General features: G+C 35.9%; 9 protein-coding genes, 4 long non-coding RNA genes and 1 other non-coding gene across 18 annotated transcripts; 8 read left to right on the top strand and 6 right to left on the bottom strand.

Moving 5' to 3' along the window:
• Positions 1–16,510: 16,510 nt before the first annotated feature.
• LOC146729610 (uncharacterized) lies at positions 16,511–17,445 on the bottom strand. The gene is made up of 2 exons (XR_014928026.1): positions 17,175–17,445; positions 16,511–16,684 (listed from the first exon to the last, which is right to left on the bottom strand). It is a non-coding gene; the product is annotated as an uncharacterized LOC146729610 (long non-coding RNA).
• Positions 17,446–21,689: 4,244 nt separating this feature from the next.
• Positions 21,690–31,996, top strand: mox (mesenchyme homeobox). The gene is given in 4 exon segments (NM_001164933.1): positions 21,690–21,791; positions 22,230–22,587; positions 27,194–27,375; positions 31,793–31,996. Coding segments are annotated over 4 exon segments (846 nt in total).
• Positions 31,997–51,170: 19,174 nt separating this feature from the next.
• LOC102804383 (acid-sensing ion channel 1-like) lies at positions 51,171–130,013 on the bottom strand. Its single transcript, XM_085495430.1, has 8 exons — positions 129,453–130,013; positions 96,410–96,573; positions 57,390–57,519; positions 56,821–57,011; positions 56,047–56,254; positions 55,004–55,163; positions 51,757–51,848; positions 51,171–51,400 (listed from the first exon to the last, which is right to left on the bottom strand). Exons 1-8 carry the CDS (start codon positions 129,898–129,900, stop codon positions 51,171–51,173), a joined length of 1,623 nt encoding a protein of 540 aa, XP_085351556.1. The 5' UTR covers positions 129,901–130,013.
• On the top strand, positions 64,085–68,074 carry LOC146729609 (uncharacterized). The gene is made up of 3 exons (XR_014928091.1): positions 64,085–65,601; positions 67,399–67,579; positions 68,005–68,074. It is a non-coding gene; the product is annotated as an uncharacterized LOC146729609 (long non-coding RNA).
• LOC146729608 (uncharacterized) lies at positions 68,172–68,980 on the top strand. Its single transcript, XR_014928092.1, has 2 exons — positions 68,172–68,264; positions 68,895–68,980. It is a non-coding gene; the product is annotated as an uncharacterized LOC146729608 (long non-coding RNA).
• On the top strand, positions 69,210–79,444 carry LOC102801745 (uncharacterized). The gene is made up of 11 exons (XM_085495365.1): positions 69,210–69,532; positions 70,477–70,608; positions 71,331–71,507; positions 74,598–74,734; positions 75,559–75,670; positions 76,291–76,374; positions 76,504–76,684; positions 76,839–76,928; positions 77,230–77,298; positions 78,980–79,028; positions 79,411–79,444. Exons 1-11 carry the CDS (start codon positions 69,227–69,229, stop codon positions 79,442–79,444), a joined length of 1,371 nt encoding a protein of 456 aa, XP_085351491.1. The 5' UTR covers positions 69,210–69,226.
• LOC146729607 (uncharacterized) lies at positions 83,503–88,241 on the top strand. 4 transcript variants are annotated; one of them, XM_085495288.1, is made up of 6 exons: positions 83,503–83,541; positions 85,060–85,107; positions 85,692–85,727; positions 85,913–85,933; positions 87,405–87,449; positions 88,016–88,241. In XM_085495288.1, the coding sequence occupies exons 1-6, from the start codon at positions 83,511–83,513 to the stop codon at positions 88,141–88,143; spliced, it is 309 nt and encodes a 102-aa protein (XP_085351414.1). In that variant the 5' UTR covers positions 83,503–83,510; the 3' UTR covers positions 88,144–88,241. The 4 variants fall into 4 exon arrangements, with proteins under 4 accessions (XP_085351414.1, XP_085351413.1, XP_085351415.1 ...); XM_085495287.1 differs by having other exon boundaries at positions 85,057–85,107; XM_085495289.1 differs by lacking the exon at positions 83,503–83,541 and adding an exon at positions 84,063–84,106.
• Positions 130,014–133,292: 3,279 nt separating the features above from the next.
• On the bottom strand, positions 133,293–133,640 carry LOC144360980 (uncharacterized). The gene is made up of 2 exons (XR_013422324.2): positions 133,554–133,640; positions 133,293–133,401 (listed from the first exon to the last, which is right to left on the bottom strand). It is a non-coding gene; the product is annotated as an uncharacterized LOC144360980 (long non-coding RNA).
• A 6,158-nt stretch (positions 133,641–139,798) lies between these two features.
• TRNAT-CGU (transfer RNA threonine (anticodon CGU)) lies at positions 139,799–139,871 on the bottom strand. Its single transcript has one exon. It is a non-coding gene; the product is annotated as a tRNA-Thr (tRNA).
• Positions 139,872–140,257: 386 nt separating this feature from the next.
• Positions 140,258–169,894, top strand: LOC100374141 (protein timeless homolog). The gene is made up of 32 exons (XM_085494904.1): positions 140,258–140,349; positions 140,864–140,966; positions 141,875–142,028; positions 143,162–143,342; positions 143,732–143,833; positions 146,111–146,266; positions 147,462–147,595; positions 147,904–148,168; positions 148,417–148,529; positions 149,570–149,674; positions 151,078–151,260; positions 152,015–152,105; positions 152,400–152,451; positions 152,550–152,694; positions 153,675–153,755; positions 153,907–154,004; positions 154,389–154,442; positions 155,231–155,294; positions 155,659–155,866; positions 157,150–157,295; positions 157,615–157,712; positions 159,629–159,690; positions 161,022–161,086; positions 161,194–161,273; positions 162,000–162,148; positions 162,952–162,985; positions 163,911–164,021; positions 164,266–164,334; positions 164,459–164,577; positions 167,437–167,744; positions 168,158–168,447; positions 169,312–169,894. Exons 2-32 carry the CDS (start codon positions 140,873–140,875, stop codon positions 169,446–169,448), a joined length of 3,948 nt encoding a protein of 1,315 aa, XP_085351030.1. The 5' UTR covers positions 140,258–140,349; positions 140,864–140,872; the 3' UTR covers positions 169,449–169,894.
• Positions 169,895–170,568: 674 nt separating this feature from the next.
• Positions 170,569–177,884, bottom strand: LOC100374290 (T-complex protein 1 subunit epsilon-like). The gene is made up of 10 exons (XM_002739552.4): positions 177,660–177,884; positions 176,073–176,133; positions 175,673–175,837; positions 175,059–175,257; positions 174,372–174,564; positions 173,371–173,640; positions 173,066–173,251; positions 172,448–172,585; positions 172,020–172,200; positions 170,569–171,138 (listed from the first exon to the last, which is right to left on the bottom strand). The coding sequence occupies exons 1-10, from the start codon at positions 177,765–177,767 to the stop codon at positions 171,008–171,010; spliced, it is 1,632 nt and encodes a 543-aa protein (XP_002739598.1). The 5' UTR covers positions 177,768–177,884; the 3' UTR covers positions 170,569–171,007.
• Positions 177,885–178,121: 237 nt separating this feature from the next.
• LOC100373985 (sperm microtubule inner protein 11-like) lies at positions 178,122–184,403 on the top strand. The gene is made up of 3 exons (XM_006822522.2): positions 178,122–178,522; positions 179,388–179,523; positions 184,249–184,403. The coding sequence occupies exons 1-3, from the start codon at positions 178,252–178,254 to the stop codon at positions 184,295–184,297; spliced, it is 456 nt and encodes a 151-aa protein (XP_006822585.2). The 5' UTR covers positions 178,122–178,251; the 3' UTR covers positions 184,298–184,403.
• An 11,170-nt stretch (positions 184,404–195,573) lies between these two features.
• LOC102802754 (transmembrane protein 245-like) lies at positions 195,574–212,336 on the bottom strand. The gene is made up of 14 exons (XM_085495429.1): positions 211,833–212,336; positions 208,906–209,134; positions 207,812–208,350; positions 206,842–206,946; positions 206,415–206,497; positions 205,155–205,245; positions 204,372–204,470; positions 203,173–203,322; positions 202,626–202,748; positions 201,946–202,094; positions 201,459–201,559; positions 200,960–201,131; positions 199,854–200,023; positions 195,574–197,428 (listed from the first exon to the last, which is right to left on the bottom strand). Exons 1-14 carry the CDS (start codon positions 212,334–212,336, stop codon positions 197,388–197,390), a joined length of 2,556 nt encoding a protein of 851 aa, XP_085351555.1. The 3' UTR covers positions 195,574–197,387.
• A 10,226-nt stretch (positions 212,337–222,562) lies between these two features.
• LOC102802871 (uncharacterized) lies at positions 222,563–244,902 on the top strand. 2 transcript variants are annotated; one of them, XM_085494864.1, is made up of 4 exons: positions 222,563–222,671; positions 241,798–241,899; positions 242,075–242,210; positions 242,745–244,902. In XM_085494864.1, exons 1-4 carry the CDS (start codon positions 222,609–222,611, stop codon positions 243,131–243,133), a joined length of 690 nt encoding a protein of 229 aa, XP_085350990.1. In that variant the 5' UTR covers positions 222,563–222,608; the 3' UTR covers positions 243,134–244,902. The 2 variants fall into 2 exon arrangements, with proteins under 2 accessions (XP_085350990.1, XP_085350991.1); XM_085494865.1 differs by lacking the exon at positions 222,563–222,671 and adding an exon at positions 224,384–224,560.
• Positions 244,903–250,882: the final 5,980 nt, after the last annotated feature.

Here is a 250,882-nt window from a genome sequence, read left to right as displayed (position 1 = left end):
ACATTTTATTCCTGAGGAAGTAATTCACCCATTCTCCCTGGGTTGCATTTTCCGCCGTCCACACTGTCTGCACTGACGCGAAAGTGCCGCACTCAATGTAAATGGTAGTTTAATACCCATGGCTTCGGTTAAAGAGGTTTCTTTGTTTTTTAATTTCTTTGTTCTTCGAGGTGGCATCGATGTAAAATTAAAGAGTGTGGGGGTTCTGAAGACACTGACTATCATAAAATATGAATATTCTGCCGCAACTATAATCGGATACGTGGTTTCCACGCCCGGTTTATTAATGGACGACGAGTGTAAATAATGTCCGCAGTTACCAATTAACACAAATAAAACGAAGTTAGGGGGTTTTCTAAACGAGCCATCGAAGGCCTGGGCAAGAAAACTAGTGCGCCTACGCCCCATGCATGTTACGACATGGGCAGTGAATCAAATGTTGACCGACATTTACGACTGTAATGACAGCGCACTCCGACTGAAGAACAGGATAGTAAACTTGTGCTGTAAACGAAATACTGAGCACAGCAACGCGCGCGTCGATGGTGTCTAGCGAGTTACTTATTTGCTAAATGTGATACGCCCTCTCTGGACCTCCTTCACAATTCTATTGTTCTTTCCGTTTCCTGTCACGTCTATTTGTTTGGCTAAATCACGTGCCTGGAACACTCAGCTTGGTGTGGATATTATTTTGTTGGTTGGTTTATGGGGAGGCTCTTATGTTTACTCCCACTGGGAGGAGCAAGGCATGTGAAACTAAAGACACTTATTTATTTATTTAATTTATTAACACAGCACTGACTTTGGAAAGTACACAACAGTAAGGTCACTAAATTTACAAGACAATAAAAACTGATTAACAGTAAAAGATAAAAAGTACATACAAGTTACAAAATTACATTTACAAATAACATGATTCACTGTCGAAAATACATCTATAATTATACTATGGGGTGCTGCAGTTTTTTGTTTTTTTTTGTTTTTTTTTTGTTTTTGCAATGTTTAAAAAAAAGGTTATACTAAGCCGACAAGAGGTGTTGCTGTCTCATGATAAAGTTTTTTTTGTTTATGTTTTTTTTTTTTTGTTTTTTATAAATTTGGCCAATGCAATATTCATTGAAATGTTTTTATTTCCCATTGTCATTATTAATTTGTTCCCTTTTGTCATTATGTGAAATCATTTATTTGCTTTCCGACTTCATCATTTAATTTCTTTCACTAGTGAATTGTGATAAAAATTAAATTAGAAAGTGAAATATGTGTAATGTTCCAGTATTCTTGTGACAGCCTCGTCACGAATAAATAAAATATGATTATTGATATTTGGAGGCTGGATGGGTTTAATATTTAAGAAGAACAGTATATTAATTTTATAGGCTATAAAGGGGACATGAAATGATAATTGCCCTCGATTGCGATGAAATTCGATAGTGTCACAGTTTCTCTATCAGAATTCAGATAGAGGGACTGTGGTAGATTACATGTCATTTTGCCTTGGGGTGTTTTTCCATCGACCAGTTTCAATGATGAGTGTATGGGACGAGGTTCGATACCTACACATGGCTAATCTGAGGAATATTTGGAAGATACATGACAAATAAGTTCTGGTGTAGGTTCTTTTTTTAAACGCAGGTGTATATTTTATCAGAGACAATTGCTCAGATTATGTGAAAAAGTTTGGATATAAATATCGAAACATTTTTACCGGAAAAAGTCATAAAAATAGATTTCCATTACTAATGTCTTGTTGGGTCCATGCTTCTCTAAACCATATGACATTTTTGTATCTAATTCGTATTTAGCCTCAAATTCACATGATCTTATATCTACTAAACATCATTCATAAGTTAACCTGTTATTTTTCAATGCCTTGGACAGTATTCAACAATTTGATATTTGAACTTTAAATACTCTAATTGAACTTCTGCCTAATCCCCCTCTCATTCCTAACACTTGATTGTCGATTAAAAGACCAGTTAAAGAAATTTGCATACATGTATTTATTTACGAAACCCCAGTCATTTTCAATTTTCTGTGGATGGACTATTTTATTTACTTCCGACGAGATGCCATAATGCTTGCAAAAAGTTGTTCTCTTTTTTGCATATTCCAGAAAAAAATGATTTTATTTTAAACCTTATTTGACTAAAAAAGACAAAATTGGAATCATAATGATTTTTCCTGCATAGTGAAGAGATAAATGGTCCGAGTTTTTTTTTCACCCAGCCATATTTACACGCTAGCAAAAATAACGGAAAATTAAAATTACTTACAACTAAAATAAAGTATTTTACAGTATATTATAATAAGTTAAAATCAAGTCTGAATGAAAATGTCTTATATTTTGTTTGCCTTACTTCTAAACCGTTCGACATAAAAGAACCACACCCAATGTTCACAACGCGAGTAATATGCATGGTACCCCGTACGACTACCACTGCCATTTCAAGTACTCTAAATCACGTTTTAACGTTCACTATATGAAGCACTATAATAATGTAACTTTGTTATATTTGTTCACAGTTCTAAAGTTGTTGCATTCCAACTCACAAAGTCAGTGTTTGTTTACTTTTCATGTCATGTACTCAGACTTCTGGCGAGGATTGTGAATTATTAAACGAATCAACAAAAACATACTTCATCAAGCCATTTGCTCAACAATCACAGCAAGCCATTCCATAAGCAGAGTTATATGAGAAAGAATAATTTTGCTCGATTTGAAAATTGATAAACTTCACGCTTATAGTGATAACAATAAAATATTTGCTCATTCAGATTTGACAACCCTTAACCCTCGATAAATTCGCCGTCTTTAATGTCACGTTGGCGAGCGTTCGAATTTTGTAAACCAATTCGCTTATTTTACACGCGTTATAAAATACACAGCTTTGAAGGAAAAAGACAGAGACAAAAGAAAACAGCACAAAATGTGGTGTAAAGTGGTGTGACACTACTATATTTGAAAATCGTTCATATGTGCTCAAGTTTTCCAGTGGCTTCCATCTCTGATTGTAATATACTAGTAATTCTTTGTTTACACAATAAGACTACACCGTGAAGCTCTCTCCACAAAATGTAAACACAGTAGTAAAGAACTAGTAAATGCCCAAGTGTCCCATCTTCGTTCTTGCAAAATAAACACAAGGGCGAGTTTACATTTTTCCCATTCAAATTCGGATGAAATCGTGGTAATTATGAGAAGTCTGAATATTACAATACTCAAAACGCTACAGTTGTCACGCAGAACGTGTTCGAATTTCTATAATATCATTACATACAATATTGCAAGTGTATTTACTGGTTAAGGAATACATAACAACGCAAGCAGAATGACATGAAATATTATTTCTGTAATCGGTTTTTGTATAAACCAGACCCTTCTCTAGGGTATATGTATGACAATTGTTGTGTTTTTTTTCCATTTTTTGGCAAGGGCAGCGATAATACATTGAAGTTTGGGGAAAAAATCGATACGAGAGATGCCCACGATGTTCCAAAATTGCCAAGTATGAAAATTATTCATCATAAATCAAGTTATTTACTCTATTGACATTTTTTGCAGCAACAAAACTAAAATAAACAATGCAGTTAGCCACTGACCGTTTATATTTACCCGAAAATGAACATCTTTTAACGGTTCGTGTCATTTTCGGATGGAATATGGCGGTATACAGTTGTACGATAATGGTAAACAAAAGAAAACACCAAAATACATGTACTCACTGACGATAGAGATTCCTGCAGGGTGCCGTTAACGTTTCATTAAGGGCAGATTATAATAGATCAATTCTGTGTTGGGACTACACTGTGTGATAGTGGTTTTCATGTGAAGGTACCTGTCTGAGCGACGTATACCCGTATCACAGTACCACCGAAAAGAACCGTGCCCGTTTACATTGTTCTTTCATGTATTAGTTTCGGGGATTGACGACATTTCATCGAAACCCCAAATAATATTAAATAAGGCCAAAAAAAATGTTTTGTTGCCCTCAGCGACCGACCGAAAAATATGACATATATATATATACTTTTAATAGGCCCAAATATTAAAAACTCACCATTTTAAGCAGTAAAAAGTGTTTCCTCGAAAAATTAACGATCCCGGACCGTTGTTTGATCCCCAGGGTCCCCGGGGATAAGTGGCGAATTTCAACCACGGGTTGATCTGTATTTCTCTTAAAAAAATCCGACCGACCCAATTTTTCAATTTTCCGACTTGAGGGCAACATAATTTGTTTTGGCCTAATAGACTATCACTAAATGGGGTATCATTGCGTGCTCACAATTGCCTCTATGTAGAAGAATGTTTTTGTGTGTGTTTTTTTGAAATCTAAAGTCAGAAAATCACATCTTATTTTATTTAGAAGGTCGATGGCCAAATCTGACCCACTTCTAATCACGTCAGTGATCTAAAGCGTTGATCTCGTCCCATATCATAGTATACGAATTAATAACATTGTATATGTATTAATTTAATTAGTTAAAATTAAGAAATTAGGTGAAATGTTAGCTAAAATTAAAAGTTTGTCGCATGCTAGCAGAGACATCCTAAGGAAGTGGAATCGTATTGTTCAAGATAATACAGTGTCTTTGTTGATAGCATACGTGGATAGACTCAAACAATTTATTTTTTTCAAAATGAAATTATTTTGTCCATTTTTAATTTATTTACAGAAAAACGTTTGAAAATACGACTAGGCAGAACAAATTTTGGTTTTCGTAAATACATTGTATACCACACGCCATTAAAAATGAGCAATTTTAGCTTTCAACAAACCAGTAAACAATAAAGTGACAATAGCTGTAACTAACGATCTTTGTTTCCGATTGATAAATTTTATCTCTGTGCCATATGTGCGCCATTCATCATTTTTACCGTCCTTATCACGTGACCTATTTCAACGAAATGACGACTATTCGTACTTTACGTGATATCCTACACTTTGCCCATGTAATCGTGTCTAAAACAATATTTCGGTAAGAAACGAGTAGTTTTAATTACAGCGGATTTCTTAATTTTAAATAATACAATACATTAATTCGTACGGATGCCGAAAAAAACACCCCGGTCGAATTATTAGTGTAGCTAACCCGTAATATCAACATGACGAAACAAAATTTTAAGATATTGGTTTCAGACGTCTGGAAAACCGGTTTATTAAAGTGAGAGGGTCGTCACCTGCGCATGCGCGGGAATTGAGTCCCAAGAGACGATAACAACACACGCTGAACGCAAAGGCTCACGATGGGCGCTTGTTTGTAAACAATGACACGCTATCGCCACCTGACGCATGCGTAGGTGATGACTCCCCCGCTTTAATGATCACCTGGCAATTTCAAACTTCGTCCAATTTCTTGATTTGTCGCATATTTTACGGTGATTGCAGACTATTCATATTTTTGTTCGGTTTCAATGTTGATAGGGTTATGATGATAAGAACCACATGGATGAAAACATGTTGTGAATTTAAAAATAAATTTCCTTGCCGGGTAACAGGGAAAATCCCTTCAATTCATTTAAATAAACCAGAAAACTATCGGGTAAATATAATCCATTTGGTCATCAGTAAAATGTATGTTGGTGTTATAGGCAAGAAACTTGTCACTCTGATATCCAGCAGGCTATTAACCGAATTAAGTGTAGTCGATATTACATTTATCCCAAATACAATAATTATTCATTATATTTCATGTAGTTGTCATTTTGTTGTTGATAGACACGTGATTAAGTTATATTTGTGTTTCTTTCTTTTTTAAATTTCCCTACCATTCAATTCGTAAATGCATTGTTAATGTTTTACTTTTATACGCATGAACTTCGAACATCATTTAAGTCCGAAACACAATAACCAATATCGTATTCCCCGTCACATCCAGGGAATACGAACGTGCGTAACGGGTTTCCTAACAGCCAGCCACTTCTGATAGCCCGCAGTTCTAGTATTGGCAGTAACTATGAGTCTTAAGGCAACAATGTTGTGATTAAACTTTTTTTTTTTCATTATCGGATAATTATCGAACTTACACACCTGTTAGGTGATTGACAGCACAAGTAGCCAATCAGCGATATCTGCTGGTTATTTCCATGGTAACAAGGGACAAGTCATTCCGATGTTAATACTGGCTGTAATTCATCGCTGTGAACTAGCAGCTGTCCCGAAAGTGTCAGTGTTGTTGTTGAGAGGGTATAGTTATTTTACACAGTGAAGTCGTAAAGCAGCTGCGGTGACTGAGTTGTCAGCCTGAGTGTCCACAGATGGTGAAAATTAGTGATTGTTTTTGAAATTTTATTGATCTTACCTACTACTTTAAATTACATTAAAGCAGTCAGTGTATAATTACGTAACACCGCGGGACATCGGTCTTATATCGATCTAAAAATTCGATGAATATCAGACAATTATCGCAGTCTAGGAAAACTAAAGTTGGATCCCAATTCGCCTCTATCTGATAGAAAGAAAGAAGAAATCCCAAATCCCAAATCATACTCCACTCTGTCGATCTAAAAATTTGATAATCATTTCATAATGTATAGTGCAATATCCCGACTAACTCAAAATCACGGGTCAATGTTAAAAAGGCCACTGAACCGTCTGCACTTTCACTTTGTAAATTAAATAAGTGATGCGGATAAAGAACAGTCAACATTGGCGTTGAATGTTTGTACGATTTTATTCAACAGTTACATATACCAGCGATTTAACCCGGGTAGAACACATCGCCTATCATCTGATTTCAGTTTCAAGATATACTAGTATATTGTTCATTAAAGTGACAAGGAACAATTATATGTGGAATGACCAGGCTAAGGACAATTATCAAACAAACCTTGAAAAGTTAAATAATAATGAAATTAAGAATTTTATGAGCAAACCTTATAGCATTTATGAGTCAGAAACTGCAGTCACAGATTTTGAAAATTTAATTACAAATATTGCAGACAAATGTCTAAAGAAAATTACTCCTAAACTTAAAAAAAATAAACGCAAAAGTAAACAAAAAAACTGGTTTGACCAGGATTGTTGGTCCCTTCGTAAGGAGTTAAGGAGCCTATCACGTTTATTACAAAAGTATCCTCAAGATCCATATATCCGAGGGAAATTTTTTCAAACCCGTAAACAGTATAAAAAACTAATCAAACATAAAAGTAATCAAAAAATGATTGCACAACTCAAAGAATTGGAAAATTCTAAATCAGACACATCTAAATTTTGGAAGATTCTTCGTGAAATGAATGGCGAGAACCCCAGTAATAATAACGGGAATGTTCAACCTGGTGATTGGTTGGTTTACTTTAAGACCCTACTTAATACTGATAGCAGTACATCAAACTCTGAGATTGCGAATGAACTGGAGAATAGTGAAAAGAGTGCAAGTAGCAACCCCTATTTAGACAGACCAATCTTAAAAAATGAAATAACTAAAGCCATTAGACTTCTTAAAAGTAACAAGGCTTCGGCAGAAGATAGAATTTGCAATGAATTGTTAAAATACGGTGAACATCACTTATTAGATGCAATACATAAACTCTTTAATATTGTTTATAGTTCAAATAACTATCCACATTCTTGGAGCACTGGCCTGTTGGTACCAATCCACAAATCTGGGTCGAAAAATAACCCGGCCAACTACAGGGGAATTGCCATCTCTAGCTGTCTTGGCAAGTTATTCAATAGTATTCTAAATATTAGGCTGACATCATTTTTAGACTCTGATAACATTCTTTCCGGTCGACAGTTCGGATTCAGGCATGATTGTCGAACTACAGACAATCTTTTCATACTAAAAACCCTGGTAAATAAATATCTCTACAGTGGTAAGTCAGAGTGCGCCAATAAACAAAATAACACAAATATTAAAAAATCAAAAAAATTATATGCCTGCTTTATTGACCTTAGAAAGGCCTTTGACAGTGTCTGGCATGATGGTCTATTCAAAAAATTAATCAAATATGGTATAACTGGAAAAATGTATAAAACTATCAAAAACATGTACAGTAAAGTAAAATATAAAGTTAAATGTAAAGAAGGCTTAACAAAACAATTTCAGTCCAATATTGGTGTTAAACAGGGATGTAATCTTAGTCCAACTCTCTTCAATCTTTTTTTAAATGACCTGCCCACTATTTTCAATCCTAATACCTGTGATCCTCCTTATTTAGAAAACTCGCATGTCAGCTGTCTACTCTATGCCGATGATATTGTGATACTTTCTAAAACTAAACAGGGATTACAGACATGTCTTGATAGTTTGGCATTGTATGCTAAAACGTGGAAGCTCTCTGTCAACACTGACAAAACCAAAATTTTAATTTTCAATAAATCAAACAGACGTTTGAATAATGATACATTTTTTCTTGGAGGTATCGAACTTGATACAGTTAAATCTTATAACTATCTGGGACTAGTCATTAGTGCCAATGGTAAATTTAAGGATGGCCTAAAAAACCTTAAACGTAAGGCTCAAAAAGCTCTGTTTTCAATGAAAGCAAAGCTTGGCTCAATACAAAACATAAGTATAAAAGTTTCAATTTCCCTTTTTGACAAACTCATCAGACCTATCCTCATTTATGGTTGTGATGTTTGGGGTGATGAGTTCTCCACTAAATCACCTATTGAAGACGTTCAATTAAGTTATTGTCGGTATCTACTGGGGGTGTCACAACACACACCAATTATGGCCATGTATAGCGAGTTAGGCAGATACCCCCTAGACGTATTTATAAAAAAACAAATAATTAAATATTACAGTCGGGCCATGAATTCTAATAATGCGTTACTCAAGGAAGCTTTTGTGGTTAACCAAAGCATTAAAAGTAAATGGTATCTAGAAGTGACATCATTATTAAACAATATCCAACTATATCATTCAGTTAACAACTGTGATAAACTAACCTCGGCACAAATGAAACAAATTGATTTAGGCATCAAGGATTTATTTCTAACAAGATGGAAAGGTGAGGTCTATAATGATAACCGCACCAAAGCAAATGAGAAAAACAAACTAAGAACATATCGGCTAATCAAATCAGATTTAAAACTTGAGCCATATTTAGTCAAGCTAAAAAACTTTGAACTGCGTAGTGTGCTTACCAAATTCCGTCTTAGTGACCATAGTCTCAAAATTGAAATGGGTCGTCATAAAAAAATCCCACTAAACAACAGGGTTTGTGACATGTGTAACAAAGGTCTAATTGAGGATGAAATGCATTTTCTGCTGGATCGCAACAAATATAATGAGTTGCGTGCCAAACTGTTCAATAAAGCTAAGGATATGATCCCAGCATTTGAAAATAAACCTGCAGAGAAAAAATTCATGGAATTGTTACTGAATGAAAACATTATTATACCAGTAGCACAGTTCATAAGTAAAAGCTTTGAAGTCAGGAAGCAGGGTCTTACTTGACATCTTAATGCCTGCTGTCAATTTTGTAATTTTATATTAGATTGTATTTTAGAGATTTTGTATTATTTAGTAATTTAGTGATTGTATTTGTTATTTGTTATTTAGTATATTGTGTTTTTGTTTTGTTTTTTATATATATATATTTCTCCTTGTACTTTGTGACCATTTTCTTTCCCTCCGGGGATTGTGTAAGAGTCAATAAGTAAATAAATAAATAAATAAATTGTTCCCCCGAGGACGTTGCTAAGACGCGCACCACTGTACCGTGTATTTCTATGGACTCTGCGCTGTGGAACGCCGGTCGAAGAGCCGGTGAAAATTCGAGAAAACAACACAAACTCAACTTTGAAGTAATCCTGAACAACCAAATTTATATATGTTACACAAGTAGGGCTAATCTTGTTACACTGTTCAGGAGAGTCTCAACAACCATCCCAAAGTACCGTTTTCTGTGATGTTTGCCAGGCGGTGACAATTCCCGGATGTCCGAATGATGTCTGATCCGAGAATAATTTGAAATTACAGCGATTCGTTCGCTGACATAAATTAAAAAGAATGCAAGTACAAGTAGTGCCACCATCCCCCAAACAATATATTCAAATTGTAAGTACAGATACCAAAATTCTATAAATTATATTTTATCCAATTTCATTGTGCGTTTATGATTGAAAACGTGTTTTCTAAATTTTACAAACAAATCATGATAAACTTTCAAAAGTAAACGTGGATGAAACAGTGCAAAACAGAATCAACAGAAGCTGGTATAGTAACAAATCTGTCTAATACTGCGTATTTTTGCCGACCGCCGCAAATCTACGTCGATTTGACCCCCCCCCCAATTCCGAGCATAGCAGCTGAGCAAGCACGAGAAACTCAGTGAACTCGAAATTGTAAATTGCGCCCTCTAGCAACGGAACGCTTCTGTGGCGTCTAACCATTATAAGTATATCATTGAGTGCAATGTCGTTGAAATCAAATCGAAAACTGTGTTTGATTGTACAGTCGGTTGTCATCTTCATTCAAAGAATAAAAAGATATTGACGCTTCGAGCCATTCATCATCGTCCGAATCGCATGGTTTCGTTAGAGCCGGCCATTCATAATTGGTTAATGTTGAGGATTCGGGCGAATAAATGGTCCTTGGCTGCCGAAGATGGTCATTCATTTATAACATATAAGTTTCGTTTATAGAGGGCGCAATTTATAGGAATGATTCAAGCTAAATAATCTGCACGAAGGCTCGAAAGGCTTGAGCGTTATTTTGAGATTAATTTTAAATGCAAGTCACGCAATTATGTACAATTGGGCACATGACGCCCGCAGTCTTGTGAAGTAAATAACTAACTAACCATTGACGCTATAATTCGAATATCATATGCAAATAACTGTATCCTAAGGAATGTTTCCACAGTGAAATTTAGCTTATACTGCCCTCTAACGTCAAATCTCGGTTTTAGCACGAGTTCACAACGGCGATGTACAGGACATTAGGTCATTCACCTTTTTGTAGTGGGTGGCCAACTTATCTTAATTGGAATGGGACATAATTTTTCAAAAGAAAAATTTAGACCTGATCTCTCGATTTTATCGAAAAAAAATCATTTTCAGTCTGTGCTTGCGTTATTTTCTATGATGTTTTAACGAGTGTGTGGATAATGGTAACGCTGGTACATTTCACGTTTTAAATTTGTTGTACAATGTGTTTTTGTTTCGCTGGCTGACTAAATTTGAGCTCTGTATTTGTTGTATATTTTTTGTCTATTTCAATCACTTTATGTATTTGTACTCTCCCTAAATTATGAGAAAAGTTAAAAAAAAAAATCTGAACATACATGTATCTTGATAAAGGTGGGGCACATATTCGTACATAACAATGGTTAAAATGTGACCAAATGTTTAATATTCAGATTGTCAGATATTGGAATTTAACGTTTATCGAAACGTTAAGACAATATTGAACTAATGCAGCATTTGACGGGGAGGGGGCTCAGGAGCTTGCAAACTAAATTAGTAACACATCTTGTTACAAAGCAATATCCCTCAAGGATAAAGCCTGAATTACCGCTATGAATCTCAGTTGACAGGCTGTACCGACATAGACACCGTGCTGGGCTCGGCTGATAGCGGTATTCATCAAAGACGTGCTAGGCGCCACGATGTCTGGCAAACAGCTCTCACTGTGTTCAAATATGGCATACATCTGAATAAACACGCCGTTCGACCTGGGAGTCGCCCAACCACAGCCAAGTATTTGATTTATGGTGATTCCGTGCTTTTTTCACCAAATATTCATGTCAGAGTACACGGATGGAAACTGTGGTCGGGAGAGGACGTTTTCATCATGACATGGAGCCGTCATTATTGATAGATTTAATTAGTTCGTACAGCAAGAAAACTGACTCAAATCCGGTGTGATAGACTATTTTGTTGGTGTCTCCTACTAATTCTTATAATCCAAACAAATCATCTTTATTTTAGGTTTATAATGGTTCTTCTCGGGAAAATCGTATTCACAATTTTGTGTATCGAAATGGTGGGCGTACTTTCGTCGACGGTGGTCATACGAACGGCATGGGTTATCAGTAATTGACTAACTACAGGTACTAACTGACCTATACTCAACGAACTTTTTCAATTAGCGAGTTTGCATAATAAGCTACACAAATATCCAAATTCAGTATAAAAATAACAAAATTTCATCATACTAGTTGTATTTGTATTTTATATAAGTTCTTATATAGCTTTAAATGGGTACAAATTTGATTAAAGTTAAGTGAAATTTGGGAAAATTGAGATGGCCTGGTTGGAATAGTTCAGAGGGTCTAGATGGCCTGGTTGGAATAGTTCAGAGGGTCTAGATGGCCTGGTTGGAATAGTTCAGAGGGTCTAGATGGCCTGGTTGGAATAGTTCAGAGGGCCTGTTCCATAATACTTGTGTAGAAAACACCACGGGACTAATGGGTGTTATGAGGGCGTTGCCTGCGTGAACAACTCCCCGATGCATATACAGGCAAGGTATATGTTCATGGATATACAGCAGGCGAAAATATCACATTACACCGTCAGTGTTACTCTAAAAATAGGGCGAAACGTGAAATCTTTTGTCTGTCCTCGGTCATGGCGTTAAAGCTCAAACAAACAAAGTTTTACGTTTTAATAGTGACAGAAAACTAAATTTCAGTCTTCAAATACACCCAATCTATAACATTTGCATTTATATATAAATACTTAATCAGAATTGTGAATGAATATATGTACTTATGTGTGGTTTAACTTATAACAGATTTTGTTGAAAGGTCGATGGAAGCCGACTTTGAAAGTGCCATAGCCACCCGTCATTTTGGATTTTTTACACAGTAAACCTAAAAATACCCATGATGCTTTGTTTCATTTTATTTTGCTATTTTCTCTAGAATAAACCCTATAATGCACATTATCTATATGAACGTTTTTTAATGTAGAATATCTGTGAACAATTCCCCCACTACTGTATGAGTACAGAACTGTGTTGGTTGGTTCATTAAGTTATTTAGGGAGGTTGTGTGCAGCATAGAGCTCCATGTGTGTATCTTGCTAACCTGGAAGTGAATGACTTGTTTGTTTGCTTGTTTGTTCACGGTATTATAATATAATTGCAAATTAATTTGAAGTAGTAGTCAAGGCCAGCACAATTTTCCCTATTAACAATTCTTTCTCTAATTTCTACCATCTGTTAACACGGACCAATCAGAAGCCAGGGCCACACCTGTTTTACGACTTCAATGTTTTGCTATAACATAACTCCACCCTCCAGCAAGTTTACAGCGGGAAATTACGGCCAGTAAAACCACGTCATACCGCCTATCACTGGCCGGACTTGGTATAATCTTTGACAACTTTAGACATTCAGTAGAGAGCGTTTATCTTCCCAATACATACAAGTTCCACGATTTCGTTGAGTAGTCACGGTTTTTTGTCAAAATATTCACTTTCATAAAAAATTGTTCTTTTATATTGCTGGAAACGTTTTCTTATTCGCTCAAGAAACATCGTCTTTGTAGGGGTGGAATGTTGTTTGAATGGAAATGGTAAATTCTATTATAGATGTATTCGCATTTCAAATCATATTCCGTTGTTCACTATCCAATTGGCAATCGCCAAGGATGCATACGAGTCCCGTTCTTATTCTCTTTCTTCATTAATGAACCTGCACTCTAACATCGACAACTAAACAATAGTATTTAAAGTGTGTGTGTGGGGGGGGGGTACCGGGTTAAAAATAAAAACAAAGTTTCGTAAAGGCATGTAACAAGAAGATGTGCCATATTTTGAAGTACTATTTTATTTAGAACTTTTTCCTGTCGTAATTTTTGCAACTAACTTTGATATACGGCCCGATAAAGCATGACATTTTGAGTTGCTATTCACCTAAGTGCAACCGGACTAATAATATGTTTAGATAGAACTGCAATAACGGGATTAACTTGTTTTGTAAAACAGCTGTTCTAAGCTCCATGTTTGTTTCTATCCAATACGTGGGTTGTATGGCATCCTTAAAATGGCGGACCCCCCCAATACATTTTGCTGGATCCGCCACTGCTTTATTATACGGATCTGAAGTAACGGGGTTCTAAACATATGAGTATTTTCTTGGTGTTTTTACTACAGCTTCCAATATCTGTAATTTGGGCGCGCGTGGTAGATACGCAGTCATTTTGCACACGGACAGAGTATGCATAAAATATTAGTCCAAATTAAATAAATGCCTAGAATCAAAATTATTTAAATGCCTAGTACCAAGTACTTACGCTAATACTACAACATTATTTTTATTTGTACGTTGTGGAAAAGTAAGGGTAAGGTTTATATCACGAGTAATCGTTGTGTTTGTGATAATATAAATAATTTCCGTAACATAAAAAATAAATTCACTAACTTCACCTGATTTCCGTATTCACCTGATTGTTGCCCTGTGATTTAGTGAATCTATCACTTTACTTGGCAAATGATAAGGGCCTAATAATAGATAATACGTCTATGGCCAAGAAATCCGCCGCATGTCTTTTGGTTGCGATCGAAATAGAAAAGAAAATACTTAGACATGTGCAATCACACGTTCGCCGTTGACGGGTGCATCTAAATTAAACGGGAGCACGATAAAAAACCACGGTGTAAAAATCGTTGTAAAAATCACGCAAAGAAGTAACGAAACGACAAATAACGGTAGCGAGTCAGGAAAAAAAACAGTCACAGGAAAATATCAAGTTAAAAATATCACGACGAAAAAAAAATCACGGTGAAAAGGCATATGGAGTGAGATCACCGCCAAAATTATTTCAATATCTTTCAATTATCTCACCATTATTTCAATATCTTTTAATTATTTCACCATTATTTCAATATCTTTCAATTATTTCACCATTATTTCATCATTATTTCAAGATCTTTCAATTATTTCACCATTATTTCAATATCTTACAATTATTTCACCATTATTTCAATATCTTTCAATTATTTCACCATTATTTCAATATCTTTCAATTATCTCGCCATTATTTCAATATCTTTCAATTATTTCACCATTATCTCATTAATTATTCAATATTTCCGTCTCGAAACCACACTTCTTCGTCTGTTCTCTATGCCATCAGCATCCACTCTCCTCAGACTTTCGCGTACACGGAAAACAGTTACGCGGCGTTTCCCATTGGTTATTAACAGTCCATGTAGTCGCTTCATGCCAGTGTTTGGAAGTTGTCTGATAATATCACTAACTATAGCATCAAGTTTATCATTGATGAGATTTGCCTAGGTGTCTGCAACAGACAACTAAAACTCTGCCGTACTTGAGTGATAAAGAAACCCTCCATTATAAAGAACGTGGTATATTCCCACTCGGCACATATAAAAAAAACAGATGGCAAAATAATACAATCGCGTTATAAATGGTACAATGCAAAACATCAAAATTACAAATATCAACCAAACTCAACTATTTAAAACAAATAAAACAATAACAATACACAGAATTAAAAATGGCAAATTGGAAAGTAATTTAAAGTTCACTGGAACAATGAAATAAATAATGACTCCGGTGAAAAGAAAGAAATACAATTAGAATTTTGGAATTGGAAATTTAAAAACAATTTGAAACTTGAAATCTCTTTAAAATAAAAAAATGTAGGTCTTTGAGAAAGCTTTATTAATTATCTACTGAGTAAACATCACTTAAATTAGAATCTTGAACTCGAAGACAATCTCAGAAAGAAGGGATATGTGATTTATGTTCAGAATAAACATAATTTTATAATATAATGTCCCCTTGATAAAAAATAAACACGATATTTATTTGACGAAATACATCACAGACTTAGCTATTCTAAACAATAAATTAAAATATTTAATGATAATGAACAAATCTCGTTTCACTAGGCTGACCAAATTCATAAAAATATTATGTCACTGAGACAGCAACACTTCGCAATGTAAGTTTCCTTTCCTCAACTTCCGGATCATTGTATTGTATTTCATTTAATTCTTTTTCAGGGCTTGAAATATCTTTAATAGGCCATTGAACTTTTTTACTACGTTATTTTCACCACTGGGTATGATTGCTTGTTATTTTATAAATTGTATTCTTGGCATATAAGGTAGATTGGCCATTTTTGATTAGTCGGTGTCTTATGTGTTGTTTGTTTTGTATTAGTTTTCTTGCCCTGGATTGTCATTGTCTTTCCGAGGAATTGTATGTGTCTCAATAAACTGTTATATACCATTATTGGTCACGTGACGCATTGTTCTCAGGCTGGAACCAACACAATCTGATTAAAATCTGATGTAGTGTGCGGGCTTTAATTATTTTAGCTATAAACTTATTTTAATTTTATTTTTCATTACTTTTGTTATTAATGCCCTTTTATTTTATTATTTTACTTTGATTTTTTTTAAATTCCGCCCTACCTACATCTGATCCGACGCCTATGTAAGTCCCGTTCAAATCTCGCGTAAGTAACAGCCAATCACAGACCCCCTTTTATACAGGCTGTCGGTTGCTTACTTTTCAGTGTATACGGGCAATCTATCTATACATTATATTTTGCCCACTTGAATAAACCATTAATAGAAAATTGCTAGTATATTTTTATTTGCAAAAGAAATTCCACAGCATTTTACAATTTTTGTCATTACATTGAATATGTTTTTCACTTCCAACAAATGTGTACACTTCCAGATACATCTTCGCCAGCCAAGGTTCGTTCATTCAGTCATCGCTTCAATTTTACATCACTGAGCATAATTATCTAGAATGGAAGCAAAAAAATAAGTAAATCGTAATGATTAGAACACTGTAAACAGCTATAGTAAACAATGCAAACTGATTTTAAATTGTATAACGGTCACCGGCCCACGGCATCGACGCAGAAAATTGGAGCAAAATAATATTTCCTGATCAATTGCGATGTGTTCCAAATAAAAAAAATATTTTATTCCAGTCCAAATCAGCTCAATTACTTTAATAAAGAGTTATTGTATAATGTACAAAACATTGATACAATTTGATGAATATTTACAGCTACGGCTTCAATACCGGAGACGATTTTGGCCCGATCGTCAACAAAACATCACCTGTCTCCAGGGCTGGCGACTGGAAAAAGACACCGGTGTTCGGTCGAACCGGTGGAAACAAAATCGTCACTCCCAGAATAACTATGCAAAATAAGGATCGAACCATTCGAGCCACAATATTAACATAAAAATGACTTTCGTTGCATTTTACAATGATAAACTTACCGAAAAGCCGTGTCATTCCCCGGGTGTCATTCTCGGTCGCTAACGTCTGTATAATCCGCCATTTTATTTGAGTCTGTTTGCTACCTGACGTCATCATGTGCACTATAGAAGGAGGTCTGTGATTCGTTGACTAAAATCGTCGATAGTGGGTCTCGTTGAAATCTCGTTACATAGGCATCGGCTCAGATGTAGGTAGGGCGGAATTAAAAAAAATCACAAAATCAAAATCAAAGTAAAATAATAAAATAAAAGGGCATTAATAACAAATATAATAAAAAATAAAATAAAAATAAGTTTATAGCCAAAATAATTAAAGCCCGTACACTACATCAGATTTTAATCAGATTGGAACCAACACGACAAAGTGTAGGTTGTCGGATATAACGGCACACTTTTGGTCAGATTCTGGAAATAATACGCTAGCCTAATTGAAAACGTTGGCCAAGTTGCGTTCGAACCATGGCCTACTTACGTCAAGTACATCTAACACCTACTGTGTACTTGGATGGGAATGCTATACAAGATTAGTTTCAGAAATCATACTATCGTCGTCACGTGTTAAAGGGGAACCGCTCAATCCCATGGATTGCACCAAAGAATCATGGGACACTATTGTTTATGTTGTTTACAATGTTAATCTATCTTTTGTTATCCATTGTTATTTTAATCCAGAAAGTAAATTTGTTGTGAAATTAAGCTTAACTGGAAGGTGCCCCTTTAAGTACGATAGTGTGTGTTTATGAAAATTTACCGTTTCACTGATTACAACCTCAGACTACTATAGATATACATGTACGTAGTAGTCTGGGATACAACAATGTGGCAAAGCAGTGTAAGCACTTATGCGTGCTCGTAGTATTGCCGTGGCATAAGTGGTTGATCGCACGTGACGTCATAGACGTGAGGTTTTCAGTCTAACATTTACGCTTATGGTCAGAGTTTTTTGGACGTATTAACTCGTGCCATTAACAAGACTTACACTTAAAAATAAAGTGTAACAAATTAGTTTGTTTATAAAGTCAGACCTTTGAATTTTAATCGTCCAAAACATTATTTAAAAAATACTTCAATGTAACGATTTAGTACAATTTTCAAATCGAATTATTTCAAATTTCAAAAATCCAAACAAAAAATCCAAAATAAATTGACAGAAAAGGCCGAAAATACAGAAATTTTTATAAGTTAACTTGAATACAAAACACAGTGAAAATCACAATATGATTTTTTGCAACGTTCCCATGGTAATATATGTATTTTTCATATACACAGATTCTGTTATTGTTTTTTCTTAAAATAATGGAGAGATATTATTGGTTCAATCCCGCACATAGTTAGTAGATTAGTAGATAACACGACAACTCAGATTTTGGTTGATGTTGTTTAGGGGGGTATATGTGACCTGTTACCATAAAAAGAAATTCAGTTGCAATTATAACGGCAGATCTAAATGCAGTTTGTGTGTGAACTTGGTCTGTTGCCAACTGCTAAGTAACCTGCAATGTCGTTCTTTGTAGCACCACACTGTAGGACCTGGATTCAACAGAGATGTTTAAAATCGGTGTACGTACCTGTGTTTTCATCATCATGTTAATTTGCTAATGCGCGTAGATTACCATATATATATAGATGGCATATATATGATATACGATTAGTATAAGAATAAAAATTGAAATCCTTATAAAATTACATCATTAATTATTCTTATATTTTTTTTCAAATTCAAGCTAGTGTTCGCCCAACAAATCTGAAAAGGCGGTATTATAATAGAAAGTTGTAAATCTCGATATCGTATGGTTTCATTGGTGAAACTCACCACAGGACGCAACCTGAATGTGTTTGTACTGTCGAGTTGGGTCATGACAAATCATCGCAAGTCACTTTATATTTTCAGTCGATGACACGTTCACATGACAACTATATCCCGCAAATCCGTTCCATGAGTCATGAAACCATAACATTGAATAATATAAATCACAGGGCTAATACAAGATGGGTTGAAATATAATGCGCCATAAGTTAAGCAATACATCACACGAAATAAACTGCTAGAAAGATTCCCACGCATTTTTAATGAAAACAACTATAATTCCAGGTACAGACTTCCTCACAATTTAACAAAAACATGTTTTTTTTTTGTATTTGTATTTCCTGAACGAAATACAACATAGATCAAAACCGTCTCCGATACGCATGCGCATATTGCTTCAAGGTATCAGTCAAATTAGCACACGTGCGCAGGGAAATACAGTACGGCGTGGTTGAATTTTAGACACGAGTGAGATGTGATGAAGTTCGATTTAGAAATTCAGGAATCAGACCAGACAACTTCTTATTTGAATTTGGCGCATGGCTCAGGTTACTTGACTGTATAGCTAACACTAAAGCAACCTCAAATGCACATGTCTTGGGTCATTTTAAGTCACTTTAAGTAATTTTGAACTTATCCCATTCTTCGCATTGCCAAGTGCAAGATGTGCTATAATCTGCTCTCTGTCTACTCCACACTTGGCCATATCATTGAAAAAAACATTTGCGCTCAGGGTAACCAGGGTGTGTGTGTGTGTTGGTGATCTGCTCCGCTAGGATTGCCCTTAAGATCACTTTTGGGTGGGTAGGTAAGTGCGTGTGTGTGTGTGTGGCGAGAACAAATCGAGAACGGTGTAAATTTCCAAAATACAAGGTAAAATATGTTTTCATTTCTGTTTAAAATGCACTATACAAATAAATAAATAAAGAGTTGGAGGTGTCATAGTATGGAACCCGTGGTGATAAAAGTAACTATGTTATATGTCTCCTAATATAACGTATAATTGGCTGTATTATTTTACATCCATTTGAAACACGATATACCGATCAACTGGGTTCGTACTACTTCAAAACAAGCATGCAGATACACAATTGGCGACAGATACAAGAAGTCACAACCAAACTTTTTTTCGAATATATCAGCTGGGAGGTGTTCCTAGTGATGCAATTATTCAGCTTGTTCCATAATTTCATATTTTCGGGAATCGTTGCTAATATCATAAATCATTGAATCTGAATGTGCTTATTAAACTATGCCAAAATCGCCGACTCTGGCCTCTGTACTTCACAGTTACATTGTTAGACGTGCTCGTATGCCTGTTTTCTACGTACAAAATATAGCAAATTTTCAAAAATCGGGCCACATATCAATCATTTTTCGCGACCATTCCACCGTATTTAATTTCACTGCATACAGCACAGATATTAATATATTTTATTTTTATATGGAAAAAAAACTAAAGATATGCAATATCGTACTGACCACGATATCATCGGACCGCCGACACATTTAACTATCATTCCGTGATGCACATTGGGGTTACCAGACACTGAGCATGTCAAATAGTTCAACTAAATAACAACACTATAGAGTCAATAATAATAAAATTAATATGATCACATTTCATAGTGGGATTATCCCTGTGTTTATAGTGTCACTAACTAAAGTCATCACATAAATTCCCCATCTGTACCGACTCCGTTTTAAACGAGATAACTATTTTAATATTCTCTGAAACTATTTATATGGTTGTCCCGTTATCGGAAAAGATGCAGACACGGGTTGGAAGTTGAAGATCACTTCCGGCCAGGTCGTAAAAATGTGCCCAAGTGCACATGTTTAATGTTTTTAAGAATTTCACACTGTTAAAATTTATGGCTGCTCTGTAACCACGGTAACGAGCGATCTTCTCACGCAGATGACCATGTGGACGTCTGTTAAAGATGAACAACTGTACACCATGTATCAAAGTTGCTTGGACAACGTACATGCCTAAACTTGTTTACTCAAGTGCCCTGCGCTGGACCGGCATATGGCGAGGCAGCCGAAACACCACTCAGATGTCACGTTTCGACTGTGGGAAGGTTGTAAAACGAACCGGCCGTAATTGACAGATTGATCGCTTCGATTCGTGTAGTGAACTGGCAGTAAACATCTTTTTTCGAAAACACCAATAAATACTGCTAAATAATCGGAAGTATTCAAGCGAGCGCGGATACTGTCCAAAATGGCCCCGATCACGTACTGATCCGCCACGCACTCCCATGGGGACGGAAATAAGTCCGCGGACACTGTCAAAAGTTTTAACCCTGTCTCCGTTACAATCCTGTCAGTATACTCTTACTAAATGTGGGTGTCAATTATTTAACGATGGGCTGACATCACATGTGTTTCTGATAAGTCACGTGACACCCATGAGCGACTCTACGGGGTATCTACTTTCCTGTGATACTTCTCTCTTGAACTGATCAACAAATACACGCCATATCCGCGGCCCTGTCAGCAGCGAGCAACGATCGCGTTTGTATTAACAACGCTACTTACGAACAGATCTCCGCAATCAGCGAGCTATCCGTACTATCTCTTCGTCGGCACTGTCTCTAAGTCACTGAAAAGGAGGACTTTCATTTGGAGCTCATCATCGGACCGTTTCTGTTTATCACTCGTTCAACTTGTGTCGTTTACTGATAGTGGACAACCGATACAATATGGAGCGTTCACTTTATAGTGTTAATAGCGCTCCTGTCTTACAACATTTCCCACCCTCTCTCAATGCCGGTGTCTCGACTCCTCGCCATGTTCCGTACCAGGTAACCATTCCATCATTTTCACATCTGCATCTGTGATAAAATCTTATCATCAGCATAACCTCTTCATTTTTTATAACGAAACTGGATGATTTTTTTGTATTTCTATCATCGACAAACGTAAAATTTTTCATTTGCTAGAATGTGAGATTGACATGTGGAAAGGGTAATATACGCAAATGTTCCGTTGTCATCTCAGCGAAATGTGTTGTATGAGGCAATATTTATTATACTATATATTATATTATATTATATTATATGATATCTAATTAATTGCATATCCTTATTACGATTATTGTGACTTATCCTGCCGGATGGTGAGTTTGATTTCATCCTCAAATCACGATCACTATTTAGAAAGAACAGATATGTTATCCTGTTATTGGGACCGTCTGTGGCAAATAGACTGTTAATGACTGTATTATCTTTTTTCTTAACTAGAGAACAATGGGTTATCATGTAGCGGGTATGTCTACGCCGCTGTACACCACGTCGCAGCAGGCACGGACTCAGTATCCATCAGAGTGGGCTATTCATAGTATGCCGAGGGGATCGTTAACGACACAGAGCAGTGCCACTCTCTACAGCCCATCTTGTAACATCTCTCCGTGCAATGCCACTATCGCCGACTATCACCAACCTTCGGTAGGAAGCGTGGCTGAGGCCGTCAACAGACCGGTACCTATTGCGATTACAGCGAACAACAGTATCGACAACTGCTGTAGATCGACCCCGAATAAACACACACCGACAGCATCAACACAGCAAGACAACGGACATCGAACAAAAGACGATTCGGGTAAGTTAGACTATGTTATTATTATTTAATGATATTTTGATGTATAGGATGCAGTATGTACATTGACGTTTGGGAGATACTGCGTACCCAGTCACGGTATAAAAACAGTTCAAGTACATGTCGCAACCTCAGATGAAAGTGGTTCAAGTATTCTCATAGATCAACTAAACGAAATTTTTAAAAAGAATATCTATATTCTTTTGGCCTCTGTTTCCAGACTGGTGGTCCCCGTCTTTGCTTGAATTGACTTCCCCGGGCTAAAGCAGCGTGATCAAATACTGGATTAAAACTCGATCCTTAAGTATATACAAGGGGTGTGTTCTAGCTACAAGTTGTCGGGATTCGAATAACCATGAAAATCGAAATAAACCAAACTGTACACCCGAGTAATGCACATAATTTGCATAACATGACTGCGGTCAGTGTGGAATACCGTGCTCTTGTAAACTGTAGTCCAAAAATCGAGATGTATTAATTTGATGACAGGTTTCCATGGGCACGCGTTAGCGAATAAATACTAGTATAGTATACTGGACGCGTGGAAATGACGATTTCCCCCTCTTTCATGAGCTATGACAGTGTTGGGCAAGGAGCCTGGAATAAAACACTGTCAGTACATATTATCGTTAAGGGCGTTGCTAAATAATAAAACGTTCCAATGTTCCCATTTTCCCACCAATTTACGCTCCAATACTCCTATTTATAGATTGCAGAGAGGTCTGCTCTATGTTATGCTAGAATCCTGCGTCAAATATTGTTAAATTTGACGAATGCAGCAGGTATGGGCAGTGTTTAATATCATCAACCGGGACGGAGAGGAGCCAGCATGGCTGCCATGGATTCATGGCGCTCAAAACACCCTCCAATTCAGTAGGTTGCATCGGAACGTAATCTCTGTCGGATCACACACACAGACGAAAATCTAGCGGCTGTCAGGAGCTTTCATTCCACTCAGGCAGCCTTGATTGCCAGATGCCGATCATTTCGTCTTGCCCAATTGGCCAGAATTTCGGATCCGCCAAACCGTTGGACTATTAGTGGTGGTCTTTTAGGCGCCCGTCAATGAACAGCCGTAACCCTCAAGCCACGGCACAAACAAGACATAGCATAGCGTATGTCTTCGGGCTTCAATTTCCCACAAAACGCGTATCTGTGTTGAAATATATATATGAACATATAAAGAAAGTTGGGTGGTAGATTTGGACTTTACCAAAATGGTATAGAATTGATTATAATGGAATAGGAATATAGTTTTTTTTTAAACATTTTATCATCTAAGTCTTCGCATCATAAGTTCGATGTTGTAATAATCGTGCAATCTTGCGATATACTCCATACAGTGTAAAAACAGTATAATTGTTTATTTTGAAATACTTGAGAATTCAATTTGACAAAAGCTAGCAATACGATATACACTGGCTTGAGGGAATGGAAATAAGTGTTCAAATCAATTTACGCGTATAAACAACCTTGGATCCGATATCTCGAGCTACGTACTTATACACTAACTTGTACACGGGGTTGAAACTTTGGGGAGAGAAACCAGGTGTGAATCATGAATAATTGTTTAATTAAAAAAATAGTAGTATATTAAAAATGTGGATATGATAAAAATAATAGCGTTCACCCTAGCCTCCTACATTTCATCCTCTATTCGACTTCGTCTTTCGAATATCCATGTTGATGTTGTGGGCTGATTATATTTTGATCACTTGTTTTACAACATTCCCTTCTCCGAGGCATACACGATGCAGACCGCTAACAAGAACATAAAATGTGACCTAAAATTCGCGTTACATTAGATTCTAATACAAATCACAATATGACAGTCACTTCATTCTACGAAAACTTTCGACTTTCTGCATTAAAATAACACCGCTTCACAATAATTAAAATATCGAACATATATAACAAGATATAATATAGTATATATAACTGAACACAAATTGTTTTTTCTTTAGCTATAATGTTATGGGGGCATTTGCTAGTCTATGCGTACCACGCCAAACCGTATCACGGTGTCGCGTAGGATAGTCATCAAGCAGTCGATCCGTTGGTATCTGGTATTCTTTAGGATTCTGGACTCTTATCAGTTGCAACGTAGAAATTGACCACTGGTATATAATTGCAAAGTGGTAAAGATTGACCATTGCATTCCTAAATTGACCGCCGTACTTCGCTGATCACTGAAGCCTATCTTTATCAACCGGATACATACGTGTTGGTGGGATGGTGCCGCGTCGATGTGTTGGTGCGTGTCGGACCATGGTTATTAACATTACGCGAGTTAATCCGTAACCATTTCAGACACATCCGAGCCATCATGGTAACAATTTTTAGTCAGACTATCTTGGAAACGAAATCATCAACGTTTACACTACAAGTAACCAGTTAATAAAATTAAAAGTCGGAATATGGTTCAAACGCGACATTTAGACGCTGATGTAAAACTAACCTGTCACAGCAAATTATCGAAGACCTTGTTGACAAAACACACATCTACAAACACGGGTTTTATAACATTCAAATGTTTTATAAATTGGTCGATAAATAACAAAATAGAAACAAGATTTGATGGGTGAGATGTAATAAAAGAAAACCTTGTCAATCTGTTGGATTTCACAATGGCATGGCGTTTCCAGTATGGAATTATAATCAAAAACTGCACTTGATTTGCGAAAGATGAAATACATACTGTAGGCTTCATCTATTAAACTGAGTTGTAAATGTACAAAACGCCCAGTGGCTGAGTATATTGGAGATACAAAAATTGTCAATTGTTTTCGCTAAGCGAAGCGTTTCATCAAAACAACAAAAAGGAAATAAATAGATGGAGTATCAGAACTTGTTTCTATAGAAACAATGACTTTGTGGTTATCTTTACATGCTCTTTGTAATTTTCCGCCTGAAATTCTTATTGCTATTTGAGAATTGAAAATGTATATACATATAACTGTTTTTCATACACTTAACTCAAAATGTGTTCGGCTTCTCTAGAACAGACAGTCATCGGGAATTTATTCAGAAAATTCAACTTAAAGTTGCATACCCGCTTTGTATGATATCCAGGAAACTTCTCAATATGACCCGGGCAAGCCTCATGAGGGTTTTGGATTGTATTTAGTTCATGAGAGATGTTATCCAGAAATATTATAATAGAAATTATGTTTTATTTGGTGATTAGACGCTATGGCTTTCAGAGCAGACTTGCTTGTTTGCATTTTTCAGGATGTATTGCCAAATAAACTGTTTTTATTATTTTTTTATATTAATATATTTTCTTCTTTGCATGTAATACAAAGTATGAATGCAAACCCTGTTAAGAATCGATATAAATTCGTCGCTGCTTTTAAATTTAGCGTTTCGTGAATGAAACAATAATTTTTCCCAGGTTGATTTTTTACCATCCTAAGGTAATATGTCATTAGCATTAGTTTAAAAAAACTGTACAAATGTACCATTCGTACTATCGCTATTGCCGAAACCGCGTGTCATGTAAAAAAAAAAGTAAAAAGATATCAGTCAAGTCTAACACGAGGCACCGACCCAGTGTGAAACTTACACAGATAATCTTACATTATAATTCGAATTAATTACACAGCGTTTTCCAGAGCACCAGATGACGGTCTGCAAGTGAACACACTGTCGACTGATTCAATAATGACCCCCCTTAAAGACCTCCCCCGGGGAATGGAAACCATTCCGATTTCACATTAAACTCGTGTATAAATATTGGCCCGCTGCGTGTAACTGTTTAGTGGCCATGAGATTGCTAGAAATGTGTTCTTATCTGGCCTAGCTATTTACTATACATCGGTATCTGTACTCTCGTTCCTTTCACCCCTTTCATGTAAACAGACTTAATGCACATATACTGTACATTTGCCTCGGAACCGTTCAGTATTTAAGATCACTGGGCAGCAAACTATCACACCCAAATTAGTTCGAAATGAATAATATTGTTTATTGCACATGCTTCGCCACCACTAGATACTAGTTTAGTTCCTGCATTTAGTTAATCGCGTCGTCGTTGCCATTCTTATTATTATTACATAGAATGACGTTGTATATACCCCATCGCCTCGCTTGCATAGCTCTGTCTTTTGGAACTAGGAGGCAACAACAATTAAGACAAACTCGAAGCGGTTCCAATACAATACAGCAAACTCATATAGTATTTATTGAAATGTGTAAATAATATGACTCAATCTATAACACTATTTTGACTATTATAAGGAATAAATCTAAAAGTTACTCATTTTGCTCAACAATTCTACTGTGCAAATATTATGTTTAATACGTGCTGCTCAAATGGAGGAAAGTTTTGAATAAAATGTATTTATATGCGATTGATAGTAAAATTCGACGACGGCGACGATGATGATGATGATGATGATGATGATGATGTCTTCGTTCAACAAAGCCATTTAATTTGATTACACAAAATATGGTTTGATATTTTCAAAACCTGATACAATTTCCTATCAGTGGATACTACTATTTGTCTTTGAATTATGACGTAATTAACTTAACCCCTATGATAACATCATCAACAAGGTAAATATGAATACTAAGTATTTGTTTCTTTATTTGTCGTTGTCGACAGATAATGGCAGCGAGGACGGCGATGGTTATAAACTGGATTTAAACAACAAACCACGCAAGGAACGAACAGCGTTTACGAAGGAACAGATACGAGAACTGGAAAACGAGTTTTCGCACCATAATTATTTAACTCGGCTTCGTCGATACGAGATAGCAGTCACGCTGAACCTCACCGAGCGTCAGGTAAGTTTGTATGTGTGTGGCACCAGTCTGTCTACCTACTTGTAATGCAAATTGGGTTGTGTCGGATTACTTTCACCATTCGGAGTGTTCTCTATCCTACTTATGTTTCCCTATAGTGTTTGTTCAAGTCGACCGACTTGAAATTAGAACGCCTTTCTTATTATAATGTAAACAACAATAACCACTTAGTATTTCGGCTATCGTCCTCACATGTAGTGGCCAATTATGCCACTCTACCAGTTGTTCGGGCCGGGTTCTAGCTGTTCTGTACGTTGACAGTGTCTGTCATTTATGGTCATAATCCACGTCCCTAAACCTCTGAATATGCATGGGCATGCCTTTATTACCGAGCACTGTGGAACTTTTGTCAAAATATTTACACAGTTTTATTTCGCAAAATCGACGGAATAAATGTTTCACATCCGTAATGCGGTAAGAGACTCAAGAGACTGTAGACCGTTTACCTGTGTCCCTCCATGGCTCCGGTCACTTTGGTTTTCGGTACTTACGGGCTTAGGTGGAGTTCGGATTGGAGACAACAATAACTGTCTAGTTCTTAAGAAAATATAAAAAAAGAAGCCGTTTGATGACGGGACGTACGATATACGATATACGGCATTCTGGTTACCGCCCTATGTAGTCGATGCAATATACATAAGTTACGTGGTGCGTGAAGTGAAAACGAAACGAAAACTATAAAAGAATTTACTGCATGGACACTGGCTTCTCATAATTACAATTGATTAATTACATAACAATTAATTGTCACGTGATACATCTAGTGTCATAGCATGAACCGCTTATATTTGAATCACCACAATGGAAATTTACAAACGTTAAACTTTTGAATGAGTCCCAATCTCGTGTATAATGCCAGCAGTCACTCTACCAGTAGAGTGACTGTGATGCCAGTGATGACCGAAAGCCGTGAAATTCGTACACATTAACAATCATTATTCCAACGTATTTTATAAATTGTTGTTGGAATAATATAGATATCATACATTCAAACATGGCTGATCTGTTTCCACTAGTCAGAATTTACGATTTATATTCTCTGTATAGATACTTTAATCGCAAGAAGATTCATTTAGAACATGAACCATCACGATAAACAAGGAGACCCCAGATGAAGGACTTGGGGCTTGGAAATGCAATATTGCAATAATATTGGACGATGGGAAGGCGTTTGAACAGCGCTGCTACAACCCTTTACCATGCCATTACATGTGTTACATCGGTCGGTGTGCGGGTGGCAGACAATTGTCTTCGGCTTGGATTGAAAACATTGTGTATTTATGGACACATGCATTCCCTTCACTGATACCTTTTGCTGATTTTTATAATCTTGCACATTTTTACCCTTTCTCTTGATGAAACAAACACAATTCTTCCTGGCTCGGTTTTTACCGAATTCTTGTCGTTTAGCTAGTCTACTTATTACGCGTTTTATAGAAAATACAGAGAAACCTTGTTTGTCACTTAAGTGAAGATCATCGTGAAATGAATTTAATTACTACGTACAATAAACGAGACTATATTTATTGCGATACGTAACTATTTTTGTATCTGGACTATCTGAAAATCATTTCCTTACATCCGATCAGTTTCCCTAACCCAATGCGACACACCCCTCCATTATATACATAAACGTTCATATGGGTAGATATATGGCAGCTATTCGGAGTCGCAACCCCCGCATGTAGGAAAATCTACACCTCCGCTATCCCCAGGGTCGTAACAAAACGACGGTACTTGTGTACTGGAGACTATCACAGAAACAAACACTAACTTCAATCGGCGACATGTTACATAGCCAGTCTTCCGTTACGACTTCAATTTCACAAACATCAAACTTACCGAGCCGACATGATGGAATCACATCGCACCAACCGAATTATAGAAAAACGACTACATTATCACGGCAGTTGATATTTAACAAAACAATTCTTTCCGAACTGGCACAGAAAACTAAACCGGCGTTAAGGAGCTTGTAAACACAAATTTGTTTCGTTGAGTTTACTGAATTGTTAACGAAAAACATCCAATTGGCACACATCGTCCTTTCTAGATACACCGCGTGTCAATAACATTCCACAACATATCTAACATTAAAATAACGGTCACTGGGCGCATAGTGGTTTTCATATCAGACTCATGATCGCTGGTAGCATAGTGGTTGTCGCATCAGACTCATGATCGCTGGTAGCATAGTGGTTGTCGCATCAGACTCATGATCGGTAGACCCAATTTCAAATCCTACCTTAGGCTGAACATCAAAAAGGGTCTACCCCTACCCTTGATGTGTGTGACACAGATTAAATGGAAAGACCAATTCCACTGGCCGAGATTCATTCACTAACGAATACAACTTTGGGGAATCTTGGTGACAGGATAGCGCATTAAAATTGTCATTCGATAGGAAGATGACCGCACATCTCATGAATACATGAATATGACTTCTATTGCGAAAATGCACTATAGAAAAATTCAAGGACAAATAAATACATTTTAAGAATTCATTAATACTGATTCAGCATCTTCATTTTTTGTTGGAAGTTTGAGCTTCGCGATATTATTCAGAAGCTGTGCTATGGAAACCAAACCACTCATATGCTGCATATTAAATTTAATTTGCAATACCTCCCGTATCCTCTGGGAGTCATTTGTTTGTCCTAACTACATATGTTCACAAAAATACGACACAAATCAATTCGTTTGGACATAAGGTTGAAAGTACCATGTTCAGTTAAATTATTTATATGACCAATTTATCAATGACGTTGTGATGTTGGAAAGAAACAATGCTCTATAACGAAAGCCAGTCTGTCTATAAAGCACAATGTCTTTAATGCTCAACTATCTAACAACTTTGTCAAGCATATCTTTTCCATATTACATCGATCAGTAACAGCTATGCTTTCCCATTGGTCCATTGATGCACCTGGCTAGCCAATAGCGACATTCGTAATACCGCTTATTTCACGTATTGGACGCCACCCCCAAGAAGTTCTGATAGTTGAATACTTGGTTTTAAGGCGATGGGGGATATTTTAATAGGAAATATCAAATGCACAGTGAACATTTATTTCGAAATGTATTAACACAACCATTTTCAAGTGATATACCACGCCTTTTTCGTAACACTGTTGCGTACACTGTACGAGTATTCCATCGGATATAAATCTAATGAATCTGGTCATGCTTAACTGTCATTCGCACAGTGTTTGAACTCCTATCCAATAAACGCATTTCGCGATTTTTAAAATAAATAACCTTTTCCATATCTAAATATTGACGTAATTGTTCGACAATAAATTATTTATTCTTATACAGTATATGTTTCAACATTAATTAACGACCATGATCCCGTCCACATAGAAAGCATACTATTACACCCAGTATGTAAATAAGTGATGTGTGTTGTCCCGTGATTTTTAGCTCATCACATCGAAACTAGATTATACTACATTCAGTAACCAAACATGTCACCATTTCAATAGTTTTATTCACCGAAAACGCGATTATACGAGTTCATATACCGAACTGTATTGGCCAAAGGGCGGGGATTGCCAGACTCTGTTCTAGGCGCATGATGGAAACTTATGTTACAAGCTACGCACGTGTTTATACCTCTTCTTTGACAAGTCCATAATCTTCCTTGCTGTGACCACCCGTGCATGAAACAAACATCCGGGCCTGCCATGCGCCTGAACTTGAACATCTGCAAAATATAACGTATTGAAAATCGATGAAATCAACAAAACTTGTCCCAGCATAACTATGTTAAAACAAATTCTGTACAAGTGCTGTACACTTACAGACTTCTGTTTAATATTTTGTTCTTTGTACGTACCGTACATTCTCACGACAAGTAATGTCCGTGATTCGACTGGATCACGGGGGTTATATTTAACACATTATTCCGATGCTTTAGTTTTTAGAATTGCGTTGATGAAAGTTAGACAACCACGAAAACTACGCAAATGAGTTTACAGCGTTTATAGTTGCCTCACAGTGTTTCGTACTCCGTCAATGGATTTAGTGTTGGTATTTCAGAATTATACATGTCTGTTTTATTGATAATTTTACACCGATACACCAAGATAACGCGGGGTTACGTGAGATGTATGAGATGGCCTACTCGATTCATTCAAAAATTTGAAGAAAAAAAAAACGTTTTCGCGATCAACGACAGAAATTCTTGTTTTACACTTCTGGTTGCGCCTTTTCCCGTGATGGTACAGGGTTCAGTATAGCGGGATTCTAAGATGAGTCGCCCATATGAATAACCTTTCCATGGAAATTCAAAACTTTCGCGCCACTTGTTTTTCGAGTGACGAAGCTGCTTGACCTCACAGTAATTCGTTACATTCTGTGCAGATTAACGCGTTTTTTTTTCCTTCTCAAATTGTAGGTAAAAGTTTGGTTCCAAAACCGTCGCATGAAATGGAAGCGCGTTAAGGGCGCCAGAGACAGAGAAATGGCGGCAAGGCGACTACACGAAGTGGAATCGAAATATGGCGGCGGCAGTTCTCTGATAGCTATGGGGCGAACATCGCCTTTGTCTCGAGTGGACGTGTCGAATTCAGTGCACGATTCGGAGGAGAATTCGATCTAAACTCGCATGTAATCTTTGTGAACGTTTTGAACCATTGATTGTGAACTTGAAGAAGAAAGAACTTGAATATTGCTCTTGAACGACCAATCGTCCGTGATTGTTTCATCTTGCTGAACAAGTTATAAGCATATTTGACGGATGGCGTAAATTGTAGGAAACGGGAGTTGAACCAAGTACTGTGTCACAGCTTATCTGTTTGTTAGCTGTTTTGTCGACGATTTGCGTTTTTTTCAAATACAACACCAGGCAAATGCATGGACAATTTGTGTCCGGTGGATGTATAGTCCAGTAATTTCGTTATACAAGTCACCGGTTATTATTGCAATCACATGGGTATGACGTCACCGTTATTTGTTGTGATGTCACCACTCACTCGCTGTATTGTTTTATGCAATTATGTTTTGCAACGTAACATGTCGGCCATTGCGTGTTGTTCGACGCATTGTGCTGAATTGTAGTTTATTTGCATTATATATATTCATTTTGAGCCAAAATTGGTTAAGACTCTTGATAAACAAGTACCACATGACGTCACAATATAAAGGCGTCGTTGACGTGAATAAATTTGAAATTGTAATTTTTTTAGTTTTGTTTTCAAACATCAGTATCAGAGAGGAGGGACATTTTTTTCGACAGAGCGCCGGTCTCAATAAATATTTAGAGAACCGCTCAAAATATTTTGAAAAATCCGACGTAAAGCACTTCAATTTGCTTCGCGGTATTTTCTGATAGTCTAGTCTGCACGTGGCAGCGTGTGTTTCATTTAAATAAGTTACCATGGTTTCCTGTGGCGTTGCGGTGCAATTATTCCGTTGCATTAATTATGGTTATATGTAATTGTCACGCTTTTACGTCTGTAAAACTTGTAACACGCATGTGTGTATTGCGTTACGTTGCGTTACGTTTTACGCAACGAGCATTATATTGTTATTTACTAATACTTTTGTATGCTAATATATTATAAACGTAATTGTACTTGTGTATTTCATCAACATTCTCAGGAAAGTCCAATCGTGTACAGCTTTATACGTCACTCCTACATCTTTGTACGATTATACGAGGGTTTGATTCCTCAGTGCGCATCGTTTAGTATTGGGGGTAATATTCCGGTATTGTTAGTTACATGGAAGGTTATTATCAGTTTCAGTTTTGTAAGGTTGTTATTCCGATTTAACTGGTTAAATGTTCGAATAGTATAGAACACATCTTCTGTAGTTTAAACGATGAAACACGGGAAATTGGTGTCACCTTGATTTCGTATGTCAACCGCCTTCATATCACGATGCTAGCCAATTCAAAACTAAACTTAAAATAAAAACCCACTATTAGATAAGACACCGTCTCAAATATTGACCCGTGACGTCACACAATAATGTACAAACAATTTATTAAATAAAAACTAATTTTTCAGTAATAATGTGTTTTTTTTAACGTTTTTACATTAAAGTGACAGTTGCTGCAACATGTAAGTATTTGGGCAAAATTGTGGTTTTGAAGAAAGTATTCCAGCGAATTTCAAAAGTGCTGCGCGACGTTCGCTGCTTTAATGGTTTGATACCTTGAAAGTATAACCGAATAGGTTTCAACACATTCCTATAAGATGTACTCTAAATATATTTATATTTTTACTGTGACCGATTTACGTGCTTGGCATCTGACAACTCTAATATGAGACAAATGCGTTACGAATTAACTGGTGCCCCATTATGAGAATCATTCCTGACATAAATTTCGACCTCTGACCCCTTCATGTGAACTCCTCGCTTGATGCAGTAAATTATTTGCGTGGCCGTTGATGTACATCATTACATACAAGCTTCAGCGTCAAATTTAGATCTGATGTTTTAATTGTTCATCGAAATTATTTATTGTATGTGCTACCATGGCAACATAGCGCGCTAGATCTGGCATGTACTTCACGCTTTCTTGACAAGAATTACAATTCCACTGCAGAAACAATATTCAATGTCTCCTAAACCGAAGGCGTAAGAAATGAGAGGTTTGAAATGTTGCCAAACGTCTTTCTTGAGTTATTGATTCGTAACAGCTGATTGGCCTTGTACCACCAGTTTGCAACATAATAACTAATGAAACATTGATATCGCCATGACAACAATAATTACCAAACTGTTCCTATATATAACTTGTTGAGAGGTTGTCGACAAAGGGATTGATGATTGATTTGATTGGTTAATGAGATTGTTGGATATGATTGGTTAGTGTGTTTGGTGTCGTTTCTGATAGGTGCTGAACAATTCTTGATTATTGAAAACGCTGATAATGAGCAAACTTTTAACTAATAGAACAATATAGAAAATACCACTGATTGTCAATAATGACGACACTGATAGTTTTGTCAGTGGGCATTATTAACTTAAATGTCATAGATAATTATTGTCCGGTGGTTATTGTCCGGTGATTATTGTCCGGTAAGTGATCAACCATGACACCGGTGCACCGGTGACCGACGTTTAATGACGTAATGCTGTAAGCATTATGCCAAAGCAGTCGAGCAATATGATGTTTTTCAGTCTCGGGTCCATCGTCGGTTGTCAGTGAACACACGTGTAGTTTTTGTTACGTTGATTGCTGCTCGTGTCGCTGTGTTGTTGGATGTATCAACAATAAACAGAGGGATATTATTAATTTATTAAAGGCGATTTATGAAGAAGATTATGGTAAATTAATTCATGACAATAATGGTAACCAAACAACATATTTTTCATATTATTGAAAATTGTTCGCATCATAAAAGGAACTGATGATAGAATAGCCATCATAAAGACATTGCCCATTACGTCATGTAATTTAGACCAAATATTAGTATATCTTCGAGAAGATGTGGTTGCCAGTATCACATGTATTGTCAACGACATTTTTTACAAGATGTTGCCAGCGAAATACCTGGTGCTGAATTGATGTTCAAAAACTATTGCCCTATGTCCTAGTTTCCAAACTTGTCTAATCGAAATGGCAATAACAAATCAATTACAAATCAATCAATTAATTATCTTGATACTATACTCCAATCTGCTTATAAGTGATGCCATAGTACTAAAACTATTCTTGTTTCATGATTAATCATTTATAGCTGACTGAATGACCGCAAAATCTCTAGTTCTTTTAGATCTGCAAGTGAGGGCTTTATTCGACACTGTCGATATTGATATTTTACAATCGGTTAAAAAAATGTTTTGATATTGGGACTTGCCAGTACTTCACATCACCTCCAATCAGCCGTTGTTGTCGAAAATACGATGATGGGGCGTTTTCTGCAGCTGTACGAGTATCAGAAATGTCAAACTGAAACTCAAGACACATATGTCCAAAAAAGAATTTATTATCTAAACATTTTTATTATTAGTAGCATTCATTGCATTTAGAGTACTGTTATTTATTATATTAATATTTATCGCATTTTCAATTAGTTTATGTACAATCAGTCCTTTCCACCCAAAAGCATCATGGGTAAATATATGACTATATTGTTACTGGGTACATCTATTCGTAACATATATCCGCCTCTACGTCCATTTTCGCTGGGTTTATATCTGACACATTGCTACTATTGCATTGCTCTGTTATATACACCCAATTTATTTTCCCCGCAACAAAAAGATACTAATTTTTGTTACGGACACGTACAATTGCATTTCTGTAATTCTTTATATCACGTGTAATCTCTGCAACCAGTGTCCATTTACCCACTGTCTTCCATATATGGACGGAGGGTAGGTCAAAGGTCAACACGTCTGAATGGGTGTCAAACATGACTTCGGCTGAGAAATCAAGCCTTAATTAAGACGCATCGTCCGTGACTATTTGCGGCGTGAGTGAGTCGGCAGATGTAACATGAGGCCGGGTATCGTTTTCAGGAATGTGGCGTTTAGCGCACAATTTGTAATTTGTATCGTCATTTACACTTTGCAATCTGATAAAGTCATTAAATGTGCTATGTTACAGGAAGTGAAATATGCGTCATCACCGTCACGCTGCACCGAGAATTATCAACAAGAAAACAAGATGGCCACCATATTACATGTGTAAAACGGAACTGACCAATATGTGATCTATAGTGTAGTGGGGGATAATATTGATCAGTTAGAAACACTACTATAAAGTGTGACATTATGATATTTTTTGGTTTTGGGGAAAAAAACTTAAAATAAAAGATTTTGACAAAAAACATCAGAATCATATTAAGAATAAATTGTATTTCATGTGAACATGAACACCAATGATAATTTTCATAATTACCGATCACACAAGAATATTACAGAAACAAATATATATTTTCTATATTTTTGCATTTTATTTGTCTTTTATTACGACTGAAAGAAGCTACAGGAAATTAAAAACTCAGGCATGAGCAATAACTTCACTTGGTAAAATACTGTATGTTTCTCCATAAAAACGAAAGAATTTTACAATGTCGAAAACGGAAAGTCATTGCTACTAGATTACACATATCACTTGAGCAATGGTGCTGATAAGTTTATTTATTACTGGAGCAAGGTTTATATATTTAAAAATGTTGTTAGGGATGTAATATAAATGAGAAAATGTAATTGACAATACTCCTGTTTGAAACACTGAGTGATTTATCGTGAACTAAACGCATTACTACTTGAAGCACAGCAATTATTCGTTTTCATGAAATACTACAATTCAACGCAATAACACGCATGGGAAATGATTGTCTCGATACGTAAAACACACAGCTCTGTAGTAGTTTTTTTTCATTTTTATTGAGCAAATGCTGCAAAAGCCACAGTTTAAAGTTAATGATTAACTAAAATGAAATTTAGTTAATATGAAGCAGTAGTAAATAACAAATAACAATATAAATGTATGTTTTCATGTGTATTGAGTCTTTAAACAATTGATTAGTTTTAAACAAGTGGTATCACTGATGTCAATATATTTCATCCACCAGGGTAAATAAAAAAATATTGGGATATCACAAAATATCTATTTTATTTTCAATTAATTCATGATGTACATGTATCTTGTCATGATTTGTCATTTAACAAAAACGCTCATTGATAAACATCTATTCCGTAAGCCAATCTGTGCTCCTATCTCTTCACCAAATTCTCTTACTTTGGGCAAACTAGCATAGACAGAGCGAATAAAGAGAACCGTTCCGTTAACGAATCAATTTTAGTATTGAAATTTACAAACTGACCGCTATCTTAAAATGCCGTCATGGTGAATTAACAAATTGGTAAAATATAGCATGACTGAACATAAATTCAGCGTCACCATTTCCGCTTTCTGATCATTCACAATAGTTAGAATACCTATTAGTTTTCTTCCTTTGTTAATACTCAAATCAAATTTTCATTTTTCATAACTACAAGTATACTAGTATTTTGTAATGCGCCATGCATTTATGCCCAAGAGACAGGGCAAGGGGGCTCAGCAGCGCATGCGCACGTGTCGATTGACCGTATTATATTAAGCAAAAACGTCATGTTTAGATAAACCATTGAAAATCCTTGTATAACAGCGTATTTCCGAATTCAGGAATCGGTTGAAAGGATACATCAGGCATTTAATAATGACATTGGCGTTGTAATATTCGTCCAGACGAATTTGTTCGGACTCGGACGCGTGTCACATGGGCTCGATCAAAGTCACGTGGTATTCTTCAAGTTCCTTTCTTCTCGTCCGCACATTTTGACTGGATGTAGTTTCACGCGCATGTCATATCTAGTATGAGCAAATCCACAAACTAATATTCTTTTGTTTACTAGTTTGTATGTAATTACACAACACGTTACGTGTTTGTATCTTGTTTTTTATTTGCCTCAGAATTTGGCGGGGGGGGGGGGCTGGTGTAACTTTTTGTGAGAACCAGTGTGACTGGTTTGCCGACGGTGTTCTAAGGGTTGTTATTCTAAATTAAATGTTCAATAGATGTTAGGGTTTTGGTTTTATTTTACCCGCGAATCAAAAATAAATATTACAATTTTATTCCAAGAGAGGGATATTTCGCGATATAATTAAGATGCGACGGACAACCATTTGCATACACGTTATATTGCCAGATTTCGCGATACAATCAACTGTATACATGGTTATATGAACACATTTCGATATAACGACTGTGTGCAAGCTATATATATATATATATATATATACCAGAGTTTGCGATATAACCTCGACCCGACGGATGACCAACTATATACACGCTCTATAACCAGATCTCGCGATATCAAGTATTAATAATCAAAGTCCACGACAAACTACTTATCACAATAGTCATAGGGAATCTAGTTACACTGCGAATCGTGCACAAAACCCATCCAGTCTATAGTTTCGAAATGTGGTTATTTTTTAATTTATCATCCATCGCGTTACATCACGCAATCTGATCTAATCCACCAAATTATTCTCCCTGGAAACGGTCGTTACCATTGAATAGTGGCATAACATGTGTTACAGTGACACATTTCAATTGGGAGTAAGGTGGAACCGACCTTTAGGCTAAAATTTAATATATGAAGGAAGAACGCACCGAAACATCGAATATTATTATTGAATTTAGGTGGGGAATAATAGACCATTTTACGCTCTCTACGAGATCTCTCGTTATGCGTGAAAACGAACGAAAAGAAACAACACAGGGCAAACAAGGGTCATAGCGTTGTAGTGGCGTCCGATTCGTCAAACGATAAATTGGGGGGGGGGGGTATTTCCACGATTGATTAATAATGTACACATTTGATGATGATCAATTTCGATGAAGTAAGGGTAGCTACATAGTGTACCAATTCAATGTTCCCTTCTTCAAAGATCTTCACTTTGACATTGGGGTATAAAAAAAAGTTAAATTCAAAATCAAATAGTTCGATTTTGCGGCAGAAGTCTGGTCTGTGCTTTTCACGCAATATGCGAGATCTCACTAGACATTTTAAAAAGCAATTCGCATTTTAATGAAATTGTTTTATCCCGAAAAAGAAGCCTTAACCGTGACGAGAAACATGATTTTCTCATCTCTATGGCAACCAATCATGTCTATACAACTATTGCATCGATACCAAACAAACAGTGTGTTAGTTAGTTTATATACAAACAATGTCTCCAAGGTTTCAATTTCCTGTCAGAACACGTATAATATTCAAATAACTGTATGGGATGTGTGTGTAGAACAATGTGGGAAATGTGCGTAGAACAATGTGAGAAATGTGTGTAGAACAATGTGGGATATGTGTGTAGAATGATGTGGGACGTGTGTAGAACGATGTGAGATGTGTGTGTAGAACAATGTGGGATATGTGCGTAGAACAATGTGAGAAATATGTGTAGAACAATGTGGGATATGTGTGTAGAACAATGTGAGAAATGTGTGTAGAACGATGTGGGATATGTGTGTAGAACAATGTGAGAAATGTGTGTAGAACGATGTGGGATATGTGTGTAGAACAATGTGGGATATGTGTGTAGAACAATGTGGGATATGTGTGTAGAATGATGTGGGACGTGTGTAGAACGATGTGAGATGTGTGTGTAGAACAATGTGGGATATGTGTGTAGAACAATGTGGGATATGTGTGTAGAACAATGTGAGATATGTGTGTAGAACAATGTGGGAAATGTGCGTAGAATAATGTGTGATGTGTGTGTATAACAATGTGACAAATGTGTGTAGAACAGTGTGGGATATGTGTGTAGAACAATGTGAGAAATGTGTGTAGAACAATGTGGGATATGTGTGTAGAATGATGTGGGACGTGTGTAGAACGATGTGAGATGTGTGTGTAGAACAATGTGGGATAAGTGTGTAGAACAATGTGGGATATGTGTGTAGAACAATGTGGGATATGTGTGTAGAATGATGTGACGTTTGATGTCAGAGGTCGTACAATATATGTAAATTGTACAACCTTGCATAGTTTGAAGGAGATTCATGAGACGACTACTCAGTTGTAAATACACCAGCAGAAACTGACACACGTGAAAAAAAAACGTCACAAATGTCATCCACAGCGAGGAATTTCTTCCGTTGTTGTTTGGACGTTCATCATTCGCAATATATTTAAATTTCTCAAAAAAACAAACAAAAAACGACCTCCGTTATTAGAAAGATGTTTAGATACATAAAATACTGTAGAACACGTTGAAATAGCTGCATGCCATTTTAGCGGATTTAACTCTTGGCATGAATTAACAGAAGCTTAATTTAGCTAAAGTGTCGACTATCTCATTGTGAGAATATACTTTCTGTTAAATTAGCTGCATATTGAATTAGCGAAATTGCAGATTAGCTAAAATAGCTAAAATAACATGCTAGCTAGAAAGACATGTTTTACAGTAGTTACTGTCGAATTAAAAGAAAGAAAGAAAGAAAGAAAGAAAGAAAGAAAGAAAGAAAGAAAGAAAGAAAGAAAGAAAGAAAGAAAGAAAGAAAGAAAGAAAGAAAGAAAGAAATAAAGAAAGGAATTTGAAGAGTTTGAAACTACATTCAAGAGCGGAAAGCAGGATTTGTATATATATATATATATATATATATATATATATATATATATATATATATATGTATATATATATGCTAATACATCGATGGCGGAAAGTTTCAACCCGCGAGATATGGGAGGGCTACTCAGACAATATAATAGGAGTAGCCGCTATTACCAACGGATCCCCACCCAACAAAAACAGCCGAAATGGCCCTGTCACGTTATTTTGCGAAAAATATTCACCTCTTTACAGACTAGACACGAGCCGTTTTCCCAACCAAGTTTATGTTCGCTAAACGATTTAAAAGATTATAATGTTTTCAACTGCAGGTAATGCACCGTAGACTCCATGGCTCGGAAAATGAACCACATTTTTCAATGAAAGTAATTCAGCTTGTACTAGTCCTACTGCAGCAATTATTGCCTAGTCTTACCATGATGATTTGATAAAGCTTGTTATCATCATGTCGATCTCTAGAACAATTTGAACAACAGCGGATGGAATGTTGACTGAAACTAATGTACAAAGAAGGTAATACTAGTATACCATATGGTAGTACCGAGGTCGATTTGTATTAATACATTATTTACATAAATTGCGCCCTCTACTGGCCTATTCACATAACAGAAGCGTTTCGTCACTAGAGGTCGCGATTTATAAGACAGGTGTATCCTCGGGGCGGACATCCGGGCATTTTTACCGCATGGCAATCATCACCGAAAGGCCGAAAACTCTCGGAAAACAGTACTTTGGGATAGTTGTTGAGACTTCCCTGAACAGTGTAACAAGATTACCTCTGCGTGTGTAACTCATATAAATTTGATTGTTCAGGATAACTTCAAAGTTGAGTTCATGTTGTTTTCTCGAATTTTCACCAGCTCGGCGATCCGCGTTCCTCAACAGGGCGCGCAGAGCCCATAGAAATACGTGGTACAGTGTAGACTGGCGCAGTCGGGCGATTAATTTGTTTTTGTAGTTTAAATAAAATAAAAAAAAATCGCGAAATGAAGGTGTTAGCGCAAAATTTCGCTGTTACAGGGGATTTTGCGTTAACACCTCCATTTCGCGATTTTTTTTATTTTATTTAAAATACAAAAACAAATTAATCACCCCGACTGCGCCAGTCTAGGTACAGTGGTGCGCGACTTAGCAACGTGGAAACATCCTGTGACGTAGTCCACCCCCGAGGATATTCTTTGGATATGACCAGTATTCAGCATGGTCGGTTGATTGGTTTGCATTGCAGCTCTGGGCAACCTGCTGTTTCACATTTAGTTACGCATTTCTCCTTTTTGTTTATATTGATTCTCGACATGTGCTTATTATCCTAGGTGTTCGCATGTAATTATTTGATTACTATAGTTTTCCCTAGCTGAATAGAAGTTGCAGCGACTTCCTGTGCACTGAGTAGATACGTGGCTGATAATGTACACTTTCATACAAATCAACTCAATAATAAAGAAAAACTTACTGTGTTGTATTGAAACAAAAAATTGAATTAAAAATGAACAATAAGTTTGTCAACAGCAACATGGAAATTAACTTCTTTGACATTCAAACTACAGCTTTTAAAGTGACACTTCAGATAGACTAAGTGTAGACACAAATGCTCTAGAAGTACTTCAACTATGTAACAAATTATAAGAGGCTCAATATTGAAAAAAAACACCAACAGAGAGTCAACAAAAAATTGGATGCAGAAAAATTATGTACATGTATCTTGATGAAAATTCGTCATATGATCAAAATATTACTCACTTATCCGAAGCAGAAAATGCAAAAAAAAAAAAAATAATAAGAAACGCGGGACAGCCACTCTGGACAATATGTCCTTAAAGTTGTCTGGGCGAAACTCGCTTGCCGCTACCAATCTCTCGTATAGCTGTGTAAACGTCACATCTCCCTGGTCGACGTCAATTGCGTACTAGTCTACAACAATCCGTCCATTTTTTCTCTGAACTTTTATGCTCACGTGTTTTGGTGGCGTGGTTGCCATGTTGGAATTCCCGGCAAAACGCAATTACGCATGTGCAGAATATCATTTACAACAAAATTTGCACGTTTTGAGGTAGTCCAAAACGAGTTTTACGACAAGCCAGCGCTTTGCGGCAATATGAGTCGGCAAGTTCCGGGCAGAAAACCGATCTGTGAAGACTCGTCGTTGGAGATTTTTTTTGTTTTTTTGTTGAGAACAGGCGAAAACTAATGCGCGCACGGATGTCATCCATAAAATTAAGTCGGTGTGGCCTTAAATGAGGAAGGGTAACGAAGGTGATTGCAAATATGCACATACTGTCTGTTGTTTTTAATTTTAATGGAATTTGGTTTACTCGTACAATTGCTTTATGTCATTTTATATTTTAAATCAAAAAAGTATCTACCAGTATGTACCTTTTTTCACCGATGAGTTGAACTCACGATCTCCCAGATGTCGGGCAGATTAACATTACATGTACACAGATATTAACCACATTGAAATATTTAGATTTATTCATTTCTGCCAGAATATTGTCCGCACACAATTTTGTTCATATATATTGTTGTTTCAAAGTTTTTATTCTAACATTTCCTGCAAGGAAAAGATCGTACCAAGCAGCACCATCTTCGCCAGCCAAGGGCCATTTATTCGGCCGTAGTCTCAACATTAACCCTTGGCAGATTTCACCACGATTTAATGTATGTCGCGCGCCCTCAAACGATTATAAGATTCACTTCGGCTCATTTGCATCACCCAATCAGAACTCACGAAAGAGATCACGTGGAAAGAAACTACACATTTCATGATAAAATTAAAATGGCGGAATCAAATGAACGTGTTTAGCTTTTTTCTCTGAACGAGTTTACTGATCATCAAAAGAAAGCGCTTAGTGCTGTATCTGAGGAAAATGACGTGTTGATTGCAAACACAGTATCTCGACTGTGTTGCCGGGCTGTGTTGCGACGAAACCGAATCGGGCAAGTCAATATGTTATCAGTTTCGACAGTTTTGTCAGTTTACTAAAACACAGTTTAGACATTCCATCGTCCTCATTCACTTGCCCACAAACAATTTTTAACGTTTGAATAAGAAATTTTGGGAACGCCATTGTTTTAATGTTTGATGAGCTCTCCGATCTTCACGTTTATGATACACCTACTCTGATTGGTGGCGCCTGCTCCTTGCCGCGCCCAATCAAATGACTCAATTTAGCTGCTGTGAAATACAGCTTTTCCTAACACGATCACGCACAGGTTCGGGCCGGTTATGAATAACCGGCTTTAGCGAAACTGTGCAATTCAGACGATGAGGCAGCACGTACATCGTTAAGTTTATATCCATTCTGATTTCTTATTTGTAATTTATTATAGGTTCTCAAGGGGCAACGATGTAATAGTTACGCTATGTTTGGTTTAATTAAAGAAGTAACAAACAATCATGACCCCCCAATAAAACGTTTAATTCATATTTTGAACATTCGAATATCGGACTGGAGTGAGCCAAAGTTGTTGTTATTATTCACACTACGGGACTTGAAGTCATGACATCTAACCCTTCCAACAATAGACATTTCATGTTGATTATATTCCGTGTTAACAACAGTAAACATTGATAACTTGTGTATGCAAATGTTCACTTAGGGTGGACTATTATTACACACTTGGAAAGGGGGCTTAAAATAACTGGTAGAATAGCTGTGTAAATTGTATTTTACCTTCATTCATTTACGAGCCAAATTGTTTCCCAGGATGACGCCAGAAATGATGAAATTTGTATTTTACCACTGTTCAAATGTTCCATATTTTGTGCCGCTTCACAGACCACCAACTGCCAGGGGCGAAAACATACTTTTACGAGCGTACGGGCAACCAGCCGTGATACCACCGACACAAAACTACTACCGTCGTTACCGAACATGGAATCATATAGGACAGTGAATAAATAATACATACATGCAATCTATTTACGATTAAATAAACTGTCTTTATTGTGGGAACGCTTCTACAGCAAGCAACATTCAGTGGTACTGGTAGACACTATAACACGAAGAATCTCAGGGGTGAAGCTAATTCCCCCTTTCTCCACCCTGAGATCTCAATGTTAAAGTTGTTTATAGATATCAAATTCGAGGATCCAATGATATGATTGATCCTATCCATGTATTGAAATAACAATGATGGATGGTATTACTTTTCTAACGGCATTCGACCCGTATAAACATATGCATTAACATCAATGTATTGTGATTAAGGCACCAAAAACTCGATCATATTATGTATATAGGCTAATAATGAGTCACCACTATTTAAATGATATTTTAATTGTGTATTTTCAATGCTAGAGCAGATGTACTGTTATTCGAGTTCACTACTTCAACCCACGTGTGCAAACGTGTGTGTACAACCCTCGATGGACTTGTGTCATTTCTGTGTGATGACTCATTCAACATAGGAGTATACCATTAATGTTGCGGGGTTTCAACTAGTAATAACTGAGGGAAAACATAGTTTACCCTTTGAGTTTTTTTTTGATGCACCCCTTACCTCGAATGCGCCTTACCCATATATGATCATACTGTTAAAGAGTCACAGTCATTGCGTCGCGTCGTCTTCGATATGGGTCCCATGCAACGTATACAACGCGTGTAAAATACATTGTACGAGAACCACTACTAGTTAATACAGTTTATTTTTTTTGTTTTTTGTTTACATTTTATTATTTCACACTTCGACAAGTTCATAATGTCATTGCAGATATAATTAGTAAACGCTTTTTGTTGAAAAATTGATGCAACTGTAATGTTAAATAGTAAACCTCGTCACGCCTTTTTAGAATATTTCTATCCCACAATCCTTTGCAAAACCATTATGGAGTTAACATATTTCTTGCCAGCAGTTTAGTTTACTTTTTTATCGAAAGTGTACGACTTTAGTAACCTGTACGGGATTCTTTATGTGGCACAATGGCCTCAATGGCCAGTGTTCTACGCAAGGTTGGCCAAGCCAGCAACATATGTGACACTAAGCTGGCCAATTCAGCACCTTCTATGGCCAGTATGTAAGGTAGTTGCAACAACGCCCTCTATTGATCGTTGAGTGCTAAGGTAGCCAATATCGCACTTACTAAAGTCAGTTATGTACACTACGTTAGTAAAAATGACACCCTCTATTGCTAGTTAAGTGTAGTAAGGTACCAAAGACAGTACCCTCTAGTTACGTGTAGTAAGGTACCAAAGACAGTACCCTCTAGTTACGTGTAGTAAGGTACCAAAGACAGTACCCTCTAGTCACGTGTAGTAAGGTACCAAAGACAGTACCCTCTAGTTACGTGTAGTAAGGTACCAAAGACAGTAATCTCTAGTTACGTGTAGTAAGGTACCAAAGACAGTACCCTCTAGTTACGTGTAGTAAAGTACCAAAGACAGTACCCTCTAGTTACGTGTAGTAAAGTAGAAAAGACAGTACCCTCTAGTTACGTGTAGTAAGGTACCAAAGACAGTACTCTCTAGTTACGTGTAGTAAGGTACCAAAGACAGTACTCTCTAGTTACGTGTAGTAAGGTACCAAAGACAGTACTCTCTAGTTACGTGTAGTAAGGTACCAAAGACAGTACTCTCTAGTTACGTGTAGTAAGGTACCAAAGACAATACCCTCTAGTTACGTGTAGTAAGGTAGAAAAGACAGTACCCTCTAGTTACGTGTAGTAAGGTACCAAAGACAGTACCCTCTAGTTACGTGTAGTAAGGTACCAAAAACAGTACCCTCTAGTTACGTGTAGTAAGGTACCAAAGACAGTACCCTCTAGTTACGTGTAGTAAGGTACCAAAGACAGTACTCTCTAGTTACGTGTAGTAAGGTACCAAAGACAGTACTCTCTAGTTACGTGTAGTAAGGTACCAAAGACAGTACCCTCTAGTTACGTGTAGTAAGGTACCAAAGACAGTACTCTCTAGTTACGTGTAGTAAGGTACCAAAGACAGTACTCTCTAGTTACGTGTAGTAAGGTACCAAAGACAGTACTCTCTAGTTACGTGTAGTAAGGTACCAAAGACAGTACCCTCTAGTTACGTGTAGTAAGGTACCAAAGACAATACCCTCTAATTACGTGTAGTAAGGTAGAAAAGACAGTACCCTCTAGTTACGTGTAGTAAGGTAGAAAAGACAGTACCCTCTAGTTACGTGTAGTAAGGTACCAAAGACAGTACCCTCTAGTTACGTGTAGTAAGGTACCAAAGACAGTACCCTCTAGTTACGTGTAGTAAGGTACCAAAGACAGTACCCTCTAGTTACGTGTAGTAAGGTACCAAAGACAGTACCATCTAGTTACGTGTAGTAAGGTACCAAAGACAGTACCCTCTAGTTACGTGTAGTAAGGTACCAAAGACAGTACCCTCTAGTTACGTGTAGTAAGGTACCAAAGACAATACCCTATATGTCCAGATAATCACGGTTGCGCCACCACGCGGCACAACAAGACATTATTTCCAAAATGTTATGTCATTTTTTCGAATCGTCTTTCTTTTATTAATGAGCCAACATATACAAAAAGGGAATAAAACAATTAGAATTGTTTGTATAACCATTATAAAACTAATAATGTTTATGAACCAAAATTATAAGACAATTTACCTTCCTGTCAATCTAAATGTGTCACATCAGTATGCAGCTAAGGCAATTACTCGTACTTCATTAAATAAATGGCAATAAAACAAAGAGAACATCTCCATATTACACACAATTAATTTATTCAATTAAACAATGGAAGTAACCTTGTACATGGACACCATATTATCAGTGTATTTGTATGTTTCCACTCAGATGCACCGAGGTCACGAGAAGACCCACATGTCGAATACGTTTCGGTAAAACTATATACATATATTGAATCCACGATGCCAATATCATAATAACAAGCAGCAATCATTTAAGAGTGTTAAAAACAAGAAATATATTCTGCAATATTGAACATTGATAGAAGAAACAAAAGCATGAACAAATCTATACTATGTATTAGTACACATGTATAATGGAAATTGTAAACTTTTACAAATGAGAAACAATTGTCTGAATATGTCATAGAGAGAAATAAGCTAACATATACCACAGTCAGTTACACAACTATTACACTGTTTCCATTATGAAACCACAGAACTATCTCATGTTGTAATTATTTACAAACACATCTATCATTTTCACAAGGTGTTCTTAGTATCTACATTAAATATAATTTATATACAAATATTCTTCGAGTATCTAAACGACTACTGATAGTCCAATACATATCTGACTTAAATTCCTTTTCAGATATTTCGATTAAATAAATAAATATATGAAAAACGGTCTAGAACTAGAAAAATTCTTCGGATCCATTAAATAGAATCATTCCAGGTATTTAAACTAGGAGAGATATTTGTTCTTTACGATCGATATAAATGTAAAATAATAATGATAAAAACAAAACAAGAATATAGCTAGCTATATCATTGGCTAGCAGTATGCAACTAGTACGTAAGTGCAAAATGTGATTAAAGCATTTACGAAGCTCAATAATTCAAATATTTTAATATTCTATCTTTAAAACATTATTACAAACTTAATATATTGGGCAAACTCTTTTTGTGGCAGGACGTTATTGTATAGAATATTATAAATGAATTTTGAACGAGTTTATTTAGTTGATCATGTTCTGACTATTAAATTGAGGACCAATGAACCACCATAATGTAGTACAGCATAAGGGCCATTTATATTACTCATAACGTAAATGTCTATACGGATCTTTAAAATTGAGTATATTTTAATACATTAAATGATGTATTTGAACAATACCATTTGGTTCCTGGAAAAAATGATTACTTTCAATCAAAACATTAAACATAAGATCGGAAATCTGCTGCATAGTGTTTTGAATAATTGTCGGACTCCACGTAGCAAACTAGTTGTACAAATCAGTGTTGTGAGTTGGTGAGTCCGTAGACGGGTGATTGTTTGAACGAACAGTTGTATGTATACTATTAGTGTCATGAGCAAAAAAAAGGTAATTTTTATGAGACATTCTTTTCTTTTTAAAATTATATTGTTAAATAATTACAAAGCGTTAATTATTAAGGATTGTGACCTTTGACTGACCATGGAAGGTACTAATGGACTGGCCCAGCAGCAGAGTCCCTATTCGTGTACCCTGAAACTTTAAATGGACTCAAGTTCTATATTCAATTTATAACAATTTCGTAAATACTAAATACACTGTAAACACAATAAAGCATTGTTTTGTTGAACAATTAGTAAAAAAAAGAATACAATTAAACATTTTTCATTGAAAACTCATTAGAATGAGAAACACAATAAAGGATTGTTACATTCACACTTAAAACAAGGAATACAATGACGCATTGTGTAATCATGATAAGTAACACAATAAAGCATTGATTCACTAAACATTTGTTAGATTCATAGACACGCTAAATTGGAGAAATTGTGAAATAAATTGCATATGCTATTTGATTTAAATGATTATTTGTTTCAAGTTCTGATTCACTAATTTGGATAACATAATACACAGTTCGTACAAAACTTTTTTTGCTTTGTTTTTGTCTGGAGACATGGTAATGGTAATAATCATTTCCTATCATAAACATGCAAGTTTTAGTATACACCTGTCTCAACTTTGGAAATCCGATTATAGATAGTTGTGTCCAGCAAACGTTACTGACAAGTGGCCCATCCTGCTGTGAGTCTCTGGGTTCACACCCACCATTCACAAGTAAACTGAGTTTCTCAGAGAGCATCTTGCTCGTTGATATAACGGTATGATTCAGATCCTGGATGTATATAGTATGATTTATACTTCAGCTTCCAAAGAGAAACCATTTGAATGTGACTCATTTTGATGTATAATCGATGTGCGTACTATTTTCCAAACATCATTACTCGGGGTATATATCCATTTTCCCCACGATTTTCTAAATTTTAAATTCGCAATACAAGACGATTATTTTACCGATAATTACGACACCGTTTTTGTCTACATCCTATGAGATATTGCCATAAACCGAATTCCTTCCCTTATGGCTCACAGAGGAAATAATTTTAGTGTTCTCAATTTGCAATAAATTAAACTGGACAGCTGGTGTAATCTGCTGGCACACGCGAGACTGAATAATAGTGTATTTTGTCTAGGCCCATTATTAATTAGGACACATCTGTCTATCCGCACCGTCGTCGTAGACAGCATTTCTGTCTATGTCTCTCGTGGGATATTATTTAAACTGACATTTATTTACGGTTGGATTTTTAAATTTAAAATTAAAAGTTGTGAATAATGGATATTACTGAGTTGTAACTGTCAATGGTCTAATGTTCGACGATGTGAAAACTAATGAACCGTTACGTCATCATAATACATTAATATTAGTGTCAAATCATATATTGTATGATACAGTGATGCGTAGGATGCGTACTACAGGTCAGTGAAAAGTGTAAATAAACACAATCGTGTTTGTATATTAGGTAAGACCAACTGTGACAAGTAAAAGTTCTACGCTCTAGTCTTCTTCAAAGTGTTAAGACCGATAAACTAATTAACATCTAAACAATATATTCAATTGCAAGTAGTTAGTTCAGATTGCAAGTAGTTAGTGCAGATTGCAAATAGTTAGTGCAGATTGATATTAGTTTAGTGCAAATTGCAGTTTTGACGAACGCTGTCCTCAATTCGCGCGCATAAAATCCAGTCTAGGTGGTGCGCTTACGGGTTGTTCACCGCTAGGGCCAGCAATGTTTCGCCAAATTTCATTCAAAACTGCTACAAATCCGGGATAAAACCTACCCCTTTGTCAAAATGATAAATTTTGTGTCATATACAATTACCAACAACTAGCACGATTACCACTGTCACGGAAATTGCAAAGTATTCGTTGTCATAGTTTTGTTCAAATAAATTAACAACAACTTTCCTGGAAGCCATTTTGTTTTTTTTGTTTTTAAATATGAACTCTGTACGTACGTGCTTTTTGAATCGAATAACATACTTAATAATAGTAAAACAAATCAGTTATGTAATTCAGTTATGATGTTAAATATGTCTACTTGTTGCTCATATAACTACCCATCTTTTCCTGGAAAGTTATAACCGCAACAATCTACAATTGGATATAAGCAAAACATCGAATGCAAGACTATACCATTATTGTACGAGATCTCGTATAGACCGTCGTACTTCTTCATGTTTTGCGCACGAGCGCGTTCGCATTGACTGCTGGGCAAAAACCTCTTGTTCGCACCCGAAGATAAAATAACAGTGCTGCTGTTCACGAATGTTCAGGTTTTTGAAATTTATATATATGTATTCCTTTTAATGTTACAACTTGTACGCAACGCTGTCACAACAGCTTATGAGCTAGTTCTAGTTCTGATCAGTGAACGACATTTCTTATCGCGTATTCGTGTGGTGATTGGCAAAAATGTAAACATATGACGTCACAGTGCTTCGACGGCCTATAAATACGAACTTTGGTACTGTTAACGCACGAACTCGTATTCTCATATAACTGTGTTATCTTAATGTTGTGTAGGAACTATTTTTTATAAGAGGTATACTGCTTTTGTGAACATGGTATGTTACTGTACCATTTATTTATGTATTGTACGTTCATTAGTAGCAGTATTCGTTGACGAATAAACGTTTTTGAATGCAGTTTGTTTTGAAAAGACATCTCGCGCATGCATTCTGCTAGACCGTCGTGTTCATGAACATACGGGTTCTTGGACGTTCTGGTAGAGATAAAGGAGCATGAACTTCTCGGTCATCAAGTCGCTGTTTCTTGGTTCTATTTCGACTGGATTTCCGTCGACCAGCACGCTTACAACAGTGAACACACTCGTCTAGTAAATACTCGACAATCTGTAACAGCGTGAGGAAGCTAGCACCAAGGAAGAGTCCCATATTGCCTCCAATAATACCTGTAAGGTATGTTAGTGTATTACACATCCGAAGCTTTGAAACATTGTAGGGAAGATCAAAGAAAGGTTACCTATGCACCCACCGATATATACCGCTCGATAGGTCAGTTTATAGAATATTTGACAATGTTTGACCTGTCAACATATTGACTCAAATAACATCATTAAAGGGTAGTGGTAGTCATGCAGCGCGTGTTCGATTTCATGTAATTAAACAATGTTTTTACACGCGCTGTGTACTAGTGTATTTGTATGGTTCCCATATCGAACAGGACGCGGCGCGACGACCACCGCCCTTTAAGTATGTTAGACATCTGCTGACATGTAACAAAGTCAACGTCGAAAATTTTACTTACCGAGTAGATCAATTATAGTAGTTTCTGGAAGCTGGTCCACTGTCTCAAAATTCAATTCTTCAAAAAACATTGTGAGAGCTAAGACGTTTTCCCTGTTAACAAAAACAACAATTTCACGATGGTTCAAATTAGTCGACACGTACAAACATTCATTTATTAATCTGCTTAAATTAAAATGATATTGAAAAGATATTTTACATTTTTTGTTAAAATATAGAATTCATATACAGATAGAGAAATTACTTTCTAACTCCATGTGGAGCAGATATTTGAGAGATATGCTTACTTCTTTTGATGCACCGTGTATTTACTGTGATCCATAACTACGGTCTATTGCTAATTCACTTTTAATTTATTGTAACAAATACACAACTAAGGCGTGTTTCTCAGATGTGAGTTTGGACTGGTTATTATTTCAGAATTCTCCATTTCTAAATTCAGAAAGTTCAAAACAACTCGTTTCGATAAATAAGCATTTTCTCGCCGAAACAATGTAATAATCTGTGAGCAGTTGATTCATGGTATCACGTGGTCACAGATCTATATCGAATGAGTGATATTGGAACAGAAATATACATATGTGATCCTGATCTATAATTTTCTCTCAGTGACGTCACACGGCTACTCTATGGAACATGTACGTGAATGTTCAAAGAGCAGAAAACATATTCCATACGCATTGCAACAACCACATACAAGACAAACAATGCCTTAAAGATCTGGCTGATTTAATTATTCGTGTTGGTAAACCTATATATACCAGAAAATTAATTTATAACAGCCCGGAAGATTGTCTAGAAAAATCGGTAAATTGTAATTATCATGTAAATAATTCCCAGGAGAAAACAATAATTTCAAACTGGCTGCAAATCGATTAAACCAAAACATGTGATCTTGTGTTTAACAAATTGAAACCATTTCCCCATTTATCTCCAATTTGATAAGAGTAAACAGGTGCATTGGCGTTCTCACTTTATGACCAAGTTTTAATTTTACGACCTCATCTAGCTTAAATGAGACAGCATTGTGTATGATGTATATGACCGTTGGTTGTGTATTTTATGATGGTAGGTGCAAATAAATCATGTTTTCCGATGTTGTTTTTTTTTGCAGTGGCACCAGAGGACGCATGGTAGTTGGAATTCATTGGTCGAATCATTCTCTGACCTAGGATATATCACAACTAGGGTCGTTTTTCCATCTATTCGATTCGTTGCTGAAATTATCACATGGTTCTTCCAATAACAGAACATATCACCTAGATTAAAGGGCGGTGGTCGTCACGCAGCGCGTCTTCGAATTTCATGTAAACAAACAATGTATTTTACTCGCGTTGTGTACGTCGTTATGAGTCCCATATCGAACGGGACGCGGCGCGACGACCACCGCCGTTTAAGTCGCATTCTCTGTCCAAAACAGAGCTGCTGGTCCCAAGACCAACCTCTTATATTTCGCCACGCTAACACGCATACATAATAAGCATAAATTCATTAACATAAACCCTGATCACTAATGTTACATTGGTAAATCAGATTGTTTATAAGATTTAACCAATCATAAACACTTTCGTTAGTATAAAGCATGTTGTTAATCTGTATAATCGCAGCGCGTGTTCGAATTTAACATAAACAATGTATTTTACTTGCGTTGTACGCGTTCCATATCGAACAGGACGCGGCGCGACGCCCACGCCCTTTATTATGATCTTGTCACAGCAAAAGGGATACATTGTGATCGAAAATGTGATAGTGATAGGCAGCGCATTTGCCTGCAATGACGAGGTTGTTGCTCTGATTGCCAGTTCGAATCACGAATATAATTTAGGTATATGTGCGTTTTCTTCTGCATGTTAAATTATTGATATGCGCAATATTCATTCAGTTTATAAGATTTTTTTTTAAACACAGTTTTCAGATTTCACATTTTTTTTTAAATCACCCATGAAAGCCCCTCATGTTTAATACATATACTTAAAACACTGATTTTTGTCCTGAAGTGACAAGCAAATTCCTCAGTGATTTCACCGGGCCCCAGTGATTTGTTGTTTTCAGATTATTAAGTGCCGAGGCGTCAGATCGCTATCGTATAGAAGGAGGGTTTAATCGAAACACTCTTTCGTTCACTTAAGCGGTTATGTCCAATACACACTGCTTGAATGCGAAATAGTTCTACGATAATTAGCTTCACAAACACTGTGCAATAAATTATTATTATTTCATCAAGATTGAACAAACATTTTGTACATGCTTTTTTGCTTCATTTAATTTATCGTCTAAATTTTAATATTTCATTACTCAATCTTGATTTTATTTAAGTTATAGTCGTTTTTTTCTATTTTCGAATTTATTTTGTAGGTAGCGATTCATGACATAATGGACTTTTTTAGTTTTTAATGTGTTACGCTGTTTGTTTAGATAGAATCGTGTTTCATACATTAATATAAAAGAGACTAGTTATTATATCCAACTAACCGGTACAAGGAATTGTCATAATTTTTTATATCTATTAGAAGAATATATATGAAGAATATTTACGTTTTTTGGAGTTAATATCCGATATATAATATTCGTGCTAATATTAAGTGTATCGTGTCAATTCGTGGTTCACATTTTTAGTGATTTTACATCTACTGCGCTAACCTCAATGAAAATTTGTGATGTTTTTTTTTATATCTCAGAATGCTACACAAGACTAAAGAGTCGTTGATGCTTGGATACGTAGAGATAGTATATCCCGACCATTAATCTTCGAACAAAAGTTACTCATGTCAAGAATTCGTAATGCCAGAATCAGAAGTCAGAGTCAGAAACGTGTTCATTGTCACGTGACACGTTGTATATGTCAGTGCCAGGTTCCTCAAGCTTTTTTGGCCAGAAATTCCCGAAACATTCTAGAGTGGAGATACATACCCACTCGTGGGTCATTAAACATAGATCATATGAGAAGATGCCCAAAGCAAACGACTGACAACACTCGACAAAAACAATCCATAAGACAAAAACAAAATAAAAAACGGACAAAGCACCACGCTACATAGTCAAATCAATAAGAGAAATAAATATGATCTTGTAGATGCACTAAGGGATGCCAGGTGCTTGAAAAAGAGGGAAATAATTTTAGAATAGAGCATTTTGTTTTCTGAAGCATTCTATGACCGAAACATTTCTGGCATTGTGACCCAGTTATAGCTATTCAAAACAACTACCTGTTTAATTTAGAAGATACGTTATTATTTTTAAAAACTTACCTTATGTGTTCAAGTGTGTAGTTGGACATCGCTTTGTTTGATCTTCTAATGTCCTTTTTCAGAAGGGCAGTGGACATTGTAAATGAATAAACCTCACTTTCACAAGGCGTGTGGCATGTATGTTTACATTCAAATGGCAGATACCCTTCGATATATTCATCTGAATTAAATTAAAAGACAATCATTGAGTTTTATTTCAAACATTATTCACAGTTATATGTTTTATGAAAACACACATTTTTACTAATGAACGTCCCAAAGCAATGTATCTATGGAGACGTTTAGATCTAGTAATTTGTGGTATAGCATTATTTCGTCGAGCAATAAATAAGACACGTTTTCTCATGTACAGACCGATCTGGGCATCACAAAAACAAAATGCATGAAAGTGAACACGTGACAAGTAGAAAGACTAGGTCAGGTCAGCAGCTGTTTCAGATACAGTACGTTTTCCATTACAGATACCACAGAATGGAAGATTGAATATCACGGGATGATTAAACGATGTTCTCACAGATTCTCATATTATAATGGCTATTGTATGTACAATATATGATTTGTAAAGTTTTGTCCCGTCTTTTTGATTGCCTCGATGTAGTCTGGTTATTATCCTCTGCCATTTTGTGATGTGATGCCTATATATTTGAACTAGCACCGAACGAGGATAAAACAAAATGGCGGATTTGATGACGAAGGCGGACAAACACGAACACCACAATGATTTAAAATATATTCACACCATCTACAGCTGATATCGCAAATAATGTAATTATGTGCTATGAATACGGAACTAGATTCGTGATTTTCTTACAATATGCCATAATCGCAAATGGACGCCAAAATCGAGAAGAGAACGAGAGAAATAAGTGATTTATTGTTATTATTAAAATAATGCTCCATTCTCCCCCAGTACAACATGTCCGCTTCCCCCTGGTCTACAGGAACAGAAGCACGAAACATGTCGCCTCGTTCTCTCGCTCTCATAGATATCTTAGCGGCCATTTGCTTCCACGATCTTTTGTGGAGTGGAAATTCATACATACCCAGTGTTTTATGCGCACAATTATGCACACGTTCCGCGGTGCATACTTGGTAGTCACCGGGCTGTTCCACCAACCGACATCCACAGTGTTTCAGCAGCAACTCCGTTTCGCATTCGATCCGACATGCTGACATGGAGTAGTGATCATAGTGCTCAGTTGGTAAAACAACCGGTTCACAATCACCATAAGGCTGCGAGAGTCTTGTTATCTGTACAATGAGATAAATTGTGTGTGATTTGTATTGCTAATTAAAAATCACTACTCATACTAGTGTATAGGTAGTGGTAGTGTAGTGGTAGTTTCGCCGCTGTGTCGAGATCTGCACTATAAAAAGAATCTGATTCATATTTTAGAAGCAACCAGTAGATGGGCCTACAATAAAACTGTAGATGAACCAAGTTCCTACGCAACATTAGCAGTTTTTAACCCAAAATGAAGGAATCATAAACATGGGTTTGGAGTGAGAACCACCGATACATAAAACTGAATCAGATCGTAAAAACACCCACATCACTCGGGAAGTCAAAAATATCCAATATTACCCATATACTCATAAGAAACAAATATACAACTTCCAAGACATATGTTGTAAATTACGTTTACCCAAATATCACTATAGGAATTTACTTAAAAATAAAACCAGGGACATTATCATAAATAAACAATTGTAAAACAATTTGAAAGAAGAAGATGATGGAAGGACAGTCAATACTATGAAAAGATACTTTCTCTCTTTGACACCAGGGCTATGTGCTGAGAGTATGATATATTTACCTTTTTGCGTGTTAAGGACATAAAATAATGGCTGCCAGCTCCTAAAGCAAATCCCAACTCTTTAACGTACGGGGGCTCTTGCCTCGAATGTATCATCAGTTTTAATCCAACGTTGATGGCTGAATCTTCTAAGTCAATTGTTGGCATATGCTCATGTGTATTAACATTAATAATAAGTCTCAAGCCATTATCTGGGGGGAAATAAAAAGCAATTACTGAGAACTATGAATAATAATAATAATAATAATAATAATAATAATAATAATAATAATAATACGTCAACACTTTATGTTTTGTGTTAGTTTCCCTGAATGATTCGAATTCAAGTTATCACCAACTTGTCACTGCAAAACAAATGCATTCATATATACATTTTCACCATCAATTCGTTTTTCCTCTTTGAAGATAGTTTCCTCATTTTCCGACATGTATATCATAAACTGATATATACAAATGAAGGTATACATTGTATTTAACCGTGCTGTTTCTTCCAGACTACCATGCGTTAACGTTTATTTACACTGAAAAAAGTTAATATACATTATGGTATTTGCAAAACAATGTTTTACCTGTGCCAGCTCTCTTCGAATGGTAATGATCAGTATCTGGATGGTACTTATTGAAAGCATAACAGCTACCATAATGCGTAAATACATGAGAGATGGCCTCCTCTTCGCATTCTCTACCATTCCATTGACACTAGTTGAACGTGTGAAAAAAAATGTTATTTAAATATATATATTGGTTTTCTCAACAACAAAAGTGTTCACATTCATACAATCCATTATATAGGCAATATGGAACTATCAAAATAACAAAGAACCCATGTCAGGTGTGAACCGCTTAATTAAAATGTCGCACTGTCACACTAATCAACGTACAACACACGACATGTATTTTGTTGTAGCGATACCTCTTGGTAATTGCCACATTGCGAAATTGATTTTCTTGCCAAGAGTGGCGCCAAGCGTCTTCCTGAATATATCTTAGTGGGGATTATGGATGACATAAGTGATAAATTACGCGATCTGTTTTCGGTAATTTTTCTCATCTGTCAGGGGCGCTTCGACATATGGTTAATTGCCCTTCCCTTTATCAAAACTACTCAAAATGTTATTGTGCAATGCGACATTACGTCACAGCAGATTGTATCTTTCGATGGGAAGATTAGATCGCATATTTTTTAATGCGGCATTCATATGCCAGAAAATAACTTCGCATCTCTGACTTTACCGGAAACGTGTACTTTCGGAATTTCTTCTGATTTATTTATCGGTATAAATACAAATAAAAACAAAATCAGATGAGCCGCTAATTTTAAAAAAGTGAGGTGAATTTATTGTTAAAAGACAATATTTTACTATGTTTTTTTTCAACCATTCGCAGTATCTATCAGTATTTATGTGATCAATAGGTCCCGATAGTATCCCAGCTGGATCCTGTCATGTTTTTTAAAACATGAAACATGGTTGTGTAAAAATGCACTGTATGGACAGTTAGAATTTTCACTTAAAGTAGTGGGGCATGTCAACAGTACCAATTGAACATTGGAAATACTTACTGCAAATAACAATATTACACTGAACAATAAAACACACTTAAATTATACAGAATTACAGATTGTCAATATTGTATGGGCTAAATTGTACGCATATGACAAAGTACGTGAGCAGTAAATCTGTCAAAAAGACCCTTATTCTACTTTAGCTTGTCGTGGAAACGAAATATCATGATAAAGATCCAGTCCGTTGAGATATGCTAAGACTACTTCAATTACAGCATTACAAAGTTATGCTAAATTTATGTATATATTTTTTATATGTTAATGAATACAAACTTGCATATTTTTTCCAAATTACTTGCACTGCACTACTCTCCCTATCTACCGAACTCTCGCTGTGTTATAGTTAATCATTGAGAAAATGATGTTGCCAAATTATGTAGAACTTGTTTAACCGCTCACAAATCCCATATATGATATACATCATGATTTTTAGGATCTATGCAAAAACTTAGTCTCAGAAATAGAAATGTCAAAACTCGAGAAGAAAATGATTACTCAAAGTACAGGAATTGTTTAGAGGTGAGAATGTCATGAAAACAGTCCCCCGGAAAATAAATAGCTTTTTAACATGTCTTTGAATCATGCCTTGAGCAAACGTCACACATTTCGTATTCATACCCAGAGAGCCCCCTCCCCCCATTGAGAACATGGATATGAATACAGCAAGGTCCAGCACGTCATTTTGACTATACAGTTTCTACGTGACAAATTGCTAACAGAATTGTTAATCAATTAGTCTGTGAATTTGATTAGATGAATTGGTGCATGTGTTTAAGTGAAAGCATCAATAATACTCCTGAATGGGAATATATGTTTGATTAAGTGGATACATGAGTCAATATCTTAATCAAGAAAAGAAAGACGTGTTATGAAATGAGGGGGATCAATGCATTTGATATACTAATCCTCAGAGATTAACTCTACAGAAACGCTTCGAGGATTTTTGTTATAATTGTTATCTGGATTTTTGATCAATTAAATCTGGCTCAAATATGATAATGTATAGCCTTATCAAAGATATGCGCAACAAATATGCACCAGTACTAGTGTATATTCTTTTTTATTGTACACCACGGTTTGACATCTATGTACTAGCCAATGCTCTTGTGAACACCTTTTTGTATATAGGTGGAAAAAAAATGTGCTAATTTATGTAGTTATATGTGGTTAATTCACTATATTCTCAGTGTTATTATTCTGCATCACCTTCAACGTTAAAACGGAGGGGTCCTCACCTACGCACACACGGGAATTGAGTCCCAAGCGACGATAAAAACGCACGCATAAGATCACGATTTCTTTGTTTCAGGTTCCTCGTGTAAAGGTATGTTCATATGCAAATAATTTTCTACGTAAAAACTACGAATGCGGTAGAATTTTATTATCGGTTGGCCAAATGTTAATGTCAAGGAATTGTTTGCCTCGACAGTTTGATCCCCCCTCCAGTTTGTAGGAAACTGAAATACACTTCATTCAGTTCCAGGTCATATTCGAAATGGCTTCCCCATATAGTAAATATCGGTAAATTAATCGCATTTATTTTTTTGTTATTTGTACGCCAGCCATTTGTACGCCAAGAAGTCATTAAATACAGATATATGATATTGTTTATGTAAAAGAAGATAAATATTAATAAACCTTAAAACAAATATTATCTCAATTTAGCTACACTAATTAATTGGAGTAGATTGCATAGTAACTAATTCCATTCATTTACGTCATTGCTTATAAATATGTCGGTATACGTATTTAGTTCTGAATATTCAATGGAATACGTATATTAAAAATCATCTTTTTGACAACTATACTAATTTTTCCAGTTTATTACAGAAAATCATTTTTCCGTCCCATCAGAAATAAATAAATAAATAATATTACGCATAACAAATTACATGGTAATACAAACAGCACGTATCACATGTATAAGACTATTAGACACTGTACCGTGTATAGACACTAGTTCGTCTCACATTTCACGGAATATAAATACGTTGTTCGGTTGTTGTCATTGAAATGCGACTAATGTTGGCATTTAAAGATATTAAAAAAAATGAATAATGTCATTGAACAATTCAGCTGTGTACACAATCGTTACATACAATATGATATTGTTAAACTATGTCAAAACTCATATATGTTCGAAATATACACGGACGGCGACGTCAGTACAGCTCTACTGTAAACATTTTGACTATTAATAGCCAGTAAAATAAATCAGTTCTTGACAAAGCGCTAAGTCGACTTATAGATCGCTTTGCACTTCAAGAATATTAGGGGTATGGGATATACTGTTTATGATGTAGTTGGAAACAACTAATGACACTTTTTACATGTCTGATACTAAAAAATAATAACAATAATAAAAAATATCAGTAATATTTTGGTTATTATTATAAAATATTTATTTGGTTTTCATAACATCAAACACAATGCAAATTAGTTGCTATTTTTAGTGAGCCTCTGGAAAGTTTAGTTAAACTACTAAGAAAGCCAGATACAGCGCAAGGCAAACATATATAGATCTGTAGATGGTATGTACTCACACCAGCCAAAGCCCTGATTGCTTGGACGATATCTTATTTGTTCACGCATGATTCATATATTTAAGAAACTTTGAACCAGAATCCAATCTGTTGGCCTAATAATGAAGGTTATAACAATATTGGTGGTGATAAGTACAACACGTTGTATTCAGTTATTGAATGAGGAGTTTCACTCTCTTACGAACAATGATTATGTCTGTTATTTGTATTTTTCTTACTTCACACAATGCATCAGTATCACGTGCATATCACGTGATTGTCTCCAAACTGACACTTACCTATATTACACCCTACATGTGTAATTAGGGCCGTTAATAAGTTTCGAAATTTCAAACATTTGATTGGGATAACAATTAACCCAGAATAATGAAATTAGAAAAAAAGTTTTTACCTAATAACTAATTGATCAATTGATTTAATAATTAACAGAGCATGTTAAAATCAGTTCCTCGCTGTCTAATAAATAAATGGAAGTGAGCAGGGGCCAATGCTGTTCCAGGTGAACTGTTACTGTCACTTATTATACCGGAGTATGTACTCACTCTATATGAATATTTTACGATTAGAAATACATTCGGAAGTCCACATGACATCACTACATAATCAATTATTCAAACGAAGAGTATGAATAACACATGATATGTAAATTAACAAATGCAATCCGTGTAGATATCTGGAACTTCATTTTATCATGCGTAACTAAAGTGGACAGCATTGATGAATAGCGTAGATTCAAAATTCAAACAGTTGCTGCTACCTTGTGGATTTTCAACAAAATTAGCTCTCTACAGTGGACTATTGTGTTCCTTTTTTTCTCTTCATTCATTTACTAACTAATACAAATAACAATAGCCCAAAAATATTCAAAAACATTTTTTATTTAATTTCAATGGACTAAACTTTTCTGAACATTTTATGTTGCTGGTCCTTGTTGGTCGTTTTTACGAGGTATGGGAGTCTAGTATCTGCAGATGCCCTCAGTGGTAGTTTATATTCGATTTTTAAAGCGCGGTAGTGTGCGACATTTGTGTTGATAAGCATCGATTTTCCCACAATCCAATGTGCTCTTATAATGGAAATCAGTATAGTGGGCGCTACTTGCACTGATTACCGCCGGTGACTCCTACGATACCTTCCAGTCACGTAAGAATTACCTAATTAAAGCTTGGAATCGTCTCACTTTGTACTTGTTGATCTGCCCAACAGTCAAAGTCGCTATCTTTGTTTATATATGAGTGCCCGGTAAAGGATTATATTGAATCAGTAAAAACATAATAATATTCAATGTAACTAACGTCCAATTAATAGTCGTATAATCGTTAGTTTAACATCTGTTATGAAAATAATTGGTTAACATTGACATAATGACGTGATTTTTTCTCCAAATACCAAGTGAATAAATATGAAAATATGGATACTGAATTTGGAATGTATTCTATGTACACACAATAGCTCAGAGTAGAGTATCAATGCTGCACTACAGCACTATAGAGGGCAGAATATAGGATACGTTTCCATTTAATTTTTGATCCAGTTCGTTTGAATCAACTAACAATAAGTAACTGAAAGCTCATGGAACACAAAAAGACAATATGATTGTGATGAGACAGATGTTGTTACAATTACAGTTATGAATGAATCAACACACTGTATACGGCGACTCGATAAATATGGTACATTTCAGCACCACTCTTTCTTCAAGTGCATATTTTTACAAGATGAAATACACGTATTTTAACGCATTTTGATACAAATGAATAATATTGATAAGCTTGTGTGTAAAAACTTAACCACAGTACAAACTGTAAGGCGATATAATTCGCTCTCTGTAACCAACATACTTAACTAATATATTACAAATCACTTGCCACTGCACCCGATCCTGTCCGAATCACGCTCTTCAAGCGCACTTGTGTCTACGAGTTCACGCCATTCAACAGTGTGACCCCGTCCGTATACACTGTGATATATACGGGAAATATCACACTTTTCGAAGGACTGACCCCATCGAATGTGTACGCCATGTTATACGGGAAATATCACACTTCTCAAAGGACTGACCCCATCCAATGTAAACCCCGATATACGGGAAAATATCTCACTTTTCGACGGACTGACCCCATCCAATGTACGCCTCGTATACGGGAAATGTCACACTTTTCAAAGGACTGACCCCATCCAATGTACGCCACGTATACGGGAAATATCACACTTTTGAAAGGACTGACCCCACCGAATGTACGCCACGTATACGGGAAATATCACACTTTTCAAAGGACTGACCCCACCGAATGTACGCCACGTATACGGGAAATGTCACACTTTTCAAAGGACTGACCCCATCCAATGTACGCCTCGTATACGGGAAATATCACACTTTTCAAAGGACTGACCCCGTCCAATGTACGCCACGTATATGGGAAATGTCACACTTTTCAAAGGACTGACCCCATCCAATGTACGCCTCGTATACGGGAAATATCACACTTTTCAAAGGACTGACCCCACCGAATGTACGCCACGTAGAATACGGGAAATATCACACTTTTCAAAGGACTGACCCCACCGAATGTACGCCACGTATACGGGAAATGTCACACTTTTCAAAGGACTGACCCCATCCAATGTATACGGGAAATGTCACACTTTTCAAAGGACTGACCCCATCCAATGTACGCCACGTATACGGGAAATATCACACTTTTGAAAGGACTGACCCCACCGAATGTACGCCACGTATACGGGAAATATCACACTTTTCAAAGGACTGACCCCACCGAATGTACGCCACGTATACGGGAAATGTCACACTTTTCAAAGGACTGACCCCATCCAATGTACGCCTCGTATACGGGAAATATCACACTTTTCAAAGGACTGACCCCGTCCAATGTACGCCACGTATATGGGAAATGTCACACTTTTCAAAGGACTGACCCCATCCAATGTACGCCTCGTATACGGGAAATATCACACTTTTCAAAGGACTGACCCCACCGAATGTACGCCACGTAGAATACGGGAAATATCACACTTTTCAAAGGACTGACCCCACCGAATGTACGCCACGTATACGGGAAATGTCACACTTTTCAAAGGACTGACCCCATCCAATGTATACGGGAAATATCACACTTTTCAAAGGACTGGCCCCATCCAATGTACGCCACGTATACGGGAAATATCACACTTTTCAAAGGACTGACCCCACCGAATGTACGCCACGTATACGGGAAATGTCACACTTCTCAAAGGACTGACCCCATCCAATGTACGCCGAGTGTGCGGGAAATATCTCACTTTTCGACGGACTGACCCCATCCAATGTACGCCTCGTATACGGGAAATATCACACTTTTCAAAGGACTGACCCCGTCCAATGTACGCCACGTATATGGGAAATGTCACACTTTTCAAAGGACTGACCCCATCCAATGTACGCCACGTATACGGGAAATATCCCACTTTTTGAAAGATTGACCCCATCCAATGTACAACCCCATATACAGGAAATATCACATTTTTAAGGACTGACTCCTTGTATATTGTTTTTACCCCAGAAACAATTTCAAGATATTCTATAAAATTATACAATAGTTTTTGATAGTTAAAATAACGTTTTTTAAAAGTTATTAACTTAAACACGACGCCAAGTACGGACGACTGACGACGACGAACAATTATATAGATCGCTTTCGTTGATGCTTAGAAGTGTTCTTCAAAGTAAAATAAAATGTTATTTCTGGTACCGTATGGGATTGTATTTCTGGTGGTAACAATTGACAAAACAGCATTCGTCAAGCCTAATAATAAAATTTATATTTACTTTTGACAAAATCAACAAAAATCGTTTATCCGCATTTCAGAAATAGCTATCTACACCAAGAAGTTTTTCACCGGCCGACTTTGAACTGTACATAAATATGGCATAACAACCACGTGTGTGAGCTAAACGACCCTTTCATATTTTCGAGGTAGTATCCTATATGCTCTCCTTTACATTAATTCATTCACTGGTTGATTAAGAAGGAACAAAACTTTAATTCTGCTGAACATTCCCTAGAAATAAAATCTATAAATATGTCCAGAAGCGTTTACTAGTCTATGGTTTAACCACAGTGGTTTAATCCTCTCCTGGCAGTTGAGATTAATCATTATAGGTATCCTGCGATTTAGCCTTATGCCCCGGACTTCATTTGTTATTCGTTTCATTGTAATTGTTCCTAGAGGCCCCCAAGCGCCATGAATAAGAGAGGAAGGCGGGAGCCTCAAGTGTCATGGCGCACCAAGCCATTCGCAAAGGACGCCGGTAGCCAGCGAAGCAATGAGTGCATCCCGGAAGTCGAAGACACGGCGTTTGCATGCACACCGTACCTGGGGTGTAACATAAACTTAAACTTGTGCGCATGATATTGTGCTTCTGGGTGTACCAAACGACACAAAAATAAAATTCCTTCGATGGAGTATCAGCAACTGATATGTTTGCAGCCACGAAACGTCTGCAGTCTTTCTACTTCCGGGGAAATCTAAGAGTTCTGGGAAGGACTGATCAAACACGCCATGATTTTATTACTAGTATTACATTTTTTTATGAGAATGAATACGCGGCCAGCACTGCAGTTTTTACATGTAGCTTGTATTATTCAACGTAAATAATATCGTGCACGTGATAAGGTAAGTTTCATTTAGAATCACTCATACGTCTGTTGGTTGATAGATACGCTATTCACAATATTATCGTGAACTTGTTGGCATCGAATCTTCGGACAATCGATCTGATTGGCATCACCAGAGGCAGTTGCATCTGATGTCACTGCTCCGTTTGAGCCCTGTGATTATTGGGTGCATAGAGTGCATTGATTCTTTGCTTGAAAAAACGGCAAATAAGATGGCCTACTGCCGTAATTTCAGACTAGTAAATTCAGTCTGAGCAATAATTTATGTCAAGAAAAAAGATTTGGGTTTTTGTGAATGGTCTAACATGTCAGCGATCTGTCAACACCTCTGGCAAGAAAGCAAAACCAACCTACCATATTTCACTATTTATGAATATCATAATACTACAGAAGTGTCATTTTGTCATTTGTGTTCAAATATTTATTTTGTGTGGGGAGCCTTTGACAATGTTGTTCAAACACTGATTTTTAGTCACCGTTTCATGCGCAGCTTAAAAATGGAAGTACATGTATAGTTTCTTATTTCCGGTTTCCTTTACATCTCTAACATTTTCTCAGAAATTCTGCGGCAGATATCGATGAAACTTTGCAGGTTGATGAACAAGTCTCTGTTGAATATGCACATAATTTTTTCTCCAGATCTGAAAATCCAAAGATGGTAATGCTAGGCTTTTCAGTGAGTCGCGACCTTGATCTGAATCAGTGACAGAAATGGACCACAGTCTGTTTTTTTTTTTTTTTTTATGAAAAATTAACGCTGAAATCTTGTAATAATTGGTCAGAAACTGTAAAAATTACATCCATTATAAAAAGCCATTACTGAAATACCTGGTCAAAAAGTTGAATATTACCATTACGAATTTCAGTGGAAACTGTAGAGGGGTGTCAGGGCTGCAATTTGATGGGAATTATAGTGGTGATACTGAAACAAACCCAGGTCCTGGTATAATATACAAATAATTGAATTAAGAAAAAAGTGAAGTTGTTATTAAAGGTACATCAAGGTTTACTCAGATTTATAAATGCAGTTTGATGAGCATGTATACATAGTTTGGTATTTTGGACATGGTCAATGGAAGTTTTCAGTTATTAGTACAATAATAGATTGAGAGAAATCACTTGATTAGTTGTACCCACATAGAGTACATATTAATTCACCTCTTTGCAGATGTTCCATGTATTATTTTAACACAAGTCTAAATATTATTTGTTTAAATATTTTTTTGTTGAAGCATAGAAAATGCATTGTGTGACATACCCGTAATTCCAAATAATTAACAAAATGATTGCCTATTATTTATTTTCTTATGTTAAACAATTGTGCATATTGTTTATGTGCTTGTGTAAAATAATTTTTTACAATGCAAGCTGTTGCTCATGTCTACTGTCATGTATGCTAATATTCAATGATGCAGGGTACCGTAAATATTCTAATCCTGGCGTCAGTTTTTTGACATTTGAAATATTGTTCCAGAAATGTTGTGACATGCAATGTAATATGCTAAAAATACACACTCAAAATCCCTAGAAAATTCTACAGAACATGAATATGATAAATAAAATATGCAAAGAAAATATAAAATTTAATTTCTGACAGACAGGAAAAACTTTTTTTGCCCATTGGGGTGGGACTCAGAGTTGTTTTGTTACGTCACCCGGGACAGTTCATCAATTACAAAAATAGATTCTGTTTTATTGATGTGCTTTGCTTCTAAGAGAGTGAGCCATGGTATTGCAACAATCAGTCTGCTTGTTGTAATTTTAATTAGAAAATTGTATCTCTTCACTTTTCTAGATGATTAGGAGAAAGTCAGTTTATCATAAAAAAAGGACTAGCCTGAGAAAGGTAACGACCATTACCTATTCATCAATTTCTACTCAAAGAAAAACATTTCCTATTGGAAACAGCTTTTCTGGTAAACGAAAAAAAGAATTCAACTATCCAGAAGCAAGTAGTGATGTTCATGATCATCCATGTAAGTACAAACTACTAGAGGCTTGACTTTCTACTATTGATATTTAACACGAATATTAAATTTTGAATGTATTTTTTTTGCATAAATATATTGTATCTCTGTACATTGTAGGCTGGAAACACACAGTTGTTGAGAATAAAATGTTTCCCGGTAATTATCAATCTGTTAGTGTTCCTTGCTAGTAGTGTCCACTGTAAGACTACCATACCACAAACCATACTAATTTCATTACTACATGTACCTTCTAAATTTTCTAGAATTTTTCATGTGAAGTTATGTACAAAAAGTTCAAGCCTTCAAACCTTGAATCAGTGTACAATTTATTATATTATATTATAACATGTTCAATTGGCTACTGTACATACATTTAATAGTTGATCATTGACATCTTTGTGTTTTGTCCTACTCAAAACTTTTTTTAACAGCTCTTCAGTGTACAAAGAAAAAGCGATATCAGACATCTAAACAGAATCTAGTCAATGCTTGGCAAAATATTAGAGAAGACTTAAGGACTACTGCCATTGAGACACATTGTCCATCAACCTTTGTTTGCAGAATGTGCAGGGAGGACTGTATTAATACAATTATACGCTGTCAGGATTGTGGTATTAATGCCTATTATTGTGAGAGTTGTTGTCAAACTATACATTCAATGGTACAGCTCCATGTATGTGAGCAGTGGAAGGTACGTTAGTTTACATGCACAATTTATAATACACAAGTGAAGTGCTAAAATCTGTTTATCCCAGATAAATTTGACTAGGTCACTATACTGTGAAGTTATAACAATTACAATAATACAAATAGTGTCAGTGTGCTTCCTTAGCCCCTCAGTGATTTTTCAATGCTTTGAAAACAAATTGTTCGTCAGTTTTTACAACAAAATCAGTTTAATGTGATTTTGATTGATGTATGTTAAAGTGGCAATAGTTTTTTCAACATTTTTTATTGTCTAAAAATATCCATATCAAAATAACAATATCTTACCGAAATATTGTTTTAGAAACAATTGCATGGGCAAAGTGACTCTAGACCAGGCTAATGTCTTGTGAAATGTAATGTGAAAACTAGGGATTGAGTAATCGTCATAATGTTTGTTTGTCATGCCATTAAGATATCATTAGGCCTTTAAGATGGCAATATATTTGACATTTTGCCCAGGTTTGCTTGAAAAAATTGGATTCCAATAGATGGCACCATCTTGAAATGCAAAAATTAATGCATTGCTTCGGTTATCTTTTTTCACTTGTAAGTGATTTAATGTACAATGTATCTTCTTGTTTGCATACATAAGGAAATTTAATTTTTTCACTAGGATGGGTATTTCAGTCCCTATATCGTGCCAACCGACTTCATCCTGGTTGACGAAGACTGTGAATGCTCCACTACCTACCAAAGAAATTTATTGGTTATTGATAAAATAGGTTTGTATTTGTTGTTTTAAAATGCATATTTTTATTTGATTGGTTCACTGTATTGGTCATCCAATGTTAAAGCCAACTGACTACTCCTCCATTAATTCCTTTGTTTGAGGAACAGTTATTTCTTTTCTAGTTTAATTGCCTGATTGTCATGGTTATTATAATTATTGTATAGGTTAAACCATTCTCTACACTGTTTTTTCTAGGAAGGCATCATGATGTTAAGATGCAATTTTGTCACTGCTCAAAAGAACCTGTCCAGCTGCGAAAATATGGATTTTGGCCTGGGTCACCAACAAAACCACAGGTTGCTTTTGATCTTGAACTCATGGAGCTACTAAGGCTACTGCAACTGGTCCAGCTGCGAAAATATGGATTTTGGCCTGGGTCACCAACAAAACCACAGGTTGCTTTTGATCTTGAACTCATGGAGCTACTAAGGCTACTGCAACTGGAGTGTCAAGTGTCAGTCAAAGCATTTACAGAAATGCTAAAAAATAAGTGCAAAGACATCCATGAAAGTTTTTATGAGGTATAATTTAAATATTTATTCTACTTGTGTTTTGATTAAGGTTTTCATTCACTTTCTCAAAAACGTATATTTGTAAGTACTAACCAGTATGATTCTAGAATTGTTTGAGTTAAAAAAAAAAGGTCAACAATTTAATCTGGTCTGCGACTTCTTGACCATGTTCACTGTGCAAGAGTGCAAGTGTTATACAAAACCTCGGACCAAATATGCCCATTCCTGTGCCTGGCTGAAATCTGGTTACAGTTTATAAAATGAAAATGTTCAAGAAACAATCATAATATTATTATAGTGACCCTGAGTCCAAGCAAAAACTGCTTACTTTGTGGAAGGGTCCATATGCATTACAAATGGATAAAAGCACAATATACACACTGACACATTTATTTATAGTATGTTTTCGTTTTTGAAAAACATCCCTGCATGCATGTCCGCAGATCAAGCTTTGTCTTGAATGTCTTTTTTGCCAATGCCAGAACTACCCTGAACTAGTCTCAAATTCAAAGTTCACCTCTGAGCTGCTTGGCGATAATGTGTGCTTTGCATTGGATGATGGGACCACAGAGTTTCCTCTGACTGTTCTTGGAGAAACCATACGTAAATAACTTTATCAACTTCATCATTGTTGGATAATTTTCTCAGCTTTTTTTCATTCTTTACCCACCCATTAAAAGTGGCCTCACTGACTCAGAGTTCACTTGCAGCCTTTGACTTGGCTTAGACACACTCTTCTGTTAAGAACTAGAGGTCAGAGTTCCATCATTCCAACAAGTTTTATAGAGCTATGTCAAAAGGAGCGACCAGGAAGTATGCAAAGTCGTGACTTGACACCCTATTGACACCTCGAGTCAGGCCACCCTCAAAAACATTCCTTACTGAGTTATGACTCGGCGAGGGGTGCAAAAGGTCTCTAATAGTATTGTGCTCCTTCTATATTTATTTCCCAGTTAAAAGATGTATACAAGATTCTCATCCAAGAAGCTGTAGCTGAATACAGATTTAATATATTTACCATACAAAATCTGAAAAATGTTTGTTCAGAATTTGATAATGGTACCATCTGCCCTGCTTGTCCTTCAGTAAGTTTTGCTTATTTAAATTTTCTGCATGTCCAGTGATATTTCTTTCTTTCTTCACCTAACTAAATCGTTGGGTAATCAGAATGCATCAAAATATTGGTGAATATTGAATCCCAACTTTAAAATTGTTGTTGAAACATTTCTTCCCTCAGAAATTTGTATATATTCCACTCACAGTTACCAAACATGGCTACTCTACCCTGGTTTTGTAACAATTAACATGTTAATTATGTCAATACCTTTTCAGGCAAAACGTTTAACATAAATAGACAGTTTGTGGTGGGTTCATTTTCACTTGCAAAAACTGCATAATTCTTCTTGTTTTCACTGCCTTCACATGCCTCATAGATAATTTGAAATCAAATCACCGTTGACACATGAATACATAATTAAGTTTGTAAGCAAGCTACAAATACTCATTATTTTTTGACATGGTAACATGAATGTAAATAATTCTTTTCAAAAGTTTTTAGATGATACAACAGATGGATCTAATGTGAAGATGAGTGACATTGCTGAATCCATCCATCCAATTCTTTGACCTACCGGTACATTGACTGGAGCTTAAAGTGATACACATACGCTCTGGGATAATGTGCAGAGTGGAATAGTTTTGCTACTATAGTTCGTTGATGGCAGGGGAATCACTAAATTTACTTTCCCAGTAAAAATGTGAAATGAACTTTGTAATTTATAATGGCTTAATTCCATTAATATTTCAGAAAGAATCTGGTAACCTGGTATATTCGATTGATGCTGATTTCCAGCTAGTAAGAAAGCGCTCATCAGGCTGTGTTTATGGAAAAGCAAAACATGAAGGTTATTTCTTTTTGCCACAAGATAAAGTTGACATTTTTGTTGAGTCGTATAACCTAAGAGGTGTAGATATCACCACAGATGTAAGTACCAAATTTTTTTATTTTATCATTGTGTGACTCTTAAAACTATTATGTGGCTCAGCTCAGTATATAAGGTTGATGGTCTACTTGTTGGCTACCCTAACCCAAACCATGATACCATCTGTCACAATTCAACTTAAAAATGACTTGAGTTCTGTTCTTTTCTGGAGAAAGATCACATGTCTACATTCCAATGGTTCTGGCCATAATATATAACATTATGGATCAAGATAGCTGACTTGCACAAGTTTTCATTGTTATCATTTTTTTCTATAAAAGGACACATAAAATAATTCATTTATTAGTCCCCGTTGGAACAATATTTAGTGTCTGTCCAGAGTCCTATTTCAGAACCTTCCAAACTGAATCCATTCATTTTTTGCATGTGTCTAATGCATTATGTGGAACATATGCATATGCATTGGTTTAGTGTTGATCCAAGATTGCTGAGTCATTTTTTTTTTAAATGTATTATCATAAACATGCTCTGTCATATTCATTCAATTTTTGAATTGATATTTAAGGTGTACATTATTTTGGTGAACATTTTGTTTGGTGAACTTGACATATTCTCAACAGCCAGAACTACTTTTTTGTTGGTTAACCATGTTTTGTCTTGGGTGTACATTGTCTAACATTTCTACCACAATGTTCTTGTAGGCCAGCAGAGCTATTTCGGTCATCAGATCTCTCATTTGAAAATGTGGTATCTTTATTATATTATACCAGTATATTGATGGTGTTAATCCATTGATTTGATTGGTCCAAACACAAAATTTGCATATGCAATCCATGGTATATTGGCTGATAATGCACGGCTAAACCAAGTGGCCCTGGAACATGAATTGACTACAGGTTTAATACGGAAATACATAAAACCGGTATTATTTGATTTTTAGGGAAATATAGTGGTTGAATTTTGGAAGAATATTAAAAAAAATACTGAATTAAAAACATCTGAAAAGTTATATAACTATAATATTGCTTTTTGTTAATGGTGGGATCCAAGTTGTGAGCGTCGGTCGTTGGGTGATTGTCGTTCGCCACACAAACCTAAACCACTGTCCCTCAACACCGTGAGGTGCCTACACGAACGCCAGAATGCTATGTTCTCAATGTTGTTACTTTGAGATGGATTGCGAACTTCCAACAAAGAAAACATGATCTTTAAGTACAAGATATAATTGAGGAATTCAATGACATAAAAATGCAAAAAACTATGAGTCACAGGCAAAAATGTATGCCACCAATAACAACCGGTGTCCGGTAGCGGCAGCTGACAAAATTGCAGTGCACCCGGGTAATTGCCATCTGTTTCAAAAAACACGGGACAACGCAAGATTCGACGACGATATATGGTATTGTAATTCTCCACTATGGGTAAATAAATTACAGGAGATGATGAAGATAATTTCGAAAGCTACAGATTTGTGACGAGTGTTCACCAACCACTGTATTAGAGCGACGGCGTGCAAAGTCTTTCGGCCGGAGTTGAGACAAGGCATATCATGTACGTGTCACAAAAACGATGCGAAAATCCGATTTTACACCATCAAACTTACCCCAGAACAATGACAAAACTTGTCAGTCATACTGTCACAAAACTTTGGTTATACCAAAGGTATCCAGGTCAGATGTTGGAACTGAGGTCGCTGTGCCGGTCGCCGTACATGATACACCACGTCCCGGCGCGTCTCAAATTTCGGTCGAACCAAGTACCGCTGAACGTCAAATATCCACAGTTACAAGTAGTATGTTGAGTCACAAAACCGGTTTATTTCACAACTGTACTTTCAATGGGCAAATTACAGTCCAAATTGTACAAAAACCGGAATGAAAACGTGGAAAATCCGTTGTTTAAATGACCCAAACTGTACACGACCCTGTATTTCAAATCGCGTTGTGCGTCAGTAAAAGGTCAGAAAGGTCATCCTTTGTTATGCTAATTTGTGTGTTTACGCTGCTCTATTCAACGTGGATATGTTTCATTTTTATGTGGAATAAAAATTAGTTTGTATTCAATTTGAACTGTGTTGCGCATGTAATTTTTGTATGCATTCAGCGTACAACTACATACTATTCTTATAAATATTCATGTTCAAGGGCCATAATCATGATCTTTTAGTAGATGAAAGTATTAGTAAACTCTTTTTTTACAAGTTTTATCGAATTGTCAATATACTGGTATAATATAATAGCAATAACCCCCGCCGAAGTTGGGTATACCACTTGATATTGCACAATTCACTCCATATATGCACTCGCCTGCGGCTCGTGCATATATGTCGTGAATTGTGCAATATCTCGTGGTATACCCGCCTTCGGCGGGGGTTATTGCTTAAATATACTTTGTTTGTTTTTAGTAAAATTTGGTCATACATTAAAAATGATGAAGTGCATGTCTGTGACGATTCCATTTGTGATCTGATAAAAATGGCTGATTGGCAGCCTCTTGTTTATTGTTGACATGTTTTTTTCTTTCTTTCAATTATTCATGACTTGTTAGTTTCACAATCAAATCAAATTTGGTCTATTGTAGGTACTCTTCCTTTTTTGCCATACTGTTAATCTCTGATACTCCTGTCTCATATTTGTGTTGTATACATCGTAATACACCCCCTTGTTTATTTGTAGGAATATCAATGGTTGTATTAGGCATGCATAACATATCTGCTAATTGCAGTGAGAAGTGTGTTCTTAACAATGGCTTGTTGTATAATTTGTCAGTAAAATATGACTTACATTAGCAAATATATCTAATGCTGTCATTTACTCAAAGCATATGTGCTACTATTATTCAAATATGGTAATGTAATTATTATGACATTAACATCATTGGACTGGATAGGATGTGTAACTTCCATACAGAAATTTATTTTAGTTTACTACAGCTTCATAACATTGACTGTGTTATGTTATGACTTGTTTTTGTTATCTGGGCAAGCTGAAAAATGTACTGGATTTTCTAGCTTGTGATGTTACAAAGATGACCTGGGAATGATCACTATTTGTTAAAATTGTTGTAATGTTTCATATTTTTATTTTATTTTTTTAATATTGTTTTATTGTAAATATTTTATTTATTTTTAGGAATGTCATAATTTCCAAGCAGGGAGTAGTTTACGCTCTAAAGGAAAAAACAAAAAATTGGATGAAACTGCATTGTTTGGTTCTATTTGCAGGCATACGTATCCAAAGTACTTCTTCAGTCTTAAATACGGTGAAAGGTGAGCCCTATCCCTAGGTACTTTTTTACCTAGATCTAGTTTACTGTTCATAATATGACTTGCACATCTACTGTTCAGCATAATGCAATGGATAGTGTATTCTAAAACATAGTTGGCTAGCATCAATGCAAAAGTGTGGTCATACTTGGCTCTGATTGATTTGATTACATTTTGTTTTCAGACATGCAAGTTGCTTTGATATATTTGAGTGAATTCGGTCATTGGAGTCTGTCTGACTAGATTAAAAATATATCTTCTAAGTGTAGTTTAGATATGCTATTTTACTGAAACTGACTCTATATATCATGAATCAACTTGACCATACTCATTATAAAAGGTAATATCGTATAGTTTAAAAATCAAACTATGTAACTATTCCAATTGGCGCAATTTCAATGGTGTTTTTCATTCACATAGTTTTCAAATTACTAATAAACTATTAGCCATCTCCAATACAAACACACATGTACTTCATCATCAAAATGTTCTCTTGAACATTTACTAATATCAGTCTTTTACATAAGCACACATACTAGTGGTAGAGTATGGTAATCTAATAATATTTAGAACATATTATGTACAAACAACTTTTTCGTGCACAAAATGATTTTTTTTCTGAACTTTGCCAAATTTATTGCATTATAAATGCATCTGTGACAGAGGCGAGCATAACTGTATGCTGGGTCATTAATATACAACTACATTTGACCATAAGCCACACCTCTATTGTTTGACTAATGCCTGGCACTACTAACAAAGTACAGTATTATGTTTTAATTGGAATTACGTTAAATTATTAAATCATTTATGTGTTTATTTTTCAGATTGTCATACTCTGTATTTCTAATAGAGAATCTTTTGTTACATGGTGGTGTAGGTGATAAGAAAATGCACATTTTATATGACATTGCATGCAAATTGGAATCTCATCTGAAGGTACATTAATGTGTAATTTGGATTTTGTTGTGTCATTTACAGTGGAATTGTATCATCTTCAATCATCTTAGTAATTTCTTTGATATGATTTATGTAGATACCTTGAGTGTACTTCTATCAGATTTATTCATTTTATGTCATTAGCATTAAATCTCTTTTTTAGCGATTTGTTTCTCTTTTTTTCTTGAAAATTATGTACAAATATGTACAAATTGGGCAGATTAATCAATCGACTAAACCTTATTATGGGGGGGAAAAATTATTATTCACATGGTTTGATCACCATCTTAGATTTTCAGCAATTTTTTTTTTGTGTGTCTCATGAGTGTTTTACCAATCAACTTGCTTATTGTGCATGTAGCATGTATGGCCAAAGCATTTTCTGGGAAAAATAACATGTATATAATAATATCGATAGGTGCATATTAAGGCTTCTTCAGCCCGTCAACGCTTTAATTTTTTATTTACAATAGACTGTTTGTACATTTCTCCCGCATATATTGATAAGTTTTAATCAAATTTATTTATATTACATGAAAAAAGACAGTCAAAACACTTTTTGAATATATGTTTGCTTACAAGTATATAATAATATGCTTGCATTTTTTTTTGCATTCAAGAAAAATAATCGAGAAGATTTATTAGCAAATATATCTTTTGCTGTTCCAATATTTCACTGTTATGGACACGACTTGAAATGCCAGGTAAATGCCATGTAATGTATTAGTTTAGCCATGTTTAGGTGAAACAAGAATATGATTATACATATGCCATCAATATTGTACTCTAATATTGTATGAATAGGTGTAATAATCTGAATATTTCAATTACAGCTTAAATATAGCCCACGTCGAATTGAAGGTCTTGGTCTCACTGACGGTGAGGGGATTGAAAGATTGTGGTCCTACCTAGGACAGTTTTCATCTATCACAAAAGAAATGTCTCCTGAAAACCGAGTTGATCTTCTGACAGAAGCACTTTCATATCATGGTATGAAAGTAAAATCTAAAATTGGTAAATTTTTTAACTTTCTTATCAGATCTAATTAAGCAGTAAGTCATTGCTCATCTTGGCATACCACAGGGTTTTGCACTTCTGTAAAATCTGTACAAAATCTTCTGTCTTTCCCTTTTTCTTTTTGTTAAAAACCTGTTTTAATTTTTTCCAGGAAAGTTGTTGGTGAAAAAACTGAACAATGCATATGCTACTATAAAAAATGTTGAAGAAAACATTAATAATATGTTACATAAGCTTGATGGTTAGTCAACATTTGCTATATAAATAAAATCATTCTCAATGCTCTCCACACTCCTAATCTATACTATTTTGAAAAGATATTAATAGCACAGCTTTCCTAATCGCTGGCATTGCTATTTTCAGGAGAGCCAATATTTGCATACCAAGCCATTGTCAAAAAGCACACCTGATATGTATAACTTTTTAGCCAAAATGGTAACCAATGTCTTATTCACTAGTGTGTTTTATCATTACTATAAAATACAAACAGCACTAAAGCAAAGCAAATCAAATTAATGACATTTGTATATCTATACACATAGGCATTGATGCAGACTGCATTAAACGATGGGTTTCAGAAGAATCACTGTATAACTCAACTCTACTGAAAGGTAATGGCTGGTTGTTTATAAAATGCTCCATGTGAAACAACTTCTGTAACGAGGCTATAACCTTTTCACCACCAGTTCCCTATTTTCATCACAAATTAACTAAAAAGTCCTGTTTATTTATTTCCTTTCAGGAGATTGGGTCAAAAAGGCATATTTTTTTAAGTAAAAACTGAAAATTAATTCAGATTTTGTCTTCAAAATCATTTTTATAAATATTGAATAAAATATAGGAAAAATTGCAGAAAATTTTCGGGTGAGAAAGTGGGTGGTGAATATGTTGAGTATGACAGTAAAGTACTGTATTTACACTACACTCATGCTGTTAACACTGTATTTACACTACACTCATGCTGTTAACACTGTATTTACACTACACTCATGCTGTTAACACTATTTACATCACACTCGTGCCGTTAACACTGTATTTACACCACACTCATGCTGTTAACACTATTTACATCACACTCGTGCTGTTAACACTGTATTTACACTACACTCTTGTTGTAACACTGTATTTACACCACACTTATGCTGTTAACACTGTATTTACACTACACCCATGCTGTTAACACTGTATTTACACTACACCCGTGCTGTTAACACTGTATTTACACTACACCCGTGCTGTTAACACTGTATTTACACTACACTCTTGTTGTAACACTGTATTTACACTACACCCATGCTGTTGACACTGTATTTACACTACACCCATGCTGTTAACACTGTATTTACACTACACCCATGCTGTTAACACTGTATTTACACTACACCCATGCTGTTAACACTGTATTTACACTACACTCTTGTTGTAACACTGTATTTAGACTACACCCATGCTGTTAACACTGTATTTACACTACACCCATGCTGTTAACACTGTATTTACACTACACCCATGCTGTTAACACTGTATTTACACTACACCCATGCTGTTAACACTGTATTTACACTACACCCATGCTGTTAACATTGTATTTACACTACACTCTTGTTGTTAACACTGTATTTACACTACACCCATGCTGTTAACACTGTATTTACACTACACCCATGCTGTTAACACTGTATTTACACTACACCCATGCTGTTAACACTGTATTTACACTACACCCATGCTGTTAACACTGTATTTACACTACACCCATGCTGTTAACACTGTATTTACACTAACACCCATGCTGTTAACACTGTATTTACACTACACCCATGCTGTTAACACTGTATTTACACTACACCCATGCTGTTAACACTGTATTTACACTACACCCATGCTGTTAACACTGTATTTACACTACACCCATGCTGTTAACACTGTATTTACACTACACCCATGCTGTTAACACTGTATTTACACTACACCCATGCTGTTAACACTGTATTTACACTACAACCATGCTGTTAACATTGTATTTACACTACACTCTTGTTGTTAACACTGTATTTACACCACACTCGTGCTGTTAACACTGTATTTACACTACACCCATGCTGTTAACACTGTATTTATACTACACTTGTGCTGTTAATAATATGCAATACAATTTTTGTTCTTTAATATTACATTATGTTTTCCTCACTATGAAAACAAAACAAACAAATAAATATATATATATATATATACTGTAATATTTTGCATTGAAAAATATTGAAATAATTGAGGTCTCTGTAAATTCAACAGAAAAGCTAACGAATGAAGAGGAATATGCCCTTCTTTTGAACAAGTTCAGGTGAGTGCAGCCAGTTTTTGTGTTGTATTCTGAAAAGTTGGGTGCTGGAGTTGGTCACATTATGAGTGTTGTTTAGCGAGGGTGAGAGATTATATTAAATTTCTCTCAACTTGTGTTATAATATTTAGGTTAAACTTTATTGGGATGCCTTGTATAAGTGAAAAAGAAATTATTTTATTGTATTTTACAGAATACATATAGGAATTATGAAAGCTTGTGACAAGACTTCTTTCTTTTTTTTTTTTTTAAATGAGACACCCAGAGATTTGCTGTTTCCCATCATAGCAACTGTTTGCACAGCACCTTAACCTGGCAACATTTAATTGTATTGGTGTTTGTTTTCGTTTTTAAATCTAAAAGAGTGTTCTTGTTTGTTTTTCAGTTCTGTTAACATGGTGAATGAGGTTGACAGGTAAATGACCTTTTTAATACCTCTTGACATAATGAAATAAACTACTTTTTCCATATTTTGAGTTATGTAGCCTTTGCCTTTTATTTTCTTTGAAATGTTTGTGTCTCTTGAAAAAAATAATTAGAATATTTGTCAATATATATTTATGCAACACGTGTTGATGTAAATGAACAATCTGTTGGTATTTGCCAATTGGGACTCAAGTTTCAGGGACACGCTCGTGACAAACCCTCAACTTTAACATGACGAGCACAAAGAGAACTTTCAAAAATTTAACGGGGACTGTGTCATTTTCAATGACTTGTTCATATGTGTTTCAACGCTGGCTTCACTATAAAGCTGGTCTCCAAACAGGCTTTTTGGTACATGTGTGAGCACAGTATCACTGAGTTAGAAGGCTTTTTGGTACATGTGTGAGCACAGTATCACTGAGTTAGAAGGCTTTTTGGTACATGTGTGAGCACAGTATCACTGAGTTAGAAGGCTTTTTGGTACATGTGTGAACACAGTATCACTGAGTTAGAAGGCTTTTTGGTACATGTGTGAGCACAGTATCACTGAGTTAGAAGGCTTTTTGGTACATGTGTGAGCACAGTATCACTGAGTTAGAAGGCTTTTTGGTACATGTGTGAGCACAGTATCACTGAGTTAGAAGGCTTTTTGGTACATGTGTGAGCACAGTATCACTGAGTTAGAAGGCTTTTTGGTACATGTGTGAGCACAGTATCACTGAGTTAAAAGGCTTTGTTTGTCGTTATAAAACTTAGGAGAAAAAAACATGCAAAGATATTGTTTTCAAAATAGAATTACATTAATATTGAATTAATACAAATTCTAGTTATAGAATTCAGATTGTAGTTGCTTGAAGAAAATGTAAGATCTTTTTTTTAGGCACATGGAAAATTCATTGTATTCTTTTTATAGTATAGTAGTATAGTATATTTTATTTGACTCAAATTAATGAATTGGAAATACATTAACCATGGTCAATAATCATACACAAAAAAACAACAACAACAACACAATAACAAGAAATACAGATATTAAAAATACAATAAAATGTTATTGTATGTATACATGGTGAAATGATATAAAAGCATACTGACTCTAATTACCATATTTGCAAATAGGGAAACTTAACTCCAAAGTACATTTTTGCTAGTTATTAACCAAAATATGAGAGTTTTGAATTTGTGGAGATATTAAAGAAATGAAACAAAAACTATTTTGAACCGGTATACCAATACATAAAAAAATTGTGAATAAGATAGCAATTTTCCAACTTATCATGACAATTTTAATTACAAAAGCTATGGAATTTGAATGGAGGAATTCACCACAAGATTAATTCATGTTTCATATGTTATTTCAAATGATGTTCAACAAAATAGATTGAGCATCCAATGTCAGATACTGTTGTCAACTTTTTTGTATTCTTAGTGTGCCTTACTACAATCCTTAGACACAGAGGTATTTGTCCTTGGAACCAATTGCAATGGTTTGTTCACAACTGGCACAGATCTGGGTATCATGTTTGCAAATAATGATAATGATATACAGATGCAGTTTGACAGCTTCATTAAAAGTAAGTGAATTTAATTAGATAAGTGAGTTTAGTTAGATAGGACCCAACAAATATTTATGTTTCTGATCAGTGCTCACACCAGTTGAAACAGGCATGTCTTTTTTCGGCTCCGCTGTCAGCAAAGATTATTTGTCTATTTATATTATTGGAGTGGAGCAATTCATCCAATGTACTTGAAAATACTTTTATTTTAACTGGAATAAATTTCCACTGACTAGACTTTTGGGGTGTTTTGTAGGGAATTTATTTTTACTGATTTTTGACAAATTGAATGTAAAATATAGGAACAATGGTATATTCACTGGATTTTATTTCCACTGAATTATTCTTTCAGTGAAAATAGCGAAAATTAAATCCAAGCAAAAATACAGTATGTAAATTTTTTACTCCTGTGTGCGAAGCACAAAAAGGGAGTCTTTGCAGTTAGTGTGTCTGTGTGTGTGTGTGTCTGTTCCACTGATATCTCAAGAACCATACATGACTTGGCTGATTATAGTTAGACTTCACACAGAGATTACACATGCCATACGTATGTACACGCATTTGTTTTGTGAATCAGTTAGAGTTGTATCTGCCGCCAAACCACCAGTAAGAACACCAGTCTATTGACGTAATCTACAATGATACTAACCATGTGCACAAACTAAATGACACATTTATAAAAGTTACTTTTCTGCAATTGCATAATTCTCATAATCAACCCTTTTTTTTGGGGGGGGTGACTGGTATTCAGCTAATAATTTTTAAATGATCTTTTTGGCTGTGACTGTGTTTCATTTTCAATTTTTGTTCTTTTTTAATATATTGTGATACAACCTCTGATATATTAATGAAATATAAATTGTTTCTCTAGGCAGAAGAATAGCACCATCAAGTGCAAGTGGAGTGACACCAACAGGTAAACAATATATGTTTTGCATAAATTTACAAATTTACTTCAATTACTAATTGTTTTGAGCTTTTAGTAAACAAATTTAATCTTTGACTATAATTATTTTATCAGAACCACAGCAGATGTCAAATGGAAATGGAGTAATACCAGCAGGTAAACAATTATTTGCATAATTTATTCAGCACATTAGAAGCTTAGATACAAGTATACATTTATACAAATTTACTTCAATTACTAATTGTTTTGAGCTTTTAGTAAAAAAAAAAATTTAATCTTTGACTATAATTATTTTATCAGAACCACAGCAGATGTCAAATGGAAGTGGAGTAATACCAACAGGTAAACAATTATTTGCATAATTTATTCAGCACATTATAAGCTTAGATACAAGTATACATTTATACAAATTTACTTCAATTACTAATTGTTTTGAGCTTTTAGTAAAAAAATAAATGTAATCTTTGACTATAATTATTTTATCAGAACCACAGCAGATGTCAAATGGAAGTGGAGTAATACCAACAGGTAAACAATTATTTGCATAATTTATTCAGCACATTATAAGCTTAGACAAAAATATACATTTATACAAATTTACTTCAATTACTAATTGTTTTGAGCTTTTAGTGAACAAATTTAATCTTTGACTATAATTATTTTATCAGAACCACAGCAGATGTCAAATGGAAGTGGAGTAATACCAACAGGTAAATAATTATTTGCATAATTTATTCAGCACATTATAAGCTTAGATACAAGTATACATTTATACAAATTTACTTCAATTACTAATTGTTTTGAGCTTTTAGTAAAAAAATAAATGTAATCTTTGACTATAATTATTTTATCAGAACCACAGCAGATGTCAAATGGAAGTGGAGTAATACCAACAGGTAAACAATTATTTGCATAATTTATTCAGCACATTATAAGCTTAGACAAAAATATACATTTATACAAATTTACTTCAATTACTAATTGTTTTGAGCTTTTAGTGAACAAATTTAATCTTTGACTATAATTATTTTATCAGAACCACAGCAGATGTCAAATGGAAGTGGAGTAATACCAACAGGTAAATAATTATTTGCATAATTTATTCAGCACATTATAAGCTTAGATACATTTATACAAATTTACTTCAATTACTAATTGTTTTGAGCTTTTAGTAAAAAAATAAATGTAATCTTTGACTATAATTATTTTATCAGAACCACAGCAGATGTCAAATGGAAGTGGAGTAATACCAACAGGTAAACAATTATTTGCATAATTTATTCAGCACATTAGAAGCTTAGATACAAGTATACATTTATACAAATTTACTTCAATTACTAATTGTTTTGAGCTTTTAGTAAAAAAAAAATTTAATCTTTGACTATAATTATTTTATCAGAACCACAGCAGATGTCAAATGGAAGTGGAGTAATACCAACAGGTAAACAATTATTTGCATAATTTATTCAGCACATTATAAGCTTAGATACAAGTATACATTTATACAAATTTACTTCAATTACTAATTGTTTTGAGCTTTTAGTAAAAAAATAAATGTAATCTTTGACTATAATTATTTTATCAGAACCACAGCAGATGTCAAATGGAAGTGGAGTAATACCAACAGGTAAACAATTATTTGCATAATTTATTCAGCACATTAGAAGCTTAGATACAAGTATACATTTATACAAATTTACTTCAATTACTAATTGTTTTGAGCTTTTAGTAAACCTAATTGGATAGCGTGAATTTGAGATATAAACTAAAATGGTCAAAGAAACAAAATGGCTTCTAGGTCACCATCTTGAATTGGATTGCAATATAAATTCACTTTTCTTTACGTCCTAGAATTGTATGTGAATCTAATTAATTTAGTCTTCGTGAATCTGAGATATAAGCCAAAATGTGCAAAAATTTCATAAAACAAAATGGTTGCCGCTGGACCATCCTGAATTGGATTGTGACATAATGAAATTTAAAGCATGTACCAAGTTTGGGGAGAATCAGGTCATGAACTTTTGAGATACTGCAGGGGATGGATGGAACCCAATTTTTAAGCCCTTGGACTGTGATCAGTTTGTGATAAAAACCATCCAAAATCCACATTTGAATGTATTTTGTTGAAACTTAATACATTATTCAAACTTTATGTCACCTGCTGCAGATTATTTTTAAAATGAGTGTTACCGGTAAGACATTTTGTTTTAATAATGCTACAAACCTTATTGCTTTAATACTTGATGTATATGTACCTTGGACAGACCTCTCTCAGATTTGTTCATTTTATGACGATATCTTTAATTCTTTAATTTTGATGAACATTTTTATCATTTTTGGTAAAAAGGAATAATTTCCCCTTCTTGTTGGGAACCGCAAGTTCGATTGCTTAGATATTATATTTAGGTACCAGGGTTTTTTCTAGAAAAAAACTGCAAGAGGGAGCACTGCAATTCAGTGGCCCCACCAAGTGGGGGAGATAGGTTTTCTCTAATAGGGTGTGGAGTTTTTGATAATTCTAAGTTAAAATGGAGCATTCTATGGCTCTGCTCCCCAGGGTAAGGGGCACATGGCCATGACATGAGGGCGCTGTGCCCCTGTTCCCTTGTTTAAAAAAACCCTGGGTATGACCGGTAGACCTCTCACAGATTTTTTCATTTGATGATATCTTCAATTTTGATGAATATTTTTGGCATTTTTCATAAAAAGTGATATTTTTGACTTCTTGTTCACAACCACAATATCAGATTGCTTTGATATTACGTATATAGGTACTACATGTGGACCTCTCTCAGATTTGTTCATTTTGTAATGATATCTTTAATTCTCTAATTTTGATGAATATTTTTGTCATTTTTGGGAAAAAGATGATATTTTTGACTTCTTGTTAAAAACAGCAAGTCAGATTGCTTTAATACTATACATATACATGTAGGTACCTCAGGTAAACTTCTCTCAGATTTGTTCATTTTCTAATGATATCTTCAGTTCTTTAATTGAAAAATGCATTGCTGTCAGTTGAGCTATCTCAACCGATAGGCTGCTTGTTCATTTACATAAGTGCATGCACATTTAATAGAGAAAATACTGTAGTATATTTATTGTTTAAACTAAATACATTTTAAATTTTTCTATTGAATAGCAGAGCAGATATTTGCCAACATTGAAGCTGGGATTTCAACAGAGAATATAAGTGAGTTGAGGACACTATGAGGTTATTACGAGGATACCTCAAAGTATGCACGAAGACAGTACAGTGGAAGAATTGAGAGACACGCAGCAGAGGTCAATGCAACAGCATACTGTCTGAATGCATACTTTGAGGTATCCGCGTAATAACCTTAATATTATACATCTTTTTCTTCCAAGGATACATCATGGGAATGCCGAAATCCACAAAGTTTATAACAGGATCAGCAAACTTCTTTGTGTGCAGTCCGGTCAAACCTTAGTGGCAGCCATGTTTGTTTTGATTATTAGAGAATGCTTACATGCTCAGTCATTCCATATTTATATGGTAGGATTAAAATACTTCAAAATTAAGGCACGCTGTAACAGTGACAGATGTATAATAATATTGTTTAAATTGACATAATGTTCGTTCATAGTTAAAAATATTGACCAAAAATTACACATGCCAATTTACACATCTTTTTTAATTTGGCACTGAAACAAAAATCTATTCGTTCAGTTTCCACTTTTTTGAGAAATACAACTATAAAAATGTATTATGTATACTAAATTTGCACATTGTCAAGTATTCTCTTATTTATTAAGGTGTTGCTTCTAAAGTGAAGTCAAGCAGATCTGTCGGTAAGCATATGGTGAAATAATGTTCTTGTAAAATAATTAAGAGAAAGAATTTGTTACAAACCGACATGAGAATAAAGAATGATGAGCTTTATATCTATAGATTATTCTAAAACTACATCCATTAATAATGTGGAAGTATTTCTGTGTTTGCAGGACAATGATATCAGGTTTTGTTATTTTTTCAGGGAGAAAAAGGACTAAATTTGGTGAGTGGTGATTGCCAAATATTATTCTCACATGAAGTAATATATTGTATTCATGCTTTTCATGTATACAATTGAATAGTTGGATTGGATAGAGTTCAAGCCAAACCTTAGTGGTTTCTTTCTCAACACAGCAAATCATAGGCAGCACATCCTCAATGATAAAAGGTCAAGGATATTTTGTGTATAAAAGTCAACAATTCATGGAAAAATGAAATTTTAACTTGATCATTGTTATGCCCATACTTAAAGTCATAAACATAAGGGCACAGAAACAGGATATTTAGTGTAAACGACCTTCAATGGAGCTTCCTGGTTGTTAGTGTACAGGTATCAAAATTAATTCCCAGAGAAAATCATTTTGCTGTCATTAATGTATTAGTAATCATTATGTTCATACCATTGGCCTATATTTAATTTCTTTTGAAAACCATCTATGTATCGTATTTGCTCTATTTGTACTACCAGTATATGCTCTTAAAGTGAATTACTACTGATCATGTAATTATATTAAGGTCAAAATAAGTAATATATTATGATTCAGTTATACAATGAAAGCGATTTTTGGTTTATATGCGCATCTATTGGAGTTGAATTTGACAGAGCAAATACAGTATTTATTGACCCTATTGACACAATGAAAGTTTTTGCTTTCTGTGTGGTCGTGTGTATATATGCGTATTCCATCATTACCCCAAAAAACAATTTCAATACAACTTAGTATATAGATGATTTGGACAATGAACAGATCTGATTAGTTTTTGATTGGAATCTGTGCATATTAATTAACTAATTTGCATATATAGTCATTTTCAACCCCTGATGCAAAGAACCTATTATTGTATTTCAATGGAATATAGTACATAGGTGCTAGTGCAAAGGTGCTAGAACAATGCTAAAGACCAATTACTTTTGGATTGATATTATTTCATACTAATTAAGCTTTTTCCATCAATATCTCAATTATTGCATCTCAATAACATGTAAAATGTGAACACTGCTGAATGTTTAGAGTTGATAACCATGGATATTTATTACTTACTTTCTGACATCTAAACAAATCAGATTTACGTTATTTATCTGAAAGATTACCTTGGGTGTCGTACACTCTTTTCATGTTATTTGAAAGGTTGAAATTCATCGCTACTATGTGTGAATACCATGTGTGACCCAAAGCATGAATTCATGTCTTTGATTGGATAGCTACTTAACCATGTTTCAGAACAAGCTCGCCATATTGACAAAGCTTTCAGTTGTGTAATTCTGATTGCATCTAACTTATCCTCACAACGAACTTATATACCCAGTATAATGAGTACCCAATTTTTCAAATAGCAGCTGCGAGCCATCTTGTTTAAATGCTAATTTTAATTTTTAATATTACCTATTTTAACTCACAGCACACGGGCGTTTCTAAGCTTTCTTTCCAATTTTAATATTATATTTCCCCTTACTTGACGTTGTTTTGAAATAGGTGGTGCAAAGAGGGAGAAAAAAATGAAGAATGAAAAAAATGAAGGTAATTATTATAAGGATTCAAAATTACACTTGAAATTCTTTATTTTAATTATTACTATTTTTTGCATTGCTTTACCAATTTGATACTAGTATCTCAATGGATACCCAATGGATTCCAAGGAAATTTTGTGCTCCACCTGTCACATAACAGCTCATATTTGAAACGCCTTGCAATATAGATTATTCACAAATCATGCTATCTGATTGATGGAAACTACTCAGTCATGCATTAGTATACCGGTTGATTAAAAAGTTTTAGCTGTTTACCAGATATCTCAAGTATCACTCATCAGATTGTTAAATGACATGATTAGTTTAGCGTTGAATTGTTTCATATATCTCAATAAAAACTTGTTTTAGATTGCATACATCCTATTGAATGTAATAATCAAAACTTGGGTTAAAAATGATAGGTGCATGCATATGAATAGTTTAATACTTTCTGGAAGGTCTACCAGTTAAATATATAATCATATATATACTACACAACATTGATGCAGATTAATGAAAAAAATGTTAATCACTCACCATGACACAAAATTTCTTTCTTGTCTTATTTACTTCCAGATGTATATGAAGTAGAGAGAATAATAAAAACAAAAATGGTGGATGGGGAGAGAATGGCCTTTGTGAAATGGCTTGGCTATCCAAGAAATCAGTCATCTTGGATAGCAATGGAAAATTTCAATAATTAATCATTGTTCTTGTTGATACCAGAATTTACTTTTTTTTTATGTGTATTCATGTTTATTTGACTAGTTCACTATTAAAAGTTTATTAACACTATAAAGTAGTTTACTATTTTCCATGCCAAAATCGATCAAGTGCACTAAAACATTGACTCATGATAAAAGAAATTGAATTTTGCATACAAATTAAATTTTATCAAAATATTATAATGCAAATATAAAATATATTAGAATGAATTCCTCACATCTATCACAAATACTACTGATTTAAATGGCAAAATCAAAAATTACTATCACTCTTTTGCGTGAAAGGGTCATCTGGTGTGCATTGCCACGAAATATGTTAACAGTATCGTTCTATTTTATTTCTTCATTTTTTTTTAAACTTTTTAATTTATCATCATATTGCTATTTACCAATAGAAACAAATTATTTCTAGAATATAATAAAATGTTATTATTATTATAACTAGCCCATCTTCACCATTTTATTTTGCAAAAAAAAACAAATCTAAAGATTAACTTATGCAACAAGTGTGGAATGTGGTATAAATTTAATTTTAGCTCAATAGACGGAAGATGATGCTGCATTCGTGTTAGACCCACAATGTCCTAGCTGTGAAATATTGAAGAAAACTATGAAAACGGCCAAATAATTTTCCATTCATTGAGAGATTGGCTTTGTCTGGAATTGAGCATAAAAACAGGACATCGTAGTAGCGTTAAAACATCGCGTGGGATTCAACAAACGCAAAACTATTTTTTGGCTATTTCTACACCTACTAATGAGCTATACACATTTAATTATGATTAATTTTGATGAAATTTTGCAGCATACGTTCAGATCACATCTTTCACACATTACATGAAATCTCAGTTATCAATGATCACCGATAGAGGGCAGAAGAATAGAACGCAGAATGCTAATTAATGACTCCAGTCATTGGATGAAGTCATCCCAACAGAAAGTGTGATATTTCCTGTATATAGGGTTGTACATTGAATGGGGGTCAGTTCTTCATAAAGTGTGATATTTAAATAATAACACATGTTTGTGAGGGTAATATCACGATTTGTTGCCTGCCCAAGGGATGGTGGTCATGACCATAATATTTATGATGCCAGAGCCGAAGGCATCATCAATATTATGGTCTTGACCAACAGCCTGAGAAATTGATATTGCCCGAATGACGATGTGTTATTTATTTTATCACATTGAGCATACACCCACTCTCCCACAAAATAACAACACATATATAGAAGTATGCAATATTTTATTTTATAGTATAATAACCAAGGGGGTGAGGGACTGAATTTCAAAAACATATTTTATATATAGCGTAACAAGTTTCACATTACTCAATAGCATACATACATGAGGGTCGGCAAGGGGTATTTTCGTAATCTGTAATCGTTTTTATTTTCGTAATAATGTAATTTAAATAAAAAAAAACGTAAATTTGTAGACATGGGCAAGCTATTTTATTTGTCCAGAATTTGTAAAAAGATCTTATTTTTGACTCTTAAACACAAATTATCAAATATATTATAAAAGTAAAATGTAATTAGGTATTTGCTTTATTTGTAAAGTGTAAAAACCTATTTTTAATGTAAATGGAACTTTCATTTTATTGTCTGTAAAAACATAAAATGCCTTTTTTATTTTCTGTAACCTTTACCAGCTATCCCCCCTTGCCCCCCATACATTTTTTGCTGAAAAAACTACAAAATACACAAAGTAAATGTTATTTTAAGCTAAGGATAGTCTTTTTTGTAACCATTTTCTAACTCAAGTTATTTGACCACTTGCTAGTGCCGTTGAAGTGACTGAAATTAATTTCTCGCAAACGTACCACACCTGCTATTCACAAGTAATACAGCTTAAAGCGTTTTTGGTTAGCATCGGCATAGAAATGCTTATGTTACCCTTTGTTCCAAGAACAATGCCCCACGGCTAGCAATAGAGCAAACTAGGGGTAGACAAAATAATTAATTTATATGGTTCAAATTGTTAGTGCAGGACACACAAATGCAAGACACTCAAAAGCAGGCAAATAATCAATGCATGCATTAACAATGTATTAACGTTCAACAGTGATGGTAGATATTCTTTTTCAATAAAAGATATTACCCCAATACAGTTGTAATAAAATAAGAGTTCACATCAGCAATACAAGAGTTCACTCATGTGTACGTTGAACTGTTCAACTGATACGCGATAGCTGGCATTAGTCACACAGGGACGTTGAATACAAACTCTGCAGCATGTCCAGGTGTTGTAGATAACTTGAATTCTGGCAGAAAAACGGACATAGCTTCCGCTGCACAGGTTTACTTCTTGAAGTTGAGGCCGCTGTCTTCAATCACAAAGACGTAAAATAAACAAATGTTTATATTGGCTATAACGATAACGGTTACATCTAGCGTCGGTCATAAACATATCAAGTGGCACGTATGTACAATGACAAACATGAACAGTATAATAATGCGGAAACGGCATGAATAATGTTGGGGCTGGTAACAATTCATATCGATCGATTATGTTCGTAACGCACTTATCTGGCGTGCGGTTGAGAGAGTTCACACTTCCGTATTTACATCATGGGTGCCGCCATCTTGTTTCCCATGGAAACCGGGCCTTTCGTTTTGCGTGAGACAATTCAGCTCGATCCGAGTAGAGATCAGAAAAACGCTATTTTTCAGTGGTTTACTACATTACAATTCAAGTCAAGACGCTTTCAATAACGGTACCAAGTGTCTTCTTGACTGGACGAAATCGATTTGCCCAGATTCAAACTATCGAGCACTAATACTTCGTTTTATGGAGCGGCCCAATCATCACATGTACTGTAGAAAGAGAGAGGAGCGATCGATCGACTCCCTAAGGTAACTAATAAAAATACATCATGAAATTGAGCAACAGTTTTATGAAATAACCATTGTAAATCACAAATAACACATCAGAAGTTCATAATTAATAAAACAATTTTTTCAGTAAATCGTAGGACTTTCATCTAGCCCAAAAAGCATGCTTTACCAAACTACATAGTTCAAAGTTAAAGCTGACCGAAAATGGCCGTTGAGGGCACAGACCCATTATACTACAAGTAAATAAAACGACATCTCACTTATGTTGGCATCACTCACATCGTACTAGTAAAACGCGTCACAGCGATCCCGGCTGCGACGTTTCAGTGGCGGCTTCGCCGTACATTTTTGCTTCATATAAATAATAATTTAAAACAAAGCGTCTTACTAAATATTCATTCTGGCACGTTCACTGTCTATTTCGGATGGCTAAAGTTCCTTCAACACCTTCTTGAAAGCAACTCTGAAAACAGCAGCGGCCGGGGCAGCACCAGTGCAGCGAACGACAATTTGTTATGCGCAATAGTTTCAGTGACGCCGACGTCATCCATGTGATATTTAAATAATAACACATGCTTGTGAGGGTAATATCACGATTTGTTGCCTGCCCAAGGGATGGTGGTCATGACCATAATATTGATGTTGCCCTCGCCGAACCAACAGCCCGAGGGCAGACAACAAATCGTGATATTGCCCCGGGCCGAATAACCATGTGTTATTTACTTTAACACATCGAACAGACATCCACCATGACAATCACAGCTACCATACATCACTCACACCCGCTCTCCCACAAAATAACAACACTTATATTTGAAGTATGCAATATTTTATTTTATCTATTATAACAAGTTTCACATTACTCAATAACATACATACATTGTTTGCTGAAAAAAACAACGAAATACACTCAGTAAATGTTATTTTCAGCCATGGATACTCTTTTTAGTTGAACCGTGTTTCAGCAGTGTGAATCACTCAAATTATCGAGAATAACATTTTTGAAATGAATTGAGAAATTCTCAAACGCAAGTTATTTGATCACTCTACAGATAAAAATGTCAGAGTGCCGTGGAAATGACTGAAATTACCTTTTCACGAACGTACCACACCTATTCACAAGCCACACAGCTTTGTTTAGAGGGTTTTGGTTAGCATCGGCGTGGAACGCGTAGAAATGCTTACAGCGTAGAACGCGCTGCCGCGATCCCGGCTGCGACGTTTCAGTGGCGGCTTTGCCGTACATTTTTGCTCCATATAAAAAATACCCTATACATCAAAACAGAGTATCTTACTTAATATCCATTCTGGCACGTTAACTGTCTATTTCGGATGGCTAAAGTTCCTTCAAAACCCTGAAAGCAACAGCGGCCAGAGCAGCCCCAGAGCAGCGAACGACAATTTGTTATGCGCAGTAGTTCCAGTGACGTCATCCATGTGATATACCCATGTAATATCCACTTGGCGGGCAATATCAATCTCCTTCCCAGAGGCCTTTGCGCTTTACGCAATAGTGCCTCTGCCACAGGCAGCCTTCAATTTTGTGGTCAAGCACAGCCATTTTCTTGTACCTGTTAGATCTGAAAACGTACTACAAAAAGTGGGAAAAAACGTATGTGACATCCTAACTATTTATTAATGTCAGACCTCAGTAAAAGCGCAAATACGAACCATTTTATCGCGGACTATGTTTTGCAAGGTAATGTTACTGTAGTGAAATGGCGCACGTGATACACTAAAACTTGGAAGAAAAAACGTTCTGTTATCGTATATAGTTGGGAAAGAAACATTAAAGACTAATTTAACTGAAAAAAGTTTCCTAACATTTCCGTTCATCTTGTATTCTGGTGAATATATCAATACTATTTCTGGCTTGAACGGGTTCGATTTTGCGCGTCTAACAGCGATAGAACACACAGGTTCTAGTAAGTTTATAAAGTTAGTCATTTATAGTAGAAACTAGTGCTTTGGCACGTAGGAAAGGATTGTAATTTTCTAACGCAAGTCATGTATATTTTGTATAAATAACTGAACATTTTATTTAGAGTCAGGGCGTGAAACCTCTTAATAAAGTGATTAAAGTAACCGAGTGACTTACGCATAACTTTGTTAACCGACAGGGTCTTGTAGTTCGAACATATTCGAATATGCAAATGAGTTCTATGCAAAGCTGCTTTGTGCAGTGATGATAAGTAACGCGCATCGAACTGTGCGGAGTTCGGGGCAATATACCATGTAATATCCATTTTTATTCCATGTCATGTGGCCGAGTCTCAACCAATCACAGCATGCGTAACAGCAGTGAGATGTGATAATTAAATAGTAACACATGCTTTTGAGGGTAATATCACGATTTGTTGCCTGCCCAAGGGATGGTGGTCATCATCAATATTATGGTCATGATCAACAGCCCGAGGGCAGACAACAAATCGCGATATTGCCCGAATAATCATGTGTTATTTATTTTATGACATCGAACAGACATCAACCACGCACAATGACATGGAACTTATATCACTCACACTCACTCTCCCGCAAAATAACAACACTTATATTTGAAGTATGCAATATTTTATTTTATGTATTATAACAAGTTTCACATTACTCAATAACATACATACAATGTTTGCTGGAAAAAAAAAACTGCGAAATACATCCAGTAAATGTTATTTTCGGCCATGACCGTGTTATAACCGTGTTTCAGCAGTGTGAATCACTTAATTTATCGAGAATAACATTTTTGAAATGAATTGCGAAATTCTCAAACGCAAGTTATTTGATCACTCTCCAGATAAAAATGTCAGTGCCGTGGAAGTGATTGAAATTACTTTCTCACTAAAGTACACCTTCTATTCACAAGTCACACAGCTTTAGATCGTTTTCGGTTAGCATCGGCGTGGAACGCGTAGAAATGCTTACAGCGTAGAACGCGCTGCAGCGATCCCGGCTGCGACGTTTCAATTGCAGCTTTGCCGTACATTTTTGCTTGATATAAAAAATACCCTAAAGATCAAAACAAAGTATCTTACTTAATATCCATTCGAGCACGCTCGATGTCTATTTCGGATGGCTGAAGTTCCTTCAAAACTTGAAAGCTACCCCGAAAAAAAAAAACAACAGCGAGCGGGGCAGCACCAGTGCAGCGAACGACAATTTGTTATGCGCAGTATCGTTGCGCAATAGTTTCAGTTACGTCTTCCATGTGATATACCCATGTAATATCCACTTGGCGGGCAATATACCATGTAATATCCATTTTTATTCAATGTCATGTGACCGAGTCTCAACCAATCACAGCAAGCGTAACAGCAGTGAGATGTGATAAACACATATGTAGTATCCACTTGGTGGGCAATATACCATGTAATATTCAAAAAGTGTGATATTTCCCGTATACATGGCGTGCATTGGATGGGGTCATTCCTTCAAAAAGTGTGATATTTCCCGTATCCTCGGGGGCGCAGCTACGTCACTAGACGTTCCACGTTGCTAAGACGCGCACCACTGTACATGCATTTCTATAGGCTCTGTGCGCGCTGCTGTGAAACGCCGGGGAAAATTCGAGAAAAAAAGTCAAACTCAACTTTGAAGTAACCTTGAACAATCAAATTTATATAGTAAGTAAGTAAGTAAGTAAGTAATACCTTTATTGAAATCATATCCTGTTCAGGATCTGGATTTTTAAAATACAATAAAGTTTCAAATAAAAATATATATGTTACACACGTAGAGCTAATCTTGTAACACTGTTCAGGGGAGTCTCAACAACCATCCCAAAGTACCGTTTTTTGCTAGTTTTCGGCATTTGTTTTCACCGCGAGGGTTGCCAAGCGGTGAAAATGCCCGGATGTCCGCCCCGAGGAAACGTGGCGTACATTGGATGGGGTCAGTCCTTCATAAAGTGTGATATTTCCCGTATACGTGGCGTACATTCGATGGGGTCAGTCCTTTGAAAAGTGTGACATTTCCCGTATGTAGTGTGATTGGATGGGGTCAGTCCTTTGAAAAGTGTGATATTTCCCGTATGTAGGGTGATTGGATGGGGGTCAGTTCTTTGGAAAGTGTGATATTTCCCGTATACATGGCGTACGTTCGATGGGATCAGTCCTTTGAAAAGTGTGATATTTCCCGTATGTAGGGTGATTGGATGGGGTCAGTCCTTTGAAAAGTGTGATATTTCCCGTGTGTAGGGTGATTGGATGGGGGTCAGTTCTTTGAAAAGTGTGATATTTCCCGTATACATGGCGTACGTTTGATGGGATCAGTCCTTTGAAAAGTGTGATATTTCCCGTATGTAGGGTGATTGGATGGGGTCAGCCCTTCAAAAAGTGTGATATTTTCCGTATATAGGGTGATTGGATGGGGTCATTCCTTCAAAAAGTGTGATATTTGCCGTATGTAGGGTGATTGGATGGGGTCAGTTCTTTGAAAACTGTGATATTTCCCGTATACATGGCGTACGTTCGATGGGATCAGTCCTTTGAAAAGTGTGATATTTCCCGTATATAGGGTGATTGGATGGGGTCAGTCCTTCAAAAAGTGTGATATTTTCCGTATATAGGGTGATTGGATGGGGTCATTCCTTCAAAAAGTGTGATATTTGCCGTATGTAGGGTGATTGGATGGGGTCAGTTCTTTGAAAACTGTGATATTTCCCGTATACATGGCGTACGTTCGATGGGATCAGTCCTTTGAAAAGTGTGATATTTCCCGTATGTAGGGTGATTGGATGGGGTCAGTCCTTCATAAAGTGTGATATTTCCCGTATGTAGGGTGATTGGATGGGATCAGTCCTTTGAAAAGTGTGATACTTCCCGTATACGTGGCGAACATTGAATGGGGTCAGTCCTTTGAAAAGTGTGGTATTTCCCGTATACATGGCGTACATTGGATGAGGTCAGTCCTTCAATAAAGTGTGGTATTTCCCGTATACATGGTGTACATTGAATGGGGTCAGTCCTTCAAAAAGTGTGACTTTTTCCCGTATATCGGGGTTTACATCGGATGGGGTCAGTCCTTTGAGAAGTGTGATATTTCCCGTATACATGGCGTACATTGGATGGGGTCAGTCCTTCAAAAAGTGTGACATTTTCCCGTATATCGGGGTTTACATTGGATGGGGTCAGTCCTTTGAGAAGTGTGATATTTCCCGTATACATGGCGTACACACTCGATGGGGTCAGTCCTTCGAAAAGTGTGATATTTCCCGTATACATCACAGTGTCACATGGCGTACACACTCGATGGGGTCAGTCCTTCGAAAAGTGTGATATTTCCCGTATACATCACAGTGTATATGGACGGGGTCACACTGTTGAATGGCGTGAACTCGTAGACACATGTGCGCTTGAAGAGTGTGATTCTGACAGGATCGGGTGGCCACTGACATGTGGAAATGTACATACCTCTATTATGGTATCTTTCTTTTGGTTCGATGTCCTTAAAGTGAACTCCGTGAAGTTAAACTGTTTCTTTAATTCCATATCATAATTTAAACGCTTATATTTATAGATAAACTCTTCTGAGAATAGTTCCGGATATAGAAGATTACGTTCTTCGTCCACTAAACCTGAAAATACATATTTGTTTATTAATGTAATTCTGCGCTGCTCAACAATTTCTGTGATATTCGTGTAATTATTGATAATTTAAACAAAACGTTAAACTTTATTAACTACAGTTGTTATATAATAGTTTGTGTGTCCTGAACTTTGAATTAGTACAAGGCCAACTTTTATCACATGGCCAGTGGGAGATAGTCACGCCACCGAGAAGTCGTGTCGTGATAGATGATAACCATTGGGAGAGTCTCTGCGTGGGCGTGTCCGACATCGTGCACACATCATACTGTCGATATCAGATGTTGGGCGTACACAGCGAATATTTTGTAACGAGGTAAACTTAGAACTATGAAAGCACGACGGGACGCTAATGTGACGTCACAACGACGTCAGTGGACATAAATAATGTTACTCAAAAAGGAAACTATATTTGGTCGTGTGATCGTTTGTCTTTAGATTAAAGCAAATCTCTAATAAAAAAGTATTGGCATTGACGGGCGACCGCAGATGAGAACAATGTCAATAGTGTGAATGACGTCTCTCGTAGCGACGCATCGCTTGTTTGCGTCGCAGCAGCGCTTGTTTGTGGTTACTCATAGTAACGGGTGTATTTGTATTCCGACAAAGGTTATTTGGTGGGAAGTTGGCTGACTGATGATAATTGTTGTGCGGACAGATGGAATCCCATGTCCACTTTGACAGAACAATGTTATTCAGTGCGCATTGTTTAATTGAATGAGAAGAATTTCTTGTATCGGTGTAGATGGTGGGCGATTACACACACACCACAACCATGAGTTATTGACTGCATAATAACTTGGCATTACTATAAATGTCCCTCAAATAGTGTTCAATTCCACCGCGTCCACTCTACCAAATACAATGATAGCACAGATCAGCAGAGCAGTGATGCGATGGAATGAGGAAATTGAACATCATTTGAGAAACAAAAGCAATACTCTTGGCTCACCGGGCTCCCGATGAGATCCTGACCGTCATTCGTGTAAATGAACACATATACACGACAAGCACATAGCTTTATGTTACCTCATAGGTTTTAATGTGATGCGGGAGTTCTGAGAAGTGGAGGACTTTAAACAGAGTACAATGTTTCACTAAATGTGAGTAATAATTGAGTTGAACGCCAATGTGTTACGTTGTCGTCCCTAATTTATATGTATACAACTGGACTGTATTGTGAAAGCACAATAAACCTCGTTAACTTAAAACACTTGAATTGAATGGATGTAATGTGAAGGAGAGACGCTTAGTTTAATAGAAAAAACTGTGAGTAACCCTAGTAAATACCCACATACCAACAGTGTCTTATTAGTTATACATGCAGGACACGTTCATTTTCAATTTAACCTGTTCGCCGAAATGGACAACACGCAGTATATTCTAAAAACCATTAGACGATCTTGAAATGAATTAACCTATCAATTCAAGTGCATTACCTATTAACCGCGTGAACCTGGCCATGATTTATTATACATAAATTGCACATGGTTCCACATATTAAGAACACCTTTTTAAATGCACTATAAACTAACTAAAGCTTAATGAATATGTTGATGACAGCCACAACGATAAACAAGCCAACTTGTGCCTCTGATTCTTCTTCTAGATATGCACCACACAGTTTTTGAATGGCCGCTCAGATCTCGTGGGGAGCGAGAAAGACAAGAGGTGTGCACAATTGTGCTCTTACATAAAACACCCACTACAACAAATATAATGTTTACACAGGTAAATAATTGACACAATGGCGGAATATAGCACATTTTAGGAAAACAAACAATTGTCGTGACCCACTCGCTCTGAACGAGATTTTGGCGGCCATCTGCATTTATTGCACATTGTACATACCAATCAACATGAAAATATCATAGACACTATTGACACAATAGTACAGTTACACTCGATATTGATATTACTGGTCACGTACACCGGTGAACTAAATATAACCATATGTATATGCCCTTAACTAAATATACGTGTCTATGATATCCTAAAGATATACTACCGTATTACCCCGGGCACGCGCCCCTCCCTGGGCAAGCGCCCACCCCCCTGTTTTCACAAAAGTTACATGTTGGGGACATCCTCGGTTAAACGCCCAGGGTGATTTTTAGCCAAGAATTAGGTCAACAATAAAGTTTTATTTGTCAAAAACGAACGCGTTTGATTTATTTAAATAGTGTGTTTGTTACGGTAGTTCTCTTTTTGGAGTGTGTGGTGGCCCTGAAAAAGGCCGTTTTGTTTGTGTTTTTACGTAAAAACTCATTGGAAGAGCATCGCCAGGCGATGGACGCGGGGCTCTTTGGCAACGACCAAAAACGTACCCGTGTCCAGCCATTGGTTGGCCACGTAGAGGTCAAAATACGCGTTCTATTTTTACGCGTTAAGTTTGGCTCTTCCGTTTCACCCCCTCCGGAATATTCTACTTTCGCAGCCTAATCGCAGGTTTTTCGAAAAACGTCGAAAAAAACACAAGAATTAGTGGAAATGTTTCTATTTGGGGCGGATTATTGATAGAGGATAATGTCGTTATTACAAAAATGCTGAAAAACCGTGAGTTTTTGCCTTAGTTATTTTTTTATCAGCGAAAAACTGCGAACTCGGCAAATTTGGTTGCACAACTTCCGTTCCTCTATCATATACACCCAGCGACACCGATGCCAGCTGACTGTGAACGGGAGCTAGCACTTTTGAGACATTGCTACTTTCTTTCCATCCCTCATCACAGCTATGGCATTACGGTCATGTGGATTATTTTTCTGTCGTTGAAGAGAAAAACATTTTGCCGACCTCAAGTCCATTACGATAACCATAATGAGGCATGCCGACGGTGGGAACTTGTTGCATCATAATTTTGTCATGTGTGTGGGTGCGTGAATAAATCATGTTAATGAGGTCGACCAGAGTTTATTTTCAGTCTGTTTTTTATGTATCGCCATTTGGATATGTTTATGTATTCACAATAGTTTATAAACATTTCACATCAGTAATAATTTTTTTTTGTTTCATAACCCTGTCTGCTATTCTTCAGTAATTACGATGCGATGTATCAATACGTGCGTGAACAAAATTATGCTAATAAGGTCATCGCCTTCTTGGATTACAAGCGGTAGTTTTTCCCGACCGTTTCGACTTGCACTGATCACGGTTACTAAAAATGTAACCATGCATTGATTACAATATTTACCATAGTTTGTAGTCAATTTCAGTGAGTAATACAACTTCATTCGCTGACATAAAACAAGTTTTATTCTTGAAATTCGACCCTGTGTCTTAGTGTTCCCACAGATCTTGACCGAGTGCTCACGTTTATTGAAACCTCGCATAAATCAAGAAATAAGTACGTGTACAAAGTGTACGAAAGCATTCCTTTATTTGACCTTATCATACGATCACAAAAACAATTTTTTAAAATCTTTTTTGGGGTGGTCCTCGGGTAAGCGCCCACCCCCAACTTTTCCCGATTTTGTACGTTCAGGCCCCTGGGCGCGTGCCCGGGGTAATACGGTAGTACCCCTTATGATAACTCTTGAAGTTCACCTAGAGAAGTAAAACATTTTGATATTTTATTTATTTATTTATTTATTTATTTATTTATTTATTTATTTATTTATTTATTTATTTATTTATTTATTTATTTATTTATTTATTTATTTATTTATTTATTTATTTATTTATTTATTTATTTATTTATTTATTTATTTCGGAGATCAAGAGGCAAACAGTTTAATAACAGATTTGGGTAAGTTCATCCCACGCAATCAGGTACTTGATGTGACAAGAACGAAGATAATGGTTGAGAATAAGAACAGCGAAGCGAAAGGGCTACTTCAGGTCCTCTTTGACTGGAAGCCACATTCCCAACATTGAATACCGCGAGCGTGACTAGAGGGCAGTATAAACTCTTTCACCACGACTACGTGTACAGCCGACCAGAGTAGTCGTGCCCGCAATCTCCGTACTGGTGGGCGGACAGGATAACTATTAAACCACAGAGGACGACACAATCGGCACAGATAAACATATTTAGAATTCCCATATGATACTTATGAGTAATATGTTTACACACCGACGTAAATGTTTTTCTCTATACTCTTAATTAGGCTGTAACCCACTATTATTCTCTACACGATGAACATTTGAAAGGGCGGTTTTCATTACCTCACTTATAACACTCAACTACTGCATTGGATCATATACCCTAGAAATGGATAGGAAACTGGAGCATTCCTTTGTTGCAACCCTTTTCATGAAATCAAGCTAATTGATGTTAAATAATCGCCTTACTGGTGGTACATCTTTCTAACTTCCTGTTTATTCAGAATATTGTATTAGTCATATAAATTGGGTCTAAGAGTGTATACAACATGTGTGAAAACATATTCTGAGATATATGTAAGTGATCACTCCGATTTAAGCAGGAAAATCTGCGGCAGCTGAAGTCTGATGTTAAGCTGCCATTAATTTAGGTAATCAACTCAAAATTCACCAAATATTACAAAAGCAGATTACTAGTGAACACGTGGAGACAAGTCTTAAAATTGAGAATTATTGTTACTGGTTGTCATCATAGTTCAGAATCGCGAGACAAAGTTTGTGATTAGCCAATGTGAAGCACAGTTCATGGTGATTTTTGTTCTACCAAGACAATCGAATCATAAATATTGAATTATGCAAAGGATGTCCCTTATAGCACATTTGCATATTTTCATTGTTATGTGAAACCCAACAACATTAATCCAAAAATAATTGATTACCTAGGCGATTAGGTGCCGTACGCGAGCGCCGGTTCGAGTCACGCACGCAGTACGTATTTACTATAATTAGACATAGTCTTTACCTTGCCGTTTATTCGGTGTTATTTGCTTACTTTACTTCCTATGTCGACAGCAACTATGAGTTTAAAAATTATTTCTCAGTACTTATTCACTGTTAAAATGCTGTACCATTACTTTCACCATCCTACTACAGCCAGATCTGAAGGCCTTTGCCGCATTCTGGCCATGCTGTGTGGCGCGTATCGTGTGGACGGGTTTCACGTTCTCTGCACGTAATAAGCTCGGTTATTAAGCATCCTTTTTTGGAGATGCCCGGTGGCCGAGGGGAAGACGTGTAGTGGTGTGAAGCTAGGCGATTAGGTGCCGTACGCGAGCGCCGGTTCGAGTCACGCCCGCAGTACGTATTTACTATAATTAGACATAGTCTTTACCTTGCCGTTTATTCGGTGTTATTTGCTAACATTAATCCAAGCCACTAAAACAAACATACATACATACATGTATGGATGAAAGTCGTTATACTTTGCTGTTCTAAATACCTGACAACAGACAAGTGTAACTGCAATACCAAGCTTCCCACAGAACAGGTTAAAGTATGCCAATAGGTCTCGAACTTAAGATAAGTCGCTGATAATTTTTGGGACACGGCGCCAAAATCGGAGACTAAATGTGTTAGTTAAACGTCAAGGTTAAATGATTCATGGTTTTATAAAGTTCGCCTACGTCATAGTAACAGCGTTGTAATTACATGACACTTTCTCGGAGATTGATTTAAATAATTTAGTGGAAGTAATAACAATTGTACATTAAGGATAATATAATCAATTCCCCGTAGATATATCCAAACACGTGTTCTCACACGTGCTTGAAACACGTTGAACTTTCATTAATCACTGTACGCACTACATATAATATTCATAAAGATCGGCCCAATTGAAACACATGATATTATTTTAACAATCATTACATGTGTTGACACATAGGGAAACAGGAAACTGTGCTTGCCGAGCAAACAATTGCCCAAATATGTGAATATAAACTTGATTGTTTAAAGAGTGGCGTTCGTCGCGATGCGTCATGCTGGATGCCCAATGCGACGTATGAAAAGCGTGTTCACGCGAAATTCGAAATGGCGCTGCGCGGCGACCAGGTGCTCTTCCGTAAAATATCCGTGGACGTTTTACACGGTATTAGTATTGTATATGATCAATGCCATTCAAAGTCAGTTTATTTCTGTATAAAGTGTTGATTTATCATAAATAATTCAATAATTTAAGGGAGAACGTCAAAAGATCGATGTCGTATAAAAAACTTATTTGCTTTAGTTTGGGGGTGAGCGAGGGGGGTTTACCTCAAAAAGTTTCCATCCTACAAAAACGAGTATTTGTAGTTCGTTTTTTTTCTATCCAATCATGGAAAAAATAACAGAAAATGAAAAAAAAAAACATCCAAGACGAGAAAATGGTTTGGTCCGAGTGTAAATATGTGCGTCCAGTGAGGTCAATTTCAGGGCATGGACCTAGAACCAACTGCTATGCCATACTACTGTCCGATTATCAATTTGTATTTAATGGTGAATGTAGTCTGACGACGTGATCAATATTTATCAATTAGGTTTCAGTGGGGGGGGGGGGAAACTAAAGGAATTAACTTTTTAATCCTACATTGAACTTTTGATGTTGTCCCTAAATCACTTCCACCATGCACTCGAAAAACAAAGTGAAACATTGCGTATTTATACAACAATTTATCGATCCAGATCGTGTGAGGAAAATTCACACTACATTTTTTTTAATTTTCGCTAAACCACAATATTATTTCAAGTAAGATGTATACATATTTATTCGAGTTTGTTGTATTTATAATTTTTCAGCTTTCCTATTTTATCTGCCCTCTTGCTTCTACGTGTTATTTCTATCCCTGTATCATATCTCGGTCACAGTTACAGTGAAAACATTGAGAAATAGCAAATAAAACAACTAGGTAGAGTCTGTACCATCATATTTCAATCAGACTAACTATTTCAGAAAGTCATTAGAATAGCAAAGGCTGGATGATGAGGGTCCACGGGGTCCTTAAGCGAGAGCGTCATTTGGAACTGACGTATGCAGAGTAGAAACAGATATGTACTGTCATTCTAGCCCTGATTCACATCTTGTCGGAGCAAGCATTCTTTTGTTTGATCGTGCGCTGTCTTCTCGAACACCGCCATGGAATCTGCTATAGCAAAACGGGTTGGACCTTTGAGACAGAACACGTGCAATTACAAACTGTGTTTCCTCGGATATGACGTTTTAAACAAATAAGGTGTGTTGTTAAAATAGTCAAAAAATAGGTATATTAGCTACGGGCACGATAGCTTTTGGGCAATATGTCCCAACCACTGGTCATATCGCGACGTTTAGTCGCGAATACTTTCTCTTTCGTATTGATCGTGAAAGGTCACGTGACGCAGATAGGCCATCCCATAGTGCTAGTAAAATAATTTGAGCGGAAAAAATACCTAACATATTGTGCTTATCTTTTCAACATGCGCAATTTAGTTTTCAAATTTTATGTGAGCGATCTGGCTGTATCATTAAACTTGTGTAATTTTTTACCATTGCCGCCTGTGTGATATCTACACATATGCGCGATTCGGATCTGGTTGCAATCCCATGCTGGCAGCATACGGACGAGAACGTGGGCGTACACGAGTTAATAAGTAACATATTAACCATTCCAAACATCCATGTCTCTGGTGATTTTCATCATGTATGTATTAAAGGTCTTTATATGTTCGGTATCCTAATTGACTGCAGTGACTGCTAATGATACTGTAAGAGCCAATCTTGAAACGCACTCGTACATGTGGAGTCGGCATCTGTTGTTTATAGAAAACTTGCATATGATCTACAATGACATTTATATATCTGTCTAATATCATCACATTTTCCCTTAATTAATGCGATTCGTGATACTTACTCCATGGATGAATGCATCAATATTGATTTTTTTATTACATTACACCTACGCAACAACATTGCTGTATATCAAGTTTGTTGAGCTGTATTTATAGCTAATGTAACATTACTGACACGCGATACACAGACGATTTATTACCAGTAACATTTGTCGAGGTAAATTAGTTGCTAAAACGGATGCTTTATGAGAATCGTAACATTTATTACTTTATAGTCTACTGGATTTGTGAGAGTGTCTGTATTGAACATACCGGACACACACATTGTTATTGATTAATTTACTGTCAATAAATCCATCATTTCCTTTGCGAAAACCATCCTGTAACACAATATCCTATACTACACTAGGATTGAGCCCACATGAATGTAGTTTTACTAGGTACAAATAACACTCAATGGAAGTAAATACGTGACGCATATCAATGCATCTTTGAGGTTCTATAAGGCTTAAAATTAATGGAATAGGGGATTTTCCGTACAATTGCGAGATCTCGCGAGAAGTATGAAAAACGCGCGTCGAACGTCTGCCGCAAAAATCGAACGATTTGATTTTGAACTAGAATTTTTTTATTTCGTAACTCACATCGACCGGCCGATCTTCGACAGAGGAATATTGCTTCCGAATACCCTCACTTAATCAAAATTGCCTATCATCAAATGTGGACAGCACATTATTAAGCATGGAAATGTCCCCCAAAATACTTCGCGTTTGTCGAATCCCACGCGATGTTTGACGCCACTACGACGCTATGACTTTTGTTTGTCCTGTTTTTACGTTCGATTTCACGCATAACGCGTGATTCTCGCAGTGAACGGAAAATGGTCTATTGTCCTTAATTATTGTATGCATGTAGGTTACCCGGGGTACACTATATATAATATGTATCTGTAGCAATTGTTATTTAATGAAACCATATATGCATTAGGATACACCCATGGTACATCTTATTAATATGAGCAGTGGAGTGATTAGATCCCAGCTCAGAAAAACATGATTGCATTTAAAGCAATCATACCTTTTGGGACAAGTGATGATATTATTCTAGTATCTTTCACAAAAAAAGACGCTGTGCAAACGTGGCCAGGTATCATAGAACGTGAATTAGAATTAGATTGTCATTTTGCCCTTCCAATAAACCATGTTTGTATATAAAATGAACCTATTACTACTAGAGAAAGTTTATCCAATACCGTTTTCTACACGAAAAACCACAATTCCAGACTTACATGTAGCAGGAATATCAAAAATGAAGAGCGTCTAAGAGGTCTAAAGTTAACGTGTTAAATTGATGATACATGTTTTGCTTCACACTAACTCTGGGAATTGTATGTATGCAACATATGTGATGCCCTTAAGTAGAAGCCTGTGTGTATTTTCTTATTTGTGATAATGATATTTGATACAAAATAAATGCGAGTATGAACAATTAACAACTACATAGGATGTCTCTGCTGGAAATGTCCAAACTATCTAACGTGCTACAAATATTTATTCAACATGGGATTCAGTGAATTCCTTCGAATGTTGATAAAGTAACTCTTTAAAACGTCAATTGTACGCTCCTGTTGTATTCATTTGTGTTTGTCTTGCAAAATACTAGATATAATTCGGCTCAAGTTGAAATTGATGATTTATATTACTGCGTATGATGGGGTGATGTTCAATTAATATTATAAATTGAAAATGTAAGTGGTTTTGGTTGGTCTATTTTAATTGAGCTGTAAAAATTATATAAGTGTTATGGGTGTAATTTAGATAAGACCAGATGTTCTAATTAACATCATTTTAATGTTCCATGACATTTCTTACATGTAAACAATGAATCAATAGTAATTATCTTACCAATAGCACAACACCTATGCACGTAATTAGCTGATAAATGCGTAAATTGGATATTTCTATAATGCCATTAGTTGCAGGTGATGCATTAACAAATTATTATCAGTAACAGCTTTCGTAAATAAGCGAGAAGTGGATTGATAATTCATAATTATTGATTGATTGATCGATGGATTCGGTGAATTTGACAATGTCAGTCTAATCATCAGGGAATTTAGTAAATCATACAGATAAATCAGGAAGTAATGAAGACAAAATCACAAGAAAAAAAATTGAAGATTAGATATTTCATTGTCGACAAATAATTGTTCATCGGTAGCATAGTTGTTTGTTGGATTGGATGATTGGTAGTCCGAGTTCAAATCAACTTCAGATTTCCGTATTTCTCTATTTTCGCATGTTCTTGTCTGCCCACATGTATTTGTAATATATGCTCATAAGTAAACATATCCATCAAATTTTTACATTTGATTTTTGGCAAAGTATCTTCTCCTTTGTAAGACCAACAAAGTACCCTGCAACTTCGGGCGTTCTATGGATGATTACTTGGCAGATTACTTGTTTATTATAACAAGTTCAGTTCCCACTAATTTTAAATCAACCACAGACCAACCAATTAATAAGTATGAATGTAATTCATTACATGATAGGAGGAAGGAATTGTAATTTTATCCTATTTTACGTCATGGACACGCCAATTATTACTGTAAAAACTGGAAGGGATTCTGGAGGGTAACTGTCATGTCATCGTTTCTCAATGTGCTATATTATATAAACTAGGAAATCATAATCCATAAATGTATGGAACCATAAATGATATTTTTGTCAAAACAACCTCTTCTGTCTATGGAGTAAGTCAAAATGGGAGAACAGATTATTAATGGTGTCCTGCTGGCAGACCTACTGGCACTTCTCTTTGAAAAAATGTAACTTGTCCCAATAATCTCACTCTGATCAGAGATGTTCAGAAGTTCAGAGTCTAGAAATTTGGGACTTGATCTTTGTCACCAAACACATTACCCCCAGGAGTTGTACTATGTGCAATAAGTTGGCACACCAGCCTGACTCGTTGGCTGAAATATTAAATGTTATTTCACCAAATGAGCTTCTGGAAATGTGTTATCATTTTTCCCCATTTCAAAACAACCAATGCATCAATTAACAATTAAAAGACACCTCCGTAGGCACTTAGCTGATAAATGCGTGAGTTGGATATTTCTATAATGCGATTACTTGCAGGTGATGCATAAACACATTATTATCAGTAACAGCTTTCGTAAATAAGTGACAAAATAGAGAGAAGTGTGAATAAAAATGCCAATGTTAATTGATTGATTGATCTAGTGACTTTGACAATGTCATAGGCTAATCATCTGGGAAATTCTTATAAAGTAGTATAGTTGTTTGTTAAATTAGGTGATTGTTAGTTCAAATTCACCTGAGACCTGTAGTTCTGCATGATGTTGTATGCCATCATTTTTTGTAATATATACCCGAAACTCTGTCAGTCTATATTGGATTTTAAAATTTCGTTTCTCTTTTTGCAAAGTATCCTCTTTTTTTGCAAAATCAACAAATTAGAAAACACACTGCTACATGGATTTATGGCCTCGCTGATTTCCTGTTGGTGGATTATTTGTTTATTGTTACAGGGTCAGTTGCTACTAATTTGCAATCAACCAAAGACCAACAAAGTTCTAAATGAGATTCCAGTTCATTACATAATAGTAAAGTTGACCACAAATGATATTTTTGTCAAAAGCAGATTTTTAATGGTGTTCTGTCGGCCGATCTGCTGGCACTTTTTGAAAAGAATGTAACCTGTTCCCTCCCCCATAATTTCACTCCACTACTATTAAAAGCAGAGTAGTTCAGTAGCTGACGTCTGGGAATTCAGGCCAAATAGATTACTCCAGCAGCTGCACTATGTGCTGCAGTAAGTTGGCACATCACCCTGACCCATCGGCTGAAATATTCCCCATGAATGCTGTTTTACCAAATGAGCATTTTAAGACAACTAATGAATCAATAGTAATTATCTTACCGATAGCACAACACCTATCCATGTAATTAGCTGATAAATGCGTAAATTGGATATTTCTATAATGCCATTAGTTGCAGGTGATGCATTAACAAATTATTATCAGTAACAGCTTTCGTAAATAAGTGATAAAGTAGAAAAAATGAGAATGAAAGTGCCAATATGGATTGATTGATGGCTCGCGTGACTTTGGCAATGTCATTGACTAATCATCGGGGAAATTTGCAAATCATACAGATAAGTCATGAAAATAATGAATACTTCAAATTAAACTTATATGTAATGTATTGGCATCACATTTAGCATATTGTCTGTATCTTATTCCAATTGTCTAATAAGCAAGTATTCAACCAAGAGAAAATTAACGAGCCTGTAAATGCATAGTTGTTGTTGGATTGAATTATTGGTAGATATCACGGACATATTTTACATCATGAATTTGTTCAGTAAAAACTGGAAGGGAGTCTGGAGAGTAAGAGTCGTGTCGTAATTTTTCAATATGCTATATTATATAAACTAAGAAATCATAGTCCATAAATTAAAAGAAACATAAATGATATTTTTGTCAAAACAACATCTTATGTCTATGAAGTCAAAATGGGAGACTCGTGACTTTGACAATGTCATTGACTAATCCTCGGGGAAATTTCTAAATCATACAGATAAGTCAGGAAAATAATAAAGACCAGTAGCATAGTTGTTTGTTGGATTGAATTATCGATAGACCTGGTTTTTAAATCAACTTGAGAATTGTTGTTCTGCATGATTGTGTCTGCCCACATGTTTCTGTTATATATAATTGTGGGTTCATTTTTCTGATTAAACATAACATTCAGAATTTTAAAATCTAAATAACTTTTACTATAAGACATTTTAAATTGTTTATCTCGCGAAGTATCCCTTCTTGTCAAATTAAAAAAAACGCATTTCCACCTATATGACAGTCTATGCATTTACAGGCTCGTTAATTTCCTCTTGGCTGAATACTTGCTTATTAGACAAATAGAATAGGATACAGACAATGTGCTAAATGTGATTGCAATCTATTAAAATAAGTTTAATTTGAAATATTCAGAGGAGGCATTGTAATTTGTAGAGATCATTTCATGGGCGCAAGAATTATTTCCGAGAAATTTATTTAATATCAGTATCAGTTAGAAGTCAAAATGGTTCATATGATAGTGGCGCACTTCCAAATACTACTATTACTCATACAAAGATAATGATGTCATTGTAAAGGTGCGCCCCTGAAACTACTGCTATGTGGGTGTCTGGAGTTGAACATTAGTGTTCCACTTGCAGACCAGAAGAACCTGCCTGTAACTACCATTTCTGTATACGATATTGTGCATTGAAATGATTGTAAACTCTAATAAGAGTGCTACCTCCAACACACAGAAAGGTTCAGTAACAGGGTCTGGGAAATCGAATCCTCATCTTTGCCACAAAGCACATTACCTTCAGCAGTTGACTTTAATGAGCTGCAATAATTGTGTACGCCAACCTGACCCATTGCCTAAGATCTACTTCAGCAGTGTCATTTCACAAGATGAGCGTGTGATACATACTGACTTTTTTAAGACAAACATTCTAATTTTGTGTTTGGCTTTGTAACATCTAGCCATAGAATTGCCTGCATTCTGATGACAAGTTTAGTATAAACAAATATTGTTCGCTTAATTTAACTTATATGTAAATGCCATCAACTTGTTATTGGAGGTTGCAGTACAACGTAAATATGAATATTTTACGTATTTTCTTTATTGTTTTATGAAAATATAAATCATTGACAGTGATATAATGATATGCCCGACTTGGTGTTGATAATAAATTTGTTTGTAATCTCTCTGGCTGGGATCTTTCAGCTGTACAATTTACAGTCATAATTAAGAACATAATAAACACCAAAGTAGGATTCGAACTAACGGTTACAGTAATGCACCGTGCCATTGTCAGACCAAATGCGCACAGGAATGTGCGATACTAATCACTCCAAATATGAAACGGTTTCAAATAGCGTATAATAAACGCTGACTCACAGTGACTAGATAGACAAGCGCACGTCGAATCTCTGACACCACGTAATATTGAGCGCAATTATGTACACACGCGATCAACAATAGTTTACACAACACGCTAAACACGTTTGAATTAAACAAATTAATCTAATATCCCAGTTTACTAAATTCATTATAATTATTGAGAGCATTTACAAACTAACAAGTTCACTTGAGTTTGTTATTTACTTTAATATACAGAGCATAAATAATGTCATTGACAGTTTTATTGGAATTTGGAACGTGGACTAATTAGTAATATTAATTGACAATTTGCATACAAAGTGTTTGGATTAAGGAAAGTTATAAATAGCATAGTAGTGACATTATAATTTTGTAATTGTAAGATTTAAGGTTCTCGACTGTTTTGGTCTTAATTACTTTGTATCATTCGTTTTCGTAAATTAAACCTAATGTATACGTCGAAGCAACAGGCCTCTGTTCAATAAACGTGTTTGTACGTTGAGCTAAACACATCAATGTTATAAACGTGTGTATTGAATTGATATATAGAAGATAATATTTGGTAATCGTAGTCCTAAATAACTATTAAAAATAGCTAGACGTTTCGAGCAATGGCTCCTTATCGATAGCAGTTAAATTATTATGGATTATTTATAAACTACTATTACGATTTGTGTATTGAATTGTTGGTTTGGTTAATTAAATATTTATTATAAGGCGTATTTATTGTATATGCTCATTGTAAACTTGACGCATTTACAAGTATAACCCTACTCTTTTTTTTGTGAATTAATTGTCATTAAAACAAATATTAAAGATTAATAATAGACCCGACCTGAAAGTATGAATTTATGAGATGAAATTCGTGGATTGTTTCGGCACCTACAGTTGATATTATTGATATATCAATGTCATTTTATTGTTCTAGAACCGAGTTAGACGTGATTTGTATTTTCCATATTCGTTGACTTTATAATTTGACCAACATTATATGTTGTTATTATTCTTCATGACACCATTACAGTTGAATTACTATACTAATGTATAAATAGAACTGCATACGATATAACAAGGACAGTGCACGTGTAATTACTAACCTACATACATATCGTAAAAACATACACCCAAAGACTTCAATACAAGCTGGTAGGTGAAGATGGATTAAGCGCTATACGGTCACAGGAAAAATAAAAAACTGCCATATTGAAAATAACAAAAGCGGACAATATTATGTTTTGTAGAGTATCTATCTGATAGTGTTATTATATAGTATGCAAGAGATACTACGGGAACTGTTAACTCCAATAGTAGCGATTTGTTGGGCAATCAGTGGTCGCTTAGCAACCAACTTTTGCCTGGCACAACTTCGTCTCTGTAGAGTCATTGTAATCAGGCTTCATAGAAATCGATGAACGCTAAAAGAGAAGCGGCTGAGACTAATTAACCGTTCTAATTAAACTACGTCTCGTTCGAATGACCATATTAAGGTCTTACAACCGAATAAATTCAGCGTAGAAATTTGACAGTGACAAGAATAAAGACAGTGGTGGCAGTGCTATACAGCAAACAGTGAAGTGACACTTATGTTTTATAGGGAAACTGTTATATCCTAATGACATGACTAAGGACTGTAAATAGTTGTTAGAATTGATATTAAAGGGCAATAATTTCATTACAGTGTTAAATAATATCATACGATAGCACTTCCCTGTGGCATACTAGCAATTACATGTGCGTACAAGGCAGAACATTAAGTTTTAAGTTAGTAACAGTTTGACAAATACTCATTCAGAGTTCAGAGTCAAAATATTTTATCGTATATGAGAAATCACGTACTTCCAAACGAGTTGCGAATTCGGTATTAGGGGAGGTTAATCAATGTCTATACCTTCTGTAATCAACAGCGTATCCTTTTCTTTTTTAACGGACGTAACGTATCATTAATATAATGATCGTAGTTTTATTTTCACGATTATTGTATAAAAGTATGCATTTCTTTTCAGGTGAGTTTTGTTCAATTACCCATAATCCACAACAATTTCCTTGTTGGAGAGTAGCCCGTTTATTCATCAACTGATGTTGAATTTATGATTTATGTTCAAGTTTTAATAATGGTATTGTTACCCCCTTTCACAAACGTATTATTATTTTATGAGAGACAACAGAGGAGCAGAGGAAATATTAGTCACATTAATAACAATGTCAATAGCATTTCCCTTAACAGCAACAATGTTTATTTATTGCGAATATTGTCCAACATAATTGGAATCGGCACCATATTAATTGAAACACACATGGAGAGTGAATACAAATTGATTGTTATTACTTGAGAAATGCAGTGTTTGTCTACCCAAGGTTATTGTGAACCTTGGGGAAAACTAAAGATTTCCATCAGATTATGGGTAGGCTTAGACATATAGTTGCGATATCAGTTTCTATATAATTCCTTGCATTGAATCCCACTATCGATTTTTGTTCACAAGTGTCATTGACAGATGACGCCAGTAACGTTACGTCATTGCTGTGTAACCATTAAACCTCGACGTCATCATTTCAGGTGTTAACGAGTTAAATGTGTCTGTCTGACGTTCAAATCCAATCATATATTATCGAAAAAACAAACAAACTTATATTTGTTATGTATCGTGTTATTCACTTCACGTTATTCAGTATAGAGACACAATGTTGAACTCTGCAAAAACTCCCTCGATTCAAACAGTTTCCCTGACAGATTCGAGCAACCGTCACCACGCGGTAAACATAAATCCATCAACAATAATGACGTAATTATAAACGAATCATACAACACAAGTATTCCATACAATAGTAAATGTCATTTTACTCATTGCGTCATTAATTTACGAGATGAAGTTCGTTGTTTTTTCAGCGACTACATTTATAAAGTAAACAGGGTTTTAAATGTCAGTCGCCGACTTAAACATTACATTGTCGTTGCTCGCCAATTTATTATTCTAAGACCGAGTTAGAAGTTATTTATATTTCCCGCATATTTTCCGGTTTATAGTTTGACCAATATTACATCTTGTTATTATTCAAACAATTTTCGGGATATGGTGACGGTGAAGGAAATTACACGGTAATTATGAATCCATCAACACTAACGACGTAATTTTAAACAAATGATGGAGGGCTCCATACAATAGTAATTGTCATTTTCGTTACTACGTCATTAAGTCTATTTAATATATCGTTTGTTTATGTTGTTTAAAATATCTCTAATTGGTTCTATAAATAAAATATTGTATTGTTATTGTATGGTACAATATGTGAGCGATATATCAGCTAATGATATGCCCTGTTACTTCCCGACCTATTACATTTGAAATTAATGCTTTATCTCAAATAATAACATCACGACGCTGTCTCGCTTTTAACGTATCTGTTGTTGTGACGTCATAGAGATTTCATGACGCATGACGTAAATAACACAAATGACGTGTGGAATACCCTTCTTTATAACGAGACATTCTAATTATTTTACTTAGTCTCTATAGTGATATCTGTCTTACTAAATATGCAGGTGTTCGCATCAATTAATTGTATACAAAATAAATAAATTTCTAGGATTAATATTCGATTTATTATCTTTGAGTGGAATTAATACAATTAATTAAGCCGACTAAGTGCATTCCTCGTTCAATCAGATAATTATACGTATATATATATATATTACCCTGCAGAATAATTCTCATCAAATACACATGTTCATAGCTTTAACATCCATGTGTATGGACATCTGATATATATTAAACATTCACAGTGTGCCCCGATAGCAAGATGCATATGCAAATTTTGCGAATTGATGATGGTTATCGCATGCGATGGTTCCAGTACGTTGCCTAAGAATATGAAATAAACATCTGCAGGTGTTGAACTGTTACGGATGGTTGGGGTAGACTTATCTGGATTGCATGCGTATTACCTCGCAGTATACTTCTATATATGTGGGTGTATCGAGAGTTAAATTATTAAATACAGTGCTGAATGAAAGAGTGATCACTAAAATAGTGCCTACTAACGCAGGGTTCACTAACAAAGTGCTCAGTAACGCAGTGTTCACTAACAAAGTGCTCAGTAACGCAGGGTTCACTAACAAAGTGCTCAGTAACGCAGTGTTCAGTAACGCAGTGCTCAGTAACGCAGGGTTCACTAACAAAGTGCTCAGTAACGCAGTGTTCACTAACAAAGTGCTCAGTAACGCAGTGTTCACTAACAAAGTGCTCAGTAACGCAGTGTTCACTAACAAAGTGCTCAGTAACGCAGTGTTCAGTAACGCAGTGCTCAGTAACGCAGGGTTCACTAACAAAGTGCTCAGTAACACAGTGCTCAGTAACACATTGCTCAGTAACACAATGTTCAGTAACGAAGTACTCAGTAATGCAGTACTCAGTAACACAGTATTCACTAACACAGTGCTCAGTAACACAGTACTCAGTAACATAGTACTCAGTAACGCAGTGCTCAGTAACGCAGTACTCAGTAACGCAGTGCTCAGTAACGCAGGGTTCACTAACAAAGTGCTCAGTAACACAGTGCTCAGTAACACATTGCTCAGTAACACAATGTTCAGTAACGAAGTACTCAGTAATGCAGTACTCAGTAACACAGTATTCACTAACACAGTGCTCAGTAACACAGTACTCAGTAACATAGTACTCAGTAACGCAGTGCTCAGTAACGCAGTACTCAGTAACGCCTACGTGTGCTAATGACAATTATGACAGCTTTCTTATGTATTTAGGAAAAATTGATTGTATCATTCAAGAATTTGATTCGGCGAATGTCATTGTCCTGGGAGATTTCAACGCTGGAATCGGAACATCATTTGGTCTGGAGCTTGAGCGATTCTCCAGTGAAAACAACTTATTTATTTCTGATTTTAGTTTCCTGGGCAAAGACAACGATAATTTCACGTTTTATAGTGAAGCATGGTAGCACCGCTTGGTTGGACCATTGTGTTAGCACATATTCGGTGCATAATGCTATATCGAGTATTAATATTATGCACGATGTCTTGTCTTCTGACCATTTTCCGATGAGCGTGACAGTCGAGTTGGCAGGTCTAGTTCATTTTAAGAATAACGACCAAACGATCAGTGAACACGTGACTTTTCTTAATTGGAACAAAGCGACCACAAAGAACCTGAACGAATATCGTTTAAAATCAGGTCATCTATTGAGAAATCTCGTCCTCCCCAAGGACGCACTAAGCTGTTGTAACCCGAACTGTATTAATGACAACCATACTGAGATGTTGTGTAAATTATATACTAATATAGTGACATTGTTGGAGCAATCGGCCCAGCATTGTATACCAAAATCTAAAACTAGGAAGGATAAAGTAATTCCGGGGTGGAATGACCAAGTTCGTGATTGTCACCATATTGCGAGAGATTCGTTCAGATTATGGGTGTCGAATGGCAAACCGCGCACTGGTGTAATTTATGAACTAATGCGTATAAAACACGTGCGCAGTTTAAATTGGCATTTAGGATGTGCAGGAGGAATGATGATCAAATTAAAGCAAACAAAATGGCTAGTAAACTATATCATGATGACACACGTAAATTCTGGGATTCGGTCCGAACGGTTACTAATAGATCATGCCCACTACCTACCACTGTAGACGGATGTAATGGCGATTTGTGCATATCGGACATGTGGAAACAGCATTATTCATCCTTTCTCAACTGTGTAAATGATTGTGCTAAGAAAAATAACGTGATGACAGCACTACACGACATTGAACTTGACAATGACATGATAGTCACGTCACAGGAAATCGCGCAGGCGGTGAACAGGTTAGAGAAAAGTAAAGCCATGGGTATGGACAATCTGGTCTCTGAACACGTGATACATGCTAATTTAAGCCTTTCTTCAATTCTTAGTTTGTATTTTACTGCATTTCATGTGCACGGGAAACTGCCTGGTAGTTTGACAAATGCACTTATTGTTCCGATAGTCAAAGACAAATCCAAAGATGTATCGTCAAAAGAAAATTATAGACCAGTGGCAATTGTGTCCGTTTTATCTAAAGTTTTAGAATCGTGTTTGCTTAAGCGCCTCGAGAAGTATATTCATACCAGTGACTATCAATTTGGATTTAAGAAGAGGCACTCGACAGATATGTGTATTTTTGTACTTAAGGAAATTATAGAAAGTGCTACCTGTCGCCGGTATTCGCTTGTTTTATGGACGCATCTAAAGCGTTCGATCGGGTGAATCATTGGACATTGTTCAGTAAGTTAATTAATAGAGGTGTTCCATTGTTTATTGTGCGTTTTCTAATGGTTTGGTATAGCAGCCAGCTTTTCTTTGTACGGTGGGCTACGGTGGTTACAAGTAGCTTTAATGTGACTAACGGTGTCCGCCAGGGAAGTATTCTGTCACCAAAATTATTTGCGTTGTATGTAGACGAGCTCAGTGATAAGCTTCGTTTGGCAAAAGTGGGATGCCATTTAGCAGGTGTGCCTATAAATCATTTACTTTACGCCGATGACTTGATGTCTCCGTCGGTGAAGGCACTTCGTAAATTGGTTGAAATATGTGAGAAGTATGGTACACGCCATAATATTATATTTCATCCAATAAAAACAAAATGTATGGCTTTTTCCCCAAAATATTGAAAACAAACCAGAGTTCCCTCTGTATATTTGTATAACATACCATTACAATTTGTTGATGATATAAAGTACCTTGGATACATGGTGTCAGCCTCTGGAGATGATGCTAGAGACATGCGTAGACAACTCAGGTCAATTTATGCAAGGGCAAATCTTCTTTTGAGGAACTTTGGGAAGTGTTCGGAACATGTGAAATGTACTCTTTTTCGCTCATTTTTATATAGTAACTATTGCTTAAATGTATGGAGCAATTATACTGTTAAGCAGATGCGTGCTCTGCATGTAGCGTACAACAATGCACTTCGGTTGATTTTAAATTAGAGAGGTCGAGTAGTGCAAGTGATAATTGTGTCAAAAGAAATATTTTCAATTTTTCAACACTTCATAGAAAATCATTGTACAATTTTAAACAGCGATTGTTTCAGAGTGACAATAGTATATAATTGATAGTTGTATAAATAGTGATTTATTCCTAAGGTCTAGTTTTTGGCGCAATTATAGACGCCTTCTTTATAAATAATGTTATTTCTGTTGTAATTTCTCTATGGACCTTTGAGTCTGAAATAAAGTATAATAATAATGGTACTCAGTAACGCAGTACTCAGTAACACAGTGCTCAGTAACACAGTGCTCAGTAACACAGTGCTCAGTAACACAGAGCTCAGTAACACAGTACTCAGTAACACAGCTCTCAGTAATGCAGTACTCAGTAACACAGTATTCACTAACACAGTGCTCAGTAACACAGTACTCAGTAACACAGTACTCAGTAATGCAGTGCTCAGTAACGCAGTACTCAGTAACACAGTGCTCAGTAACACAGTGCTCAGTACTCAGTAACACAGCTCTCAGTAATGCAGTACTCAGTAACACAGTACTCAGTAACACAGTGCCCAGTAACACAGTAGTCAGTAACACAGTGCTCAGTAACACAGTACTCAGTAACACAGTGCTCAGTAACACAGTGCTCAGTACTCAGTAACACAGCTCTCAGTAATGCAGTACTCAGTAACACAGTACTCAGTAACACAGTGCCCAGTAACACAGTAGTCAGTAACACAGTGCTCAGTAACACAGTAGTCAGTAACACAGTGCTCAGTAACACAGTGCTCAGTAACACAGTGCTCAGTACTCAGTAACACAGCTCTCAGTAATGCAGTACTCAGTAACACAGTGCTCAGTAACACAGTAGTCAGTAACACAGTGCTCAGTAACACAGTAGTCAGTAACACAGTGCTCAGTAACACAGTGCTCAGTACTCAGTAACACAGCTCTCAGTAATGCAGTACTCAGTAACACAGTGCTCAGTAACACAGTACTCAGTAACACAGTGCTCAGTAACACAGTAGTCAGTAACACAGTGCTCAGTAACACAGTAGTCAGTAACACAGTGCTCAGTAACACAGTAGTCAGTAACACAGTGCTCAGTAACACAGTGCTCAGTACTCAGTAACACAGCTCTCAGTAATGCAGTACTCAGTAACACAGTGCTCAGTAACACAGTACTCAGTAACACAGTGCTCAGTAACACAGTAGTCAGTAACACAGTGCTCAGTAACACAGTAGTCAGTAACACAGTGCTCAGTAACACAGTGCTCAGTAACGCAGTACTCAGTAACACAGTGCTCAGTAACACAGTGCTCAGTACTCAGTAACACAGTACTCAGTAACACAGTAGTCAGTAACACAGTGCGCAGTAACACAGTAGTCAGTAACACAGTGCTCAGTAATGCAGTACTCAGTAACACAGTGCTCAGTAACACAGTGCTCAGTACTCAGTAACACAGTGCTCAGTAACACAGTGCTCAGTAACACAGTGCTCAGTAACGCAGTACTCAGTAACACAGTGCTCAGTAACACAGTAGTCAGTAACACAGTGCTCAGTAATGCAGTACTCAGTAACACAGTGCTCAGTAACACAGTGCTCAGTAACACAGTGCTCAGTACTCAGTAACACAGTACTCAGTAACACAGTGCTCAGTAACACAGTGCTTAGTAACACAGAGCTCAGTAACACAGTACTCAGTAACACAGCTCTCAGTAATGCAGTACTCAGTAACACAGTATTCACTAACACAGTGCTCAGTAACACAGTACTCAGTAACACAGTACTCAGTAATGCAGTGCTCAGTAACGCAGTACTCAGTAACACAGTGCTCAGTAACACAGTGCTCAGTACTCAGTAACACAGCTCTCAGTAATGCAGTACTCAGTAACACAGTACTCAGTAACACAGTGCCCAGTAACACAGTAGTCAGTAACACAGTGCTCAGTAACACAGTACTCAGTAACACAGTGCTCAGTAACACAGTGCTCAGTACTCAGTAACACAGCTCTCAGTAATGCAGTACTCAGTAACACAGTACTCAGTAACACAGTGCCCAGTAACACAGTAGTCAGTAACACAGTGCTCAGTAACACAGTAGTCAGTAACACAGTGCTCAGTAACACAGTGCTCAGTAACACAGTGCTCAGTACTCAGTAACACAGCTCTCAGTAATGCAGTACTCAGTAACACAGTGCTCAGTAACACAGTAGTCAGTAACACAGTGCTCAGTAACACAGTGCTCAGTACTCAGTAACACAGCTCTCAGTAATGCAGTACTCAGTAACACAGTATTCACTAACACAGTGCTCAGTAACACAGTAGTCAGTAACACAGTGCTCAGTAACACAGTAGTCAGTAACACAGTGCTCAGTAACACAGTGCTCAGTACTCAGTAACACAGCTCTCAGTAATGCAGTGCTCAGTAACACAGTACTCAGTAACACAGTGCTCAGTAACACAGTAGTCAGTAACACAGTGCTCAGTAACACAGTAGTCAGTAACACAGTGCTCAGTAACACAGTGCTCAGTACTCAGTAACACAGCTCTCAGTAATGCAGTACTCAGTAACACAGTGCTCAGTAACACAGTACTCAGTAACACAGTGCTCAGTAACACAGTAGTCAGTAACACAGTGCTCAGTAACGCAGTAGTCAGTAACACAGTGCTCAGTAACACAGTGCTCAGTAACGCAGTACTCAGTAACACAGTGCTCAGTAACACAGTGCTCAGTACTCAGTAACACAGTAGTCAGTAACACAGTGCTCAGTAACACAGTAGTCAGTAACACAGTGCTCAGTAACACAGTGCTCAGTAACGCAGTACTCAGTAACACAGTGCTCAGTAACACAGTGCTCAGTACTCAGTAACACAGTAGTCAGTAACACAGTGCTCAGTAACACAGTAGTCAGTAACACAGTGCTCAGTAATGCAGTACTCAGTAACACAGTGCTCAGTAACACAGTGCTCAGTACTCAGTAACACAGTGCTCAGTAACACAGTGCTCAGTAACACAGTGCTCAGTAACGCAGTACTCAGTAACACAGTGCTCAGTAACACAGTAGTCAGTAACACAGTGCTCAGTAATGCAGTACTCAGTAACACAGTGCTCAGTAACACAGTACTCAGTAACACAGCTCTCAGTAATGCAGTGCTCAGTAACGCAGTACTCAGTAACAGTGTTCAGTAACACAGCTCTCAGTAACACAGTGCTCAGTAACACAGTGCTCAGTAACACAGTGCTCAGTAACACAGCTCTCAGTAACACAGTGCTCAGTAACACAGTAGTCAGTAACACAGCTCTCAGTAACGCAGTGCTCAGTAACGCAGTACTCAGTAACAGTGTTCAGTAACACAGCTCTCAGTAACACAGTGCTCAGTAACACAGTGCTCAGTAACACAGTACTCAGTAACACAGCTCTCAGTAACACAGTGCCCAGTAACACAGTGTTCCGTAACACAATGTTCAGTAACACGATGCTTACTAACACAGTGTTCACCACCGCTGTTCTCACAAACACGGTGGTCCGTGACAGTGTCTACTAAGACTGTGCTCACCTAAACTGTGCCTGTGTAATTACATGTTCTTGGCGGAGCACGAACAAACACACACCGAATTTCCGCCAAACTTAACCTCGCACCCAACATCCCGCAGAAATACCAAGTAGCCGTATTCAACTAGCAGCTGGGTGTGTAGTACAACCCGAAAATAATGCCATCGACCAGGAAATGAATACACAGTATACAAACCACACAGTAAGTGAACGGCAAGCGACGGTATTTGGCCTTTTAAAATACGTTCTGGTGTGTTAATTCTGAAAACAAATATAGTATTGTATGATGATTACTATATGGATTCTGGGTTTTAGTTTTGTAAACAGGCACTCTAATACATTTCTAGGGTCAGAATTTAGCCGCCGTGTAGTCCTCGCACTCCCTAGAATATAAACATAGATGATGAATGACAAAATCAATTCTAGTATATTATAACTTGTATCGGGTTTCTATTTTGATAAGTTGATCATCCACCCGCAATCAAAATGAACACGGTTGTATTCAAGTTATCTCGATTCAGTTAGATATTTTAAGCCAGTTTATTCAGTTTCGGGGGCAGGGTCACATGTCTTCTAGTGCCTGATATAAGACCTTGCTTCAGCCAATCAGATGCCTAGATTCGGACTAACCATGTAATAATACACAATATGCAAATGATATACCCAATCTACAAATTACTGCACTGTCTGAACGTGTAACCTTTCTGCAGGTTGTGATACAATGTACCCATATTCACAATTCAATCAATATGCAAATATTTATCGCTTTTGGAGACCCTGGATTTTTCAAATATATTATCATTTTAAATATTATTTTTACTGCAACTGTATAATAATAAATGTTTTTCTTTTGTTGATTAGAACGTTGATATTCGCAAGATTATTGGTTAATTCGGAGAAGGTCACCGACTTTGCTCAGCACCACTTAGAATATAATTGCTTTCAAATTTTTAGACAATTATGATAACTTTATCTCTTACATAATTATTTTATGAATATATCAGCCACGTTTTATTAAACGCTGTCCCTCCTCCATGTTGTGAAAATAACCCTCGTACTCTTCTGGATACACAATTCTTCCCACGATAAAACGGCTTGATATTTTATTTTGTGTCGGGCTTTATATGCCAGTAAAATTCTCGTACGGGGATTTCATCTGCATCCTCAAATCGAGGCGGGTTGGTGGGTTGGTAAAGAGGCACTACTGAATAAAACCTGTCAAGCATATAGTTTATATGTAAGGGGCCTTGCATAACACAATGCACTCAATGTAATCAGAGTAATAAGTGAAATACAAATTCACTGTCGAAGACCGTTATCATTCAGCCGTCATTTTTATTTGAAGAAATGTGCCAATACGTGACCCAGACCACAAAAACGCGGTTGTCACTAGAACTCCGGCGACCTTAGTATTGTGCATATCAACAAAGATAGCCTCTGACATGGCGCACGGCGTGAAGTATGAATTATTTATAAGCCAATTAAAAACAAACTTCTTTCAAACTAATAGTAATTAAAACTAATTTGAATTTTACAACGTTCATTTTCGTACTGAGTCAGTCAAATACAGGCCTACGACGCTTCCAAGGTACAGTTGGCGGCGCCATTTTGTTTTATTTTCCCCAAATTAAACATTTCGAAAACCGCAAAGGACTCTTTTATATTCTATGTTCAACGAAAACGCTACACATAATGCTAAATACTAAATATTCAGCAAAGTATATAAAGACAAAGAAAAGTAGAAATACGAATCACGAAATGTGTAGATATCCAAAAAAATCAGTTTGAGACTATTACCTCTCCAGCAGTTGGGTAAACCCAGCCATTTTTTACTACGGTGCGTTATATATAGCACAAAGGGCCAATGACCAACATCGCGTTCTAGACATACAAATGGCAGCTTTTCTATCTCATCGCCTGTCGTGAGAGTTATGAGTTCAAACGCATCTTTTGTATTCTAGATATTTTATATTCGATCGGACTTTATATCCCAGAAGAGTACTCGAGCTTTTATTCCCTAAATAAATCCCGGCAATGAAGCGTTCTGATAGACCGAGAGACTCCAGGTATATTATACTTTCTTATAGCTTAAAGGGCGGTAGTTGTCGCGCCGCGCATGTGCGACATTTGGGTTGATAAACATTGATTTTCCCATAATTCAAAGCGTTTTTCTAATTAAATCACAAACACGTTTTACTCTGGGCTCCACTTTCACTAATTACCGCCGATGACTTCTCCTTCATACCTTCCGAACACCAAAAAAAAAAAACCTAATTGAAGCTTGGTAACCTCTCAGTATGTACTCCTTGGTGTGCGCAACAGTCAAAATCGCCATCTTTGTTTATATGAGACCTATATATCGCGCATGCGCGGCGCATTGACTACAGCCCTTTAAATGTGCCTCGAACTTTTCGATCAACCAAAGTCACTGTAACTGTCTAATATTAAAATTTCAGTTTCTGGGTCTAATTCACGACTTTAGTCGAATTATATAAATTGTATATCTTCATCATACTGCTAAGGCCTGTATAGATCATGTAAATTGTTTTGATTTTGAGTGACTACCCTGATCATGATTCGTAATACTAAAAAAAAATACTATTGCATTGTTTGAATCCCACAATGAGCATTTGAATAATCTTTCTCAGTTACTCGGTCTTCCTGGAATGCTTGTCTATCTGAATTCATACACACACACCCGATTGAATATGTGTTATATATTTACGCATTGCATAATTGCATATTTGCTAGAACGGATAAGTCGTGTCAATTTTACTGTTTTACTGTTTGTAAAATCGTTCGCGTTGACGCAAAATTGGTAATTTCGCATCGGACCAAGTTTCAAAAAAAAAAAAAAGAATTATAAAATTGCTACGACTGGGGCAGTCTAAATAAAAGACTCCGGACAATTGTTGTGTGTATTATTTGTGCAGAGGTGTTGATATTACTCGCTGAATGTATTTTAAAGTATGAGGTTTACAGATAATTTTATGATTTTTATTGATAATTTGTAAAATGATTCGTAGTAGCACATTTAAAGTCAGTTAAAATACAAGGGCCCTTCAGGGATATAAAGACCTCTCTGCGATAAAATTCAATCTAATGGTTGTACCCAAATTTGCATATTTCATACGTCGACAGAAAAATCACCTAAGTGAACGTCTTATCGCAATTATTTGCATACATCCATTGAAATTCAGTACTGAAATTTGTCATGCCAATAGACAGAAATAACCTCGTAAAAATACACCGTCTTCTTGAAGTGCGAATGTGAATGTTTTAAAACACAACTAATTTATGAATTTAAAATCGGTCTACAAATAATTATTTTACAAAGTGTGAACTTTTTTTAATTCACTGTTTTTGTTGAGAAAAACGGTACAATAACTTACATAACTTGTCGTTTCAGCAGCAGTTTCCATAGATCGCAATAAAAACACATTTCCTCGTTAAAAATCCATTAAACATATTGTAAATTTCCTGACACTACATCAAAATGTACCTTGTAATAAACTATATTATACCGTTTTTACTACGTCTAGCCTAGTCAAAATCTTTCCTGTTTTGAGCACGTGTGAAAGAATGACAAACAGCCATGAAACGGTACAAATATTCAGATTGTGTTTCTCGGACTGTTTCCGTGACACCGTTTGTCTCGGGTCAGACTTTATACCCCCCCCCCTTCCAAAAACACTTACAAATTTTTTGATTACGGAATAAATCACCGGTTATACCACGATATGTTGCACAAATCATGGCGTACATGCACGAGCCGCAGGCGAGTTTATATAAGCAATATCTCGTAGTGTACCAAACCGCGGTGGTGGCTTATTCCTTTATTATATTATACCGATTTCATTTAAAACCTAATTTTGAGACATGAAAATAACTTTTAAGCACCAAAACCTATGTACTATTGCGATACAGCACCCGACACGTTCTATTTGCAAACATAGTTAAAATAAATGTGCCCTGGAACAAGCGCACGGGGATCAGAGATATACGGAGCGGTGGCACAAATTCCCTCCCGTAGGTTTGCGTAGCTAGGTCTATTCGTGTATTTTCTATAGAAGCAACATTGATATATGCAAAATCGTTCTAATCAACATAATTTCAACAACAACAACAACAACAATAAAAATAAAGACGCCGATTAGAATCGTACGTCCGATAATGTTTTTAAAATAGGCAAAAACCGGAGAAGGTAGTCTCTTTGATTTTGAGTGGAAGTGCTAGACATAAAAAGATCGGCCTCAAGGACACTTTTTGGCCCGTATCCATATACTTTCACTATGGAAGACCCTCTCTTCCCGGAACGCACGACTGAAGACGGAGCTTTTTTGGTGTCGATTCAACTGCGTAATTCTGAGAAAAACGTATCTTTTCATGCATCTCTTTTGAACCCCAAATGCCCGAGGGTGCAATGTTCTTTAATAATTCTGGAGATTCTGGAAAGAAAACTAATATTTTTCACAATTTCAGTTGAAAGCAGGATTTACTCCATATTGCTTCAGATAATGCTACCAGGCGCTGTGTTAGTGATGTATTCGAAATTTACTGAATCGAATGTGCCACACGCGCGAACTCGGTTGAGCGTTCGTTTCCTAGAGTCAAGGTGAATTAACAGAGTGTCGCCTGATTATAATCGGTTGTGTAGTTGCGACTGTCGTCATACTACAGTCACTCGTGTAATATCACTTTCAGTCAACAAGTTTTATAGTTGTATATGTATATGATTTGAATCATCAATATCTTATTTTGAAAAATATTTTTGTTGTGTTTACGTTTAACTACTGATAATGTCAAGAGATCAAACGGAATCTAATAACGTTGTAAATTTGCATGATTATTAGAGTCCGATCCCTAATTTGCATAGTTATTGGATGAGGATACCTGGGATGATTATATTTTAAATCTCTATAGGTGACAGTAGTAGATGTGTAACAATGTACATTATCTGAATGCCATTCTCATTAAATTGAAACTACAGTCATTATTACAATAGTTATTATTGACAACCATTGCGTATTACCGAATAACACATGTGACAATAGAACATTAAATACATAAATCGCCAAATTGGAGTAGCATATTGAGATAATAGGAGTACAAAGTAATCATAATGTGGCTATATGTAACAGATCGAACTTAAAATCATAAAACCATCATATAATAAACGATAAATGTATACAATTTCCATACAGGCATCATCGTTTTGACAATGATGTAGGCGGTAAACAGAATAATTCCCCATTACGGATAATATAGACTCCTGGATGATAACAACTATCACGATACATCTGACATTTATGTCGAATTAGCATACTCGTTTTTATTTCACGATTTTGTTAACATACATATTGTGGGTTACTATGACCGTTAGAGGAAATGTAACATAATATTGCAGTATGAGACGCTGCTTTGCTAACAAAATAGTTACATTACACAAAGTGTTGCCACTAGAAGCAATGGCGACATTGAGAGCAATATAGCTATATCATTAGCAAAACAGTGTCCCATTCTGCAATAATGTCGTTTCATTCTTTCACGCGGTCACAGTGAAAGCTGGTTACAAGTCACATGACCTCAGTACATGCTGTCCGATGTTGACCAGGGCTAGCTTTATACTAAAGACTACGTCCTAATTGTAACAACAATGTATACGTGGTGGATGTCACACGTGAAGCCGAACGAGTTGGTTATTACACAATCTGCTTGGGTTATTGGGTCATTCCGTGTATTCGCCATTCCTAGTTACAATAGGTGATTTTCCGTACAATTGCGAGATCTCGCGAGATGCATGAAAGACGCGCGTCGAACGTCTGTCGCAAAAATCGAACGATTTGATTTTGAACTAGAATTTCTTTATTTCGTAGCTTACATTGACCGGCCGATCTTCGACAGAGGAATATTGCTTCCGAATACCCTTACTTAATCGAAATTGCCTATCATCAAATGTGGACAGCACATTATTAAGCATGGAAATGTCTCCGAAATACTTTCGCGTTTGTCGAATCCCACGCGATGTTTGACGCGACTACGACGCTATGACCTTTGTTTGTCCTGTTTTTACGTTCGATTTCACGCATAACGCGTGATTCTCGCAGTGTACGGAAAATGGTCTATTTGGTAAGATTGTAAATTTGTTTGAATGACGCAATATAAGGCCCAATTAATGTGATGTATTGTAGAGACTCGTTCCAGGTCTCTTTGGCTGTGAGTAGATCATGTTCTCTATAAGCAGCGCCCTCTAACGATGAAACGCTTTTATGACGTAAATGGGTACAATAAAGACGGTTAAAAAAATTGATATTATTTTGTAGTCGTCCGGTAAATTATTGTTGTACCTCATAGCGTTTACTTATCAGCCTGAATCAGCCGGTCAGTATAATTATAAAATAACTTCGGTTATTAAAACTTTTAACGCCGTTGATCACAAAATCCCGCCGGTAAAAAATGTTCACCGAACAACTTTTCGCACAAAAAAAAAAAAAAAAAAAATTATTATATTTTTAAAATATTAATTTTTAGTAAAAATGTTTCATCGTATCCCAAAAATTTGATTGGGTACATATGGTGAAATCATAAGTAGTTATAAGCTGCGTATTCATGTTGTTCTGAATCATTAAGAAATATTATTTATTTTTTCATGAAAAAATGCTTTAACATGAATTTTTCTTTTTTTTTCTTCGACGAAATATTTCGCGATGAGTAAAAAAGTCTAAAGGTTGTTGACTCAACAATTTCGTAACACTTTTGAAAAAAAGAAACACGATATATTATCTTCTGCTCAACAAGGTAACGTCACATTGTAGTATTGGGCCGAGATGTGTTTATGCATGGAGGTAAAAACTCATGGTTTATGTAAATACTTGTAACCGAGAGATAAAAACACCACAGCCTGCACGTGGCTGAGATGGAACTTGAATTTCACTAACGCAGTATAATTTATTTCAGTGCTTCTATCGCATATTTATGTGGGTTGGAATAATTGTCCAGGTTCACAGACACGTGTTAAAGGGTCAAAGGTTAAAAAAATGCTAAAATTGAATTACCATATACTCGTCCATAGAAGAAGTCCATAGAAGCTACCAACATAGGAAGTACGGCAAGTAAATCACATTGCGTAAACGGCAAGGTAACACGTAATGATACGTCATCCGAACTTGTGGCGCGCGTACGGCACCGAATGGCCACAGCACCAAATTACACGCCACGGCGCTTCTTCGAGCTACCAGCTTATTGCGTGCAGAGACCGTGGAACATAACATTTGACGTGTATTCTGAGTTATTTATTTGCTTTACTTCCTATATGTAAGCAGTTTTTATTAGGTCGTATTTTTTGCTCAGTAGTATTCACTCATATTAATGCGTTACTTTCACGTAGTTTTGCAATCTGTACAACCGGATTGTAAGGACTTTGCCACAATGCTTGGATATGCTGTGTGATGTGGGTCTGTGTGAACGGGCTATGTGTTATGATTGGTATATGCTGTACCCAGTAATTTATTGGTGAAATTAGTATCAAATATATGCCCAGAGTTCGCAAATCTCATATAAATACATTGTATCTACCATGCATTCGAACATTCCCAGTGTTCTGCGGTATAGACGAATTGGACGACTAAAATTTGAAATGTTATCAATAATATTTGCAAGTATTTCCGCAACGAAACTTCTGTTTATATATGTATACATTGATTGATTTGATTAATCGATTCTTTTTGTAGCCACTGAAACAAAAAAGAGGTAGGTGGCACGGCCGGGCTCTGGGACAACACATTTTTGGACAAAGCCTGAAAGTGAATATACCACTATGTAATATGTTGACATATTACTATTTCGCTTCTAACTTTAGACTACAAACACCGAGTTATGGCACTCCGGGGTAGCACTGTTGCCGTTTCCACCAACCGTGCGCAACGTGGCCATTACTGAAACACTAATCAAGGAATGAAATCGACATCAACGCCGACGCAAAACTATGCCAATACGCCCAGTGCGCATCTCTTGGAGTGGGTGATATGCTTAAATATAGGTCGTCTGCATCCCCGCAATCGGAATATTGATCAAGACGTGAACGCAAGCATACACCTCACGGGACTGAATCGCATCAGGCAAGAATATAATGACTCCATCGTCTACTGAGCTATACATACACGAATACAAGTGGTAAGCATAGGACAGGTGCGCCTGTAATAGATTCAGCCGTGGCACATGCGTATATATATATTAATGTCGCTGATATGCTCCTCCGGGACAGAGTCTTGGTTGTTACGACTCTGTGTCATGTCCTTGTTAAACGGAGATAGACATACACACACGGTGCTCCATCGAAATATATGCTAAAGTCGAATTACAACATGCTGAACACAAATTACATTTTCAGATAGTGTTGCATCAGATCTGTAAACACAATCACATGTACTAGTACTATGATAGATTGGCGTGTGTGCGATGCTTATAATTAAACACACGCTAATGGCAGCCATTGAACCCCGTCGTAATTACCAATGTTCTATCCTATGTTTTAATTATTTAGACGTTTTATGTGGCCACGACGTTCGATCAGAAAACCAGAATAATAATGATCAGCTAATTCGCCATCAAAAGCACATAATAATCCGGGAAATAACGGGCTATATAACTACGCAATGCGCACTAAATAATAACATAAATAGCAGTCGTGTGACAACTTACCTAGCGCTTCGCCGACATGGACCATATCCGATGGGGTCACGGCGGATCTGCGGTATTTGTTGAAGTTGCAGATTGTTACGGTGGGGAAGGGCATGAGTTCTTTGAATGTTACGTCCAGTTTAGTGATGTGGTGATGTTCTATGAAATTTTGAATTGCCTGGGTACACTGATACACCAAAACACCAAAAGAAGCAAGGACAAACAACGTCCATAAAAACCTCCTGAGTCGAGATCCATCCCCGGAAGTATGTTTAACGCCGTGTATATCGGAGACTTCGGTGGCCCATAGCTTCCATCGGAGACATCCCGTGGATTTCTCATCAGAATCGTCCGTCATCGTTTCAGTTGGGTTTGATGCAAGGTTCCCAGACAGCGAGGCAGCATACAGATTGTGATTTCTACCCAAATCGGTCGACGTAAAACCATATCCGTTATCACTAACGTCCATTGTCGCGAAGTCGGTGATATTCAACACTGACGCGATCGTGACTATTAGTCCTGTTATTATTAAGAGAAAGTCAGTGTCTAGACCTGTATAGGCACGGCTGGCTATGAGCGGAAAAGTCGATACGTTGATGCACCAAATGATGTAAGAAGCTTCCGCTCCGCCATTGGGCACTGTCAAAGTTGCCGTCCGGTTAGCGACTCGCGACAAGCCACCGACTAACTGTTAATGCGCAGAAGTAAGCAGCAGGTCGTGTTTATGACACCGCTCAACCAATTACTATTCACGTCGCATTCGATACATACTCCGGGGACTCCCGCGTCCTGAATCTTTAATTTCTTGCGTCAAATATCAGTGCGCTTCCATGAATTATTGAACACTGGGATTTTATTTAGCGATTCACATTACGTGAGATTTTCATAAAAACAACTACTGGGAAAATACTTTAAATCGTCAAGATGCCCTGCCACCTGAACCAGAATCCCATCCGTTTATGAATAATTCAATTGCTTAAAATATAATTATTTTTATAGCATATTTTAATGGGAAATGCTCCATGTGCTAATGAATACAATATTAAATATATTAAACCAATGTACATATTGGCCCAACTTAATATAAACATATATCGGTTACGTTTGTGAAAGTGTATTTATATGGCGGGTCAAGCGGGACATTTTTATAAATAATACTACACATTTATTATATGTAGTCGCGGGTAGGTTTTTTATTGTCACGCAGTATACGACAAAAATAAATATAGAGGTGTGGTGTAATGTCTTCACGGCCATGTTGATTTAAAGTTCGAGGCAGTTATACGTTGAGATATTGTTAACTTGCCAGCGGTGAACAACGCAATTACGCATATTGTTGCGAGAAGGTTGCTGCTTATTGTATGATGATTTCCATGCACGTCAAGGAAGCAGAGAGTAGATGCGTTTGTTTTTACTTTCATTGCGTAAGTCTTAAATCATGTTGTACTGTAGCGGTTTATTTATTAGTGTGATATACGCTATTTATAGAGTTGGCCGAGTCAAATGTTGGCTGTAACGAGCGTATTTTTGTAAACGAATCCTGGGCCGCGTTTCACCGATCGATCGTCGCGCTGTGTATGTGTCTGTGGTTTTGATTTGACGAATTTCTTTCATGAACATGATTTCTATGTTGCAAATAAAATCCAAGATTGGATAAATCTGTATTATTGTATTTTATGGTGCGGCAATATATTGTTAAGGTCATCGAGGAAATGTACATCGGGTGAAAAACAAAGGCATTGGTCGTCACACAGCGTTCGAATTTCACAAACAATGAATGATTGTTTGTTTCAATGATTCTCACCATTAACTAATTACATTCCCAAACATCGATATCTAGCCAATGAGAATTGGGAGTATCATTTAACAGGTGGTTGTTTATTTCTAACCAATAGGAACTGGAGTATTGTTAAACAGGAGATTGCTTGTAGCCCACCAAAAGTCACGTGGTCCGCTTTTATAATACTGTAAAATGACTAATTTTCACTGGGTTTAAATTTCACTGATTTACCATTTCGGGCATATTCAGTGGGTTTTAAATTCACGGTTTCATTATTTAGATAATGTGTTCTATGCTAAATTTTACATATTCACTGTATTTTAATTTAGCGCATTTCTCCAGTCAGCGAAATAAGCTAAATTAAAACCCAGTGAATAATTACCCCCTTTACAGTAGATGGTTTCAGATATTTTAAAGAAGATCACCCATGGTCGGCATCGTCATGTTTTTTTGTTTTTTTTTGTTTTTTTTTGTTTTTTTTGCAAACACAACTAATTCCCTCAAATTGCAGAGAAATATCAAATAACTCGCTACATTTTTTGCATGAAAACTGGTTTCTAGTTTTGTATCACCGTGAGTTTGCTTAGTACAACGGAATTATGCTATGCACACAGGGAAATATTTTCTAGGGTGGCCTGCGTATATAAAGCGTGCTTATTTGTTGGAAATTAAAATATTAAAAATTAAAAAACTGTCTGTGTCTGACTATTATTTACAAAATTTTCTATTTTTTTTAAATGCAGTGCGTATTTGCCCATTTTTGTTTACTTCCCTGGAATAGAATTTACAAATTAAACCAAGTTGCAAGAAAAATTGCTGCAAATCTGTCTCCACTTGATTGCTGATGTTTTGCAGAATACGTCCTGGTCACGTCAAATACACATTGTACTGCCGTGATGTGTATTCTATGTATACAATTCACTATGGACATATTGCTAGCAGTAGCATGGATATGCAAAAATGTGAAAATGAACAATGTTCATTTGTGATACCTGTTAAAGGCGCGGGGTTGCTAGTAAAGTTAAAGCGCGGTGGTCGTCGCGCAGCGCGTGTTCGAATTTCTTGTAAATAAACAATGTATTTTACACGCGTTGTATACGTCGCTATGAGTCCCATATCGAACAGGACGCGACGCGACGACTGCCGCCCTTTAATTTTCCGTGTATTTTGTTACTGAATAGGAAAGACCATGGAAAACAATAGCCAGGGATACACGTAGTTATTTGAGCAACAAGAACAACAGAATCCCGGGATTTGATGAGCCTGGTTTAAGTTTTAAAGAAATTAAACGCTTGTCGCTAGCATTGTGGTTGTTTCATCAGAATAATCAGACCGGTTGACCCGAGTTAAAATCCTGCCTATGGTTGAACACCAAACAAGGATCGAGTTGTATCATGAGTTATGGCGTCGCAGACTCCTTTGGAAGGCTAAATCTTCTGTCGAGACTCATTCACTAGCGGGCTAGACTTTAAACATTGGTCATGGTTCGCAGGTGCATTTGTTCTACAGGGCCTGGATTACGCCAGGATAGAGTATTAATTAAAGAGCGATGGTCGTCGCGCAACGGGTGTTCGAATTTCAAGAAAAACAGACGTTGTGTACGTTGGTATGAATCCCGTATCGAACAGAAAGCGGCGCGACGACAACCGCTCTTTGAACTGGCATGATAACCTTATAATAGAAAGATTTTTGTCAATCTGATTAAAATCTGATGTAGTGTACGAGCTTTAATTATTTTGGCTATAAACTTATTTTAATTTTATTTTTTCTTATATTTGTTATTAATTTTTTATTTATTATTTTACTTTGATTTTGATTTTGTGATTGTTTTTAATTCCACCCTACCTACATCTGATCCGACGCCTATGTAAGTTTCGTTCAAATCTCGCGTAAGTAACAGCCAATCACAGCCCCCCTTTTATACAGGCTGTCGGTTGCTTACTTTTCAGTGTATACGGGCAATCTCTCTGTACATTATATTTTGCCCACTTGAATAAACCATTAATAAAAAATTGCTAGTATATTTTTATTTACAAAAGAAATACCACAGCATTTTACAATTTTTGTCATTACATTGAATATTTTTGTCACTTCCAACAAATGTGTACACTTCCAGATACATCTTCGCCAGCCAAGGTTCGTTCATTCAGTCATCGCTTCAATTTTACATCAAACAATGAGCATAATTATCTAGAATGGAAAAAAAAATAAGTAAATCGTAATGAACACTGTTAACAGCTATAGTAAACAATGCAAACTGATTTTAAATTGTATAACTGTCACCGGCCCACGGCATCGACGCAGAAAATGACTTTCGTTGCATTTTACAATGATAAACTTACCGAAAAGCCGTGATATTGTGGGTCGCTAACGTCGGTATAATCCGCCATTTTATTTGAGTGTGATTTGCCACCTGACTCTGCCCGGTGGCGTCATCATGTGCGCTATAGAAGGAGGTCTGTGATTCGTCAACTAAAATCGTCGATAGTGGGTCACGTTGAAATCTCGTTACATAGGCATCGGGTCAGATGTAGGTAGGGTGGAATTAAAAAAAAATCACAAAATCAAAGTAAAATAAAATAATAAAATATAAAGGCATTAATAACAAATATAATAAAAAATAAAATTAAAATAAGTTTATAGCCAAAAGAATTAAAGCCCGTACACTACATCAGATTTTAATCAGATTGGATTTTTGTATACCAAACATTGGACACGGAATTATTCATCCGTGGCAAAATGCACTTTTAATTCGCACATGAAAAAGTCAAGAGAGACAATAGTGACATTCAATGTCCGGAACTGTCGAAAAGTACAACAATTAAAAAAACAACTTTGAATGAATTGCTACGTTCATATTTAAAAAGAACAAAATATATTTGTTGGCCCTTTTGGACCTAAAATTAATATTTCTGATTGAATACTGATTATTAATATGCACATACATCGAAACATACTGAAAAAAATGTCCAAGGTTGAGTGATTGGTGAACTTCTCGGTGTTATCTAAAATTATGAAAATTGAGTTTTCTTTTCTATAAAAAAAAACTGCCACTACGTCCTTGTATCATACACAAGTTGTGAATAACACAAAGGAAATTTGCCGCTCCTATTGGTCTCAAAACCCTCTTAACCCAAAGAGTATTTGTTCAAAATTTCTCATAAAACTCACTGTACAGAGATTTAGTTCTCATTAATATTGCACATGGGACATTCCGAGTGGATACATTGTATCCAACATAGATCATAAATTAGATATTGTAGAATCTTTGTATGATTTATGACTTTCGTTGTCGAAATTCATGTTGTACGTACACAAGAAAAAAAATGACATCTTTATTCAAATTACGGGGAAATAAAATCGTCACTTGATTAGTTTTTACGCTTTGTATATGTGTACAAAAATACTGTCTTTTGTTTATTGAAATAACAAAATCACGAAGTCCGAAAGTAGACACTTTCGACCCCGCTTAAATGTTTTCGAGTAACTTCATGTTGAGGTAAAGAGATTTCTTTATTTGTGATGCTCGATATATGTATTAAATGTAGAGTTATCCGAGTCAAAACATGTGTAGCTGTACAACTAGCTGGTCATATAGCTATGTTTTACCGATGGTCGGACATCGTGATGGGTATGTGTCACATGTATTCAGTGGTCGGCAGTTTTTTTATATTATTTTATCAAAGTGAGCAAATAGATAGAATCCAACTTGGGGATGTATCTATATTAGTGTAACTGGTGATGCGACAATGCAATAATTAGGTCATAAGGGATTCTCGGTGTTCTTTGCGCGAAACGATAAAAAGATTTTCGTCTCGCGTAATGGACGCCGGGGATGATGCGCGAAAAGTATGGGCATCGTCATTCTACGAGCCTCGACTGATTATTGTCGTTGGTGGCGTGGTTGAAGGTCCAGAATGACTTGTCAGCCTTTTCCGTCGATGCTTGGAGAATGGTGCATTGTGCGGAACATAACCAGAATGGACGTCACAAATCGCACTCTCGAATTTACAAACTATCAATGTTTTTCACACGCGTTGTTTACGTCGATAGGACCCGTATCCAACACAACGCGGAGCAATGTCAACCGTTTAAAAGATTCTAGCCAATGAGAATTGAGAGTATCGTCTAACAGGTATCTGCTTGTATCTAGCCAATGGGAACTAAGACTACCGTTTAACAGGTGGCTATTTGTATCTAGCCAATGAGAACTAAGACTACCGTCTAACTGGTGGCTACTTGTATCTAGCCAATGAGAACTAAGACTACCGTCTAACAGGTGGTTATTTGTATCTAGCCAATGAAAACTAAGACTACCGTCTGACAGGTGTCTGCTTGTATCTAGCCAATGAGAACTGAGACTACCGTCTAACAGGTATCTTCTTGTACCTAGCCAATGAGAACTAAGACTACCGTTTAACAGATGGCTATTTGTATCTAGCCAATGAGAACTAAGACTACCGTTTAACAGGTGGTTATTTGTATCTAGCCAATGAAAACTAAGACTACCGTCTGACAGGTGTCTGCTTGTATCTAGCCAATGAGAACTGAGACTACCGTCTAACAGGTATCTTCTTGTACCTAGCCAATGAGAACTAAGACTACCGTTTAACAGATGGCTATTTGTATCTAGCCAATGAGAACTAAGACTACCGTTTAACAGGTGGTTATTTGTATCTAGCCAATGAAAACTAAGACTACCGTCTGACAGGTGTCTGCTTGTATCTAGCCAATGAGAACTGAGACTACCGTCTAACAGGTATCTTCTTGTACCTAGCCAATGAGAACTAAGACTACCGTTTAACAGGTAGCTATTTGTATCTAGCCAATGAGAACTAAGACTACCGTTTAACAGGTGGCTATTTGTATCTAGCCAATGAGAACTAAGACAACCGTCTAACTGGTGGTTATTTGTATCTAGCCAATGAGAACTAAGACTACCGTCTAACAGGTGGCTACTTGTATCTAGCCAATGAGAACTGAGAATCCCGTCCAGCAGGCTTTTGCTTGTTTTCATATAATTATGTTTTCCTGACTAAATAGAAAATAAATAGGAAATTAATTTGACAGGTTGAAATTGTTTTTTTTAATGGTCACTGTTCATTACTAAGTTAATTTTCCCCTTCGCCAGCAGATTGAATTGACACAACTGTAAAATTTAAACCAACATAGTAAAAACAAAAGTTTATTGCTTTTGCCCGTTTCAATTGCCAGGTTGTGAGCTGGGACTCCAAATCTTAATAGTGCAATTCAATCTTGGTTAAATAAATACAGTATTATACACAGCGAAGACTTGGACAGCTTTTAGCGTTTAGTTTGGGTTTCCCATTCTCACTTCATATTTACACATAATAAAAATGTTTTTATTGCCGTACTCTGATTTGGATTATGTGAACCCACCTATATCGTAAACTGATCAGTCCAAAACGCACACGTGGAGTACATGCTACCGTGATTGGCAAATCATTGGCGTCATGTGGACTGCCATTATGCCAAGAATCAATTATGCTTATTTCTAATTCATGAACTGTTTCGGGGGTTAAAAAGGTCAAGACTAAGTCATTAGTACAATATTTTACGATACAATCCATTATCAACTACGGGCAATTGAATACTGACTGGGAATACGGAATTGTATGTAAATTTCGTTGTTCTTTTCCGCAAAGTCCATATTAAAATTAACATATAAAATTGTATATACTCTTTTATATTGTAATGTTTTTTTTTTCATTCGACTGAATTTGATTCAGTTTGCGTTTCACGATGTACATCGAAGCAACGTGAAGAATACCACGTGTGAAATGAAATACCGATAAACCAAAGTATTGATGGGAATAGAATAGAATGATATCTCCGGATTATCGTGACGTATCATCAATCATGCTGTGATTTCCAAGATTAATAACTTAATCCTTTATCGTTCTTATGTTATTTAATATGTCTGGTTCGGTGTCACGGCGTAATGGAAATGAATGCACACTGCAGCGACACTGGGGCCCATCACATCGACTAAAACAGAAATTACTAAAGTGACTAAACATCTGACATTATCTTATCGCGACAAACTACTAATTTATAAACAGTAACACCGATCGTTGAAAGGACTCCCAGCTAGAATTTAAGTTTTTTGTACACGTTTGATCATGTAATTGAAAAACGCAGTAACTAATAAAAAATAATGCGTAAGTATAGGCTCCATATCTCGTTTATTTTGTTATTTATTTCCCATATTTTTTTTTTAATTTAAATTAATTTTAAACAAGTGTTCTGTGCAATTATTGAACAACCCAACCCCTCTTTTCATGTTGTTAAATATTCATCTTTTATCCGTCGAAACAGGTAAAAACAGAAATGTAATCACATGCCCCTGTTTACGTACACGACTTCTGGGTTGTAGTTTAATACGATAAGATGAAAGGCTGACTTCTCTGGTTCAATAAATGCATCATAATCTAAAGGGCGGTGGTCGTCACGCCGCGTTCTGTTCGATATGGGACTCATAGCGACGTACACAACGCGTGTAATATACATTGTTTGCTTACATGAAATTCGAACACGCGCTGCGCGACGACCACCGCCCTTTAATATTATATTTCACACAAAAACAATATCATGACATCGCAATTCCATATTGACACAAATTAAAGTATAATTGCTTATCAGTATTTTGTTAATATTCCAGTGTTATTTGTCTAATTGACGTCATAATTATTGCCAAATGATTTTATAATTATTTTCTTGACATCAGTCCCGCGGAACGACTTCTGTGGTATCCATGACCCCAGCACTGGCCGGATTTACCGTTGGTGGCGTTCTTTCAAAGTCATGAGCCGGTCGCATGCGTGTCGAACTTTAACGTAAACCTCATACAACTCTCAATCACGCAGGAAACTGGTTTAACTTTGTGGCAGGTTAGAGGTGGACACGATAATATAACATAATTTTTTGTGAAAAATGCTAAAGCAGCCGGAGAATTGTAATACATTTCCTTCTCGGAAAAGTACAAATAAACAGAGAAATTAAAAACACTTTTGGTGGTCATTCTCTATGGTAAATTTTCAAATCAGTTGTTATGGCCAAAACAGATAAGTCGATTAGTAGATCGTGCATATAAACATTGAATAATTTGAGCTTCATATAGACATGTTGAAGGAGTTCATGAATGCGTTTTCAAAGGCCCAATAGTTTATTTTGTCAAATGTTTTGGAGGCGTTTCTTTTTGAAATCGAACTGATCGTCAGATAAGTCAATATTTAAATATTTATCAAGAATAATGCGTTCTGAAACTTAAAGAGACTCAATTGTTTTTGTTGCCACTCTATGTGACTCTCAAGTAACGATGAACCGCAATTTTAATTAATTTTCTTGGAACTCTCATTTGGGTCAAAATTTCAGAAAAGCATGTGGACAGAAGCAAAGAGAAAACAAGGCTGGCGAATTTCAAGTTTTCAAGACTTAGAGTGTCCGCACCACAAGACCTCTTAGGATTTAGGTTACATACCATACTCGATACTTCCGTCTGCTGCAGAAATACGTGGAGTGTCGTTACTGGAGTCATAATGCCCAATTTGTTATTGTGGCTTAAAAAACGCCCTCAACAGTGGACGATAACGAAGTTGATACGGGTATCTTTTTCCGGGTTCTTTTTATAATAACAATTTGGCAAGAATGTCTGAGCTTTGTACTTTCTATAATTCCGAAGTACAAGTTTAAATTGGGTTCTGAAATGCACGCTTTTTCTGATAAACTAGTTAACGCGGCTTTCCCGAATTACGCCATTCAATAATAAAGTAATCTCACGAGTGTGTGTCTTTAGCAACATCCTTCCAGTCTGGTACAGGCGAGCAACTCTTAGAACCACTGACGGATCCATCCAGAAATTCGGTATCCGCGCCTGAGAACATACGAAACATCAAATGCATCGTCAGTTATTGCATCTACTACTAGTTTTACCAATTAACTCAATATCATAAATTAGATGTCCCGTGTTGTCACAGAATTGACAAAATTCGTTGACTAAATTGCGTTCCAGACACCGATCACAAAGACATCAGAGGTATCGCAATCCTAAATAACTGCGCGTAAATGGGTAATCCTAGTAGGTTGTCAGAAAACTCGCCTAAATGTCCCAACAATATGCTGTCAGATACACACACAATATAAACATTTTAATATTTTCGAACGTAGTCTCAGCATTAAACAACTACAGATTATAAAAGCGAAATAGCGATATTACCCTATGTTTTTTTTATTTTCACAGAGAACAATGGGAACGTATTCTCAATATATGTCATTTTACACAAAAGTGTAATTTATGAATAACATCGGATTATTCAACAATAATCACACGTGAATATATTCTTATTTCTTATTCCCAAATCATTTTCATTTCAACAATGGAGATTACTTTTTTTTTTATCTATTTGTCTTGTTATTCTTAATAATTTGTTAGCAGTTTATTTTCTTTGCTCGTTAGAAATGAGATATCCTATTCTATAAGGATAGTAAAACACTCATATTTAGTAAAATTGATCTTTTCAAACTATGGGAATAAGAAAACGGTAACTATGATCTTGTAAATTACTGCAGCCTCAGATGGGAGTCGAACCCACGATCTTCGGTTTACGAGACCGACGCCTTAGCCACTTGGCCACTGAGGCAAGCCAGGAATTTGGCAAAAATTTTATGGTATACGATACTAAAATACAGCTTTGTCATGTTCAATTGTACTGTTCTTTAGTCAAGACGAACGTCACTGTATTGTAATGGACCGTAACTACGCAAAACTATCAAATACAGCACACTGTATCTAATTCGTATCAATATGGAGCAAATAACTTGACACAAACGTCCCTTCAAATTGAATTAAAGTTATTGCCGGCTATTCAATTCACTAAATAAAGCATACTCTTATTACTAGATGTAAAATACTCGATGCATATATATTTTATTTATTTATTTATTTGATAAAACTCTCCCTCGTTTATTCAAGTTTCAAATTCGACGCGGACGAGGCTAGAGTAGACTCGTTTTAGATCACTGAAAGTTGAAAGTTCACAAGGTGGCGGCAAATACATTTTTGTATTTACGTTCGTACCTGTTTGGCTTCGTATCTCAGACGTCCAGCGCCAACCATAGGTAAGTTGATGGACTTATTTACGATACTAAAAACAACATTCACACCGACTGGGACATAACATTGTTGTTTGGAATCGGAATCGGAATATAATTTAGATCTGATCATGTTTGTGCGCTCCATCACAGTTCCTCCTCAATCACTGTGGCTCTATGAAATATAAGGCACAGTCCTCTGAGGGACTGTAAACTTCATATGCATGAACAGTGATAGGAAAGAGTTCCTTAAGGCCCCCTCACCCAAACTTGAATCCTAACTCTAAGACTCCATCCCCCAATGTAACTCAATGTGCCAAATAATTATAAGTTACCCAAAGGGGAATATATAATTGAAATGGAGAAGGGTACGGGAGGGGCAGGGTTAGGATTTAATTTATGGGCGAGGGAGTCCTAAGGAACATTTTTAAAACGACAAATCCACTTGCTTTGATACTTTGTTTGTTTATATGTACCTTGGGTGGACTGCTCTCAGTTGAATATTTTTATGCAATATGTCATTGTATTTTCCAATCCTCAGTGAGTAAAGATGCCTGACATGATGAATTGTGAGTTGCTGGCAACATGTAATGCTTTAGGATTTTGTGAAGGAACGGTATACCACAAAGAACCAGATTGTTTAGGTGAGATACACAGTTCATTGTAAATTAAATGTGTTACTATACCAGATAAATCATGTTTACAGCACAACCGGTACCTATTAGGCTTGTGAAATGGTTGAGGTTTTTTCGGTTGATAATAAGATTGCTGCAAATTGTGGGGTTTTCACAATTACATGTACAGCCATTTGAAAAACAAATTTCCCGACTGTACAATGTATACAGTGTTTTCTTTCACTCTGACATATTATGCTGTATTCAGATTATGCTAGATAACCATGGTAATTGTGGATTTCTCATTCATTAATAAAATACCATTATAGTACTTTTCACCAGAATCATTTACATTTCCAAACTGCGACTAAAAATTTCTTTATATACTGTTAATCATTTTCTTTAACCGATTATAAAATTTAATGTTCTGAGCAATGCTGTAAGCGCAATAATCATTTGCTGGTTTTTAATTTCATTTGCTAAATTAAATTCACATTAACATGTGGAATAAAAATAAAACTCATTGTTCCCTTGCCATGTTTTGTGAAAGTGAGCAAAATAGTGAGATTAAATGCCTGTGATAATAAATGGTTTTACAGTATGACAGTTACTGTAAAAGGATTAATTATTCACTGGGTTTTAATTTTGCTCATTTGCTGACTAGAAAAATTAAGAATAGAACACATTATCTAAATGCTAAATCAGTGAAATTTAAACCCAGTGAAATTAGTAATTTTACAGTATTTAAATCAGGGTTACATGATGATTACGTCATATAAACCATAAATATGGAGAATGTATTTGCTTTATTTTAATAATCCAACATACACTAGATGAAATTTTTGGTTCTGAGGTGTGTCATCAATAAAGCAAATCACAGAAGACATCTTCGATTGAATACTTATTGAAATATTTCTCGGTGTTTTTTTCTTTTTCAGAAACTGTGAAAGATTTGATACGCTTTTTGAGACGAGAGGATGATACACGTGAGATTCGTAGACAATTAGGAAATGCTCAGATTGTACAGAATGATTTGATACCAATCATTAAAAGATATCACAATGATGATGAATTATTTGAAACAATCATACGGTAAGTTTTTTTCGATTATTTCAATATTTTTTGTTTGCTGTTATGTCTGGCATTTTTCTTTTCTAAAATGTAAGATGTCACCCTGGACTTTCAAACAGAAATAAGGTGGTAATGTACATTCCCTGTGGTGATATAGGGCCTTAATTTTGGTATAGTGCCCTCATGTGATAATATAGGGCCATCATGTTGTGGTATAGTGCCCTTATGTTGTGGTATAATGCCCTCATGTTGTGGTATAATGCCCTCATGTTGTGGTATAATGCCCTCATGTTGTGGTATAATGCCTTCATGTTGTGGTATAATGCCTTCATGTTGTGGTATAATGCCCTCATGTTGTGGTATAATGCCCTCATGTTGTGGTATATTGCCCTCATGTTGGCTGTTTCCCTCAAGCACCCAAAGCCACAAAAGGCCAGTAACTAGGAATGATTCCAGCATTCTGATTGGTCCATCATGATCTCTGTGCTTATGCTTCTGGTCATTCTGTATATAGAGCAGGGTTTTCCCTATAAAAAGTTCTTTATTTTTTATCACTTTGCACCAAAATAGCGAAAAATGCCATAACCATCTCAGGCATGAAGTCTAAACAGGTAGAATGAATACAGTATGAATGAATGTATTACAGATACGTTTATGAATAACAAATTTTGAAATGTTTTCAAATTATGTCAATCAGTTGTGTGAATCCAGAGCTGAAATTCTAGCCAGGAGAAATCACTAGTTACCAGCGTTTTACTTGCCGTTCACATAGGACACCAGGAACCAGTGAACCTCATGTGGTGATATAGCGCCCCCTAGTGGTGATATCAATAATATAGAGATTCAGGGCCAATGGAATGCAATACTCTGTAATGTGATACTGTAAAATACTTTATTTTCGCTTGGAATGAATTTTCGCTAAAAAATAAATAATAAAATAAAATCCAGCGAATATACCTTTTTTCCCTATATTTTACATTCAGTTCATCAAAAATCAGTGGAAATAAATTCTATAAAAACACCCAAAATGTCTTTTCAGCGAAAATTAAATCCAGCTAAAATAAAGTATTTTACAGTAATTTACAATAATGTAATTTCCAAATATGGGTAATGGTATAATATAATACAACTTGTATTTTTGATGTTTTTTGTAGACTCTTGGTTAACCTATCCCAACCTGCAGAGCTGTGTTTTAATAACAAAATCCCAGACGATAAAACCTTCCGACACTATTTTCTGGAAGTTCAGACTAATCTGCAGTCATGTAAAGAGAGCTTTGCAGATGAAGATTTCATGGCAGTATTAGCAAAAAAACTAAAATCATTATTAGATATGGTAGGTATATTTTATTCATTTCTATGTCCATTTGATCTTAATGATATAATTCTATTAGGGTATTTTACCCTTGTTGCCATCATGGAAATATTACATTTCAATATCTGAAAATTTTACTCAGTGACTAAGTGAAAAAGTGATATATAGTGTTGATGTCAATAAATTTTACAAAGTAGACATTATTACCAGTGGGTTTTAATGACAAAGTTATTTTTTGTTGTCATTTTAGGCATAATATTCAACAGTTTTTCTTTCCAACAAAACAATAGTAAATGAAACACATCCACGTACTATTGACTAATACTTAAATAATTAGTTGTATACAGGGTTTGACATGGAATAATTTCACATATCAAAAATAGATTAGTAAAATTTCTTTTATTTTTCAGGAATGGGAAGACAGACGAGAAGAACATACTCTGCTGATGGAGAGAGTGTTACTCTTACTTAGAAATATTTTGCACATTCCAGCAGATCCTAATGAAGAGAAGGTAATTTTGAATACCTTGTTCTATATTCTTACATGAAAATCAAACTGTGGTATCTTCGACTTTGCTATATCATTATTGGAGTTCTGATTGCATTTCGAAGTATTCATATAGGTTTATTCATTGAGTTAGAGTTACCAAATCACGGATCATGACCGGGACTATACTAGGTAACCTGATTGCGCCATGTATGTTGACCATGAGCTGATGATCACATGCTTCGTAATAAACGTCACTTCAACGTTTGCTTTTGAACAAAGAAGAGGTGTATGTGTCTCCTTATGTGTGATTCTTGGTAAATCTGAAATTTTGAATACAGAGCTAACTTGTAAAGTCAACGTTGTAGCGACAAGCTACAAAACAAACAACTGAATATTACATTCCTCATATGACTTTTATAGTTGTATCTTGTTTTCTGATAACCATTTGCCAGTCGTTGATTTTGAAAATTCTTATGCACATTTCACATCTTGCCAGTGCATTCGCTTTGTGATGCTATTTAAGATGGCCGAATGGCAGCCATTATAAGTGCTAAAATGACTGATATATTAACAAGCCGGTAGGCTGGTTGGCGATCCGCTCCGCTCAAAAACAAGCACCATGTTTTTGGCTGTTTCCATGGTGTGACATAAACGTGAAGCTAACGTCGGTTTATAACTAATACGAAGTTCGCAAACACCATTCAGTTTTTGGAAGTCACTTAGTTTATTACTAGGACCACAATCACTCTCCTAGTCGAGTGACTGTGCTAGGACGTATTCTGCTGTTACATTTATTATTTCCAACCGTTTTGCGATAGCATTTTCTAGAATGAAGTGTTTCCTGTAAATGCTGGAAAGCGAAATAATGAAATAACGAGATGGTAAATATTTACCTAAAGTACAGTGTGTTGACCTTCATAATAATATACTTCATAATGCAAAACATTAGTCACGGTGAGTTATTTAAATATACGACTCCTAATCGAAAAATATGACCACAGTCCAGAATTTCAGACGGATATTAAGAAACCTAAGAGCATATCAAAAGCATTTACTCTAGAATATAAAAAAGAACTGCAGTCAAAAGTCAAGAATGCCAGCAAATAAAGGACTCTGTCCCACAATCCTTTGTGCGCGTTATTACGGACACGCGCAAAAAACTGTACCACGCTTGTCAAATCTGGGTCAAATATACAGTACGCTACTATCTTGCCACAGTGGAGTGTTCGGTGACCATTGAATTAGCCCGTGATTCATATTTTATGTGTATTAATTTATTCATCAATTTTCGTGACTGACAGTACTGCCCAAATTTTAGTCAAAAAAACGCAACTGGTGAAACGGAAGAGCATTGCCAGGCGATGGACGCGGGGCTCTTTGGCGACGACCGCATAGAGGTCAAAATACGCGTTCTATTTTTACGCGTTAAATATGGCTCTTCCATTTCGCCCCTTCCAGAATGTTCTACTTTCACAGCCTAATCGCAGGTTTTTCGAAAAACGTCGAAAAAACACAAGAATTAGTAGAAATGTTCCTGTTTTGGGCGGATTATTGATGGAGAATAATGTCTTTATTACAAAAATGCTGAAAAACCGTGAGTTGTTGCCTTAGTTATTTTTTTATTGGCGAAAAACTGCGAACTCGGCAAATTTGGTTGCACAACTTCCCTTTATCATATACACCCAGCGACACCGATAAAACTGGTAGGAGGTAATACATTTGGGGCGAAAGTATTCAAAAATCAGTTTTTGGATGTTGCAATGGCAATGGTGGGCCAGGATTGTTTTCCAATTAGTGACGGCACGACCTACCTGTGAAGTATGAACAAAACCGGCCGAGCCGAAACAATCACAGAGGAGTTAAAAGCCGTTGCTGGTGAAAAGTTACCCCAACTTTAGGGTCAAATTTCTCGGTAATGAAAACAGATATCAAAAATTCAAATGGTAACTTTGTGCCCACACTCAAGCTGAGTAGAATGAGCTATGTCTGAAGTGTTTTATCCCAAATTTGTAGGAGGAGATACATTTGGCGCGAAGCTATCCAAAAATCAGTTTTTTGGCTGTTGCTATGGCAATGGTGGGCCAAAATTTTTTTCAGATTTTTCCTAATAACTAGGGTGAAGGTGTGACCTACCTGCCAAGTTTGAACGAAATCGGCCAAGCCAAAAAAATCACAGAAGAAATCATACGTGAAAACACTGGAAATGTACACACACAGACACACACACAAAACGACAAAAGTGATTATAAGGGCAATCCTAGCGGAGCGGATCGCCAATGCAACATTTTATTTATTGCAGAGAACTGATGATGATGCTAGTATACATGACCAAGTTCTGTGGGTGTTAAACACCAGTGGTATGGATAAATTATTACTGTACATATCAAGTTCAGACGGAGAACAGCAATGGTGTATGCACGTAGTAGAGATAATATCATTGATGTTAAGAGAACAGGTGAGCAGCCCCAAAATGATGGTGTTTCATTTGATGAAGATTGAAAGTTAAAAAAAACATTTTCAAAAAATCCTCACTACATATATTCTTGAATTTGTTAATGTTATATACCCAGTTGGTCAAATATCAGGCTAATCGCTCTGGTAATGCAATCTGATTTTCCCTCTGAATCACCCAATTAAGTGAAATGGAATCTTCCAGTATGCAGAGGACTCTGGACGTCCACCATTTTTAGCTCCGCTGTCGACTTTGTCAAGCGAAGCTTATCATATGAGTGATTGTCCGTCGTCTGTGTCAATGTACCGTATTACTTTTTCGACTTCTTCTTGAAAACTACAAGCCTGAATACTTTGATACTTGGTGTATATGTACATTGGGTAGACCTCTCTTAGATTTGTTCATTTCAAGATGATATCTTCAATTCTCTAGTTTTGGTGAATATTTTTGTCATTTTTGGTAAAAAGTGATATTTTCAACTTCTTGATAAAAACCGCAAGTCCATTTGCTTTGATATTACATATATAGGTACTACATGTGGACCTCTCTCAGATTTGTTCATTTTGTAATGATATCTTTAATTCTCTAATTTTGGTGAATATTTTTGTCATTTTTGGTAAAAAGTGATATTTTCGACTTCTTGTTAAAAACCTCAAGTCAAATTGCTTTGATATTACATATATAGGTACTACATGTGGTTCTAACTCAGATTTGTTCATTTTGGTGAATATTTGTGTCATTTTTGGTAAAAAGTGATATTTTTCACTTCTTGTTGAAAACCGCAAATCTGATTGTTTTGATACTATACATATTGTTCATTTTCTAATGATATCTTCTGTTCTTTAACTGAAATGTGCATTGCTAACAGTGGAGCTATTTCAGCCGACAGGCTGCTTGTTTATCAAACTTTTTGCACACCTCCTCACAAAAAAACTCCCAAATTCTAGAAAACATTTAGTATTATTTATTTTCATTTTGCAGTTTATGCGTGAAGTGCAACTTTATATTTCATGAACATGTATTAAATTTTCATTTTTGTTTGTTATTATTATTTTAATTTCTCGATCAAACACCAGTTCTGAATTTGATCGCCTAAAATGATAAGATAAATAGTCTAAGTTAATCATGTTGAATTTATTTACTAAAATCTACGACTTATTGGGTGACATCTTGTGATCATTCTTGATTCTTTCTATAGGACGCAGAGCAACTCGCAAAAGCTGGAATTGGAAGAACTGATGCAGAAAAAGAACAAGAAGAAAATGAGCTGGAGATGTTACGACAAAAAGATCAAAGTTTAAGAAAAGCCAGATTAAAACAATACAGTGCAAGGTGATTGATACTTTCAATGTTGTCATGGTAACAAAAAAATAGTTATTGATTATTTGCCATGATTTCATCTGAAACGAGAGTATCAAACTGTCTGGTGATTCGAATCGGTTTTGCAATAGCATAGTAGTACAATAGCATAGCGGGAAATATCCTTTTATGTACAAAGCCGATTTATCGTCTCATTGACCTTTCTGTTGGCCATAATTGTTTTCAATGTTATCTCTGTCACTGTTTCACCATACTAAAACAATATGACATCGTGCAAATACAGTTGACATGCAATTGTAAACTTATCTGTTTTTTTGCAGGCATTCCAGATTTGGTGGTACATTCTGTGTAAAGAATATCAAGTCCATCAGCGATAATGATCTGATCTATCACAGATCTCTCAATACTGCTGATAACATTAACTTTGACCGTGAAAAATCAGTTGGCAGGAAACCAAGAAATCGACGCCCAATGAAAGAAAGTGACATTAAAAGAAGATCAACTCTCAATATTCGTTTATTTCTGAAAGAGTTTTGTGTTCTGTTTCTGGAGAATTGTTATAATCCTCTGATGCACAGTGTACGAGTAAGTGTCCTATTTCATGTGTGTTCATTCTAAGAGTTTAATTTTTTTTTGTTTCTTTAAGTTTTCAAATTTTCATTTTTGTACTTCCTTTAAGTTTTAAATTGTCTGTTTCTTTTTTCATTTATATAGTATGTGCATTTTCCAATAATTTTTTTTCAGCTCCTAATTAAAAAAGGTAGCAACAAATAAATAAAAAAAAGAGTTGTGCCCTGAAATATTTGTAAACCTTAATCACATTCGTCTTACAGGATAATTTATTACATGAAAGAGCACAGAAGAATGATGAGAGTTACTATTTATGGGCGATGAGATTCTTTATGGAGTTCAGTAGAAGACACAATTTTAGAGTTGACATAGTCAGGTATGTAAATGTCTGTCTGGTTTTAGTTTCTATTTAGAGAAATAAAGTCTTGTATGCTTGTCTTTTCCACAAGAACTACTAACATTTTTACCATCATTTTTTTCTTTTCATCACAAATTCACAAAATAGTTTATAGTCTGCACTTTCCTTCAGAAAATTGGAACAAAAATAACCAAATTTTTTTTGTAAAACTGAAAATTGTCTCAAATTTTGTCAGTTGGCTCCAAAATTATGGTTCATTTCCAAAAATATTAAAGAGTATAAAAAAAATAAATGCAGAAAAATTTAGGCAAGAAAGTCTGGTGGTGAAAAGGTTAATGCATTTAATGGAATTTGGTACATAGATGCTTTGTGAATTGAACTAAATTGACCTAAAATCCAACCATATTATTGAAATCTGATGAGTGGTTTTTGAGGTATTGGTGGAATTTAAAGCTAATGATTGTATAATTATTATGCAAGTTAGGTTATTAATATACATAGATTTCAACAACAAATTCATCAGGTCTGCTATAATGAAAACATTGAATAAGAGATACGACTGATCCATCAGATGAGTATGGTCATGTGACCTAAATAATACGCATAACTGTAATATCATATAGTACTTTTGCAGATAGGGACATGCAACAAGTACTATAATTTAACAATGCAGTAAATGTACTGGAGATGTGTTTCAAAAATAGTAAATACAGTATCATTTTTTTTTACTTCATTCCTCCAATACCCTCAGCATATAAGAGTTTTATTTCTAAGCTTGTTTTGATTATTACATACATTGGACATTTAGTGACCTTGATGCATGTCAATTTGTCTGGCTGATAAATTTTGAAATTACCAACTAGTAACATTTTTAACTTCCGTGTGTGAAGCACACAAAGGGATCTTTGCAGGGTTGGTGTTTTCGGTATAGAAAATTGTATTTACTGGGTGGTTAGTGTCACAGTGATTTTTGTGAATGTTGTTCATTGATGAACTTTCTAGTGGAGACTATTTGTTTTATTCTGTTCTGAGGCTCTTTTTTTAATGTTTTTCTTTAGTGAAACTTTTTCAGTGCAGAGCTTTCATTATATTCAGACAAATCTCCAGAATTATTACGAAATGATGTTAGCAGATAAGAAAGAAGTCACTCAGTGGTCGAGAAGGTGAGAACAATGCTTTACTTTGATATCATATCAAGGGTTTATAAGTTAAGGGTAGGCAACCCATGTGAGATGCTAAGAAGATCCCGTTTGAAGTCGCATGAATTGTGAGATGATCACAATTTTGAGAAAAAATAATGATGTAAATGATGTGTTAAAAAAGATTTTGTTAGTTTTCATCCCTTGTTGTTTGTTCTAGATTGCGGATCGTTTGTTATTTGTTTTGTCTTCTTGAAAATGGCACTAAATATGTTCATTTCTGTTCTCACAATCAAACGTTTTAATGATTTGGCCAAAAAACAAACCAAAAAAAAAAGTTGCACTTCTTGATTTTTTGTAAAAAGATTATTCAATACCACAACAAGTTCAAAGTTTAACATTTATTGAATAACGCTTTCGAATACATGCATTAAAAGTTCTTGTGGATCTAAAAAACTTCCTCTGAAACAGAAAATGAACATGTCAATAGTATTCCCCAACTGTTGTGCCACTTTTGCATGTAGTGCCCCTTTAACTGTAATTTTGAAGGCGGGTCTATTGATAGGGCTTTCAATATTTTGTTACTATTTATTTAAAATATTTTTGAATAATAATACATTTAAAAAAATGATAATCTAGAACGCAATTTATGAATTACTGATATCTAAAATAAAAAAAAAATAAATAAAAAAAATAATGTGTTGTGCACAGGTTTTAAACTGATGTTCACAATGACACAATTCCTTTGTGTGTTAAGCACATTTGTACTAAGTTAAAAATTTCATGTCATGTCATGATACTTTTATTATCATGAGTTATGTCATCAGAATGTAAAAAATTATTGGGGTCAATGGACATTTTTCGAGATACAAGATTCCAAATCCAAAACTGGCTTTTTTTTCTGGGTTTTAATTATTTCTTAATATCTCAAAATTGTTCGCTATTAAATTGAATGAAAAAGTCATGAAAATTAAACGAGTCTTAAAGCGGGGGAGTCGTCACCTGCGCATGCATCAGATGGCGATAGCGTGTCATTGTTTACAAACAAGCGTCTACCCATGAGCCTTTGCATTTTTAGCGTGTGTTGCTATCATCGCTTGGGACTCCCCGCGCTTTGCGCAGGTGATGACCCTCCCACTTTAATATTGTGAATACAATTGGTGTATAATTTAGTGAATTTCCATTGTAATAATATATATGCAATGGTAAGTTACATTCCATGCTAAGTAGTACAAAATTTGAATTCTTAGATTATTAACACCATATTCACTCTATTTGAAGTGTAATCACTTACTCATAAGCACTGTTGAACTATTACAATTAGTATCAATCAATCACAATGTGAGTTTTATATGTACTTCAAATATCACCATAACAAAGTTGAATCATTATGGATATTGCTAACACTGACTTTATTTACTTAACAGGATGCATCTTGCATTGAAAGCGTACAGTGAGCTGTTGATGACTTTAGACACTATGGGTCGTTGCAAAGACGATTCTCTTAAGGATGGCGCTGATGTCATCAAAAGTAATATATTTTACGTGATGGAATATCGGGAAATATTTCAAACATTGCTGAGAAAGTACGATCCTGTCAAGCTAACCAAGTAAGTGAACATGTAAAATTAGGAAGAGTAAGGTGTGGGCTTATACGCGAGGACCATCTCAGGAAAAATGATTTTTTTTGGGGTGTTTAACATTGTAACCACCTTACCACCAATGAAAAATTGTCGGAGGGATGTGGGATGTTTTCGATTGTATACAAATTCTTGAGTCATAGCAATTTCCGCCATGATGTTTTTCAGCACGAATTGACCTGAAACAATGTGCTTTGGACACAAACGATTTCCAATGACCTAGTTTCACGACTTGACGATCACATTTTTGATTTTTCAATTAAGCTACTACTCAAAGAAATATGGATTACTTCAGTATTGCAACATCATGGTTTATCCTGAGTAAATAACAGAATAGAAATGGTGCGAACCATGTTGTATACGTTTGCCATGCACTCTGAAATTAATGCAAATTTTCTCATAAAAGCACAAACCGAACTACATTTCCAAATACGTTTTTTATGCAATAAAACATTTTTTACACACCTAGGGCTTATAATTGGGGATGCCCTCAACCCATTAAATGTCTAAAAATAGAGGGGTGGGCTTATACTCGGGGAGTGATTATGATCGAGGAAGTACAGTATGTAGGCCCCCTAACTGTAATGATGGTCTGACTGTAGTACTCCCTCTCTAACTCCAACACTCCCTCTAACTGTAGCCCCCTCACTAATATTTTGTGTCAATATCTTAAATCCCCTATTTTGATGAATATTACCACTTCCCATGCTGTTTGTACTTGCAGGTCATTTCTGAAGGATTTGATTGAAACCACACATGTGTTTGTGAAGATGCTGGAGACACATGCTAAAAGCAGAAGATCAATTATGGTTCAGGTCAGTTGAAATTTTGAGTTATTACGCTCACAGGAATAATGGCAGTGATATCTGCATTTGATGATTTACAGCAGATAGCTTACTATGTGTTATGACTTACTGTGACGTTACTGTGTTACTGTGCATAACTGTGTTACTGTGCATAACTGTGTTACTGTGCATAACTGTGTTACTGCTTTTTTCTGTGAATTACTGTAGCTTACAATGTTTTGCTGTGAAATACTGTATTAAAGCAACCCACCATGTGTTACTGCAATGTGTGTTGTAAATGTCTGCGATTTTATTTTCTTTCAGAAAAAGATGAAGAAAAGAAGGAAAAAAAGTCAGCGTAAAGAAAGAATAACAGGTATACTTCATGATGAAAATTTGCAATCAAAATTACATTCATTCATTTCCTGAATAAAATGGTTACAAATCAAATGAAATTGTAATTTACATTATTAGGTAGCCAGGACAACCAAGAAGTGACTGATGAATCATGGGAAAGAGTTACAAGTGAGTTATCTTCAATGTTGCAAGGGAGAGAAGAAATACCAGAAAACATTGCACCGTTCGATGCAGCTGCTGATATCCCAATTGAAGAACAGAGGTATTCAGTGATTGGTTTTTTCTACGCAACATTTGAGACGTTAACTTTTTGTCAACGTGTTTCTGAAAGAATTGTGTATATATGAAAGGGCACAACATTTTTTTCAGATTCTTTTGTCAAAGTTATTCTAACATAGACTACTTAACCCTTTGAGTGCCAGACATTCTTCCAGTCCATAATTTAGGGTATTGGTAAATTATTTCACATTTTGTAAAATTTTCACAAAATTTTATCATATTGGGAACAGTACAGACAAGTTCAGATATTGCTTTTAGTTTTTGATCAAAAGTTTTGTCAATTTTTATCTTCATTTTATATATAGAGAAGCAGACTGCATAAAACCATTTTATAGATGGTGCCAAAATTGAAAATGGTGCTCAAAAGGTTGAACAATTTTTTTCCTGATGTTTAATTATTCAATATTTTTCCCGGAATGACATTACGTTTTCTCAATTAATTCTTATAGTTTTATACATTGGCAGGAAAGGTTCAGGAAAGGTGTAGATTAATTTAAAAGAATTTTTTCATTGGCAGTTGTTAACATACCAGGTTGTTGAAAGAAATACATCTTTCTTTGCCCATTTACTCCTAATTACATCATTTGTAAAAAATAAAAATAAAATCATATCCTTCCCACCACTACCATAATAATGTGCATTTCAAGTGTTTTCAAAGTACAAGAAAAAACTTTTGATGAATAATGTAATAACAACTTTTGCAGCCTTAGGTAAATATTTCTATGCTTTGTAATATATGTTAAGATTAAAGGTTAAGGTTAAACTGCTGAATATGCAACAGTTATGTGGGAGAGAATGAATTTTGACAAAGACATGACTTTATGCAATCCCATTCCACACATTAGAAATTTCTAGATATTTCTCATGAATATGAAACAATAGTTGCATACCCTTATCTTTATCCGCCCTTGATATCAGAAATTAGTCGTATTGTAACACTGACAAATGCTGCCTCTTTCCTAGAGCCAGTACAATGATTAGGATACAAGAATCCCTGCATAATGGAATGGCTGGTGAAGCTATAGCAATACTAAGAGCTGCTAGGTGAGTAATATCACAATGTGACACTGGATCTTTGCCCTTGTCAATGTTATTGGTTATGCTATTATTTGTTCTGGGTTGTCAACATAATATTAATAATTAGCATGAAGGATGATTCTGAGTGATTTAATTATAATCACTTTTAATTTTTTAGAGAAGTGTGGCCTGAAAATGACGTGTTCGGTGCCGCTGATATCGGCGCAGAAGATGAATTTATGGCGCTTAGAGAGATACACTATGCTAATCTACCACGTAAGTAACTAATTTAATGTCTAGTGTAGAAGGGGATCACCTCTATGGGAACCTTGGTATACTGCTAACATTCTGTACAGGTGGGTGTCTATGGTTTTTCATTCCCCAGACTGGATGCAGTCTGCAAGCTTAACCCAAGGGAATAAAAGAGCATGGTGCTTGTGTAGAATTCTGCTTGATCTGACCATACATAAACCAACTTCTATAGTGTTCCTGCATCAGTTACCAGCTCCTGAATAGTTTGATCTTCAACCTTCCTGACCTTTAACCTAATAATTATGAATGTATGAAAATATGCAAATTGATGCACCAAAATGGATGGGAAAAATTGTAGTATTCAAACTAACTGACCCAGTATTATCTGATTTGCGTTGTTGATTTTAGGACAAAATCAAGATGAGGAAGGTGAAGTAAATGAAGAAGATGAACTGGAAAATGGTAAATGTACCCTAGACAGAAATGGCCACCAAGATCTCATTAAGAGAGTGAGAAAGCAATAAGAATTGTTTTTCCCCTCAACTAATGTTCTATTCCCCCCCTGTCATCAAATCCACTGTTCCTCTGATCTGTGTAACCATGGTTTTTGAAACAGTAGGCATAATGAGAGAATGGAACAATGTCAGTCCTTGTTTTCTATGAGATCTTGGCGGCCATTTTTTTCTGTGTTATCTCTGTATTTAGTAATTTCTTGGACCATTGTCACATCATTCATTATGGTGATTTGCTTGTTTTCATTTCTGATATGTGAAACTGAGATCCTATGATGAGTGTATCTTTTGTACATGTTGTTCAGCAAAGACAAATCATTCTATGATTGATTAACCTTTTCACCACCAGACTTTCTCTCCCAAATTTGTCTGCACTTTTTTCTGATATTCTTCAATATTTCTGGAACCTTAATTTTAGAGTCAACAGACAAAATTTACTCCAATATACAGTTTTATCTCAACAAATTTTGCTATTTTTGTCCCAATCTTCTGAAGGAAAGTGCAGACTATAGAAGGGACTATTTTGTGAATTTGGGATAATAAGAGGGAACTGGTGGTGAAAAGGTTATATACTACTCAACAAGAAAACCATGAGGTGATGAGTCTGTTGTGATGTACTAACCCTTGGTATTGAGAATGGCGTTATTTTCAATCATTATCAAACTTTGATAACATTTTCAAAGTAATCATTATTTATTAGTCAACTATTACAAACACTATAACCTATTCACTTTGTAGAGGAAGAAGAAACCAGCACTCATTACACAGAAGAGGAATTCAACTTTGAAGCATACATTAGAAAGTATGACAGTTTTACTATTTATATTTAAACGCACATCCCAGGTTCTCTTCATGTTTTGGTTCATCATGTATTTTTTGAACAGTTCATGTGTCAAGTTTTGCTACATCGTCCTCAGCCAGCTAGAAAGACATGCAGAATATTGAAGAACTTATTATCTTTAAAGTAGTAACAGGGAAAAAATGAGTTAAAATTTAATTGAGATAAGGGTGTACTCCAAGCAAGTAACTACGGCAATATATTTATATTCAGAAAGTTAACATATTGAAGCATTGATTAGGAGATTCAGTTAAGAATAATATGATTTGTTGCCTAGCAACAGTTGAGTTATACTGTGACATTTTCTTACTTTTGTTATTTTTTCCAGATTTGGTAATTCTGGTGTATTGAAGTCCTATGTGACATTGTTGGCAAATTACAGAGAAAATTCACTTTTCACCAATCACTGTATTGTTAAGATGCTACACAGAGTTGCTTGGGATTGCCAAATGATTCCACTGTTATTCCAAATATCATTATTCCGTGTTTTCCAGCATATACTCCTGGACCCTCTTGTCACCACATCACACTTGAAGGTACATACTTTTTTTTCAATTGTAGTTTCAACATTTTTATCACAACAGGAGTCTGTGAGTGCAGACCGCCCTCTGGTGGCAAGGAATGAGATTTTTTTTTTTTTTTGAATAATTGTACTTAGTTTAAAACTAATTTTCTAGTATTCTCTAATATTTTGTGAAGTGAGTTTGTAGATTTGATGGATTTTGTGTTTTAAATACGTTAATTTTATTTTTACTTTTGAAGATTAACTCTTCCATTTCTGCTGCTTGTAATGGTCCAAATTTGAAGTTTTATGGCATTTATGAAGGCATAATTTCGTGCTACTAACTTTTTAATTTTTACTAATTCGTAAAAAATATTTTTCGCAAAATTAAAGCTTTTTACATGAAGAAATAATGCATATAAACAATGTAAATGTATTATTTATAAGACAACATGGCTGAAGGCAGAAACAATATTTTGAATCAAAAAGACCCTTAAACTCAGTATTTTGAACACTATTCATTGCCTAGATATTCAGGGATGAGAATTTTCTGCAGATCCGTGGAATTTCGCGGAATTCTAAGCCCTATGGGCCAATTTTCTGAAAGTCTAAATCAGAGGAAAAAATTCTGGGGGGGGGGGTAAGAATACAAATCATTATTCACCGGAAGTAAACACGCTGTTGGGTCATTGTTGTCGGGTGCAAGAGGCGTGTATCAGTGTATGGTCGAAGGAAGACTTGCGGCGGTGTCTCCAATGCGAAATATTCGTGACTCTTTTCAGTGCAATCGTGAAATCCTAAGTGGTTTCCAAGTGTTTGAAGTAATATGTAATGATTAACATGATTGGCTGGGTTAGTTCTGATGGGCCAATCAGTGAAGAGCTTTCATTAACAAGGTCAGCCTGGACTCCGGCTACTTTACTTTCAGCTGAAAAATTAAAATTCTCATTCTCATCCCTGGATATTGTTTTACTTTATTTCTAACATGTGGAAAATCTTATAGTGGAGTAGTAATGATGCAATATGCATAAGATCTACTGTGTTGGCTCTATCAGTATAGTGTGTCCTTAAGCCTGTATGGTCAATTAAGATGTATTTTAATGTTTCATTATACAATAAATACAATCTTAGGTTGTTATATTCTTCTATTTGAAATGTGCTTCTAATAAAGCAAAATAAGTATATTTCTTATGCACAATAAGTGAACAAGATAAAAAAAAAGATGTGAAAAAGTTGTAGACGTATGAGAATGAAGCACAAATATGAGGATTTTGGTATGCAAATATCTGCAAAATATATTGTGTCGTCATTTTACAGGAAGCAGCAAAGTTTTCTAAATTTGTCGTTGGACGTTTCTTTGATATGGTGGAAGGTAACAACAAGATGTTTGTTGAGTTACTATTTTGGAAGAGTGCTAAAGACGTTATGGAATTGAGTGATGGTTATGGATCAGTCAAAGCTAAGTATGTACACAATCCCATGATGGTTTACACTGTTGATTGGATACTAAATAACTATTATAAACACTGTACAATTGAACAATTATTTTACATGTACACCACCACATCAGTTAGCGATACTTCACACAAAACGCCACGACTGAATAATATGCACCATATCATGCATAACAATGTATACAATTTTGTCGGGATAAATTATGACAGCACCTAAAATCGATCTAAATCTCTTCATTTTACTCTTTTATTACATTCTTGGGATGTAATCACCTCTCTGATGCTAACATTGCAAAGTTTAATTTTATTATGTGTTCAATTTCTGTAGTCATGGTAGCAAGAGCCGTGGACTCGAATGGCGTGAAGAAGAACAAGCTGAGTTAAGTCAATTGTATATGGAATATAAAGACTTTGAAGAAGATGATGGCAAGTTGTACATTCTACATCAGTGCTACATGGGAACAGCGCCCTCTACATATGAATAGTGCCCTATACATAGCAACAGCGCCCTCTACATCGCTCTCTAGCAATTTGATCCAAATATTTTATTCCCCTGACATTTGTTTAAAAAACACAATTTCAGTCACAGTAATCATGAATAAAAATAGCATATCATTTATTTCTAAATTCTCCTCAAGTGCCAGTGTTAAAAATCACTATATATATGTATCACACATTTAATTGTGACATTCTATTTTTGACTCCCGTGTGCGAAGCACAAAAGGGAGTCTTTGCAGTTACTCTGTCTGTCTGTATGTATGTATGTATGTATGTCACTTTTTTGTTCCACCGTTATCTCAAGAACCACTAATCAAATTTTGGTGAAACTTGTACACAGATGCTCTGGGATATTGCACAGAGCTGATTAGGTTTTGGTAAAAATCTATGAATATTAATTACTTAATTTGCATGATAATTAGCTGATTTTTAGCTGTTCCAAGACTGTTCCACTGATATCTGAAGAACCACTCATTGGATTTTGATGAAACTTGGCACATGGATGCTCTGAACTAGTGTGCAGATATGATTAGTTTTGGGTAAAAATCTATGAATATTAATTAACTAATTTGCATGATAATTAACTGATTTTAAGCTGTTCTATGACTGTTCCACTGATTTTTGAAGAACCACTCATTGGATTTCAATGAAACTTGGCACATGGATGCTCTGAACTAATGCGCAGATTTGATTAGTTTTGGGTAAAAATCTGTTAATATTATTAATTACCTAATTTACATAATGATTAATCAATTTTCGGCTTTTCCACTGATATCTCAAGTACTAATCATAACATTTAAATAAAACTTGGTACATAGATGTCTTATGACACTGCACAGACCTGATAGTTTTTAGGGTAATATCAGTACTAATTAATTACCTAATTTGCATAATTAATTAATTTTCAGATTTTGATATTTCGAGTAATAATGATCATGTTTCAATGAAACTTGGTACATAGTTACTTGAGGACTGTGCAGAGACCTAATTAGTTTTGGGTAAATATTTGTGCATATTAATCACCTTATTAGCATAATTAGTTAATTTTCAGCTTTTCACCTGATATCTCAAGTACTAATCACATTTCAATGAGACTTGCGACATAGATATTCTAGGACTATGCAGAGACCTGATTAATTTTGGGATAAATAATTGTGCCTATTAATTACCTAATTTGCATAATTAGTTAATTTTTTGCTGTTCTATGGCTGTTGCACTGATGTCTAAAAACCACTCATTGGATTTCAACGAAACTTTTCAAGAGTACCTGTCACATTTCAATGAATCTAAGACTATACACCATATTAGTTTTTGGTAAATATTTATGCTTCTTAATCACCTAATTAACATAATTAATTAATACTGTATATCTCAAGTATTGATCATCACATTTGAATAAAACTTGGTACATAAATGGTCTAGGACAATAGACGGCCTGATTAATTTTAGGGTAAAATCTGTTCATATTAATTCTCTAATTAGCATAATTAATATTTTTTTGGTTCTAATCACATTTCAATGAAACTTGGTACATTGTGCAAACCTTATTAGTTTTACACTTAAATCTGTTTGTTACCTTATTTGCATAATTAATTTTCTGCGTTTCCATCAACATCTTAAGTTCAAGTAATTTTGAATTAATTTTTAATGTGTCTCCAACACTCAGCACACGGGAGTTCTTTCTAAGCTTTCTTTGATTTAATTAGTTACCAGTACTATTTGCCAGTTTCATCCATTGCATAATGTTGTGTAAGAACTTTTATTCAGTACAGCGTGTCTGACAACAAATTTGCTGAAATGCCTAGATAATTTATCTTCATATTTATTTATTTTTATAATTTCAGATAAAGATGTTGTGGATCATATAATGGAACACATTATTGATGATACTAAGACGAGGAGACAGGTAAGTTGTTGATTCATTTTTGATTGAAATTTATGATTTTATTCACCACGATTTCACAGAACTTGAAATAAAAAAATTTACCTGTCTTATCATGGTATGATAATTATATATTCATGAAATTATTTTAGAGATTTTAACATGTCTATCTACTAACTAGGATGAACAAGATGGTAGATTTGATGAAGTACTCACATGTCACATGACACTAAAACATGCAAATGATTGTTCTGCACAAATGATTGTTCTGCACAATCTTACCATTGGTATTATTTTTATAGTATTTTGTTTTTCCCCTAGAATTTGTCACATTTTTATTGAATATTTCTCTCATTGCTTTGTTTGTTTTCGATTGTCACAATTTTCAAAAAGGGAAAAAAAAAGATTTGTGGATTTACATGTATGTTAACTTTGGCATTGATGGGTTAACGAGTTTTGCTTACAATAGCTTCCTATTTAGGCAATCTAATATGGTGTTTACACGTGGGGGGAAGGCTAGCCTAAACTAGGTCGATCAATAATCCTTATCCATGGTTTAAAACTCTGAAGCGTTTACACGTATTGCTGGTTTAGTTTAGATCAACATGACGTCATCACCTCGCCATGATGCCATCAGCTCGTCAAAAAAATCCATAGTTGTAAATGCTTGGCCACTCCTCTTGTTATGGTCAAGCACTTTCTTGAACTGGGTTCATAATCGCTTACTTTCTTCCTTGGCACTGCTCTGGTGTTCGAAACAAACCATGTCCCCTGACCTTCTCCGAAATAATTCTATAAACACAAGAGTCACGCGTAGTTCCATCCATCATCTGTCTTACGCTTTCATCTTTCCAAACACTTATTAATAACTGTGTGGCATACGACCACATATTTCCACGAGCTCTATTCACGTTGTTGTCATCAGCTGCCATGTTGAATGTGAAAGTTAAGCGTGATAGCGCTCTTCAAAGACGGCTTCAAGTGTTTACACGAATCGCAAGGTCTTGTTTAGATCTGAGTGCTGGCTCGAAACCACCACCTTTAGTGCGGCTCCAATTAAAATGGCGTCTGTTTACACATATTTTTTTAACACCGGCTCCCCCTTGGAGCTGGCCTTTTCCCCACGTGTAAACACGATATATATTGAAAGTTCCTAAAACAGAATGCAGTTATCATTTGTGATAGTACAAAACAGTGTGTAGGTAGAGAGTTCAGTGCAGTTTGTAAGTGTGTACACGTGTGTATATCTTTATATGCATATTCCTAATAGAGCTCAAAGGAAAAATTAGCTAGAATCTGTAAACTTGGCACACATGTTCCAGAAGACCTGTTTACACTATTTTATACTTTTTCAGATTGTCAATCAGTTAGTAAAGCAGGAATTGGTTGATAGTGTCACTGCTCTGAAGAGGAAAAAAGGGTGAGTAGTAATCTACTGTAAATAACTGTATTTCAATTTTGTATTGTAACCACAGTATATGGTGTAATCTACTGTGTAATACTGAATCATAAAACGTTTTATTTTAGAGTTAAAAAGGTGATGATATGGAGAGAAGAACAGGAACTAGAATTACAAAACCTGTATGAACAGTACAAAGAATCTGATGGTAAGATACATTGAAATGTAACGTAAATAATCTGAAACTCATTCAACGTTAATGATGTAGTTTATCCCAAATATTAAAAATTTAAAACATTAAATATGCAAGTTCTATTGTTATTCAATGCTAGATGTTTAATAGTTAGGAACTTTGTGATATACAATGAAAATTCGGTCCAAATTGAAGAATTCATGGAAATTTAATGGTCATCACAATAATAATGTCAAATCTACATTTCTCGAATTTCTTATGCAAGTTTACTACATCACCTACCAGAAAGTTTGTGAAAATAATAAATTTATTACTCGTTAGGCTTACTTAATTAGTGAGTGTGAAAATTTTTTAAAGCGTGCAAAGCATGTAAATTATTGAATGTGCTGATAAGCTTGGTCATCTCAGTTCACATGTCCACTGCATTTTATTAATTAAAAATGGGATGGGGTCATTTTCAAATGCATGCAAAGCACAAGAGTTTAGTTCCAAAAAGATTTTCATTGCATAGCATTGTATGTTGTTACAAAGATGCATACCTTTATCTTATAATTAAAAATGATGAGCTTTAGGCAAATTTAATTAGTAACAGTAGGAAAATTTGATGATACGTTACGTATGCAGATTCCCTGGCCAATTGATGAGCCACAATGGGATACATATACATTGTACTGGGCCTGTGGAAAATAAATTCTAGGTATGTGATTTTAAGCACCATTATTTGTGACTCAAATTTTGTAGATATTTTGGGAAATATTCTTGAGAATATGTCTGAGAAGCGGTCAAAGAATAAAGTGATAGAAAAGCTGATAGCAATGGGAATGGTATCAGAAAGAAAAGAATTGTATAAGAAACGAAAGAGCAAAGGAAGAAAAGAAAAGAACAAAGAGGTATTGAGTGATTTATTATAAATATGGCTATTTGCAAATATTAGAAATTGTGCTTCTATAGAACATGTACACAGTGTGTGTCTTTGCAATTACTTCCAGAAACAATAAATGTGGGGAAAATTGCCTGGCACAAAAATCTAAAAAACAAAGTTACTTTACTTCATCATGAATGCCATTTAACTACTTGTTCGTTCTTGGACGAGTTAGTATTAAAATATGCTAGCCAAATTCTCCCCAAAAATTGTGCTAATTGCCTACCGTAAAATCTGTATTAGAAGCTGCATCCCTAATAGAAGTCGCACCCATTTTTTTTGAATAATTGAGAACAAAAAATTCATTATTTCTCATATGTGTAGATGCTCTAATAGAAGCCGCATCCCTTCTGTTGCATTGTACCATTTTAATAGAAGCCGCGGTTTCTAATACAGGTTTTACAGTACTAAGCAGTGAAATTTGTTTTTTTCTTTGTCTTGTGATTTGGTAATATGACTGAGGCTACATTCGCCACACTGCTCCAAATCTATTTCAGCAACTACGTGTACATATCTTTTAAACTTTGCTGCCAGGATTTATTGTGATACATGTATGTGCATTCATGCAAGTCACTGAAACACATGTTATAGTACCCCAAAGAAATTTTTACTGCTGCAAAATTTAGCTATTTTCTCTTACTCGTGTAATTTGTGAAAATTACAGTAAGTACATTGTTTTAAAAATAGACTTTGATAATCTGTACAATGTTTCAGTGAAGAAGTATATTCCAGTTGCATTTCTAAGACAAATATTTTTCTAATATTTTATAGGATAACTTTTTTGAAGAGGGAATGGAGATGGAAGGTATGTAACGGTAATGTCACTCAGCCCTCCCTCATAACATTTCGGTTGCTGAAATGAACTTGTGTATTTTTTTTTTATGAGTCATAAGTGAGTGTTATAAAAATGACCGCCAATTTAAATATTTTCCATGACATTGTGAGTACAAAAAAAATATGGAACACTACATTATAAATTGGTGAAACAACTCTTGACATTTGACAAATCATACACTGACTTCTCACTGAGGAAAAATGAAATTTTGTCCTAACAGCTGATTTCACTATGACACTACTAGCTTAAATTTGTGCAATTAATGTATATAAACCAAACTCGTTTTATTTTGCGGCCACCTTTTACAATTTATTCCATATTTTTTCCCAACTGTTTTGATCAAATTGTAAAGGCAATTTTGTATAAAAATTTGCAGAACCAAACAAATTTGTTTTGATTAGCCTCACTCAACTGACCCTCTCTCCCATAGGTGAGAGGTTATTGGTGTACTTGCTAGGTTTTGCAGTCTCTAATAAATATATATGTGGTAGTGGAACATTTAAAAGTTTTTACAAAATTCATAGACTTATTGAACAAATGAATGAAACAAATGAATAATTACAGGCAATGAAATATTCACCTAACAACATGCAACACAAGATTTGAATTCATGCACACGAGCATACCTTCTAACCACTACAGGTGAACACACTAACCACTGAACCATAATGACTGACCAATAACAGCCAGCTGGTCTGTAGTAAACACGTCCCACAGCAACTAAAAATACATTAGCTGAATCTAGAACTGAAACATTGTATAGTAGGAAAACTATACATATAGAAAGCCGTGTATTCATGGTTCTGACCACTCAGCTTATTATCAGGTTTGGCCTCGTGTGGTTTTAAAATTCACTGTTGCATTATTAAACAATTATGATTGTATTGGATTATAGAAATCCCTCATTCAGATGAAGAAGCAGAAGAATTAGGTAGTGATGAAAGTGATGATGACGACTATTTTGGGTTATCCGTATCCCAATTGTTAAAAAAGGTCAAACAATTGGGTAAGTATGATCACAGTTGTCAGTTGTCATGTTAGATCGTTGACAGAATTGTACATGACTTAGCTGTGTATTTGCTCTTTATAAGCACACATCTCCGATAGAAGTGCACATCATGCCAAATTACATTTCACTTTCTAATCCACAGAACTAATTTTGACGATAAAAACACTGTATCATTTACACACTAGTGCGTTCCATGTAATTACACTTACCGGTAATTATATATGTTTATTTACATTCATAGGTTTCATAGAACAAGTTAAGTGGATATTGACTGGTTTAAGAAGAACTGCTGATGATAGACAAAGTGAAAGTAAGTTTCTATGGATAGATAGTGAAAGTAACAAAAAATAGAAACGTGAGCTTTGTTCGATGTAGATCATAATGGGAGCAACTTACTGTAAATGGCTGTTGATTTTTGTTTTGTCTTCTGACAGATGACAGTGAACCTGTTGCTATTGTACCATTAACAGTTGAAAATGAACAAGCAATGGAAAACGGTGGATTTAAATCTTTTCTCAAGGCAATTGGAATGTCACCACCAGCTAACCACCAGGTAAGCATAGAAGTTCCAATCCTAGTTATGTATCACATGACAATATTCATTCAAATTTGTAATATTTTGCATGAAATGTCATGTTACAGGTTATTATTTATGCATATTTGTATAGTATGCAGAGAAAAATGTTAAGAGCATGTGAAACTTTCTGACTGCCAATCTTAGGTTGTGTTAGCCTTCTGACTGCCAATATCAACCTGTGTTAGCCTTCCGACTGCCAATCTCAGCCTGTATTAGCCTTCCGACTGCCAATCTCAACCTGTGTTAGCCTTCCGACTGCCAATCTCAGCCTGTGTTAGCCTTCCGACTGCCAATCTCAGCCTGTGTTAGCCTTCCGACTGCCAATATCAGCCTGTGTTAGCCTTCCGACTGCCAATATCAGCCTGTATTAGCCTTCTGACTGCCAATCTCAGCCTGTGTTAGCCTTCCGACTGCCAATCTCAGCCTGTGTTAGCCTTCCGACTGCCAATCTCAGCCTGTGTTAGCCTTCCGACTGCCAATCTCAGCCTGTGTTAGCCTTCTGACTGCCAATCTCAGCCTGTGTTAGCCTTCCGACTGCTAATCTTGGGCCGTGTTAGCCTTCCGACTGCCAATTTCAGCCTGTGTTAGCCTTCTGACTGCCAATATCAGCCTGTGTTAGCCTTCCGACTGCCAATCTCAGCCTGTGTTAGCCTTCTGACTGCCAATCTCAGCCTGTGTTAGCCTTCCGACTGCCAATCTCAGCCTGTGTTAGCCTTCCGACTGCCAATCTCAGCCTGTGTTAGCCTTCCGACTGCCAATCTCAGCCTGTATTAGCCTTCCGACTGCCAATCTCAGCCTGTATTAGCCTTTTGACTGCCAATATCAGCCTGTGTTAGTCTTTCAACTGCCAATCTCAGCCTGTGTTAGCCTTCCGACTGCCAATCTCAGCCTGTATTAGCCTTCCGACTGCCAATCTCAGCCTGTGTTAGCCTTCCAACTGCCAATCTCAGCCTGTGTTAGCCTTCCAACTGCCAATCTCAGCCTGTGTTAGCCTTCCGACTGCCAATCTCAGCCTGTGTTAGCCTTCCGACTGCCAATCTCAGCCTGTGTTAGCCTTCCGACTGCCAATCTCAGCCTGTGTTAGTCTTCTGACTGCCAATCTCAGTCTGTGTTAGCCTTCCGACTGCTAATCTTGGGCCGTGTTAGCCTTCCGACTGCCAATTTCAGCCTGTGTTAGCCTTCCGACTGCCAATCTCAGCCTGTGTTAGCCTTCCGACTGCTAATCTCAGCCTGTGTTAGTCTTCTGACTGCCAATCTCAGCCTGTGTTAGCCTTCCGACTGCTAATCTTGGGCCGTGTTAGCCTTCCGACTGCCAATTTCAGCCTGTGTTAGCCTTCCGACTGCCAATCTCAGCCTGTGTTAGCCTTCCGACTGCTAATCTCAGCCTGTGTTAGCCTTCCGACTGCCAATCTCAGCCTGTGTTAGCCTTCCGACTGCCAATCTCAGCCTGTGTTAGTCTTCCGACTGCTAATCTTGGGCCGTGTTAGCCTTCCGACTGCCAATCTCAGCCTGTGTTAGCCTTCCGACTGCCAATCTCAGCCTGTGTTAGTCTTCCGACTGCCAATCTCAGCCTGTGTTAGTCTTCCGACTGCCAATCTCAGCCTGTATTAGCCTTCCGACTGCCAATCTCAGCCTGTATTAGCCTTCCGACTGCCAATCTCAGCCTGTATTAGCCTTCCGACTGCCAATCTCAGCCTGTGTTAGCCTTCCGACTGCCAATCTCAGCCTGTGTTAGCCTTCCGACTGCCAATCTCAGCCTGTGTTAGCCTTCCGACTGCCAATCTCAGCCTGTGTTAGCCTTTTGACTGCCAATCTCAGCCTGTATTAGCCTTCTGACTGCCAATCTCAGCCTGTATTAGCCTTCCGACTGCCAATCTCAGCCTGTATTAGCCTTCCGACTGCCAATCTCAGCCTGTATTAGCCTTCCGACTGCTAATCTTTGGCTGTGTTATCCTCTCGATTGCCAATATCAGCCTGTGTTAGCCTTCCGACTGCTAATCTTGGGCTGTGTTAGCCTTCCGACTGCCAATTTCAGCCTGTATTAGCCTTCCGACTGCTAATCTTTGGCTGTGTTATCCTCTTGATTGCCAATCTCAGCCTGTATTAGCCTTCCGACTGCCAATCTCAGCCTGTATTAGCCTTCCGACTGCCAATCTCAGCCTGTATTAGCCTTCCGACTGCCAATCTCAGCCTGTATTAGCCTTCCGACTGCCAATCTCAGCCTGTGTTAGCCTTCCGACTGCCAATCTCAGCCTGTGTTAGCCTTCCGACTGCCAATCTCAGCCTGTGTTAGCCTTTTGACTGCCAATCTCAGCCTGTATTAGCCTTCCGACTGCCAATCTCAGCTTGTATTAGCCTTCCGACTGCCAATCTCAGCCTGTATTAGCCTTCCGACTGCCAATCTCAGCCTGTATTAGCCTTCTGACTGCTAATCTTTGGCTGTGTTATCCTCTCGATTGCCAATATCAGCCTGTGTTAGCCTTCCGACTGCTAATCTTGGGCTGTGTTAGCCTTCCGACTGCCAATTTCAGCCTGTATTAGCCTTCCGACTGCTAATCTTTGGCTGTGTTATCCTCTTGATTGCCAATCTCAGCCTGTATTAGCCTTCCGACTGCCAATATCAGCCTGTGTTAGCCTTCTGATTGCCAATATCAGCCTGTGTTAGCCTTCTGACTGCTAATCTTGGGCTGTGTTATCCTCTCGATTGCCAATTTCAGCCTGTGTTATCCTTCCGACTGTCAATTGTATAGTCAATAGCCCAAATATGTAGCCTTCTGAATTCCCATCTTAGTTAACATAATCAGAAAATGATGCATGTTCATTCTATATTAACAGGAGATATTTTGGCGTATTCCTGGTGAATTGACCCCTGACGACCTCAAAGATCTGGCAGATTCGATTGAAAGTATGGGTGATGAAGACGAAAGGAGAGTTAAGAAGCTGAGTGATAGAAGCAAAAAACTTGCAGAGCTAGCTAAAGCTCGGGAAACGGAAAGAAAATCTGGAGATGGTGGGAAACGGAAAAAGAGATTGTCAGAGAAGAAAGCGAGGGCAGCAATTCTGGGTGAAGAACGTGTCAATCAGAAACCCAAAAAACAAAGAAGAGTTAAGAGAGACGTTGTGGAGTCTTCTGAAGATGAAAGGTATTTGATTAACAATTTTAAACAGAAAAACAGAACAGTGTGTTGCTTACCCCAGTATAAAGGAAAAGTTACATTAAACATGATAACATCAGTGATGTAGTTTTGTTTTCAAATACGAGGAAGATATTAAACTTTAGGTGAAATGCCACTATATATATATATATATATATATATATATATATATGTATATTGTTTTTGCTTTTTACTATCGGTATTAAAAAAAAATATTCATATTTTATTTAAAGTACCCCCCCCCCCCCGTAGGTGGTCTTTTTGACTGGTTCCTGCCGAATTTCTACACCACAGTAATAGACGCAAAATAAATGGGTAAAAAAAAAAACTTTTAATCCCATATTTTTCCCCCGTCAAAATGTTGATGCAAATATCTATGTATTTTTCCATAATATCATCAGAGTAATGGATTATAGCAGTCATGAAGATGATGTTTCCATCGATAAAGAGAATAACAGAAGCAATAAAAAAAATGAACAGAAGAAGAAATCCATGTCAGCCGAGGAAGCGCGGAAGATCTTGACGGATGATGAAAGTGATGACGAATCATTCACCAAACGGAATTCCAGTAGTGACGACAGTGATGATGAACCATTGATTTCAAAGTTAAACACTAATAAACCTGAAACAGGAGATACACATCATATAAAAATGTCACTCCATGATACGGATGATGATAATGAGGAAACAGGTTGGTCATAAAATATCATTTAACACTGTATGTACACGTTTGTACGCCATCATTAGGAAATAAATGACTGAAAGTCATATAAATTCACTACGTTCAATTACCCACCATAGACTCCGGTCAGTCAAAATGACTATTTTGAACTGTAGGCATTAATCAGTGATTCTGCCAGTGACGGAGAGATAAAATCTAGGTCAGGGGAAGCCCCATCTTACCCTGATATTCACTCTTTTCTTTATCTCCACACCGACTAAAGGTCGCCAATTGGAATGATTTTATTGCATTCATGAAGAACAAATTTTGTGAAAGTCACTTTTGTTACGACACCAGAGATATTTTCACTGCGACAAAATTTTGGGATTCTTACCGACTATAAAGTATATTATAATTCATATATGAAACATCACACCTCCAATGATGATATAAAGTATTAAACAAAGATTTCTTGGCCTCACTTTTCCACTCATTTTATTTTGGGCATACTGGGGGGTCTTATCCTTTTGACAACTACCGGTACCTACAACACATAGCCTTCAAAGACAAACAAGACCTCCTAACTTGGTGTTTATTTTGGTAACAAATTTAAGAGGCTTTATATTTCATAATCTGTAGTTAAATCATGCAGATTTTCAAAGTGGGAATGGACCTCGATGCAATGTCTCAAGATTTCTGCTTTCCCTTAACATTATATAAATTGAATGAACAGACAACACAAAACTTGTGACAAATGTTTGTTTTTCGTAACAACTTTTTTTACATCATCACAACGACTTGGTGGTTGTTAGATTAATTATTATATATTTAATCATTCGAATTGATTTTTCAAATTGGTAATTTGTTTTCTCCTAATAATTGTTTTATTCACAGATTCAATAGTCGTAAAAAAGACACGAGGGAAGAGGCCGTATTCTATGTTATCTGACTCCGAATCTGATGTTGAAGACAGCATACCATTAAAAAGGATTGTTAGGAGGAAGATTGAATCCGATAGTGATGACGAATAGTGTTGTGTACATATGTATTTTAATCTAGCGTTCTAACAATGACTGCTTTGCTGATTACTCGTTTAATAATTCTATATTTACAAAATAATGATTGTTCAATTAAAATATTTTAAACATAAAAAAATAAAACTGTATTTTTGTGATAGTGATATATCCAAAATAAACATGTTTAAGTGAAACAAAGTCCATCTGTGTAAATCTAATATATTTATGAGTTTGCTGAATTATTTTAACCACTTTTTATCATGTGTCCCCCTTTTGACACCCCAAGTGATTTTAAAATACCCTGGAAATGTTACAATAAAATGTATGCACTTATCCAACCAACGGATTCCCAAAATTGTATTTCGTTTAGGTGGCAAATATTTAATTTCAGAGATGTTTTTGTCTTTTGTAAAGTTAACTTACCAGTTTAGAGCAATGGCAATAAATCTACCTTTAACAAATGCTGATTGGAACTCAAAACTTTTCCCATGCACAGCAATACATTTTTCTGCATTCCACATTTACCCATGGAGATGGGTCTCAAGTTTTGTATGTATCCGACATCTTTCCCTTCTTTTGGAATCAAAAAAATAACAACCAGTCTTTGTGCAGTTGCCATATAAAGCTTGAACTACGTAAAAATGCACCAGTGGCACAAGGTAATAAATACTAAGGCGGTAGTTTCAGCAGTGCCACGTAAATGTCATTAACAGTAACCATACACCCCTCCTTCACATTTTAACAAAGATTTGGATCATGCGTAACCAATAACACATGCAAATTTTTAATTTGGAGATAACGGCCCTATCTATAATCAATCTTTTTGTTGAAACGCCGTTTTAGCGTGATTAGATTTCTTCAAGAGTTCTTTCCCATTGACTAGTGTTTTGTTTGGGTATTAACACTAACGTGTCAAAAAATGTTCTCATTCCATACTAAGTGTCTTTTCAGTGTTTTTTGAAAAAAAACAATTGTTGTAGTAGCTCTTGCGCCATATTTGAGCAGGTCCTACAGTAAAGTATGATTATGATGTATGTCACTGTATTAATTGATCTGGGATATGAACTGATGATGAAATCTTCAGTTGGACTTTATATCTGACAGCAGCACATATCCATAAGCATACACTCAAAAATATAGATACATACAAAAACTTGCAAATTTTATTACAAGAACATCACATTACAGTGGACAAAAGTACATGAAGCTTCAAAAGTCTTCTTAAATATTATGTTCATAACGTTCTCTGAAAACAAGTGCTTCTTAAAAAAAAAAAAAGTATTTTGCAAACACAAATTTTACAGTTTGGAGCTGACAAATTTGCAGTTTTTTAATTGTTTTAGGGAGCACTAGTTTGCGACGTCTAGAAACGTTGATTCGTCATCACTGTAGCAGACCGACTGGTCACATGATTACAAACACTGCAGCATTTTTGCATATTTAGTAAGACAATATTGATAGCATAACATCAATATATTTTGAGAGGAAAAGTCGTAATTGTAAATGTTGCAGACCACGCATGCTGGCAACATGGACACAAGACAATAGGTTTTCAACACTTATATCTAACAAGTTCAGTAACCAGCTGCATCACCAGGAGTTCGAATATCATCTATCTTCAGAATCATTCGTACAAGTTGAGTTGCTAAACTAATCTGTTGTTTCTTGGCTAGAAGTGTCTCTATCACATGTTGCTCTTTCATATCTGTTGATAAAAAAAAAAAAACTCTTATTTTAGATATAGCCCTATGAGACATTGGGGGGGGGGGGTTGTAAGTTCATCCCTTTCAAACGATAGTTTTACACATTTTCATGCTTGTATTTTTCAACAATTGTTTTTTAGGTTTTAAACAAAATCTATTACCTGAAGCAAATAAAAAACAGTTTCCAGGAATATCTGTGGGGGTATTTTTTGAACAGGTTACAATTATGGGGTGCCAAAGGGCTGATGTGCTGTACTCAATAACTTATAATTTTCATCACAATTATTAGACAAATATATAAAAATTGTAATCCCATAGTATTTCTGGAAGCATCGTTCGAATCGCAGGGTCCCGTGTCTTCGTCCTATAGGCCTCTACACGATACCGTGCGGGATCGCATAGGCTAATTGCGTATCTTGAGCAGCGAGATCTGATTGGGCGCGCCTCAAAACAAGGCGCCCAATCAGCTTGGACATACCAAATTATAAAACAAAATTCCCCTTCCTGTTTTTGTCACTATGAAGACATCCTTCCCACACAAAACTGCGTCGATTGCCTGTACCTGATGAGGCTTGAGGACACCAACACCGAAAACTTTCGCAATTTTATCATCACAAATACTACAATTCATGGGCGCCGCCATTTTGTTTAAAATGAAACACCAAAGAGGGATTTGTAACGCGCAAACTGATTGGACAATGATTAGCCGCAACTGACTACTGGGGGCGCTGTTAGAATACGCATATTTGATGGTCGTTCTGCCAAGATCTGTTTTAGAGGCTTGGACGAATAAACTTAGACCTTGGCTAACGAAGATGTTCTGGAAGTGAATGCACTGGTTCCTTGTTCACTAGAATATTATTTTTAACTGATTTGTACTCGCCGTTAGTGCCCTTGCTCATACAATCAATTCCAAGCCTAGGATTGTTTTCCTTCAACTGTCTAGATTTCACATCGGCTAGAGTTTTGATTGGGTGTAAACCGCTGTTTTCGGCAAGCGACATTGGTACGCTCTCTAATGCATCAGAAAATGCTCTCATTGCATACTGCTCAATCGTAGAAATCTACAAGAGAAAATAAAACTGAAGTGAGCAGCAAGTAAAAATCACAAGTACAAATATTACCAGCAAGAAGCAAAGATATTATTTTACATAGGTTGCATCTTAATTTTTGTTCTACAAACACAACCTTCAATTCGAGATGCACTTTAAATAGAACAAATATTATTTCTGACCAAAGTGAATATTCACTGAAAATAGTAAGTTATGACGTTGTGAAAAATTATTTCTGTATCAAAATTATCAACTTTACCTTATCTGCTTCTTCACTGACAGCAAGGGCACAAGCTATTTCAGCTGCTCCTCCACCATATACAATACGGTTATCACGAACTAAATTACGAATTACGCAAAGAGCATCGTGTAAACTGCGCTTAGCTTCTTCAATTATCTGCAAAGAAGTACAAATAATTTAGCTATGAAAACAGTTATCAAGTTCAGTTGACAATATATTATTGTCCACTTCCCACTGAAGTGCTATTTTTCAGGGGAAAATTACTTATTTTCATACAGACTTATTCAGATTCATCCAAAATACTTTTTTCCACCTATCATAGATTTGAGTTCAACCATAAACTATTAAGAATTTTTTTGTTTTTGTTTGTGCTTGATGGCATTACTGCCCAAAATGATGCACAATACCCTGCGTAATAGCAGTTGAGAAATTATTTGAAAACCATACCCCATGTATTATTTAGATTTTGTTAACTAATTTGTTTGTCAAAATCGAACAGACTCTTAAATAATTAATTACATGATGCAATACTCAAGTCATTCGGAATACTATTGCTTGCGAATTTTAGACCAATTTTAGACTGTTCCATTACGAATTTTAAGTAATACAATACAAAAGATTTCACTAGTTTCTTACCATCTTATTTCCTCCTCTGATGAATATAGTAACAGCTCTTGAGTTCTGGCAATCTTCTATCACCAACATCTTGTCTTTCGTTGTACCAAATGACAATTCTCTAACGATGCCCGCCTTGCCAAGTTTTTCAGTTGACAACTCTTCAAATCTGGGAACAATACGTCCACCAGTGGCAATTGCTATTAACTGTAATCAATAGACAATTCTAATGAACAAACTAAGGCGATTACGACAATTGAAATTTGACCCAAAATAACAAGATGTAATAAATTTCTGGTTGGCCAACTAATGGTAAATATACTGACCTCAATTTCCGGTCCACCAACCCATCGTACGGCAGGTAGTTTTCTTTGTAATAATAAATGATTAGCTTCGTCATCAAATCCCCATTGACATATTGCCAAATTTGCTCCAGCATCTAAAACTTGTGACACCATCTGATCAAACTTCTTAGTTTCGTATTCCCGTAACTTGTTGTAGTCCTCGACCGATGAGACGTCTAACTTGTGTTTAGTTTTCGGTTTAGGTGGTTCAAAGGGACACGTTAGGATAGCAATCTTAGCATCTTTAATTGTCTGGAAGAAATTTGGAGAAAACGTTATACAAATGCACATGGAAATCAGGTCAGGCACACACACACACTATTAAATTTTGTCCTACCATTTTCCAGCATTAGTAGTGCTTTTAATAAAGCAAATTTGATATAATAAAGTGCATATAAACCCAAAATCAAATTTGTTGTATACTGAATAATCATAATATTATTTATTTTGACCATAGAAGCAAGTCTGTAATTTATGTAAGCATATATCTAATAAAACAGCAAATAGGCAGATTATCATTTTCCATTGTTGAAATTTAAAGCACAATTGTACTGCTAAGAATAAAAGGCCTCAAAAAACACTAGAACTTACAAGAAATATTAGTCAATAGTTTGTTGTATGCTGCAAACTAAAATATTACTAATTTACGTACGTGTATACGCTACTAATAGAGCAAATATGTTGGCCCAACTGATTACCAAATATTAACAAAACATGACTACTTTATATTATGGAGTCTTACACAAATTGTGCAGAATGACATGCATTTATTTTTATCCACACTTTCTCCAAGTACCCACTAAACCAGATGGACTACCAAATATTACACATCTCTGGTAGCCCAGCAGATCCCTGCATGTGATTTAACCACAAATTTGGTTTTATGATTGCCAATATGATATTAGAGGATTTCTCAACTCATTTGAAGTACCGTAGGTTGACAATACTAATACTAGGAAATACAGACAAGCATTTCAACATACCTTAGGCATTTGTGGATGACTGAAATCTTTATCTACCACAACACCTCTTACTAAGACAGTATCTTCTAATTTACCTCCCACTTTACCATCAACTTTAATAAGTTCAAAGTCTACATCTTTACGTTCTAAATCAGCGACAGAGAGAATTGCATCCACTGCTATTTCTGCCATGGAACGATGACACCGATTTATACTGCAATATACATTCAAATATAAAGTAATTAGTAATCTAAGCATTAGCATGTGTATAAACATTTCTAGTAGCTTTCAAAAATAACTGATTTAGTTGTGAATACACCCAATAACTGGGTAGGTATCCATTTCCATATAAAGACAATTCATCACCGTAATACTTTTGTGGCATCATACAGACAGGTGTTTAGCGTTTTGTCAGGTACCTGGTACTTGTAACTCAGAGACGCAAACACCTGCATGAAAATTGCAGCTATGCCATGGTAATCTGTACTTATTTCAACAAGGATGTAGATACTGCTTGCTCAACTAGAACTGGTGCATGCCTGGCTGAATGGGCAGTTATCGCACAATCAATAGAACAGTACACGGCATCCAGGTGGCAAGGCTGACAAAACTCAGGAAAATGTCACCTTTTCATGTTTTTCCAGCAACTTGATAAATGTATTATTCAAAATCGACTCAGATTCCACAAATGATTCCTTATCAACTTACATTTTGGACCCCAATGAAGTCATAGCAGTTAGTATAAGGGGTTCTTTGTTGTTTAAATCTACAGGAAAGCTATCACCAATCTCGTCCAATTTCTTGAGAGCTATACGTGATGCTAAATCGTAACCATCGGCAATACGAATGGGATGTATACCACGGTCTATAAGCTGTCCGGCTTGTTCTAGCAGGGCACCTGCGATGACTAAATATGTGATAAGAAAACATTATTCACTGCAGGCTTTATTCACACAGAAAAAAAGAAAGTTGTATCTTAAAGTGATGTGGCAATGAAATATTTGGTTTTTCATTGGCTGATTCAGGCCAATCAGTTTAAAATTATCTGTTTTTATTTACCGACTTTTCATAGTATACATATTTTCATTGCTCTGGGCAACATATATACACACTTAGAAAAAAACTAAGCCAGCTCAGAGATAACTCTTTGCCTTGCATTAGTTTGATTTGTGTAAAAAATTTATTTTATTAACAAATGCAATGAGGTGCCACAACTTTATTTGAATGCCCTGATGAAAACCTCCAAGGATATCCAATATGGATGGTATAAAAACAGCCCAGTAGGCTATGTGTTGAGTTGAACATAACAGAATGTACTTTACCAACAACTCCTGTAGTACCATCACCAATTTCATCATCTTGGGACTTTGACAACTGTACCATTAACTTTGCAATTTGATGATCAACATCCATCTGACTCAATATTGTAGCACCATCATTCGTCACTGTTACTTCGCCATCAGGACTCACCATCATTTTATCCAAACCTGTCACAAAGTTAATTTCCTGTTAGTTAATCTCACTTCTGATATTTGATCACATTCACAGAGATTTAATTTCACAGATGGGCAGTTAGTTCTCCCCTGAAACAATACTACATGAACACTATGGGAGAAAACAATAACAGTAACATTTCTTGATACAATCTAGTGACTGAACGCAATAGATGAATACAAGATGAGATACAAAGTGGGTTACCAAATAAATGTTTCTAACACTCACCATTGGGTCCCAGGGAACTCTTAAGGATACCAGCCACTGCTTTAGCTGCCAAGATGTGAGACTACAGTCAAAATACGAAAACAAAAATTAGATCTCCATACAATTAAGCAGAGCCTCTTTTTAAACTTGTAATGAACTTTTGAGAGACAGTGCACGTGTTTTTGAGACAAAAATTAACATTTTAGTACATGTTTGTATACAAGAAATGCAAGTAATTTATGCAAACTATTCACATCATAAGTATATTTATTTAGAAATAGGTGCTTACTAGTCTTGCCATAGAATGATTTTTTGCATGACAATGTGCAGTATTTTAGAATTATACAGTATTGGGACAGGGATAAGGTATGTTTGTATAGGTAGGGGTTAGGAGTCACTGTGGTGTTATGGTTTTTGTTCGGCATGGATAATGATCTGAGACACTATTGTTTCAGTCATTCTTTGAACGATTATGTTTAACTAAATATTGCTACACTACAGCAAGTTATTATCAACATTGTCGGTAAATGTACAGCAATTGCTTCCAATGTTGTTGAAGTTGTTTTGCTACAATAAAGATTGTTTTGATACATTTGCGACGTATAATATATGCAAAAAATTCACCTCAACTGGTGATATTGAACATGATACTGGCGGTCCACAGCTATGCCCGAAACTTAATGATAACGTGTTTCAGCACATCAAATTATACAAGAAGACTAAGCCAAGTATTTATTTGAGGGAGATTAAAATAAATTTAATTGCCGAAAATGTGTACCATCGATACTGTCCCGTGCTTGTCGACTATTCATTGTGCTATTACTAAATATTTAGGGATGAGCCGAAAGAAGTTGACCAGTGTTGCCGCCGAGTCTGGGACGGAACGCAACAAAGAGTGGACTCTGGATTTCATAGATATTGTTACCAACTATGATGTCGAACAACTACATTGGTTTGATGAATCATCAGTTATTAAAACTACTGGAAATCAACTTTATTGTAGCAAAACAACTTCAATAACAATGTTACCGACAATGTTGATAATAACTTGCTGTAGTGTAGCAATATTTAGTTAAACATAATCGTTCAAAGAATGACTGAAACGATAGTAAAATAATAATTTGACAGAGTGATACAAAAAATAATTGGTATTTAATGTTGCAAATGTCAACACCAATCTACCCCCCCCCCAACTATGCCCAGGGTGGGAGGGGTCGGGGATGATATTGACTGGAGCACTTCTAGCCTTTATTGGTATTTATCCTCTGCCGTAGATGCGAGTTACATGATCAATATTTAATTCATACAGACAGACATTAACTAGAGTACGTCTATCCCATTACCAAAGTATCATCAACCGTGTTTAGTGGATTCTCTGAGTCTTCCCTAGAAGACTATTATCCAAAACATGTGTCAACATGTGCATAATAATAATAAATGTATAAACGCAATTTTATTTTGCATATTTAGTTTTTCAGACCTAGTTACACTTCCCTTGTCGGAGATAGATATTGATTAGAGAAATATTTGAATACAAGTTGCATGCTTAATTTATTTATTTTACGCCGGTACTACACATGACAGTACTCGGCATGACTGTGCACCTACCTTAGTAGCCGCTTCGCCGCTGATTCGAGACGAAGAACCCTGGTCTCTTATGATGAAAAACGGTCTTCCGTACTCGTCAAAAGCTAGTGTACCCGTAGCTTGTGCCATCGTTGATTATCTTGTTGGGAAATAAAAGCAGGAATTACCACAAAAGTGGGAGATGGCAATGGATTATGAAAAATATTGCCAAATCCGTACTGGAATCATGCCCGAACTTCTAATATGGCGGAATTCAGCCGCGTCCAAACAGTCTTTGTATGTGCAGTATTCACATCAATTTACACGTGCATTTTGAATAGTTTTCTCGAAAACATGTACTATTAAAATGTAATTTGTATATCTGAATAAAATATAAATATAAATTTTGACATTGTTTTATTTCATTCTTTCTGGGATATTTTTTTCGTACGAGGATGCACTCACATACATTCTCGCGAGACGAAATTCGAGATCGAATTATCGAGAATGAGTTGCTAAGTGACGCCATTTTGACCACCAGGTTGACAACACTCGGATCCGATCCCGGAAGTGAATGGTGTTTATTTGACGTTTGGAATAGTATTGACCGCGTGAGGCGGAATTACTTGACAATATGTCGTTCTTCAACTTATCTTGCCTTGGTTATCATGATCCAATTCGAGAACGAGTCTTACGACCAAATCGAGAACATACGTTTTCGCTGGTTCACAATATCCCACAAGGTAGCCATGTATCATTTCGACCAGCCACGTCTAGACTTCCACCGATCGACATGTCTAAATACAACAGAGTTGTCGAGCCATCGCCACCAACTGCCAAACCACACAGAGGATCGTACGTTAGATATACCACTCAGCTACATAAACACACAAGAAACGCCACTGGTAAGTTAAGTACGCCCTTTCTTGTACAGTGCTTTATTGTCTTTATTATGACGGTGCACACAGTAAGGCTGGGTTATTATTTTTATAGAACTGGAAAACAGTATTTTCGTTTGGTGATCATACAGATTCACTAAAACCGTATTTTTACTCATCTGTGACGTTAATCAAAAAATACACCCAATGAAACCATGGCCACCGAATTTATGGCCACATAGTACGAATGTAAAAAATTGTGTTGCAATCTAAAACGTGATTAAACCCTGAAATTTTCAAATTTTATCACTTGCGAATTTGTTTTTCCAGACGACCGTGTGATGAGAATGATACATTGACAAACCGAGAACCGTGGTCACATGTACCAAAACCGTATCGTGGTAATGGCAATAGTCGTAAATCAAGCAAATTTGGCTTAATCTTTTCATTTTAAATAATATTTTTTTAGTTTGTATTATCATTTTTTTGTTTGTTTTTTTTGATATTCAAATATAAATTTAAAAGCACTCAGCAATTTAAGATTTGACAGCAGTTTGATGTGCTATTATCGTCAGGTAATCTTTTTTTCTTCAATTTTATTTTTGGCTGAAAACAATATATTTGATTCATGTTCTTTATTTTACTAGATTCATGACTATAGTAACATGTAGTCACATATAGTATACTGGTTTTTGCTGATTTTTGTTACTGCTCTACTAAAGTGAAATTAATAATTAGTGTGTTTATGAACATGAATTCTACTTCAGGTGTAGGGCAAGCATAGATTGGTGAAAATTCAAACTTTTCTTCTCAATAATTGTTTACTCATTCGTACACTTGCACACATGCATGGATGCATCTTTTATATACGAATTGTTTGGTTTGTTTTCAGCACCAAATGAGGTATACCGTGTTCCCTTGACAACCACGCAGACTATTGGTTGGTGGGATCAGAATGATAAATTGACAAACCGAGAACCGTGGTCACATGTACCAAGACACATAAACGTTAACAGCGAGATGACAAGGTCAGTATAGGGCAGGGCAGTATAACATGTTTCAACCAATATCAGTTTCCATTTCCTTCCATGCACTGCAAATACAGAAATAGTGAACATACTTTGCAATTTCGAAAACATTTTAGCTGTAGATCTGGAACTCATTACTCCAATCAAAATAATTATATTGTATGTTTTATTTACTTAACCTTTAGTTCAGAGTCATGTTGCCTTGCCAACGTTCCCACTGTTCAACAATATTGATTGGAAAACGTACAGGTCTGAATGGCCATTGTATCAGTGTTTTTATTGCCTACAAGCTGAACTATACCATAAACAAACTCTTTGCCAAATTATTTGGTTGCTAATTGCCAACTTCAGATTTACTTATTATTTCTTATCTCATTATAATTAATCTTTGCTAAAGTCTCCTATTTGACAACAATAATAGCAGGTCTGAGGATCTGCATTGCCAGAAACATTGAACACTGAGTTTTTATGACATCTTTGAATTCTACTTAACAATAAAAATAAACAATTCACAACTTGCATAGGTTTCTGTTAGAGTGATGCTAAAAAAAAACTACTCCAATATTAATGTTTTACCGATATTTCTACCGATATAGCAGTACATCCATGCTTTGATTTCCAACAATGGAAGTTGTTAATCTACTGTATTTGCTTTTTTAGTAGCGCATATGCTTACGTGACTCACAGAAATGTTTGTTCAGTCAAAATAAGCCAATTTTTTGGTTTATATGTGTGTCTGATAATGATATGCTTTTTATAGAGCAAATATGGTATTGTGATACAAAAAAATGATATAGCGATATTGTAAACTGAGAACAGACTTCTCAAGGTAGAGTGAACCAAGTGAATATTGGTCACCAGATCCGGGAGGAGAATAACACACTGGAGAGGAGCACTTGTAGCCAAGGTGTTTATTGCTCAACTGCTAGGCCTGGAACTGAGTCTAAATACTCACGAGATGTTCCATACAATGTATCAATATCATTATGCAAATAACTAAACTAAACGTCATAGCCTCAAACCATTACATTCCTTTCCCCTTATAGAGGATGAAAACTCTGTTTTTTTAAAAACTTTGAGATACACTTGAAAATACTTTGAACTCAATAATAACAAGTTAAATATATAACCATAAATACCAACAAACAATTCTAAAATATCGCTGTGCTGCAGTACCTGGATAAACTTAATATCTAGCACCTGATATTTAGGTGATAGGTGAAGCACCAAGCCGCACACAACACTCATCATTTTTTTTTTACTCATACTTCACTCATACAACTACTCACAACTAATTTGGGAAGTCAACCCACATCTGACTGCCATGCTCTTGACAAGCCATCAGCATTGCCATTTTCAACCCCTTTTTTATGTTGGAAATTTATCTGGTAACCTTGCAAGGTCAGACTCCAACGCATCAGTCTACGATTCCGTTCGCGCAATTGATTCAGCCATTTTAAAGGATGATGGTCACTCTGAACAGTAAATGCTCTACCATACAAATATGGATATAATGCTTCCACTGCCCAAACAATGGCCAAACATTCCTTCTCAATAGTCGCATAATTCATTTCACGAGGCAACAACTTCCTACTGATGTATACTATGGGATGTTCTTCTCCTTTGTCATTATTTTGACTTAACACCCCACCAATACCATGATCACAAGCGTCAACCTGCAAGACAAAAGGTTTGGTATAATCTGGATTATGCAGTACAGGTTCAGATGTCAATGCTTGCTTCAATTTACAAAATGATGTCTCACAGTCTTCAGTCCATATTACTTGATTTGAACACTTCTTCTTTATTAACTCTGTCAAATAAAAAGCAATTTCAGAGAAGTTAGGAATGAATTTACGATAATATCCCACTAAACCCAAAAATGCTCTAACATTTTGTTTAGTCTTGGGTCTTGGAAAATTATTAACAGCTTGCACCTTGTCCAGCATAGCTCTTATCACTCCACTACCTGCCATATATCCAACAAAGGACACTTGTGGCCCACCAATATAACACTTGCTAGGCTTCACAGTCAACTTTGCATTCCTCAATCGCTCAAGTATAGCCCGCAAATGTAACAAATGCTCTTTCCAGCTAACATCATGTACCTCTATATCATCCATATATGCACCAGCATACTCATTTGTACCTTGCAGTATCTGATTTATTAACCTTTGTAGGGTTGCTGGACCATTTTTCATGCCAAAAGGCATCACTGTAAATTCAAAGAGACCAAATTGAGTTATGAAAGCAGATTTCTCACAGGAAGATTTACTCAAAGGAATTTGCCAATATCCCTTTGACAAATCAAAAGTAGAAATATAACAGGCAACAACAAACTTTTCTATGAGATCCTCCACACGTGCCATGGGATAAGCATCAAATTTGGTGACACTGTTAAGAGATCTATAATCTACACAGAACCTAACTGTACCATCTTTCTTACCCACTAACACAATAGGACTTGCCCATGGACTTTTAGATGGTCTAATAACACCTGATTTCAGCATTTTATCTAACTCTTCTCTCACTGTGGACTGTACTGCTTGAGGTAACCTGTATGGTTTCTGACGTAAGGGAAAGTCTTCACAAGTAACCACTTCATGTTCCACCAATCCAGTCAGCCCTGGTGCATCTGTAAACACGTCACCATAACGCTCTAGTAACTGTAATACTTCTGCCCGCTGCTCTTCTGTCAGATTTTCATATATTTTCACATCTTTCCAGTTTTCCTTACCTTTCTTTTCTGCTACTGTGTCTAACAGCCCATTTTCTTCCTTGACCACATCCACTATATCGACGAAACATGCATCCAATACATCATTTTCTTCCTTGACTACTTCTACTATATCCACGAAACATGCAATCTCTTCCCTCTCCTTCCAAGGCCTCAACATATTAATATGGTACACTCGGCAAGTTTTCCTTCGACTACCAACATTCACCTCATAATCTACAGCTGTCATTTTCCTTGTAACTTGAAATAGTCCTTGCCATTCTGCCTGTAACTTCTGACTTCTTGATGGGAGTAACACCAGCACCTTTTCACCAATATCAAAAGATCTATCACGAGCTTTCACATCATACCATCTTTTCTGTTTAGCCTGTGCGACCACCATATTCTGCTTCACTACTTCCATCATCTCCCTAATCTTATCCCTCATGTTAATTACATATTCCGCTAAATTTTCCTCTTCTGGAATATCTCCAGTCCACCCTTCCTTTAACACAGCCAGAGGTCCTCTTACATGTCTTCCATATAATAACTCAAATGGAGCAAATCCTGTGCTTGCTTGTGGAACTTCTCGGTAAGCAAACAACAAGTATGGTAAATAGGTATCCCACACCTTTGGGTGTTCTGCTGTGTAGCGACGCAACATACATTTAAGAGTACCATTGAACCGCTCAACAAGCCCATTGCATTGTGGATGATAAATACTAGTTTTCAATTTGTTAATGTGTAGCTTAACACACATATCACTTATAAGTTTAGACATAAAATTTGTCCCTTGATCACTAAGTAACTCGTTTGGAATACCTACCCGACTAAAACTCTCAATTAAACAATCTGCTACTGTTTCAGCTTCCATATTTGGAATTGGTAAAGCTTCTGGATATCTAGTGGCATAATCACACAACACCAATATATATTTATTACCTTTTTTACTTCTTGGTAAAGGCCCTACCAGATCTATTGCTACCTTCCGAAATGGTACATCCACAATTGGCATTGATATCATCGGGACTTTTTCATGAGCATATCTCTTAGCAGATTTTTGGCATTCAGTACACGTTCTGCAATAATGTGCCACATCTGAAAATATCCCTGGCCAATAAAAATGCTGCAGTAACCTTTGTTTTGTCTTCTCTATTCCTAAATGACCAGCTAAAGGAATATCGTGAGCAATCCTTAACAACTCACCTCTACACTTTAACGGGACCACTAACTGAGTCACCTCAGCTGCTTCAGCTGAGTTCATGGGCCTCCATTGACGAAATAATAGACCATCCTTCCAGAAAAAACAAACTTTATTTGCTATCATATTTTCTGGCACTACTACTTCACGGACCTTTGTCAATGTTACATCTGATTGCTGTAACTTTATCAACTCCTCTCGTCTCAATTTGAATACATCAAATACTTCATTATCACTTACTTGTAACTGAATCTCATCATTATGATCCTCAACTTTATCTAACTCACCTTGATCATCTATGCTGTCATTAGTATCACCAACAGATATCAATTAACCATAGTTAAGATGCAAATCATGTACCTTGTTTAGGCTCCAATTATCTCAACAATTAATGTCAAATGAATATTATTATTGTTTATTTTTCTGAGCACAGAATAAATAATTCTAGTAAAAAATGAGAATGACGAAACCCCTCAGATGTTTTTCTATTAATTTAACTGAGCAGTATTCATTTCACACAAAGTGATATCTTTAATCCCAGTTGTTATCTTTTGACCCTGTTTTATCTTAGATATCAAAACAAATATCAATATTGCTTCTCCCAATACTACACATTATCTCAAGTGTATCAGCTACAAATACCTCTGATAACCCTATCAAAACAACTGTAATCTTGACAGTAATGAAAACCTTTACATTTTCAGTAATATCCTCAAATCGTTGATCAAAAAATTGTGACTGACATACTTGATATTGAGCAAATATGCAAGTTTTATTAATTAAAGCATATGTTTGTTTTTATTTACAGATTTGTCAAAGAAATGAGCTTAACCAACAAAGAATTCAGTTTATTCTAAAGAAGAAGAAAACTTCTTAATCATCAGTCAAATAGTATTGTGTGTACCACCAAGGAAAGAGTTACGCTAGTGTGCTATGCAAATTACAAATTTCTTTCAGAATCAGTATTGTGGTGTGTTTTGTTCTATTGTAGTGTTTGAATAATATCATACTGTAGTTGTCCTAGTATAAGTAGGGGAGGGGGCACTCATTAATGCACATCGTTCCTCAATTTCACTCATATTTAAATTAATACAGCTAGATATGTGCCTTGGGGGGAGGGTACTAGGGTAAGTGATCCTAGACTGTAACTTTATTTGGGTTTTCTCGCGTTTTCAAGAAAAGTAGTTATATGGCAATGCACTGAGAAAGAAGATGTGGCAATTATTTCTATAAATGTATTTTGTCAATAATCAAATTAAAAATAAAAGAATGTTTGAGATAGTTGTGTGAGGGCGTTGTTCCTCTGTTTCACAAAATCAGAATTGTTTAGATTCCCTTCAAAACATAAACAAGTATAAAATGATTCCTACGATGGGTAAAATTACATAGAATGCCTAAATAAACTTAAAAACAAACACATTTTCAAGATGATTGTATGAGGGCACTGTTGCATATGTTTTATAAAAAAAAAGCTTTGCCAGCAATTATAACTTTTAGGTAGAGCCACTGTGGGAGTCTTTTGATCACTAGTATTATTGCATTTTGTTCGGTTTATAGCTTTATGTGGTTGTACCGGGTAATTTGAAAAATGGTGTAATTCACTTAATTTCATGAAAGTAATTTTTTGTAAGTAGGGTTTGTCCATCCAGTCACTGATTAATATATACAGATCCTATATTTATAACCCTAGTTGTATAGACTGACAATATAGTAGATTTTTACAATGGGCTGTCCACATTATTTTCTCTTAATGCTGGGCCGAACGAAAATTAAGCGGTTTACACTAATTGACAAAAATGTTTCACAACATGAGTGGAGTGGAGGTAACCTTATCATTTGCTTCTTGATTGCTAGATTTGTTGGAATGATATCAGCGTCAATTTGGTGGATTTTGTGACTGATGTTGAAATTATAAAGAAAATCATTACGTTCCAAGCAATTAGTTTGATGCTTATGGTGGACATGTACTAGAATCATGCTGTGAATAAATCATTTATACACATCGAGGCACAAAACAAATAAGTGAAAAATTATGTATCAGCAAATTAATTATGACTGACAATGGTCATAGTCAAAAGAATTTGTTAATTTACATGATCAAAATGGTTGGATATATTTTTGGCAATCTTTAGTTTTCACCACCAATTATGCTATTTCCACATAATCTATTTTGTTAGCACTGATGCACAGGAATTATTACCGGGTATATATCAATATACCAAAATTTGGTACACACATTTTTTCATCCAACAGACAGTACTTACTGTTGCATACATGGTTATATCAAAAGTTTTAAAGACATTGGTCAGATCATGGAAGAGTACGGTACCTTCTATGGTCAGATTTAGTGACTATGAAAAGGGATAAGTGTTTACTGTTTTTATTTACACAGAAAAATAAATAAAATACACTGCTTTGTACTCTTATCAGTATTAGCATAGCACATGGAAAACTCAATAAACAAGAGTTATGTAATGTACATGCGACAGTTATTATTCATATATGAACAAAGTTTGCATTTATCTTTTTATATATCTGAATAAAATGTGTACAAATCTCATATGATAACAATTATAACTAGTCTCTTAATTCACACCCACACACATGTACCAATCATAGTACAACACACAGAACTGCAATACATTGATATGGACAAAAAATCAATCTCTTGTTTTGTACCATGTGATTCTTTGGTTGTGTTAATTTTTAAATTTTAAAGAGCAGTGGTTGTTCGGATTCCATGTAAATAAACAATGTATTTTACAGGCGTTGTATACGTCACTTTTTAGTCTCATATGGAACAGGACGAGATGCAGTGACAGCTGCCTTTTAATCAATCACTGCAATAGTTTCACGTCTACATCGTTCTGAATCCAAGCAAAGAATTGCATGACATCATCTGGATGCACCAGGCAACCATATCTCTTACTTGATTCATCGAGTTAAGCTGATTATTGTATACAGGTTATACAATTATTATGATGGATAAGTGACTGACGTCTAGGCTCAGCTAAATCCTCTGAATACATAGTCAGAATGATTTATGGTGACACGACTGATAATATATCAATAATTTATGAAAACAAAGAAATAAATTTGACATTTAATGACAATTATGCACACAACATTCTACTTCAGGAAAAAAAGGTTGGCACATTCAAAAAAGACAGGCAGCCTGTTGGCTGATACAGGTCCACTGTTTTAGACGCATAATAAGATAGGACTAACAAATTAATCAGTCCAGCCATTTTGAAGATAACAAGAATACTGGTATTCATAGAATGTGAAAAATTATAGTTACCGGTATCAACATGTAATCAGATAGAGGAAGAAATCAAATCAATCTGACAGTGATCAATCTAAGGTACCTGAATATAAAATGTCAGATGAATTGGGTTGGTGGTTTTCAAAAATTATCTAAAATTACTACAACTAAAATTATCGTCATGAAAGTCAACAAATCTGAGAGATCAACTCAAATAGCTTCTCTGTCTTTGCAGAGTGTCTTCTTGATATATTAGTGATTTGCCATGGTTAATGTTACCACATTGTTCTAAATCACAACCATTTTAGTTTATATGGTTGTGGCAATTAACATTGTTATAAACTATACTAATTATCAAAGTAATTGAGCTGGTAGTTTTCAAGAAGAAACAGCATTGTTTACCAATCAGAACAAAAATAAACAAATCTTTGTAAGGTAGAAGAAGGTAACACACTTATCAGAAAATTCCTGAAAGCTATTCCTTCGGACTTTGATTTAACAGTATTTACCATATTATTATATTTCTAAATCAGGTAGAATATAAATGCAACATGCTGTAAAATACTTTATTTTAGCTAGAAATAATTTTCGCTGAATAGGCAATTTGATTTTTGTGTGAAGTTTCTTATGATAATACTTAATTTTAGCTAGAAATAATTTTTGCTGAAAAGGCAATTTGATTTTTGTGTTAAGTTTCTTTTCGATAATTTTTGATGAGTTGAATGTAAAATATAAGAACTGGATTTTATTTCCACTAATTTATTCCTTCAGCGAAAATAAATTCCAAGTGAAAATCAAAGAAAGCTTAGAAAGAACTCCCATGTGCTGAGAGTATTGGAGACACATTAAATATAATTTGAAATTACTGAGCTGAAAACTAATTATGCAAATCAGAAAATTAATATGACCAGATTTGAGTGTAAAACTAATGAGGTCTGCGCAATGTAACAGAAAATCTATGTCTCCAAGTTTAATTGAAATGTGATTAGAACCAAAAAACCAAAAAATTATGAATTATTATGCTTATTAGGGAATTAATATGAACAGATTTTTACCCCAAACTAATTAGGTTTGTACATTGTCCTAGAGCATCTTTGTACTAAGTTTCATTGAAATGGAATAATTATTACCGTGAAAACTCCAAAATTTCGACCCCTCTAAAAATTCGACCGCCTATTTATTTGCCGGGTTTCGGTGTTTTATTTACCTCCAAATTTTCGACTCCACTAAAAATTGCCGACTCATTCTTATTCGAAAATTGCGATCAGTTTTAGTTTTCCCCCAAACGAAAAAAAAAACGATGTGAGCGTTCAAACGGGACCTTCCTCGAAGGCATGAATCCGGGTTTCTGATTGACTGAGAGATTTTTATTTTATTGGTAACGAAAATATATTCTAAACAAGTAACCTGTAGAATACTGTGTGGGTAATATTTTTTATATTGATTTTTGTTGCATTTGCAGCAAATAGTTACCAAACAATGAGAAATCTATAGGATTGAATATACCCCACAGCTGGCTTCACATGCATTGTTCATAGTTCATATGGTGCTTACACCAGGATTTAATTACAGCACCTAGGCGGTATGTGGTTACAGCTTAATGTTCGAGTAATCGCAAGAAATTGACATGACAATAGAAATTCATTAAAGACTGCCACTCCCATGCAATTAACAGCGAGTGAAATTCCTGGGATTGAAACATATATTTTGAAGTCACTGATGTAGGCAACGAATAACTGCAAGTTGACATAAAGACGAGGTAGTTTATTTAATCAGTGGTAAACTAGAGGCTGAAATTATAATTAATTTGTTTATTTCAATTTCTCCTGACGTCAAATAGAATACACTGGTGAAACACGGTAGTAACTGTGGGTGAAAGGATGTTTTGGGGTGTAGTTTACATTGTATATGGAGTGGTAGGGTCGGGTGTAATGTGTTCATTTCCAACTATTATGAAGTCACGTAGAATTTCAATTAATTTATTTTTGCTGACATGTTTTCAAGCATTACATGTGAATCTAATTTTCACTGCGCTGTGTCTCAATATAGTATGAGGGAAATGGCATATTCACTGGAATTTATTTCAGGGGAAAAATGTTTTCAGTGATAATGAAGTATTATGACAGATACCCTCCCCGTGGCTTTCATTGCGTATGGAAGTTATTTTCACGAGTGATGCGGTGTATCCTGCTGCCGTACTTTCACGAGCGAAGCCACGGGGAGGGTGTGGGGTTCTGTTATTATACACATGTCCCATATTTGATTATTTCATATTAAAAAAAGAACGTGCAACAAACCGGGATAGAAATTTAGATCGGGGAACCCAATTGCCCATTAATATGCTCCAAGACAGTGCTGCGACCTAGCAACGCTTGTCAGTGTAGAACGCGTGTCGCTGTACGTGTGAAAATAAAATAATCAGACGTCTAATTTAAGTCATTGTCCGAATAAATAACTCGTGGATGTTTAAGCGCGGTGGTCGTAGCACAGCGCGTGTTCGAATTTCATGTAAATAAACAATGTATTTTACACGCGTTGTATACGTCGCTGTGAGTCCCATATCGAACAGGACGCGACACGACGACTGTCGCCCTTTAGTTGGGACCACGACAGAACCAGAACTTAAACTGGGCGACTACGATACACGGTTGATGTTGAAGTTAAAAGTTCCTCCACAGATCTGTGCATTGGCAAACATGCCGTGCAACTGCGGTACTCCACTGACGGAATGACTTTCGTTGAAATCGGTCGTCGCTGACTCGTGAGCTGCACACTACAACCTCGTTTGTGATGTTGCTTGCTTGTCGTGGATAGACTGAGTCTTGGTTACCGGTTAAATTTTGCTAATTTGGCGTTGGTAATCTTTATTTGGAACTGAGTAACGCCGCACCGTCGCCAGCAGAAACCTCATGGTATATCGATGTTGATGGTTGCGGCTCCATATTAATCGGAGATTTTACTGCGGGCCCAGGCAGCGGGTGGATCTTCCGAGAGCCCTTCAAGATTTATAAAACTCAGATTCCAGGTGGTCAACAAACATTAAGTTCTCCCAATCCTAGTATTCTATGTGATGTACATCTAACATGCCAAAAATGCTGGTGAACGATTTGAACCTGACAAAAATACTTGAAATAGATACCAGGAAGGGGAGGGGGGTAAAAGAAAAGTTATATAACATTTTATTATTCAATAATTTATTAAAATACACAAGTTTGTCCAACTCCCTGTGATACAACACCTCAGACATAGCTCATTGTACTCGGCTGGAGTGTGGGCAAAAAGTTACTATTTGAATTTTTGATATCTTGTTTCATTAATGAGAAAGTTGACCCCGAAGTTAGAGTAACTGTTCAGCAGGAATGGCTTTTTAACTCTTCTGTGATTTTTTTTTGACTTGGCTGATTTTGTCACGGTTCATACTTGACAGGCAGGTCGTACCATCACTAATTGGAAAAACAATCCTGACCCACCGCTACCATGGCAACAGCCAAAGTCTTGTAATAGCAGTGCCCAAATGATCATGCCTTTTATTTTGGCTACGTTGCGCACTGGTAAGAGGTCACCGGCGCCGACATTGTTACCACTGTCAACGGAATCCCAACGCAGCTTTGAACTTTGAATAAAATGTAAATGCTGCTTCCAATCTAGAAAATACTATCGCAAAACGATTGGAAATTATACATTTAACGGCTGAATACGTCCTAACAATAAAATAAAGTGACTTCTAATGACTGCCATGTTATTTTGCAAACCTCGTATAAGGTGCCCGGTTTTAGTTATAAACAGACGTTAGCTTCACGTTCATGTCCCTTCCATGATAACAGCCGAAAACATATTGCTTGTTTTTTACCGGTTTTCATTGGCAACCGAAGTATTTTTATTTTGTAAACAAATTTTCGTCTGCTATTTTTATTCAGTTCAAATCGTTCAGCAACATTTTTGGCATATTAGGTGTACATCACATGGAATACTACGATTGAGAGAACTTGATGTATGTTGACTGATTTTTATCATAGTACGAAGTACCAGGAAGTTACTCAGTTCCAAATAAAGATTACCAACGTCAAATGAGCAACATTTGACTGGTAATCAAGATTCATGTAATCCATGGCTAACAAGCAACATCACAAGCGAAGTTGTAGCATGCAGTAAGTCATCCCGTCAGTGGAGTACCGCAGTAACACGGCATGTTTGCCATCAGCATTGTATTCAAACGAATCACGTGGTGTGCCGTTCTCGTTCAAACCCGGGATTCGATCAATAGGGGAGTCCCATTAAAAAAACACATTGCAAATCATGCAAGTTCAACATTTTCAAACCAATATACTAAAACAGAAATGCTCAGAGATGTAAATGAAGGATAGATATTACTTTTCACTATACACATCTCTGTTGATACTATTCCTCACATATTCTACTCCCAATTACTCCTGCGTAAAATGGACTAGCCTCTTCATGTTGACATTCAGACTAAAATCACGTGACAGGCTGTTAAAATTGGCTGTTGCATACTCTTTCGCCGGTCTGGAAAATGTGTTTAATTAACTCACATTCAAGCAACAATGCAGATTTCCCAGTGGGAGTGAGACTATTCAAACTCTGTCACTAAAAAATAGGGGTGTTTTCAGCAAAAAACGAATAACCCTGGAATACACACAATATACTGAATTTCGGAACAAATCGTGCATTACTTACAGCAGCAGAATACCACAGAAATATCAGACGAAACATGAAAACACTATATATTGTATTTCAGCCTGAACCCTCTATATTGCAATTCAAGGAATTAACCCCATATGTGCATCCATTTCCCACCTTGGTATCACCCACCCCTGAAAACAAACTCTTAATACCACGCTGAAGCGTTTGGTAAAAACACTCCTGACCCACCGCTACCATGGCAACAGCCAAAGTCTTGTAATAGCAGTGCCCAAATGATCATGCCTTTTATTTTGGCTACGTTGCGCACTGGTAAGCGATCACCGGCGCCGACATTGTTACCACTGTCAACGGAATCCCAACGCAGCTTTGAACTTTGAATAAAATGTAAATGCTGCTTCCATTCTAGAAAATACTATCGCAAAACGATTGGAAATTATACATTTAACGGCTGAATACGTCCTAACAATAAAATAAAGTGACTTCTAATGACTGCCATGTTATTTTGCAAACCTCGTATAAGGTGCCCGGTTTTAGTTATAAACAGACGTTAGCTTCACGTTCATGTCCCTTCCATGATAACAGCCGAAAACATATTGCTTGTTTTTTACCGGTTTTCATTGGCAACCGAAGTATTTTTATTTTGTAAACAAATTTTCGTCTGCTATTTTTATTCAGTTCAAATCGTTCAGCAACATTTTTGGCATATTAGGTGTACATCACATGGAATACTACGATTGAGAGAACTTGATGTAAGTTGACTGATTTTTATCATAGTACGAAGTACCAGGAAGTTACTCAGTTCCAAATAAAGATTACCAACGTCAAATGAGCAACATTCCTGGTACTTCGTACTATGAGCAACATTTGACTGGTAATCAAGATTCATGTAATCCATGGCTAACAAGCAACATCACAAGCGAAGTTGTAGCATGCAGTAAGTCATCCCGTCAGTGGAGTACCGCAGTAACACGGCATGTTTGCCATCAGCATTGTATTCAAACGAATCACGTGGTGTGCCGTTCTCGTTCAAACCCGGGATTCGATCAATAGGGGAGTCCCATTAAAAAAACACATTGCAAATCATGCAAGTTCAACATTTTCAAACCAATATACTAAAACAGAAATGCTCAGAGATGTAAATGAAGGATAGATATTACTTTTCACTATACACATCTCTGTTGATACTATCCCTCACATATTCTACTCCCAATTACTCCTGCGTAAAATGGACTAGCCTCTTCATGTTGACATTCAGACTAAAATCACGTGACAGGCTGTTAAAATTGGCTGTTGCATACTCTTTCGCCGGTCTGGAAAATGTGTTTAATTAACTCACATTCAAGCAACAATGCAGATTTCCCAGTGGGAGTGAGACTATTCAAACTCTGTCACTAAAAAATAGGGGTGTTTTCAGCAAAAAACGAATAACCCTGGAATACACACAATATACTGAATTTCGGAACAAATCGTGCATTACTTACAGCAGCAGAATACCACAGAAATATCAGACGAAACATGAAAACACTATATATTGTATTTCAGCCTGAACCCTCTATATTGCAATTCAAGGAATTAACCCCATATGTGCATCAATTTCCCACCTTGGTATCACCCACCCCTGAAAACAAACTCTTAATACCACGCTGAAGCGTTTGGTAATAAACGAAGTTTCAAATAAAAACGAACACAAAAATCTCGGCATGCTGCGTTTCTGAATTGTTGATTATTACTGTACTCAGTAGTGATTATAATAATGTACACAAAATAAATTTGTTGAATGGTTATGAAATACAAATAAAAGTCAACTTAGTTTCATCGTAAGCGAATGATTCCGGTCTCGTATAAACGTTTGATGCTGTAGGATATCCGCCATGTTCTCTTAGGTCAAATAGGTCAAATCGCTAATTAACCAATCAAAAAGCTGGATGATGCCAACGTGTTCAAATTACCATAGCTTATTTAAATAGATTGATGTTGTAGTACGATATTTTGGCTTGGATTTTGATGCGAAAACGGCATGATTTTTTTTAAATAAAAAAATTAGTTGTTTTTAAAAAATAAACTGGTCATCTGAAGAATAATTTAACATTGTTCACAGTGATAACAGCTCATTCTCGAAAGGAAGCTTACCCGCTCACGCTAGTCACGATAAAAATCATACACGTGTACTCTTGAATAGACAAACGTCAATGACTACGGTAAAACTTAGACTCTATTTTAGCCGGCAGGATTGATTGAAATGTCCGAAAAATGACGCCAAAATACACCTTAAAAGTCCCATTTTATTTTTTTAAATCCCATTTTATTTTTTAATCCAAGGGCGAATTTACGGCAGAATTTGGTCCCTCAAATAACGGACACGTGAGCTTTGATTCTAACCGGATACATTGCACTGGGTCGGGGAGATAGTTTGCTAAACTTCCATGCATCTTTTGTCCAATGGGTACCTGTACTTCGAACATTCGCAAGTTTTTCTAGGTAGTGCGAGACAGCTTTGTCTTTTGACCTATTAGTTTTGTGCTGACCTCTTCTCCGCGTCTTGATGTTTTGTTTTGCTTGTCATAATACTCACTGATTGATGACTTTGTTTAGATTTTGAGTTACAACTCGGCCACGACCTTTGCTTTTACCGTGAAACATGAGGAAGTTTACGTCAATTGACGGACATTGCATTTTTTAAAAACTAATGAAGCACACTGTATATCATCCCCATTTTTTCATTTGCTGATTTCTATTCTGAAAAATTCGACCGTCTGAAAATGCACCTTAATTTTGACTCTAAAAACACGTCACATATCTAACACCAATTATTTAAAACCGGTCGAAATTTTGGAGTTTTTACGGTACTTTAGATATCAGTGTGGAAGCTTAAAATTGGTTAATTATGCAAATTAGGTAATTAATATGTACAGATTTTAACCCACAATTATTCAGGTCTGTCTATTGTCCTACAGCATCCATGTACATTCATTGATATGTGATGTATAGTACCTGAGATATCAGTGTGAAAGTTGGTTAATTATGCAAATTAGGTGATTAATATGCACAAATATTTACCGGAAACTAATTGGGTCTGCATAATTCTAGATTCATTGAAATGTGATGATTAGTACTTTAGATATCAGTAGAAAAGCTGAAAATTAATTATGCAAATTAGGTAATTAATATGCACAATTATTTACCCTAAAACTAATCAGGTCTCTGCATAGTCCTAAAGGATCTATGTACCAAGTTTCATTGAAATGCGATGATTAGTACTTGAGATACCTGTGGAAAAGCTGAAAATTAACTAATTATGCAAATTAGGTGATTAATATGCACAAATATTTATCGAAAACAATCAATCTCTGCATAGTCCTTGAGTATGTAAGTACCAAGTTTCATTGAAATGTAATGCTAACTACTTATATCAAATGCTGAAAATTAATTAATTATGCAAATTAGGTAATTAATATGTACTGATATTACCATAAAAACTATCAGGTCTGTGCAGTGTCGTATGACATCTATGTACCAAGTTTCATTGAAATATGATGATTAGTACTTGAGATATCAGTGGAAAAACCGAAAATTGACTAATCATTATGCAAATTAGGTAATTAGTATCCACGGATTATTACCAAAAACTAATCAAAACCTAGCATGAGTTCAGAGCATCTATGTACCAAGTTTCATCAAAATCCAATGAGTGGTTGTTTAGATATCAGTGGAACAGTCATGGAACCACTAAAAAATAGCTAATTATCATGCAAATTAGGTAATTAATATGCACGGATTTTTACCAAAAATTAATCAAATCTGCGCATATGTTCAGAGCATCTATGTACCAAGTTTCATCAAAATCCAATGAGTGGTTCTTTAGATATCAGTGGAACAGTCATAGAACAGCTAAAAATTAGCTAATTATCATGCAAATTAGGTAATTAACGAGCATGGATTTTTACCAAAACCTAATCAAATCTGCGCATTGGCCCAGAGCATCTATGCACCAAGTTTCATCAAAAACCGATGTATGGTTCTTGAGATAGCAGTGGAACAGTCGGACACACATACACACATACACACATACACACATACACACATACACACACACATACAGACACACTAACTGCAAAGACTCCCATTTTGTGCTTCGCACATGGGAGTCAAAAATAGAACTCCAGTAGCTCTTCCAGCAGCTACCAAAATATGCAACAAAATAAAATATTTCTTTAATATGATAAATTAATCTTTTTATTAAATAACTGCACAGATAAAGCTGAAAAATACAACAATTATTTACAGACCTTGATCGCTTAGGTTTCAAATGTTCAAAATATTGCAAGTACATATGACAAGTGTACAATAATCATAATATATATATATATGTATTATATATTATGCGACACTCAAATACAAAAAAAAAAAAAATAATTTCCCATGTACGATATATTAATCGTTTCATCACCAGTTCCCTCTTTTCATCAAAAATTTACAAAATATTCTCGTTTATAATCTGCACTTTTCTTCACACGATTGGGACAAAAGTAGCCAAATTTTTTTGAGTAAAAATTTCGACTCAAATTTTGTCTGTTGGTTCCAAAATTAGGGTTCATTTCCAGAAATATTGAAGAATAAAAGGAAAAAGCGCAGACAAATTGAACGAGGAAGTCTGGTGGTGAAAAGGTTAAACAAAACAGATTCTTACATTATATTAAAGTTACTAATACAGCATAACTACACTATGTATGTATCTTAGATGTTTTTACTATAAATTTAATCATTAAAAGTTTCCAGTCTGCATAAGCTCATCAAATTTCTAACCGTTTGATGGTTTTGTCATCCTGCCAAAATATTAGTGAAAAATTTTACCTATTTATATGTATTTTTCTATAATTTGTTGGATAATTTTGGAACAATTGGAAATCACTACTCACTGGTCAAAGGTGGTGATAGTGTTTTTTGAAAAAATGAGAAAATAATTATGAGTGTTTTATTTTGTTAAAGGTTGAGGGGCTATTGCATGTGAATTTAAAACTTTTTTTTAACTATGGAATTAAAATGTTTGTTACAATAACACACTCAATTCTAAATTGACCTCCATGACCTGATGTACATAAGTAATACACATTGGTAAGATCATTGTCAAAGTCAAGCACAGCTGCCATAAAAAGTTAGATTCAATGAAATTTAAATTTGTTTGGATCACTTCAAAACCTTATCAAAAAATATTTTATATTTCAGGCAGTTTCGACTACTAACACAATCAATATTCTTGTCCTGTGACAGATGTATTTGACAGATATCTACATTTTTATCTAATGGCTGACTAAGGGACAACGTCAAAAAATTGATGTCGGATAACAAACTTATTTGCTTTAGTTTGGGGGTGGGGAGAGGGGTTTGACCTCAAAAAGTTTCCATCTTACAAAAACGATTTTATTTTTTAATGAAGTCCAAAAAATCTTGAAGTATTTGTAGTTCGTTTTTTTCTATCCAATCATGGACAAAAATAATAGAAAATAAAAAAACACACATCCAAGATGAAAAAATGGTTTGGTTCGAGTGTAAATATGTGCGTCAAATGAGGTCAATTTCAGGGCATGGACCTAGAACATGCACAGAACCCAGAAATATAGTTTGCGCATGCGTATATTCCCCTTCATTATTTCCTCTTGAACGGCTGAAGGTTTTGTAGCTGTTTTTTTGGGGCGTGAGTTGGCAAGACGCCATGATCAATATTTATCAATTAAGTTTCAGTGGGAGGTTGGGAGGGAGGGGGAAGGGGCGTTCAGAAAAAAACTAAAGGAATGAAGTTTTTTATCCTACATTGAACTTTTGATGTATCACAGTTGTTGCAAATCACACTAATTTAAAAAATAATATTCATAAACAATGTATTAATAACCAGGTTATGCAAAATAAACATGACTATTCTTGAATACCCATTGGTCAATTCAAGACAGCCTTGGTACCAATCATCTTGTATTCTTGGAGGATAAAGGCGAGAGTCCAATGCTAGAATATTTATGAGCAATAACTCAGTTGGAGAAAAACCTCTTCAACGTCTTTTTGGAAAATCCTGAGCGAAAACAAAAATATTACATGTTTAAAATCTTACCCACTGTAATATGACTATAGCGCCCTCTGTGGTGTGGTGTAGAAACAATACTTGTACAGCACAATCTACATGCATTTTGTGGTGCAGTGAGCTCCCCTAACTGACTAACAAACTGTACATAAAGTGTGGTGCAGTGAGCTCCCCTAACTGACTAACAAACTGTACATAAAGTGTGGTGCAGTGAGCTCCCCTAACTGACTAACAAACTGTACATAAAGTGTGGTGCAGTGAGCTCCCTTAATTTTTCTCTCCTGTTTAATCAAACTTCACTCACAATGTATGGTACCTTCATACAATTCTTAATTTAAAAAAAAATCCCTTTTCTAAATTGAGCTTTTTTTGAAGTTTTGGGTGTAAGTAATTTCCACTGCAAGATAATGTTTGCAAAATGTAAAATGGCAAAAAAATTCTAATGAGATTTAAAAATAAAACAGGATGTCAACCAAGTTGATCTCAGTTTCTATGGCAACTAGCTTACAATCATTGAAAACCAGAGTGTTCCAAAATACCAAAATTTCAGTGCGAAAAGAAGATGCAATTTAACTGATATCAAATGGTTTCAAGATGCTTCAGACCAGTTACTCCCACCACTGAGAGCTATTATATATATATTACTACATGAATACATGACAACAATGTGTGCCCAATCATATTCAGACCAGAATATTTCTTTACATCCATGGCTAATATTGGTGATGTAATTCTCCCAAAAAATTAACTGTTAAATCTAGATGAAAGTGGTTACTGCGCCCTCAATGTTGACAATTTGTACAAGCAGCAATGACCTACACACGCATTACACGCTTGAAAAACCTCCCAGATGATCCTAACTCTATAACATGTTATTAATTTGCGCAAAAAGTGAAAGCAGCGTAACAGTTGCAATCAGAGGAGGATAAGTCTCTTAGAGTATTTCAGCTTGAGAAATGTGACAATTTAAAAAATGTAACAGCATTGCTAAGTCTCGAAAAGTCAGAAAATAGCAAACTTGATACAAAGCACTGCAAATATTATTTCAAACCATACTGAAACTTCCTTGCAACATACTGACCCCAAACCTACCTGCCAACCCTAACCCCTCCCCTGAAACTGTATAATGCCAAAGTCTTGTCTTATTCAATTAAAAATAGAATTTTTTTTGAAAAGATTATTACACACTTATATAACACATGTGTCTTTGGAGCAACAATGTCCATTTTGTTTTAAAAAAATTATTACAAAAAATGGTCATTTATTAAACCCTTTTCTCCTCATAGCAAGATGCACTTAAAAAGAAATATCCTCCTCAATTACAAATTCAATACATCAATTTTTTACTACCGTACATTTTTCAGTGTTTACATCGGTAAATGCTAAACAAGGCATTGCATGGGGCTAGCAATATCACTACAATATATAGGGTCATGCAAAGGAAGACACACACACAGACAGACATCATAAGACATAAGCAGTGTAGCTAATAACTGCACTTACATGGTCATCATCTGATGAAAAAGAAGGAGGTCAGGAGAGGGTGTTTAAAAAAAAAAAGAAAAAAATGGTAGAAAGTAGAATAAGATTGTTAATAGAGGGGTTTTTGGTTATTAAAGTAGCAGCTAGTACGCCAACAGTCAATACTCTGCACTCTGAAATCATACAGCTGTATACTGTTATGTGAAACATTTAATTATGTATATGCATGAATTTTCTGAAGTGTTTGAGGGTTATCTCTTGTCGTAATTCGGAAATGAGACAAATGTCTGTGAACACATGTACCTCATAAATGCTATTCACAAACGTTAGCAAATGAAATTCAAATTCAGCATGGAATGTGAACCCAAAATCATTTCCAACTAATTGAAAATTGAATGTTTTCCTTTATTGGGTGCATATTCATACCATCCAATATTTCACACAATAGTCCTAAACCCTGATACGACTTTGGAATTGATCTTAAAGAATAACCTTAAAATAAACAAGAAATAACCAAACTATGTTTGCTATTATTATGTTTAAAGTATAGTTTGCAAAGCTATTTGACAATCAGTAAGCGGCATTCTAACAAATTGATTGCACAGTCAGGAGAAGTACATGTATATTTCTTCATCACAAAACATTATAACGACTGCATGACAATGCCATTGTGACATTTGTTACTATACCTCATACTTGACATGCACTTGACATTCACACAAATTAAATATCATTCAATTCAATATATATTTATATTATAGGGAAAAATTAAAAAATAAAAAAAAATTACATGCAATCATCTTGTAACAATACACAAAGGACCAATTAACCAGACCAATGCCAAATGAGTGGTCACTGATCACATTACACAGGTGATCTTCATAAGAAAACGTCAAGTTGTAAATAGAGGGAACTATAGACTGTCGATATTTACCTTCAGTATCTGGAGTTGTAACAGCTGACGGATCACTCATCATGGCAGTGAATATATTAAACGCTACCAGTAAGCAACACAGTAATATGGGTCCAAGGAATGCACCTTCCAGTCCAACACAGTATATCCCACCAACAACCGCTAAACCAGTTAAATATGGGTGACCACCTCTAGATAGATAACAAATAAAGATACGTGACCTAAACTGGTCTCCATGAAGTATTTGTGTGGGTTGCACTCACCCTGGTAGTATCAAATGTAGCACACTCAATATTAAATAATTGTTATCGTGCAATTAACAAATTTGAAATACCAATATGTGAGATATTTCAATACAAATTGGTTTACTTTTTTTTATCATAATAAAATCTCAGGTAAATTTCACCTCCTTTTTTAATTTTTTTATCTAGGTTGTTAACTAATCAATAACATGTGACTGTAATGATTTGAGGCTATGACGTTTAGTTTACTTATTTGAATAATGATAATGTATGGAACATCTCGTGAGTATTTAGACTCAGTTCCAGGCCTAGCAGTTGAGCAATAAACACCTTGGCTACAAATGCTCCTCTCCAGTGTGTTATTCTCCTCCCGGATTTGGTGACCAATACTCACTTAGTTCACTCTACCTTGAGAAGTCTGTTCTCAGTTTACAGTGGTAAACAGTGGTAAATGATCATCATTGTTATATTGTCTGTACTTTGTGGGTATGTGCATGCAGCTGACAAACTTATACCACAAGATATCATTTCAAGTGATGCTGCATATCGATTTTTTTTTTAATTATGTTTTTCATGCAAGCTGAGAGCATTTAACATTGACTTTGACTTTTTTTATGTGTGGATAGCAAGTCAAAGTGCTGATATTACATTTTCCACAGTTAGTATAGCCCATGTTGGGATTACATGATAGGTTCATGTGACCATTTGTAAGTCTTGATCAATGATTTTGGCTTCCCTATTAAATATGTGGCACGCTCACTAAGGGAAGTGGTCAACCCCATTCTGGCATTCAACCCCATGTAAGATTTGAACTCAGATTTACGGATAATAAGCCTGATCCAACAACTACTACCGGTATCGGTTTCTGCTTATTGATATACCTACCCAGTAATATCGGAATAGATGGCAGTGTCAACAACATATGTTGGGAGAATATGGCAGAAGATCAGTAATACTGCCAATACTGATTCTCCTTGGACTAGTAAATCAATAACTCCTGGCAATGCTGCCCAATATGTACCCAGAAATGGAACAGCACCTAAAAACGCAGCTAGTGCTGAAAAATATACAATATTATTATTATATTACACAATCAATAGTTTTATTTGTGTATAATGACCTCATAACATTCAATAAAGTCTATAATTACACCCATGGAGGTTTATTATAACCTCACTAAGTCCATGAGTGTAGACTGACTTTACTAAATTAATGACCACATTATAAAATCCATCATCAAGGTATATACCAACTCTAACTCATTAAAGTAATCCTTACTTCATCAAATTAATGACCTCATCATAAAATCCATCAAAGTGTATAATGACCATGCTATATTCAATGCAGTAGAGTCTGATAATAACCAAATTAAGGATATACCAACCTGATGGAATGAATACAATTTTTACTTCAAACACTGTATGTGTCAACCAAGTATAAAGTCCATAAAAGGCAGCCATTTTAACAGAAGCACCAAATACACCCCTGAAAACAAATACAGAACAGTTAAATTAAAAATAAACTGGAGTTGATTTGTCCAAAGCAACTCATATATATATATATACCTTTACCATGAATTTTGTTGGTGTTTGAATGTATTTAGATGAATAAACAACTATCTATAAATGCAAGTGTGATAATGGCTACACTTATAGGTAAACACTTATTGTTGCTCGAGAAGGAGGAAGAGAGTGAAGGGGAAAATACAATTTCTTCCCAAATATTAACTGAACAAAATAATTTGCATGAGAATAAAATTATTGCAGAAAATATAACCCTCCCAGTTGGCTGCAGCTCACAGCAAATAAAAATAATTTGCACACATTTTGGACCTAGCACCCCCAGTAAAAATAATGGTTCAGTCCTGCTACCTGATGGCTTCTTCTACTGCCTGTCCAAGTTTATTTGGCTGTTTGGATCCCATATTAACTGTAGGTGTTAATCCAGCAATCCACTGAACTGGCTTATACTGATCTCCACTAAAACTCAATAGATAGAATAACGTGGTGATGAACACAATCTGTAAAACCAGAACAAGCATTTGAAAAATGTGTCTCAATTAATTTTGGAATATACATGATTTATACAGAAAGTCCCCATTTTTAAAAAATAAAAAATTTATATTTGTTTCACTAAAATTTTGACAATTGTCATCTCTTTTGGTCAATGCAAAAAATGACAAATTTCATATTTTTCAATAAACATATATTGGCCATAAATACCTAAATACAGTTTTTAATTGAACCACACAAAAGGAGCAAAAAGTTACATTAAAATCTGAAAAGAGTGTACAATGTTCATTAAATTCAGCATACAGATCAATGGCGCCCCCACAGTTTCCTGTTGGAGAGGCCTTTTAGGTGAACTTAGAAAGAGGCTCCTGGCGGAAGCTATGTTTTGCTGCTGCCTATTTTTGAGTTCCCCGGAATGGAAACTGTGAAGGTGCCAGATATATGAAAAGGTTCTATAAGATGGATTAATCAAAACTAGGCACTGTTGTTAGCAATGTTTGTTTCTTAGCAACAGTGAGACATTACATCGTATTACTTACCAAGGACACAAAGAAGTTGAATAATGCTGTACCACCGCCTAGTAGCAGTGATAACGTAGTAGTTACGACTGTCAGCGCAAAGTTCAGATTGCCTTTTAATACTATCCACACAGATTCTAACACCTAGAAAATGTAAGAAAATACACTCGTCTTCAGAGAATAACCATTAAAAACTCTTGGTGGAGGAAGATTATAAAAAAAACCTCCTTTCAATTTTTTTCTTAATAACTTATTTTTCTCTATCACATAAAAATATTGTTTTATAGGAAAATACAAAAGATATCTGCATACAAAATTCAATTTCAATCGAATATACAGGAATATAGTTAATCCTATATAATATGCAAATGATCTAATTAATATGCATTTATTCTGTAGATCACCACAAATATATGTTTCATGAAACAAATTTCATTGACATGTGCTTGGTGGATCAGTAATTCAATCTGCTTATCTAATAATCTTTTCACAAATATAAATTCTAAATCACTAGAGGGCGCTGTGTGTTTCTCTTTCATGGTTGACTGCTGATAAAACTGATACTTACCGATAGTAAAGTCCCAATGTTATTCTGAATAACAGAAATAAAATTTGTGACTTGTAATTCAATTCCTTCAATTTTACTAAAACTTTCCCATAAATTACTCCATGATGGACTGAATGCAGAAGCCCTCTTAGTCGGCAATGCTGTCACATTCTGTGGATAGACAATGATACACATCATTCAGACAAACCAACATATAAGAATTAACAAACAAAGCAGTCCATGTGTGAGTGAAGGGTTGTCATTCTATAATTAGTCCCCACCATGGACTGACGTCATACTTTTCAACTGTGCAAGTTTATGATGCTTTAACACAATGAGAAGAACGCAATCTGTGTGGTGGTGAAAGTCGTCAGTGAAACACATGTCACTAATTTACTTCTTACTCTTATTTACAATTTGGGCTAATCTGCACTGGCTCGGAAGGTTGTAAATGATTAGCTAGTTTGAATTTGCATAACAATACTGACAATGAACGTGCATTCAACGCCACAAGTTTTTTTGTTTTTTTAGCCAATCAGAATTCATCTTCCGAGCCAGTGCAGATCAGCCGTACAATTTCTTTGTAAATTCAAATTTTAGTAAATGAACACAGATTTGTTTACACGCTTAGGAATGCTGCGATGTGAAATTGGACATGACTTTGTTGAAAGTATCATCACTAATACTTTGTTTGACAAGACCAGAAAACCCTGCAGTTAGGAACAAAGTAGATAACAAGTGTATTTATAATATGCTGCTGATGCTAATCACAAAATCTTGGGCTAATCTGCACTGGCTCGGAAGGTTGTAAATGATTAGCTAGTTTGAATTTGCATAACAATACTGACAATGAGCGTGCATTCAACGCCACAAGTTTTTTTGTTTTTTTAGCCAATCAGAATTCATCTTCCGAGCCAGTGCAGATCAGCCGAAAATCTGCTTTATATCACACCTCGATAAATCACATCAATACTGTAAAAACATTAATTATTCCTTGAGTTTTATTTTCGTTATTTTCAATAAGTTAAAATCACTAAATAAAATCCACATGAACATGTCAAATTACAATAAAACTTTTTTTTTATTGTAAAATTCATGAATTTTTAATATCTAGTGAATAAGACGAAATAGTTAAATTAAATACTAATGAAAATGAATACATTTATAATTTATATGACATCACACTACTTCGTAATTCAAATTCTGTATATAATACAAACCTTAGCAATCCATTCTTCATACAGTCTATCCCAAACTGCTAGAATTTCCTTCTCTATTTCAGATGTGTTAATATTCTGTCCACTCAAAGCAAGGTTCACCTAGGTTAATAATAACATTCAAGGATTAAATCAATTCAATTTATAAATCAATACAATAGTACCGTAAAATCTGTATCAGAAGCCGCATTCCTAATAAAAGTCGCACCCATTCTTTTTTGAAAAATTGAGAACCAAATATTCACATTTCTCATACATGTAGATGTTCTAATAGAAGCCGTATCCCCTCTGTTGCATTGTACCATTTTAATGGAAGCCGCAGTTTCTAAAACAAATTTTACAGTACATTTTCTTCTCATTCCATAACCAATGCAATTTAGACAGGCCTTAAAACAGTAGACTGGCTTTTATTTCTGTAATTTATTTACTGTTAACAGAACCTATATTATACATTTGTCACTGTAATGCCATAAGTTACAGCGTGCCGTAATTTTGTGGTATTTTCATCCTACCATATAAGGAAATTCCAAATATGGAATGATTACACGTGTAAGCGTCCTATAATAATAAAAACAGACATGGCTGCCATCAGGGTTGACCGGATCCACACAAAGAAGTTCGCTGATTCTGTTCTAAACATTTTGAATTTCGGCATTCCCATTTCCTCAAAGTATGCACTCAGACAGTACGCCGTGCATTTACCTCGGTTGCGCATAGGTCAATACTTCAGCTGTACTGTCTTTGTGCATACTTTGAGGTATTCTCGTAATAACCTTATATTTTTACCTTTGATGTGATCCATTCTCTGCCATACAGGTATGCATTGTTTAGCATAGTGTCCACCATTTTCTGCATATCAAAGTTATCTGGTAGCAATCTGAAATGTAAGATAACTACATAAATGCATTATACTTAGTAGTAACATCCCATTAACCGTAAAATCTGTATTAGAAGCTGCACCCATTCTTTTGAACAATTGAGAACTGTCACACGCAACGTAATATTACCGTAATTGGTATAGACAGGTGTGATGGTTCAAATACCAAAATGGCAACAGTAACAGAAAGACTTCCCTGGCGGCGATGATAAAGTACGAACACGGAGCCAACAGATGAGGTTTCAACTGGTACTGGTATTATTATACTCTGCAAACATCAAGTACAATAACGAGGTAAAACTCCACTACTCCAATAACTAGATACTTAAACTCCAATACAACAAGATCCCCGATCTGATCTCAGTGCTGAACAACTCCCCTATATATACCCGCACTGTCTATAAATAGACCATTACATCAGCATACATAAAGAGTCTTGAACTTACTACAAATTTCTAGAATGTTCCATTACCTTCTATTGCCTCCTACAGTGTTCTATTACCTATTCAACCAGTTTCAAAAAAAATATAGAATATTCCACCCAGACACAGTACGGTTCTAGAATATTCTCAGTGACACGGAAGTGGTAAATAAGTCGTATGTGACAAGAACGAAAAAATCACAATTTCTCATATGTGTAGGAGCTTTAATAGAAGCCACATCTCCTTTTTGCATTGTACCATTTTAATAGAAACCACAGCTTTAATACAGATTTTACAGTACCTTACATTAATTGTACTTTGTTTATACAAAGAACTGACATCCATTATAAGTTAATGCTTATACAATTACAATTAATTACATGATCAATTATCTGGTCAGTCTCAAAGCTTGGATAATTGGGGTTTACTGTTTATTGTTTGTTAAACTGTACTGTATGGAATGATATTCTTACTAACTTAAAGTACACCTGAATGATATGCCCATTATTTCATATTATATTTTGGTGACATTACACCATATTTTAATGACATTTTATTTTACTGATCAAAACTTGATGACATCACATCATATTCTAGTGGCATCACATCATATTTTGGTGACATTGCATCATACTTTAGTGACATCACATCATATTTTGGTGACATCACATCATATTTTGGTGACATCACATGTTTTGGTGACATTGCATCATACTTTAGTGACATCACACACATTATTCAACCTACTTATTGATATCAGGTTGGTTTGCTATAGTAGCATTTATCAAATTACTCGTCACCATCACCAACTGCATACTTTCTGCCTGCACCTGTATAATGATGAAATAAAAAATACATATTATAACATTTTATTTCTTTATTCAACAGATAAACAGTGGTTTCATTATGCTAAGGAAGGCTACCAGACTAAATAGTTGCATAAAAACGTCTATGCAGCATGCAGTGCTGTTTAGATCTCCTATTTTTTAATTCAGGTGAAAGGAACTCAAAAAGTTAGTCACATAGATCATAATCTTATATTGAAATTTAAGCCAACTGATACATGTATCATGTTAAATACAAAGATGCAGTGACCCTGTAAATATCGTGCAAGTTGATACTGTGCAGAATTATAGAAAATGTATTAGTAGAGTGAAGCCTATAAATAACAAACCTGCATTGCAAGAAGAAAGCTCACGAGTACTGTGGTTACCAATAGCAACATGATGATGAAGATGCTGATACATTTGTCCAATGAATCTTCAACAAATGAAATGAACTAAAGAAAACAGAAAAATTGAACTAAGAATTATAATATAATATCATTAAAATTCTGAATAAATTCAATGAGGTTATACAAGAATGCAGCAAGATATGCATAAATTATTTTTATTGTCAAATAGACATATTTTGCAGAGGTTACTGGGATTCTGTACTTTTTATATTCTCATGATAATTTTATTATTATACATCTGTCTGTTGGTTTACACACCAAAATAAACGTTTTACAAGATTTATGACAAGCTTTTGTGCAATTATATACAATAACATGCATGATTCTATTTCTGTCATGTACTGCATTGTGGTAACAGCTGGTGTAAATAAAAAGGTGTCCAAACATTGCGTAAATGTATAGTGTATTTGCTCTATTAGAAGTGAATTGCCAATAGAAGCGCATATAAACCAAAAATTATATATATTGTGCACAGTAATAATAAATCATGAATTATTTTGAGCACAGACAAACCTCCAATATGTATGTTACCATGCATGCACTTCTAATACTAGTAATAGAGCAAATATGGTAACACATTTTTATAATTAGAAAAACAGATTTGGATATCTGACAGGGTTTTACATATGAATGGATTGTTGCTGCCAGAAATACAAATATATCCAAATTTAACAAAAAACAAAGGTATATTCTACACCATGTGTATATTGCGTTTCATTAAAACACATGGCAGGTCAAACAGCACTCTCTCCAGTCATTAATATTTAAATTAGCTTGTGGCAAAGATTAGTGGGACGTTCCCTGGCGACTACCTAGCTTAGTGATAAAAGACCCATAGTCTCTGGATGGAGAATGGTCAAACAGTATACAGACAAATATGGTATTTTCCTCAGTGTCAGTTCATAGTTACCTTTGCGTCACCACGTAGAATCAATCTTCCTATCCCTCTGATTGGTTTCGGAACCAACACGCTGTCTCTCCCGTCCGTCCACTGCTTTCCATAATGCCATCCCATCTTAATTTTGTCGTCCAAGTATCGCCATAAATTGAAATGCATTGCCCCTTTCTTTAATAACCAGATAATAAGCAGAATTGGTAATAACTGTATTATCCATAGATGAAGCCATATTCGCACTAAGATGCAAGCCCAGATAAGAGCAAAAAAATATCGATCACTTAATTTGGATGTTCTCTTTCTTTTTCTAAATCTCAGACTATGAATTCGTTTTGGCGTTTCTCTAGGTGGGTCATGCAAGGAATCTGGCTCATCTGGTCTCTGTAATTCAATGTACTGTTCTTCCTGGTCCATTTCCATAGCTACTGATGCTTCTCTGCTCTCATCTTCATCTTGGCAGTCAGGGCCAGATGATGGAGAACTGTCATTACCGACACTAAATATAGAACCAACAGCAGCTGTAAGTGTCTTTGTTGAAAACTTCAAACTCGTGCCTGAAATCACAAAAACAGATAATCATGTAGAATCATTTGTTCGATTGATAAGACAAATTGACAATGTGGATATCTTATTAATATATTTAAAAACATTTCCATATAATACATCTAGCTGGAAACATTATTATATTTGCTCTCACTATTAAAAACACATCTCCAATGAACGATATGTGACTACAGTCAAAATTAAGTCACATTTCAATGATCCAGCTTACATTAAAAGCATTTATGGCTTCATGTTTGCATTTATTGATTCGAATGAAGCAAATATGGGAATATGATTTATCTACAAATGACATGTTGCTTTAGTAACACAGAGCTGTATTTGTTCAAAGAAATCTTGAAAATCCAAGCACATATGCACTTCAAATTACCAGTATAAAGAGTAAATATGAGATGCATGTACTTTACAAAACTTACAATTAAGAAATAATAAAATAAAACAAAAAAATTGTCACGACTGGGCCAGTCTAGCTCAGACTGTACTGTATACAATAAATGCAAAATACATGAAATTTGCATTACGACAACTGTAGAGTTTTATGTACTTACCCAATATGCTGTCTTGTTGAGTAGACTCCTTCATATCGGAAATCACGCCCATTACTAATAACGCTACCATAATGATAAATATAAACACTCGGTAATCACCGGCAATGGTTACCAAATGAAAGAGGAATGCTATCCATACTGGTAATGATAAAGGACGTAAAAACTTCGCAGATGCTGGATTCCACCAGAAAATGACAGCCAATAGATAGGCTATGACTAATGTCCAGACCTACAAAACAAAAAGTTGAGATGACTGTTACATTAAAGTGTTAATTCAACTCTTCTAAAATTGTTCTTCTGACCTGTGGATGGTTTTTACTAACATTCAACACACTAAATATATTTTATTGATTTGTACAGTTCAATCCATACATAATAACCATAAACACTGCTTACATGTAGTTGGTGATGCATTCATTTTCCTAACCCAGCAATGACAATCTAAGTTACTCTGGGAAAACACAAAAATTACAGCCTAACTTCTACATGTACATGTATTTTTGCCAATCATTTCTTTGAAAACAAAAATATAATAAAAAAAAATCCCAATGCTGAAGAATGTTTATTTGCGAGAGCTTGACTGTAGTTGTCTATATTGCATTGTTAATGAGTGTATTACACATGTCAATATAACAGTACATGAAGTGCTATTCTATGCAAAGGTTGAAATAACAAATTTAAGTTGCCTTGACAGGTTGAAGAATAAAAGTGCCTATCTCAGTTTGATGATGTACCTGTTCTTAACAAAATAAATTAAGAGATTCATTCTTGGCTTCTCATCATTTTAGTTATAAAGTAGAAGTCTACTAATAAATTAAAATACCCAGAATTTATTCATTTTGCAATAAATGTAAGACAATGCAAGGATATTGTCACTATTATAATAACACTTTTATCATTGGTTCCTATAGTAGAGATATTATGCAATATCTCAAAATCTAGCCTGGTGACATAGGCTGAAAAAATCATATATTGTTAATGGTAGAGTACTTTTTGTTGTTCTGAATTTTTTAAAAAATCAGGGTTTTAAAAAGAGTCTTTTTTTTAACATTGTTCTATGGAATTGTTCTAAAATAGCAATTTTCAAGAAATATTAGAGCACGTTTCTCAAAAAGATTAACTCTAACACTCAAAATAATACTATTTCTTTGTACCATGGGACATTAGCTTCATGATTGTACATAATAAACTAATGAACATTGTCATGTGATTTATAACAATTTTGTCAAAAATTATGACTAGGTTTCTACCTTAAAAACACTAAAAGCAATTTTTTGGAAATTAGCAGATTTGGGACTACCTTTTTTGGTCATTTAGTAAAAACTTTATATCTTTATACCTGTTCACATGGACAGGTAATTTGTTCATTTACCTGTGCCAGCTAAAATCTATCTGTCTGGGAAGGGTGAACAGGCCTTAATTTGATCCCTGAACGGCCTTCAAAATACAGTATCTTTTTCAAAACCAGGCATGGTATAATATAATTATTATTAAACTCAACTTGCTTTATTTTCAATTAATAGTCTTATGTTTTATGGGATTTTTTTATTATTATTTTTTTTAAATAATGTATTTTACATGTATTTCTGAGAGTATTTCACAGTAGAGGTAGTGTCTAAGATGTGACACTGTCTTTTCTTGACCATTATTTTGTTTTCTATTTTAACTCATTTCCAGGGATGTTATGTGTCAATAAAATTTGTTTTTATTATCACATTAAAGTTATGCTAATTTTGCTGAGAACAAAAATGCAAGTGGTCAAAGGGCATGTATTCCAGTTTTCATGTCCACATTGCCTGAATGTAGGCATGACAAAATAAAATGCGTTCATTTTTGTGTGAACGTAGAGGTAATAGAAAGTGTGTTAAAAAAACACAATGTCACTGTATTCATGTACCTCAACAACCACATGCGAACAATCAACTCTAAAGTAAAATTACAAAGAAAAAATAAACATGTGCAGGAACACAGTATAAAAAACAACAATAGTGGTGTTCACATTAGAGATCTCGGCACATGCCGAGACTCAGGACCGAACTTGATCTTGATCTCGATAGATGCTCGGGTCAAAACTCAGCATGTTAAATTTGCTGCCTGAATGCTCGTCATGAACAGAAATCACACCCTCGGTGGTAAATTTAAGAGAACATATACTGATTCATACTAGTATGACATGATGATAGTGGAAGTGCTGGTATGGTAATGAAAGAAAAGAATGCAGGCCGCATCAGTGACGCATATTTATTTGCTTCTTGCAACCATTTTTTTCTTGCTATGCTATATCGACATGACAATTTTTTTTTTTCTAATCTCCTCTGCCTTCCATGTGCACGAAGTGACGATGACTCGTAATAAATACCATAACAGCAAATGAATATAATTTCAATATAGCAATTACTATTATCATCATATCAGTATAGTTTTCTATGTTTGGGTCAAATAACAGATCGATGAATGAGGGCGTGATTTTAGCACGAGCTGAGTCGTCCTGATGGGTCCCTACTAACATGAATGTAACTGCTGTAATCCCTCTGCAAACACAAATGGTTAAAAATGTTGGCACGTGTCGAGATTTCATAAAGTGAATGTAGCAAATATTGTATGGTTTGCACAAAACAACATAAGGTTATCATTATCAGTTATTGGTTCTGTTCGTATTTAACTAATTTGAGGTAATACTGTACATACATGTACATGTACGTCAATTTGTTTGCGAGATTGAGTCCAAAGAACTGTTATGCATGTCATTAATTTGAATGTGAATATATGTGCATTCCGCGTTATTAAAATAATTTTTCAAGTCCTGGATGAATATTTTTGTGTTAACACTAATGAATGAATGAATAAATGAACAAATGAAATTGAATAAGAATAAATGAAAGAATGAATAAATCATAAGATGTAATTGGTATCAAATGTTCACTTACCCATAATGCATTAAAATATCCTAAGAGGTTATAGAGGAATAAGGTGACCCCTTCCAAAAAATGAAACACAACATCCATAAAATAACACAGTAAAAAACAGACAGGTAATCCCAACGCGAGTCCCAATAATAGTTTAGTTTTTCTAGCTATGAGCTGTCCAATCGATTCCGTAGCGGTGTTGAGAACGATTATCGGAATCGTAACTGTTCCTACAAGCAGCGGTGTCCCAGATTTTCTCAGACCGCGCAGCCATCTTCGAACAAACGTCGTGAGACTGTATTTGAATGGATAGAGGACTGTTCCACAGAGGGTAGCCCATAGCAGAGGTCGAAGAAAGGCTTCGAGTACAAAATAAACAGAGATCGCAGCAACACACGTGAACACGACGAACAGTAAGGCTGCAACGTTGTAAAAAGCGTGTTTTAGCGCTTTTTCGTGGCCCTGTGGGACAAAACCAAACACATCGGCGATGCCAGACCTCCCCTGTTCACTGCTCGTCGCCATTTTGAAAAAACAATTACATATGACGTCATATTGTACGAAATGGAGGCTATGGGACACCGTTGTGTCGTCACCGGAAGCGCTGTCCCAGCACAAACGGTGTAGAAGACGCCGACCTGCAGCGTCAATGCTGGGACACCACTTGTTTGTCGCTTTTTCAGCGTCACCGGTGTCAGTTCAGGCCCGTAGTTTTTTTTTTTTTTGGGGGGGGGGGGGGTCGGGGCAGTGGCGGATTCAGAGGCGGGGGCAGGGAGGCCATGCCCCCCCCCCCAAACGCACGACGATTTATACTATCTGGATTACGCATAGCTTCTCTGCGATTTAGCTTGGACCCCCCCCCCCCAATGCATTTTGCTGGATCCGCCACTGGTTCGGGGGGTTCGGTCGAACCCCCTAAATTTTGGAAGTGAATAGATTTATGATCGTGGATTAGAACATAATAAAACAAACAGTATTAATTAAAATAATTATCATTGTTTAAAGTAGCAGAATAGTTTTTTGGGCACTTTTCACATTTTTTTTTGAAAATCACACGAATAGCTCCCTAAGGCATGCTACATACATTGGTGTTTTTATTTTATTGAAAAAAAATATCTTGTACAAGTAAACTGATTTTTTTCTTGTGTGCAAACAAATGGCCAAGTTTTTGTTTATCCAGTGTACACCCAACTAGTGCATCTCATTAATATGCATGGTTTACAAACATAACTGAACTGAGGGTAAATAGTTTTAAGTTGAGCCACTTTCTTTATGTGCTATTTACAAACAGTTTACACACAGCTGATAAGATGTGTGCACTGCTGCCTTTCTAGACAGGAAGTACAGCAAAGACAAAACAATCGCTTTTGAACAACAAATTTTGAATAAACAAAAAAGTACATGAATGTACCACTTCAATGTAATTATATGTTAACAGAATAAAAACTTACAATAAATTTCTGTAATATTTTTTCTTGGCTTTGTCATTGAAAGGTGTCTGACCACGGGGTTACTTTCCTAGTCCAGAAGTAATGCAGTTACATTGGAGGAGGGGGCTCCCTTTTACAAAATATGGTTGCAAACAATAAAATACGGTCATTAGTGGTGGCTATGCATTGCATGAAAATTCTGGTAACAGGCCACAAACTACATGTAAAGGTTGATCAATGATAAGAATATGCTTGGACCTGGTTTATATGATCCATTTTTCAGAGGAGTTTTCACCAAGTAGGCATACTTGCATGCTTAGGTTTTTCTAAATTCGTAAATTATGTTACATGTAATAAATCTGTCAGATAAATACTTGGTTGTTTTATCTAATGTGCTCATGCGAACAAAATGCACGGCAACGAAATAGTAGCGCCCCCCCCCGAGCCGACGTCTTGACATCGGATAGTGGGCCAGTGTTTCACGCAAGGCAAGGGTTGACTTTTTCGTACGACTTCGGTAAAAAATAAAAGTATCATCTAAAATCTAGGTAGTTTTTATAGATGATAACAGTGAGTCCGGTTACAATTAAATTTTGAAGAGATTCATCTACAAGTATAAGACCGGAGGTTACTGCGACGGTACAACTCTGTTTTGCGGGATTTGATTTTTAATAGCACAGGAAATGCTACATGCCGGCATACATCACTGGGTCACATTTTACAATTATTCTATTCACACCAATTAAAAAACAGGGCAGCTTCCTTCATTAATGTGCAAAATATGCAAAGAAGGAGAGGGTTGTCAGTAATTCTTTAGTTTAGTTGTCATTCACTAATTATGGACGAGATAGTAAGCACGCGAAAATTTCCAATAAAAAGAAAGCGAGGAAGAAAGAAGAAAAACGTCAAAAGAATGATCACTCCTGTCAAAAAAGAAAGAGACGATGCTGGGTTCGTACAGAACGGATTTCCCCGTCGAAACCAGTGTCAGCCATGAAGTGAGCGAAGAAAGTTTTACCGTGACACTGAGAGTCCTGTTCAAAACGTTCGAGAGATGTCTGTATCTCGCAGGAAAATATTATTACTTTCCGACGTAGAAGAAGAAGAAAGTGAGAGTGAATGTCACGGTCGATCGTTTGAAGACGGCGAGATTCGACTCGTTGACATGTCACTGTTGAATGGCGCCCTAGAAAAAGAGATTTGTCAATTTTGCAAAGTAGGCAATATCTCAATAGTGGAGCGCAGGCGTCACGGTCTAGGCAGTCAGTTTGAATTTCTTTGAACGCAAGGAGATTGTATTCGATCGCAACTGAGCCAGCCTAGCTTCGCGTCATCCCGAAAGAAGGGGTCAGTTTTCGAAATAAATAGAAAGGCTGCCATTGGAATGCGAGCGACTGGAAAGGGACGGCGCGCTCTGGTGAAACTGTCAAGCTATTAGGGGTTACCTCAACCAGTAACGGGTACACCCTTTCGCCAGTATGTACGAGCTGCCTCCAGGAGACTTCGAAACTCGTGGCATCATGCTTGAACTAATAAGTTTACAAACACAACGGCCCAAAAATAAATACACTGTATTTGCAAACACTTCAACTGCCAAGTGTAGTGTCTGTATTGTTTGTTACTCGCAAACAGAACCGCCCACTTTGCATAATCCAAGCTTTAATGAATGACGTCACCGTTCGTTATCAGCACAGACCGTCACAAAACTCCATAGCGTGAAAGAAAACGGCAAAAAAACAAAGTTTTTCACAGATATAAATGTCGGTTCATGATTTTTCCCGAAAACAACTTTCAAAGCATTTCATTTACAATTAGCCCATGTAAATTTTGCTCCTAAAACGGGAGTTAACGTTGATTGAAGTATCAGGGGGAAATTCTCTTTCTCTCTGGATCTCCACACTTGTCAGGGGGGAAACTCGTCTCGTCTCTCTATCTCGTCCCCTTGAGGTACGGGATCGGGAAAGTCACTTATACTTTACAGTCAAATAAGGCACACACAACGAAATACGTTTCAGCTCTCGTCTTAGTCGGTCAATCGAACACTCTATCAGACACAGCGCCCTGGGGAAAAGATCCCCAAGACTCTCGCAAGGCTGAACCAAGACTCGCCCAAGACTGGACTGCGTCAAGGCTCGCCCCAAGACTCTCTCGGACTGCCCTCTCTCTCTTCTCTACTGCGTCTGTCGTGGAGTATTCTTCAAGACCAACTCAAACTCTCTTTATTCATTTTCAAAACTCTAACCAATTACAAAGCAGTAAAAAGACTCTAAGGCGTAAACTTCAATCATAAAGCCAATCAAACTAAGTACTGAATACGTCATATCTTTTGATTAATCGTTCACTACATTAATAACTACGGATGTCAGAATAGCGACGGTATCTTGTAATTAGTTCCAAACCACTGAGCCAAGTTCCGTCCAAAACTTCAAATAGGCCTACACGATGACAGACATAACACAGCAATTCGCTAATAATCAGTTAATTAAGTCGGTCAACAGATACGCGAAAACAAATTCATGACAGAAGTTTGAAATCATAAAAGTGCCGATTTCTCGGTGTTCGGTTTTTGGCAATTACCGTTGACCTAATTTTAAATGGCGTTTCAGTGAATAGCGCTACGATGTCGCCGTTTAACTTTTCCTACTCTTGGATATGTTGGCTCCATATCCGTATTTGCATATTTGCAAAATTCTATTGCGTTTTTTCACAAACCTCGTGCAAACCACCGGTATACTCTAACTTTAACACCAAAAAACGTGCTTGAAATTTGTGATTTTCGGAAAGAAAAAAAAAACTTAATGCAAAAAATAGAAATACGGATTTAAACTTCATGACCTTTGCTTCAAAACAGTGTAAAGTTTTTGATCGCATGAATGACTGTAGAGATGACAATTAAAATTTTATTCACGTTAGTTAAATTATCAGCCCCGCTGATTTTCAGAATCACGTGACGCTAAAACAAACACAATGTTCACAAAATATTAATAGTAGGAAAATACAAGACAAGAGCTTTCTAAACATACAAATGTATATAGATTGTATGGTTTCTTGTAAAATTTATTCCGATTATAGGTGTTTACATTTTTCATGCAAAAAAACTATCCTGCTACCTTAATTCACTTGACTCCGTGAGGTAACTATCAGAGTAATGTAATGAGTAATGCATAGTAATGAGCATTTAGGGGGCAACGAGCTTTAAATGTCAATCGTGAAGTTATGCCGTCTCAGCTCAACAGCAGCCAACCCAAACAGGTTGTTATACATAGGCAAGCTTTTATTCGGTGATTTCGCGATGGTGTAATGAAGATCGCGTTCAAGCAGCTGATGTTAAATATTAAAACAACATTGAAACAATAATGTAATGGTAGTCACTCTCTGAAGGATGTGGTGGTCCTGAATAGGGCAGTTTGTCTTGTGCTAATGTTCGCTCAGTTAGTAAAGTGTGGGGATCGAACGGAATTGACACGACAACACCACACTGTACTTTCCTAGTTTGGTTCATTAGTTTTGTATTCTTCAAGTTAATGATGGCATATATACTGTTTTGTTCCAAGTGTATCAGCCAAATGTAGTTAACTTATTGTATTTGTACGTGTAGCCTGTGTTATTGGACAATATTGTACAGCTACGGGTTGAACATATCATTAAAAAATGCCGAAGATTTATCATCACGAGTTGCAGCCAACAATTTACCCCACAGTGTTGCTTCAGCACTGAAACTATGCGATGAATCATAAATTGTTTTTTTTTTGATGTCTCAGAAAATTTACTATATTTTTAGTGGGTTCATAAAAGGGGTTGTAGTCATTGAAGTCTATTGAGACTGCTGCTAAACTTCCACTGTATGCATATTATTTTACCGCCCTCTAAAACAGATTTACAGTGAACCAAATATATTTACATACTGCAAGAAACATGGTAGTATGCGATTTGTTAGTGCATTTAATTTGTTTGATGCAATCATTGTGCCAGATATGTCTTATGGTAGCGATATGGGGGTACGTAAATTCGGAAATCGAGAGGGTACAGATAACATTTTGCAGATATCTACCCGGTACTTAGCATTAATAGTTGTGCAAACAATGTAGCGATGTTAGACGAATGTGGAAGGCTGCCATTGTGCTGTGGTTATTTCAAGCGTTGTATCTCATATTGGTTAAAATTACTGAAACCCCAAAACATGTTATATCATGCTTAAACGATTAGACAAGACCGGCAGACTAGCTTGGAGAACCCACATAAAAATCTCCTGTTCAAATATGGTTTCGGCATTGTCTGGTTTGAAAAACAAGTTGGAGATACTGCAAATTTCTTAGGGATATTTACACAAAGAATAAAAAAATAGTGGCATGCCTCAATTTCACAATCATCCAGGCTGTGTACTTTTGGAAAAATCAAAGTAGTATTATAACCTGGGAGATTCATTGGCAAGCAATTATAGACTAAAATATATACTGACGAGTTTTCGCTGTTTTGGCCATAAACATAATGTTGATTTAGCCTGAGGCAGACACACACAAATACAGTTAGATCAATATTTTTTTTAGTTTTTCCAGTGATACGTTCGAATTTAGCATGGTAGAAAATGAAATTCACTTTGTTTTTATATGTCCATTTTATAATGATCTAAGGGCTGATCTTTTGTCAATAACCCTATGCAATTATGCAAATACTGACAGTCTGGACTTACTTCGTCACTACACAAACTGCCACACCATATAACAAATAGCTCTATATCTTTTAAAAGTTTTCAAGCGACAAGATGAATATGAATTCAGCTTAACTTAGTACCATATGTTTACATGGACGTTGTATTGTGTTTAAAACGGGCTATGCACTTTTCTACCCATTACATTTTGTACGATAGGCTGAGGCTCTGTACAGAAATAAATTTACATAATACAAAATTGACTAATACTAAAATGAATAATTGTAGACAGATTTCGACACGTAATCGTGTTACTTTTATGTGCGCTAACATCTGCGAAGAGCGAAGAAACTCGCAAGTAGCATTCTACCTTAAAATACTTAGACAATAATGCTAAGATACATACAGTCTTGTCTTTTTTTGTGTGTACAACATTTTTCCGTAGTGGATCAATGGTGTGGATGTGTTTGTCTGTAGGTGAGGAATGGCTCAGGGCCCCTTCTCTAAAATGGTAAAATAGTTCAAAGATGTTATGTGAAATATCTTACCAATAAAATTTAATTTCAAACCGATAATATAAAAATGTCTGTAACAGAGCTCAAATGCACTTTTTGAATATTATAAAATTTACACATTTCACATCAAATATATAATTGTTGTTTTCGAACCCCCTATTCAAAAGTGCTGGCCACGGGCCTGCAGTTGATATCACACGTATTACATTCTTGGCTGACGTCTGCGGGGACTTTCACATGCCTGGAAGGCACGACGTAACCCGCTGGCGAAACTCGAGTGGCGACTAATACTAATACTTTTTACGTGGTATTATGTACATTAAAATTTTATAATATGGTTACAACTATTTGTTTACATCGTTTATTAGTCTTGTCGTCTGCCGGTGAATGAACTGATTTCGTTGGTTAGTCGTTCGTTGTACAATCCCGGAATACCCCTAGGCCGAGATTTCGTATTGGCCATGTAGATCATGCAATCTGCAGCATATGGTCTGCTGAAAATAGTTATATTGCTTGTTTATAAACATGACGTCACCGTGACTGGGCCCCAAAACGTTCGGTCTGGCTAAAAATGAGCTTCTGACGTTATTGTGCTTTCCATTATCATTCGTACACGAGTTACTTGTACCAGTTCATTCATCCTACCAACATTTCTTCAATTCTTTTGAAATATATTGAGAAAACGAAGTATATATCGGATTTTGTAACGTGATATTTTGAAAATATGATGTATAATATTTACTGTTAAATCATCGGAATCACTCGAATCATGCCTACGTGCTCGAATTTTGAATGATTAATATTCATGTGACAATGGTTTGTGTGATAGCACAGAGTCTATGCTATAGATGTATGGTTTTTGTTTGATTATACAATAAAGACCCCCGTTTCGAAATTCTTTCGTTTTTCTGAAAACAAACTAAAACGAATGATTTTGACAAGTAAATTCAGAAATATATTACGAATAAGGGAATATATTCCATATGCACACCAACAATAATTTTTGCATTTAAATATTAGGGATAAAACATAATTTGCTATACTATATTCTCTTTTGTTTGGTATTTTATTTGTCTTGAATTATAGCTGAAAACAACTGAAAACTATGTAACAACTCATGTATAAACAATAACTTTAATAAATATGATTCACTTGGTGAAAATGACATATTTCCCCTATAAAAAACGAAACAATTTTACAATGCCGAAAACTGAAAGTCCTTTATCGTAGTGTTGACTCTTTGTAGATTTATGAAGTTTTCGCTCAATTTTTAACATTTATTTTAATGACATTCTTGACAATCTCCGACCAAACATCGATAGAGTATGATACGATGCATGTATCACACGAGCAGTGAGGAGTATATAAACCCAGCGTCCTTTAAACTGATTTTAGATTTGACATTTCCACAAATTAATATTAGTTTATATTGTCATACACACCAATAATAATAACGTTTATTTGAGCGTGTTCGAAGTTTCATTCAAATCCTACATACGGTATCAAATGAATCCTTTTGAAAAGTACACTCCATTTTACTGGTTTTAAATCCACTATTATTGCACTCCGAGCTTCAAAAAAATGCGTATTATATGTTTTTTTAACAACATTATCAGACTACACCACTAAATGATTTGCCATTTAAAGCGGGGGTGTCGTCACCTGCGCATGCGTCAGGTAGCCATAGCGTGTCATTGTTTACAAACAAGCGTCTACCCATGCGTTTATTAGCGTGTGTTGTTATCGTCGCCTGGGACTCAATTCCCGCGCGTGCGCAGGTGACGACCCTCCCGCTTTAATAGGGGGACTGTAGACCGAGTGGGGAGAATGCCACAAGTAACGGAAAGAGGTAATCAATACCTTAGTTGATTAATATGCGACTAAGCCTGAGGCTACAATAACAGTTTTGTAGGATGCTATTTAAAGGGCGGCAGTCGTCGTGCCGCGTCCTGTTCGATATGGGACTCATAGCGACGTATACAACGTGTGTAAAATACATTGTTTATTTACATGACATTCGAACATGCGCTGCGCGACGACCACCGCGCTTTAAGACCTATATTCTGTAAACGTCCCAACGATTGGTAAAGGTATGTCGCCTACAGCTATTTGCACATCGTGAATCATAATAGTGTTGCGTTCTCGCCGTTTGAGTATTGACGGACAGTTCATGATCTCACGACTATATTGAGGGAGCCCTGGGTGACTGAGATTCCCTCTTCCGAGACTAAAACTACATATAAATATGTATTAGGTATACAAGAGCGTCTTGAACACACACGGAAGTTGAAAGAAATGGAATTGTGAGCATTTCGAGTGAAATAAAAACACCATTTTGACATGAGGGCTAAGAACTCGAAACTCGAAACTCGAATTCGGTGACCAAGTTATCTTATTTCTAGCCACAGCATACCCAATTTAGGGTGTGGGTCTGTGGATTATTGTAACAATTAGGATGGTGAGTCCAAACAGTACCATGCAGATATGTTAACGAAATATAACATTGCGGTGGTCGTCGCGCAGCGCGTGTTCGAATGTCATGTAAATAAACAATGTATATTACACGCGTTGTATACGTCGCTATGAGTCCCATATTGAACAGGACGCGACACGACGACTACCGCCCTTTAACCAGGCACATTACTGATAAACATACGTAATCACATGGAAGGGTAATATGAACGTTATTAAGCTTGGCATGTGTTATCGGAGTTATTTGTGCCGCATATAGTTTATTTCCATTCAGCTATGGTCACCAGCATTTAAGTTAGGTCCGTCGTGGCAACCAAAGAACAGACGGACATGAGCACCAGGAACCAACACGTGACACCGTTGAACAGCGGTCTTCATCAATAGAGACCTTCACGAGAATCTGACTAACCGAATCTAAGTACATATAATGTATGCACGTATTCTGTGATGTCTGTGACACAGTAAAAAAAACACAGTAAAAGACAATGTGCGGCGAACAGAAACCGTACCGACATTGTGTAGCCCTAAGCTATAACATCAAACCAGACCGCTCCGAATGGACTAGACTGTGTAATGCTAAAGTAGACATCTCGTAGCAGATTAGTTTAACACCTATCTGACATTCGTGCGCAGAATTGAGGCTAGAATATTCGCTTCGAGGCATTTCTGTGCGTATAGTGAGTACATAGTTTCTTCTTCGACGTATTGCGTTGATATATACTTGTATATGTTGATCAGCCTTGTTGTGTTTGTCCTTGGTCACTATAAATTGCTCTACAGTACTCAATACTAGGAATCCCATTAAATAAATGCAATCTATATTCGATGCACAACCTGTGGTGATAAAATAGATCACTCTTTAAGCTTTTAGTTGCCAACAGAAACCCGTAAAACCTTGTGTTGTCCAGGGCGTGGAACACTGCTACATGGTAATCGTACATTTCAGCACAGAACCGTGGGGCAGATTATGACCGAATGTAGGTGAGAAAATTCACAATCCAAAACATAGTAATAAATGTAACAACATTTTTTTAAGCTTGAAACCGATTTGAACTCGCAACGATACAATCATTAAATGAAGGACTTTAATAGAAATACCCGAATACCTTGTGATACGAATAATGAATTCTGTACCGAGAATGAGATAGAAATATTAAATTTTCATTTGACATAGCTTGCTTATGCAATGAATTTTATAACTCGAAGCCAAAATATGTTAAGGGACAAAAATATGTAATCTGAGTCTTCATTGTGTCAAAACCGATACGTCCAAACAACAAGGCCAGTCACGTTTTCACCAGCTTGTTCACTTAAACCATTTATGAAATTAATTAGTTAACAAGTTCAATTTCATATCTGTTCAGTGGGATCGGGTTTATTAACATGCTCACGCCACTTGCTGTAACTAAGAACAGACGGGCGTAAGCATCAGAAACCAACACGTGATACCGTTGAACAGCGGTCTTCATCAACAGACCTTCATGACAATCTGACTCCCTTGCAAATTACGAATAACCTAAACAACTGGAATGTTACTAGATGACGCTCATAGATTTATTTACCAATCAAATATCCCAACTACTGGAATGTTACTGGTTGACGACCGTGAAGGTCACGTGATCGACTCAATACATGCAGTTTGCATAAATGAACATGGTTAAGTACAGCGCTGAATCCCCAATAACAAAAGTGTCACCGCCGAGTAGATCACAACATTTAACGCTAAGCCAGTATGATCAAGCTAATCCCAGTTAGTTTGATTATCTTAGTTCTGGTAGTCGAGGCTGTTAGCAGGGTGAGTTACAATTATATTTGCAATATAACTTTCAATTCATTTATTGTTATTCAAAGTATATATAAGACGAGGATGACTGCAAACCGTAGCGTACGAAAGCATTTGTTTATTATACGTTGATGGTACGTAAACAAAACATATATATAGTGTCACGCTAGTATCTTCGATTCGGAAAACATGTTACTTCTATTACGTATGGTAAAGCATCCAGTGATGAAATTCTTCCTGCACGCTCCAAACAACCTACCATGTAAATCAATAACACCATTCTGTAACTAGCAACAATTAAAAGCGACAATGCTCTGTCGTAAATCTAACACGAGGAAAAGAATTATTATCATTCAAACAAAAATCAGAAACCATTCGAGGATTATATACAAAAGTGACAAACTCGCAAACACAATAAATGTCTTTTTAATAGTCTAAAAATGACCTGGCACAATTTAGTTGTCAATGACCAATTGTCCCGTGGTTTATGTCTTCGCTTTAAGTTCATCCCGATACACGTCCATATTGTCTTTATGAAATCACTGTGACCAATATAATAGAATGGCATGTTTTCGCAACCTACCGACGTATTTACACGGTCTATCGCACACGCACGCAGCCATTGTATCAATAACACAATCACTCTGTAAGCACAATACAGGTAATGTATCTTACCAAACAACAATGTTAGCACTGCGTGTCACAACTTTAAATCATACAGCGGTGCAGGGGACCATGTTAGCACTGCGTGCCACAACCTAATCATATAGAAATGCAAGTTACAGTGTTAGTACTGGGTGTCACAAACTAAAATAACACAACAGTGACCAGGGGATTATATTAGCGGTGCGTGTCACTGTCTAAAAGCGCATAGCAAAGCAAGCATCCATATCAACATAGTGTGTTAAAACCACGTGACTCTTGGAAAATAAATTGACCAGCGATGTCTCTTTCGTGACATTGTATGAGAAAAGTAAAATTAGGTCGTGGGCAATGTATATCAATTGTTTGTTAACTGTGCCGCACACCCTGCAAAGTTACCAAAGGTTCACCAACACAACCCGAACTACAGTATCCCAAGGCGAAGAATGCAGGGAAAAACAGTGTTAATTACTTCATCACAGCCGGAGTGCACATACAAGAGCGTTGTCAACGCAAACATCCTTGGGAGGTTCCATTGTTGCTGTTGTTGTCGTGAATGAAATGCAAGAACGAAAAGGATATCATTAATTTTATTTGTCAATAATGATTGAAAAGTAAAAACGTTACTTGTTGTGCCAGAGATTGATAACGTTGCGTCGGTACATGTAGGTAGTTGGCTCATTTAAAAAAAACGAAGTTGGTGACAAACGAAATGAGATACTGCATTTCAGTATTGTTCGAACTAAAGTTCTGTATAGCGAAGTATTGTGATTGGTAATATCATTCAGTCTCAGTGCTATCGTGTCAATTTCACTATGGAAGTCCGAAAGGTGAAACTGTTTTGTTCATGTGGTTCAGTTTAGCGGTGTTGTTGGGTAACTTGTATATCACGTATGAAAAACGTGTGTGAAATATTGATACGTTATATATCTAGACGTCATTTTCTATACCATCACATATGGAGAATAAAACAATTGAACTAAGAAAGTAATCTGGCATCTTGTTAATACTCATTATATTTGAATATTAAAAGTCTCTATTACACAGTAAACATATGGACATGTTGATCACATACCACGTGACCAAACTCACTGCACACAGTTTGCATAAATCTACATAGTCGAGAACTGCGCTGAATCTTGAATGATCGTAGTTACCACCGCTGAAAATATTACAACATTTAACGCATAGCCAGTATGGGCAAGTTTATCACCGTTAGTCTGTTTGTCTTAGTCCTGGTAGTCGGAGCATTTGGCAGGGTGAGTTAGATATTTTTATACGTCTGCGATGCAAGCACCAGCGCGGTGCCATACTGCCTTATTAAATACGGCAATACATGAAATAGTTACGCACAATGCTGTGAACAAAATGACCAAAGTTGCTTTAGTTGTTCTTTAATACGACATAAAACCTCCGTTTTAATCAAATCACGCGTTTTCGCAAGAAACCGCCATAGCCTGCCTGCCCTTCGCCGCATTGCAGTCACAAAGCTGGCAAGGTAAGGATGGGTTAGTTCTGCGCACCTCGAAGGTCATGAATTGGGGCGGCTAACAAATAGCTAAACAAATTTATATTTTATTACTATGCGAGCAGTCTCATAAAATAAATGACAACGAGCAAATAAAAAAAAAAGTAGGGGGGACGGGGTTGCGTGGGGGTAACTGCCATTTCCACATGGCGTTAAACCATACTCTGTTGGTTATTTTGAATTGAAAATTGGTCAAATACACACAGCTATGATTTAAAATGTAGTTCAGATATCTCTATGTTTTTGACTTTCAAATGCCTAGTCACGGGTAACAATTTCAGAAAAATCCTATGTCAAATGTGTACCCATACCCTACATATCACATTAACGTTTGATGTATAAAATAATGTATATAGCACATATTGTGTATACTAGTTACTGACTCATATATCAAGCACACGGGTCTGGACTTTGTCAATGTCATATACAGTCTATTGTAACATTGGAAACGCTATACAGTGATTGGCTCTGATACTACACATCGTATTGTACTAGTGTATATTGTTAATAGTGTCACATTTCATAAGACAATGCGCTGTAACACAATAGCTATACTCTCAAAACATATATTGTTGAATTGTTATCTATGTCAGCGCCATGTTGACGGCAACATCTCCATAACTACGGGGACCGGTACTGTGTAAAGTTATGTGGATGGCTACTGTGTAAACATGGGAATAACTAGTATAAAAATGTTATGGAATGACTACTGTGTAAACGTTATGGGGATGACTACTGTGTAAACGTTATAGGGATGACTACTGTGTAAACGTTATGGGGATGACCACTGAGTAAACCTTATGGGGATGACTACTGTGTAAACGTTATGGGGATGACTAGTGTGTAAACGTTATGGGGATGACTACTGTGTAAACGTTATGGGGATGACTACTGTGTAAACGTTATGGATGACTAAACGTTATGGGGATGACTACTGTGTAAACGTTATGAGGATGACCACTGTGTAAACGTTATGGGGATAACTACTGTGTAAACGTTATGGGATGACTAGTGTGTAAACGTTATGGGGATGACGACTGTGTAAACGTTATGGGATGACTAGTGTGTAAACGTTATAGGGATGGCTACTGTGTAAACGTTATGGGGATGACTACTGTGTAAACGTTATGGGGATGACCACTGTGTAAACGTTATAGGGATGGCTACTGTGTAAACGTTATAGGGATGGCTACTGTGTAAACGTTATGGAGATGACCACTGTGTAAACATGGGAATAGCTAGTATACAAATGTTATGGTGGTGACTGCTGTATAACAGTTATGGGAATGACTACTGAGTAAACGTTATGGGATGACTAGTGTGTAAACGTTATAGGGATGGCTACTGTGTAAACGTTATGGGGATGACTACTGTGTAAACGTTATGGAGATGACTACTGTGTAAACGTTATGGGATGACTAGTGTGTAAACGTTATAGGGATGGCTACTGTGTAAACGTTATGGGGATGACTACTGTGTAAACGTTATGGGGATGACCACTGTGTAAACGTTATGGGGATGACTACTGTGTAAACGTTATGGGGATGACCACTGTGTAAACGTTATAGGGATGGCTACTGAGTAAACGTTATGGAGATGACCACTGTGTAAACATGGGAATAGCTAGTATACAAATGTTATGGTGGTGACTGCTGTATAACAGTTATGGGAATGACTACTGAGTAAACGTTATGAGGATGACCACTGTGTAAACGTTATGGGGATGACTACTGTGTAAACGTTATGGGATGACTAGTGTGTAAACGTTATGGGGATGACTACTGTGTAAACGTTATGGGATGACTAGTGTGTAAACGTTATAGGGATGACTACTGTGTAAACGTTATGGGATGACTAGTGTGTAAACGTTATGGGGATGACTAGTGTGTAAACGTTATGGGGATGACTACTGTGTAAACGTTATGGGATGACTAGTGTGTAAACGTTATAGGGATGGCTACTGTGTAAACGTTATGGGGATGACTACTGTGTAAACGTTATGGGGATGACCACTGTGTAAACGTTATGGGAATGACTACTGAGTAAACGTTATGAGGATGACTACTGTGTAAATGTTATGGGGATGACTACTGAGTAAACGTTATGGGGATGACTACTGAGTAAACGTTATGGGGATGACTACTGTGTAAACGTTATGGGGATGACTAGTGTGTAAACGTTATGGGGATGACTACTGTGTAAACGTTATGGGATGACTAGTGTGTAAACGTTATAGGGATGACTATTGTGTAAACGTTATGGGATGACTAGTGTGTAAACGTTATTGGGATGACTAGTGTGTAAACGTTATGGGGATGACTACTGTGTAAACGTTATGGGATGACTAGTGTGTAAACGTTATAGGGATGGCTATTGTGTAAACGTTATGGGGATGACTACTGTGTAAACGTTATGGGGATGACCACTGTGTAAACGTTATGGGAATGACTACTGAGTAAACGTTATGAGGATGACTACTGTGTAAATGTTATGGGGATGACTACTGAGTAAACGTTATAGGGATGGCTACTGAGTAAACGTTATGAAGATGACCACTATGTAAACATGGGAATAGCTAGTATACAAATGTTATGGTGGTGACTGCTGTATAACAGTTATGGGAATGACTACTGAGTAAACGTTATGGGGATGACCACTGTGTAAACGTTATGGGAATGACTACTGAGTAAACGTTATGAGAATGACTACTATGTAAATGTTATGGGGATGACTACTGAGTAAACGTTATGGGGATGACTACTGAGTAAACGTTATGGGGATGACTACTGTGTAAACGTTATGGGGATGACTACTGTGTAAACGTTATGGGGATGACTACTGTGTAAACGTTATGGGAATGACTACTGTGTAAACGTTATGGGGATGACTACTGTGTAAACGTTATGGGGATGACTACTGTGTAAACGTTATGGGGATGACTGCTGTGTAAACGTTATGGGGATGACTACTGTGTAAACGTTATGGGGATGACTACTGTGTAAACGTTATGGGGATGACTACTGTGTAAATGTTATGGGGATGACTACTGTGTAAAAGTTATGGGGATGACTACTGTGTAAACGTTATAGGGATGACCACTGAGTAAAAGTTATGGGGATGACTACTGAGTAAACGTTATGGGGATGACTACTGTGTAAACGTTATGGGGATGACTACTGTGTAAACGTTATGGGGATGACTACTGAGTAAACTTTATGGGGATGACTACTGTGTAAATGTTATGGAGATGACTACTGTGTAAACGTTATGGGGATGACTACTGTGTAAACGTTATGGGGATGACTACTGTGTAAACGTTATGGGGATGACTACTGTGTAAATGTTATGGGGATGACTACTGTGTAAACGTTATGGGGATGACTACTTTGTAAACGTTATGGGGATAACTACTGTGTAAACGTTATGGGGATGACTACTGTGTAAATGTTATGGGGATGACTACTATGTAAAAGTTATGGGGATGACTACTGTGTAAATGTTATGGGGATGACGGCAGCGTAAACGTTATGGAAATGACTACTGTGTGAACGTAATAGGGATGACCACTGAGTAAACGTTATGGGGATGACTACTGTGTAAACGTTATGGGATGAACACTGTGTAAATGATATGGGGATGACCAGTGAGTAAACGTTATGGGGATGACCACTGAGTAAACGTTATTGGTATGACCACTGAGTAAACGTTATTTGGATGACCACTGAGTAAACGTTATAACGATGGCCACTGAGTAAACGTTATGGAGATGGCAACTGTGTAAACGTTATGGAGATGGCAACTGTGTAAACGTTATGGGATGACTAGTGTGTAAACGTTATGGGGATGACTACTGTGTAAACGTTATGGGGATGACTACTTTGTAAACGTTATGGGGATGACTACTTTGTAAACGTTATGGGGATGACTGCTGTATAACAGTTATGGGGATGTCTACTGTGTAAACGTAATGGGATGACTACAGCGTAAACGTTATGGGCATGACTACTGTGTAAACGTTATGGGGATGACTACTGTGTAAACGTTATAGGGATGGCTACTGTGTAAACGTTATAGGGATGGCTACTGTGTAAACGTTATGGGGATGACCACTGTGTAAATGATATGGGGATGACCAGTGAGTAAACGTAATGGGGATGACCACTGAGTAAACGTTATTGGTATGACCACTGAGTAAACGTTATTTGGATGACCACTGAGTAAACGTTATAGCGATGGCCACTGAGTAAACGTTATGGAGATGGCAACTGTGTAAACGTTATGGAGATGGCAACTGTGTAAACGTTATGGGATGACTAGTGTGTAAACGTTATGGGGATGACTACTGTGTAAACGTTATGGGGATGACTACTTTGTAAACGTTATGGGGATGACTGCTGTATAACAGTTATGGGGATGTCTACTGTGTAAACGTAATGGGATGACTACAGCGTAAACGTTATGGGCATGACTACTATGTAAACGTTATGGGCATGACTACTGTGTAAACGTTATGGGGATGACTACTGTGTAAACGTTATGGGGATGACCACTGTGTAAACGTTATGGGGATGACCACTGTGTAAACGTTATGGGGATGACTACTGTGTAAACGTTATGGGGATGACTACTGTGTAAACGTTATGGGGATGACTACTGTGTAAACGTTATGGGGATGACTACTGTGTAAACGTTATGGGGATGACCACTGTGTAAACGTTATGGGGATGACTACTGTGTAAACGTTATAGGGATGGCTACTGTGTAAACGTTATGGGGATGACTACTGTGTAAACGTTATGGGGATGACTACTGTGTAAACGTTATGGCGATGACTACTGTGTAAACTTTATAGGGATGGCTACTGTGTAAACGTTATGGGGATGACTACTGTGTAAACGTAATGGGGATGACTACTGTGTAAACGTTATGGGGATGACTAATATGTAAACGTTATGGGGATGACTACTGTGTAAACGTTATGGGGATGACTACTGTGTAAACGTTATGGGATGACTGGTGTGTAAACGTTATGGGGATGACTAATATGTAAACGTTATGGGGATGACTACTGTGTAAACGTCATGGGATGACTACTGTGTAAACGTTATGGGGATGACTACTGTGTAAACGTTATGGGGATGACTAGTGTGTAAACGTTATGGGGATGACTACTGTGTAAACGTTATGGGGATGACTAGTGTGTAAACGTTATGGGGATGACTACTGTGTAAACGTTATGGGAATGACTACTGTGTAAACGTTATGGGATGACTCGTGTGTAAACGTTATGGGGATGACTACTGTGTAAACGTTATGGGATGACTCGTGTGTAAACGTTATGGGATGACTACTGTGTAAACGTTATGGGGATGACTACTGTGTGAACGTTATAAGATGACTACTGTGTAAACGTTATGGGGATGACTACTGTGTAAACGTTATAAGATGACTACTGTGTAAACGTTATGGGGATGACTACTGTGTAAACGTTATAGGGATGGCTACTGTGTAAACGTTATGGGGATGGCTACTGTGTAAACGTTATGGGGATGACTACTGTGTAAACGTTATGGGGATGACTACTGTGTAAACGTTATGGGGATGACTACTGTGTAAACGTTATTACTGCTGTAAACACATGGGAACAACGTTATGGAGATGGGTGTTAACGTTATTAGACGACTTATGTGTATACATGGGAATATATACTGTGTAATTATTATGGTATGACTAGAAGGCAGCAAGTGAATGATAGAGTAGCAATTCGTGAACTTTAGAGGATAAATAAACAACACCATTGTCGTTGTATGTGGAAAATAATTGCTTCAAAAAAATCACTCCGTTATCTGGTACTGATGTACATTATATTGTTGTAACCATATTGTGAACAGTAATGTAAATAATTATAGTGGTCAGATGAACATAATGAAAAACATCATCACTTCCCTGGACCCAAAAGCAAAGGATTGTGACATCATTAATTTTGGACATACTGTCAAATTGATACCAGTGAACTTTGTTTGGAGTGATTCATAAACCGTCTAGACAGAAGAGATGGGCTTCCATATGTGTGCAACTTTTATGCAGTAACTGATGTGCATGATTCACACGTTAATAGGTTTACGAATTCGATTTTAAGTTGTGAGTTGCGGTAGATAAAACAACAAAGCTTCTTATTGGAGTTGTTTATCGGTCTCTAAACAGTAGTGAAAGTAACACACAATGGGAGTCTATCTAGGTTAATTACACAGCCTACAGTCAATCATGTTGTGATCATGGGTGACTTTAATTTTCATAGGATTTATTGGAATGTACTAGAATCAGATGATCTATTTATAAATGTGATTGTAGATGTTTTTTGACCCAACACGTGGTCGGACTTTCTGTCTCGTGGAATCAATTGTTCGGGTTTTCTCTAGAGAAACAGTAATAGTGAACAATGTTAGTTTTTTTTGTTATCTGGTAGCAGTTATCACGTATTGATTGGATGTGATTGCAAAAGTGCACAGGGTTGTTTTCATCGGTCAATGTTTCGACACGGAAAATGCAAATGTTGACAGGAGGAGGTAAATATTGCCCTCCGATGGTATGTCTTCTAGGGCTGAATGAAAATAGCCAGTGAAATGCGGTACAATTTATTAGAAAATAGTCAATGGAAATATGTTTAACTTACGCTAGAAACAGAGGCCTATCCCTACTGAATGTCCATAGCTTTATTGCACCTGGTTAGAAAAAAGAAAAAAGGTATGGAGAAAATGTTTTCAGTTCAGAGATAGCAATCTCATATACATGGAATTTATAAAGTGAAAATGGTGCTTGTTGATGCCAAAAAGACAGATGAGAATATTAAGCGAAATGAAAGTCTAGAGATGTGATAGGTTCTTGAATGATTGATAAGGAAGGCAACTTATGTTAGACGAATTGATGTTGAGCCTTGCTTCCGTATTTACACATAAAGATATTTGTGATATGCCAGTGCCGGTGTAGCTTTTCACGAGCCATTGTTATTAATGGTAAAATTGTATCAAAGATGCTATGTTCTCTAGTAACAAGTAAATCAGCTTGTCCTAACACAATCTCAACATGCATTCTTTATGTGTGTGCCTAGGAACTTGTCACACTTTAGGTTGTTCTGTATTAGAACCTGTGATGAACGATTGCTTTTGTCGCTCTGTTGTTTAAAAGGACCGAATCGGAACCTTTGAATTGAGACCAGTTTGTCTAACTAACGATGTGTGGCAAAGGTCCTGACACGCACAAGACCGCTAGCTAAAGATGACGGTCAATTCTTAGATCCAAGCTCGGAACAGTAGCAAAAAGTCAGTCGCCAGAGGTATCCAACAAGGTTAAGTTCTCGGACCAGTCTAGTTTTAGATTTATATTAATGACCTTGATATTGGTGTGGCATCTAATGTAAACATGTTTACTGATGATGCAAACACTTTACCAATAGCCAATATAATCATTGGAATAATCAGACTGCACATAGAATCTGTAAGAAAATAATTCTGTGCTCTTACACTCTAAATTTGTCTTCAAATAGACACATCTCTGATGGAAAAAAGTGTGCAATGAATAACTACTTCATTACTTCCTAGTCTTACAGGTGATTCTTGTAAAAACAATGAAGAGATTTAAAACTACACTACACTTGAAGAATATCAAATTCTTGGTTCAGGTTTCGAAAATCTTGAATAAGTTTGATTCTTGTAGTGTTTGTCTGTTACTTTATGGAACACACAGCAGGCCCGTAGTTTGGGGGGGGGGGGGTTCGGGGGGGTTCGGACGAACCCCCTAAATTTTGTAAGAGAATAGAATTATGATCGTAGATTAGAACATAATGAACAGTATTAATTAAAATATTTTTCATCGTTTAAATCACTTGACTCAGTGAGGTAACTATCAGACTCAGCCGAAATTGTATAGTAATTACGGATTTTAAATGTCAATGGTGAAGTTACGCCGTGTCAGCTCAACAGCAGCAAATAAAGAAAAGTTGTTTTAAATGGGCAAGCTTTTATTCGGTGATTCCGCGATGGTGTAATGAAGATCGCGTTCAAGCAGCTGATGTTAAATATTAAAACAACATTGAAACAATAATGTAATGATAGTCACTCTCTGAAGGATGTGGTGCAGTTTGTCTTATGCTATTGTTCGCTCAATTACTAAAGTGTGGGGATCGAACGGGATTGACACGACAACACGACACAGTACTTTCCTAATTTGGTTCATTAGTTTTGTTTTCTTCAAGTTAATGATGGCATATATACTGTTATGTTATGTGTATCAGCCAAATGTAGTCAACTTATTGTATTAGTACGTGTATCCTGTGTTATTGGACAATAGTGTACAGCTACGGGTTAAACTAATCATTAAAAAATGATTTAAGAAAGATTTATCATCACGAGTTGTATAGATCGTAGAGCATCTTGCAGCCAACAATTTACCCCACAGTGTTGCTTCAGCACTGAAACTGTGCGATGAATCATATTTTTCAAACATATTTTTTTACACGTTTTTTTTTGTGATGTCTTAAAAAAATTTACTATATTTTTAGTGGGTTCATACAAAACAGATGTAGTCATTGAAGTCTAGTGAGACCGCTGCTAAACTGCCACTATATGCATATTATTTTACCGCCCTCTAAAAACAGATTTACAATGAACCAACAAATTTACATACTGTAAGAAACTTGGTGGTATGCCATTGGTTAGTGCATTTAATTTGTTTGATGCAATCATTGTGCCAGCTATTTCTTATGGTAGCGATTTGGGTGTACGAAAATTCGGAAATCGAGAGGGTACAGACAACATTTTGCAGATATCTACCTAGTGTTAATAGTTGTGCAAACAATGTAGCGATGTTGGACGAATGTGGAAGGCTGCCATTATGCTGTGGATATTTCAAGGGCTGTATCTCATATTGGTTAAAATTACTTGAAGTAAAAAATAGCTGGAACCCCAAAACATGTTATATCATGCTAAAACGATTAGACAAGACCAGCAGACTTACTTGGGAAACCCACATAAAAATCTCCTGTTCAAATATGGTTTCGGCATTGTCTGGTTTGAAAAACAAGTTGGAGATACTGCACATTTCTTAGAGATATTTACTCAAAGAATAAAATTGTTGTCAGCAAGAATGGCATGCCTCAATTTCACAATCATCTAAGCTGTGTACTTTCGAAAAAATCAAAGTAGTATTATAACCTGGGAGATTTATTGGCAAGCAATTATAGACTAAAATATATACTGACGAGTTTTTGCTGTTTTGGCCATAAACATAATGTTGAATTAGGCAGACATACAAAAATACAGTTTGATCAATAAATTTGTTGTTTTTGCAGTGATACGTTTGGATTTAGCATGGTAGAGAATGAAATTCAATTTGTTTTTATATGTCCATTATATAATGATCTAAGGGCTGATCTTTTGTCAATAACCCTGTGCAATTATGCAAATACTGACAGTCTGGGCTTACTTCGTCGCTACACAAACTGCCACACTATATATCAACCAGCTCTGTATCTTTTAAAAGTTTTCAAGTGACGAGATAAATATGAAGCCAGCTTAACTTAGTACCATATGTTTACATGGATGTTGTATTGTTTTTAAAACGTGCTATGCACTTTTCTACCCATTACATTTTGTACGATAGACTGAGGCCCTGTACAGAAATAAAATTACATAATACAAAATTTACTAATATTAAAATGAATAATTGTAGACAGATTTCGACATGAAATCGTTTCACTTTTATGTGCGCTAACATCTGCAAAGAACGTAAAACCTCTTGAGTAGCATTCTACCTTAAAATGCTCAGACAATAATGCTAAGATACGTACAGTCTTGTCTTTTTTGTGTACAACATTTTGCCGTGGTGGATCAAGGGTGTGGGTGTGTTTGTCTGTGGGTGGGGAATGGCTCAGGGCCCCTTCTCAAAATGGTAAAATAGTTCAAAGATGTTATGTGAAATAACTTACCAACGTAACACAAAGTAAACAAGTGAATTTAAAACCGAGAATATAAAAATGTCTGTAACAGAGCTCAATTTTTGAATATTATAAAATTCACACGTTTCACATCAAATATATTATTGTTGTTTCGAACCCCCTATTCAAAAGTTCTGGCTACGGGCCTGACACAGAACTATAGTCCACTTATACAAGCTGTCATCTCACTGTGTGAAACTGTTCATTTGTATCATGTATAGCTGACACGCGGAACACGTTGCCAGATTGGGTGGCGATTGTTGATACTTGTAAAGAAATTTGAGAATAACTGTGACCATTACCTTGGACAGTTGAATTTTTCTGTTTAAGAATATCTTGTTTCTTAATTGAATGGAAGTTTACTATTGTGTACGTGACTTTTGTAATGGATAATGTAACTACATGCGGGTAGGCTGATCGGTGATCTGCCGAGGAGCGCCAACAATCATTTTGTTTGCCGTTGCCATGGCAATAATAGGACAGGATACACTGTTCAAGTATGAGGAGAGCCGGTCCATGACAAAAAATCACTAAAAAGTTCATATAGACACACAGTAAGATGAAATATGTTCGGGAGTTTTACTTGTAAGAGGCGATACAGTTTGTTGAAGATTTGTTCATTTTTTAGCTGCTGCTATGGCAATTATTAGCAGGATTTTGTTGTTGTTTCAACTACTGGACTGTAGATGTGGTCTGCTTGTCAAGTTTGAACGTAATGTACCCAACCAATTAAAATCACAGAAGAGGAAATACGTGCATGTAGGAAAATATAGTCAGTCAGACAGACAGACAAGTGAACGGACGTAGTAATTCTAGCAGAAATCCTAGCTGGGAGTAGATCGCCAATATCTGTAATCATTAATATTATCTTCTTCACAATATATGCTCTTGTGTTTGTGATTGTGACTGTCTGTGATCGATCGTTATCATAGTGCAGTCAATTGGCAACAATAAAACTCCGTTTAACGGCACGCCTTTACGGACCCGACCAAGTAGCTCTTTCACACATAATAATCACGCGATTGATGCACAGAAAGCGCGTACAATACTTTTAATTATATAGCAACGTGGATGCCCATGAATACCTACTAATTAAATTTGAAGCTTTTCTCGAAGCAGAGCCTGGTGACGATTTTATACAAAAGAAGTTTTTTTTTACCAGCTCAGTTGTGATTTTGCAAATTTAAAGGATCATTGGTTCAGATTATTGAGTGCAATATGGCAAGGTTACTGCAGACGAGCTAATTATTGAACACACGCGTGTGTATGCATGGATTAGACAGATGTATATAAGCTTGTCGGGAGATTACCACGTATTATCGAATCAGACAAAACATATGTGCATATTTAATACTATTACTCTTTTGTCGATTGGTTGGGTCAGCAGACCGAGGTGGAACATATACATTTGTTACTTGTTAAAACCAACATTTTCAACTGCAGTTTATAGAAGGTAATCGCGTTCATATCTAGAATATACATAATATTGTTTTCTTTTCAACCATAATTTTGAAAAGGGCAAATAAAATATTTCGAAGTCGAAGATTACTATAATGGTCATGGCCATAACATTTGAAACCGTGAGCGGAAGGTGACGGATGTTGTTCAACAGTTTTACATTGTGGATACACTAAACATTCGTCGGGTATTATATACAGGTTTATGGGCTTTACTCTCAAACTGGGATGGGGTGGTGTATACGTTTTCAATGAATACACTATAAGTTTTCCCACCTTATTTCAGAAGACTCCCAGAATATTCACACTAAAAAGTGAGAAGCACAACAATAAAAAAACAGTCACTCTCCCTGTACACACTTGTTTTGGAACGTGAGTTGAAATTATATATATATGTGAGACATTTTGTCTTGCAGCTTTAACAAATAGCAAGCCTAGGCCCATTAGTTACCTTTAAAGGGCGATAGTCGCCGCGCTGCGCATGTGCGACACTTGTGTTGATGAACATTGATTTTCACACATTCCAAGTATGAGGTTTGACCTGGGCGCGGACGATGACTCCTTCGATACCTTCCAATTACCTAAAATACCTAATTGGAGCTTGGTAACGTCTCATTTTTTACTCGTTGATCTGCGCAACAGTCAAAGTCACCATTTTTGCTTATATGAGACCCATATATCTCGCGCATGCGTGGTGCGACGATTACGCCCTTTAATGGATACTATTATTGTGGTGGCTAGTTATGTATGGTTATCCGATAGCAATTGTGTTTCAAAGAAGTTTAAGCGCAGTCAGCGACAGCAACGTTTCTAGAGAGCCCGAACAAACAACGATGAGTGAAGGGTTATGTAGAAAACACAACCAGTGGCGGATCCAGCAAAATGTATTGGGGGGGGGGGTCCAAGCTTCGCTTAAAATACGGAGCGTAAATCGCAGAGAAGATATGCGTCATCCAGATGATATAAATCGTTATGCGTTGAGGGGGGTGGCCCCCGGCCCCCCTCTGGATCCGCCACTGAACACAACCACGATTATCAGAAATTCAAATCACATATTTAAGACAACGCAGCATCCACTGTTGTCACATATATTTATACGAATATAGACAAATGGAATACATGATAACTACGTACTAACACGTTTTATTGTATACTTTTTTGTCATTTTAATTTGACTAGTAGCTATAACAATAAACGACCTTGTAACACTTCTTAAGGCGATGCCTTGGTAAACTTGAATAGTTGGCACACACACACTTCATGTTAAGGATAAGTTTGGATTGTTAGGCATCAAGATACAACAAAGCACATAAATATATTTGTATTATTATTATCAGCCTATAGAACTATCCCTCCAATCGAAACTTAGTTTGAAAGAATCGTTGATATTCAGGTTTACCTGAATTAATATTGTTCAAAATAAAAAATATATGCTAAGGTGCCGATTTCATCATGTCTTAAGTATCGATGACAACCAAACTAATCTTTAAAATAATATTGTTGTCTCATAACGGGCAACAACCAGATTTTGTTGTTTTAAATTGTTGGATGTTTCACTATCTAAATTAACTCTAAAGAACTTCTTCATTATGTTCCCTCAATATCAATTCACCAAAAGTACATTCAGAAATGAGAAATACATCATCATTAACATATCATATATACATCAATATCTTCAATAAGAATTTAATGATTGTCCCCGGGGTTATCATTGTTCAAAAAAGAATTTGTATATTGCATGATTGCAAACTGAATTAATTTAGTTACAGACCATCTGAGAGTATCTGACAAAGCAACGTACACAGTCAAAACAAGTTACTTTTATTGACAATTACATTGTCATGGCCGCGGCTGTCTGAAACCCAGCCCTTTCCATGAACAAAGATTCTTTTAAAATGACATGATAATGATACAGCGAAGCCACCATGTTAAATGCCGAGAGACTGAACTGCATATATGTTCTGGTTTAAAAATCACCAGGCATATCTGTGTTGGCCGTGTTTTCATTCCTCGACAAACAATTGCATATATTTGAAACAATTGAAAATATTGCAAACAAATGTCGTTTGTATAGTGTGTACATCAGCATGTGCAATGCTATAAATAACTCGATGTCCGTGACTATCAAAGCTAGCCAGACTGTCAGACACGTCACCCCGGGCTATGATGATATAGTAAAGTTGACTTTTCTACCCATTCTAAAAATGGGAACGCTTTGACAAAACTATTGATTGAAAACACAAAACATAGCCTCTGTATGTTGTTAATCAAATAAATAGATCGGTCACGTGTACCAGATCATGCGTATACGAGGTTAGCGATGTGTACTATTGCTTACCTGGTCGAAGGGGTCGTGTCATATATATATATATATATATGAAATAAATCATCGTCTGTCTACCCGTACGTGAATAGAGACAAAAGAAAGTTTGTCGTTGCCAAGCCGGTAACGTACAGCCCAAAAAACGAACTTGTTGTTTCTTTATTTATGAGTTTGCATTTAGATTCAAAACAATGGATGACAAAAAACAAATAGTTTGTTACTGTGAATGTGTGTTTTAACAACACAAATGAATTTAGTGGTGGTCCATGCGTTATGAGCAAGCGTTGACTTGATTGCTATGCTTGCTGGGTTGAATTTACATTTCATTGCAGTTCAAAACCACGTGAAAGGCGTCCCATGCATAAAACTATTTAAAAAATAGAGGGAAGTTAGAAATAAAATATGGTGACTTAGGTACGCTGGGTAGACCACATTCTGTGGCCATGACGATCCAGACATAATAACATATACGCACACACAATAATACTAAAACGACACATGGTCACATACTAACGAACAACGTTACCATGCATTTTAAGTATTATCCATAATAACAATCGGCAGAAAAATTGTGCCGAGTACTAGACTATAAACGTACAAGTGATTGTTATACATATATTTTGCCTATGAAAATTAACTACCAATCGACAAATTGCCACACGTACAACTTTCTTCAGTCTAGAAAATTAATTCAACGACCTAAATTCGTGATAATCACCAAAATTCAACTTTTAAAAATATATTGTTACCATATTCAATGGACCATTTACTGTTCACTTCGAGATCCCGCGTTATAATCGAACGTTGAAACAGGACAAATAAAGGTCATCCGACAAACGCGATTTTTTGGCAAATTTCAACGCTCAATAGTATGCTGTACACATTTGATGATGGTCAATTTCGATGAATTAATGTTATCAAAACGCAGTATTTCCCATTCAACTTTGAGCTATAAAAAAAAAGTAATTTGAGTTCAAAATCAAATCGATCTTTGCGGTAGACGTTTAGTCCGCGTGCTTCACACAATACGTGAGATCTCGCAGTTATAGAGCAGGATATGCTCACTCCTTTCGAAACACCTGGCGGCACTGTATGGATACCATGGGGTTAACACATAATACCATTACTAATTTGATTATGTAGTATATTTGTCAATTGTTTTGTTAAATTCTTAGGTATGCTGACTCCCGTGTGCAAGCACACAATGGGAGTCTCCACTGTTAGTGCGTCTGTATATATGTGTGTATGTATGTGTGTCCGCCTGTTTCAGTGTGTGTTGAACCGTGTGTTGGGTTTTGATGAAACTTGATGCATAAATGCTTTTGCATATTGCTGCATACTAATTACCTAATGTACATGATAATTAGCTAATTCTTCAATGAAACTTACATATACGATATGGCCAATGATGATGATATTGACAAACCATGCATATTAATTACTTAATTTGCATAACGATTAGTCTATTTTTTTACATTTACAATGATATCCCAAGTACTAATGATCACATGACAATGTAACTTGGTGCATATATGTTATTAGACAATGCACAGACCTGGATTTTGGATTAATATCCGTGCATATTAACCACCTTGAATAATTAGTTAAGTTTTGGTTTTCCCACTGATATTTCAAGTACTAATCATTACATTTTATTAAAACCCGATACATAGATTCTCCAGGACTATGCACAGGCCTAATTACTTTTCATTAAAAATCTGCATATTGATCACCTATTCTGCATAATGACTAGTCGATTTGTGGCTTTTCCATTGTTCTCAAATACTGTTACATTGATGATCAATGACACCGCGCAGACCTTATGAGATTTACATTAAAATTTGTACATATTAATTACCTGAGTTTAAGACAATGCAACAATCTAATTTGTTTTGGGTTATATACATTTATAATAATCACCAAATTTGCATAATTAATTGTTGGCTTTCCATCGATTTTTTTCATGAATTAATGGTGAAACTTGATACATATGTTCGATGGAACAATACACAGACTTAATAAGTTTTGGGTTAAAATTTATGCATAATAATAATTTCTAAATTTACATAATATAATATATATAGTATATAATGATCTCATTTCATTGAAATGCTCTGGGGTAATCCACAGACATGACAAGTTTAAATATGAAAAACATGCATGTTCATTATCTAATTATTATTAGCGAATTTCTGATCTCAAAAAATTATATTTTAAAATTGTTATTATAGTATAGGTGTTCTGGAATAAATTAAATGTAAAATCAAATGTATTTCCTGTATGTAGTATAGACTTCAATAATGTGAATCACATTTTTTTCACGTTGGAAATCTGGAAATACATGCGAATATAATAAAATGTTCTATCATATCAGGCATTTTGGGTCACGTGACATCTCGAATCGGGTCACAAAAGGCTTGTCCAAGTTCGACATTTGAGAGATTAGACACATACGACACGAAACATTATCATAACACTTCAGATCTATACTGATTATACATACGTTGTTATCTGGGTCGTTCGAATGACGTCAGGAGTCAAACATTATTGTACTCATGCTTTGACAATCTGACGTCATCAAAATTAATACATTTATAGATGTAGTGTAGTTTTGCAAATATTTTCATGGGCGGCAGTTGTCACGCCACGCATGTGCCTGATATGGGACTAATACGAACAAATATGGCGACTTTGACTGTGTGTTACTAATACATTAGAAAAAAGGATTTGAATTGTGGGAAAATCAATGTACATGAACACAAATGCCGTACATGCGCAGCGCGAAGACCGCCCCCTTAATTATTTTTAATTGTCTACGGACATATGATCTTGTTTTTCTGAGATTTTTGAGATTTTGCCGAGGCAGGTTATCATGTAGAGGTTGGACAATTGGTCAAAATACAAAAAATTAGATTACCGGACTAATTTTTCATTTTGGTAAAATATAATTTGGTTCCATTGGCGCTTTTGTGACATCAAAATGATTGAAAGCAATACAAATCAAATCGATAATTGTGTTATGTTTATGTAATCGTTCGCCGTCTATTTGTAAAACATAAACCAAAATCTTGATTGATGCACGAATACAAATCAAAATGATATCCACACTACAAACGACCTCCCAATTACGTCACATAAGCACTTGGTCACTAGAGGACGTTACATATAGAAATGATGTAATATCTATTATCTTTCAGACATGTGACGTAGATGAATGTCGCGAGGAAGGTGACGCCTTTATGTTCGACCCTATTAACTGGGACCAATCACCTCCGGTGTTCACGTGTAACTTTCTTAAGGTTAGTAATTAAACACCATAATCAATATACTACAAGTAAAAAGTACATTATTAAAATGCACGTAGCATAATTGTTACTGGGTTAATCGAAAATTTTGTAGTAGTCGATGTTATTCAAATTTCTTTATAAGGACAACACCTTGTTGTTATTATTATGATGGTTCGTTTTTTTGTAGGTACGTCTTGAGTGTTTACTGGCAGACCCGTGCGACTCTGATGTAGGAACAACCAACTACACAACACTGGTCAGTCTCTTGCAAAATGTGATCAATTATTACAGCTTATTTGGGTTATGTAACGACACCATAGATGGTAGGTGACCTTTGACATGCGCAAGAATATTATCGTGACTATGTAGCTATAAATGTAATAACCCTTTCAATGCAATGCAAACATGAGTGAATGTATGTTTCCCGTAACTCCCATTCCTCACTGTTAATTTATTCACAATTCCATAGACAGTTAATGCTAATTTGAACAAGATAGAGTATAATGTAACTAATTTATTCAATACTTTTTGTGTGTAAACAGCCTTAATGTGTATACCCGGAGTATGTATATTCAAATCAATTGTCTTTAGTCCGTTAGACAGCATGGTTATAAAAATGTTCACCCACAACTAAATTTTTGGAAATAAACTGAAATTACTCACCAAATGCATCGGACATGATACATGTTACGTAATCGGTCAGTTTTTGAAACATGTAATCATCCCTGTCGCTTTCTCATGTGAGATCTTGGTGAATTCACACTGGGTAAGTGAGTTTTAGTTGAGTGAGAAATCGCTATGTATATGGTGGAGTCTAACCGTTCTTTATTAATGCTCTTTTGTTATGTCCGAAACAGATAGTCTGCCATATGATCACGTGATTAAAATCAGAGAGCGATGTCTGGAGGAATCGGCGCGTCGCATCAAATCACCGTTTGCCATATCATGCCTGGAGACAGCATGGCTGACGTATTGTATTTACGATGAGCAAGTGGCGTGTGGTGACACCGACGCAAGGGCACCAGAGCTCTATGACAATGTTCAGTTTCTACTCGATGGGCTCTGTGCGTATAAACCGCCATCGGAACAACTCAGAGAAGATGCAGACGAATGGCGTGACAATCATCTAGAGTATTTTGAATACGAACGAGAATATCCCTGCAGTGCAACGAGCCATAATCAACATTACCTCATTCAATGTGTTGCATTTATTGCCCTAGCTTTTCAAAGTATGTATAACTACTGATGGTTATTGCTCACGTTTTTAACTTGAGTCAGTGCATGGTTTTTCTTTTGAAAATTGTATTTCCGGTATAGCAATATAATATGTCTTACTTGGTTTAGGTTATAGTAATCAAACACAAATTGTTAATAGTTCAATGGTTATATATATCGTCACGCTGGCAACTGTTAAAATGTTGTACACGCTGACAACAGATAAAATGTTGTACACGCTGACAATAGTTAAAATGTTGTACACGCTGTCAACAGTTAAAATGTTATACACGCTGTCAACAGTTAAAATGTTGTACACTCTGTCAACAGTTAAAATGTTGTACACGCTGTCAACAGTTAAAATGTTGTACACGCTGACAACAGTTAAAATGTTGTACACGCTGACAACAGTTAAAATGTTGTACACGCTGTCAACAGTTAAAATGTTGTACACGCTGTCAACAGTTAACATGTTGAACACGCTGACAACAGTTAACATGTTGAACACGCTGTCAACAGTTAACATGTTGAACACACTGACAACAGTTAAAATGTTGTAAACGCTGACAGCAGTTAAAATGTTGTACAAGCTGACAACAGTTAAAATGTTGTATACGCTGACAACAGTTAAAATGTTGTACAAGCTGACAACAGTTAAAATGTTGTACACGCCGATAACAGTTAAAATTCTGTAAACGCTGACAGCAGTTAAAATGTTGTCCACACTGACAACAGTTAAAATGTTGTACACGCTGACAATAGTTAAAATGTTGTACACGCTGACAACAGTTAAAATGTTGTACAAGCTGACAACAGTTAAAATGTTGTACACGCTGACAACAGTTAAAATGTTGTACAAGCTGACAACAGTTGAAATGTTGTACACACTGACAACAGTTGTACACGCTATCAACAGTCAAAATGTTGTACACGCTGACAACGTTGACATACTGTACAGTACGTTGACATACTGTACATACAGTCATCAATTAGAAATGTGTACACGCTGGTAGTAATTCAAATTTCTATGAGCATTATTGAATGATCGACGTTCCTGCATTTGACCTTTCAAACAACTGTCTTTTTTTCAGCGTTTCTGTATTTGATCGTTTGAGAAATATTGTGTATTCAACGTTTCTTTGGCTATAAAATCAAATAGATAATTTTTCTAATCAACTACGCTTCGTTTGCTATAAATGTTTTAAGTTCCATGAATGACAATATTGAAAAACATTGAACAATTCGTTGTATACATTGGATTACTACATACCAATAACTTAACACATGTATATGTGAATTGATTGTACATACCAGCATTCTTTAGTTTGTATGTAATTAAAATTATGCACCTGTAGTTTAACACACACATGCGCTTTGAAATAATAGTACGTACCAGTAATTTAACACATGTTCGCTTTTAAATAATAGTACGTTCCAGTAATTCAACACGCATGTATTTTGAAACAGTACGTACCAGTAATTCAGCAGATTGGTACTTCGAATTACTATTACGTACCTGCCAGACTGAAATATTTTGTCATTTTAATGAAGTGTTATATTTTAGATTTCACTTATGTTTGAATATAAAATAAGAATAAAAAAGAACAACCATACGAATCATTTCAAGTAACTATGTTTTAAACGTTTGACATTTTAATATAACAAGATTTCAATGTTACATAATTGTTTATATTATTTTAAATTAAATTATTGTTGTGGGTGGCCATTGTGCTTCAAATCATTTGTTTTTTATTGATCCGCCGAAGAAAATAAATTAAATTACTCTCGAATACATAAAAAGTGGGGTAGATTACCTAAAAAAAATCATTCAACAGATAATGAATTTTTAATGAAAAATTTGAAAAAGGAAGTCGTGTATTACTTGCAAAAAAACCCGATATTCGTCGATATCATGAACCCTAAAACAATAAATATGCAAAAATTAATAATCCCCTGCCATACTATCCGTATTTGCTAAAGTCAGGATAGTCTGCCCCGGGTGTCGCTTGATACTGTTTTTTGCTGTATTACATATTATGAATACGCATTTTAATTTTAATGACAGATAATTGTAATATGTACGCACGTAGCCTCACTAGCGCCCTCAATAGTCAATTTATCTAATTCAGGCCTTGGAGAGTTTTAAACAACACATTTTACACGCGTTGTATACGTTGCTATGCGTGACGACAATCACCCTTTAAAGATCCTGACATTTGTGTTTATGTGCTTCTCGTCAGTGTATTTGTCATCAAACAGGATATAAATAATGTTTTCAATGTTGACACTAATTTCGATTTGTTTTCCGAACAACACGCTTGGGTTAAACACAAAATGTTGATACTCACCATTTGGAAGCTTAAAAGCTTGTACATGTATCTAATTTGCACGTTTATTAACAAATACACCTGTCGAATTAAGCTAGAAATCAATGGAATTCCAGAAAGTGAGAATGGCGAACAAAATACAAAAGAAATTGCTTTGTCCGTGTTCCGCCAAATAAATCCGACCATAACTTCGGTCAACATTGACTTCACGCACCGCAGTGGTAAAAAAAAGAAGTTTCAAACAATCAATCTACGTGTCCGAGATCAACTATTGTTCACTTTGCAGCCAGAAAATGACGGAAATTGTCGCAATCTACGTGACATTACAAAATAGTTTATCTGATACTGTTGTTCATATCTGTGTATGAAAACTAAATACTATAGTCATGTCAGCTGTTATCAAGGGTATTTATGCAAGAAATAAGCACACTATTAGTATCTTTGAAATAGATAACACTGTCATAATACACGTATTTTCCGGAAACTGTCATGTCAAACAAACCATATCAGCCTACTACAAAGGCAGTTGTTTCTTCAGTCTAGTTAAGGCTTTTTTTTCCATAGTTACCGGAGTTTTGTCTTGTCTTTTTGTTGTCTCCAGCAAACCATGGGTTCCCTGAGCTGCTAGAGCAAACACTGTTGACAAATCTATCCCCGGCTTCTTGATCAGAAGCATGCATGTGTTTGCATGCAAGCTACATACCATAGGCAGTCTTTTCTGTTTATCACAAGCCTCTTTCTCCATAATATCCTGTTTGGCATTGCATCGACATGCTCAACTCCATGCCTTACTCTGGATCATGCTCTCATCTGAGATGGTTCTCCAATAAGCAGTGTGAAACGTTTCATCCATTAAGTCGCAGTGATCCCACCTGCACACCTCGTTTAATTCAACTTCAAGCCATAATTTAGCCATAACATCATTTTGATAAAATGTTGGGGTTTCCGGTGTCTTCTGCTGTGGCATCATCTTGGTCTACCTGGAGAAAAATCTACGCCACTCTAACCACGCCAGACCGTGCAAACATTTGTTGGTTACCAAACCACACAGCTGCATAGATTATTTGAGATTACGCCGAAATAGCGGATATTTCATGTTTTTTGATGTTTTAAATCAATATCGCTGGCACAGGTACCTTCTAGAATTGACATATGACCTCTACATACTTGGAGTAACTCTACGGTAATTTAACAGCAATTTACACAATATTTATTCACATTTTAAAACATTTAACTATGGACTTGACAATATGATATCACAGGTAACATTCCCGAATGAAATTAACTGTGCAATCGCTTTTCACAACTTTGTAATCAGTTTGTTGCCGATTTTCGGGTTGGTTGTTGTAATCTGCATATATATGATACATTCTCGATTTACCTATTGTTTTGAAATTTAACTGCGGGGTTGTCATGACAATGACTTAGATTAAATATACAAGTACTCCGCCAACATTTCCTTCGCTTTTTCTAACTTTGCACGCTGTTTTCTACCATTTAAAGTCAGCTCATGCGAATATCTATAGGCTGTTTCCAACTTTGTAATAACTTTACACAACTTTGCACTCACTTTGAACAACTTTGCTCGGTGATTTACAAGCCTAAAACCCACTGCGTGTCGACAGCATTTAACAACTTGTTATTGAAAATTAGAAGGAATGTAAAAACTTGTTTTTAATTAAAATAGCTACAAAAATCTACGATTTTCCACTATAAATGATTGACATCACAGTAAGAAATAATGCAGGAACGTTGCCTTATATATTTTCCATGTGTGTGATGAAACAAAAAAAATTCAACAGGTCGTTTACTCAGGTAGTCACCCGTTCAAGTACTAACCACGCCCGATAGAGCTTTACTTTAAACGTTTGCCGGTCACCAAACCAGACAGCTGCATGGATTATTTGAAAATAAGCCGACTTTGCGGCTATTTCATGTTTTTAACGTTTTGAAATCAATATCGCTGGCACAAGTACTCTCTAGAATTGACCTATGACCTTTGCATACGTGAAGTAACACTACGGTAATTTAAAATCGATTTACGAAGTATTTATTCACATTTTCGAGCTTTTAACTGTGGGATTTTTAATATGATATCTCAGGTAACAATCCCAAATTAAACTACCAACTTTTCAATCGCTTTTTACAACTTTGTAAGCAGTTTGTTGTCGATTTTTCGGTTGGCTGTAGTGATACTCTGCTTATATATGATACATTCTCGATACATTTACTTAATGTTTTGAAATTTAACTGCGGGGTTGTCATTACAATGACTTAGGTTAAATATACAAGCAACTCCGCCAACATTTCCTTTGCTTTTTCAAACTTTGTAGGCTGTTTTCTAACATTTAAAGTCAGCTCATGTGTGTATCTATGGGCTGTTTTCAACTGACTTTTATTAAAATTGTCGACTTTACAACTGCGCGTTTCTACATCCCAACTACTTAGGTCATATATATAAATACATAAACCAACTTTGTAATAACTTTACACAACTTTGCACTCACTTTGAACAACTTTGCTCGGTGATTTACAAGCCTAAAACCCACTGCGTGTCGACAGCATTTAACAACTTGTTATTGAAAATTAGAAGGAATGTGAAAACTTGTTTTTAATTAAAATAGCTACAAAAATCTACGATTTTCCACTATAAATGATTGACATCACAGTAAGAAATAATGCAGGAACGTTGCCTTATATATTTTCCATGTGTGTGATGAAACAAAAAAAATTCAACAGGTCGTTTACTCAGGTAGTCACCCGTTCAAGTACTAACCACGCCCGATAGAGCTTTACTTTAAACGTTTGCCGGTCACCAAACCAGACAGCTGCATGGATTATTTGAAAATAAGCCGACTTTGCGGCTATTTCATGTTTTTAACGTTTTGAAATCAATATCGCTGGCACAAGTACTCTCTAGAATTGACCTATGACCTTTGCATACGTGAAGTAACACTACGGTAATTTAACATCGATTTACGAAGTATTTATTCACATTTTCGAGCTTTTAACTGTGGGACTTTTTAATATGATATCTCAGGTAACAATCCCAAATTAAACTACCAACTTTTCAATCGCTTTTCACAACTTTGTAAGCAGTTTGTTGTCGATTTTTCGGTTGGCTGTAGTGATACTCTGCTTATATATGATACATTCTCGATACATTTACTTAATGTTTTGAAATTTAACTGCGGGGTTGTCATTACAATGACTTAGGTTAAATATACAAGCAACTCCGCCAACATTTCCTTTGCTTTTTCAAACTTTGTAGGCTGTTTTCTAACATTTAAAGTCAGCTCATGTGTGTATCTATGGGCTGTTTTCAACTGACTTTTATTAAAATTGTCGACTTTACAACTGCGCGTTTCTACATCCCAACTACTTAGGTCATATATATAAATACATAAACCAACTTTGTAATAACTTTACACAACTTTGCACTCACTTTGAACAACTTTGCTCGGTGATTTACAAGCCTAAAACCCACTGCGTGTCGACAGCATTTAACAACTTGTTATTGAAAATTAGAAGGAATGTGAAAACTTGTTTTTAATTAAAATAGCTACAAAAATCTACGATTTTCCACTATAAATGATTGACATCACAGTAAGAAATAATGCAGGAACGTTGCCTTATATATTTTCCATGTGTGTGATGAAACAAAAAAAATTCAACAGGTCGTTTACTCAGGTAGTCACCCGTTCAAGTACTAACCACGCCCGATAGAGCTTTACTTTAAACGTTTGCCGGTCACCAAACCAGACAGCTGCATGGATTATTTGAAAATAAGCCGACTTTGCGGCTATTTCATGTTTTTAACGTTTTGAAATCAATATCGCTGGCACAAGTACTCTCTAGAATTGACCTATGACCTTTGCATACGTGAAGTAACACTACGGTAATTTAACATCGATTTACGAAGTATTTATTCACATTTTCGAGCTTTTAACTGTGGGACTTTTTAATATGATATCTCAGGTAACAATCCCAAATTAAACTACCAACTTTTCAATCGCTTTTTACAACTTTGTAAGCAGTTTGTTTTCGATTTTTCGGTTGGCTGTAGTGATACTCTGCTTATATATGATACATTCTCGATACATTTACTTAATGTTTTGAAATTTAACTGCGGGGTTGTCATTACAATGACTTAGGTTAAATATACAAGCAACTCCGCCAACATTTCCTTTGCTTTTTCAAACTTTGTAGGCTGTTTTCTAACATTTAAAGTCAGCTCATGTGTGTATCTATGGGCTGTTTTCAACTGACTTTTATTAAAATTGTCGACTTTACAACTGCGCGTTTCTACATCCCAACTACTTAGGTCATATATATAAATACATAAACCAACTTTGTAATAACTTTACACAACTTTGCACTCACTTTGAACAACTTTGCTCGGTGATTTACAAGCCTAAAACCCACTGCGTGTCGACAGCATTTAACAACTTGTTATTGAAAATTAGAAGGAATGTGAAAACTTGTTTTTAATTAAAATAGCTACAAAAATCTACGATTTTCCACTATAAATGATTGACATCACAGTAAGAAATAATGCAGGAACGTTGCCTTATATATTTTCCATGTGTGTGATGAAACAAAAAAAATTCAACAGGTCGTTTACTCAGGTAGTCACCCGTTCAAGTACTAACCACGCCCGATAGAGCTTTACTTTAAACGTTTGCCGGTCACCAAACCAGACAGCTGCATGGATTATTTGAAAATAAGCCGACTTTGCGGCTATTTCATGTTTTTAACGTTTTGAAATCAATATCGCTGGCACAAGTACTCTCTAGAATTGACCTATGACCTTTGCATACGTGAAGTAACACTACGGTAATTTAACATCGATTTACGAAGTATTTATTCACATTTTCGAGCTTTTAACTGTGGGACTTTTTAATATGATATCTCAGGTAACAATCCCAAATTAAACTACCAACTTTTCAATCGCTTTTCACAACTTTGTAAGCAGTTTGTTGTCGATTTTTCGGTTGGCTGTAGTGATACTCTGCTTATATATGATACATTCTCGATACATTTACTTAATGTTTTGAAATTTAACTGCGGGGTTGTCATTACAATGACTTAGGTTAAATATACAAGCAACTCCGCCAACATTTCCTTTGCTTTTTCAAACTTTGTAGGCTGTTTTCTAACATTTAAAGTCAGCTCATGTGTGTATCTATGGGCTGTTTTCAACTGACTTTTATTAAAATTGTCGACTTTACAACTGCGCGTTTCTACATCCCAACTACTTAGGTCATATATATAAATACATAAACCAACTTTGTAATAACTTTACACAACTTTGCACTCACTTTGAACAACTTTGCTCGGTGATTTACAAGCCTAAAACCCACTGCGTGTCGACAGCATTTAACAACTTGTTATTGAAAATTAGAAGGAATGTGAAAACTTGTTTTTAATTAAAATAGCTACAAAAATCTACG

Source organism: Saccoglossus kowalevskii, chromosome 21 (assembly GCF_978046115.1).
Source record: "Saccoglossus kowalevskii chromosome 21, keSacKowa6.1, whole genome shotgun sequence".
In the NCBI taxonomy this organism is placed as follows: domain Eukaryota; kingdom Metazoa; phylum Hemichordata; class Enteropneusta; family Harrimaniidae; genus Saccoglossus; species Saccoglossus kowalevskii.
Note: the sequence above shows the minus strand (reverse complement) of the source record. Positions and strands in the feature narration are given on the sequence as shown.

What these genes read in the sequence shown, in the direction of transcription:
- LOC100374141 (XM_085494904.1), top strand. Translation starts at nt 140,873, where the DNA reads ATGCCTGACATGATGAATTGTGAGTTGCTGGCAACATGTAATGCTTTA. An exon ending in ATCCCAATTGAAGAACAGAG is followed by an intron (nt 152,695 to 153,674) that starts GTATTCAGTGAT and finishes CCTCTTTCCTAG; the next exon opens with AGCCAGTACAATGATTAGGA. An exon ending in ACACTATGCTAATCTACCAC is followed by an intron (nt 154,005 to 154,388) that starts GTAAGTAACTAA and finishes TGTTGATTTTAG; the next exon opens with GACAAAATCAAGATGAGGAA.
- LOC102802871 (XM_085494864.1), top strand. Translation starts at nt 222,609, where the DNA reads ATGATCAAGCTAATCCCAGTTAGTTTGATTATCTTAGTTCTGGTAGTC. An exon ending in TAGTCGAGGCTGTTAGCAGG is followed by an intron (nt 222,672 to 241,797) that starts GTGAGTTACAAT and finishes ATTATCTTTCAG; the next exon opens with ACATGTGACGTAGATGAATG. An exon ending in ATGTAACGACACCATAGATG is followed by an intron (nt 242,211 to 242,744) that starts GTAGGTGACCTT and finishes TGTCCGAAACAG; the next exon opens with ATAGTCTGCCATATGATCAC.
- LOC102802754 (XM_085495429.1), bottom strand. Translation starts at nt 212,336, where the DNA reads ATGGCGACGAGCAGTGAACAGGGGAGGTCTGGCATCGCCGATGTGTTT. An exon ending in TTCTACGTGGTGACGCAAAG is followed by an intron (nt 206,947 to 207,811) that starts GTAACTATGAAC and finishes TGTTTTCTTTAG; the next exon opens with TTCATTTCATTTGTTGAAGA. An exon ending in TCAACTTCTTTGTGTCCTTG is followed by an intron (nt 202,095 to 202,625) that starts GTAAGTAATACG and finishes CTGGTTTTACAG; the next exon opens with ATTGTGTTCATCACCACGTT.
- LOC146729607 (XM_085495287.1), top strand. Translation starts at nt 83,511, where the DNA reads ATGTCAAATGGAAGTGGAGTAATACCAACAG. An exon ending in AAGTGGAGTAATACCAACAG is followed by an intron (nt 83,542 to 85,056) that starts GTAAACAATTAT and finishes TCTATTGAATAG; the next exon opens with CAGAGCAGATATTTGCCAAC. An exon ending in GATTTCAACAGAGAATATAA is followed by an intron (nt 85,108 to 85,691) that starts GTGAGTTGAGGA and finishes TTATTTATTAAG; the next exon opens with GTGTTGCTTCTAAAGTGAAG.
- LOC102804383 (XM_085495430.1), bottom strand. Translation starts at nt 129,900, where the DNA reads ATGGACGTTAGTGATAACGGATATGGTTTTACGTCGACCGATTTGGGT. An exon ending in CCATGTCGGCGAAGCGCTAG is followed by an intron (nt 96,574 to 129,452) that starts GTAAGTTGTCAC and finishes ATGTATTTTCAG; the next exon opens with GTTTAGTGGACGAAGAACGT. An exon ending in TTCGAAGAGAGCTGGCACAG is followed by an intron (nt 57,012 to 57,389) that starts GTAAAACATTGT and finishes ATTTCCCCCCAG; the next exon opens with ATAATGGCTTGAGACTTATT.
- LOC100373985 (XM_006822522.2), top strand. Translation starts at nt 178,252, where the DNA reads ATGTCGTTCTTCAACTTATCTTGCCTTGGTTATCATGATCCAATTCGA. An exon ending in ACACACAAGAAACGCCACTG is followed by an intron (nt 178,523 to 179,387) that starts GTAAGTTAAGTA and finishes GTTTGTTTTCAG; the next exon opens with CACCAAATGAGGTATACCGT. An exon ending in GTTAACAGCGAGATGACAAG is followed by an intron (nt 179,524 to 184,248) that starts GTCAGTATAGGG and finishes TTTTATTTACAG; the next exon opens with ATTTGTCAAAGAAATGAGCT.
- LOC102801745 (XM_085495365.1), top strand. Translation starts at nt 69,227, where the DNA reads ATGCAATTTTGTCACTGCTCAAAAGAACCTGTCCAGCTGCGAAAATAT. An exon ending in AATTGGAATCTCATCTGAAG is followed by an intron (nt 75,671 to 76,290) that starts GTACATTAATGT and finishes TTTGCATTCAAG; the next exon opens with AAAAATAATCGAGAAGATTT. An exon ending in TAACTCAACTCTACTGAAAG is followed by an intron (nt 77,299 to 78,979) that starts GTAATGGCTGGT and finishes TAAATTCAACAG; the next exon opens with AAAAGCTAACGAATGAAGAG.
- LOC100374290 (XM_002739552.4), bottom strand. Translation starts at nt 177,767, where the DNA reads ATGGCACAAGCTACGGGTACACTAGCTTTTGACGAGTACGGAAGACCG. An exon ending in ACTTCATTGGGGTCCAAAAT is followed by an intron (nt 174,565 to 175,058) that starts GTAAGTTGATAA and finishes TGTATATTGCAG; the next exon opens with TATAAATCGGTGTCATCGTT. An exon ending in GTCATCCACAAATGCCTAAG is followed by an intron (nt 173,641 to 174,371) that starts GTATGTTGAAAT and finishes AATTTCTTCCAG; the next exon opens with ACAATTAAAGATGCTAAGAT.